The 221,544-nt window shown below is 34.5% G+C and overlaps 8 protein-coding genes across 12 annotated transcripts; 2 read left to right on the top strand and 6 right to left on the bottom strand.

Moving 5' to 3' along the window:
- Window positions 1–10,084: 10,084 nt before the first annotated feature.
- Window positions 10,085–17,524, bottom strand: LOC111057034 (sensory neuron membrane protein 2-like). Its single transcript, XM_039422887.1, has 9 exons — window positions 16,914–17,524; window positions 16,032–16,163; window positions 15,446–15,600; window positions 14,441–14,588; window positions 12,890–13,150; window positions 12,369–12,583; window positions 11,268–11,473; window positions 10,430–10,548; window positions 10,085–10,198 (listed from the first exon to the last, which is right to left on the bottom strand). Exons 1-9 carry the CDS (start codon window positions 16,926–16,928, stop codon window positions 10,085–10,087), a joined length of 1,365 nt encoding a protein of 454 aa, XP_039278821.1. The 5' UTR covers window positions 16,929–17,524.
- A 9,547-nt stretch (window positions 17,525–27,071) lies between these two features.
- On the bottom strand, window positions 27,072–28,294 carry LOC111057033 (protein FAM136A). Its single transcript, XM_022344456.2, has one exon. It carries the CDS (start codon window positions 28,184–28,186, stop codon window positions 27,764–27,766), a length of 423 nt encoding a protein of 140 aa, XP_022200148.2. The 5' UTR covers window positions 28,187–28,294; the 3' UTR covers window positions 27,072–27,763.
- A 15,949-nt stretch (window positions 28,295–44,243) lies between these two features.
- LOC111057031 (WD repeat and HMG-box DNA-binding protein 1) lies at window positions 44,244–68,861 on the bottom strand. 2 transcript variants are annotated; one of them, XM_022344453.2, is made up of 19 exons: window positions 68,575–68,861; window positions 66,622–66,706; window positions 65,159–65,270; window positions 64,260–64,411; window positions 63,700–63,802; window positions 62,337–62,585; window positions 61,484–61,738; window positions 60,477–60,666; window positions 59,494–59,627; window positions 57,854–58,038; window positions 56,544–56,782; window positions 54,953–55,179; window positions 54,089–54,223; window positions 53,508–53,681; window positions 52,741–52,916; window positions 52,016–52,200; window positions 50,524–50,747; window positions 45,584–45,823; window positions 44,244–45,016 (listed from the first exon to the last, which is right to left on the bottom strand). In XM_022344453.2, the coding sequence occupies exons 2-19, from the start codon at window positions 66,696–66,698 to the stop codon at window positions 44,822–44,824; spliced, it is 3,252 nt and encodes a 1,083-aa protein (XP_022200145.2). In that variant the 5' UTR covers window positions 66,699–66,706; window positions 68,575–68,861; the 3' UTR covers window positions 44,244–44,821. The 2 variants fall into 2 exon arrangements, with proteins under 2 accessions (XP_022200145.2, XP_022200146.2); XM_022344454.2 differs by having other exon boundaries at window positions 68,580–68,849.
- Window positions 68,862–70,882: 2,021 nt separating this feature from the next.
- On the top strand, window positions 70,883–78,863 carry LOC111058623 (mitochondrial amidoxime-reducing component 1). Of its 3 annotated transcripts, none has more exons than XM_039424501.1 (6): window positions 70,883–71,008; window positions 73,943–74,184; window positions 74,807–74,980; window positions 75,497–75,707; window positions 77,252–77,466; window positions 78,574–78,863. In XM_039424501.1, the coding sequence occupies exons 1-6, from the start codon at window positions 70,907–70,909 to the stop codon at window positions 78,785–78,787; spliced, it is 1,158 nt and encodes a 385-aa protein (XP_039280435.1). In that variant the 5' UTR covers window positions 70,883–70,906; the 3' UTR covers window positions 78,788–78,863. The 3 variants fall into 3 exon arrangements, with proteins under 3 accessions (XP_039280435.1, XP_022201863.2, XP_022201869.2); XM_022346171.2 differs by lacking the exon at window positions 70,883–71,008 and adding an exon at window positions 72,439–72,865; XM_022346177.2 differs by lacking the exon at window positions 70,883–71,008 and adding an exon at window positions 72,471–72,860.
- A 370-nt stretch (window positions 78,864–79,233) lies between these two features.
- LOC111058612 (synaptotagmin-C) lies at window positions 79,234–148,115 on the bottom strand. Its single transcript, XM_039422886.1, has 10 exons — window positions 147,964–148,115; window positions 111,721–111,944; window positions 102,956–103,023; window positions 95,792–95,951; window positions 91,010–91,258; window positions 89,009–89,423; window positions 87,793–87,998; window positions 86,677–86,800; window positions 83,844–83,992; window positions 79,234–82,951 (listed from the first exon to the last, which is right to left on the bottom strand). The coding sequence occupies exons 2-10, from the start codon at window positions 111,934–111,936 to the stop codon at window positions 82,796–82,798; spliced, it is 1,743 nt and encodes a 580-aa protein (XP_039278820.1). The 5' UTR covers window positions 111,937–111,944; window positions 147,964–148,115; the 3' UTR covers window positions 79,234–82,795.
- Window positions 148,116–162,171: 14,056 nt separating this feature from the next.
- LOC111061354 (NF-kappa-B inhibitor-interacting Ras-like protein 2) lies at window positions 162,172–204,548 on the top strand. 2 transcript variants are annotated; one of them, XR_005570892.1, is made up of 5 exons: window positions 162,198–162,387; window positions 164,037–164,150; window positions 165,712–165,951; window positions 169,512–169,880; window positions 204,156–204,548. XR_005570892.1 is itself a non-coding variant. In XM_022349048.2 (4 exons), the coding sequence occupies exons 2-4, from the start codon at window positions 164,052–164,054 to the stop codon at window positions 169,755–169,757; spliced, it is 585 nt and encodes a 194-aa protein (XP_022204740.2). In that variant the 5' UTR covers window positions 162,172–162,387; window positions 164,037–164,051; the 3' UTR covers window positions 169,758–173,130. The 2 variants fall into 2 exon arrangements, 1 of the variants encoding a protein (XP_022204740.2); XM_022349048.2 differs by lacking the exon at window positions 204,156–204,548 and having other exon boundaries at window positions 162,172–162,387; window positions 169,512–173,130.
- Window positions 172,698–178,835, bottom strand: LOC120350280. Its single transcript, XM_039422885.1, has 2 exons — window positions 178,146–178,835; window positions 172,698–172,799 (listed from the first exon to the last, which is right to left on the bottom strand). Exons 1-2 carry the CDS (start codon window positions 178,833–178,835, stop codon window positions 172,698–172,700), a joined length of 792 nt encoding a protein of 263 aa, XP_039278819.1.
- LOC111055173 lies at window positions 203,680–208,443 on the bottom strand. Its single transcript, XM_039422884.1, has 2 exons — window positions 205,182–208,443; window positions 203,680–204,083 (listed from the first exon to the last, which is right to left on the bottom strand). Exons 1-2 carry the CDS (start codon window positions 205,357–205,359, stop codon window positions 203,680–203,682), a joined length of 582 nt encoding a protein of 193 aa, XP_039278818.1. The 5' UTR covers window positions 205,360–208,443.
- Between the last annotated feature and the right edge of the window lie 13,101 nt (window positions 208,444–221,544).

Here is a 221,544-nt window from a genome sequence, read left to right as displayed (position 1 = left end):
AACAGAATATTTATTATAGACTACCTAAATTCTAATAGTTTCATAATTTCGTTACCAGCTCCATTTTGGTTATGTGTTGAATGAGATTTCTTGTTTTTTTTGTCATTGTACTACCTATTGGATTTTTGTTACTTTTAATTTCTTTATTTATATAATTTAATTTCCTGTATGAACTCACAGCCAGCGCACAAGTTTACTTTGATGGCTGTGCCAAGTATGTGTAAAAATGTATTTCATCTCATTATTTGTATTGTACATTGGCAAATAAATATTCTTATTCTTAAATATAGGAGTATAGAGTATAGTTAGGTACCTATACTTAAGTTGCAAAACGATTGAGAAACAGTTGATTTATTATCATTTGCCATCTAATAAAATATACGGTAATATTAGCGATCTATGAGAAATGTTTTATTTTCCATATCCTAAATACATAGTGATAGGAAAATATTGTAAAAATGAGATTCATTTGCTAATAGAATGGATCACAATCTGTAGTGAGGTAGGTTCACTAAATTAGATGTTTGGTCGAGTTAAAAATAATGTTCAATAAACAAATCATTGTATCATATGGTAATGGAAATGACGAAAAGTTTAAAAAGAAATATATTGAAATCCATGAAGTATGTCGAAAGATATAACGCAATGAAAGTCGATGTTTTCCCATATAAGTCTGTCTGGGCGTCTGACTTCTTGCCCGATATTCAATGGCGACGAGAAATGAAGGAGGCATTATGCTTCCAAACGCTTGAAGGTCATCTAACTATATTTATATATATCAATGGCCCGCCCACAGCACCAAGACTCAAGACCCGCAAAAAAATGGTCGCCACTCGTCATGTTAAGTTGAGGTTCTAAGGCCCCCCTCAAAAACTTTTTAAATTGATAATTTGATATGGCGGATAATTAAAGTTTTAGGTAAGGCCTTTCCCCCCATTTTTTTTCAAGCCCCCCTCCAGCCAAGAATAATTTTAGTGAAGCAGTCTGCGTCAATAACCCCCACTCTTGCATAGGCTAATCAAAATCACCACCTGATGAATGTCAATTACAGTGCCGGTACGCGTCCCGTAGCTTTGCCTCTGTGAATTCGAAACAAAAGGCAAGGTATGATTCCCGGGGTAATATTCACCCTAGATGAGACCCTAGATGGAAGAAGCTTCCTACACACAGATTCTTCATGAATGAGAGAGATGCAACGCTATGGAAATAGGCCTACAGTACAATGTGTTGAACAATATAATGTCAGCTGATATAGTGAGGTCCACGTTATAATGGCAGTGAAGAAAGATATAGTGAGGTCCACGTTATAATGACAGTGGATAAAGATAGAAGAATAGCAATGCCAATTATTCTCTGCATTAATTAATCATATTTCTACACTGTCAAAAACATAATTGGCACCGTTGTGGACCTACAAAAGGATAGTACCATCGGCTTTGTCGAATGATAGACAAGGATAACAAAACCAAAGTTGATCAAATACTGTCATTATAACGTGGACCTCACTTTTTTTTATAGGAGAAAAACGTTGCCACATCTCTCCATTTTGCCACTGACTGTACACTGTAATGTTAGGAAAAATATTGAAAAATGTCACATTAAATATTATCAGTTAACTTGAGAGAGAATTAATTTTGTAGTTCAAACTTGTCAATCTCGTACCGCCAAAACAAAATTTTAAACTTGCCGCCTTTTAATGTCAATAAATCAGGTTGAATAAATGAACTCGTTTGAATTGTAACAATAGTTTATTTAATTTTTTATAAAGTTTTGACAGTGTACAAATTAAATAACCAGATTATAACTTAAAATTTAACTTTTATTTGGTTGATACATTGAATTATATAACTCAGATTTCAGTAGCATTGAGATTTAATTGCTCCAGGTAAAGGAAGTTTATAATATATCCTGTTTGTTTCCGTACCTTTTTTCACCTGAGATTCCACGAGTTAGAACAAAAAATTTGGTTGCTCCACATTTATTGGTAAAATTTTAATTAGTAGCTTATTATTTCATTTATTTGTTCAATTAAACATGAAGTAGAAAATTTGTTTATTAATGTAACTTTTGAAAGTGTCAATTTAAATTTTTTAAGGTGTTTAAAATTAAAAGTGGAATCTTAGGCTAAATTCACGTGAGTAAAAATTAATTAATCTAATCTATTTTCAGAAAATCAGTAAAATTTGTTCATTATTTTAAAAATTAGGTCTTGTCAAAAAGAAAACATATTTCAGAGTATAGGTTTGATAGTAATAAGTTTTTTATTGTGTAACATTCTTTTATTTTGTAAACTTGAAAAGTTTTCAATAAAAGTAATCAGATGCAATGTATTTTATTTATTGCCTACGCATTGTCAACTTAATGAAAATAGTAAATTTGTTAGTTTAGGATCCAGAGTAGAATGATGAATATTTTTATTAGACAAAGAGGCAAAATCCTTCTTGGAAAATAAGAGTATCAAATGATTCTATCTCTGAAGTGGGGTTTCGGTGCCGATACAATAAAAGTAGACACACGAAACGCCCCAAATGGCATCCCTGAATGGGGAAAATCGAAACAAAATATTCACAAAGACCACAAATAATAAATGTTGAAACTTGAAAAGTTCATGGTTAGGTTAGAATTTGATAGTGACGCTAAGAGATACTTTGAATGATTTTGACTAGGTTAGATTACAAATCAGTTAAGTTCATTGAGTTGAAATGCGAGGTAAATTATAGAAAACATTGTAAATGATTATATCTGTATTCAAAATACTGCGTTCTGATGAACAACTATCTACTAAGAAGTAAGACGAAGACATCAACCAAAATGGAAAAATTGATTCATGAATCTGAAGCGTCCAAAGATACTATAATGGTAGATGAATTAGAAGATAGGGAAAGTACAATGCAAGAGTTTGATACATCCAATGATACTATTGTATTGAATTCAAGTGATATGGAGTCGCAAGAACAACTGAACTTAACCCTAGTAGAGTCAAATGAATCCTTAGGTGAAGATTTTGTTGGTTTCCTCGATCAAAACGATAGGAATTGTAATAAACCTGAACTACAAGAAGTTGATGATTCAAATTTAAAGATTTCAAATGATCAAGTCAATAATTCAAACAATGATGCTCAACAAAACATTGAAGATTCTATTGCTCAATCTAGCGATTCACTTTATAATGTAAATTCTAAAATGGATATCTTGATGAAGTTTCTTGAAGAACAAAACAAAAGTATAAAAAATGAATTTAAAAAACAAGATGAAGCAAAAAATGAAATTAAAAATGAAATTAAAAGTGAAATTAACAGTGTAAAAAATGAAATTAATGGTTTAAACCAAAAACTTAACAGACAAAATGATAAGTTTGATGAGAAGTTTAATGAAATAAAAGCACAGTTTCAAACAATAAATCAGAAAGTTGAATGCCAGGACAAGAAAATTGAGAAGGTTAGGTCAGAACTAGACAAAAAATTACAAAACAAGAAAGTAGGTTAGATCAATACTGTATGAAAAATAACAAAGAAATCGAAGAAATGCAGGTCAAAACTAAAAAACTTGAGGTACAAGTAGGTCAGGTAACCGAAACAATGAACAAAAATACAAGTCAATTGAAAGATGAAATTAATAATATTAATGAAGAGATGGAAAATGTTAGGGCTAGTGTTCACCAACAATCAGCCATGCAAATCAATTTAGAAGATAGGATCACTAAGAATCTGAATATTTTGAAGTTAGGCAGAACGAAGAAGCTGTCAAGGTCTGTACCTTACAGTTGAATGTAGAGAAAAACAGTGAAACAGTTGATAAATTACAGAAAAAAATCTCATCACAAGTGAACTTTGTACCGCAAGTAAATAATTGCTTTCCTTCTGACAAATACGAATTTCAAATGTCGATTGACAGGAGAAATCCTATGAACTTCATCAATAGCTTAACTGAATATTTATCTCGTAACCATATTACTGAATGGGGAAAAATAAAAAGTATTTTGGACAATAATTTGAATAAAACTTATCAACAACAAGAATGGTGGGATTTTGTAAAAACCGATATTGACAGTTTTGAAAGCTTCAAAAACAAATTCATCTCGAAGATGTGGTCGCAAGACATCCAGAAGAAAGCACGACAAGAACTTCAATTTGGAAAATACGTCATTGGTAGTAAGTTAACTTTAAGTGAATATTTTATTTCCAAATTTAACATCTGTAAAAATTTAATTCCGGCTATTGACAAAGACACAATTTTTGAAATGTTGAAAAATCATTACAATGAAAATATAATTACCGCTGCAATTGTTAGAAATGTAAAGAATGCAGAAGAATTTATTAAGGTGTTGGATGCATTCAGTTTATTAGATGAATATAGGGTGAACAAAAATCAAAACAATCAAGAAAATCAAGATAAGAATCAGTCAAATGACAATCGAAGATTTGATCAGGTAGGACGCAATAATTTTGATAATAGAAGAAATAATAACAACTTTCAAAGATCAGGTTATCAACAACGTCAGGAAGATCGTAGACAATCAAATAATGCAAACATGAATCAAATGAATCAAAACATGAATCAACCAGGTAATTTTCATCCTAGAAATCCAATGATGTTTCCGCAGCAGTTCAACTACCCGCCGCCTGGATATGGAGCATCACAAATCATACATCATTAACTGTAACTTTCATGAAACAACAGGACAGATTCCAGTAGAGATGATGATGAATAAAAAATTAGGTCATTTAGTTTTCAAAAGTATTAGATTTCCTCCTGATAATAAATTTGAACTAGAACCCGAAGAACTTAGAAATAGAAGAGTATTAATTAATATAAAAAATAAAGGAGTAATCAGAAGATTTAAACAGAATATGAGAAATAAAAATCCATGTAAAATCAATGTAGGTGATCAAGTCTTGATAAAAAATTACATTCTATCTAACAAATTGAAGAAAATATCTGCGAAACTGTGTGCAAAATATAAGGGACCGTATGTTGTAGTAAAAGATTTAAGAAAGGGTTGTTATGAACTTGAAGAAATAAAAACTGGAAAAATTTTGAAAGTAAATAAGTTTATGATGAAGCGTTTTTACCATAAAGATGATTAATTTTTCTAAACTTACGTGATCAATGGCTTGAGAATCATTCTAAAATAAATAAAAAATATGCAATTGAATACTATAACACTTTGTTAAATCAACTGCAGAAAATGAAACTTTGTTTAAAATAATAATGTAATTCAAATAAATTTTATTGAGTCATGAAATCTATTGTATTGGTACTGTTGTTTAGTATTCTTGTTGGTATGTATTAGTATTAGTAATTATTGATTTATAATTGTATTTTGTTTGAGTAAGAAATCCTGACCTTGAAGTCTTAAGGGATGCTCATAAATTTTGTGTAATGTAATTTGTGCTTATGAATGACCATGTAGCTTGTGATGGTAATACAATGATTTAAATGACTTGATGAAACGTATTTTGAAAGTTTTGGAAAATTTATAAGTAATATTTAAATTTCATTGTGTTTAACTTCCTACTTTTATAGTAGATTCATAAACAAATGATTGACATTAATGATTAATAAAATAATGAATGTTCAAATTAATTGAAAATAAATTGCTGAAAACCATTGAAACGATTTAAATAAAGGAATAAATAATATAATATTGTTGTTACCTAACTGTCTGAATAATTCTGAATATGTATTTTGTTCACAATGACTTGAAAAATATTATGAAGGTATTAATGATGATTGATATATTTGATATATTTACTCTATATTCACTTGTATTCAGTAATAATAATGTGTATGTACTTGAAATAATAATATTGTTTAATTAAAATTGATTCATATGCTATTGATCACTAATATCCTATCTAAATATTTAGTATAACTCTTCTGTCAATATTTTATTTTATGATTTACTTGAAATTTGTGGATAAATTCATGAACTTACAATATTCATGATTCATTTTGTTTGAAATATGACTGACGATTTATCAACTTAACTATATTTTTGAGTAATAGTCAATTCTAAAACTTATCTTTAAAAAATATATATATATTTTTTATTCTTATTAAAAATTTAAATAGTAATTTTTTATTCTTAAATGCTCATACATTCTTGACGTGAAAGTGACTACTAGTGCATCGAATAACACTGCAACGTATAATACAAATGTGAATGATATCTTCGAATCTTCAATATTCTACGACAACGAAATTGCTGAAAATAAAATGGTAGTGGTATGGAACTTCGTCGCAGAACTTCAAGCTGAGATGTGGCCTAACTCCATTCCACAGCGTAAAGATGTCATTCCACATAGAGGGTGTTCCAGAAATTATAGTCACAAGAACTTCAAGATTTTGCATTGCAAGAAACCTTTACCTAAAATTTACCTTACCTTAAAAAGCTATTCCTTTCTAGATATTGGCAACAGTGAATCCTTTCTAGCAACTCACTCCGTTCCTTAAGTTAATCCTTTCAAAATTTTCCACTTGCACATAATGCAACTGCAACTACAAATAAAAGTGCTATCTAAACGAGTATGGACATGTAAAAGTGAGAAGTAAAAGAAATGAGTGATTAAAAAATAACGAGATGTATCTACGAATGTGCCTGCAAATGAACTTTCATCTTCGTCTAAATCCAAAAATGTTCCAGTTGTAAAAAATTGTTAAAAATTGATCTTCAAGATTCGCATAAAACCTAGTTTAATGGATTTTTGTAACATCTTCATCTAAATCCAAGTCTAATGGATTTTTGTAAACAATGTTCCTGCTTTACAAAATGTCAAATTGATCTTCAAAACTCGTAATAACTATCGAATAAAATAGTTATTTCTACAAGAACTTCTATCAAATGAACTTTCTCATTGATGCTGTAAAAAAAAAATCATGACTGAAATCTACAATATCTTCAAGTTATTCACGATGTATCTACAAGTTATTACTGCATAAGATGAGTCTGAAATCTGTATGCTGATATATTATCTTCGAGAATAAAAAAGAAGAAAAAATCACTCCTAAAAAATTTTAGAAGCACTAAGAAAAATGAAACGAGATGTTTGCGATGTCTACAATTTGTGACTATAATTCTTCAATGATGACTGATGACTACAATTCCATGGTACTTCAAGAACGAGTTGGTCTACAAGAACTTCTAGAGTTCTATACTGCTACCATCTTCGCATTCATTGGAATAAAAACATTCTTCATCATCATTGATCATCACATAAAACATTTCATCGCAAAAAACATTCATCGACGTAAATATATTGAAAGTGTCTTCATATATTGAACTATTCTTCGTAAATAGACTATAATTGAGTATGAGTATTCGAGAATGTTTTTTATAACATGAATATATCCACTATACATCATTGATTTATTCTATATTTGTTTTGTATTCTAATAATCTATATTCATTTATTATTAACTTATGGAATTTTATTCTTACAGTTTGACATTTGTTTGTATCTATAAGGTATTCATTTTGATGAAAATTTTGACAATATACATTCTAGATTGTTATGCATGAAAATGTAACGGAAATAATTTTGTAATTTTCTTATATGAATTAATAACCATTTGAATATTTTTGACATACTTAAATTTTGCTATGAGAATTTAATACAATTGCTTTTTATATAAAAAAAATAATTATTTCAGTATATTCGATGTAATAATCTTGATTTAGAATTTCTATACTTTGTGTAATTACACTTATAAAAAAAAAATCAATTTTAAATTTTTTCAAAATTGAAAATAAATTTTTTTTTATTGTTGAAGGCGGGCATTTGTAATGTTAGGAAAAATATTGAAAAATGTCACATTAAATATTATCAGTTAACTTGAGAGAGAATTAATTTTGTAGTTCAAACTTGTCAATCTCGTACCGCCAAAACAAAATTTTAAACTTGCCGCCTTTTAATGTCAATAAATCAGGTTGAATAAATGAACTCGTTTGAATTGTAACAATAGTTTATTTAATTTTTTATAAAGTTTTGACAGTGTACAAATTAAATAACCAGATTATAACTTAAAATTTAACTTTTATTTGGTTGATACATTGAATTATATAACTCAGATTTCAGTAGCATTGAGATTTAATTGCTCCAGGTAAAGGAAGTTTATAATATATCCTGTTTGTTTCCGTACCTTTTTTCACCTGAGATTCCACGAGTTAGAACAAAAAATTTGGTTGCTCCACATTTATTGGTAAAATTTTAATTAGTAGCTTATTATTTCATTTATTTGTTCAATTAAACATGAAGTAGAAAATTTGTTTATTAATGTAACTTTTGAAAGTGTCAATTTAAATTTTTTAAGGTGTTTAAAATTAAAAGTGGAATCTTAGGCTAAATTCACGTGAGTAAAAATTAATTAATCTAATCTATTTTCAGAAAATCAGTAAAATTTGTTCATTATTTTAAAAATTAGGTCTTGTCAAAAAGAAAACATATTTCAGAGTATAGGTTTGATAGTAATAAGTTTTTTATTGTGTAACATTCTTTTATTTTGTAAACTTGAAAAGTTTTCAATAAAAGTAATCAGATGCAATGTATTTTATTTATTGCCTACGCATTGTCAACTTAATGAAAATAGTAAATTTGTTAGTTTAGGATCCAGAGTAGAATGATGAATATTTTTATTAGACAAAGAGGCAAAATCCTTCTTGGAAAATAAGAGTATCAAATGATTCTATCTCTGAAGTGGGGTTTCGGTGCCGATACAATAAAAGTAGACACACGAAACGCACCAACACAATTCATCCCATTAAATTTAATCTAATAATAATCATCATTTCCTTGATAAAATAATAAATTTAATGTCAAATTAATCAAGAAAATAATTTTTTTCATAATTTGATTCGAAAATTTGCTTTTATAAATGAGATCAGATTTTTATTTTCATACAAACCTTATATCGGCAGGCTTGGTCCATAAATGCATGCATGCTGCCGTCCATCATTTACTTATAATTTACAATCAACTTAAGGACAAAGAAACAGACTGCAGCCCAAAACTTTATGGAAAAAGGCGAAAGAGAAAAGAAAGAGAACATAAAAGGAAGGGAGAAAGAAAAACTATTTCAAAAAGTTTTTTCTTAAAATTCTATTTCCTTATCATTATGTTTCTGATCAGCCGTCATACATTACATCCCATTACCATTACAAAAGCCTATACCGTAGTCATTTTTATATATTTCACAGATAATCTCTCATGGATCATTAAACGTGCACAAGTGAGTTATGTATAGAAAACATATGAATATGAATATGAATATGAATATGAATTTATTACCAAATACAAAAAATATTTTTACAAACAAAATATTCATTAAATTACAATAGTTTTTGGCGTGACTGGAAGAAGAAGCCTTGAGCTCCAGCCACGAGTTCTAAAAATAAGAAATACATTTTTTAACTAATAACAGCAGTACAAATGATACAATTCTGTTGATATATGGTAAATAATCTATGGATGTTGAATTTTATCAATAGTCAAGTACTTTATAAACAAAATATAGATACACAGAAAAATAATATAAAAATTGTCAAGTTCTAATAATTTTTATACAATTAATATTACCAAAAATTTTTGATTTAGCCAACTCAATTCTCAATTGGGAATATCAGTAAGAATATACAATAAACCCACGTGTGTTTTGATTTATAATCAGTTTTAATTAAATACAGTTACTTTATCTGATTGCCTGGCAATGTTTGTGCTCAAGTCTTTTACTTGCAGGGCGAGAACTGCGACAATATCACGATAACGAGCGCTCCCATAAAAATGTGTAGAGTAGCCAAAAGCTAGAATCCAAAAATAAAAACTAGAATAGGTATTACAATTTAGTTTACAATGAGCTATTTATAGATATTGATGAGTTCAAATGCTTGCAATTTCTGATATGAATTCATAGAACCAAGGCAATCAACTTTATAACATTATTGACCATAATAATATTGGAAACTGGAGTCTATGAGTCTTCATTGTTTTTTCTGTTTGAAAATTTCACTTGTGCATTGTATTCACTGGTTGGTCGATCGTTGCCATTTTGATTCTTCGAGTTTATACATTCATTTACAGCTATGCTCTTATAAATTAAAGAGGCCGGTGCTAGAAGTCTCAAGAATGTTAATCTCTTTGAAGAAACGCAGTTCTATATTTATTTGCAAACGCCGGAAACCTTTGATGGGCACACCTGTTCTCTGAGGAAAGATATTAATAGAGTATCAATCACAAAATATAATTATTGATTTTTAAAAAATAAGTATTCCATAGCAAACAATAATTGGTATTAGTTTCATCAACAATCTACATCCACAACTAATCTGAGGATTCTTGAATATTTTAAAATAATAAATTCTATTGATAGAGCGTTATTCAAATAACAGATTTTAATGCTTGGGTACGAAATTATTCTACATGTTTATACTCACAGGCTCAATTTGTACATACGTCTGATGCTTTCTACTATTTGGATGAAGCCCGACAACATAATCTGTATAATCTTTGTGTGCTCCATAGAAATGCGGCTGAGAAAAATGAACTGGTGATCCTGTGAAAAACCATTGTGTTATTGTATTACAAAGAATTACACCAGTTTTTTTCTAACAGTAATAATTTTAGGAGAATGAAAGCAATTGAAAGCACACAATAATAATTATAATCTTAAGTATGATATTAATAATATATAATAACTATATCAGTAGTAGCACTCCCTTGTGGATGAGCTGGTTTTTAGTTCAATGATTCAATTCAAGATTCAATATTCGTGGCAATTTTTGAATTGCAAAGAGTTATTTTCGGGTTTATCGCATCTTAAAAAATAATTCATGATTAACATTTGTAAAAATTGAATGAAATAAAGTGGTCAAGTTAATAAATTAATCAATAAATGATCGTAATAGATAAATAAATGAATATTGCGATTTTGAAGCTAATATAACAAATTGTCCAAATTCACTTGATGACATTCTCCTGTGTCCAATGCCACTTTATGTAATGACAGAACAATAATATTATTAATCCTTACAAAACGTCTGTAATACTGTATAATGCTGAATTATCTACTATTAAGAATCGATCAGGCATGGACGTTCGATCAGCTCATAATTCATACTCGCACTTCCCATTACCCACGCACAAGCAAAAAGCTTATGTGGGAATCATCCGCAATACAAGAATAATTATAAAAAAAACAGTTTTTTGCTTAATCTATTTACAAATATATCACCAAAATTTCTGAAAATGTGTCACAAGCACAAGCTAACTTACTGTAGCATTTAGAGAGGAATATTGCGCCTTCTTTTGGGCAGACCAAACTTGGTTCAGCAGCGCTAGATGTCTGCTTTCCATTTTCACAATGACATATGTTATCAGGATGTCTTGAAGGGTCAGCAAAGTTTTTAGTTGATCCAACATATTCATATGAGATGACATTGTCAAATTTGATCACTCTTTTAAATTCAGCAAACATTGACCTAGAAGAATTCATACAGTTGAATAATAAAAACTGTAAAACAGTTCATTTAAAAACTGAAATTCGAATAGCATAAAAATGATACTATTTTGTGATAAATCGTTGAAAGAATAATTGGAGGGAGCTAGAAATCATCTTATTCCGCATGGGGGCGATCTGGTGTAGAGGTGATTGATGTCATCACTTCATAGCCAATCGCATAGTCATATAGCTGTCAGATGGAGAATGGAGTCTGATTTTCATCGATTGAACTGAAGATAATAGGAATGAAAGTGATGTATAACTTTCACGCACGCTTGTGATGAATTGTTGTGTGAGTGGTAAAATGGAAAGTGAAGAATAATACAGTGTTATTCTAAATGATGGATCATATTTGAAAATTCACATCTAATTAACTACTTATCCGAAATGAACAATCTTCATATACCAATGAAAAGAGAAGATTCCAAAGTTTTCGCCACAATAATTACCTTTGGCCCCTATCTGACTAGTTATTTTGTTCATTTTCATATTCACTGTCAATTAGTGTATATTTTTTTTGAAAGCCTTTGTATTTATATGTAATATATATAAAATCGACTGAAATCAAATTAAATGCTATTCTAGAGGGTATTTCTAAAAAGTCTAGTTATCAAGATATTATTTCATGACGTTAGTTTGGGTTTATGTAGTGAACAATATATTTATGACAATGTCTGGCACCGTCTAAACAGGCATCGCCAGTTACCAATCACTGTGCAGGCCAGTTATGATTGCTGACTGGCAGCTTATGCCATTGAAGATAACATGCGGTACAAAATTCATACAACAAAGTACACTAAAAATAGATAAAGTGTACTAAAGGTACACTAAAAATAGATAAAACTTAGAATAACCTACAGCCTACTGAAACAAACCTGCAAACATCTGGCACAAAAATATAGAGTAGTTCACTTTTCTTCATAAAAGGAGGAAAAATAGTTGAATCAGTCCCTTGAATGATGTTGCATGATGTGTTGACTGGCCAAACTTTGAGGGTGTCTTGGTTTTTGTACATTTTGATCTTACCCACATTTGTTGGTATTTTACGACCTCTGTAAATCCTATACGGTCCTTCAAGTGAATTATTTTTCTGCAAACAGATAAGATGCGAAATATTAAGAGTACTTGCAGAGTAAAAAATACAGTAAATAGAATAATGTAAAAACATCATGAATGAATTTGTAGGTTATAACAATGATTATATAACAATGGTTATAAAAATATAATAATTTGAATGAGGATAGAATATTTCTATTATTTTAATTTTTCATTCCTTTGGTATTCATCATCCGTCTTTGATAATGTATTGAGATTGAAATCATAATTATTAAATCAACGGAAGAATAATTACTGTAATGAGAAATCTGAGAATTACTATATGAGTACTGGTACTTACATGATTGAAAAATGAAAAAATAGAATCAGGCGAGTCGGGAAGCTGAGTGACGGTCGTTGGTTGATGCATCTTCAAGTTCTTGCATACAAGATCAGAAGCCGTATTGGAACAATTGATTGGAACTCCAGAGAATAGCAATTCCTTCACTGTGAATGTTGAGAAAACCGTTCCTGGAATGCGGTCAGGAAACATGGAGGGAATCGCGTCATTCACAATTGGCAACGCCATAGGAAGTAATTTGTAGACAGTCAACACAATACCCTGCAAATATAATTCAACCGTTAAACGACAAACAAAAGACAGAGTGAATGAAAAGAAATTATGGTACCCCATTCTATAAATAAATCACAGATAAAAGACAATTCAAGAATGTGCAAAAAAGTGTATAACATAGCAGGGAGTTTTTTCATAAATCTTTAGTCCATAGATAGTTACTACAGATAGTACATGATCTGACATGCTCAATGTTAGAACTGATGAAGCGCGATAATATCATGCTTTGAACTTCCCAATGAACGTATTTCATCGGCATGATAAACAGTGGCGTAGCCAGAAAAACATTTCGGGGGGGGATCATAACATTGCAGTAGAAAACACTTTTTAAAAGTTTGAGGAGTCACCGGGGTGTGTGGGGGGTATGGAACACCCCCCACCAAAGGGGGAGTCCGGGGGCCCTCCCCCGGAAATTTTTGAAAATATACCTTCAATTTGGTTCGATTTTACGCAATTTCCACTTGAAAACAAACATTCCATTCAAGCTTTTTTGGTCATCAGTAGGCCACTTATTATTTAAATTTTCCCTTAATAATTTCATAGACCTATTGGTTTTTGATTAAATAACAAATAGAATAGAATGAAGTAGAATTTTATTTGTCATTCAATATTGTTAAAAAATAGTGATTTTGTTGAAGGTCTACTCATTATTATTCTGATAACAAGTTAGAATGCTTAAATATTTCAACCAGCTTTATAGGCTTAGTTTTGACTTGATTAACATTTTTTTTTCAAATTTACTCGAGTATTCAAACTTACATTGTTTTGGGGGGGATAAAACTTTTTTAAATATTAGAGGGATGTGTCCCTCCTATCCACGGTAGAAACTACGCCCGTTCATCATAAGTGTAAAATTTTTGGGGGTACTCTCTAGAAAAAGCTTTGTTCAAGGATATGCATGAAACTGAATAAACTATAATCAACTAGAGCAATATAAGCTATATTTAATTTCTTCATAATAATAGATGGTGAAAAGTTAATCAACTTTGAAGTGCTATCTGTAGTTTCTCTATCCCCTGCTACCTAGTCCCCACGTACAAGACCACTCATCACTGTCTATAAGAAAATAGTGATTTTAATAGCTCATTATTATTATCATTGCTATTGCAGTGCTATTCTCTCACCCCTTATATATTTCTTATCCCTATAACGAAAATATGGTATAAGATGCTAATGTTTGTGGCTGATCCAGCCACAAAAAAGTCAGGTTTCATTTCGGGGGGGGGGGGATACATCCCCATATCCTCCCCCTGGATACGCCACTGATGATAAACTTACCATCAATGTAGGGTTGATCATAGTGACCTTGTCGGATTCCTTGAGTGACCCGGATCTTTGTTGATTGAACGTGTATATTTTTCTTGTAGCATAAGAGAGAGTGTCATCTTCTTCATGATAATCAATTACCTCTCTAATCATGCGCTGTCTGCAAACAGACGCAAAATTATTATTAGAATTATGAATTAGAAGAAAGTGGGATCGAAGTGGAAAAGTTATTTTCAGATTTCTCATTACAGTAATTATTCTTCCATTGATTTCATAATGAGACTTTTCAATCTCTATACATTTTTCGAAAATGGATGATGATCTCTGAAAGAATTAAAAAATAAATTAGGGTAGTTGAAAAATTTTATACCAATTGAAATTATTTTTTTAACAAAGTTCAAAGCCTAAATTCGATCGTTATGACTTCTACCAAGTAGAATGTAAATCAAATCATAAGATTAAGAGAAAATTATAGAGATTGATTAATTGTGGGGAAGATTGAGGGGTTGATTAATAAGAAAGAACAAGGCATATACGAGATGCTATTATAATATCAACAACATCATATTAAAATAAATATGATATTGGTAGCCTACCGTATTAATTTCATTACTAATACTCAAACGACATCGAGGTTTTTTATTTTAACGCATTTTATGTGGAATGAGCCTGTCCGCAAATGAAAAGGTGATGAACTACGCTTGACGAGATATGAACTAGCATCAGGATATTCTACTACTAAAAGTAAAAGCATATTATTATAGGCTAGCCTATTATTATCAAGGTATCAACGGGAATCCATTATCGTTTTTCTGAGTATAATTGAAGAATCTCTATTTCGTGCCATGTAGGCTACGGTTGTGTAAGTTTTTAATTAAACAGTTGACTTTTCATATTTTATTTCAAGAATGTTACAGTATTATGGAATAATTTAAAAGCATTTGTAATTTTTATTGGTTGCTAAATATTATTATTACCATAGAGCGGAAAAATAAGAGTTTTCTTTTTGAGACTTACACATAGACGTAAGGCCCAACTTCACGCACTATCGGCTTTTCTCCTGCAGCAACTTCTGTTGGGTTTGTAACATTAAAAATATATACATTGAAAAGTAATGGCGGAGGTTGTAGCCAGTGTTTAAAGGCTTCTGAATTGTTGGACAATGCAGTTTCCTAGAAAAAATATGATTAATTCAATGTTTAACAATTATATTAATGTAGTATATGTTCGAAGCTCAAGTATGGGAGAAAAACTTTTCGAGAAAAAATACAAAAATTAGTTACATTGATCAAGTTAATTATTAATTTTAGAAGTTCAGAAAAAGAAAATCCTGAAATAAGTTTTCTTCCAAGACATTTTTTCTGAAGTCTGCTGCATGTCTATCAGGCACATCACTGACACTCTTTGAATAGAAGATGCCAAACTACTCACAAATAAACTGAGAATTATTGACGTATTATCTGAACAGACGCGATTGACAACCTATGGTTGTAGCCTACTCTAAACAAACCAGATTTATATAGCGAATAAGTGTGATAATTTATTTCAGAAATGTTATACGATTAAGTTTATAAAAGTTATGTGGTCTGATATATCAGTATACCTCTTTTATTTTCATTTCAATGATGCTTGGGAAGATTATGGTACCAAGAAGAACGCCAAATAAGCAAAGCAACAAACCAGAAACAGCCAGAATACCGGTAGACTTTTTCCATTTTATGCGAATCTCCATGTCCTGAAACATAATGGATAATATTGAAACACTGTTTTGAAAATTGTTAACTTCTCAACAGTTTTTTGAATTACTTGGCAGTTTAAAGAAAGTATCAAACATCTTTTACCTAATACCAGCTTATATTATATCATACATTATAAAAATGAGCAATAAACGTCTTATCAGTAGAATACCAACTATTCTTACACAAGATGATACATTCAGATTCAAATTTAGAAGGTTCAATTTATTACTATATCCATCTCTATTAATTTAAACTAATAAAGCACTATTTTCTTTTTCCTCTCTTTTCAGTGGCGGATCTAGCGGAGGATTATAGCCCCCCTTGAATGTCTAATTTACACTAGATAGAATAATACTTTTGAATGAAAGTTTTCATGCTATATTGTGGAAGGTGAAACATCGACCTCCCCTAGCACCACACTTGCCTCAGTCCTGAACTTGTCACTATCTCTTTATTTTTTGACCGTCCCAAAGTGGAGTAGAACCTGCTTCTCAAGAAAAAATATTCTTCATCAAAGAGATCTTTTCCCCCATTGTAAATTTTATAGATCACCAGAATCAATAAATTACTATCAAAAGTTTATTTTGGCAAAACGATTTTACTATAAAAAATGAAAAATATTTTTAAAAAATATTCATTGAACTGAAATCATTTTTAAAAATTGTAAGAAATCACATTAACTACTTACACAAAAATGTTTATTCGTAATCTATTTACAGTGAAGTAAGGAGATATTGGCTACTCACGTTTTCAAAGCTCATATCCGTGGAAATCTAGAATTATGATGATTGGTGGACATGATTTCAATCTATCATGTGGAAATACCATTAGATGAGCAGATCTAATCCGATTTCAATGAACAGAGTCGGTACCGTATCCAGCCGTCAATATCTGATGTAACACGAAAAGGCTCAGCACACACTTACGTTCAGTATTCTCATGGGAAGTTGAAATACTATTCTCAATTTAGTAAAATTGATTTTCCATCTTTTTTAAAATTCTTCTACAGAAATTATGAATTTTAATTACTGCTTTATTTGACACACTTTGGATTTCTAATTGGGGCAATCTCTAGGACACTCTACCCATCGTCCGATATGACATTTAGCTAATGAGAGATTCATTTCATACTGTCAGTATTGGTTTAATGAGAAATGTTGTTGCTGATACAATGAGTGCTGAGAGGATAAAATGGTCATCTGGTCGATGATAAAAGATACCCGTAGCGACTGGCAACAATTCTTATAGTTTGTGTAAAATAAGTTGAGATTTTGCCCTCCATCCGAAGAAATTACAGAGTTGCCAAATCGTGTAAAATAGCAACTTTCTCAAATTTCCAATTCAACGTCAGAATTGAATGTAGAATATCATCCCCGATATCCTAGTAGTACTAAAAAAGCTTCAGGGTTGAAGGATTAAAAGGAAATTCAACTTTTATGATAAAATTGGAAACATCGCGAAGATTTGATTATCTTTTGAACATCACTTCTCTCAGAATAATGGGGCGTCGTAATAATTTTATATCAAATTAACGGGGAGAATGTCTCCTTTCTATTTGTGTCTGAATAATTTTTATCCGACTTATAATTATTTTTTATTTAATGATCATGTTCGTCAATGTCGAGACATTTCGAGCAGAAAACATGAAATTATCAACATGCTAGAAACTTTTTTGTTTCAAAAGATAAGTAGGTGGTGAAAGCGAGAAAGTTTCTCAGAAATAATTGAAATTATTTTTTCAATTGTCAAACGTACTCGGAAGAGCGTATTTTGGCCTCTCAGGAGTTTCAAAGTCAAGGATAGCGGCTGAATGGTGTGCCACAATATGTAGCCCAGTCAATAAAGGTTTTTTCAATCCGAAAATTAAATAAAAGCTGAATCTTCTACCATCGATAGAACCCTCCCAGAGGGTCATTCTCCCAAAAGTCCCAAGAAATCCCCTTGGAGCTTTCCCCCCTAGCCACCCTCAAAGTTGAAAAATGCAGGTAATCACGGAAAATCAATTATCTCTGTACCCATTGATCGGAAACAGTTCTATTATATGCCATTCGATTCGTTACATTATGGACTACAATATTAGTTATATTCATTCTTTCAATAAAATTAACAGTTTTCATGATAAAATAATATATATGTAAAAATTTAGGGTGTTTGCGATTTGATTTTTTTGTTTTCTTCGATTAACTAACTTCAAAGCAAGTAGTTTTCAAGGAAAATGAGCCAAATAATTAATGTAGCCACTCTCATTGCAAATCCATTGATGTATATTGTTATGTATTTGCGATTCGATTTGACGCCGTGGAAGGGGAAACAGTCGACGCGGAACGGCGCGGCTGACTCTCTTAGCCATAGTAAACAGCAAACTGGAAATCAATTGTCTCTGTAACCATTAATCGGAAAAAAATTCATCATATGTCATTCGATTCGCTACATTATGGACTAAAATATTAGTTGTATTCATTCCCTCAATAAGTCAAACAGTTTCCTTGATAAAATAATATAATGTAAAAATTTAGGGGTTTTTCGATTTGATTTTTTTGTTTTCTCCGATTAACTTCGAAGCAAGTAATTTTAAAGAACAATGTGACGAATAATTATTGTAGCCACATTCATTGCGAATCCATTGATGTATACTGTTACTTATTTGCGATTCAAGTTGACGCTGTGGAAGGGGAAATAGCCGACGCGGCTGACTCCCTTCACCACAGTAAACAGAATAATACTGCTGTCTACATTGCATCTCATTTACACTATGGCGCTCGAAACAATTAATTTTGTCTATTGTTTTGACATGCACTGTATATAGATTTTCACTTTTCAATACTCTAAAAAAATATTAAAATTTTCTTGATTTAACCATGCTCATGATAAAAATCAGAATTTCGTTGTTTGCTCACAGAATTGATTATATTAATTTGAAGTGTGCCTTCTCCATTCGAGTCAGATGTAACACAATTTCATAACTCTAGTTTCAGATATTGATGTTTTTCAACGAAGTTTCATGATATATTATGTGTCCGACTCCTTCATCTTATCCTTATTTTGTGAAAAATGAAGATTCAAAATTCCTTTTCATAGCTTTTCTTGTGTTTTATCTTGTTTCATCACTCTTTATAATTTAAACACTTGATAATGGAATGAATATCATCAGATCACGTGAACAAAAAAAAAAAAATAAAAGGGTGGGCCTACCTGAGATATTATATGATAACACTGTACTCCTGATAAGTTGAAAATTTTCAAGCTTAAAGTAGATTAATTTGTTGCACATTCTGTTCAAATATTAACAAATGTTACCAAATACCAATATTATCACATATAGTGAGAACGAATTACTCTGAAGCTTTCTATTCTCACTGAGCATGAAGAGGCACTACCAAGCCAGAATCGCAGTTCCGTTCAAATCATTATTATCAGAGCTTTCAAATTCATGCTATGTAACTATGGATGTTATCCCCGTCTCACAATTTCCCTATTTATCCTCATCCTGATTCAGAATAAAGTAGTTGATCTCTATAATCACAAAAATCAATGTACAGTACTTATAATAAAAAGTAAAAATAACAAAATTTCTAGTAATAATGCAACTTTTTCTAGGTACGAATTTCAAGGCTCATAAAATGACTTTTTCTCAATCACAGGCAGAAATTTCAATGATCATCATAATAGTGATTGAATGAAAATTGTTTGTATTGTACATAGTTCGACGTAAGATAAGCTACATCTTTAAGGTAATCAACGTATTTAGTATTATCATGTTTATGAATGAAAGCGAGACTGTGATAGAAGATTAGTCAAACTGAAATATAAACATTATATACAATGCATATTTCTGATCAATTATAATTACAAATGATATTATCAAGCCGAAATGAATTGAGCAACTGAATTTCAAAGTTACTATCCACTGTTCAAATCGCACTGTGATTTCCTTTTACTTCCAAATGGATTGAATTGCCTCACTCTTCAACGTAACAATTATTGTAAAAAACCAGTGGAATGTGAACGTCATCCAAATAGCATTTGAATTTCAATTTTCAGATCATGAAATTTATAAAAAACTAATTCTTGAGAGAATAGTGATGAATTGCAAACAGTGCAAGTAACATTGATACAAAGCGATACAATGAAAATCAACATCGATTAATTTAATACTGGACTTATCAAATTAATATCACCGTTCATTTATATTATTTATAAAGCTTATAAAATGTAAAACCAACATTTTAAATTTTCTCTACTGGAGCAAAACATCGATAGAAAATAAAGAAGAGCCCATTATAAGCACAATATATTTGTGTACTAGAATTCACTTGAACTAACTCATCACTTCAACCCTTTAATGATCACAATGAACTAGAATGGTATAAAAACCATGAAATTGATAATCAGGTACATTTTTCAAATAGCTTCACCCAACTAAATCTGTGAATGCTAAGTCATAAGAAATCATGTTCAATAGATTTAATTTGAATGCTTCAAATAGAAAATGATCTATTCTTTTGGTGCCCTAATCAAAATCAATTTCAATCAACATTAATCGACATAAAGAAAAGCTTCTGCCAACCTTGTGTAATGAATGACAAGATGCGAGTGGAGGTGAAAAATCGATATGTTAACAAAAATAATAGAAGATGATGAATCATCTTTCAATTAATCTTATACGGTAGGGTACTTTGTGGTTGAATGTTATACACTTTCTAATTTTCCTACCTTTTATGCATGCTTACTCTTCCTTAATTTGTATGTTTGCATGACTTTCATCTTTAGAATCTACTGAATTTTCATATTGGACTGTTTAGATATGTAGATGCAACTAGTAAGAACGGAAGATAAGCTACTTTACAGAGGAGAATCATAGAAAGTTTCAACTCAACAAGCCCAATATATAAATTTTTTATGCCTCAGCCGTCATATATATTTGACTCAACTGAAGGTATTTTATCAACCTGGCTTGGAGAATATTAACTGTAGAAAACAGCAAACACTGCACGCTATGATTTTTCAGGAAATTGCCACTGTTAACACTATTGTAATCTATAATTTATCTCAGTTTTTGACATTCATAACTTATGATAAATTTTAGCATAGAATTATGATCATACACACATATTTTAAATATGTATTATATTATGTAATAGTATGAATATTTTATCGGTTGCAAACAATATCTTTGTCTGTCATAGAATGCATGATTTAGCACATATATAACAACAAAATGATTTTAGAGAATTAAAATGTGAAAAATTAGTTTCATCGCATGTCAAAACAATAGACAAAATTGATTGTTTTGAGCACCATAGTGTGAATAAGATGCAAATTAGAAAGCAGTAGGCCTACTACTGTATTTTACTGTTTACTATGGTGAAGGGAGTCAGCCGCATCGGTTGTTTCCCCTTCCACAGCGTCAACTTGAATTGCAAATACATAACAATATACATCAATGGATTTGCAATGAATGTGGCTACAATAATTATTCGTCACATTGTTCTTTAAAATTACTTGCTTCGAAGCTAATCGGAGAAAACAAAAAAATCAAATCGAAAAACCCCTAAATTTTTACATTATATTATTTTATCAAGGAAACTGTACGATTTATTAAGGAAATGAATCCGACTAATATTGTAGTCCTTAATTTAACGAATCGAATGACATATGAGAGATTTTTTTCCGATTAATGGTTACAGAGATAATTGATTTCCAGTTTGCTGTTTACTATGGCTAAGAGAGTCAGCCGCGCCGTACCGCGTCGACTGTTTCCCCTTCCACAGCGTCAAATTGAATCGCAAATACAAAACAATATACATCAATGGATTTGCAATGAGAGTGGCTACATTAATTATTTGGCTCATTTTCCTTTAAAACTACTTGCTTTAAAGTTAATCGAGGAAAACAAAAAATCAAATCACAAACCCCCAAATTTTTACATATATATTATTTTATCAAGAAAATTGTTAATTTTATTGGAGAAATGTATATAACTAATATTGTAGTCCATAATGTAACGAATCGAATGGCATATAATAGAACTGTTTCCGATCAATGGTTACAGAGATAATTGATTTCCCGTGTTTACCTGCATTTTTCATGTTTTAGGGGGCTGGGGCGGAAAGCTCCAAGGGGATTTCTTGGGACTTTTGGGAGAATGACCCTCTGGGAGGGTTCTATCGATGGTGAGAAATTCAGCTTTTATTTAATTTTCGGATCGAAACTGCTTTTTTGGACCTTCATTGACTGGGCTAATGCTATCAATAGCTGGGATCAACAAAAAGCAAAATACAAAACGATTGAAAAATTCAGCAACTGCAAGCCACATGATTATAAATGGTGAAAATGACAACCTCGCCTCTAATAATCCAAGCAGTGTTTCATTACAGTCTTTCTAGAGGCAATCAGCTGCTTGCGTTTAAAATAATTCAGTCAAATATCTTGTAAATTACCAGCCTTTAGCATACAATTTGGTACACAATGCATACCATGCAGCCGCTCTCCTAACTTTAAAATTCCTTAGAGACCAAAATACGATCTTCCGACTACTTTTGAAAATTGAAAAAATAATTTCAATTATTTCTGAGAAACTTTCTCGCTTTCATCACCTACTTATCTTTTGAAACAAAAAAGTTTCTAGCATGTCGATAATTTCATGTTTTCTGCTCGAAATGTCTCGACATTGACGAACATAATCATTAATTAAAAATGATAAGTCGGATAAAAATTATCCAGACACCAATAGAAAGGAGACATTCTCTCCGTTAATTTGATATAAAATTATTACGCATTACGACGCCCCATGATTCTGAGAAGTGATATTCAAAAGAAAAACAAATCTTCGCGATGTTTCCAATTTTATCATAAAAGTTAAATTTCCTTTTAATCCTTCAACCCTGAAGCTTTTCTAGTACCACTAGGATATCGAGGATGATATTCTACATCCAATTATGACGTTGAATCGGATATTTGAGAAAGTTGCAATCTTATACAATTTGGCAACCCTGTAATTTCTTCGGATGGAGGGCCTAGTCTCAACTTATTTTACACAAACTATAATGTCGGTCAGTACCCAACAGGTACGTGTGTAACAGGGTACGATTGCCACTGTTTCGTCGTGTCTTCCCGGTTCCCGGAGTCTGCAGAGACATTGGCCGACTGCTCACCGGAAAAATGCAGATATTCATTTACGGTAGACGCTTACCGTAAATGAATATTGGCATTTTCCGGTGAGCTAACCCCGTCTCTTTCCCTTCACTTATTTATTTTATATTGGAGTTTTGACGGCCGGAATAAAACAGACCGCCGAAAATCGGTGTGTGTACTAGCCATAGATAATGGGCGTGAATAACTGGAACTGTAGCTATACGCTACAATGCAATTCAATCAAAAAGTTGAAACTTCAACTGGATTGTATGCAACTGAGTCAATTGATTTAGTTTTAAAAATATCATCAGTTATCCAGTAACGATTGGAAGCTATTTAGAAGACATTGAAAGGTTTCCAATGCAGCTTCTTCCTACTTGGTATTAAAAATGCGCGGTAGCAGTCGGCCATATTGAACTGTCCCATAAGATCAATTTCATCTTTTGGAATACATAACGCCCTTATTCACGAAACTTAAGCCAGCCGGGTATGTCTAGTGGTCTATAGCGTTACAAACTTCAGTCTGCTATCACCGCCTGGTTTGTAGGTTCTAATCTCGCCGGTAGCATGGACGTTTTCGACGTTTGAAGCCTAGGTTTCTCTGAACCACGCAGCGTTATTGCGTGATCCGCCATCAAGCCTAGGTTTCTCTGAATCACGCAGCGTTATTGCGTGATCCGTCATCAGTGATACGCGGAAATCACGCGTGCGTGATAAAAAAAGCGGGTGTTTTCTCTGGCACCAACCTCGCAGCGCGCGATTATATTTTCAGTCATAGACAACATAGATAGATGTCTGACACGTTGCTGTAGCTTTGATGCTGGACAAAGAGGATAATAAAGAAAATCTTCTAATGAGTTTTGTAAATGAAAACCCTTTGAACTTTTTATTGACAGAGAGCAAGAAGGGTTTCTTACAATTTTGATTACCAAGTATCAGTTGGATAACGAAACCAAGTTTAGAGAATATTTTATGCTTTCAACACATTTCATGAGGAACTGTTCTGTGAATAGTAAACCTCGCGCAGTTATAAACCACAGCCTCCTCTAATACTAATAATGTCTATCAGAGTAAATTCTGTCCTGTGTCGGCGAGATATCGGTGTGAAAACGGATAATGGCTGATTTGGCTGTTTGGGTTGGTGTATCGACAATGCTATTGGATTCAATAGTTACAGTTGTATTATATAATAACCAGTTTCGTGTTCAGGGGGGATATGGGGATGTATTGTGAAATTTGACAAGATTATGAAAAATAGGAGAAATAGTGCAATCATGTTGAAACTAAGCCTATACTATGGTGTTGAAAGTTGTAAAAAAATTTGAGCCGAAATTTTCGTTTGCGCCTATTCAGGTTACTTAAACTTTATGATTTTTTAAAACAATTGAATTACTATTAAAATTCCAATCCATTCCATTTGTTATTCAATAAAAAAATCATAGGCCTATAACATTTTCAAAGGGAAATCGAAATAATAATTAGCCAACTTGAACAAAAAAATCTTGAATGAAATTTTAGTTTTCAGTAGAAATCGCGTAAAATCCCACTAATTTGAAGGTACCTATAGTATCAACATTTTCCGGGGGAGAGCCCCCAGACCCACTTTTTGTGGGGGATATTCAATACCCCAACGCCCCCCGGTGACCCCCAAAAGTTTAGGTTCTTCCTACGACAATAGAAGATGGTGGAATGAAGGAGGTGTAATGGCGACTACTGGCAAATAACTACTGCGTGCCACGCAAAAGTCTGGGATCCCAGACTTGAGTGCGTCGCGCACAGGGATCACGCATTTTTGAATTGGCGGGAATCACAGAGAATTGCGCGCGTAAAGTCAGAGAAAACACTTCCCTAGCAATAGCTGAAGCAGACTTTTGCGTGATTACGTCATCGCGCATCCCGCATCACGCAGTGACGCTGCGTGGTTCAGAGAAACCTAGGCTTGATCATCTCATCACTTCAAATACGCTCTTTCCATTACCCAAGCACAGGCAAAAATCTAGGTAAAAAAAACAGTAATATTTTCAAAAGATAGGCTACATTTCACTTCAAAAAAATATTGTCCAATTTTCTGTCAAAAAATGAAGAAACTAGAAATTCTGAAATTAGAAGGATGAAACACTTAAACCCAATTATAATTCAATATTAAAATTATGGGCAGAAATTTATGTTCTAAAAGTCATTGAAAAGAATTTAATTCTCTAGAAAAGTTTACTTTTTTATTTTCATAATAATTAAAAAATAAACTCATCCAAGTTTTAAAATATTTTTTAAAGGAATATTTGAAATACAGTATGAGGAAGGCATTCCGCTGCTACATTGAATACTTCATTCAATGAATTATTTATAAAGAATAATCCGATATAAACTGTAGACGTGATGTGTTCCAAAAATGCATAATCTAACTGTTTTTACATTGATTTTATGAGACATCAATTAAGTATGGCAGACTGCTACTTTACACTCTTAAATTAGATGGGTAATTTGAATGCAGTCATACAATCAAATTTGTGATAATAGGCCTAGTTATCCAGTCAAAAATGTGATAAAATTATTATGCTTACAACATATAATAATGTAATTTCATTATTAATGTATTGTCTTATTGTAATTCATTCTGTTCTATTTTTTGTACGTAAGTTCAGGTGGACTATATATATATATATATATATATATATATATATATAACACTTTTGTGATTTTTGAGAGCTGAGCCAACAATTAATTAATTAATATCATAATAATTTTAACTGTTAAGTAAATTCTGTAAGTAAATTTAGCAGTGTAATAAACTGATAAGTAAATTTAACTGTTAAGTAAAAATAATAAAGTTCACTGATATAAGTATATTTATATTTGAATTTACATGTCTTGTATATGGTACCTTGCCAAGCAGCCTCTTTGAGTACCTAGCTTATTTATTCAATAAACGTTTTTTCTATTCTATTCCACAAAATTCAACATCTATTGTAAATCAATATTTATACAATCTATTCTTCATCATAAAATAGAGTAGCACAGGGGAAAAAAGAAAATTTGAAATGTCATTTTAACGAATAAATTTATAAAAATGACATTTCACTAATAAAGATTTATATATTCAGCATACTATCTATGTTACTACAATCAAATTACTCATACTGTCATCGCTCCTACATGTCAGAAAAAATGTGCACATTTACCAGAGCAGAGGATTCACATGGAACTCGAAGGTAGGGTTATCTTAGAAGTGCCGCACTGACGCCTGTCAAGAGAGGACAGTTTTCCGGTGTCAACTGCCTGCTACTCAGTTATGGCGTGTCCAGTCAAGAACTAATTGCCAAAGTGGTTAATTGAAAGGAGCTTCTATAAATTGAGTTAGATGATTTTGTTTATGAAAGCTTGCTGTACTGTGACGCTGCCTACAGTTTATGTTAGATGATTGTATTTAATTACTTGACGCGATTTAACAAGGATCAGCTTTGATCCCAACATTGGATTACTAACTATGTAGTAATGGGTTCATGCCTATAATTAAGCAAAATTTTAATCATATCCCATAGTCCCGGTTCTAAGCTAAACACTTTAATCGTTTAATTTTCCGTTTCCCCAACCTACCCTATGAAACCTGGGGTAGATATCAACTATTGTAAAATAAATATTACATAAAATAGAACAAACCTATTTCGCTTAGGTACTAATGACATAGAATAACCAATCTATAGCTATTCTCAACTAATGATTTTTGTTATTAAGATTCTTAAACTAGTTATCAGGCTAATAATAATTAAATATTGATTTATCAACATATATTTATTTGAATTGAATAAATTTACAAAATTCATCAAAACGTTTTGATGAATATTAGTTATTAAAGTGATTTAAATAAACTACTAAAAAAAATTCAAGACAAATTTTTCCGATGCCCCCTTTTGAGAAAATGCAAAACTATTAGTGATTTGAAAGTAAAATTGCTTTTTCTGTATAATGTTGTAAGTCAGATAAAAATATTAATTGTCTTTACATACAGTCTATTAGAATAGGGTACCTATTCATAGTTTTTGGAACTTCATCTTCTGTCACTGATTTAGAAGTTACAATTTCTCAGATTTCCAAAAATGAGAACACACTTTTTGTTTGTTTTCTTGCGTGTAGTAGGTTAGATGTTTAGTCCAGTAGATCACAGAGAAAGTTATAGACAACAGTTTGAATTAAGATTATTTTCCAATGTCAAACTGCTGATATAAAAGACATCTCTATCAGAGCTGATAGTCTTTTAAATAGCCTAACCTAATAATAGTATTTCTCTAGCATTTGTTTTTTACCTGATTATTTCACTGTATAGTTTTCCTGAAACATACACAAAGTCTTGTCAAAAATCAACGGTACTGATTACTATGGGGATCTTGAACTACATTTTTGGCTACTATCTAGGTAGCCTATTATTAAATACGTTTTGGCTACCTACTAATTATTACAATTCCTTCTAATATGCATCTTCAAGTTTCTGAGTTATTTTGTTAGCTAGTTTTGGTAACATGTTTAGAACATGTTCAAAACATTTCGAAGCACAAGACTCGAACTTTTGGTTATACTTTGTCATTTCTGCAGGATTAGGATTTGGAGGCATTTCATCCCTCACATCGTCATTACACTGCATAACACATCTTTCAAGGCGAGTTTGAATACTGCTTATTTCATTTTGAACTACATTTTGAGCATTATCAATTGGTAAATTACAATTTTTAACACACTGATGAACCTGTTCCATTGTTCCATCCTTGGCTTGGCAACATTTTGCGGCACACATATGCATATCATATTGTAGCTTACGAAGATGAGATTTGTCAAGATCATCTAATAAACGATGAAATTCATTTTCCAGGCGTCTTTTCTGTTCCTCACCCATTTTAACAATATTTATTCCACTTTATTAGCACTGCTTTAGTAGAAAACAACTTACTTAACCTTACTTTCAAATTTCACACGCGGAGCGGAGCAGACCAAAGACAAACCACTCTCTGTCTCAGACAGCACCGTATCGCGCTTGCGTTAGCAACGGGTTTTTCCCGTTCCATTAAGTCAGTTCTTTGAATGTAACGTACTTTGTGATGATGGTTACCGAGCACTGTAACTGGAGCTAATCGTCATTCTATTGATGAAGATATTATCGAGGGTTTAGAGTCATAGTAGCGTATCTACAAAATTTCGTTTTTTAGCTTATCTGACCTATCTAAATAACTTTTCGTGGTCTATTTAGTGACACACACGCTTATCTCATTGCATTAGCCATTGGAAAGATAAGTGGATATCGTATCTACAATCAAGTGATGAAATAAATTACACAAAAGCATATGTTCTGTTACGCTTCTTTGACTTGAACAAAACTGAATGACACAAAAACTTATCTTCAGTTACGCTTCAGTTAGTGACCTACATAATAGCTTATGTGTCAACTTACGCTAATGTGACAGTAACTTTGAGCGCGAAAAAGCTCACAAAATCAATGCTAACATAACTTTCATAGCCCATAAGTCTTGATTTAACAATATAATCAGACTAGCTTCTGTATTTTTGACGTGACAACGTCTTATAAATTGGTTTGCCGGGAGACACTTCAAGAAACTGCGTTACGTTCTCACGTTATGCGCTCACAATGAGAGCGAGTGAGAGCGTTCGTTTCGGTTCACGGTCGTCTGGAAAGAGCACGAATAGGAGCAGTGGCGAACAATGCTGCGGCAGCAGCCGAAGGCATTCAGTGGAGAGAGAGTGAAATGGAGCAGTCAACCTGCGCAGGCGCTGCAAGCAATCTCCTGCGACTGCGCCACTACTTCAAAATGTCAAGTCAATGGTTGTCTCTCTCGCTCTTAGGCGGGCGCGGGCTAACCATGCCCGAGTGGAAGGGACGCGTGCCTCTCACTCACTCTCATTGTGAGTTATTCATCCTTCTTCCTACCATACGAATGAATATTCACATTAAAACTATTTTACCACTCAAAGTCGTTGTCACGTAAAACTTTCGCCCGTATACCGACTTTACAGGCAACCATGCATTTTTTCCTGTTTGTGTTTTATTCCGATCAATGATCACGAAAAACAGAGGAGTTTTTTTCGTGTGAGTTGGCAAAGAAATGATTGAAGGAAGCTGATGATTGTGAGTTGGAAGAAAGTTTATTTATTTATTCAACTTCCAACGGTACAACACCAATTTCACATAAAAATAACATAGAAAAAGAGGTACAAGCAAAGAATATATAGATAAATAATAATATACAACAATAAAAAAACATCTATGTGGATAGTTTGGAAGACAAAAATTAGAATACAGAATGAATCACAGTTAACATACAATATTATATATAAGTGAAAAGGCCCATGGAAGTTTACCACAAGGGACATAAACAAGGAAGGGAACACCAAAATCACACATGCAGGGATCTCTTCATAGCTCTCCTGAGAAAGTCCAAGGACACCCCAAAGAAATCAACGTCAGCTGCAACAGCCTCACAACCAGAGCGAATTATTCTAGAAAGCCCACTATTATAGGCATAGGCTGTTGTGTGAGAGCATCTGTGGAAAATGGAACCTTGAGCACATTCCTCTTGGAACACAGATGTTCAGGGCAGACGTTCAGGGCAGTCCAAACATCCATTGACAGTCTTGAAAAGAAGGACCAGGTCGTTGTGTTCCCACCTCAGAACCAAAGGGAGGAGATGAAAATGTCCCTTAATCTCCTCCACAGGAACTTCAAAGTACTTGAAACCGATCCTGCAGCTCAGCATCCTCACGAAACGTCTCTGCACACTTTGCAGCAGGCTAATCTGGTACAGATGGTATGGTGCCCAGATAATAGAGCCATATTCCAACACTGGAAGAACAAGAGCCTTAAACAAAACCAAGAGACTCTCTGGAGAACTAAAATCTCTGGTGGACCTTAATATAAAGCCAAGGAGAGATCTAGCCTCTCCAGTGATCACACTTATGTGATCCAGTGGGCTAGGAGACTGAGTCATAGTCACTCCAAGGTCCTTGAAACTGCATACTCTTTTCAAAGGAATGCCTCTCAAGGAGTATTGAGAATCAAGTATACTTGTTCCATGCTTGAAACACATTACAACACACGGTTACATTCAGAGCCATACCATTATCAAGGCACCACAAATGAAGGTTGTCGAGAGAATGCTGCAGAGATTCATGTCCTAAGTCTTGCAATACCCTGTCGAATAACTTGACATCATCAGCATACATTAGAAACTTGGATGATATGAAGCTTTTAATGTCGTTCATAAACAAGTTGAAGAGGAGGGGGCCCAAATGGGATCCCTAAGGGACTCCAGAGGGAGCCAGGAAAGGAGATGACATATGACCCTCATATCTGACAATCAGAGCTCTGTCCCTCAGATGGCTGTTCAACCACTTGAGCATGACACATGCACCTCCTAACCCTCCAGTTTGGCAACCATGAGAGAGTGGTTAACTCTGTCAAAGGACTTTGAGTGGTCTAAATACAGACAATCGACCTGGCAGGCACTCATCAAAGTGCCTCAAAGGCACTCATCACCTATTCCTGGAACAGGAGGTGGACACAACCCTGCTATGTAAAACAAATACCTGATTTTCACAAGTGCGATTTAGCTTCCATATCTTTGGAGTTTCAGAATATGAATTACCCAGTTGCAAATTTTAATGATAACATTAGAGCTGAGGAACATTTCAGTAATTTCTGTAGGTATATGAGCTTGACCATCAAGAGGTTCACACTCATGAGAAGGGTTCATGTCTATAGTTTTCCTAAGTGGTTCCAATGAATCAAGAAGATTGATTGTAGCCAAGAAAACTGCTAATAGAAAGTATAAGGCAATAATTGGTAGTATTCAGCTCTATGAAGTTTTTTGAAATTTGAGGGATCAATGTCGTGTTTTGACAAGAAGGTGTTACAATAACTATTTACTTGGATTAGAGGAAATGGTTCAGACAAATTCTAAATCTTTCTGGACTCATGTGGATGGTTTGAGAAAAGGCTCAGCCAGACCTACTTTTATGAGACTGGACACAAAAAGTGCTGCAACTCCTGTTGATAAGTGTATGGGCCAAGCCATTTGAATCAACCGCGCTCACCCACGGCCATCTAGCGTGCCACTTCCATCAGCCGCTCTAAGATCGCTTAGTTCTATATGTAGATGGCACTGTTCTCCCTCTGGCTTCCCCGCTTTTGCTTCCCAGTCCTCTTCCGTTTGTATTGTAACCGCTGCTTGAGGAAGTTTGGTGCTCTGATGCTTCTCGGTTGTTTCTCCTTTTAAAGAAGTCAAATGTGTATTACCGCTTCGCTTGTTTGAATTTGAACTACTACCGCGACTAGTTAGGAAAAGTTATTGTTAGAGTACTCCGCTAAATATCTAGATTGGATTTTCTTTGTGTAATCTCTTTGCTGCAACATGGGCCCATGTATTCCCCATGTATTCCCCATGTATTCATCTTCGCCAGTGTAAGTGAATCCTGATTATCTGTACGTGTTGCCGCCTACCAGAACGAGGAGACCGCTCTTACAGTCCACTGTGAACCCACCCTACCCAAACAAGACGCTTTTAAAGGTAACAATTTTATTTTCTGAGCTACTAAGTAACGTGTTTAGACGCCAACCTCATTGGCTCTAACACAAAACCTGATCCTCTGCGGCCACATACGAAACCTGATCCACCACGGTCAAATGTTGGAGGAAAAGCGACCTATGAACAGTGAAAACGCTCATTTCAATTTTTTCTGAGAGTTTCTTTGTGAGTTTTCTTGGAAAATCGTAAATTTTCGATTCGGACGCTTTTGACCGCCATCTTGTATCGAAATCTGAAAACATCGATTAGTGACTTATGATATCGACTATCGAGCTGTTAACTATCGAACTTTTACACCCGGTTCGACATAGCCTAAAAAGTTTTGTTTTGGTTTTGAACTTCAGTACCTAACAGTAAGCTACAAACTTTTACCGCTAAGTGTGTGTTTTCTTACCGCTAAATGTAGTGAATCACCGCCTATCTTTTATTAATTGTGAATATTGATCTACAAACTATTGATCTTGAACTATTTCTTATTAAATATGAACTTTTTCGGCCATTAACTTAAACTGTTCTGACCGCTAATCTGAACTTTTTCGGTTGTAAATTGCAATCTGGTAACCTATTTTTCTATTTCTGTATGATTATTCATAACAACCATGGCGTCGAATTTTCCAATTTCTGTCTTCTATGCCGGTCAACAACTTCATCGCCCGACGAGGTACGCCTCATATGCTATGCTCTGACAATGCCAAAACTTTTGTATCCGCCGCTAGAAAAATGCATGAATTGGCCAAGTTTTTGGAATCACTACCCTCTTATGTCACTTGTTTTCTGTCCAACTATGGCATAAATTGGAAATTCATCCCTCCTTATGCACCCCACCATGGAGGCCTGTGGGAAGCTGCCGTCAAATTCGCTAAAATGCTGTTGTATCGCTGTATTGGAGACAAGGCTCTCACATATGAATAATTTGACACAATATTCACCCCCGCACCACCGCAACCGATAGAGACTAAAGAAATACTATCAACTCGCCGTTGGAGACATTGTAACCAAATGACGCAATTCTTCTGGAGCCAATGGTCAAAAGAATATCTATGCACACTAATGAACCGTACAAAATGAAAGGTTACTGAAAGAAACTGTACCAATCCACTACTTATCGCACCTCTGAAGGAAGGTATGTTGTGGCACTGCCTTTCAAACCTGCTGCCTCCCGCCGCTCCGCTCTGCCGCCTCCACCTTCTGCCGCCTCCGACTCGCCGCCTTCCGCTGCCTCCGATCTGCCGCAACATCCTGATGACCGCACCGCTGTTTGCTGCTTTGCTCCACTTAGCTGTTTTGATGACCGCACCTCTATTGACCACACCTGTGACTGTCCGCGTCACTTCGTTATCGCCACCTTGTGCTATCTACTCTGCCGCAACATCGCAATGACCGCACCGCTGTTTGCTGCTTTACTCCACTTAGCTGTTTTGATGACCACACCTCTGTTGACGCTCAGCTCCACTTCTATGACCGCACCGCTACTGTCCGCGTCGCTTCGATGTCGCCGCCTTGTGTTATCTACTTTGCCGCAACATCCTGATGACCGCACCGCTACAGTCCACGTCGCTTCGTTATCGCCGCCTTGTGTTATCTACTCTGCCGCAACATCCCGATGACCACACCACTGTTTGCTGCTTTGCTCCACTTAGCTGTTTTGATGACCACACCTCTGTTGCCGCCCCGCTTGTCTACTTCTATGACCGCACCGCAGTTCATGTCTACGCGCTTTCCACAACTTGTGCTGTACCGCCCCGCTTGTCTACTTCTATGACCGCACCGCAGTTCATATCTACGCGCATTCCGCAACTTGTGCTGTGCTGCCCTGCTTGTCTACTTCTATGACCACACCACAGTTCATGTCTACGCGCATTCCACAACTTGTGCTGTGCCGCCCCGCTTGTCTTCACATCACGCTCCCGTGTTCACACCACATTGCTCTGGACTTCTCCGCTCACTGTATTCAAGACCGCAGACCCACCGCCATCTAGTTATTGCCGACCGCCCTGCCGCAATGTACAGTGTTTGTTGCTGCTTCACCCGATTTAAAAACTGTTCATTTTTGGGGGGGAGTATGTATGGGCCAAGCCATTTGAATCAACCGCGCTCACCCACGGCCATCTAGCGTGCCACTGCCATCAGCCGCTCTAAGATCGCTTAGTTCTATATGTAGATGGCACTGTTCTCCCTCTGGCTTCCCCGCTTTTGCTTCCCAGTCCTCTTCCGTTTGTAACCGCTGCTTGAGGAAGTTTGGTGCTCTGACGCTTCTCGGTTGTTTCTCCTTTTAAAGAAGTCAAATGTGTATTACCGCTTCGCTTGTTTGAATTTGAACTACTACCGCGACTAGTTAGGAAAAGTTATTGTTAGAGTATTCCGCTAAATATCTAAATTGGATTTTCTTTGTGTAATCTCTTCGCTGCAACATGGGCCCATGTATTCCCCATGTATTCCCCATGTATTCATCTTCGCCAGTGTAAGTGAATCCTGATTATCTGTATGTGTTACTGCCTACCAGAACGAGGAGACTGCTCTTACAGTCCACTGTGAACCCGCCCTACCCAAACAAGACGCTTTTAAAGGTAACAATTTTATTTTCTGAGCTACTAAGTAACGTGTTTAGACGCCAACCTCATTGGCTCTAACAATAATAATGTGAACTCTTCGCTGATTATTTTTCATCTATTTTTGTGCAGGACACGGTTAATGTCCCAACATTTGATTTTGGTTGAAGCCAGTTAGTTCCATCCTGCTGCATTACTCCAATCAATATTCAATGCAGATTGGAAGCTCTGAATGTTGGCAGAGGAACTGTGCCTGATGAAATATCCCTTCCTGTAATTAGGTTTTTCTGTTCTGGCCATTCACCTGACCATACTGGCTTTGCCTTGCTGGAGCTTGGTGTCTTCCCCAGAGATTTCAAAAAAAGGTTTCTTGGTACCTATATACAAATCTGGAGATCGAGGTGATGTAAGAAACTATAGACCTATTACAATACAGTATGTAATTGCCATGGTCCTTGAGAGCATTGTTATGGACCACCTGTATTTCCACCTTCATAAAATGATGAGCTTTGGTGATAAATAGCCTATTATATTCATTGAAGAGAGTGAATAATTTGAATATAGTCATTGAGAGAGATTCCAATGTAATTTTAGTGTTATTGTTTCATAATATTATGTGATTTTCAGTCATTCTCAGAGTATTTTTATTGTATTTCAGTATTCACTTCTCCAGTCCTTCAAAGAAAATAACGTTGAGAAATGATGAGTTTTGGTGATAAATATCTATAGGCTGTAGTCATTGAAGATAGTAACATTTTCGAGTTTGATTCAAGTGTCATTTGAAGAGGCTGGAATTTTCGAATTTAGTTTTATAGTTATTGTTTCATATTTTGTTATTCTCAGTCATTCTCAGAGCATTATAATTTCATTTCAGTACTTAATTTTCCAGTCCTCCAATAAAGCCGTACCTACTTATTGGGCACCTGTGATTTTCTATACTTTTTATATATTATCATATATCACTCATATTTTGTTATTGAATGTCAATGAAGATCTATAAAATACATGGAACAATCTAATAAATTGTTACTATTCATAACAAACTGATCACTCTCAGAATAGCTTATCTCCAGAAAATGATACATTTTTGGAAATTGATTATGGTCACAAAAGCGTAACTAGAACAAGGTACCTATCCATTTTTAATTTTATTTAATTGAATTTTCAATAATTCATCGAAATGAATGCACTGGTAGAAGCACAAGATTCATACAACATTGATATGTGAATTCTAGGTTGTTGAAATTAATACAGACCTCAGAAATAGTGAGGGAGTGTGAACTCATAGTTGTTTTTTGCTCTCCTGAAAAGTTGGGTTTTTGTAGATACGCTACTATGACTTTTAACCCTCGTTATTATCCAACGATGATTTACCATTAAATCCAATATAATAATCAATATATATATATTATCATTTTATTTAATAAAAGAAAGAGTACTTTTGAAAAATATAATTAATAAAATATAACAGTTATTTAACTGATGTTAAAAAACACTATAACTAAGTCACCATATTGTCATTTCAAAACAAAAACCGAACCCTCAACCTCCCCTTTTACATTTAAAACATCAATAAACATAACTATTTGAAAAACCTCTAATCCCTTCCAGCATATTGCAATTTCAAAGCAAAATCCTAACCTATCTTTCCACCTTTGAAATATCAAAAAGAATAATTCTACCTGAACCCTAGCCCTTTCTAGCATATTGCAATTTTAAAGCAAGAACCTAACCTAACCTTATGAAACATTATTGAATATAATCCAAAAAAACCTAACCACTAACCCCTAACCCCTTCACATTTAATAATTTAGATTTCAAAGCAAAAACCTATCCCATCCTAATAACACATTATTAAATATAACCTAAATTAAACCTAACCTCTAACCCTTTCACATTTAATACTTTAGATTTATTCATCATCTTTAGAACAAAACATAAACATGTGGTTCATTTCATGAACATGTTCACAAACATGTGGTTCATTTCATGAACATGTTCACAAACATGTGGTTCATTTCATGAACATGTTCACAAACATGTGGTTCAAAGCAAAATCCTAATCCCCTAACCTATCCTTTTACCTTTGAAACATCAAAAAACATAACTCTAACTAGACCCTAGCCCCTTCTAGCATATTGCAATTTTAAAGCAAAACCTAGCCTGCACCTCACTGTTACCAACAGCAAAAATTATAACGTGCACCTCACTGTTACCAACTTCATTTTGATTTTGCTGCACTGGTGCTCCATATAACCTACTAACTATTTTGCGTTGCAATGTTGCAAATCTGGAGTGTGGAAAAATTTTTTCCTACAGATACCTTGAAAGTGACTATTTGTGCACTGATTGCAGGCCGCAAAGAATCACTTTTCGCACTAGTGCGCAAAGTGAGTACTTTGCATACTCCAGATTTGCAGCATGACACCGCAAAATAGTTAGTAAGTTATATGGAGCACCAGTGCAGCAAAATCAAAATTAAGTTGGCAACTGCACTGACTCATAGTGAGGCCCGCCCACCTGACTCATGAATGGCAGTGGAGAACAGCGGTGCCTTGCCTGCCTGCCATTATAAGTGCCGCCTTCATTATAGTCATTTCAATGCTTACATAACATAAACCACCTTCAAGCAGTCACATAAATTATCAATTGAATTACTAATAATTATTATTCAATGTTAAGTACATCCCTACTGTACTTATATTTTTCCTACAGATACCCTGAAAAGTGGCCATTCCTGCACTGATTACAGAACGCAAAGAATCACTTTTCCGCTCTAGTGCGGGAATAGTTATTTGTGCGGGTCGCATGAATTGGGAATGTCTGGAACTCAAAATATCTTGTCAGCTGGTGGAATTGGAAATATAATGGAAGTCCAAATATGTTGACAGGCGGAACTCCAAATATCGTGCAGGCCGGCGGAACTCAAAATATCTTGTCAGCTGGTGGAATTGGAAATATATGGAATTCACAATCGATCGTTATTAGCGAGACTGTTCACATGTGGGATGAAACAAATTTATCGCAAAACAAATGAAGGGTTCTATAGTTAACCTAAAATAAATTCATCAAGTCTTGTTTGAAACAGATAACAGCGTTTTGAAAACTTGCATAATATTATGTACATGACTATTATTTTTAAACCAATATAATTTTAATTTGTGTTTTTACGGTTGCTTATGGTATTAGTTATAAAATGAAGTAGCAATAATGTAGCACATAATAATCTCTTCTACCTGTAATTTCAAAGCTTTTTGAGAAATTGCTAATGAAGAGATTGGCTCCCATCATAAGTAGCAGGAATCTGATACCAGCCCATCAATTTGGTTTCAGGCAGAAGCACTCAACCCTGGACCAAGTACATAGAATCACTAATGTAATAGAGAATTCATTAGAGAAAAAATGTATATGCTCAGCAATCTTCCTTGATGTAGCACAGGCATTTGACAAAGTGTGGCATGAAGGACTGATCAATAAACTTCATAAAATTCTTCCCACTCCACTTGTAAAATCATACATCACTAACAGATTGTTCAGAGTAAAACAAGGTGATGACGTCTCTGAATTAAAGGAAATAAGGGCTGGAGTTCCACAAGGTAGTGTTCTTGGACCAGTTCTTTATGTGCTGTACACAAGCGATCTTCCTGAATTGGATGCAGTGACAATTGCTACTTTTGCTGATGATACTGCAATACTGGCAGAAGGGAAACAGTACAAGAAGCAGCCACAAAACTACAGAATGCTAGCAACAAATTCAGTGACTGGACAAAGAAATGGAGAATTCGATTGAATGAGATGAAGTCCATTCATATGTCTACGCGCATTCCACAACTTGTGCTGTGCCGCCCCGCTTGTCTTCACATCACGCTCCCGTGTTCACACCACATTGCTCTGGACTTCTCCGCTCACTGTATTCAAGACCGCAGACCCACCGCCATCTAGTTATTGCCGACCGCCCTGCCGCAATGTACAGTGTTTGTTGCTGCTTCACCCGATTTAAAAACTGTTCATTTTTGGGGGGGAGTATGTATGGGCCAAGCCATTTGAATCAACCGCGCTCACCCACGGCCATCTAGCGTGCCACTGCCATCAGCCGCTCTAAGATCGCTTAGTTCTATATGTAGATGGCACTGTTCTCCCTCTGGCTTCCCCGCTTTTGCTTCCCAGTCCTCTTCCGTTTGTAACCGCTGCTTGAGGAAGTTTGGTGCTCTGACGCTTCTCGGTTGTTTCTCCTTTTAAAGAAGTCAAATGTGTATTACCGCTTCGCTTGTTTGAATTTGAACTACTACCGCGACTAGTTAGGAAAAGTTATTGTTAGAGTATTCCGCTAAATATCTAAATTGGATTTTCTTTGTGTAATCTCTTCGCTGCAACATGGGCCCATGTATTCCCCATGTATTCCCCATGTATTCATCTTCGCCAGTGTAAGTGAATCCTGATTATCTGTATGTGTTACTGCCTACCAGAACGAGGAGACTGCTCTTACAGTCCACTGTGAACCCGCCCTACCCAAACAAGACGCTTTTAAAGGTAACAATTTTATTTTCTGAGCTACTAAGTAACGTGTTTAGACGCCAACCTCATTGGCTCTAACAATAATAATGTGAACTCTTCGCTGATTATTTTTCATCTATTTTTGTGCAGGACACGGTTAATGTCCCAACATTTGATTTTGGTTGAAGCCAGTTAGTTCCATCCTGCTGCATTACTCCAATCAATATTCAATGCAGATTGGAAGCTCTGAATGTTGGCAGAGGAACTGTGCCTGATGAAATATCCCTTCCTGTAATTAGGTTTTTCTGTTCTGGCCATTCACCTGACCATACTGGCTTTGCCTTGCTGGAGCTTGGTGTCTTCCCCAGAGATTTCAAAAAAAGGTTTCTTGGTACCTATATACAAATCTGGAGATCGAGGTGATGTAAGAAACTATAGACCTATTACAATACAGTATGTAATTGCCATGGTCCTTGAGAGCATTGTTATGGACCACCTGTATTTCCACCTTCATAAAATGATGAGCTTTGGTGATAAATAGCCTATTATATTCATTGAAGAGAGTGAATAATTTGAATATAGTCATTGAGAGAGATTCCAATGTAATTTTAGTGTTATTGTTTCATAATATTATGTGATTTTCAGTCATTCTCAGAGTATTTTATTGTATTTCAGTATTCACTTCTCCAGTCCTTCAAAGAAAATAACGTTGAGAAATGATGAGTTTTGGTGATAAATATCTATAGGCTGTAGTCATTGAAGATAGTAACATTTTCGAGTTTGATTCAAGTGTCATTTGAAGAGGCTGGAATTTTCGAATTTAGTTTTATAGTTATTGTTTCATATTTTGTTATTCTCAGTCATTCTCAGAGCATTATAATTTCATTTCAGTACTTAATTTTCCAGTCCTCCAATAAAGCCGTACCTACTTATTGGGCACCTGTGATTTTCTATACTTTTTATATATTATCATATATCACTCATATTTTGTTATTGAATGTCAATGAAGATCTATAAAATACATGGAACAATCTAATAAATTGTTACTATTCATAACAAACTGATCACTCTCAGAATAGCTTATCTCCAGAAAATGATACATTTTTGGAAATTGATTATGGTCACAAAAGCGTAACTAGAACAAGGTACCTATCCATTTTTAATTTTATTTAATTGAATTTTCAATAATTCATCGAAATGAATGCACTGGTAGAAGCACAAGATTCATACAACATTGATATGTGAATTCTAGGTTGTTGAAATTAATACAGACCTCAGAAATAGTGAGGGAGTGTGAACTCATAGTTGTTTTTTGCTCTCCTGAAAAGTTGGGTTTTTGTAGATACGCTACTATGACTTTTAACCCTCGTTATTATCCAACGATGATTTACCATTAAATCCAATATAATAATCAATATATATATATTATCATTTTATTTAATAAAAGAAAGAGTACTTTTGAAAATATAATTAATAAAATATAACAGTTATTTAACTGATGTTAAAAAACACTATAACTAAGTCACCATATTGTCATTTCAAAACAAAAGCCGAACCCTCAACCTCCCCTTTTACATTTTAAACATCAATAAACATAACTATTTCAAAAACCTCTAATCCCTTCCAGCATATTGCAATTTCAAAGCAAAATCCTAACCTATCTTTCCACCTTTGAAATATCAAAAAGAATAATTCTACCTGAACCCTAGCCCTTTCTAGCATATTGCAATTTTAAAGCAAGAACCTAACCTAACCTTATGAAACATTATTGAATATAATCCAAAAAAACCTAACCACTAACCCCTAACCCCTTCACATTTAATAATTTAGATTTCAAAGCAAAAACCTATCCCATCCTAATAACACATTATTAAATATAACCTAAATTAAACCTAACCTCTAACCCTTTCACATTTAATACTTTAGATTTATTCATCATCTTTAGAACAAAACATAAACATGTGGTTCATTTCATGAACATGTTCACAAACATGTGGTTCATTTCATGAACATGTTCACAAACATGTGGTTCATTTCATGAACATGTTCACAAACATGTGGTTCAAAGCAAAATCCTAATCCCCTAACCTATCCTTTTACCTTTGAAACATCAAAAAACATAACTCTAACTAGACCCTAGCCCCTTCTAGCATATTGCAATTTTAAAGCAAAAACCTAGCCTGCACCTCACTGTTACCAACAGCAAAAATTATAACGTGCACCTCACTGTTACCAACTTCATTTTGATTTTGCTGCACTGGTGCTCCATATAACCTACTAACTATTTTGCGTTGCAATGTTGCAAATCTGGAGTGTGGAAAAATTTTTTCCTACAGATACCTTGAAAGTGACTATTTGTGCACTGATTGCAGGCCGCAAAGAATCACTTTTCGCACTAGTGCGCAAAGTGAGTACTTTGCATACTCCAGATTTGCAGCATGACACCGCAAAATAGTTAGTAGGTTATACGGAGCACCAGTGCAGCAAAATCAAAATTAAGTTGGCAACTGCACTGACTCATAGTGAGGCCCGCCCACCTGACTCATGAATGGCAGTGGAGAACAGCGGTGCCTTGCCTGCCTGCCATTATAAGTGCCGCCTTCATTATAGTCATTTCAATGCTTACATAACATAAACCACCTTCAAGCAGTCACATAAATTTTCAATTGAATTACTAATAATTATTATTCAATTTTAAGTACATCCCTACTGTACTTATATTTTTCCTACAGATACCCTGAAAAGTGGCCATTCCTGCACTGATTACAGAACGCAAAGAATCACTTTTCCGCTCTAGTGCGGGAATAGTTATTTGTGCGGGTCGCATGAATTGGGAATGTCTGGAACTCAAAATATCTTGCAGCTGGCCGGAATTGGAAATATAATGGAAGTCCAAATATGTTGACAGGCGGAACTCCAAATATCGTGCAGGCCGGCGGAACTCAAAATATCTTGTCAGCTGGTGGAATTGGAAATATATGGAATTCACAATCGATCGTTATTAGCGAGACTGTTCACATGTGGGATGAAACAAATTTATCGCAAAACAAATGAAGGGTTCTATAGTTAACCTAAAATAAATTCATCAAGTCTTGTTTGAAACAGATAACAGCGTTTTGAAAACTTGCATAATATTATGTACATGACTATTATTTTTTAAACCAATATAATTTTAATTTGTGTTTTTACGGTTGCTTATGGTATTAGTTATAAAATGAAGTAGCAATAATGTAGCACATAATAATCTCTTCTACCTGTAATTTCAAAGCTTTTTGAGAAATTGCTAATGAAGAGATTGGCTCCCATCATAAGTAGCAGGAATCTGATACCAGCCCATCAATTTGGTTTCAGGCAGAAGCACTCAACCCTGGACCAAGTACATAGAATCACTAATGTAATAGAGAATTCATTAGAGAAAAAATGTATATGCTCAGCAATCTTCCTTGATGTAGCACAGGCATTTGACAAAGTGTGGCATGAAGGACTGATCAATAAACTTCATAAAATTCTTCCCACTCCACTTGTAAAATCATACATCACTAACAGATTGTTCAGAGTAAAACAAGGTGATGACGTCTCTGAATTAAAGGAAATAAGGGCTGGAGTTCCACAAGGTAGTGTTCTTGGACCAGTTCTTTATGTGCTGTACACAAGCGATCTTCCTGAATTGGATGCAGTGACAATTGCTACTTTTGCTGATGATACTGCAATACTGGCAGAAGGGAAAACAGTACAAGAAGCAGCCACAAAACTACAGAATGCTAGCAACAAATTCAGTGACTGGACAAAGAAATGGAGAATTCGATTGAATGAGATGAAGTCCATTCATATCAACTTCACAAACAAAAATATCAATGATCCGATTCGTATAAATCTAAATGGGAATGTAGTACCACACAGCAAAATACCTTGGAATGACTCTTGACGCCAAGTTGAAATGGAAAGAGCATATCAAGATGAAAAGGAGTGAGCTGGGACTCAAATACAGTAAAATCTATTGGCTGTTGGGCAGACAATCACAACTCTCATTGGACAACAAAATATTGATTTATAAACAAATTCTAAAACCTGTCTGGACGTATGGAATTCATCTTTGGGGCTGCTCTAGAACATCTAACATCAATCAGATTCAAACATTCCAAAACAAAGTACTGCGTAACATGGTGAATGCGCCCTAGTACATAAGGAACAGCGATTTGCACCGAGATCTACACATCCCCTATGTGACCAGTGAAATAAGACGATTGGCAGCCCATCATGAGTCACGTCTTCATCAACACGACAACACCGAAGTCATCCAACTCCTAGACAGCACTGAACTCACAAGGAGGTTGAAGAGAACAAAACCCTTCGAGTTGGTGTAGTGCTAGTGAAGTGAAAAAAGTATAAATTAAATAAATGTGTAGCGAAAGAATTTAAAGTAGAAGAATTATAGATTAGAACTGTAGGCTTCACTGGAAGACTTTAGCAATAAAAATTAATATTTTAGGATAAGAAATAAGAGAACAAAATTAATGGTTAGTCCTAGTGACTAGTTTTTTTTAATGGAAGTAATAATAAAAAAATTCTTTGGTACAACCATAATTCAAAAGCTTCAATTTTCTTGTTCAATGTTCATGGCTCCATACAGGAAAATAGAGAAGATGTAACACCTCAGAAGTCTTATCTTTGTTGCAATGGTAACATCATGGCTCTTGAAAACTCTGTTCATTCTATTGAAGGCAGCTGTTGCTCTGGATATGCGTGACTTGATAATATACAAATAAATAAATTCGAAAAATATCACAGTAGAAAGTTTATTTTTAGCCTTTGCACAGCCTTAAGACGTCACTGGAAGAGAGTATTACGCCTACTTAACTTGCTAAGTAATCAAAACTTTAATTTCTACAACACAAGTTTGTTTAACACACCTGTTTCATTAGGTAGAACTCATCTGACCTTCGCATGGGAAAATTCCTTCACCAATTCTTCAAGATCTAGGGACTGAGTTATTTTATGTTCGCTCAGAACAGACGCTCCTGGGACATTGTTGATCTTGGAAAAGTCTTCATTAGCTCGAGTTTGGAAAAGCATCTTATATAATTTTACTATTCACATTTATTATTATTAATTTATTATTTATTTGTATTTTTAGATTTTTCATTCCTTAAAATTTGCCGCCCCCAAAATCTGCCGCCCTGTGCGACCGCCCGGTCCGCCCACCCCTGGGGCCGGCCCTGCAATATTACTTCTAAGTAGGTGTGTTGAAGCTGATTACTTTAATGCTAGGAAGTAGATTTAGGATACATCAATAAAAAATGAACAGTCTTCATTTCTTGTATTTATTTTTATTAGATAATAAACTGAACAAATATAAATTAATAAGAAAAACATTCAGTCTTTATGACTAACTCCTGACTTACATAATCAACGAATCGGGAACACCACCTTCTTAATAAATCACTAGTAAATTTCAATTGTTAATTCAAGTGCTGTTTGATAATAACCATTATTATTACTATGAGTAAGATTCAATATATGAAAAAATTAATAATTAACACACATATTGATAGAATAATAATACTCAGAGTAGATACGGTATATTCATAAGTTAAAAAAGTTAAATTGCTAGGGGTTCCAAATCCAAAAACATGAGCCAATGGCAATACAAGGTAACTGATGAGTAAGAAGAAAACGAAATTATAAAAAAATATTGATGATAAATACCCTTGCAGGGGATGGTAGAATACCAGTTTAATTCAACCACCAATATTAATCATTTTTAATGATCAGTAATGATTTCCCGTATTAATGAATCGTTTCCTTTAATGAATTTCTCAACAGCAATGAACAGTTGCTTGATATTCTTATTGTCTTGCACTGTTGGAACATAATGCCAACCCTACTGCAGTTCTATTCGTTTTTCTTGTAGAAAAATCCTGTCAATTTGCTAGCAGTTTTGGAAGGGATCTTTTTGGGATAGGGAGTAGCTTCATGCACATCTTCTGCTGCTTTCCTTTTCTTAGCAACAGCAGGCGTTTCGGCAGTTGAGCTTTCCGCCTCAGTATTCTCATTGCTTGTTGGGGACCCCATGTCTTCACTTGAAATCTACAACAGCGAATAACGTGAAATTATAATTATATCATCACTGATCATTTATTTATAAAAATGAATCATATTCATAAGTAACAAGCATTAAAAAAAATATAAAAACACATGAATTATTGCAAAAGCTTTTTCCTATTCATGCACTATTAAATTTTTCAATTTGTTTACATTATTTCTAATTCTTCATAAATTTAAAGCATAAATTTCAATGATTGATGAAGAATTCACTTGATCAAGAAAAGCTGACCATGTCTTGTTAATAACATCCATTCAATTCAATAATGCATACTTCCATTTTTTCTAGTTTCATGTCTTAGTTGATTCAAGAGCTTAAACTTTGATTGCTAAATAGATCACAGTCGTTTAGGTTGAGGACATTACAACTGTTTCTACAGCGATCATGGATTAGATTATTAATTTCGAGTAATCCACAAACTAGAATTTTCAGGGAATGACAAAGTTAAAAGACCTAACATATAGCTGGTTGAGAATATATATATTATGTAGCTGCGATACATAGCCTAATTACTGTCATGTGCTAGATTTTCTCTAAAAGTAATCAAGTACCTGATGGACGGATGGACTAGACATTGAGTTTTGGAACGATGACTCCAAATCAGAACTTGCGTTCTTCATCGATTTGTAAGTTTTAAGGGCAATTCTAGTTAATTCGGCAACGGTCATTGATGGATTTTCCTTTGCAAGAACTACCCGTTCGGTTTCAAACCATTCTTTGAACGGTGGCAATGAAGAAGCTGGAGAATCAACTGCCGCAGGTTTTTTCACTTCAACTTTTGCACTCTTTGCCTACAAATGAAAAAATCAAATTTTAGAACTATGGAAATACAAAAAGTTGAACTAAACATTGAATAAATTTAATGAATTTATCATATAATTGATAACAAAATAATGTATGCATAATGAATTTATAATATAATTGATAACAAAATAATGTATGCAGAGAAAAATGAATGTAATGAAAAAAGGTAAATCCAATAAAAGCAGATTGAAAATGATTTACGGGTAATGTCATAAACTTAAGACTATAATTCAAGATGGGTTTCCGATTGTGCGTAGCTTTGTCGTCAACACTAAGACATGTCGTGATTGAAAAAATGGCAGAAACACTCCTATGATTCAACAGAGGAGTCGGACATTTATTTTTAGCACGACATGTCATAGTCGACGACAGTTAACGAAAACCCAAACTTAGATTGTTGTTATTATCTCAAAAAAGAAACATAATAACAGGTGACTCAAAATAAATGGAATTGAAAAAATTATAAAAGAAAAGTGAGAGAGGAAATATAATTTAATTCATGTCAATATTGGAACTTCAAAGTCAGCCGAATAACTGTGGTTTCATTAAAACAGAGAATTCGGGATGAAATCCACTGTATCATTCCGGGTGCGGCAGCGAAACTTCCTTTTTAAAGTGAACGCCATCCAGTCGTCAGCTGATGTCGTAGAAGAGCGAAATTGGTCTCTCATTAGAGAGGACAGAATATGAAGGTTTCTTCCCGACATGTTAGTCGGCATCATGCATTGGAACAATGAGAAGCGCAGATTCGCATATTAGCCGTTGAGACTTATTTCTCGAGCGGATGTTCTGTGATAACCCAGCGCGCATTTCGAAATCGCTTTAATTCAGCCCCTTTGGCTACTGTTCCAGACCGGAAATCAATTGTTACGTGGGTCACTATGTTCAGACAAACATGAGTACCTATATTAACCATTGTAATAGCTCAATCCCAGAGAAGTCAGTAAGCAGTGCAAGAAAGAATGATCATATTCCCTGGATTACTCCTGGCATTAGAATATCAAGTGATAGAATGAAAACTCTGAGTTGTCTAATTAAAACCCCATCTCTAAGTGACTCTCTCAAATATATATATATATATATATACATACGAATACAGGGTTAAGATACTTCAGCATAGAAATTTATTACAGAATTTACAAAAGCATATTTAAAAAAGTTTTGAAAGCAGCTAAAAAAATGGCTGCTACTACTTATATAAAAAAATCATCAAATCAATCTAGATCTATCTGGAATTTGGTTAGGTCTGAATCAGCAAAAAACCGGGGATCAACCTCAGATACGTGCATTGTTAATGAAATGGGGAATTTAAAAACTGGAAAAGAGGCTGCTGACATACTGAACAATTATTTCATTAATGCACCACTAAAAATACAAAATGAACTCCTGGAAAAAAATAGTATAAATGATTATCTTTCAGTATTCAATATGAATCATGGAAATACACAGAGGTTTTCAATCTTCAATCCCATGAGTTGTGCAGAATTAAAAATAATAATTAAATCCTTGAAAAATAAAAAATCCTGCGACTGTTTTAATATTTCAAATTACTTGGTTAAAAAATCAGCAGAAAATATCTTGGAGCCACTAACTTTCATTTTTAATAGTTCCATGACTGTGGGCTATGTACCCTCAAAACTAAAATTGTCAAAAATAATTCCTACCCATAAAAAAGGCAAAAAAGAACTTCCAGAAAATCGCAGACCTATTGCTAACACGCCTGTATTTCTTAAAATTTTCGAGTACGCCGTGCTTAGAAGAATGAGAGAGTATTTAAATCGAATAGGTTTACTGTCACCTGATCAATTTGGTTTCCGGCCAGGTTTTTCAATAAACGATGCTCTCTTTTCAATTGTATGTGAAATAGTATCCTCTGTTGATAAAAAACTAAAAGTATATGGTTTGATAGCTGATCTCTCCAAAGCTTTCGACCTTGTAAATGTTGAGATCATGATGAAAAAGCTGCAACTGTATGGTTTTGATGGCGCTGTCCTTAGATGGTTCTTTTCATATTTTGACAAAAGGTACCAGCAGGTTGTCATTGAATCTAACTGCTATGAGTATCATTCTAATTGGATGAAAACGAGAAGTGGGGTCCCCCAGGGATCAGTACTCGGTCCCCTTCTTTTTGTGCTCTATATAAATGACTTACCTTCTTACCTTGAACCAGCAAAAAGTGTTTTATATGCAGACGATGTTAGTATTTTACTAAAAAGCGATAGTCAGCCCAATGCCGAACTGGAGAGCAAAGCAGCACTTATTAAATTACAGAAATGGTTAGCTGATATGTTAATTCTGAACAAAGAAAAAACCAAAGAAATACTTTTTCGAACTACTAAGGGGGGTAGCTTGGAAATTGAAGGCAATAATATAGATTCTGTAAGTAGTATAAGAGTTCTTGGAGTGGTGATTGACTCTGATCTTTCATGGAAACCACATCTGGATTGCCTGAAGGCCAAACTAAATTCAGCAATTTTTATTCTCAGAAACCTGAAGGCTTCTCTGGATTCGATGGCTCTTAAAAGTGTGTATTTCGCCCTGTTTCACTCCCTCCTGAACTATGGAATTATTTTTTGGGGTAATTCTAGCAGTTTAGTGGAGGTGTTTAGAATTCAGAAGTGGGCATTGAGGGTGATGATAGGGGAGTCAATCCGATCTAGTTGTAGGCCCTATTTCAAAAAACTTGGAATTCTCCCACTTCCTAGCCTATATATTCTGGAAACAATCTGCTTTTTAAAAAAACACATAAATGAATTTAATACAGGAGAAACATTTCACCAATATTCGACCAGATACAGAAATAATTTGAGAGATGATGCACACCGTAGTACTATGTATGAGCGAGGGGTAAGGAGTTCAGGTATACGGATGTACAACTTATTGCCATCTCACATAAAAGAAAAGTCTGGTAAAGCTTTCAGATTTTTATTGAAAAAAGAGCTGCTATCCATATGTGCCTACTCAGTGGAGGAATACAAAGATTTTTACAAACCTCAAGATGGAGGTTTGAGAAGATAGAAAACATGTTACTGTTTGATTAATGACAAATTGACATATCCTTATACCCCTTTTACAGGTGGTCAGTGGATGAAATAATACTAATACTAATACTAAAAACTGCAAGTGCGACATAATTTATAGTGAATATAGTGTAATTTATAGTAAATATAATACCATATAACTACTGAATAATACTGCTTGCTGGAACTGTCTCCCAATCTCAGACGCATAGTCTTACTGGGGGAATTCCACTCAATCAATATGTTCTTTGTATTGTTTTTGTAAAAATGTGATTCTAATTTTGCTGAATAACAAATGTAAATATGTACATGTATTGTATGCTAAGTGGAAATAAACGATTTGAATTGAATTGACAAGACGAAGAACTGAAGTCCCTTAGCCCATTAGGTCACCTGAGAACATTGAGGCAGTGTGAGCTTCAATGTTACGATCACCACAGCGTTCTGCGGGAAAACATGCATCTGCTCTTGGACTTTTCGTGGTTCTGTGAGACGAATTTTTCATGATGATCTTAATTTCCATCAATAAAAGGTTGCAATTGTGCAGGAACTTCCAGAACGTGACTTCAATCAAACGCCAGAAGTCGGTTTACTCAGTGTATGGAGAATAGGGGACGTCACCTACCTGATTTAATATTCAAAACTGATTGAACCAAAACTTTATATAAATATTGGCTACATTACAAGAATAAATACAAACTTTCTGATCCATACGAAGAGTATTATTTACTTAAAAAAAGGAAGTTTCGCTGCCGCACTCTGTACTTGAGAAACGATCCCATACGATGTTGCAGCGATTATCGAGGTATCCCAACACAGATTTCAAGAATGTATCCGTGCAAAAGGAAGCCATATAGATAGAAATACAAATCTCAGTACCCTTTTAAATTATTTTATCACAACATGTTTCGGACATTAATGAGATTCGTATTTATATTTATATTAAAAGTAGCCCTAAAGAAAAAAGACAAGCCATCTAGAGTATGTAATTTTCAAAAAGAGATCGATGTCATAATTGTTTCACACGTAAGAAATATTGAATTTGCCTTTTCGCAAGTTATGAAATGTCAATTATTATACATAGAATTATTTTTCCCTTCCCACTTTCGTTTTTTGATTTTTCTAGAAGTTCCTGTTATTTTATTAAATTTGATTGTTTTGATGATTTATTATAAATAAGTTTGAATTTAATAGTTCGAATACTCGATTCAATTAAAAGCATAATTTACTCTAGATTAAAATACATCTTAAAAATCAAGTTTCCATTTAATTGTTTTGATTTTATTTTTATTTATTTATTTATTAGATAGAGCGAACAATACAATAGTCGGAAAAGAAAAAACAGGCTTCAATGATGATTCATTATTAATAGGTTTGAATTTAATGGTTGGAATAATCAATTCAATTGAAAGCATAATTTACTCTTGATTAAAATACAACTTATTAATCAAGTTTCCATTATTGTGTTTTCAGATTATTAATTTATTGCAAGAATAGAGGAACAATAAGCATAACTTTAAAATGTCGAGAAGCAATATTATTATTTGATCATGAAACTGGTAAGAATAAAAAAAAAACGTGTATTGAGCCAAACAAGCTACCTCAAGCAAACCATGACCTGACCTGATATTTTCAAGTGTAATAATAATTGTAGAATGAAATGGTACCTTCGGTTTGAGGCGTTCAGACAAGCTTTTGACGGGCTTGGTGACTGGCTCGGGTGTGGAGAGACTGGCTAAGCCTCTATTACCAGCAGAGTTGCCAGCTGTTTTCTTGAAAGGATTCAATCCAGCTCTACGCCCAATACTCTCGTCTTTCCTCAACATAGAAGCCTGTTCCGGTAGGGGTGACAGTGATCGAACTCCAATATCGCCGTTCATGGAATCATTCCCTACAAAAGAGATTGTATCATGATCAAATAATTAAAAACGATTTAAACAATCGCTGAAGCCTAGTAGATAGTAGACAGCAAAATACTTTGATTTTTCTTGTTAAATTGCAATGTGTTTTTGAAGACAATTTATAAAAGTTTTTAGAGGAGTAACTGGCTACATAATATTTTCTCAGAAGAAAATCTGGAAGTAATAAACCCCCTGGAAGTTGTGATTCCGTAGCACAATTTAATGAGAAGATATTGTTTTGGAGTATGTTGGTAAAAAAGGAAGGCATCAAACATACTACATTTAAAAAAAACAAATTTTCAATCAACTATCAAGAATGATTGGAACGAGAAAGAGAGAAATACCACAGACAAGATGACTGAATGATGTGGTTGGTGACCTTTGGTGCTGGGCGTGGCGAACTGGTGACGGAGTGCACAAGAGAGATGAATGGAGGCGCTATGCTGAGAATGCCAAAGTCCACACAGGACTGTAGATCCGGATAAAGTAAGTAATCAACTAACAAGTAATCCATACAATGAAAACGTACATATATAATATCAAGTGTATAATACAGGAAATTCGAAAAGATTCATTGTCTGCTCGATAAATAATGTTGAAAGCGTGATGATACATTGCGATTCGTAAAGCATTAAGAATTCAAGGGAAAATGTCTGAATCCTTTCTCTATTGACACCCAACCTGGAAGTGACCTGAAATATTAGAGACTGTGATTTGGTGAGACAAACTCACCAATGTCTTGGATACGATATTTGAAAACCAGCAAATCTAAATACTGGTGCTACTTTGATAGGTCTTGATAATTCTATTAAAAGTTTTATTTTTAGTCCTCAACCATCTTCATGTAATATTAATATCAATTTTTAATTTATTAATATTAATTTGGTACCAAATATATTTGCCTTTGAAAGTGCTGACAAATCATAACCTCTTTTGGACTAATTTTCGATTAAAATTCGGTAATGGAATATTAAGGGCTATAAGCCTGTTTTTCCATGTCCAATCATTCTATGATTATGTGTTTTTGTCTATGTTGAATAAATAAATTAATTAATCATTCAATTCAAATTATAGATGATTCTTATATGCAAATATAAGACTAAAAAATCAAATCACTTTCAATATAATTGTATCATTCTATGATTTATTTTGGTATGCTCAAGCATTTTTTGAAATCTAGCCCACTCTCCCGATGGGGTATGTTCACCACTTGATAATCGCTAAACTGCAGCATGAAAATACACAGTACAGTACTTACTATTTGAGTTATCACAATCGTCAAACATATCTTGAGAGTAGCTTTCATTAGCGTTGCTTTCTACTTGTTTCGATCGCTGACTAGGACGATTGTACAATTTCCTCATCAATGGCACGCTTCGTCTTTCAGTGGAGTTCGAATGAGAGTTAACTGGATGTCCCAAATAAGGGGAGGGTTCTTCATACCTGAAAACATGAAATGAATCTGAGAAGAAATACATTTTTTAAAGACTACCATAGTTTTCTGATAAGAATTGATACTTGTTATCTAGTTTCAGACCAATAGAGAATAGAGTTCAACAAAACTCAAATAAATGTAAATATTCGTGAAGAAATGTTACCTTAAATTGGATGAATTAATCATGTAGGCTAATACTAGAGAAGTTGCAATGAATTTAAAATTGTTAAGCTGAGAGGATACTCCAATGATATAAGATAATTTTCAGACCTCAAGTAGTTGCTTAGTTATAAAGCAACCGTACATAAGAATGGGCCAAGGAGTTGAATAAGTGCATCACCATAACAGCTTGAAGGAAAAACCTATTTCAACTAAGTCATACATAGAAAAATGTCTTATACTTATTTATGTTGCCATCTTATTTCAATCGACAACAAATTTATTCTGTATATTTTTGCGGGAAAATAGAGAATCAATAGCAGAAAATACTGGGTTACCGTGAAAAATGAAACAAAATTTGAATGTTTTTGATGCAATGAATAACTTACTCTGAACCGACGTCATCATTATTTGATAGTTCTGTTATCAATTCAGCTATTTGCTCAGCCAAGACAGCTTTGTTTTGCATGTGGGCATATTTCATAGCTCTTTCCATAACAAGCTGCGATCCAGATAATTTGCAAGCCTCAACTGCTCTCAGAGACAGGTTATCAGAACAAGCGAGCTGCAAAACATTATAGTAATTGAATTGCCTGAAGGAAACGTTTTTGAAAATTACCAAAACGAAAATACCCAAAATAAGAAGGAATAGGTAGTCATGTGTAGATGATACAAATTATATTGTACGTGTTATTATTTAAATAAGTGTAATACATTTTAAAAATGATTTATGGTTGAAAATTCCAGTAAATCTTTTGCCTCATTTTTTTGTTTACATTTTTTCAAAAGAAGACAATGTTTCTAAAATTTTAAACTATAGCGAGGTAGAATGAATCTTACACAAGACCGAAGATTGGGGGTGAATTCAATGTATTTCAGCACAACTGTTAGTAAAAAACTAGTAGAGAAAAAACTACTAGAGAAGGTTATGCATACAGCCATCTCCCCTCCTCATCGCACCCCAACACTTCCTGTTATTATAATCTATTGATTTCGTATTTGAACCTGTATTTTATCAATCAAAATTATTAAAAATAATAAACTTTCGCTGGTTGGACAGATAATGTTCTATTAGATATCAGACAGTTGTTTGATATTAGCAAACCGTTAGTATAATAATTATAACATTGAATTCATTTCATGATTAAGAACTTACCGAGAATAATTTGATCAAGGTTGTGCTGAATTCAAGCATATTTTTGCTTTGAGCACTGCTAATGACTGAATCATTTTCAAGGTTCTTCCGACTGAGGCATGTATTAGCAAGTTTAGTTCTCCAAAGCTGCTCTTCCAAACGTCCTTTATCTTGTGATGTGCCACATAGTGGAAGCTAGAACAAAACAAGATATTGGAGAAATAAGCAGGATACTGAATAACACAGTTCATAAATGTGCTGAATGCGTAAAAAGTATAAATTTATCAGTCCAACTATTTATAATATACAAGTAGTAGCTAATGAAAACCAAGTTTTTCTTTGCATAAAACTAATTTGTGAAAAAAAAAACACAAATAAAAACCGTCAATCACTTTTTTGGTTGACAATTTCTATTTGTTTTTCATCTATCTTATATTTATTAATTGCAGGAAACCACCTTTCCAGTACATTAATTGAAGAATTGATAATAATGAGTTGGTTTTCACTTCATAGAATGATTCCTAGAGAATCTATTACGCCATATTCAGGCAAGACACAGACAACAAGTTCGAGAAAGAATAATTACAATATTGACTACCAACCTTCCATGGAATTTCAGTCATGTACGGTGTAGGAATGAGGACAGGGTACTCAGTGCCTTTGCAAAGAATGACTTTTATTGTTTGCAAGCACTCATTCACGCCGAGGACGAAATAGGTATCAGACTTGGCTTTCACCTGCAACAAATAATATTTCTATTTAAAAATAATAACAGAACACTTATACTATTGATACAACAATTATTATTATTATTATTATTGTTGTTGTTGTACCTATAATAATTATTGAAAGATGTGAGGTTTAGGTATTTTTGAGAATAATTTTGGCCAAGTTTTTAAATAATTAAAAAATAATTCACAATCAAGATTAAGCACATTAAATTGGAAAAAAATTAATTAACATGTTGATAACGAGGGATTATAAGACACTTGAATGAACTTTTGCACATTGCCGAGCAGCATGTAGCAGCAGACGTTTAATATCAAATTAATTCTAGACAGTGCAACCTGCAGCTACTTTACATCACATTGTAATTATGCATATTGTGATAAATTAAGAGATTTTAAATAGATTAAATAATTTAATAATTTGTGATAAATTAAGATATTTGAAATAGATTAAATAATTTAATGCACAGCAAATGACAAAATAAGATAAATATTCAAGTTATACATTTTTTTGCATAGTAACATTACAACGTTAAACATAACATGCTCTCTTTTCAGTTCTCTATATTGAAGAAAAATGAAAATTGTAAATGCATAATTTTGACTACAGACTACCACATGTCGTTATAATATTGTGTCTATGAATACATTGTGAGAATTTACAATACGATATATTATTTGTGTTTTTATTGTTCATGTAATTCCTACTTACATAGAGCTATAGAGGAAAACACTTACATATTGGCGGGTGTTGGCAATCGGATGCCACGTTTTGGTAGAGGAGAGTAGACGGACATAGCCGGCAGAGTCGGTGGTACAAAGAGATCCATAGTCAGAGAAGCCCATCCACTTGAGTGTTGACTTTGGGCTGATGGGCAGCGACTGCGGACTCTCAACGCAATGGCACTGTGCATCCGGTGAGATTCTGATGATCATGTAACTCAGCCACTGCTGGTCGCCGATTCCTATTTCATGTCACCAATTCAAAAAGCAAATAAATATTAGAAAAAAAAGAAGAATGTTCAAAGAGTTGATAACGAAAGATTAGTTCAAGGTTTTACACGTAACTGACGTACGGGCAAAGAAATACATTAATCTGCCAAGAATGGAAATACTGTAGCAAAAATTGATTAAATTCGAGAACGATCTACTCGTAAAGTGAAAATAAATTTGATCAAGTCTAGTGACATAGGTAATACGGTACTTGAGCTATAATTTTGCAAATCTCAAGTGTACAGGATAGCCCGTCTAATTTTTAGAGTGGAAGTTTAAAACACTCATCCTAGACAAGTTATTAATGCTATTTCTGTTTCATTTAATAATTCTATATATTTCCGCAGACAAGGAGGGGTGACATCAACTTCATCCAGATCAAGAATCAGCCCGGGTAGGCAACTTCAGTACGTCAAGTTCCTGTTGATTTCAGAAAATCTAGTGGATACAGAATCATATATTTAGATATAAAATTCTAGATATCATTGGATATGAAGAAATAGATTTAAAAAAATCGGAATAATACTAGCATTTTTATTGCCATTTAAATACCTGGCGCACACCAACGCGAAAGTTTTGTTGCGGTGCGAATTCAATTCGCGGAACTTGCCTTGCAGAAATTTAATACCATTGCGGTGTATGTGCTTGCGCAAACCAATGCGTTGCGAAATATTCCCTTGCGAATAATTCGTAGCTTTTGCTACATGCTGTATTTGCAGAGCTTTTTCGTGTTGCGAATTTTGTGGCGATTTCTGGAACTACACTACTTTCGTCTGCCTTGTAAACAACATAAGTCAAATCAAATATTCCCGCGCTCCACATTGCGATTATTCCGCTTCCCAGTGTGCGTGCCCCAATATTTCGCAACGAAAACTTCGTTTGGAAACCGCAGTCTGAATTCTTGAAAATTCCGCAATAAATTTTTACGCATCGGTGTGTGCATACCTAAAAGCAGAAAACTCACACCTAACTAACTTTTCCCTAACACAATCTCACTAATCCCTAATATTTGCAGTAGCACAAGTCTTCGGGGTGATTTACAGCATTTATTTGGGATTTTTGTTTAATAATAATTAATCCCTAGCTTGTGAGCAACTGTGTAGCTGACTGTATATCAGCCTTCAACGCAAAATTGTTGTGTACATGCATGAAGAACTGAACGGGGCTCAACTTCCCATTTGTTTAGTATGGCAGGAAATGGTCACAATAAGCACCTGATTAACTGAGACCCTCCCATATGGAGTATATACGTGCGATAAAATAAATTTCACAACAATGATAATGATGATGATGAAAGAAAATAATTATAACCGAATTAAAAAATGAATGTTTGTACCAGGTGAGCTGTGAAAGACAACGGCAAGGAGACTCCTCCAGCCGGCCATGCAGACGAGGGGTCCGGGGAGGGAGAGCACCTCTCGCTGGTTGCCGCCCACCGTGAAGAGGCGCAGGAGGCGGCAATTGGTGGCCACAGCCAACCACCCCACCCCTACTGCCACGCCTGCCGCCTCCTCGTCCGCGTCCAGCTCCATCGACCACTCCTGGCCTTTCTTCAACGGCGTACAACCCACGTGACTGTAAACCAAACCAAATCAATTCATCTTCCGCCAAGTTTCAGGGCTCCATTACACACAGTGATAAACGCTCTTTGAGAGCCTTAAAACTGATAGGCCCGGTTGCACAAAAGCCGGTGAATTTGAACCGTAATTTATTTCACGAGAACCAATCACAGAAGGCGTTTTTGAAAAGACGGCTTCTCTGATTGGTTCTCGTGGAATTAATCACGATTAAAATTTAACCGGCTGTTGTGCAACCGGCACTTAGTCTGATAGTTTGATAGTCTTAACACTGGCAATAATGGTGTAATAGGTAATCAATTTTTTATATACGTTGGTTAATTACCTAAGGTCTGATATAACATATATTTATTCATTTACTTGACAGTTTTATTATATTACATAATATTATATAGTTCCCTTCGTCGGGTATTCATCCATTATCAGGTGTTGCAAAAGTATTGTAATTATATAATAATAAATATATAATTATACATTATAGATATATTTTATAAATACTGTGTAATGGGGCACTGAATGGAGTCTCTGTTCTAAAAATATCTTTCGACATGATCAAAACAACAGGGCAAAACGATCGTCACTCCTAGCAAACAGTGAGTTAACATTTTCTCTTTCAAAATTCCCATCATATTGTATAATATTATTCAAAGTAGTAAAGAGAAGCTTATCAATAACACTACCAACAATACCAGGAATCTATCAAAAACAAACATCGAAAAAAAAACAAAACAAACATTGTGTTCAAATAATATGGAACACAGTGAATTGTAAATCTCACTGCACAACACTCAAGTGTTTCTTCTGCTAGCAGTGCCAATATTGAATTGATGAAATTATTACCTTAAACATTTTGATGCCTATATTTATGCAAAAATGAAATAAATGGACTTTTTATTATTACTTTTTTAATTATTTTCCAATTTTTATTATTTGCATTTTTATAATTCAAACTCAAATATAAATGAGCTAAATAAATTCATAAAAAACAGAATATTTTGTGATTTGACAAAGAATTTCAATTTGAAATAACTAGCATGACGGAAGTTGCTGGTATTGAATTACAACTTACCTTGCTCTATCTTCGGATTTTTCACTTGCAAATACAACTGCATCCGTACTGAGTGCTGCCATAGAGTAATTCAAGTCATTCGCTATTCTAAATGGATAGTGGAATGAAGAATCATGGAACTTCAAAGAAATGGCTTGATCGTCGTCAGTATTTGTCTGTTCTGCGACTCCCACATCATTCCACACCTGAAAAATAAATCACAACAATGAAATGTTAAGCTTTATTTCTTTTATAATTATTGAGAAATTAGACTTGGAATATTCATCCAAAGAAAATCCAACAAATGATGGTGATTGTATGATATTAGACTGAAGCAGTGTTATTTGATATGCTTCTATTAATTTCCAAGTGGTAAATCATCAGAACAATAATTACTTTTAGAGATCCTGATATTTGTTGGTTATTTCAAGTAACTTATTATTTTCAAGGTCAATTCAAAGAAATTAATCGTCTAATTCTCTATTGCATTAATGTTTATAATGGTATTGAAATAGAGAATCTCAATATTTTTAACTGCTGATTAATCAATTCAAACAGTAATAGGTTTGGGATTTTAAATTAAAATGACATCATATAATTGGAAATCAGAATTAATATAATATTACAAATGCAATTTTATTTAATCTCACTTTATTATGCTATATTGTTTTAGGTAACGGTGCATTTTCGTTTGTGCGTAAACTTCCGCAGTCGACGACGACAAGCATTGCTGACATTCATATTGTCCAAATTTCAAGTGTGCTAAAACAGCTGATCAAATAACTTTTCATTATTTGTGTTTATTATTCAAGAATCAAAACATTTCTAATAATATCAACATATTGTCATTTGAAAGTATAAAAGTATAACTCAACCTCCCGCATTAAAACATGATTGAACAAAATTTTTAGTTATTTAGACAAATTGAAATCTACCCAATCCGAGATCCTCATGTCATGTTACGACATGTGGTCGACGACGGAATTTACGCACAAACGAAAACCCAGCTTCAGTAGGTAATAAACCAATATTTGAATATGAAAACTGTAAGTTAGTCGAGCTGGACTCAAAGAGTCGCCAAGTACCAAGCAAAGTACCGTATTAGTAAGTAGACATAAGGCTTATTTCTATTGCTCTGCCATCAATACAATCATAAATCGACAAAATTGTTATTTTCTAATCCACAATTAAAATTCCGACTTCATTTTGCTGTTTCTTCATGTTATTTCATAGTATTGACGAGGATGTTGAGGTTTTCAATACTGTAGTCGTAAAATAACGTTTTGTTATGCACATGTATTTGTATTTTAAGGTGCGTACAGACTTATGCACCACTAACACGCGCATTTCAATTTTCATCAGATGATGCTCTTATTATGATCTTATTATGATTATTAGATCAGATGATGATCTTATTATATCTGTATTTGAACAGCAACAGTAGCCAGATACAGATAGCCTATAATAACCATATAATCAGCTCATGAAAATGGTAATGCACGTGTTCGTGGACATAAGTCTGAAAGCACCTTGATGTATATTATTTGAGAATAAAAATTCAATTTAATTTTCTAGGAATAAGATGAAAACTCTGAAAATTATTCAGATTCAAGTCACCTAAAGGACTCAACGAATGAGAAAGTAAATGTAACTTTACTCACCATAAATCTGAACTGCAGACTTTGTGGAGTGGAGGACGGCTGAAACGGCGGCTGCATCTCCAGCTGCGGAACAGGCGGCCCGGGCGAGGAGGCTCGCGAGGACGCTCGAGACACCGACCGCGAGCTGGCTCCATCTAGGCATACAACAATTCACAAATTCCACAAATTATTATGAATTATAATAACGAATTTAATAAACTATTCAGAATATCATATTGTAATGTTTGTCGTCGAAGGCTGGGTGAAATGAACAGCAATAGAAATAAAATTAAAATAGGCTACAAACCTATCAATTGAAAGAAACTATAAATGATATACAGAGGAAGGGGGAAATAATCAGTAGTAGTGATAATCAGAAATCAATTATTAGTAAATTTAGAGTATACTGTTGTAGTATGGTTAAAATGAAATATAATATAATATTGGATTTCGTTTTAAAATTTTGCTATAAATGACGGTTTGAAGTCGAGAATTGATCATGAATGAATCTCAAAGAATGGAAAAATGAAACATTTAAGTAACTCTAATTGACAGTCGATATAAATGAATGAACATGTTTAATGGATAGTTTTAAACAAGTATTAATAATGGCTGCAAGTCGTTATGATTATTATTAGCTGATATAACTTAAATAGTAAAATATGTAACATTCAAGACACTGGTTTAATCTACATCAACATAATCATACATAGAAATAAATCAATCAATTTACTCATTTTTCAAATTATAAGTTGAATGAACATAAATATGTAACTTTATCATCACTGAATAAGATACTGTTTCACAACGGAAATTAAATAAGATTATTCAGCTTCAACCAGGATAGTCGTTACCAAATATCAACAATCAATCAGCTCTTTTCATTATTCATAATTTTTCTATTTTGAAGGATGATTGGAGGCACTTTTAATGGCAACAATTTCCTGGAAATGATTCTAGTACAATAGCAGTAAATATTTATCAAATACAATATTTCTTCAAACCTTCTTTTAAACCGCCAGCGACGAACGATCCATCCGGATTGAAACCAAGGGCTGATTTGATTTTCTCGACAGACACTACGTTTTCATCGTCATCATCTTCATTATCATCATTTCCGAAATTTTCATCGAATAATCCATCATCAGGAATTAATGCATCGATGTTTGAGTTCTCATTAGACTCAACTGCAACCTAGAAAGATGATACTCTCCAATTAATTGAATCCACATAAGATCATAATTGATTCAAAGTTGACTTTGAACATGTTGTGTCCCTTGTAATGTTGGAGTTTTATCACTACCATTAAAAGTGTAATAAAATTTACAGAATTGTAGAATTAATTTAGAATAAAATAGCAGCAGAAGTAGGAGTAATAATAGAGTAAGTAAGTATATTTCAAAATATCAAGATAAAGGTTGGATATCTTATTTTTATATTAAGCCCTCCGACGGGTTGTGACGCACACCTCCAGAGAATGTTGATTTGATAATACTTGAAGACTCACGGACCTTCCTAGCACATAAATATAACGTGTGATTATGAAGAACTTCAATTCTTCATACATCAAAATACAGAATACTTCACAATATTACACAAAAAATCAAGAAAATATAGTACTTTCCATCATAAAAACTACGACTACGCCCCGTTTCGGAAAGCCAATTTTCTGACTCCAGCTGTTTAAAGTCTAGAGCTCAACTAAATCCCGAGCTCGGAATCCGGCACTTGAAACACATATGATTACATATAATCATATAAACTGAATCCATTCTAACTTGATTTACATAACTTAATTTATAATATTTCGTCAACTTGTGGTTGGAGAACATACGAACCAAACTCAATTCAGATGAAGTATAACAGCAAGTGTCTAATTGTGTCGAAAGTGCTAAATCAAAAAGAAATAATAACTGATATAAAGTTTAGATTGACATTCAATTTAGTTATACGTGAAGAAATGAAGAATATAAATAAGACAGGAATTCGATTGGTACTTGGGAATGAATACCTTTGACTTGGCAGGTGAGTCGTTGCTTCTTTTTTGCAAGTGGGCTTGGCCTAGGAAGCCGTCCAGATTGGTGTAGCAGAACGAGTGGCCATTCTGAGTGACTGGATTCCAAGAGATGTCGCACACCACCGCAGTCGGTGATGGGATCGTCGACACCAGCTGACTGTCGTTCACATTCCAAACAAGTAACTTGTTCTTTGTGGTACTCACTGCCAGATACTGACCACAACTCGAGAATCGGCACACTGAAAAGTACTGCAACAATAATCAGCATTTGTTAGAATACAGACATCTCAAAGTTGATAGTTGTCGTTTACTATGAAAGTAAAACGAAGTTGGCGATCAACTATGAAATACCTTACAGTTGTGTTGTGTGTGATGTGGTAATTTTCCATAATGAAAACACAATTTGAAAAGACAAATAAGAGTGGTTGACAATTTCAATTTGTTTTCATAACTATGAAATTTATCTTTTAATAAATAGTGATGCAGAGTTAATTGAAATTTATTGCAAAACGAATATAATTTGCAAAACAATACAAGTATAACACAGTATACATAGCAAGCACCAAATTTAATAACTGTAACACCAACAAATAATATAATAAGCACCAAATTTGATGTTTAATATTTTATACAAAAGTACATAATACCGGATGTGTTCTCACTTTCTCACCTTTGAGGAAGCGAGAAGCAAGGAAGTTTCTTAGATGTTAAAAAGGCAGTGTGCATTTACCGTACTTCAAATGAATAAATATCCCCCTCAAATGGTTATGCCTATTAAAAAAAATTGTATTAAAACTATTATTGTAAATAATATTAAAATGCAACATCTTCAAGCACAAGCACCTACCTCATTCTCATGCAATGTTGGGATCGTTAAAGATGTCTGCTTTTCCCAAGTATTACGCTCATACAATGAAACCTCTTGTTCGCATGGAACTGCAAGCAGTTTTCCAGAAATTGGAGTCCAGTCAATTTTGCCGTTGGAAGGCGATGTTTCGACAGAATTACTCTTTGGTAGGCAATCCAGCTTGCGGACAACTTCATTTCCATCAGCCAACTTACAGATCTGTACTGTTCCATCACAACTTGATGAAGCCTAAACAGAGGTGGCCGAATCATACATCAAGCAACAATCTCACAATATATAATGACGAAAACTACAAAATGCGAAAAATATGTTAAATTCTTCGATCCATACATGAACTAGCATATAAATACCTTATGAGTAGTATATTAAACATATTAGCACAATCATTATTACCCCATGAGCAGTGATGTCACAAGTACAACAAAGTAAAAAATATGCCCCAACGGGACATGGTCTTTCCTTCATCAAATAGATAAAATATATTCAAAACAATATTTGTATTTATACATCTATCAATATACAGTATAGATTTTCTTCTGGCCACAAAACGTAGGAAGAATAACAGATTTGGATTCCAATATTTATTTTTGGAAAGCAATAATTTTCTACCTAAGGAAAGTAGAAGGAAGGAAGCTCTGCTTCTGCTAAAGGTGCTATTCCTTAGCGAAGACTCGAGACGCGTGATTAGCCGTCGCGGCTAGAGCATGTAACCTATAAATTCAATAGATTTGATGACTTATTGGATTTTTATGTTGTATGAACGTTATGTCAGAAGGTAGATTAGAAGTTTTGGCTAAAATATATTGCTTTTACGATTCATATCTAATGGATCATCGAATTTAGGGTAGGTGCTCTAGCCGCGGCGGCTACAACCTTGCGTCTCGAGTCGCTTTGGAATTGCACCTCAGGGGAAAATGAGCTTCAAAATTACTTGGAACCAATACAAAACTGATAGTTCATCTATCCTTCAAATATATTTATTGTCTCTCTAGCACAATACTAGGACTTATGTGGGCTTTGTGATGTAATAAATACCAAAAAGCTCAATTTTAAAGTATTGAGAGTTGAAATTGAATCATAATACATAATACTCAATATAATGTTGACATGACTAATGTATAGAATATTATATTTATTTTTTATCAACTTCCCTGATATCTAATTATAATTACTTCTGTTGATCACTGAAGAAACAAGGCAACGCAAAAAAAATGAAAGAGAATTCTGCTCATTTTGGAGTTTCTTCATATAACCAGTATTACAATAAAAGGTAGTTTCAATAATAAATAAAACTATGCTGTAGCAAAGAGCAAAAATAACCAGTTTATAAAATCCAACTTACCAAATACTCTCCCTTGGGATCAAGTGCAACATCTAGAACAGGTGCTTTGTGATTAGTCAGGACGGTGACACTCTCATCCTTTTTTATATGAATTTCCATGTCTCTGTGATAAAAAAAGCAAGATTTAAATATAATTTACATAACTTCTCTCTAATCAGTCAACTAATGAAAATACTAGTTAGTATATTAGTGGATATTAATGAGGAATTGCATTTATTCAAATGCCAATTTTACAGCATTTTATTTGGATTTTCGTTTAATAATAATTACTAGTTGAATCACTCATTCATTAGAGCTAATGCATTTTTTTAATTAGTTGAACATCAAACTAATCACATATACATCAATATAATAGAAGAATATGAATGACGGACTATGCATTTATAGTTTAAAATAATTTTAAACAAACTTGAATTTTAAAACACTTATGAAACGAAGAATGCACTTACACATGAAAGGTATTACTTGGAACGTATTTTAAATAATATCAACAAGTTATTTCAGTATTTTGATTTTCATATTGCAATACAAGAGAAACAGGTAATTGAATAAAGACTCACTCTGATCCACAAGCAACCAATTTTCCATCTTTTGAAACTGATATGCTTGTGACAGGAGCTTTGAAGCGAGTGACAACACCATCAAGTTCCGGTTCTGGAAATGTATATGCTTGCACATAATTATTTCCTGTCCCAACATACAGGCGGTCATTCTAAAAAAACACACAATTTTTGGATTAATTAACCAAACCGGAAACAAATTATTGAATACTGCTTCAACGAAAAACGATTCCTTGGAATGAGATGGGTAAATTTAATTTCATTGTGAAAACAATGACGTATTATGAAAGTTTAAATTCCAGCTCTCTCTCAACGATCCCTTTATGATCTCTACATTTTCGAGAATTATTCATACCAGTAGCATTTCCGTCCACTGCAGAGGGAATAAATGACTGTTTTGAATTAATTTCCATTTTTTTCAATTTTCATTTTTGTCACAATGAGTAGTTGACCAGCTTACATGATGTACAGATTTAGACAAAGTAAAAATGTTTCAGAATATTAAATTTATCAAGGAAGCAGTGTTAAGAGCTGTGGATTAACACTGAAAGAGACCGTCCATCTCGCTATCACTATAATTTCCACTCTAATGTTGAGCTGGAGATCTCAATTTATGGACAACTCTCATATTAGGAAGAATATGCCCAGTAAAAGTTTGGCATCAGATCAAAGTGCAACTCACATAGAAATAAAACACCAAGTACCCTTATTTTAAATTATTTACTCACATGTTTTGGCTATGATGCCATTGTCAAGTCTTGATAACCATTGACTTAATAAAAATAAAGTCAACATAGCCGAAACATGTTGTGAGTAAACAATTTTAAATAAGGGGGCTTGGATTTTTATTTCTGTTCAAGAGTAGCCCTAACGAAAAAATACAATTTGATGCAACTCACATGTACTGCAACAGCGTATGCTCTATCTCCAACACATTTATCCTGAGGCTCATCGTCTCCAAAACCATTCCACACTCTAACGTCTCCCTCAGTACCGCATGTAACAATGTATCTATAAAGTGAAAAACAAACAACTGAAAGTACTGTCAAATATATTTGTTTAAGTTCAAGGACAAGTTTTTCATTGATTCATATTATCACCACTTGAGAATAAAGTAGGGTATACCTTATCACCAAATACTGGCAAGATTCACAATGGACGCACCCCCATAAACAGCCTTACCTTTTCTACAGATGCAATGCTTTTTGGACTATGCGGGCGAAGCCAATTTTGTTGGCAAGATATTTTACTTGCTTTCTACATGGTCCGACGGTGTCCCAAGTTTTTGATTATACATAATATATTATATTCAATTTTTCTTCTGTCTGTGACCAGTGTATATACTGGATAGACATTGACGATTAATAAAAACAAATATTTACACTGATATGAAGATGGCCGATCGAAGAGAATGACAAAACATACAATCTTCTCCTCACTCAAAGAATAGAGGGAGGTTAATTAGCTTCTCTCGGAAGCTTATTGATGTGGTTGAAAGCTTTTTGCTTGTGCATGGGTTATGGAAAGAGTGAGTAGGTGATTGATGAGATGATCGTGCAAATGTCCACGACCGGGATGCGAACCCACGACCAGGCATAGCGTAGTAAAGGGCACATGCTAGTGGGCAAATTTGCATGCTAGTGCAAAGAAGTTGCTAGCCCAACAGGCGGCCATGCTAATAACATCCAAAGGGTTTGCTTTCCATATAGAAACATTGAGAATTTAAATTTGAGATTTTCTAATTTTACAGTAGAGGCTAGAGCAATAAATGAATGTAGATAGGAAATTACACTGAAGTTAATAATTAATAAACCAGGTTAATCCAACATTGAATGAATATCTTCTTAACAGCTAGCACAGTTTAATGTTTGAAATGGCAATAGCTAGTAAGACCAAGTTGGATAAAGTAACAAAGTTGTGCTTTAGATACAAGTAGGTTAATTAGTATGATAATGATTTGAGTTAATAATCAAGTTTTTTGGTAGAGCTACTTGGAAAATGAACCCCAAAAGCACAGGTACTAAGTTAGTACCCTTTTTCTATTTTATTTTAGAAATGACTAGATACTAGTTTCATTGATAATGCCATTTATTTTGACGTTTGATGAGATTATCGTCGGAAGTGTTTGTGTGTGAGAAAAAATTAAAATGGGGGTACCGTACTAGTAATAATTTGTAATTTATTAAATTGTTAATTCATTTTTGAAAGCATAATATTTTATTAGAACAGTAGGCCTATATTGAATATTGTAAGTGAAAGGGTTTGTTAGGTACGGTAAGTTAACTTGTTTGCTTTTCCAAAACGGATGCCGTTCACATGAAATGTAATAGAAATTGGTGACATAATATTTGTGAATACTCACTTTCCATCTTGAGAATAACAAACGTGGGTTGAACCATCAGAATGAGCGTATCTCAACTGTTTTGACGTGAACGACATGACTGATTCTAGAAAAAAACAAAACGTGACAGAATGATACAAGAGGCTTAAATCAACTTTACAGTCAAGATTAAATATTTAACTAAATCCTTCTGCGAAGAATGCTATGTTGTTCTTTTCACACACAGTTAGCTATAAAAAGTAGCCTAAATATATTTATAAAAAATAAGTTGTCTATAATTTGGAATACGATGTTTGGTCTTTTCTTCCTTTTAAATATCCAAATATAAATATATATTTTTATATTTTAATTTTGATAACGGTAGCTGTTATCGTAAGCAGATAGAACGTATATTGATGAATTGATTAGAAAAATTTAGCTTATCCAATTTTATCTAAATTAAAATTCAACCAATATGACATAGAAAAACTTCACTTGACAAAGTTTGAATTTTAGCCGTTAAATGTCTAGTATTCTATTTATTATATAAGGTTTTATAATATTCAAAGTAACCATATAGCAAGTTATGATACTGGAAACGGTAGAGTAGGCTGTGAAAGTATGAAAGTAGGCTGTGAGTAGTATGAAAAAATCTAACGACCACGGCGCATACGCGCTTCCAGTGGGAGAATATCAAGTATCAATTAAGTATCAAGTAGGCTAAGTGGGGTTTCACACTAAAGATGGGCCGAGCCGATCCTTGCGGAATCCGCTTGCGCGCTAGCTATGCAGGATTTAGTTGGGAGCATTCAAATCAACGCCGGGCCGAGCCGAGCGAATTTGTGCAGTCGGCTTGACGCCCAACTCGAGCGTTTTCGGCCAAGCGGATTCTGCCTTTTTTTCAGTTTAGTTCGATCTTCCCACGGCAGATCGTGATTTCTCACTACAAGGCTAGAAAACCTACAGAGTGAATCGGCTTCAGTGCGAACGCAGGCAGATTCCGCTCGGCTCAGCCCGGCCCGGCCTAGCTTTGGTGTGAAATGGGCCTAAAGCTGCGTCTACACCAAAGTTATTAACAAAATGTTAATGCTAACAACATTAACATTTGTTATTAACAAAATGTTAATAACTTAATCCTTATAGATTCTATTAGATTGAACATAACTTATCCACATTATGAACATATTTATGTGTTTGTCAAGTTGCGTTCAATCTAATAGAATCTATGAGGATTAAGTTATTAACCCTAAAGAGACACACTGGGTTGTTTTTTTCTGTTCTGCAGTTGACAATATCAAACAGATGGGAATTTTTGCCCAGTCTGAATTAGGTTTGAAGCATTGTCTACCACTTCCAGTCAGTAATAGCATTCTACAAGGTCACCAGCTCATCTTGTTCTTCTTTTGGGGTGTCTAACACCCCAGAGTGTCTTTTACGTAAGACTTTCATCAAATACTTTTTTACAAAGATTTACTTGTTTTGACCACTACGTATGTGGTATGGGATGATGGATCAGAGTGGAATAAATGCTATGATTCTCTACAACTTGAGGTTTAAAACAATTAAATGAAGAGACGTGAGTTTTTGATGAAGTTGTCATTGGCAATGATCAAGCAATTCCTTCAAACCAGATTAGGAACTCCAACATTCAGGCGGAACATACGTACTTCTAAAATTAGTATAAATATTGATAAGCAGTGGTTTACTTTCGATTTCTGTATGCACTTGGAACAAAAATGATTAAGGAATGATGAAGTATGGGCTAAGTACTTTTTTTCTCTATATTTTTCAAAGAAACATGCAAAATTAAATTGGGGTGTTCAACACCCCAGTGTGTCTACTTTGTGAGCATAAAGTGTGTCTCTGTAGGGTTAACATTTTGTTTTGTTGGTGATTAAACGCTGATTAAGCGCTAATGACTCAAAAGTACACTCTAAAATTTATCACAAATAAAAAAATTAAATAATTGATATTATAAAAATAAAAGCTCCTTACCTTACTTTTTCCTTATTATAGAAAGGTTTGTATCCTATAACCCAAACTCCAACTTTACTGATGGGCGTAGTGCACAATTTAAATAATTAACTCTCTAACTTGTAAAATAAATGTATTTTTAACGTTAGAGTTTTTTGAAGTAAATTATTACTTAAATTATGAAAGTTTCATTTAAATCCTCAACATTAAATAAAATCTTTAGACCTGAAAACTAAGAATTAAATTGAGAATTGAGCTCATCAAAAGTTGAAAAAGTAAGGTTAAAATTCTCAACTGAGTTGCTCTTTCGCGGGAAACAGCAAGGCTGCAAACCTTGGAAGAAAATATGTTTTGAATTATATAATACCAATCAATTTCACCTTTTTCATATTAAATAGATGTAGGTCAGCTTTTTTGAAGCACAATATATTCATATTTTATAATAAAATAATATTTTTGTTACTCCATGTTCTCTATGATTCTGTTGGTAAACCTGCTGGTGGGTAGTAAAATTTAGCGGTAAATGATTTTGATTTGAAAAAGCGGTTTGGTTTTTTTCTTTTCAAATATTATAATCACAAATTATTAATCACAACTAGTTGGGAATGGATAGAGAGCTATCCGTTTTATCAAATGACAGAATATGATAGCAACCCAATAACATGTTAATCAGGTGTTGACTTTACAACGTGAATTTATAGGGCTATGGAAATAGTAAAAAAATACTGAATCGATTAGGAATAATGATGATCACAACGGCTACCAAAAATCGTAAATTTTCATTAGACAATCTTCATAATAGATGCAAAGATATAAAATATATATATGCATATAACAATATAAACAATATTAAATGATGCTAGTCAATTGACCATTACCGTATACAAAGAAATTTCTTCATTTTACAGATTAGTCGGCAAGGTAACTTAAAAATTGTTGGAGTAGCAAAGTGTTGATGTGACGAATGGTGATAAGCACTATAGGAAGCAGTCAGCAGCCTTTAGTGAAAAGGATAGCCAACACCAATGTTAATCAAATACTGCCATTATAACGTGGTCTTCACTATAGCAATACTGAATGGTCGCACCCCATACCCAGCTTTAGCCAACTGACAAAATCAAGCTTTTAACCAGCTAGACACATTTTATTTTTAGAAATATCACTACTTCAATTTCAAAGCCTATTATTATATTATAGAATAGTTCTGTTTTCCAACTTTTTAGGTTATTTGGTGGCTGTTTTTCCCTTTCTCGCGACTCACTAAATCACTTCCCTAGAAGAATTGAAATTTATTCAATAAACACAGTAGTCGTTCAACAAGAAAGGGAAATTCATAGTTTTACCATGAATTAAATATTACAGCCTTGAAACTGTAATTCCACATAAATCCTGAAAATCTACAATAACTTATATTCGGATTATAATTTCAACATTTTAAAATCATATTTGAACACTTTGTCCACAATCCTGAAGTAATCAGGATCTCTTTCAATATTTTTGGTTTAATCAGATCTGCTGAGAAATGTTAACTAACCCAATGATAAGTCTGCTGTTGAGTTAACTAACCCAATGATCCTTTCATTATTTTATGTTGAAGTTTGTCACATTTATACACGATTCACATATTTTTATTTACAAATTCACGATGATAGGTAACATTATAATAATTATAGATCATTTATGAAATAGGAATGTAGCAAAAAATACGGAATTATCGGTTTACTCCTCTCGTCTTATACCCCTTTCAACAAACATTTAACCGCAAAAAGATATATTATTATATCTAAACCTACTAATTAAATGATATTTTCCACTAAATGTTGAATCAAACGTTATGAATTTCTGAACTTTCAATGGAAAGCATATAATATTGATTGAATAGTAAATCTATGCTAATTAAAGTTAATAATACAGTATAATTAGGCTATAAATACCGTATAATTATGTGGGTAATCTTAAATCGAACGTTATGAACTCCTTAACGTTATGAATTCCTCAACTTCCAATGGAAAGCATACAATATCTGATTGAATACTGTAGTAAATCCATGCTAATTAAAGTTAATAATATAATTAGGCTATATATACCGTATACTGTTAATTATGTGGGTAATGTTGTATGTTTCCAGTTCTATGAAGTAAACTAGCTAACACGTAGTATGTCAAGCAATAATTTCATTGTTATACTACGTATGTTTATTATTAGGGCAAAGTAAATGTAAATAATTTAGCTGGACAATAGACTTTGAAAGTGATGAGTCATAGTTCTGGCTACGCGTGTGTGGGCCCAGGGTACAGCAGTAAAGTGCATACTGTACAATATACAGTAGAAACAATAATTGAGTTGTGAATAGATGCTCCACATCCTCAGGCAGGACTCGATCTACTCGTCTACTTGTGAGTTGCGCTTTCAGCAAACTGCAACAGTTTTACTCCTTTACTGTTTCTTTGGTTTGGTATGTTGAATTTTGTTTCAATTACAAGTAATTTCTTGTCAATACCAAATAATGATTATTTCTTTATTTGCTTGATATTAATTCCATAACATTTCTCTCTTTGTCAAGTAATTTCTTGTCAATACCAAATAATGATTATTTCTTTATTTGCTTGATATTAATTCCATAACATTTCTCTCTTTGTCCAGTTTTAAGGGCCGGTTTCCCAGCTCGGGATTAAGTTAAGTTCTAGACTTTTAACAGCTGGAGTCAGAAAATTGGACTTCCGAAATAGGGCATAGTCGTAGTTTTTATGATAATCTTTATTTTTTCATTTCTATAATTGGAAACGTTTTCCCTTGACGAAATGAAACATTCAATAAAAAAAAAATACAAATAGCTGAAACTTTACACTATTTTCCCTTTATTCTATTTTGTATTCCATTTTCTAGTTTTTCGAAATTCAATTTAAACGTAGACTACGTCCCCGTTTCGGAAAGCCAATTTTCTGACTCCAGCAGTTTAAAGTCTAGAACCAGGACCTCCTAGATATACTACAGGTATATGGGAAGTCCTGCTAGAACTTAGCTAAATCCCGAGCTCGGAAACTTGAATGTTCTTAAAGCCTGAAATGTTCTGGAAACAGTAAAACGCCTGAAAAATGTATTTTGAATGATTTTGCGCACCTAAGTAGTCCATCCTGTGCAGTCGTCGCAGTAGCCCAGTCGTAGCCCATCTCGCCACCTGATCTATTCATAGAGACCAGACCAGAGGCCCATGCTTTAAGCATGTAATATAATTGCCATAAAATACTGTATATAAATTCCAATACTATTTTTTCATTCATTACTTGAAAATTGTTTCAACTGTTTGGTCAGCTAATTATCACTCTGGGATAGAGCTTGCATGTATGGGACAGAAGGGCATCTTCCTGCTCTTGACATTACTATAAATAATCAATCATTTTTTATGATAAACTAGAATATGAAAGATATTCATCATGCAGCTTCTTGCTTCAAAAATTAGTTCAACGTAATACCAGAGACAAGCAATATAGATGGTTATGTAAACTTATGTAAGCTTATGCTTATCCTTTATCTATGAATAAATGAGTCCGTTTTTCAAAGAAGCCGTAAGAAAATAGAAGCCTATTTTTTAAAGATAGGAAATTAAAATCGATATCCTTTATCTATGGTAATACTCAATATATAAAATGCATGATCTTGTTAATTATAGGAAAAATATTTGTTGATCTCTTTAAAACACACTAGTAGGCTGGCTGTACTTTGAACATTGGAAAGAAACGAGGTGCTGTGTGTGTGTGTGAGTGAGTGAGAGAGAGCGAGTGAGAGAGCGAGTGAGTGAGCGTGTGTGAAAGAGAGTTATTTTCAGAGAGAGAGAAAGGGAAAGAGATTCAATATCATAGGCTATAACAGAAAAAGAGTTGTAGTACAATTCCTATATTTCTCCAATCTTGCCAGTCACTTTTGGCATACGTTTGTGAATAGATGTCTCAGAGCTTGTTGGAAACTTTCACTTTTCAGTGATAAGAACAGCATTTACTATACTTTGTAACGCTCCAGTATGTCGAGCATTGAGTAGATGTTAGTATGAAACAACAAGTGTTTGTGTTATCTAAACTATATTAATCTTTGACCTTTAACTAGGTCATTTTCGTGGTAATTGTCTACTTACTTTGAAAACAAGTAGTGCTAACACCTAAACAAACACCTTAAGTACCTACACTGTTATTGGCCTGGCAATTAATTTTCACAGTTGATGAGAGACTCTATGGCAGGAGCCACTTGTCATTGATTCAGTTTGTAAGATTTTAAATATTCAATATGAATCAAGCTCTCATGTAGGAATACCGGTAAGGTGAGTCGTTCATTCCCTTAATATAGTTATTGTATGTAAGGATATAATGGTGATTGGTGATTGGGTCTATTTTATATTTAGTAGCGTTACTAATATAGGTACAGTAAATATATTACTGTAGTACAGGTAGCTAGTTACTCTTCTAATTTTATAATTAATAATTTTCTAATTTTATAGTGCATAATAATGAAAGTGCAGATGATAAATGATTGAATTGAGAAAATTTATAATTCATATACATCTTGGTTAATTGAATGAGAAGTTCGCTATTTCATAGTTTGTATTGAATCAAAAATGCAATTATTTATTAATATCTCATATATGTATTGCCGAGATGAATGCCAACAAAATTTGACAAAGATCTTTTCATTTCAAATTGAAGAGAAGATCAATTTTCCAGGTTTATTTTAAAAATTTGAATATCAATAATTGTAAAGAATAAAAAAATTCAGATTAGAAATAAGCTTGTTTAAAATAATAATATTATTTTGTCAATTGAAACCAGAATTGATTAAATATGTTCACAGAATATATAATTTGTATCAAATGTATTTGGTAAGTGAAATGCATTAAAGGTTTTTTTAGTGAATAGTGAATATAATATTCCAATGCTATTGGAAAAGTTTATAAATTAATGCATGCAGTACCGTACCTAATTGATTAAAATTGAATAATAATTTTCAAGAAAGATTTTTATTTGTAAGAAATGAAGACAACAGCTATAAATTTATCACACAAGCGCGATCATATTAAATAATATATTGTGTTGATATATCCATAAAATGTTAGTTAGAATTTTCACTTTCAATTTTGAATGATGAATAGAAGAAATCAATAATAACTCTGATCAGTGAAAAAATAGTTTTAAAAAGATGAATAAATTGTGGAAACGATTGGACCAATCTATATGTATCAGTAAAATTTGATTATGAATAACATAAATAGTCCTATATTGAAGTGTGATGGTTTTATTGTATATTTAAAGTTGTTTCTTACTTCGTCTGTAGCAATTCATATTTATATTTTATTTATGATTATTGTCTCATAACTTGGTATTCTCATTTTTTATTCTTCTAGATAAATCGAATGAATTCAGTGAATGTTTTTGCCGCAGTTTCACTGAGTGTGACGGGGAGCATTATAGTGTTTTACTGCTATGTGCAGCGGAAGCGTAGAAGCACTTGGAAGGCGGTGGGGCGGCTGGATAACATCACTATTTACCCCTTGAAAGCGGGTAGAGCCGTATTTCTTGAAGAAGCTGAATGCACCGAATTCGGCTTGCGTGAAGTAGATAATGGCAGGTTTCTATTGAGAGACAGGTAGGTAATTTGGAAAATATTCCATCAATATTCTTCTAATTTCACCGTTCTGAGAGATCTTGACTTATTGTAGTTCAATTATTATAGTGAGTTTCGAAATGGACTAACAATCCAATCATTTGACAATGATTGTTGACCGTAAGATATGTAAAGCTTAAAGTATCATTCAATAATTTTTACATACTTTATTTAACTCCAACTATGAATGTTTGGGAATCGTAAGAAAAGTAACATATTTCTTGATCTTATAGTTTTCATGTTGTCACATACGTTGTGTATGATAAATTTCCTGTGTGAATATCATTCAATTGATTAATATGGCGGTACGCGTACGGTACTTTTAAAGTGAAGGTAAAGGTAATAAAAAATAACTTTATAATTCTATTCAAATTTCGCATGATATTGTTATTATGAATTTGACAAATTCTAATTTCATTAAACAGGTCTATTATATCTTAGGAAAACTCAAAACTCTAGTACGATACCTACCGTACTTCTTTAGAAGTTATACGTTTTGTGTATAAAAAAGTATCTAGTTTCCTCAAAAAACCCACATTGATATTTTTTTATAACTTACTGACATATTCTAATTTCACTGAATTCTTGATTTTTGTATTTTCAGATATTTCATTGTATATGAGGAAGAGACTAAAAACAGATTTAGTTGCAAAATCAATCCTATTATTACAAAAATTGGGTTGAACGTTAGGCGAGATAACATTCTGAAATTAACTTGTCCCGATTTCGATGATTGCGAGTTTAAGTCGCCGTCTGCTACAAGTAATAATTCTACCAAGTAAGTTCTAATAATATGCGAGTAGGCTTAATAGTATAATTCCTATTATAACACCGTTCTAAATAGGCCTGAGATTTGTCAAGATAGTACACGGTGCTCATTGAAAATAATTATATTTCAGATATTGGAATGCATACTGTAGCCATTACTTTTATCATTCATATAAAATAATTTCCATTGTCATGTAAGATACCAATCTTCTATATTCCACTAGAATTCAATTTTCCATATCAATAGCTGATCAACAGTCAGAAGCAGTAGAAATCCCGGCTTCTTCTTTTGAACCAATCAGAATCACTTATATGGTTTCGGAATTCATTAGAATGAATGAGGAGCCTTTGAAATATTTAGCTCATTGAAATTGAAATATTTCTTACAAAAAAGAACTGCTGACTCATCAGATTTCTGATTAGATGAGAATGATTGATCATTTTCAATAAAAAATGCTTACCTCATAAGAACCTTATATAGGTAATATTAATAATATTGAGATACGTGTTATTTTCCATTCTACAGGAGTAAAGTATTAATTTACATTAATAATGAATCGGAAACGGTCGATTGTGGAGATGTGCCCGCTAAATGGCTTTCACAAGTTATATTGAAGAAAGATTCTGGAATCCGACTTGGATATTATGATGAAGAATCGATAGTGAGGAGGCCTGATGATAGAGGAATGGTGGCAATGTACAAATCAATTTTCCCAACAATAAAAAGCAATAATTTGGTGAGTTAGCAATTTACATTTCACCTACAGTACATAAGACAAACATAAAATACAATATTTTTATAATGGCTTATCTGTCTTGCTCTCCCTACAGTATTACTCGTAAAAACAGATGAAAGCGCATTTGAGTTATAAGAACAATTTTTGAAAACTAATCCAGTCTTGGTGATTACCGTACCGTAATAGATTTGTATGATGAGGTATTTACCAAAATACGTCTTTCACTGATCAGTATAAAACATGAATAAACTCATATTAATTATCGCAAATATGAAATATGACTTGACAGGAATATTCTTGTAGACTCACTTCATAAGTGTAAGTTTTATAAAATCCGATGTGATTATAATGAGATATTACGGTACCGTATTGATAATTTATTGTGTGTAAAATTTCTGTGATTCCCTACAATGATCAATAACGTATTTGGAAACAATATTGTAATAAGAAACACATAGCTCAGAACACTGACTTCAAGCTACGGTACTTGTGATCTGAAGAAGGAGATCATAAAGATTATTTGAATATTATTGTACTATTAACTCGTCAGTACAGTATTATAATACCTTCGATAAGTACAATAAAAATGAGACTTTTTTAACCATGACCGTAATTTGAAAAAGAGCATATTCAGTAATCTACTTGATAAGCTTGACTCAATAATAATTGAAGGTGTTGACTGTGATGCATAGAACTTCCGACCCTACAATAATTGAACTACCATTTTTTTCAAAGCGCAATGAAATAGGTACCTTATTTGAATGATATGAATATCCAAGTAAAAGAGCGATTTTTTCGTATTTAGTGTAAGTTTTATATAAGTTACTTGATAATACTGTATATTGATTCTGCTCTAACAGAGATTTAAAACATCTTGATTTCCCGCCACAAACCACAATAAACCAACTAACCGCAATAAATTAGTTGATCATATATTGATTCTGCTCTAACTTATCTAAAACTTACACTAAATACGAAACAGCGATATAAATTTTTCTGAAAAACGCATTTAAGGGAATAATAGAGATTTCCATAAATTTAAAATCTATTGGTCTGGCTCGGTCTAACAGCAGTAGACAAAGTATTATCCTATTATATTAAACGAGAAATTTCTGTATTTTTATATCTGTTTATTTATATTTATATCTGGTTATTTATGTTCAACGGATCTAACTTGAAAACGGCTCTAACGATTTTCACGAAATTTGGAACATAGTAGGTTTATGATATAAAAATTCGATTGCACTAGGTCTCATCCTTGGGAAAACTCGCTGAACGACATTCAAAGGATAATTCATCCTTGGATGAAACAGCTGAGACTTTTGTCGTCTGTGGATAGTAAAAAAGTGAGTGAGCGATCGAGTGAGTACGTGAAAAACCAAAATATAGCATCCCCGAAATTCACAAGATGACGTATAGCCAGCTGTGAAATATAAACACGATCATTTTAGAAAATTGTGTTCTGTTTACCAATAAATAAAAATAACGAGCGAAGCTCGGTGCCCCGATATTCTATTTTATAAAGGCAATTCCATTTATTTCAGGGAGCCTATGCATTCCTGAGCAGCTACCTACTCATAAATCAGGCCTCGTTGGATGATCTCAACTCTAGATTGCCACCTGATGAGCAGCCAGTGAAGGCAACCAACTTTCGAACCAATCTGGTTATATCGGGAATTGATCCCTATGAAGAGGATGAATTGAGATTTATTCGAATTGGAAATGATGTCATTTTAAAGTACATCAAATTTTGTACCAGGTAACTATTCAAATCAATTGTATGACAAACCGGTAATGGTTTTCAAACAATTTGGTAATAGTGGTACCTAGTGAATCTTTCACAAGAATTATTTGTTAAAATATTGACTCATGAGCTTGAACCATTGAATACATATCTCTGAATCAAACCATAAAACTGGTATATGGCAATTGAACTGAAAGAATCTAACTTTTCATATGTTCCCACTGCTACGTTATTACAAATACAAAAAGGCCAACATGTACAGTACGGAAAACAAAAGTTATTAGGCCTACATATAATTTTCCGATAATCAACATCCCAATCATGTTCATAATAAAGAAATGTGAATTCCAATAGGAAACGTGTACCGGTAGCCTATTGGTTATGATGAATTATCGTTGAATATTTGATAGTTTTGTAATAAATCAGCAGGAATTGACCGTCACCGTCAAAAATTAAAATATCGTGTAGACTAATGACAAATATTTATATTCATTTTAAAAGTAAAAGGCAATAGGCATACCACATATTGGTTAGGATATCTATCAACATTTTTAATATGATGTTCAATCGATCACAAGCGTTTCGATCGTTAAATTAAACTGGAGATTACGGGAAAACTGTGGGAAATCTTAATGTTTTTCAAGTACAAGTTTGTTGCTTGTCCTAGCTTGTAAAGTTAGAATACGGTACACTAGGATACTGGTCTCTATAATAATCTTCTTATTGAATATACTCTATTCATGTTCGATCAATGGAATAAATTATATTACAATAAAAAAAACTATATCAACCATGTATAGCGACTTATGACGTCTATATAATTTATATATATTTTTTATATTGTGGAGAAGAGTTAATAACTTTTCATGGTATAATCTGATTCAGATTTAGACTGATAAATCACCATATTTCAATCTGGTTCACCTCAAAATCTCTTCGAACTTCCGTAGAACAAGCTCAAGAAATTTTTTAAATAAATTATCGATTATTATTTTGATAATATTCTGATCAAGTGTTAAAGTTGAACTTGAACTCTTATAAAAGTTTTGTTGATTAATATTTAAAGAAAAATAAAAAATAATTAATTTCTTCTAATTGATAATGACTTTTATGTATGTTCAGGTGTGTTGTGACTACCCTCAATCCTGATACGGGTGAATTCAATCGAAAGTGTGAACCACTAGAAACTCTGCGATCGTATAGAATGCCTGTTGATGACAGAGTAAACAAATTGGAGAACTGGAGTCCTATTTTTGGTGTCTACTTTGGTCTTCATAAACCTGGAATCATCAGAAAGGGAGACATAATCTATATAAAAGAGAAAAATAATTGGTGAATTTACAGTAGCCTATTTACAAGACTACTTATTTATTTTTATACGGTAGACTAGAGAATAAATGATTATACATTTTTCCACTGTTTATCATTTTTCAACACTCCCACTCTATTATTTCTATTAGAAGGCTGAATAGTAATATCCAATTTTACAATCAGTGAATAGGAATTCACTGCCACACAAGTTGCGCACAAGTTGTTCTTTGCCGGTAATGCCATACGGTAATTGATATCAATTTAATTAATTTGTATTTAATTTCTTTTATAGCGAATAATGATTTGATTTGAATTGAATATGAATAAAATCAAATGTTTATACAGCGTTAGGCCTATGTATAATATGTAATTCTTATTTTTGGAATTGTCTAGGATGATCAAATATCAAATTGTCAAATATGATGTTGGTGAGAATGGAGCAGGGGATTGTAAGTGAATAAAACACTCCAATTATATAATGATAATATATTGATAATATTCTCATAACAATGGATATTGAACAAAAAAATTATGATATCTTCAGTGTGTGAAGGTTCGAAATTAATCGCAATTTATGTAGATTTTAGCCCATGTGGATTATTCTCAGCTCACTAAATAGAAATATTCCTATGTACTCAACTCATGAGCATTATTTCATTTCACCTTCATGAAAGAATAATATAATTACAAGTATCTTATCCAGATAACTTACTGGTGAACATTAAGTAGGTAGTAACCATCCCAGAACAACCCATTCATCATTTGAAAATTGAGTCATTGTTTTAAAAATCAATTTCACCAGTCTTGAATTTACTTGACACAAAAATCAATCTTTCCTGTAGCTCAAGTCATTTGAAATAGTGTTTGAATCTTATAATGGAGAATAATATATTAATCTAACATATTTTTTATTAGAGCCAGAGAAAATACCCAAATCAATGAATTAAATTATATAGTTATGATTATATATATTCATCAGTTCCTGGTGTTAGGGAGCTAAATATAATTTTTGTTTTTTTTACATTTGCAATGAGTTTTTTAGCATGATTTGAACAATTTTATCACTACACAATACAACCAACACATCAATATTTTAGTACTAAGTATATTATGGTACTCAAATTTTTCAACAATTTGAAATGATAAAACAGCGATTTGTTAAGTAATCAAGCAATATATAAATATCTACTCTACATCCATTAATGAACTTGATGCACCTTCATGTTTAATACAAAACGATTAATTACAATCTTTTTCACATGACTATAATCTTAAAGTAAGTTTTGTTCTTACAATACAAATCTATTCGCTACTTTGATTTTTCAATTTTTCTGATCAACTAAATTCATTTCTATTACATCTTGTATAACTTTCTTGTAAACTTTATGCAACGTTTTCAAAAATAACCATTTTCAAACATTTAACATTCATAAAATAGTAAGGTACCGTACATAAATATAGTACCTATGCTTAACATGCTTAACGTTCATCTAAGACCTTTTGTTAGGCAAGTACAGTAATTGACATATAGATGATTTTGGACATGCGGTTACATAATATATAAATATCATATTTAATTTTAATATACGGTATATAATTTATTATATCAACATTCTTAATTATTTTTTTCAATATTTATTTTTGGAAGATTTTCTCCAGATATTTAATTAACAAATTGGTATCTTTCCAACATATTTTTTCTATTAAAATGTTATGCAATTCATTCTCAACACAGTACCCAGTACTTTCAATATCGACCTCAGATCTGATCTAAAATAATGAGATGTTGTTGGAGAATTGAAACATCAATTGATACATACACTCCACTAAGAAATTATTGAAAAAAAACATTAACATTTATTCATATTACTCAAGCGGGTGAGACAAGGTAAGACAAGGACAACCATAAACGTCACATCAATATGAAAAACTTCTCTTATATACCAACATGATTTCCAACATTAAATTAAACTATTTAATAACTATCAGCTTAATTTACTTCTTTACACCTCTTCCAACTTATAATTGCTTATAAAGAAGCAGCAGCTTATTTTGAAAAATATTTATATTAACAACACATAGTGATGACACTATGACGATGAACAATATACTGTAACACGTTTCACTCACTCGATTGAGAACAAATGTTTAGAGCTTGTTTGCTGTTGTAATTTTTTAATCAACTTTCATAAATAGTTCGTGAATAATGTCTCCAATACATTCATTATTATATTAGTGGTAGAGAGCAGGCTAATGTCAATCAAAATTAGGATAGCTCTCATGCTTGCATAGTTTCTTGGCTAAATTAATGCCGTTTCTACTAGCTCTACTGTCGTATCTCACTTACTATTGGCTGTAGGTGATCCTCAGTCTCTTTAATTCATTCATATGTGGTCATCTTATGCCTATACCTAGTTTGTAACTAAGCAAATCAATCATGTCTGCCTACATAATATATATAGGTTTAGTCATTAGTTTCATCAGGTACAACATACATTATTCTCAAATTTATTCAAATATAGCCTAGGCTACACCTACACGATATCCATCTGAAGGTTCAAATTTAATAATTTTATGTTTAAGATTATATTTTTGATGTGATTAGGATCGCCGTAAGCTTCCATGTCTTAAGAATTTCCTGACAATAACTAGGTATCATGAATTCAATCACTCAATCCAATCCTAATAGCTGCTTACTCTATTTCCCTTGTAAACAATAATACAAGATTGAACAACCCATGATAGAATATAATTTATCTGAATTAGACAGTTATTAAATCTTGGAGTAGACCTTCAAAAATCTGGCACCATATATACCTTATTATTGATCTCACATTTTTTATTACAGGTCAGTAGGCTTTAGGTTAGTAGGAAAAGGTGAGGATGTGTTTAATGGTTTTTGAGTACCGGTATTCTAATTCACATCGAAGCTTCATTTGAATAACTTGTCAGTCATAACATTTTTAAGCGTTTCAAGTTGCTTCAAATTATTAAGAATGTTACGTTATTGATAAATGCTATTGATGAATAATTTACATACTTTATACACTAGTTTCTGGTGATTAAAAATAATGGTTATCTTATTCTTATAAGTTATTTTTTTAGTAATGTATTGACTTTTCCAAACTTCGAGTATTGCTCCATATGGATTCAAGTTTCTAGTGTGCTAGTGTGGTACTGTATCTTTCATCGATTATCAAATTGAAATTTTTCTCTTCAGTGAAGGTACTGTATGATTTTGAAAGTGAAGAAATGGATAATATTTTTCAACAGTTTTAAAAAAAAATAATAATAAATGAAGTTTTGATTTTCATCATGAGACTTGATCTGTATTACTGAAAAAATTCTTTATTAGGCGGAGTTAGGACTTTGCCTCATTTAAATGGGTCAATCTTTGCTATTAGGAACGCATGTCGATTTTATTGTTGATTGGAATATCTATTTTTTTATTTGTCCTTGAAAAGTTACATAAATCTTTCAGAGTTTTTCAGTTCAAATATTTCAATAGAAATGTGCACAAACTTTTCATATCAAATGACAGCCTATTTCAAAATGATTCAAATGAATTTCAATTCACATACAGTAGAAACGATATTGAATAATGTTGAAAATGTAGGTCTGTGATAAAATACACAATCTGATATTCCAGTACGGATCAATATGGGGTTTAAACTATCTCTAAACTGTTCTTTTAATCAACACATAGGCCTATGCCTCCCCATTGATACTTAAACTAATATTCAAAATAATTTGAAAAAATGAGAATACTCAAAACCATTTTTGAAAAAAAATGTTTATGACTAGAAGCACATCGTATTTTGAAAACAAAATATTTTTACCCGACTCTCGTTTCAATTTTTTTTAGTTTGGTCATGCATATTATTTAAGTAGGATTACTTTTCATCATGTCTTGACGACAATAATATGATCCTCTTATCATATTGATACTGCTGTATAATAGTACCAGTGTACCGGTACCAATAATTGTAGCTGTTTAGTTTGGAATGAACCATGATTAGTCGGTGCTTTTACTTTATCGCAATGAGTGCCACATGGCAACGGCTTTTCGCGGGCTCTGGGTCATGTCATGCCAGTGGTCCTGAGGAGGCCCTTCTTCATGTGGTCCGATAACGCAACTTCCCAGTAGACCTTTGTTTGATACCATGTCAGCCTGATCCATCAGACACACCTGAAAAAATAAATGAATTTTCCCTCATTGGATTAAAAAATAGATCATATATCTATCATAATAATATTATGTTCTCTCTAAAAATAAAATAACTGATATTTCATATAGATCACAACGATTCAACTTTTTAAGCCTATACTTTTAGTCAATAATTTAAGAGACAGTCAGTAGCCTAATAATTTGATTACTAATATTAAGAAGGTTCATATCCCAACCTCCAGGGGATGAAGTGTTCGTGAATCATTTTATTGATATTTCTTGAATAGGTCTACAGTGAATAGATCTCGCAGATAAATTATTATATCTCAAATTGACAAATCAGTCAAGTTATACCTAGCACATTGGTTTTCTTATAATTTTGTTTTAAATCTTCTTCAATCTCGTCCTTCAATTTCATCTTGGAGAACTTATTTTATTTTCGGCCTATACAGTAATTTCATTCAATACTCCTTATAATTTACTACTACTTCCCTTTTTCACTCGAATTTTTTTCACTTTTTCACTCGTTAACAGGACTCAAAAATGTAAGAAAATAGTTAGCTTATTATAATTTTGTTTGAATAATGTGAGTTTTACAGAATTCGATTATTTTACTTGAGTTTTTGTCAAAGTAATCAATAACACCATACAAGATTGATAGTGGGGGCCCAGATCAAAATTATTCCGCCTAGAGGCTGAAAAATCCTCCTGGAACTAGGCTATATTTCTAAATAAATAATGAATTCATTCTTTCGTCTTTCTTGCTAATTGAATGTTGAGATGTTGAGAATAATCATAATTATGAGAGCCCTGAAATTTATCAAAAATGGTCTACCTGTTATTTGAACCAACTCAATGCAAGCAGAGACCAACAAGTAGTTTACGCTTATCTTTTGTGTGTGATGCAAGTTACCTCGATGCAGGAATGAGCGATGCTGTGCGAAGGGACATTGAATACAAGAGCTTCATTCCAAACTGGGTTTGTGCAGCTCTTCCTTGCTGCAGTCTTCTTCTTCTTCACTCTCTTGCCACCAATAACAAGGTAAACCTTGACATAAGGATCTGAAAATTTCAAATTAAATCTAGATTAGGAAAATCATATTTGAAAAAAGTATTATTGTTTTTATTAAATATTTTTCCTCCTGTTGAATATACTACTTTTGGCCTACTTTTCTATTTTTATTTTGCTGTAGTCAATGTTTAATGTCGCCATATTTTCCAATTGAACACTACTATTTTAAAACATGAAACATTGATCTTCATTCACAAATTAATTCATGCTTAGTGATATAATAGAGCTCAGCCTACTTGTCTGTTTTTATTTTGCTAGTTTTCAAAGTCTAATGTCTTCATATCTGGAATGAAACATTGATCTCCATTCTTGAATTAATTGTTTCTAAGTGAAAATCTTTCCAGTTTGGAAAAAATCTGCCAGTTCATTTCAATAATCAACATTTTTTCACCATACCGGTAATTGATTTCTTCACATCAGATGAATTTTTTAACAGTTCAGTTGAAGCTTTCAATCATTATTAAACTTTATCGAGTAGCATAATAAGTTCCGTAGCCTATATGTAGCCTGTATTGAAAAATATTATTCTGTTTGTTTCTTGATCCATTCCGAACTATGATTTATTAACACATAATAGGGTTACTTGGCGTATTTAGTGGGCAAGTTCGTGAAGATGGAATCAGACCCAAATATTCTGATTCTAGGGAAATTTTCCGAACCACTTGATGCGTCTTTAGAGGTCGCGACTAGGCCGCGTAATGGCCGATTCAAAACGACCATAGAATGGTTACCGTCAATGATAGAAACCTCTAGTTAACGGTAGTCGAATCACAATGAACGGTTCTACAAAGGTTGTCATTACACCTTTCCACCTAAAACATTATTTCAACCAAAAAAATGCACTTCTTCAAAAACATTTTTTAAAAATATTTTTTTTCTAAATATCTTTTTTCAGTGAAGTTAATTCGGTAGAAGTTACAATAATACAATAATTCTTAGAAACGTAATTTATGATCTAGTCACGATCATTTCAAGCTTTTATAATAATTTGTTATGGGGTTATGATTTGTTTATGAGTTTATCATGTCTTTCTAGCCACTGTGCAATGTTACTATATCATTAAAACTGAACTATAAAATCGATTATATCATGACTACTTAATGATAGAGACTTGTAAATGGTCTCAATCTCTTCGTTAGAACAAGCTAAATAAGAATATTGATATATCAAGCAACGGAAATATTCTTCATCATTAAAATAAATATTCAAGATGGCGGTCATAATAGACGGTTTTTTATATCGATTACTATCCACTTATAATGAGAGATATCGGATCGATTCTACCACCATAGTGGTTTATAATCATCCAAAGTATAACATTCGAGATTCATCTCCTTTCAAGTACTTTATCCATTATTAGTATAATTTCAAAAACTTGAAACATTGTTTTTTCGCGACAAAATTTCACTTTCCACTTTGTAGTGTGTAATGGGGTGATTAAAAGTTAATAGGGGTAATATTAAGTATGGCATTGAGCTGGTATTATAGGGTTGTGAGAACAACCCTAGACATTATGGTAACAATTTATAATGAGGGAATCGCTTGGCTTGCGAGAGGTTAAATTGATCTAACTCTATAACTCATGAGAAAGGAACTATATTTTAAAAGAATAAACAAAACAGATTATATTTTGGAGAACTAAGTAATCGATTTAATTAAATTGTAACTCAAAATGAGACTGGAAACTTAAATAAAATAATATTAAGAAAAGTTTTTAAGCAAACAATAGAATAATTACAGGATTTGCCTTCAATAAAAAAAGATGGATAATATATAATAATGAAATTGATAATATTAGCAACTCACTGAACCAGGAAAGTTGTGTCTCGGAACAGAGGGGTAGAGCCGGGCCCGATTATCTGCTGTAAATAGTTCCAGGTCCTGTCCTCGTAACCGACTGCCAAGAGGCATACATTTTCCAGTCCAATTTTACTTGTCATGAATTTTCACCGTCGTCGACACTTTTAATTTTCAAACAATGGATGCTCTCGGATTGAGAAACTTCATGTCAAATAATCGGCTACATGACAAGTGTAATTCCTTATTTGCAGTGGAAATAACCTACTATAACTGAGATAGTGTTGTAGAATACTGCAAAAGATTCAAAATGACATCTAGTTTGGGGCTGTAAGTCCATTTTCCACGTCTGGAGCGACATTGGAAAAAGAGAGAAAAGAATGGTTTGCATCGGGAATCATGATTTTCCCCCATATTAGGTCTATGCCAAACCTAACAATTAGAAAACCGTGTATCTCATGATTCCTTGAAGTTACAGACGTCTTGTAAATGGTATCAATCTCTTCGTTATCATGTGTAGAGAGAGGATATCCATAATGGCAATATTGAAAATATTTGTCGTTATGATAAAACAAGATTAAGATTTAATGTAATTACAAAAATTTGCAATCTGATTTTTTGGGACTTGATCTTACTCACCACTTTGTAAATATCGAACCAGTGAACAAACACTAATATCATTGACACAGTTTTGAAGACTATCCATTCATTTTCCGGTACTCAATAAAATCTTGTTACAAAAAGTAACTTTTGAAAACTAGACGAATATCTTAATTTAAATTCAAATATAATCGTATTCGATCCGCGAAGTGAAAATTATTCTTCAGTGTGACTGGTGTGGGGTAATGCATTCAAGTGAGGAGGGAATTTTATTTACCTATGACCTCCTTGTTCTGCGGAAGGAATAGATTTCTTGCTTTGAGTAGTACGACTGTAAGTCTTTCGGCGGATGGTAGGTAGCTCAATGAGAGAAGTATCTCTTGTGTCTCCTCAGGAGGCTGTCAAACAAAACAATATATCGCAGTTTTAACTCAACCATCTTGAAGTACCTACGATGATACTGTCTATAAAAACTACAGAGCCACACACAACACTGAATAGAACTATACTCAGTTTATCTTATTACAACCGAAAAAACGTTATTAGTTTTTAGAACAGTAATTCAGGTGAAATTATTTGTAATTTACTTTTCAGACTTTTGCTTGTTACTATAAATACTGAGTTTTCTATTTTCTAACAATGCTTGAATTAAAAAAATATCTAATGACTTTTGGCTGTTAAAAATAATATTGAAGAAAAGGTTTAGCCAACAATTGAAATGTTTGTTAAGGATTACATGCCATCTATTGGTAATTGAGTAAACTACCTCAATTATGAAACGCAAGTCATCCCCTCTCCTTTCCTTTTTCTTGACCTTGGTATTGTGTGAGGAGCCAGTTCTCGCTCTGACGTGTTCATGTCAACACATGTCTTCTCGCTACCATAAAGCTATTACGTGACGTTCTCACCTAAACTTTCCGTAAGTTTTCTCACCTATGATTTACAGTAATTGCTCAATAGTTAATAAACTCGGTCCTCCATAATTCTCATAGTGCTATCTTTCACAATGTTAATAGCGTCTTTACATTTCAAACGTTATAGACTTGATGAGTTTGGAAAGAGCAGGGGTTTCTGCATCTTCTGATATGTATAGCTCGAAATCGAAAATTTTAGACTTTGGGAATTTCAGTGACTTTTGCTTGACCTACGACGATAAGATTTCTACCAGTCTTGTCTTTGAAAATAAAATTCTAGAACGGTAATTCTAAATAATAAAACATGTCCATGTTTTTTAAATCAACATTACTCTATTATAATATTAATTATTCTACCGTATATGATCTCACACTCCTTTTAGACTTTGGACAAACGAACTTTATATTCATTTATATATTTGAGTGCTTTATTCCAATTTTCATAAAAAATATGTCGTGAGTCTTTTGTGTGATATAGGTAATATAATCATCACCTGCAAGATGAGTGTTTTGTCGTGGAGATCCTCATGAGAGACAGGGAACTTGAAGTGCTGGTCGAAGAAGGGGTTGGGGTCGTTGCGGTGGATGTTGGTTTGTCTCTTGCGGTTGTCTACCTCAGGACTCATGGTGAGGCGCACATAGGGGTCGTTGAAGCCACCCTCACCACTTCCAGCCAATTCATGCGCTGAAAATAATGAGGAACAGATCCTCCATTAATTTTCAAATCAATCCTTCAATCAATAAATATTGGAATTCCTGATTACAATAATTGTTATTATTTGACAAGTAGGCTACGATCTAAAAGGGTAGTACTGTATCATGAATACACATTACAGTGAATACATCATATTTTAATCTCTAAATATTTTTATTGAATTCTAGTGGTGAGTTGCAAACTCTTTCGAATAAATAAATACATAAACATAGGTTGCATGTACATACACCGTAGTAGATTCCTGGCATAAGCGACAATTTCAGTAAAAACTGTCATACTACGGTACTGTATTACTACTGTAATAGTACTGTTATTACTACTGTACTGTCCAATATGATCATTCAATTACTTGTAAATTCTATTGTTATAACAAAATTGTTGAGGTACTAATGTTGTAATGAATAATAGTAGAGAGTTTAAAGATCAAGATTTTCTATTGTTCCCTAGAATAAGCTCTAATGAAACAATTGTTGTGATTCGATCACAATATATTGTTGTAATCAATGGATTTTAAATTAACAGAAAATTAATTAATTTTCTGGCTTTTTACAGTAAACAATAACCTTATCTTAATTTATCTTGGCATATGTCTTATGAGAATTAGATTACAGAATATCTCAGCCAAGTATGAAAAAATACCAAAGCCCAATTTGGATGTTGTGATTTCACACCGCCGTAGCGTAGCTTGAGATACCCTAAGTTTTTGAAAGACGTAGCCGTTGTATCACCCAATGTTATTCGGTTTGAAATAGACGGTTTTTCATTTTTCAGTTTATTATAGTTTATTCTTTCATAACCATTTTGTCATTGTAATTATGTTTTTGGGACAAATAAAGACAGGTTGATTAACAATAGGTTATTAGTCGGAATCTTCTATTTTTGGGTATCTATTGTATGGGTATTGTAAGCTGATGATGATTAGTTTATAGTAATAGAACATTATTTTTGATTTGATGCTCATTATGGAGGTGATGACTGACCTTCGATGAGATGCACATGCAGATCAGAGCGATCGAAGTCGTAGTCGAGGCGGAGATGGAGGCGGCCGAGCGACGGACCGGAGCGGTTGGCGCTCTTGAGGAAGAGCGGCACGTCGCGCGGCTGATAGAGGTCGGGCTGCAGGGCGCCGAGTGGCGAGGAGGGTGGAGCCTCGCCGCACGCGGGGGTGGAGCCGCGGGGCGGCAGCAGCAGCGGCGACAACGCGTGGAGCCGGACTCCGCTGCGGTCACTGCCGCTTCCCGCGCTGGTCAGGGAACTCTGGCTTGGCGATGGCGTGCGCTCCAGGTTGTGGCCCCCCACAAGGCAGGGCCCGGGTGACGGCGAACGCGGCGGTTCGCACTGGCTCTGACTGCCCAGCATGCGGATCTGCGGCGACAGCGAGCCGCGGTGCGAGCTCTGTCAACAAAATGCACATTTGAATATTATTTAATACAAATTCCAAGTTTTCACTCTCATTTTTAGGGCTACTGAATGTATTGAAACACAATAGTATATATATAATAACAATAAATAATATCATTCTTACTGGGCTGTGTCATACTTGTTGATTATTTTTGAGAATTGGAGTAAAGAACTTCGAATCTAAACACAATACAGAATTCATCAAGTACCCTTTTATTCCTTACAACAAGGCTATATAGTTTCAAGTCATCAAGTTTTGTTCATTTCTCATCACTTTGAAATGGCTCTTGAAGAGAGCTAGACTAGAGTTAAAACTAGTTGTGATAAAATAAAAGGGTACCTGATGTATTCCATTGTGTTTCAAATTCGAAGTAATTTATTCAAATTCACACGAATTATCAATAAGTATCTCACAACTCAGGAAGAATGATAAATTATCTGCTATCAATTGATAAACGAATAAGGGTATAAAGAGAGCTGTGAGGTAGATTTGTAGATTTTAGCTTGCTATATTTCTGCCATATCTTTATATCTATATAAATTATTCCAAAAGTTTTTCAATTATTGCACAGTTGTAAAGTGGCATCGATGATCACCTCGGCTTACCCGTTCTGTTTGCACCTTAATTCCTTATACAGAAGACTGAATGGACCATATAGAAATTTTCATTGCCTTTAGAGACAAATGTTGATCCCTAAACAACCTTCTCAATAGCTACCTGAATAGTTTGAATGAATATGATATCATATAATAAGTATTTTCACATTGGTCTCATTTCGAATTTTTCTTCAACATGATGTGACTGTTAAATGTTTAAATGATTCTTTACCCACTATGAAAATGCTCTGATTCTGAATTTTAAGTCTTGAATTTCTTCATCCATTACGAACTGTTATAGGCTATGTCCATCAAGTTTCAACACTTGGCAGACTGTATTAATTGTGAAAAATATGAGATATTTACTCACTGCCTGGAGCATGCTTTCGAATCGCATGGGATTCATTATAATTTATAATGACGCATAGGAGTCAATATTTGACTTTGGATTTAATCTCTTAATAGATATTTATAATTGCATCGGAAGTGTTGATACAGTACAATAACTGGCTAGATCTAAGTGCAGCATGAATCTGAAATAGGCCTTATGACAATAGTCAGCGGTGCCCGATTTTTTTCTAAATTTAGGAGGGTATGCGTTCATGGGATTGGGAGGGGGGAGCTGATCACCCCAGCAATAATCCTTACAAAGTAGGGTCCTAACCATTAATACTGTGTTAATACAGCTGCCTTTTAGATGTAATTGTGATTATTGTGATTAGATTTAATATTGAATCATGGTATTATTATTAGATTAGGTATCAATATTAGATTTAATATTATTACAATGCACTATTTCTTCGGGACACTCGCATAGTAATTATCTGTTAGATCAAGCCAAAAATTGAGAAGATATCAAGTGGCATGTCATTAAAAGAATAGTACACAAAACCAACAAATACATTTTTCAAAACAAACAAAACAAGTAAAGCTACTACAACAACATTGGTGCAAAAAATAGGAGCGAATGCAAAGTGATTGACCTGTTTGGAGACGGCGCTATCAAGGCTGCTCTGCGAGGACATGGAGAGGGTGCGGGGGCTGGTGGGCAGTGGGTAGGAGCGCGACTGGTGGGTGAGGTGGGCATGGGGGTCGTGGTGGGCAGGGGCGGGTGCGGCTCCAGTGGGGGCGGTGGACGGCGGCTGAGGCATGTGCTGGTTGGGGTGGGAGGCGGCAGGGGGACTGCTCGAAGGCGGCTGCACGTTTCGTTGCTCTTGGCTCACATTGAACACCTGTCAACACAAAACAACAAGTATTCAAATACTTTCTCCTCTACGTTCTATCCACGGCAATGTCGTATTTCACACCCTGGAATAAAATACGAAAATATCAAGGTCAATAGATTCAAGGTTAACCATTGGGTTAGTCAGAGAAGCTTACTCATTTGAAAAAGAAACTCCCAATGTTTCTAGTTCAGTTTAGCTTCATTTCGTCAAAAATCATCACTCTTCGGAAAAGGATACGAAAATATCAAGGCTATTAGATCAAAGTTAAATCAGACAATATAATATAGTTAGTCAGAGAAAATTACTTATTCAAAAAAGACTCCCATTTTTCTAGTTTAGTTTCATTTCGTCAAAAATCATCACTCCTTGGAATAAGATACGAGAACATCAAGGTTAATAGATCAAAGTTGAATCAGACAATATAGATCAGACAAACTTACGTATTTGAAAAAAAACCTCCCAATGTTTCTAGTTTAGTCTAGTTTTATTTCCTCAGAAATCATCACATAATCAATCAATGCTTGATGATTTGAATACAAAAAATACTCTATTGGATTTTTGCTTGAATGAGATAAATGAGTCATGTGACATAATTAACCAAAGGTATGAGGATATTTTCCAGGACGAAGAGTACTTTCTAGAAGTCAGGATCAGGAACAGCCTCATATCGAATGGCCAAGTAGACCACATCTGTTTTTTTCTCATTGAATACAGAGAAATGTAGAAAGACAATAAAAAAATTGAGAAATAGCAGATCGGTTGTGCGGATAGAAGAATGAGAGGAGTCGCATTCGAAGGGTGGTCCAGAGAATATAGAATGTACATTCACATCCAAGTTACATACATTATATTATATATTATACATTTAAAATATAATACCGGGGCATCGAGCTTCGCTCTTTAGTACAAAAGCATAGAAGCATAAAAGTATAGTTTATATTAATTATTTTTATTTAATTATTCATTTATTGATACACAGAACACAATTCTTTCAATTGATTTGAGAAAGGACCAATAGGCACAGCTCAAACCTGTATCTTCCCAGAATCAAGATTTATATACTCAAGTCCAAAAAGTAGGTAATGCTCCATACACTTTCGAATTCAAGTCCAACTTTCAGTCCAAATATTTGAAAACAGAAAAGTTCGAATTTTGATTGACAAAATAACACACACTAATCACTTGGAACTGTAAATTATGATTAATTAAACTGATTAACCATGAATAATTTTACCTTTCAAACCCTTAAGGTTTCTTCATCTTTTGGGTCATGTTTATATTTTACAGCTGGCTATACGTCAGCTAATGAATTTCGGGGATGAGATATTTTGATTTTCCACAGATGCACTCGCTCACTCACTTCCATTACTCACAGACGACGAAAGTCTCAGCTGTTTTTCCAAGGATGAATTATCCTTTCAATGTCGTTCAGCGAGCTTTCCTAGGAATGAGACCTAGTGCAATCGAATTTTTTTATCATAAACCTACTATATTGCAAAATTCATCAAAATCGTTAGAGCCGTTTTCGAGATCCGTTGGACATAAATAATCATATAAATAACCAATAAATAACCATATAAATAACCAATATATAAATATATACAGAAATTGCTCGCTTAATATAATAGGATAGAGTATATACATTCTATACTTTTTGGGGTCTACTAAATGACCCCCTCTACTTATCAGTTGCCATAATACTTCGTGTTAAAGCAATGGGTCCATTCCAACGACAACATATTCTCATATAGGACCGCTCAGTTGCAAAGTGACTGCGCTTGCTATGAAATTCCTCCTCACAAACTCGTTCAGAGTCATAATTGAACTACGTTGAGTCTGAACTCATTTCAGGAGTGTGGAATGGACAAATGGAGGAAGTAATTGACATTAATGGACCATCAGAGCTCCGGTAAATGACGAGAGAGTGGGGCAGTCAATTTCGCTTCCTCCATGGTTCGCTAACATGCATGCATTCCGAGAATTTCTGACTTAGACCCTATGAATCCTCCATGAAGCCTCGATACGAAGACTTTCCATTTAAAACATGTGGTTTCAGCATGAAACACTCACAGCATAGCACAAGGCTCAATGAGTTGAGCAACAGACAACATTAATTTGATTTATCAAAAGCAAGCTTTCCATATTCGGCTTCATACAATTTTTTGAGACTTGCTTGGTATTTTTGATCTTCAACAGACCACGGATCACCAAATTCGTGATACAATTACTCACATTTTAATCAATATGCTGCAAAGAGTGGAGATAAAATCGACATAATAAGTGAATTCTCAATGGGGGTCGCCATTTAACCAAAATCATCATCAAAACTACATGAAACAATAATTGAGAGTTAGTATTCTCAAGTGAACAGAAAAAAATTGGAACAATAATTTGAAGTATTTCTGTATTAATTATTCTCATAAATAGGCTACTCCTGACCCGTAACTCAGGAAGGTAAGTTGCACTCAATACCCTAGATGCAAAGCTAACTATTGAAAAACAGCTATAAAATACTTAAATACTGATCAAGATACTTTCCTCGATAATTATCATAATAATCAATAAAAGACCTATGATACCGTATAGAGAAGGCAATGCTGTATCGATTTGGAAATGAATCATTCATTCGATTTTATAACATTATGGAGGAAGCAGTTAGACAATTCGATCGTAACATACTCATATTGTTATTGAGAAGTAATAGGTTATTGGTGAAGTCGGGTGGGATGGGGATGAGATGGGATGGTGGTGGGGGTGGGTGTAGGGTTGGGGGTGGGAGACCCCACACAATGGCTCACTCAGCACTCAGCTCTCCATGGAAACGCCAAGCCTGTTACGTCACACTGAATATACCTCCATAACTCTAAGCCTCCTCAAGAACACTCAACTCCCAAGAAGGCAACTGAACTGTGTATTTTGTCATAAGAGTCTAGATTAGGTTGAAAGTGGTATTTTACTTCAAGAAATCAATTCGCGTTGTCTGAGAATATGGTTCCACTAGGGAATTATTTTAACTGGAAAAATAAAATATTTAGGATATTTTAAAGTTACAGAGTTCAGAGTGATTATTACTGTCAGTATTGAAGCAATTGACTGGGGTGAGCCTAGTATGAGTAGAGGTATTTATTTTCACAATAAGTACATCATAAACATGATAGAGAGAGGAAAAATAAGGTGACCTTGTGCAATTCTTCTCCAACATTCAGATAAGGCCACACTTAGTCCGAAATACGTTAAGTCTTGTAGTTCTCCACTTTACAAAATTTTCAGTACAAAAATATTTTCGTAGAGCAGATTTTCAAAACTAAACATACAATAAATCAAGAAATATCATACATTATTATTACTAGAATAGGGAATATTCACATATAGTTTAGTCTCAATTTGTATGATGTGACAAATAACAATTACCGTATTTATCGATTTGATCGATAGCTTATTTTCATCCAAAAGAACACAACAATGGAAATTCAGCTATGCCAATGTGTATAGTGAAATAGCAGAGCAGTGATCTAGCTTTGAGTTAATCTAGCTTATATAGTGCAGTTAATAAGTGTACATATCAATTGAACAATTGCAGTAAGAGCTAAATGAAAAAGACTAAGAAATTGTCAAAAAACAGATTTCTGTGGTCTTATTCATTTAATATGAATAATTATCACATCAACTTCTCAACTACACAAAAAGAGCAGTAAGAGTTTCTAATGAGAAATTCACTGTTCAATTTTCAAGTACTGTATATTTAAGAATAGAAAAAACTAGCTCATTAGTCTTTAGACTAGTTGAATATGGTATTGACCAATAGAAAAAATGCCAATGTGCATTTTATGTGAGGGGATTGACTTTTCCCAATTCGACATTTTTGAAGATTCTCAGAGTGACGGTTTTTCATTCAATCAAGAATAATAATTGTATCATTTTTTTTTCTGAAGATGAATCCTACATCAGCTCTAGACTATAAAAGTACTAACTAAGGTAATTGAATAGATTACTGGTTAATGGGGTGGATAGAGGTGAATGAACTTATTCTAGGTTGTTGCTGAACGCCGAAGAGTGTGTATTTGAAGCTCGTTACTTGAATTATTGTTACCAGAGCTAGAGCACCCTTACAACGAGAGAGAAGAGAGTATCATGAGTTCATGACACTCATCTTCATGGCGAGATCAGAAGGCTTTGCCCATCCCTAGCACACGAGTGATCGTATGCTTAACAAACTTCTCACTACATTATTACCGAGCCAACATATTCAAAGTTTTTTCAAGACGTAGTAATTCATTAAATGAATCAATTTTTGATAAATTCTAGTAATGATCTTCACACTCCTAAAACGCTCCCTCCTATACTAGTGCATGCGATTGCCTTTTCAATTCCTGAATGAAAAATGTAAAGCTTCTCAATTACGACAAGGATGCTTCCAGTTGGATTATAATACAATAACGTAATACTTCAATCATTCTACAAGAATTGAGAATTCTAAAATAAAGATTTGAGAAATAAATTAAGATCTTAAACTTATAAACGTGAGAAAGTTATAATTACCGCAGTTGCTCCTGAAACAGAAGCAGTGGCTCGAAGCTTTGCCATTTTGGCCCATGTTTCTATCCGGTTGTGTGTTGCCCAAATACCCGCTGGACTCTGTGGTTTACTCATCTCTTCAATTTTTTTTCTTAATTCTATGGAAGATGACACTATCTGACAGTGTCAGTGTCGAATAAATTGGATTTGTTTATAATTCCTCAGTACAGTAACTGGCTCACTTTATTCGCAGGGATGATATTGGACCACTCTTCAGATTCATGATGTGTCTGATTGATACTGAATTTTATTTTGAAAACCCAATCGGTCATTGTAGTGAAGTGTCAGATGATCCAATGTAATTATTCGAAAGGTATTATTACTCTTCGATGGTGTTGAATTTCTAGCTCTGATTGTCACAGTCAACAGTTCGAACACTTTTATTATTCAAATGCTAGCATTAACTATCTCAGACTCATAGTTTCAATTCCTCAATTCCTATGATTTTCTAACTGTCCGCTAGTCGTCCTGCAAGGATTCAATAAATACCACATATCATGGGTTGTCATTATTGATTTATTGGTTCAGGTAAAATTAAATTTGCATAATACAGGCTATTGACTTCAATGAACTTCAAATGAAAAATGAATGTATTCGGCAGATCATGAATCGAGCTCGAAATGGATTTAAATGATCCGCAAAATGCCATGGATGCTTCAAATTATTATAAATGAAAAAACATGCTTCGAATTGAAGAGAAATATTTCATGGTTACAGTAATTTGTTGAAAGAGCTTCCAAGAATTGAAAATAAGCAAATCAAATACTATTTATATCTTTACTTCCAATATAAGTTACCAGATCAATCACGGATAAAAAATTACATCATATAATTTTTTTCATTCGATCACATACGAGATGTATATGAATTCAGAAGTTTATAATTATTGAATATAAAATACTAATCTCATACTCATAACTATTCTGAAACTCCTTCGATCAACTATCCACGCTTTACATTATTTGTGAAAAGTTCCTCATGAAACATGGTTTCCGTTAGTAAATAATTATAAGTAGATGGGGGAGATGGGATACTCAGAGAGAGAAAAAAGGTGAATGACAAAATGTGATCGAATGAAATATTTCTAATACAGTAATTGGAAGTGATTTAAATTCCTATAATATGAAGGCTCTATCCAACAAAGTTTCCACCCAAGGGTTTTGTAGCACATAAATGTAATCAGTTTTCGTACTAGGCTAAGAAACTGCAATATACAAATAATTTGTTAACAAAATGTAAGCTTCATTGATGAGTATATAGCTGATGATACTGGGGAGGTGTTTATTCCTGATATTTCATTAAAATAAGTAAGAGATGGCTCATGCATTTCAGCTAATGTTGACTCATAAAATAATCAGGCTCTGTCTAACAAACAAGGGTTAGTAGAAAATAAATGTAATCAGCTTTTGCACTTGAATGTTCTCTCCATAAAAAACTGGAATAGAATTCAATGAAGCCCTATTGATGAACATATAGCTGATCATACTGAGAGAGGTTTGTCCATAATATTTTTATGAAAACAACCAAGTAATGTGCTCAATGATCACATTCGTTTCACCCAATGTTGACTCAGGCACTCTTTAAAGAATGATAGTATACTATGCATTCGAAACAACTGAATGAAGGGAGAGGATTTGATGATACCGAAGAGAGGTTTATATCTGATATTCCATGGAAATAACCAAGTGATGTGCTCAATGATCACATGCGTTTTACCTAATGTTGACTGAGGCACTGTTTACAGAGTGATAGTATACTATGCATTCAGAACAACTGAATGAAGGGAGAGAATTTGATGATAACGGAGAGAGATTAACCACGAAATTCCATGATATGAGCTTAATATGATCACATGCGTTCTACCTAATATTGACTCGGGAACTGTTTACAAAATGATAGCATACTATGCATTCGAAACAACTGAATGCAGGGAGAGCAACTGAATGAAGGTAAGTGATGCAGTTGAGTTGAACAAGAGTAAGTAGTAAGAGTGGACGCTGAAGACAAGCTAGAGCACTACATATTAGGCCACGCACTAGGATACACTAATCACTAGGAGAGAAAACATGAGGCCGCGGACCGATGACAGTCCAAGTGGAAATGACATGGCTGAGACTTGAGACTCCCGGGCCAGCAACAGGTAAGCTGGGAACGGACATGCGCAGTCCACACACTCGCCAGTCACCACCCTCACGGCGAGCCAGACCCAGTTCCAGTCCTCTCTCTACATGCAAGCAACACGCTACCTGTTGCCCTAGTCTGGCCAATCACCAATAGGCCTACATTATCCATTTGCTAATAGATTTCAAGCATGTTGTGGACAGGTTTCTCCAACGCTATGCTAAATTGGCCTGACAATTGCATGGAGAGATGGATTTGAACACATCAGATTTAGGTGTTGAAAAATGGGTTGAAGCATGGCCATTCAAAGGATATGCAACTAGATGAACTTTACATTTCTTTAGGTCCATTCCTGGTTCAGGTTCATTCAGTGGACTGACATAATCATCTGTCAACTGACTGAGCTAAAACAAACTGACCACAGCTTGACCAATAGTAAACAGTATTGCCCCAAATAATAGCATGATATTTCAAATCATGGCTGTGAAGCTCTTGAGAGGAGAAAGGTGTGCATGAGGCTGTAAGGTGAGATTGCAATCTTGGCGGTCACTGACAACCGCCTACTGATGGAGAGTCCTATATGGGTTTAGTGAATACGTTTTTCAACTAGAACTCATTGAAAGGAAAATACATAACAAACTATATTTTTCTGTAAATTGGATTCGGTTCAAAAGATTTGTTCCTAGAATGTTATCACCATACGATCTCAAACTGGTTTGAAGAGTTATCAGCTCCCCCTGAATCCTTCCGCAGATGCTCATTAACAACTGAAGGTGAATGCAATAGAAAATTGATATGAAATAAGATGAACATAATATACTCATAATCACAACATTTCTATTATTATCATCATCAGTATCAACTCGAGATTATTCACCTACTCTAGATCTATTATGAGTAACTCAAGAGCTTGAATATTTCAATTTATAAATTTTTTGACGCAGAAGAAGAGCCCTTATGCTTGGAAGGTTTACAGATAAGGAATACAGTAAGAACCAATTATAAATAATAACTAGAACAAAAAATAAATATTTTTTAACAAGTTGTAGTTATATTATTTACTAATTTGAAAATATTACTATGGTATTAGTTATTTTAATCAAATACTCAAGTGAATATCCCCATTAAAATATCTTATCAGTAAGAAATGAATTCACAAACAATTCAATATTTTTTTGACATTTTTGCTCTTTTTCATCATGTGAATGAACTAATCAAACTAAATGAACAAGTATAGAAAAATCTTGGCCAAATCAGAATTCAATTCGATTGTAGTACCGTAACAACGAAAACAATAATCTGTTGATGTACTCATCAGGTTTTAACTGTTAACAGTTTCCATTTAGCTTCATTGACTGTAACGACTACACATTTTTTGTGCACCTTACATTCAAAGGATCAAAGATTGTTATCAGTATTTATGGTACTGTAAGAAAGTTCCATTTTTCTCTTGCTGAGTATGATTACTTTTTTGTCAATGTGGGAAATGAAAAGATGATGATGAGAAATGAATGGCTTCTTCAATGGCTGACTCAATGGAGTCCTCAGTGGCTTCCGAGCCACTGGAAAATGATTTTGAAGCTCATAAATAAATGTTGTTGATACATAAACAACCCTGAAACTATAGTCACTTACCGATTGTAGTGACTAATATAGAATAATTTCCACTTTTATGTTTCAAGAAAAATTTTATTGTTCAGCATACGCGCCATCCAATGGTCGTTTATTCCGACATTTTCCCTGCCCATTTCGCTCAGTTATTATCGATACAATCCTTCCGCTTGAATCACCGTTTGTCTCTATTTTAGCTGACACAGACAATTGCCTCGGAATCCTGTTCCAAATTGAATTCAAAATACTCGAAAGCTGTCTGACAAAGCTTTTATTTGAATGCTTTTACCTAAGAATTGACGAGGAATAAGCCCATTCTCTCAAAGCTAAGTGAACCTCTTACAACTCATCTAATCAGGATTCTCATAGATTCATTCTATGAGACCAGTTTCAAGGATTTTCAAATAAATTTGATGCTATTAAATTCTAGTTTACTAGGAAGTGGTTTTGTTATTTACGTCAGGAGTGCCCCCCATAAATTTAGAGAAAATTCAGTTTCTACTTCTACCTCCAGTCCAAATGACCATTCATTTTAAACTGCTTACCTGTTTTTGCGACAAAGAATCCCAACCCCCCCCCCTCCCCCATTGGGGCGATATTTGAACGATGTTCTCCACAATAGTAAATTTAAACCATTGCAGGGTTAAGTGGTTTTACAGTTTGGATGAGCATATTCAGTTTCACAGTGTGACAAAATCCTCCCAGATTTATCCTTGATGTACCGATCTGAGTGAGGTTTTGTTGAAATAAAAATATGACTATATCGGTTCAGTTTCCATAGAAACATCAATATAAGACTGTAGATTGGTTAACTATTTGAAGATATTCATGGAAATGATTGTACTTGGATAAGATCTTGAAAGTTTTTGTTATTGTAAGGCCCATTGACGGCTTAAATGATTCAGGCGAGGTGGAACCTTCCGTCAGGGACTCCCCACCAATAAAATCCATATGAATATTATCATTATTATTAGTTAGTGTTACAAAAAGTACACCTACAACAGAGTTTTATTCAATATAACATTATGATGACACTTTTGTTTGAACAATCAAAACTTCAGATATTAAAATAACTGGAGTGGCTGTAGTCAAGTCGATTAGATGCTTGCTTTATAATCCAGAGGCACTGGTTTGAATCCCAGCCCCCGGATAAGATATTTTTCTCGGGCTAATCCTCTGTTTCGGATGGACACGTTAAGTCATCGGTCCTGACTGCCTAAAAAGCAGTCCTTAGGTCACGTCATAGGTCCTGAAATTGATCAGTTACGTCCTGAAAACTCTGACACCAGACCTGAGCAAGCCAGCTCACTCGATTTTATTATACTTATTTAAATAACTTATCCAATTCATTATCAAGACTACTGATTGAATCAATTATTGAATTTAATTTCGTGTTGTTTCATTGCTACCCAACATTATTCTGGACCTTTTTGTTTTTACCAAAAATAATCTGCATGCATGATTCTTCCTTGCAAGGAGTGTGAACTAGGTCACCTCATTATCATAATTTCATGAATATTATAGAGCTCTCTATGCTCACATCATGTGAACTAGACATGGTTCATTTGTTACTGAATCCATCAGACCTGAAACTCTGAATCTGTACCATTTTTCACATGATAAGAGTTCATTTGAAGTTAAGTACACAAGCAATAGTCCAGAAAATTTATTCTAGAGTCGGGTTACGGTGAAGCTGAGGACTTGTTTATCGTCCATGTTACATCCGCTGCATAAAAAGAGCATTGTCAGCAAGATGAATTATTCCGTGACACGAAAAGGCTTTTACAGTTTATTCATTCTATTTGAGTGTGGCAGTCGGGGAAAGTACGTTACTGGAACATTTCTCTTTAGTTTTTTTCAAAATTTGGAAGTATTGTCTCAATGGTTTCTATCGATAACCGTTATTCTAAATCACATTCATCGAAGAACATTTTCAGATTACATACTGAAATACTGGGACATAACTGCCAAAATGCAAAATGATATTTAATCCTTAAAAAATGGGTGACCATCCAAATATATTTCATGAGTTGAAATATCACTTTCTGGTGGTTCAGAAATAACGTAGAGCTGTAGGTCTTCCAATCGCTAATCATCCACTTACTTATTAACCACTCACAAGCCTAGATAACTGCATATCACCCTCGGGAATCATCCGGGCCAATATTGAAAAGATTTTTCCCAACTCAAAACACTCCTTTTCCAGAAAATTTCTAGAGGTTTACTCAGAATGATAAGGTCCACAAGAAACTGTGAGAGTAGAACCCTCAAACACATTGTGATTAATAAGATCATAAAAATGTTGTGCACGAAGATTCAAATTCCCAAAACCACTACTCTATCAAAAGTCGGAAATATATAATATATATGTTTTTCTCATAGAAGTTTGGTTTCTTTCCAATTGATATCCCGTTGATCAGTGTTATCAAAGTTATTTCTCTTTTTTTCTATTTCTTCTCTTTTTCTATTATTTTTTATTGGAAAGTTGTCACCATATGATTCAAAATTTAATATTTCTATTTCGTAATTCTGATTTATTTTAAGGGAATCAATAATGATATTCATTCATCCTCTACTTCAATGTCCTCTGCTGATATCAATAGTCTATTATCTGATCAATTTTGTTACGTTAAATGATTTTCTGTTTTTTTCATAATAGCATGCTTATTTTAGAATCATATCCATTATGTTTGATGTGGTTCCAATCTATTGAATTTGCCTGGAGAGAATTGAATGAGCTGAGCAAACAGCATAAACAATTTTGTGCTTCATCTGGGAAAGGGCACAACGAGCTCAGTGTTGAGAATAAAGTTGTAGAGGACGGTGGAGGGGGGTGTCGGAGAGGGGTGTGAACGGGAGGCACGCGGCATATTGATTGAAAATCATCAGGTCAGACCTATTTTGGAGTTTCCATCGCTAGAGCGCAGCACTTCTCTGGTGTGCAAAATTATTGACACCTGAAATGCTAAAAATTTTGCCAAATTTGCGAAAGATTCAATTTCTTCCAAGAACAATTTCATTTGTGCGGCACTCAATAATCAATAAGTGAGTGGAAGCCTGCAGTTGACTAGACTGACTTTACCCCGTTCTTTCCATTCCAGGTCCTCTTGCCTATTTTTCAATCAATAGTATTGAGCAAAAGATAGAATTGAGAGAGATTCATCATGAAACTCATAATTAGTAGAAAATCCGAATGTCATGAAATGGGAGTCAGTCTGTCTGACTGACAAAATTGGTGACACAATTCATTTCGCGATTCAATACAAAAATATATTTCTAGAGGGAAAGAAACATTATTCTTCCATATTTAGTTGGCATGAAAAGGTTTTTTCATGGATTTTTTTAATCAAATTCATTTCTTTTTCAGTTTGCACATGTTTGTGATTTGAAACGAACCTGTTGGCCATAAAGCGGGTCCTGACTGGTGGGTAGCCAAGCATCTTGTAGTGGGTCATGGTATGACTCTAGAAAATTGAAAAAAAATAAAAAGCATTTACTGATTCATCAGTATACATTCCGATTTCAGCAAGGTGAAATCTGATTATTTGTAGGTTTAGATTTATAACAATTTATTTTTTCATTTTAATGTTCCGGTAGAGGTATAAAAGAAGTAAAATCTCCTATTATCACCAATTTTCTAAATTTCTATTTCATATTCAATCATACTCATAATTTCATAATTATTTAGTTATTTTTTATAATTCTCTCAATCATTTCAGTATACAAATTTTGTAGATTGTGGATAAATTTCACAATCCACACTTATAATAGATATGTCATTAATCATTAATTAATTGATCTGACAATCTATCAAACCAAAAACATTGAAAAATATTCCAGATTTTAATGACTGGAGACTGAAGAGAGTAGCTCCAGAAATGACTTTATAATATCCAAAAATTACACCTAAATATGACGATTGCTAGAAGTTTTGGGTGAATTCTTTCTTGGTATTTCAAATCTTTAAGGGTCGAAAGGATTTAGTTGGTCTTGAAAATGGAAACATTTCAAGGTGGGTCACCAAACATGAAAGGTTGGGAACCACTCCACGATAATTATCTATTGAAATGGGATAATTTTGAGGATGTGGACTAGATATTATGATGAAAATTATAAAATAATGTGTTGTCATCAGGTTCTGACCATCCTGGAAGTTTCAAGTCTCTAGTTGGAAAGGAAGTAATCAAAAATTGCTCCAAAGACAGACACGAAAAGTTAATTAATAAAAAAATGTAATGAAAGTAGCTTAACACGACTTTTCTGTTCAGCAACAGATAGAAACCGCCGATAAGTTGTACTATCGGTATCATTGATTCCTTGAAAGAGATTGGCAAGAGATTTATATTGGATATGTTAAATAAGGGGTTGAAACGTCATTTTCTTATTAGTAGCTTTATAGGTGTTGAGCAACACCTACATCCCATTCTCGAGAGAACTAAAGGAGCATTAATAGATGTACGGGTTTAATGCAAAAATACTCACATTGATATCTAATTGCTGATTACAGATCAGATTGTATTATCATACTTCGTATTTTTTTAGAATTCATCAGCGGTAAGTTTTCTTTTTCTCCGTTTCTCATGTTATGCTTCCCTATTTTCTTCATACTTCACTGCTAATAGTTCACAAGTTGTGCACTCAACTATCTCAATATACTTCTTCTCCTTATATGACGCTACAGCCCATGGTGAGACTTGACCTCCGCAACTACCAGCCTCCACGCATCTGTATCATTGACTATGCCTCTCCATCCCCTCATTCGCAGACTCCTTACATTTCAACACCTCATCCAACCATCTGTTTCTAGGTCTCCCTCTTTTTCTTCTATTGTGGAGCTTTACCAGCATCACAATTTTAGGGATTCTGCTAGCAGCCATCATTTCCACATGACCCAACCACTTGATTCTTTGAGTCTTTATAAATCGAGCTATGATCTGTCCTTTCCTCAAGTCTTCCAATTCCTTGAAGGAACGGATTCGCCATTTCTATCCCTGTCTTACTATGCCATAAATTTTCCGCAGTACTCTTCTTTCAAAGACATGGAACTTGCTTTTATCCTTTTCTGTCATTGTTCACGTCTCCGAACCATAGGTCACTACAGGGCTTACTAAGCTGAGGTATAATTTTTATTTGACCTCTTTGCTTCATATTTGTAAATTTGGGAATAGTTCATTTTTTATTTAATTCAACTGTCACTGTGGCAGTGACAATTAATTTATGATAGGTGATTCAACATTCAACTGTAATTTTTGTGTACTTTTAAAAGTACTGTATCTTACTTGTAATATTGTTTATACTATCTTTCAATAACATAGCAAAAACCACTAGAATCTACTTCTCTATTATATCTCTTAGAGTAGTCTCTTATATCTCCTACTATATTTTATATATCTTATCATTATCTTAAAAATTATAATTTTACCATTTTGACGCCTTCATCAAAACTCACTTAACTATTTAGTTATATTTTATTATTAAAATTGCATTTGAGTGATATATCTTTGTTGTTTGAATATACTGAATTCGTAATTTTTAATAATAAGGAAGCAGTTACAAGGCCAATTTTCATTCCACCCAATCTGGCGGCTCCTGAATAAGATTGCATTCGCGTGAAATGCTCCAATTCCAGCTTTGATTCTTTCACAGATGGTTTCAATAATTTCGTTTCTCCTGTTTAGTGTTGCTCCGAGATACTTGAATGATGTATCTACTCCCTCCATTTCATTCCAGTCTACAACCAAATTCCTAGTAACTCTTCTTCCAGGTGCTGCTGCTACATGGAAGTATTTGTTTTTTGCAATGTTAACCTTAAAGCCTATCTTTTCGCTTCATGTTCCACTTTTCTGAAAATTTCCTTTTATCTTGTGGTGTTTCTATTGCCACATCATCAGAATAGGCATATATACATATTTGAGTTCCTTTATGGAAGAGGGTGCTCCCCTGGTCTATATTCTTCAATACACCGTGCATGGCAATATTGAATCACCTATCACCTTGTTTCACGCCGCCATTGAATTAAAATGCCTCACTAGCTCAGATGTTCCTCTGTATTCCCGGAACCCACATTGATACTCTCCAATAACTTTCTCTGAATATTTGATTCAGTTCAATATATTGGAGACTACTTTGTGAACAATGACAACATTGTGATACAATCCAGTTTATTTCCGCTCTTCTATTCTTCCAGGAGTCTGGCTACTTTTCCATGTGCCCAAGTGCTATGTTGAAACTGAGTACTACGTATAACTAGACCATTCCTTCTAGCAAACTCGCTGATCAGCCACCCATTGTCACTCGTTTCGCGATGAAAGGTGAACTTTCCTGCAATGTCATGTTCACAATATTCTTTTTCAATTCGTGCATTGGAATCACCAAGCACCATTAGCATGCCATACTTCTGAATCCCACTGCACACCTTGTCCAAATCTTCATATAACTTTTTTCACTTCATACCCTGTGTCTTCTGTTGGAGAAATTTTGTCTACTGAGACAATTGACATATTATTTTCTCAGCTTACCTTTCACCGTTGCTTACAGATTCTATCGTTCATTGGTTCAAATCCTAGAATGTAATAACACATTGTCTTTTTCACCATGGAATCAGTTCCTCCTTGTCCTGTTCTATTTTCTGGGCCACTGTAGAAAACAGTGAATTTTTTCTTGTCTACTCTACCCTGCCCTTGCTATCTCACTTCTTGTAGGGCCATCACTTCTATATTGACTCTGAGCATTTCCTCTGCAATTTCTAACATCTTTCCAGGTTATCTCAATATACTGGCTAGTAGTATTTTTCTAAGACCTCTTCTCAATGGGGAAGAAAAAAGTACTACTCACATATGAAAAAAGGAATAACTAAGGAAGAAAGGAAGAAATAAGGAAAAGGTTATTATAGTAAAGTGAGTAGAGTGTTTCAAAACAGTTTAGAAATACCTTAACAAGGAAAATGTGAGATACATGTATGAAAAATACATTGGTAGGTAGTCACGTGAATACTACAGGTGGTCTCTCAGACTCCACTAACTTTCAAAAGGAAACTTTCAAGTCACTAAATTCAAAAAAGACTAGACCTCCACCGACAAAGAGGAGGATGACAAGAGAATAGAAGAATAATATTTGCCAATTTGGGAATTATTTGAACGTCTAATCATTCTTATATGGACGTCCAATTCTAATTCTCCAGCGTTCTGAAAGACTAATAATAATTATTGAAGTAGTCAAAGGTCAAGTGAAAACCATTCAATACAATATTCAATTCATCACATACCGTAGACAAATTCTTAAAAAAGGAATCCAAGACAGAGTACTCTGGTTAACAATCCTTTGTTTAGGAGCTTCGTTTGGGGATGATTCGACGTTTGGCCGCTAGCGAAGTTCCCTCTGTTGAGTGATACACTCTATCGGCTGAATTCAGAACTGCTTCAAACTTCACAGCTGCTTCGAAAATTCTCTTGAAAATGCGATGCAAAGCCCTGCTGGATATTGATTTTCACTTTGAAATTTTGAAAAGGAGATAAGAACCTTCTAATCACTGACGTATTGTTTTTTCATGTAATCAAATACATCAGTAAAAGCTTTTTTTCTTCCAACCTACAACTACATAATCTGATACAGTATTTGTGTATAGTTCATTATTGAATGCATATTTTTTCCATTAAAAACTGAGAAACAAGCGTAATTAGCACAATATAATCGCCTACATTTGTCTCAAATTGCTTCAATGCAGACAAATGGTATTATCAATATGTATCAACCTACTCGTGATAACTGTTGAGAAAGTATGAACTTTTCAACTCACAGCTCATGAACTCATAACTTATAAATTTGTTTTTCTAGCTGATAATAGAGAAGAACTTCATGAATCGACGGAAACGATCAGACAAGAGATGTTTTATCTTATACAATAATTGTATAAAATATTATCTTGTATATACTTGGAATAGTGACCAGTAATAAAAGGTAGGTCTACTAAAACATACTAAGAAATGAAGGCTTTAATTCTATTGAACATTTGATCATTGCTGAGTTACTAAGCTCCAGTATATGAAATTTTAGTAAACTGAATTAACCAAACTCCAGTAAATTTACCCAAGAATTATGTACACAGTACACTTGAGCTCTGAACTTGTGCGTAACTGATGATGATGATAAGAAATGGAAGTTCTGGGAGGGTTCCGAACAACCGGGAATTGTTTTTATTCTCAATACTGTCAGCGGAGCTGTACTCCAGCATCCATCCTTCCAACGGAATAACTGAGATCACCGTGTTCATTATATATTAGGCTCAGACAACTGAGAAATTATAATATATATATTTTTTTTAGTAGTAAACCACTCCTAGCTGAATTATTTATGGATGAGTTAGAAAGTAGAATCATTGAAAATAGTCATTTCAAAGATAAAATTGTTTACTGGTTTCGATATGTTGATGATATTATTTGCTTATGAAAAGGAAGTAACAGACAACTAGACAATTTTCTTTCCTATCTGAATGGATTACATCAGAGTATAAAATTCACTGTAGAGGTAGAACAGGATTGTGTATTGAATTTTCTAGATTTAAGAATAGATCATAGCACTGGTTTTCACAAGTTTTCTATTTTCAGAAAGCCAACCCATACTGATGTTATCATTCCTCTTCATTCTTGTCATCCTATTTCTCACAAACTTGCTGCTTTCAATAGCATGGTCTCTAGAGCACTAACAATACCTATGAGCCATCATGATTTTGATATTGAGATCACTAAAATTAAACAGATAGCTGTCACAAATGGGTATGAAGAAAGTATGGTGGACAGATTATTGGGTAAAATTAATAGACAAATTTCAATCAATTCTAGCTTTGTAGGCTCAAACTGTGAGGAGAAGACTTGGATAACAATCCCATATTTAGGCCTTGTATCTGATAAGATAGGTAGGGAATTGAAGAGGAATGGATTTCATGTTGCTTTCAAGACCAAACCGATTTTAAATAGTCTATTTAGATGGAGTAAAGACAAAATTGATATTTGGGATAAAAGCGGGGTGTACAAACTTAAATGTGATGATTGTAATGCTTGTTATGTGGGTCAGACTGGTAGAAGTTTCAAAAGTAGAATTAAAGAACACATCAGAGATTGGAATAAACAAAATGGGGAATCTAACTTTGCAGAACATTTGATAACAAATAATCACAAGTTTACAGTTAAGGAGAATGTTGAGTTTCTGCATGTTAATAACAAAGGCAGATCTTTGAATATTCTAGAGGCTTTAGAAATAACAAGAGTAATTGAGGAAAATTCCCAGTATAGTTTAAATGACCAGATTCATTTCAACCAATAAACACTACGAATTTAGTTTCATCATAAAATTGTAAGCATACATTAGTCAATAGTTTTTCCATTTACATATTTGTTTTATTATCTTTCACACTTGTTTTCTTGGTTCTTATTTTGTACTAAAAGTAAATTTTATTATCATGGTATCATGGCGATTCTGTTGCTTAAGCCGCCATTTTGCGGCTAGCTAGGCCAATGGCAGGCGTTCATGCCCTCGACCAATAGCAGTACTCGCCTACTAGTATAAATTCTGCTGCTCTTGCATTTAGTTTTAGTTTATCAGAGATTGACAATGGTGTAATAACCGAAACCGGTCTTTCTAATTATCAATAAATCAGTGTTTTTTTGACAACTTCTTAGTCTTTTTCATTCAATTATAATATTGTCAACTACATAATTAATCTACGTACAAGCGCGACGTGGCGTACGTCATGCATGAAATGATTAACTGTGGCTCATAACAAGGAAACATGGTCAACTTTGAGTCCGTAGGCCTTCATAAATTCTGGTCGTTAGCAAGCGTGGTCATGTGACTACTATGGCCATTTTCCGACATTCACGGGAAATGGAATCGCATGTGTTATTCCAATAATTTGAAACAGACCAGGACACAATCAGTCACTGGAATTTATTTGCTTTGAAACGGCTTTGTTATCTCCACTTCTGTCAGCTATACATGCTGCTAAAAGGGTCCATTATGCATAATTGATTGAACGATGTCCAAAGTTTCTGAAGCGAACTTTAGAAATGCCGTTGGATGACTAATCGCAATGCATACATAGCTATTCTAATCGAATGAGAGTTTAATGCTAATCAATAGCTTCCTGTGATCGATCATTATTTTAAAATATTAGCTCCTAAAAAAATCTGATTGTTTACATCACACCTACTTTAAAGCGATGTACAATTGATTTATATGAATTCCTAATTATTGAATTGTTACTGTTCGTCAGTTCTATTTTCAAATCCGATTCCTTTACGAATTCCATGATAAAAACATGAAACACCAATCTTGCTTTTAAAATTCAGTTTGTTAATTAACCAAGCTCCCTTGAGACTGGGAAATAGGGCCTCACGAAATTGGTGGAACGGTTCGAGACCGTCGACCGTAGAGACAGTGATATCTGACAGTGCATAAACGAGCTGGATTCGTGCATCCCACGGGGCCGATTTCGGTCGAGAGATCCTCTGCGTTAAAAATGGCGCAATTTATCTTGCAACCCAGCAGTCAACGTCAAATGCTGTGAGTCGGTCAACAGCATAGCTAACACAGGAAAGCAAATTTCTCTCTACTAACCCGCTGCAAATAAAGCTCTCTTGTACATTTCATCTGCAAAGTAAATTTCCTTCCATCTTACCGATTAATCAAATCAAATTCTAGATTCTCATCTTTTTTGAAGAGAATTGCAAATGAAGTTCTGAGCGTAAAAGATGTATTGTCGAGAAAATTAACTCGATGAATAGTCTGGGATGCAATGCAATCATTTCCTCATTTCCAGCAATTGGTAAGCTACGACTATAGAGTTGACAATTGCATAGAAAGCTCTGGTTCGGTTTATGATGTTCAATCCGATTTGTTGCGATATTGATTGAACTCGGACTAATAGTGTGCATTCAGGAAATTCAATCGTTTGGGCGGAAATAGATTGGAATCGTCCTCTGAGGCTATACTGTTTGGAACTGGGATCTGCGGATATCACGTTTTCATCTGTACATAGTTTTCAACTTCTAAAGGGCAATTAAACTTTAAAGATAAGCTGTGCATTTGTGTATTCCAATCATTCTACATTCACAATATAGCAAACGTTCCATTTTATTCTAGTCATCTTATTCATTGACGATTGTTAATCATCATGGCGATCTGAACTTTGGACTCCACTCTAATATGAAACTGACTCATTTGGAATCCACTCACGCCAGATCTTTTTCCCACGCTTATCTTCTTTCTATTTCATGAAAAGCTGGAACGCGAATACTTAGCAGTCCTTAGCAACCATTCTTTAGAAAAGAATTAAAACCATTCTTAGAGAACCACTCTGAAACCATTCTTAGAGAAAAAAGAACAGGAGGTGCCAAATGAAATTAATTAATTAATTAATTTCATAAGACAATAAACAATCACATGATTATAGTACTGTATACAATGATTAACAAGATTTATTAGTATAACGTAGAGTGCTGCAAATAATTATAGATTATGGTGAGATAGAAAGTTACAGCAAAGATGCGATAGATAATATTGTTGCAAATAACGAAAATCACAAATCCATTATTAAAGAATAATCCATACAGTTCATTTTATGTTTTGAAAGAGCTAGGAGGTTCAAGAGCAATTTGGGCTTCAACCTGCTCGAATTTCCTGTCTGTTTTCTGGACTAAAGAGTCGAATATGTTTTGATAACAATTATCGTTGAAATTCCAGATTATACAATTTATCATTTTCAGTTTACTAATTTGTAAATTTGATTTATCATTCTCAACAATTCACCATTCAATGTTATTATGATATTCTTCGAAATAACCAAAAAATTGAATAACAATATATTCAGGCTATTATCTGCTTGATTTTATTTTCTATTTTGTGGACTAGTTCAATAGAAACGTAGAATTCCAGATGTTACAATTCATCTTTTTCAATTTCACAGTTCAACTTGGCTGCCGACCAACTGGTCATATTCTCAAATATAATTAAAATAATATTATACAACTCATTCGATATCCGATAAATCTTCTCGTGCTTCGAAAAAATATGCTGGTGCTTATTAATATTAGTATTATACCATTTACTTCTATTCTGGTCGGACACGTAATTGTTGGCTATTACAAGGATTAAATGAAGTGGCTTACCGTGTGTGGCGACACAGAGTAGCCGGTGGCGTGGGTGGCCGGCCGTGGCCTTGGCTTGTGCTTGTAGTGGCTGACCGGAGTGGCCCACGAGTCGCAGTACTCCCAGTCCTTGCCGTAGCGGCGGGCCGCGTAGTACCGGTACACCACGATGGTCATCGCCACCACCAGGGCCAGCCCTGTGCCGGTCGCTGCTCCCAGCACTGCTGACGTCACCATTCTGAAAACTATCAAATCAGACCGGGTAAGATCACTGTTAAACCAGGCTGTCACCGGGATGAATCACTACCTCCGTAAACAAAGCCATAGTGCATGACAGGTGGTTGATGGAAACGTCAGCACAGGTAGGGCTCCTACACCAATAAAACCACTAGCTGACGTCACCAGAATGCACAATGGCTTTGTTTACGGAGGTAGTGGTTGAATCTTATCACTGCAATGTGAGGCTAGTTATACACACACATCGATTTTTGGACGTACGACTTTTAGCCGTACTTGTTGATTCTATATATTGGACATAGCTTGGCAAACAGATGATGTGTTCATCTGCTCCAAGTTTCGTTCAATCTGGTAGAATTCATGAGTATGCCAAAAAATCGAAATTCGATGTATGGGTGAGGCTAGCTACACACACATCGTTGTTTGTTTGTACAATATTTTGCTGTTCTTATGAATTCTTGGATGAAACAGATTGTTTGCCAAGCTCCGTTTGATTTGATAGAATTCATGCAAAATATCATATGAACTGTGACGTACTTTGGGGGTTATCGCATGTTTGGAAAATGCTCCACTTCAAAAGGATTGAAAATATGGAGTGTTTTCTTGTCATTCTTGGAGAGGAGGTGATAAGATAGAAAATTATAAGGTAATTGAGGAATCGCCTTATGATAGAAATTGAACTACAAATTTAAAAAGACATTGTATGCAGAAATACGAATACTATATCAGGGTCACTATTTTATCTTATGATAGTATCTATACTATACAGGATCAGTGAAAATTATGGAATCAGATTGATATTTCTTCCACAAGGATAATTTGACAGTAGGATCCGTTGAGAATCCTATTCGAATTACAAAAACTACTTCTCTGTCGACTTCAAATTTTTTCCGCCATCTTGGATATGCCATATTGTATCCGACTTCAGTTTTTTAATGAAAAGAGAGTCTTATGATACATCTTGAGAAAAAATGAAAATGAATGAATTTTAATGAAACCCTCACATCAATATCTCAATGAAAACATGGAGTTGGATTCAATAGGGCTTACCCATTTTGAGACGACAGAGAAGTAGTCTTTTGAATTCGAATAGAATCCCTAACGAAATCTACTGTCACATCATCCTTGTGAAAGGAATATTTCGCTGATTCCATAATTTCTGTTATTATTTTTCAATTTTTAAATAAATAATAATTCCTCTACTTCGCCCACATCACTTTTTGTAATGTTATGAAGTGAAAATAACAGACATTTTTTATGTTTCTATCTAATTTTCACCAACTCTGTAAAATCGTAACAGAAACTCTGTATGTGTTTTATGAAAATGATATAGGTAAATTTTCTCCATGAAAATACCATTAGTTTTTTTGAATAAGATTAAGATGGAAAATGATTCTAATATCTTTAAATGTTAGGTGGATACACACACTTGGATTAAATGGACTAGGACTAAGACTATGACTTCTACCTAGTATTCTAGCAACTCGAAAAACGTAGAAAAAGAAACTTTTGATAAAATTATCCATCAATTATAAGGGAAAATGAACTGAGAATGTTAAAAATATTTATTCACAACACTGTTAGTTCCACTGAGTTGTCGAACAGCTCTAGGAATTATGCTCATTCCGCGGAAGAGACAGAAGTGGCAGTATAGGCAACCTGGCAAACACATGAATGCTCAGAAGGGACTGAGTAGGCAACCATCTGTGCACAAAATCACTACAATTACGGAGACGAACTCGTTAAACTGTGCTAAAAATGACAATAATTGCAAATTTACATAGATAATCTACATTGAAGATGGAAAATCAAAGGAAAAAATTAGTACCCCAGCAGAGATTGAAGCAGCGAGTCTGGTAACTAGTACAACCGATGTATTGGGAGGTATGGTTGATCTCAGTGGGCACGAATGGGTTGATGGGCTCTTTTCTTTACGTAGACTAGTGACCCCTGGATAAAATTTAGGTGTAAATATATTCATATATAACTTATTAATATGCCTTTGTATTGCGAACTATTTGACAGTATCAAATTGCGTCACTGTGGTTTTGTTGAAATCCATCAATAGGAGAGAAGCTATTCAAATTTCATGTAAATTTAGAAATAGGAAGTATCGTCGAGAATGAATATGGGAAGATCGACTGCCCACTTGCTTGCCAGAGATCGATCGGGACGCCAACCAATATGAGAGTATTGGACTGAATCCCTTATAAAAATTATTTTTTTATTGCCAAAGTTTAAATTTTAAAAGTTCCTATTAAGTAATCGACATAACTCAGTGAAGTCGCTCTATGACATGAGCTATTAAAGTAATTATCCCCATTGGAGAATACAACAGCAGCCCACCAGAAAAAGGCATAGGACACACAAGGCGAATCCATGCCACATCTTCAAATTTCTGAAAAATCGACGCACGTGAGTTACAATAATAATTTTTAGAGGGCCCTCAGTGCAACGAATTAATAGAAATTTCATAAAGCTAGCTTGTCGAAGGTTTTATTTAAAAATCAAGCTTGATTTAAAATTAATTGCGCAAGTAGTTATAAATAAGGGAAAAGTCTTATTAAGAACACTGATGAGAATTAAAAACTTAATTATATATCACTAAAGTATTATATATGCTCATTCAATGTATTTAAATATCAGTATTTTTTTAATAGTAATTACAAGAAGTTCAAAGTTCCTAAGATAAATTATCTTATCCAAATTTCCACTGGCGACTGAACTCATACCCTGAGGGTTAATATTAAAAGTTTTTGATATTGTTGGAATACGGAATTATAAAATTCTTATTCGATAAGCGAAAGCAAGTCGAATGATGGAGCTATAATATAAATCTATAATATATGCTAATAGAAAAATTATGGAAAATATTAATCAATGCTAGTAAGCAGAATAAAGCTAGGTTTACACCAAAGTTATCAACAAAATGTTAATAACTTAATCCTTATAGATTCTATTAGATTAAACGGAACTTGACAAACACATATGCTCATCATATGTATGATAAGTTATGTTCAATTTAATAGAATCTATAACATTTTGTTATTAACTTTGGTATAAACGCAGCTTAAGAGTTTTAAATGAGTTATCTGTGTGTTATTTTTCTTGCATATTTTCTCATATTGTTTCTATATTCAGTGTTTCATATTTTATTCTTGCTCATTGATTCCATTGTAATTATATATTTTATTGGTTGAATGGTGTATCTTTCATTTTTAATTCTGTCTTCATGCATGACCAATCTTGTACTAGTATTTTTTATTATTATTTTTGACAAATTAATAAAATTATCAACCAACTATATTCTTCACCGAATGAGTTGGATAAATCAGCGATATACAGTATTGATCATTAAATCTTCAGAAATAGATTTGTTCTCAAGATTTGTTTAAATGGTTCAACCTAATCACTGAAATCAAATTGACTGAAACACAGGGTCATAGAAATAAGTCGAAGCAGTACTACAAGTCATAGAAAGTATAAGGAATTCTATTTAAAATACCGTCGTTGATCACAATCGGAATCATCTCGCACTGCTGACCCCTTTGTCAGATGGTAGCGAGTTGGATTGATGTCGGTACCATATTTTCTTGTGCAATAATTGGAATCCTTATATTTATCTACTTCTTCAGCATCTATAATTGTGGAGTCAGTCATTGCAGATTGATAAAGCAGCAGCAGTTTGCAGCGATTGATAGCAGAATTTGGTATAAGCTCCTCGAAGAGCTGGTAAGAACCATATGGTATTTTTATTTCAGCAGGCGCATAAATATCAAAAATATTCAAATCTCATTTGACTACTGCCAGCTGGGCACTTGTAACCCCAAAAGGACGTTACAACGTGTAAAAAGGTTTGAAGAATACGTGTTAAAAATTGAAAATCAATTGATCATTTCTCTCTAAAGTTATTGTAGAACATACAAACAGACGGACAATGACAGGTTTTCAGTGAGTCAAAAGTGATAACTCGCTAACGCTCGTTCAACCATAAATTGAAAATTGAATGATTTTTTCCTATATTATCCAAGAAGACTTAAAGAGTGGAATGACTATTGCTAGCTTGAGAACGTCTGAAAAAGACAGAACGAGACTAACGAAAACAGATAGACAGTAGACAAGGTAACGGATAATCTTTTATTTCTAACTCGAAAAAAGAAACCAGAATAGAATCTCTTTGAACAGTAGACATCACGCTGTTTTCTCATCCACAAGTATCTGATGTCACCTGTTCTAGTTGATTCAATTGAATCACAATTGACTGTTGAATCATAATTCACTCTTATAAACTTTTATTTGTTTTCTCCAAGAGCAAAAAGTCACTTATGTGAGTTTAAAGTAAAATTCTATGCAGATGTACGGCAACTGAGCAATTCCAATTAATACAAGTAGTTTTGTGAACAGTAGATCTCACGCAGGTTTCTCATCCACAAGTAACTGTGATGTCACCTATTCTAGTTTAATCATAATTTACTCTTAAAAACTGTTATTTGTTTTCTCCAAGATCAAAAACTCACTTATGCTAATAAACTCAGTTCACGTTTGAATTTGTTTCCCATATGATTATTTATCCAGTTCCGTTATAATCTTTCCATCTAATAGAAATATTTCTCAACTATTCACCATTTTTTTCAATCAAGAATACTAGTAGTTCTGTGAACAGTAGACCTCACGCAGTATTCTCATCCACAAGACCTAGATGTCAACTGTTTTAAATGTTAACAAACTCAGTTCACGTTTGATTTTGTATTTCATATGATATAATTCATCCAGTTCCGTGATGATCTAGATTCAGATGATCAGATTTTCTATCTGATGAAAATTAATTTTTTAGAATCAAAAATATTATAATTTCTCCAGCATTATTTAGTTCATTTGTTTATTTTTATTCACCTATCAAATTAGTTTTTTCGAATGTGAGAATATTGATACTGATGGACACGCATAATAATACCATGACTTCAAAACAAAATAATATTGAAACCAAAGACCTTAAAGCTGCGATTAGACCGAATTTATTAAAAAAATGTTAATAACTCAATCCTTTTAGATTATATTAGATTGAACATAACTTATCATACACATGATGAACATATTGTGTTTGTCAACTTCCGTTCAATCTAATAGAATCTATAAGAATTAAGTTATAACCATTTTGTTAATAACTTTGGTGTAAACCCAGCTTAAAGATGCATACCTCTTTATTAATGTCTTTGATTGAAACTATAGACCTCATACAAATACAGTAATAGACTGGCTTCTCCACACATCTGTGTAATCACTTGTCAGCTGATTTATGATGAATAGTTCTATAGTCTGATTTTTACTCCAATATTGGCGTATGAAGGAGGCTCCTTTTTCCTTTTATATTATCCTTGAAATGTAAAATTTCCAAAAACCTTTTATATACGTCGACGCGCAATTTGAAAAGGAACATACCTGTCAAATTTCATGAAAATCTATTACCGCGTTTCGCCGTAAATGCGCAACATATAAACATGTAAACATTAAGATAAATGCCAAACCGTCGACTTGAATCTTAGACCTCACTTCGTTCGGTCAATTATAATTTCTTCAGCATTATTCAGTCCATTTAATCCTTTTTTTAAATTCAATTTCCAATCACCTATTAAATTTGTTTTTCAAATGTGAGAATATTGATACTCACTTCGTTCGGTCAATTATAATTTTTTCAGCATTATTCAGTCCATTTAATCATTTTTTGATTTAATTTTCAATCACCTATTAAATTTGTTTTTCAAAAGTGAGAATATTGATACTGATGGTCACGCATCATAAGAAATATTGACACCCTACCTTTTAGGAATAGACACGGCCAGACATCCGTGTGATCCATAATAATTATATTATGAATAATTCTATAGTCGGATTAATCCTATCTTCAAAGTAGATCATATATCATATATATAGTGATATCAGAGTATGGAGGAATTCCTTTCCTTTTCATATTATCATTGAAATTAAAAATTTCAAAAAAACCTTGTTTATACATCGACGCGCAGTTGAAAAAGGAATACTCCTGCCAAATCTCATCAAATTCTATCAACGCGTTTGGCCGTAGTCGCGTTACATACGAACAGACAAAAGGAAAGTTAAAACATATACCTTATTACGTTCGTCAATGAAAGAATCCTCCCAAATATAAAGCAAATATTTATTTGGTCTCAGCTATATCCAATAATGGTCAGTCACGGTGAGATTTCTAGCCAAGATACCCAATTTTATGAAGTATTTGAAGTAAGTGTTTGTCAAGTCTATGGAACAATAAATTGATAGCGTTTTAAAGGATGGAAATGGGAATGGAATTGAAATTGAATCATCATCCTATGATCTAAATCTGCACCATGATATTGATTTTCAATATTGATTTTCAATCGAGATAAAAAATAATGTTCGCCTCGCTTACTCTGCTCGCAGCTAATCTGAGAGTTGAGAGGTTTAATTCCCAATTTCAATGACACTTGAATGAATCTCATTTATGAATACCATAGCATGTGCAAAACTTTTCAAAATATGAGTAGAGTTAAATAGAGGCCTGAATGTGAAAAAATCTAGAAGACAGGTCTAAGCTGAAGAATATGAGAGAAGACTGGAGGGTTACTAACAAGCAAAAAGCCAGCCTTGATACCACTGATCAACGGCAAGACTTGAACAATAATATAATTCATTTGCGAGACGAATAGAGATTCGCATACAAATGAATTGCTATCTTTGTTTCATAAAGGTGTTGACATTCACATGAATTAATTATTCTCTACCATTTTTATTTTATTACAATTTCAAAATTATTCGAGCCATGATAGAATTATTGACTCAGTCAAAAAATTTAATATTGAAATGAGGGGTATTTTGGCAAGCTGAACAAAAAATAAGATCCTATGCACCTTTTCGATATTTCCTCAAATGAAAAATGAGTTTTGTGGGTTGTCAAAACTCCCCCTGAAAGGGAAACTATTCAACTTATCCTATAGTTTAGTAAATTAACAATGATTTCTGCGTTGAATAACATGTTTCTTGCCAACAAGAATCGAACTCTCCAAATGGAGGTAGAATGATAGGTTGACAACTTTCAGTTCTGTTGTTTTAACATTTTTTTTTAAATCACTTTCAAAAAGTTCATGTAGTACCTACTATTGTGTTCGAGAAACTTCTGGGGCTATCATAGTTTCACAACTATTCTGTTCCACACTCCTATCTCTTGCAGTCGTTAACCATATTTATAATAAAATAAAGAGTTGGCTTAATACATGTACGGGATAGGAAAATTATGTTTGACGCATTATCACGTCTGAACTACTGGACTAATCAACTTGAAATTTTGCATATAGGCTAGATTCTTAATTTACCAAGGATGGTTATAGGCCTATTTTCAATTCTTCAAAATTTCATTACGTCAAGTTTTCAGATTATCAATTTTGAAAATAGATCCTTGCGAAGCACGGGTTCCTGCTAGTATAGACATAAAAAAGGGGGTGTGCTTGCAATTTATATTGTAGTTCTGATTTTTTAATATATTATTTGGGTACATAAGAGAAGTCTAGAACCAATTTCTTCCTGCTAAATTTCCTTATGCTAGATACAGGGTGGCCCAAAAACCTCGTATTTTCGGCTCATTTTCCAGTTTTCAGCTATTTCTGCCAAATCTCGTAATAGGACAGAGAAATTTACTCTTGCCTATTTTCTAGATTATGAGAATCTGAATAAACTGAGATTATTCGAAACTCTCTATCTCCAATGAGTACTGAGTTATGATTTTTCAAAAATGAGTGAAATTTGAAGATTTTGAATGCTCAGATATCAACGTACTTCTCTTCATTCTTCTCGGCTCGTCAAGGCGGTCCAAAATCATGCATAATAAGTCATATTTGGTCGAAAAGTGGAAAACTTATTGTTGAGTGTACTAAAGCCCATATTTCAATACACAAAAAATGGCCAATTTCTATATTCAAAGCTGCATGTCTTTTGAAATACTTCTGATAAAATTTCCAAATCTAGTGAGATGTGAAAATTGTCCTCCTCTACCCACTCCAATTAATAATTCCTATACCATTCGAAAGTTACAGAAGATTTCAAAAATGGCGATTTCAGTCTTTACATTTTTTCCGTGATTTTACGGTTGGTCAAGAGTTTCTAAAAGGAGTCTGATACATCATTGAAACTCTTGATTGATTCCACATTGTAGATAAATTCATCCTCTACGAGTTCAGTTGTGTAAAATTCATCTTGAATCACTTTTCCCTAACATAGTACTGCCAAAATCGTCAAAATGATAAAAATATCTACAATTTCCGGATTTTTTTCAACAATCAAATCTCACTCTACGAAAACATTATCCCATAAATCGTTTACAGCGGATGGAAGAAAAAATTCTATTGTACATTTCAAGATCAAGTAATGATTTTTATAATGAGGGGTTACCGTGATACATAGCTTTGAATATAGAAATTGGCCATTTTTTGTGTATTGAAATATGGGCTTTAGTACATAAAAATAACATAAAAAATTAAGTACAAAAAAATAATGGGCAAAGTACACTCAACAATAAATTTTCCTCTTTTCGACCGAATATGACTTATTATGCATGATTTTGGACCGCCTTGACGAGCCGAGAAGAATGAAGAGTAGTACGTTGTAATCTGAGCATTGTGCCAGAAGTTATAAGTGTTTGAAATTTTGATCCTTGAGATGTCATTAAGCGCGCCTCTCCACTAGGAAATACTGAAATAAAGTGCATCTAACGGGTGATTCTCATAGAACATAATCTCATGAACTTATTTCATTGTGCGAAATATCAATGTGAAGACTATTTAGTTGGTGATGATGGTTGAAGCTGAAAATTAGGTGTTTTTCACAATAAAAGGAGCATTGTTGTCAGGTGAACCTGGAAATCTATATGAGATAGAGCGCTCTACCTGATCTCAGATTGTAGAGCACAAAAATACGCCCAGAGGGATTCTGAATTATACATCTTAATGGTAACAATCTGAAGATGTTGTTGTTGATCAAAAACTAAAATTCATCAAAATTGATTTTTTCTCAAATTTCATTCATTTTTGAAAAATCATAACTCAGTACTCATTGAAGATAGAGAGCTCCAAATGATATCATTTTATTCAAAATGTTATAATCTAGAAAAAAGGCTGAAGTAATTTTTTTCTGTCCGGTTACGAGATTTGGCAGAAATAGTTGAAAACTGGAAAATGAGCCGAAAATACGAGTTTTTTTGGCCACCTGTATCTAGCACAAGGAAATTTTGCATGAAGAAATTGGTTCTGGACTTCTCTTATGTACCCAAATAATATATTAAAAAATCAGAACTACAATATAAATTGCATGCATCAATGTATATAGTGACTGGACTAGTAAGCTTAGCAGTAGAAACTTGCTCGGCTAGCGGTAGGCTATATTCAATGTCATTGCTCGAGTTGATACTTGGTTAATCGAATGTGATATATCATTTGGGAGTTCATATAATGGATAAAATTTGAAGAAAGGAACGAAATTCTAGATACAGATGGAGTAGAGATAGTTCAGTTTATTTAGAGAAAATCCAACATTTTGGTAAGACATAAGAGATGTATAATATGCGGATGAGTTGTAAGATTCTAGCCAATAATTGAGCTCCTAAAATAGTTTATTCATCACTTTCAGTTTTAGAAAATGATATTTGATTTGATGTTGTTCTCAAATCGATTAATGATGAAAACAAGATCTACTCAGCTTTGAAATTTTGGTAATCTATGCAAATCTGGTTCATGTCTTAGGTTTATGTTTATACTAGCCGTCAGGCTCGCTTCGCTCGCCATACCCGTCTAGCCAGGGGGCTCCGCCCCCTGGACCCCCGACTGGATCGTCCAAAAATGAGATCAGCGGGATCGCTTCGCTCGCCTGCATGTAGACCTCAGCGGAACCTCTGTACCGAATTCTGGACCCCCGACTGGATTGTCCAAGAATGAGATCAGCGGACTCGCTTCGCTCGCCTGCATGTAGACCTCAGCGGAACATCTGTACCGAATTTGAACGTATTATGTCAATTTGATCTCGAAAAACACCTGTTACTATATCGGCGTATCTTTGGCGAACAAAATTCTTCCACCTCAGCTAAACCTGTGTACTGGATTTTTTTTAATATATTTCCATCAATTATTGAAAAAGGTGAGAAAACACAGGAAAGCTGAGAAAACGCTAATTTTGGGTGTATCTTTGGCGTTATATCAAATTCCTTCTAACACAACATTATTGCACCCCAGCTGAGCTTCTGTAGTAAATATGAACATTTTCTGTTTATTTGTTCTCGATAAAGCTGAGAAAACGCAGTTTTGGGGCGTATCTTTGGGAATTTTTCCAAATCCGTTCTTATTGTGCCTCTAAAGGGCCAGCTGAACACACCTACCAAATTTTAAATGTTATGTCATATTTTTATCTTATGTTAGGACGATCCAGTCGGGGGTCCAGACTAAACGTCTGGCTAAACGGATATGGCGAGCGAAGTGAGCCTGACAGCTAGTAATATAATATTCCCAGGAATAGCTCTGATTGAAGTAGGTATTTAGGAGGTACTGGATAAATTGGTATTTAGGAGGTCCTGGATGAATGCATTTCAATCTTCAACTTTGTGCCAACCTAACAAAGTCAACTTAACTTTAATGCCAACCTGACAAAATTTTTAATTTAGTTACCAGAACAACTGTTTCAAAGAGGTATTCTCTCTAGATTACAGTTCTATATTAACAATGGTATGGACATTTCAATTATAATTTTAAGATATTGGAATAGAAGATAGAAGAATATACATGCTAAACGACGAACTTCAAACCTTTAAAAACCACCCTTTGAGTTAAAATATCGCCAAAAGATTTCTTAGTGCGCCTCTAAAGGGCCAACTGAACATACCTACCAAATTTAAACGTTTTTGGTCCGGTAGATTTTTAGTTCTGCGAGTGAGTGAGTGAGTGAGTCAGTCAGTCAGTCAGTGAGTAGTGCGATTTCGCTTTTATATATATAGATGTCTTATGTTTCATCATCGTCAAACAAAATCTTGAATAGTTAATAAATTCTGCTCAATAGATTAAGCTAAGTGTAATCATAAGACGCAAAACTGAACAATAATGACAATTAAAAACCATAGGAATAATCAAAAAGCATATATGACTTATTTTTGACTAGTATGTAGTACATAATTATGCATTTCTATTCATTTCAATTATTGTGTTTTGATAACGAGGAGATGTAATTTGATAAGACTGTAGTGCGATTATCTCTATGATAATACAGGGAAGAACTGCATACGTATGAGGCATTATTAAATTTGCATTATTAAACATAAAAAATTTATAAGAAAGTGTATTAATTTAAAGGCAGGGTATTATAAAATGCATCATTTTGAATTAATAGGTCTCTTGTTTTACCTGTATCAAGGTATTTCTCGTATTCTTTTGAATTATTTCGTGTTATTCAAATTACAGATACAGTACATAGTGGATTTTCAACAGTCCATTTCTCGTTTGGTACTCAATCATAAAGTTGATGTTGAAGTCTAATCGGAAATTTCATCATACTTTAGACTTTTTATTAATAATTCAGGCCACGCTCAAAATCGATTCATTCATCGTTACCAGCGGATTTCTAGCGGAGAATTTTTACAATGCCAGAAGTGTGATAGAAATCCACCGCCCATGGGACTTGAGCAAGTTATCCCGGATTTAATTCCACTGCTTATTGCCATTTTGCCAGTTCAGCTGTTCCTAATCCAACTCCGACAGATGAAGTTTCTGTTCTCTTCTCTCAGCTGCCTGCCTGTCTTCTCAGCTCCCCTCAGGCAATTTTTCTCCAGCTTCCCGAACATAATTACTTTATGAAACCGTTATCCTAATATTTCTGATCTGACTTGAATAATAGCTCTCTCATTGCCGAAGAACATAAAAAAGTCATATCTCGTTCTGAAATCGGACAGAAGCTACGCAAAAATAGACGCGGCATTACGCATAAGATTATCATAGACGATAATTTCCTCACCTAGCATTGTATTTATTTCCCATTTTCATGAGCATCATCTCTTTGAATTATTTATTCTTAGTTTTTTCCTAATCCGTTTAGATTATCGAATCTTAAATGCCGATTTTCTACCATGAATAGTCTGACGATATGTTATAAGTTAAGAAAATAATGGCGATATTTTATTAAGCTTTGAATTCTATAATGTTGTATGATTTTAATGCTTCTCAATTTGATTTTTGCATCTCAAGCTACATTCCAATCAAGTGAAGCTAGAACCTTTGACTTGCATGTAGATTTTGATACATTCATATCCCAGACTAGACATAGTGACATATATGACATAGATTTTTCTTGACAACTACAGTATCATCAACTGGGAATAATGTCCCAGTTATCTCAAATAGTTATTTAAAAATAATGTCTCTACATGGAAGGACGGTGAATAAGATGTTGTACTTAGTTTTGCCTCATACGGAAACAATATGATTCCAACCCAAATTCTATTGAAAATCTCAAAGATTATTGAGCTGCATCCCAAGGTGAAGCTATTACAAACCATTGATGAGTTGATTTTCTCAGCAGAGGACAATCGTGGAAAGTTCTCTGTTCTCTCTGCAACCTATCAAAGTAATTTTTGTGGAAATAATCCAATTTGTAATCCAATGAATGAGGGCTCAAACCATGTTGATTGTTGAAGGTCATCATATTATGTCTAGTTATCTTTTTCAGTAAACATTTGACGAAGAAGCAGAACGCTGACTAGTTAATATTCTATTATGTGAATTGAGCTGTTGGGACGCAGCGGGCTGCTCTCCCGCTGAGCTCAATTACAGCGTTCTATCGGGAAATGCCCAGGAGGGCACACAGGGCTTCTATCCCAACCAGCGTAACTTTCAGTACAATTCCCATGTTAGCAATTTGCTCCTCTTTTTCCGTTAAAAACCAGCAATCACTTCTTTCTTTAACCCCATCCCCAGCCACTATCCTGTTACTATTGTCGATTCTCACTCAAGTTCACCTGAGTCTCTTATCTCAACAGCAATTTGATCTTTGACTGTGACAATTTAGCTCTGACTGCTTTTACAAATCAGTCAGTCCTTTTCCCAACAATTATTGACCAGCGGTACTTTTTTTCATTTGCAAGATCATGCAAATGAAAAATGAAATTTCTTTCATTTTCAAAAAGTTTTCAAATGATTTCTTTTTAAAAGAATATTTCGATTCTTTTCGAGATATTTTAGATTCTCCTAATATAATGCATAATATTGATACAATAAATTATACTTAGGGAAAATAATGTAAAATTATCATAAACTCATTTTGGGTTCTCTTAATACAATAATACAATACATAATATTGATACAATAAATTATACTTGAGGACAATAATGTAGAATTATCATAACCTCTTTTGGACTAACTTGCAATCAAAATTCGGGACTGGAATAGTAAGGGCTATAAGCCTGCTTTTCCGTTTTCAATCATTTTATGATTAAGTTGTTTTGTCATTGTTGTTAAATAAATAAACGATAATACAATACTTAATAAAATCAATTCAGTATACAAATTTTTTCTTACGTACATTATTTTGTCTCCAAGCCAATAGTTTCCAAAGAAGGTATAATATGATTACATGATACTTTGATACAGTTGATTGAACTTAGTGCAAAACACAGTCTTAATAATTTCAGTATTCTCTCATATATGTTCCAGAATACCTACCCTAAAATACAGAATGAATATAGATTTCTTTATATTACTCTTCAATTGTTAACGATATGATTTCCACCAATTAGAACTTCAAATCCATAAAGTTATAAAAACGTAGTCATATAAATAGGAATCAATTTTGAAAAATCGATACTTAATAAGAAAATGTTTCTCCAAAAACAATGAGTTGGTAAAAATATAAGGTGGAAAATCAAAATTTATTGAAATTCGATGATACTTTAGACAGCTGATTATTTTTTTATGAGAGATGAAACTTTTATGTTACATCGGGAGCTGAGAATATTCTAACAAGAATTTGTTAGTTGTGCAGGCTGAGGGAATGACATCTAGGAGACTTCTATGTACGTAATAAGATCTTTGCAGGCGTCAGTTTGCATGGTTAAGCCAATTGAGACGGGTGGACGGGAAATTTTCATAGAGAGCACTTTCTTGCACTTGCTCGAGGGAGCTGTTCACGTAATTGGTCTGTCATTTTCGCAGGAGTGATCATTTGAGAATTCTAAATCCAGCGTCGACGCAAATAGATATTCTTAGCTCAAGATTCTTTGGAAGATAAGATTTTCTCGTTCCTTGTACTACAGACTTATCTATTTGATATCTATCCAGTTAATTAGATTATTGTTATTCAAGTTTCTTCGTGAGCAAAGATCTGGAAACCATAGTATTTGATTGAAAAGGAATAATATAAAATGATAAAATAACATAAAAGGATAATTTTCTCAATCTAAAACATATAAACACTTCCCTTATCGTATCATTCATTTTGATTAATTGTCCTTTATTTTAATATGAACAGGAAATAATAATGTTCCAAGAAAAATATACAATAAATATCGTTTATATGAGATTAATTCAATACAAATATAAAAATAATTGAGATTTACTCGAATGGAATTCTATGATGCTTTCAGTTCTCATTGATATTGTTCATCATATAATCCATATAGAGCTTTTCAATTTATTATTCTATTTTAAACTCAACGGTCCTTTTGTCCTGTTTTGGAGCATTCCGTTGCCGATCATCAGTAGACTACGATATCTCGTTTGCCCTTGAAATCAACGCAATTATTAAGGATTTGTCTCCGTGCCTGGTGGTTTATCCTGATAATTAGAATCCAAACAGGCTGAATACTCAATCAGATCCATATAATGCCTAATCCATTGCTGTTCTACTAATTAGCAAAGCTTATAGTAATCAAATAGAACAATGCAATCGATTTGTATATCTAAGTTTCATTTTGATAACGTACTAATGATAAACAAGTCTGATCTATATCACATTTGTTTAGAATCAATGGAGATAATAGAGTACTAGCGAGCTAGCATGGTGTCTGTATGTTTATGAAATTTGCTAATTGGATTTTCCTCAGTTTTGCTTCATTCGGAATATTTTGAGAATGGAGCACGCGTATGTTTTGTTTGAAGGCAAGTATTCAAGCCTACTGAATGGAAGGATTGAGAGCCACTGTTCATGAAAATTCAATGGTCTTGTTTGAAGGGGAATAGAGCCATGCATGAAGAGGCACTCCACTGCAATCATCAAACCTCATGTATGATTAGTAGGAAATTACGATTGAAAATGTTCTCTGGATCTGACAATCAGTATGCTTTGACAAATGCTTTGTTTGGAACGCGGTACTTCATGTGTCTGAGGCATGTTAACTTGAAACGTTTAATTTAGTACTTTGATTTTATGTTTCTCAGAAAATGTTTTTGTCGTACTGTATCCCAAGTTGTGGGTTAATATTTGGGTCTGAACAATCAGTGAATTATAAACCAAGCCAATAGGACTTTCAAAGACATAAGTATCTCAAGGAAAAGTTTCAGAGTTCGATAGCAAGAAGTTAATATGTGAAGAGACTCAGCCGATTCCCTCAAACTTACCAATTTAGTTCTGTAAGCAGATTTATTCAATAAGCTGGAAGTTGACGTCGAGTTCGTCAACAACAACTTGAAAAGATGTTCAGTCAAACGTTATTTCTTCTTGGTGGCAGTTGATTTGAATCTGTGAGCTAAAATTGAATTAGGGTCTTCTTGTCGTACTCCGCACGATCGATGCATCGATTTGTTGTTTCGGAGATGAAACATGGCACTGGAGAAGTTTGTGGTATCTTGTAGTGTGGCCGCCATTGTCTCCAATAGAGAGTTACACTGTGAAACAGCAAATTGAAGAAACAGCACAAGAAATTCCATCTAACAGATTGGATTCTACGCTCTGTTGTTTGTTATTCCTGACCCCTTTCTCCTCTCTAATTGATTCCTTGACCTTTGTTCATACGACCCTGTTCTTCACTCGTTCTATTCCCTTTCATCGTGATAAGACCGCTCATTGAGCTCGTTTCCTTTGTCGAAAGTAACTTTGCGGGAAGGCAATTCTGTTGGTTTCCCAGTAACGTCTTTGACAGTTAACAATGGCGAAAGTAATTGAACGGGACATTGGTTCTAACACGAGTGTTTATTATTTGACAACAAAAGTTCCCTTCGACTTATTTCTCAGACGATTACATTGATTGGTTGATTTGTTCATTCGCAATTCATAATTGACCTATTGTCAATATTTTTATAACATTCCTATCATAATAAACAAAATTTTGTAAATTAGTCCTTATTCATTGGACTGATCTTACCATTTGACTCTGGATGAATAAACTCACAGTACAATACATTTTGACATGACAGTCGTTATGATGCGCCCCAATTGTTGCTCCACTCGTTAAATGATGTTTGATGATGATGATTTCTAATGCTGATTTCGATCATACATTTCTCATAGTACCATATTATTTGACAATGTTTTATAGTTTAGTAGTACTATGCGCTCTAGGAAGCATAGTTATCTAGTATTCAGAATCAAAACGATTCAACTGATTGGGTTGATGATCTTTATTCATCAACATCATAATTCGTATTCTGTTTTCAAATTTTATCGGCTGCTCTCATGGCAGAATCGGACTTCAAGTTTGAGGATTCGATAACCATTCTTGTGTTTATTTTATCTTTTAATGTTCCTCAATTTAATAATAGCAGCTGAAACAAGAATCTTCTTTCGCGTTATCTTCACTTCGCGAAATTATCTATTAAAAAAACGAGTGAATGGAAGTAAGCTAGTAAGTTTTTGCACTTCACTCGATATTCAGAATCGGGAAAAATCGACATTAAAGTTGTTAGAATACCCTTCCTCTGGCCTAGGAATAGGTTAGAATACCCAGGCCTCTGCAAAAGCAAAATATTTCCCTCATATTCAGTTCATGACATCGTGAGCCTGTCTGAAACCCGAAAATTCACCGTATAGGACAAATCCTTATTCCCGACCACTCCCTTATACACTCTTAGATTAGTAGAAAAACTAAACTAGAAATAAAAACCTGGACCTACAGTAACCTTTTCTTCCATATCGACGTATGAATCTCGAGATTTCTGCTCTAACTACTGTTTGCAAGGCCATTTCTTTTATAAACATTTTTGTTGAAAGTGGATTCGCTTAAAATTTTTGCTTATTTTTTCTCTCTCTTTCCTACCTTCTTCTCCAATACTTCCCTTTTATTATCCTCTTCACCCTTCATTCCTTACTTTTATAACCTCTATTTGCCTATTACATGGGAAACCATAGTTGGCTAGGTATTTTCTCTCCTTTCTTCCTTTTCAGCACACCCTACCACCATGAAGCCAGTTTTTGTATTTTATTAGAAATTTATTTTTGATTGTGATTTGTTGAATTGAATAAAATTATTGATTGGATCAATCTTGAAACTATTGACAAACTTGAACCTATTAAACTCACGCTCCACATTCATCACAGTTTAATACAAGCTCAGCAGGGCAGAATTTGTCGAATCATCACTTGGAGGATATAAAACTCATATCAAAAGAAACATTCAGGAAAATAATTTATTATGAAACCAAAAAACTTCACTCTTTGAAAAGGGAATGCAAATCCGCGTTCAATCACATCGCAGTTGGTAAATATTTGTATGGCGAAAAATCATGAGCACGAGCGAAATTTGTTTTCCTGGAAAGAGAATCAATTCATACAGAAAAGGTCTTTCATATTTTGTCAACCCTTATAATACTCAACACAATTTCAACGACAGTACAAGACTATCAAGACATTTTTTTTTCATATGGAATGATAACTCCGATTGGAAATATTGCTATAATAGAATTGCAGATTGATCATTGATTGTTGCAAGTTTTTATTTCCGATTCTGTTGCAAAGTGAACGGTATTGATGAATGGGATGAATCCTATTTACGGACCAACTTTATAATTTACTTTGATAACTGAATAACATTTGGACAATGCACGCGTCGAAGTGTCACTTTGTCAAAGCATCCAAAGAGATCATTGAAATTGGAAGAAATTGTAACCACTTTAGTTTGTGAAATAGGAGGGAGGTGCTAGAAGTCCATTTTATATATAGATCTTCATAGATTCTACTTCTCTACTCTCTAGAGTTTGTCATTCAAGCATAATTCCTGGACGGTATCTCTTCTTTGGGAGTTCAAATTCCACATGATACCCTTGACGCTTGAACGTTGGCTATTTCATGCACCGAAGATTTCTACTTTCTCTTTAAGGAAAACACTGTTTGAATAGTACTGCTAATCAATGAAAAGTTTGTAGAGTATTCTCTACAGAGGTTCATTCAAAAGATGTGAGGAGTGGAACACATAATTTGATATTTTATAGTAATTACCTAACTTCTTTGCTACTATGGAACTCAAACATAACACATTCTCTGTGTTTATTATCAAGATATACTTTGAAGATACGATATTTTCTAGTCAATTCGGGGTATTGGATATTATAATTGATTATTAGAGGACATTCTGTTTTTGATTACAAGGCTCCTTAATTGTTGAAAAAAATGTTGAATACATTCTTGATTATTGTGAAAGCTTTGAAAAACAGCGTAAATTAGTATGTTATGAAGGACAATAATTTGCTATTTACTCGAGTCACTGGCTGAACTGGCTTACCCTTTTCGCTGGAGGGTCGACGCATTTCCAAGGGAATGAAGGTGCTATGTAATCTTAGCGTCAGCCAGAGGTTGGAGGTTGGACAGTAATTGGTTTATAGCATTAGTTAGCAGCTTGTCAGGAACGGTGCAGTTCGGGTTGGATCGTTGGCGTTGACTAGACAGAATTGTACCGCTACCCGCTCAACTTATACTGCTCAATCCTAATTTGATTCCAAACATGCTTGGGGAAGATTCCACAAGCAAACTTCTACTTGAGTTTTTCAACGTAAGCTGCAAAGAAAAATCTTGAAACAGTGTTGAAATTCTACTAATTATTTTGTGATAAATTATAGGAACATTCTTTACGTGTTGTATTTATCATAAATGAATTTAATGAATTGATTTTTTCGTATGTACTGTTTTATTAACATTCTATATATTTCTTGACTTGGCAAATACTACACTACGGAAAACTAAATGATAAGATCCACTATTTGCTAACTGTCATAAAGCAGACACCCTAACGCTGCACTTAGCTTTTCTTAGACAGTTTTTCCTGCGTCTCTAAAATCTCCATAGCTCACCACATGAATAACTTTCCATTAAATTGAATATTGATAGAATTCAAACAATCTATAGATTTTTTGTTCAAATTGATAATTTATCACATGAGCCTGATGATGAATTTGTCAAGATAATGACAACCATACTTCATAGATGATCGCAGATGTGATAATTATCTTGTATGTCTGTAGACTATCTTCGGTGCATCTCATCACGTTTCATTACAATTCAAATTCACAAGAATATGATTATGGGATCAAATTCATAACAAAATAGAGGATGAATCATGAAAATCAAATAAAATAACTTTAACTTGATTTGAATTAAATCCACTTAGAAGATACAAAAACTAACATGATTATTCGAAGGAAAAACATCACAGTTCTTCAATATTCAATCAAAAATATGTAAGAGCTTCTTGTAACGTCATAATATGCCGTGCTATAAAGTTTGATGGTGGTATTTGTTGTAAGTAGACGTTATCAACTTCATGCACGTCCTAATAAAAATCATGATCCCAGGTGTTTGTGACCAACATCAGAGCGTTATGATAAAAGATAAGTCAGTCGAAACCACAACATCATTCGATAAACGTCAAAGCTTCCGTTCGAGGACATCGAACGTCGATACGTCTCAAAAACATACGGCAGATGGGACCAGAAGGTGTGCTTTGGAACGCAGGGACTTCATTATTCATGTATGCAGTTCCATGTGACTGAACCTGATCAAGTGCAATGTGTGTATTCTACATTCCTTGATCGAGTTCATTCTCAGAAACTTTCGGAAAGCTGTTATAAATTCAAATTATCATCAATCATTAGTCAAAGAAGACCATTTTTGTTTATTTTCACAAAGTATCCGGGGTCTAATTATCTTTAATCATCAATTATTATACTTGAAAGGTTCTTGTATTATCCTATAAGCTTTCAAAATTCGCTAGTATTCCATCTTCGTCATTTGAATCATCAATACAGTTGCAGGATTTCAAAAAGTACATTGTTTTCAAGTAAATTAGTAGACTGTAAGAGAATATTTGAGTTTGAGTGACTAATTAAGAGTTTCTAAGTTTGAGAGCTTGAATATTGGAAAAATGTCATTGTGAATATTGAATAATAGCTTCTTATTATCTTCAATCACATTGTTTGGATTATCAGTTTTGAAATAATAGCTTCTTATTATCTCCAATCACATGGTTTGGATCAATCTGTTTTGAAATTTCAAGAATCATTTATTGGCATTGTAATGAGTCTATAAAGCTCAAATTGAAGCTAACAGAAAAGTGTGGAGTTTAAAATTTAAATTGTGTTACTTATCACTTAGACTCTCGTGGAAGAGGACCTCTTAGTCTCCCATCAATTTGAGATGCATGGAGATGGGAGAGAGCTAATATACGGTTGAAGATTATGTAAGTATGAACTAAAAAGTGTTTATGAGTTTTGCTGAGATTGAAAGTTCAGTCTGAGTCTAAATCAACCCAAGCGTAGAAAATGATTGCGTATTCAATGTCAGATAGTGTTCAGTGGCAAATTCTATTTATGTGGAATAATATTTTTTATTTATAGTTCAAGTTTCACAATCTAATTATTTCAAAGTTTGCAGGTGATCGTCACAAATTTACCGTGGAGAATAAGGATGAGTGGCGACTTAGCTGATGCTCAAGGCAATATTCTCTACTAAGCAACTTGTCAAGGGTTGAATAATGGCTTTGCATCAAGAAGCATGATGAATGGATGGGAGCGCAAAAATGAAAAGTGAGACGGAAGTCCCTTGTAATTTACGGCTAACATCGGGCGTCATAAAACAGGAAAAAAATAACTATGGAGTGAAAGTTGGAAAATCCATTGTTAAAAAAATTGTGACTGATATTATTTATAGTTGCTTTTTATATTTTTAGGGCTACTTTTTAATATTATATATGGTTGCTTTATGTGTTTGCAAATTCTCAAGTGTTATCATAATAATTATGTTGATATTAATACATTTTCATTGAGAATCCACAATTCTCAATTCATTTTATTTAATTAAATCCAGTTAAATTTATTTTTCTGAATTGAACAATCCGTCGAATGGATTTAAAATACCAATACATGAGATTTCATCTGTATGAGACTCAATAAGATAAACAATAAGGTTCGATTGAGCCCGGGCCACATCTATCATGCAGCGTCCCGATCCTACTCATGTCCGATATTTGTGTGGGTTGGGGGGTGTTGGTGGGACAGATCACATGATGGACATGTGTGGCATGCACCATTCCAGGACGTTATCATCACTGATCATAATATATGATCGGATCTGAGTTGGGAGTGGGATCGGAAAGCTGCAAGATAAGTTTGGCCCGGACTTCACCATGCTTATAAAATAGATACAGCAGTCAGCTCATTCTGTCCAAAGATAAGGGCTAAACCACATGAAGCGTTTTTCAGGCGGACGAGTCGACAGGGTAGGGAGCTCTCCGATTGGCTGATTATCAGCTGATTGGGTTGGCGTTTGGCTGATTATCAGCTGATAATCAGCCAATCTCCAACCGCCAAACGCCGTCAGCTGATAACCAGCCATACGGGGAGAGCTTCCTGCCCTGCCGACTAGTCTACCGCCAGTGCAAAAACGCCTGAAGAAACGCTTCATGTGAATTGGCCCTAACTATTCGAAACCCGAGCAGTACGTATTTCGAAATGTGATCTACCACCAACCTCTTCTCCCCATTACCTCTTGAAGATCAAAAACTTCCTCAACTCTTATGAGATGAAGCTGGAATCATGCTTTAATTGGATTGGAATAGTTAAAAACATTGCGTTCAATACACTGTGCACAATCAAATTCAAATGAATGTAATGTGCAGTATATTTCATGCTAGTTCCATTGGACAAAAATGCGTCGATTCCGTTTTGAATGTATTCCGTTCTCTGATTTGTCACATTCCACTTGAGCTGTTGCAATAAATAACTTGCTCCGTACGTTATGCAGACACAATCTAGTGCACAATAGCTGAACTGTATCGACCGGATAAAACTGTATTTGCTATTCAGATTTTATAGCTTGCCCTTCACTTCGCTTATCTCTGAGAAGTCCTGAACCTTTTAGAGGGGTGTTACAACGATACTACTTATCGATCACTGTAGACATGGCATGAGGCCCATCTGGACTGTGACCAAATAATGGGGTAAAGTAATGAGAAGAGACCAGCATAAAAACTTCTATCTTGCTCAGTTTCATCATGGAAGCAATTTCATGCCAATAAGGTCTTCCACCCCCTCAGGTTCCCTCCCAATCTAAGTTTCCATTTGATACAAATTGAAAAAATAATACATTTGCGATTAACATTGCACAGTTCGTGATGGATCTAGAAATTCATATCACCAATCACTTTTTTACAACTAACACCTCAATAAATGAAGTCTATTTTTCATTCCTTCTTTTGTTGAATATTTTGAATCAATCAAGACCTCAAATGCTTCGATCAAAGTTGATTGGAGTCTACAGTAGATTATTCAGAGCTTTGCACTTGAATCGTGAGAGTTACAATTTTATCATATGATGTGGTAAATTTGGTTACGTTATAGAAACCAGGAGAAAGTTACGGTAGGCCTAGTCAAATGAAATAAAATGTTACTGTTTCAATGAGAACTGCGAGTTTCATTGTTGGAAGATATACCAAACAGTGGTCTGGTACTAGGAACCATGTTGCTAGTCCACGAGAATATTGCAAGCCTATTGGAGAGAAAATGATCCCTTCAATTCATAATCTTCTGAGAAACTCTTTGGAGCTTAACCATACCGGTATGAGCTATGAGTTTTGACTAGATTAAACTTGCTGTATCGATCAACAGGAACGGTAGTTCAATCAAAAGTTGAAATAATCAATGCAGCGAGCCTACTACTCTCTTTCAATACCTTATTATGCCAAGACGCTTTGCATTGTTGTTTTTAGAAGCGTTCACTTAATTAATTGGTTCGGAGGGTGAAATATCGGAGACAAAGATTAATAATACTGAAAAGATGAAAGGAACTGATCCTCAATATCTGACAGCTTTCTGAAAAAGAAGGATCGAAGCTGCGCCACAAAAGAGAGAAAGCTCTTTGTGCTCATGAAAGCTCTCAGCTCGATTTTGAGGTTACAATATGAGATAGCCCCAAGTAGATTTTCTCTGTTAATCGGAAGTGAGAAAGCGAGTGAAGTGAAATTGTAGAGTAGGTAACATTATGTGCATGAGTTGAAAAAATATAACTTGGAAAATAGATTATACTTTGCGAAACGGTATGACTCAGTGGATGATCATTCTACAGTATCGAATTGGTCAATTCTTGCCCATTAAGAATCACATTCTTGTGTTCAATCCAAATGTGATGATAACATACGATAGATACAGGCATACAGGCTTTTGACATGACCAAGATCAAGAAATTTCCTATTTGTATGCATGAGAAATAGTGTTTTCTTTTCTAGAGAACCTTCATCTGAATATGATTCTCAACGTATCTCACATGAGAAAGCATTGAAATGTATATCCTTCTTAACATTCACGTGACTTCTATTGATGCAACACATCTCTGCTTTCCGTCCAACACTTCAAGTAGCAGAGAGAGCTTTTCCCCAAAGTAATAGTACCTTGGAGTTATTCTCAAAGATTATTGTAAATTAGGTAAAATATATTATGTATATTAGTAGTATCCAGTATGCGAGCCGAATAATTTTGTTTGAATAATTCACATAGGTTCATGGAAAACACATTAGAAATATATAGGATACATGTGAATTCGAAGCATCTCAATTTGCAAATATGGTTTGAATAAATATATTCTTGGACTGAAAATTTATGAAAATGAAAACCTCAAGACATAACCTTATTTCGGACTTTATAAGAGTATTTTAATTCAGGAGAGAAATAGCGCAGTATATTCTCATTTTTCTCTCTCAATCATTCTAATGATTTATTTTCATAAAAATGAATAGTAAATAATTGTTATCTAACATTGATTTTAGTGTGGTGTGTAGAGAGAGGTTTACAAAAAATGTACCATAGTTTGAGACATTCTGAACTCAAAAATTCATTGAAATGATGATGACAGATCGAAAGGAAAATTTATTTCACAAACTAAAAGCTTGATCATTCTAACCAAGTTGCAGTTATATTTATTGGATAGGGATTTTTATATTGTTTAGTTTTTTATATTGGATAGGGATAGCGAAAGACAAGGATAGTATACAGTAGCTATATACTATCCTCAACGGAAGGAATTTTATCGTCATACAACCAAATCCATAATAGAACAATAATTAGACACTTTCAGCAACCATGATGAACGTAATATTGTGAAATCATTAACAATTTTAACTCAGTCGATAACAATTGAAAGAAAATGTACTTTTTTGGGCTAGACTGGAGAGCACATTTTTACAATCTCCACTGATTGTTTTGAAATTATCTATCAACTGATTGGAAACTCCTGAGAGGTTGGTGATAGCAAAGAGTATATAATACACTATTTTTCCATGGTAATTAGTTCCTATTTTTCTAAGGTAATAGTGACCAAATCATTCATTATCAGTGGACCTAGCAGACAATAACAAAAAAACAATGCAAAAGTGGAAACGAGATTACATAGGTGGAGTAGACGATAAAACAGGATGACAGACTCATGAACTCAGTCTATATAACAATACAAATGATTTAAAATACTTACTTTTCGTGTCTAAAAAATCAACAATCATTAGATACACAGTTACCATGTGAAAAAAGCAATAATTATATATATATATATATATATAACATTGGATCAACTATCATTAAATTATATTTTATTTTTCCAAAAATTTTCAACCGATTGGGCTTTGTCATTTGCTTCAAAGAGATCCTCCTTTCTACATTGGACATCAAGCTGAGGGCACACAAGCAAGTGCTCCTGCTCCTGAATTGCTTCACACTCACAGGAGATGTCATCATGAGCTGGCATAAACCCCATTTTTGCAGGTTTGTTTTGCATTTGGACACTCCTACCCTTAAACGGTTGAGAGCTTTCCTAGTCAGAAAAGCCAAATAATGGTCAGGAGACAATTCTTCCCGAAATTGCAATCCCTCCAACATAAAGTCATCCCGGTATTGGTATTGGTTGGATGTTGCCAATGATGAACATGGAAATTATTGAGGTCAGTACAAGAAAGAAGCCTACTTCTGACATAGTGAGTAGGCGTCCCATTATTGTTGTTTTTAGTAGAGTTAGATTTGAAATGAAAAACAGGAAATAGATAAGAATATCTCAGAATAGTTTTTATTGAAATAAAACCTAGAAAAAATATATGATAAAACCATTACAAAAAGCTGGAAAAATTAAGAATTCAGGATGAAAAACATTACTTAAAGTTGAGTTAATCAATGAATACCAATCTACATAATAAATTATTTTTATCGAAGCTTCGATATCAAGAAAAACAGTTGATTGCATTCTCAATGGTGAGAAATGCAAATTTTCGTATTCATTTTAAATACGAACTTCATTTGCCGGTAGCTGTATCAAAAGTAATGGTCTGCTGAACAATTATCAATTGAGTGAGATTTGTCAACCGGAAAACTGCAAATTCTGCTGATTGCTCAGTGTGCTCTGTGCAGGAAAGCTGATTTGATCACACCATTTTCACCAGTGAGTTCTTTTGATCGTCAAAGCCAACATTTTTCATTTTTGGATCAATAATTCCACACTTGAATCGATCAAACTTGCTTGAATAATTTCAAAAGAGTTTGGACAAAATAAATTATATTCTGTCCACTTGGAGAAATTCGAGAATCCATATTTTCTCGCCAATCAAGTGAATTTTTGGAAATTGCCGTATCTCAAGTTTAGTAATAAAATAACATTATACTATTGATTCTCTAATATTTTTCCCTTCATTAACTCAATATATTAGATCAATAGCTTAATCATAGGCTGTATCACTGTAACAATAAAGTCATGGGTTGGTGTTTGAAATAATAAAATATTTAGCTCTAGTGAATTTATAATAATTATGAATATCGTAATGAATATATTGTTGGACGTACATTCTGAATTTCTCAATTCATCGATGGATTCGGCGAGGAGTCTCAACCAACATTATTATCAAACCCAATTTTCTCCAGATTCAAGAAGAACCTTCTTTTTTTCTCTCAATTCCCACACCAATTCGTTGCTTTCAGGAAAATTTCTGAGGAGCCTCACAAGAAACTTGTGAGAGTTCACAAGTTTCCAACTACTCACGGAGGGAAGCTGCATTAAACCCTTCTTAATTCCATTTTCTCGATATAAGGTTGAAATTTTCTTAAACTTTGAACGACTTATCGAAGCTAACTCAGAAATTTTCCCCAAACCTTCAAAATTAGTCTGGCTTCAGATACTCACATCAATATTATACTAAGTGTTTGAAAGATCTACCAAGATACATTGTTAGATGCTATCCTGTTCATAGCTGAACATTGTAAAAAAATAGAATTCTATGTGGAATTTCTTGTATTTTCAAATTATCTTGATACAGAATCAAAATCAATCACAACATTGGCATAGTTATAAGAAGTGGATTAAAATTAAAATGTAGTTTCAAGAAAGTTGTACGAAATGCTATATTATGCTATAAAATCAATGAATTGTTCAAATAGAACTTTGGTAAATCATTTGAGTAAGGCACATCCATAAATCAATTCATTTCTATTCAGAATTAATATTTCAACTGAATATTGGAGGGACCTGGTGACATGGAGCTGAAAACATAGAAATAAAATTCTAGCAGAGTGGTACAAAATGCCTCCCATTGACCTTGCTATAAGCTCGCTGTTTCCCGAATAGGATCCTATCTTTTTCGCGCTAAGCTAGAAATCATCGAATTCAGAAGAAAGCAATGTGAAAACTGAGCCGCTTAGTGCGAGCGCCACTAGAAAGTTATAGCTGTGCTCTGCTGTGCTCTGCTTTCCTCACTATCGATCCGAGTTCTGGAATAGTCGTTGGTACACTACCAGAGACAATAAAATCCTCCAGTGCTAAGAAACCTCATCTGTTTTCCAAAGAACAATCTGAATCTCTGAGATGATTGTCAGTGATTCGAGATCATTTGTAGTGATAAAAATCATAAAATGTTTTAGTTCGATAATATCAGATTATTTCTTCAAACTTTTATTAGTTTGACTTGATTTATAAATAATTGACAAATATGGTTGATGAATACGTAAATAAGATTCTGCATGATTTGCTGTTCTGTCGATAGTGAAAACAATACTAGAAACATAATCAGCTCTGCAGTATTGTACTAGTAGTCAATATCGAAATCCCCATAATTTATGTGTGTTTATTGTGTATTAATCTATTTGAATTCATGTAACAATTCTCAGTTTGCTCGAACGGGAACAACATAATCTTAAATAGTTAAAAGCCTCTATGTAAAGATAATTCATTACTCTAATATGAGGTTAAACATGTAGACGTTTCGGCTACATATCTGTATTGCTGAGAGTGTTAAGCGGTTGGAGAATAGCATCATATATTGAAGTACAGTATTGGCTTGTACTAACAAATTTGATGAATTGCGATATATATTCATTTAAATCTTCAACTTTCTGACTGAAGAATTGACTTCAATAGTTTCACATTTTCTCTAGTAAGAGTATCAATATTTTCCTTCAATATAAATATGTTTATGACTATCATAGTCTCAAGGTCGTTTTCTCCGAAAAAATTGAACTCAAATTCTAGTTTAAACCATCAGCTGAATGGAATGAAACACATTATGATAAATGCAAGCATTATATTGATTAAACGGGTTTCATAGTCAAACCAACATTGGAGAAAGCACCATCTACGTTAAACGCTAAACAATGATTTTTTAGAGTATGTTATTGTCACTACACTATCTATCACTATTTACACTAGTTAATATCGTGCCATTCATTCTGATGTGTTTCAATCCGGTTTAAACGATCAACTGATTTTTTTCTTGTTAAAACTGAGATGATGCACATGTGTTTAACTCACTTTTAACTTAACAAATTGAGCACCATTGATCTTTAGGAAATTTGCTGCCGAACAAACTAGTTTCCAACGTATGTATTATCAGATTATAAAAGTGCAAATCTGCACGGTTTCTGTGTTGGTCACCAAGAGTTTCTGGTGGTACACATCATTCAAGCCACGGACGTTTGCTCGACGACACGTTGTTGACAAAAGTGATAGGCAAGACGTGAATAGCAGAGTGACACAAGAGTAAACTGTACAGTGTTTGCTCGAGAGTTGATGGCATGCCGAGAGGGGTTGGTGGTGGTGGTTGTGGGGGGGGGAGAACAAACAGAGACCGATGCAGTACAACTGGCAAAGAAGCGAATTGGTCGGGATGAGGGGATCCGGGACCCGGACCCAGGCTGGGACCCGGATATCGCGATCGCGTGGGTGCTGGCCTCGTTCCTGCTACGTGCTTTTCACCGCCCTTTTCCAGCTCCAAGTTGAGATGAGTTGCGCTACAAAATTATCGGGCCAAACTATACTAGCAGCTGTGGTGAAATGTTGCCAGCCAGTAAATTCCCAACAATCACAGTCTACTGCAACTTCGTAATGATCATTTAGAAGCATAATTCTGTTCTGTGGTTGTATCAACTTGCATAATAGATAAGTGCACTCAACGCCACTGTATAGGATAATCCACATACAACCGAATAATCTTGACAATTTTTTGAACACTGGTCGACTGAAACGGGACTTTTAACGGGAACTAGAACTGTAATATTTATAAGAGACAATCGGTGACAGTTTATCATGAAAAATTCAGTACAAATTTTCATTCACAAAAAGTGATACAGGAGAAACAGGTAGAATTAATTCAAAGGGAATTCGTTAACTCTGTGATCCCGCTGGTAAATTATCGCTCAAATAAGTTGACATAATGTTGATTTCCGTTGGATGGGTGACCACTTGAAGAGCTGACTCTGCTAAATATCATTTATTGGATTAATGATCGCTTCCCGGTGATTCAGAGCACATCTGAAGTCGTTCTTTTATCTCTCATCATCATCATCCTTCATCACCCACATCAGCCACATCACTCACATTATCCACGCTCAAACCTAAAGCGTATTTGAACATCAATCTCACTAAAAAATTATTCATTGTACGAATGAATACTTTTTCAAAATAATTATTGGGAGAGAAAAAGCAGACTCTTAGTGGACTCTAAGCTATTTCTCCCCCAATTCAGGCGAAACAAATAAGATAAATTAACGATCATTGCCAATGTGCTTATGAGGTTTGATATAATAATGTATAGGCGCAAAATTATTCGGATGCTTATTTTAATGCTCATCCATAAAAATGCAATCAATCATATTCCAGATTGAAAATCTTCCCGACTGCAATTCCTATTCCAAAGCTTTCAACAGTAAACATAGCTGGAACACTCATTATAGCACCATGATCTAGTGTAGAATATACCTAATAAGAATTATATATATGTCAATATGAGAAACATTGATATTAGTGAATATGTTGTTATTCTTTGAGTTACATGTGGATTCCTTTTGAAATATCATCTTTATCACCTGAAGTGGTGTTTGGTAATAAACTAGGACTCCAACTTATACGGAATGAATCGAGAACTGGGCAAATTGCACAGTAGCAAACTATTGAGTGGAAATCATTTGAAACTTCGAAGTTCGTACCGTAATTTGATAGTCAATGACCTTCGCTAGACATTGGGTCGATTGGTCAATTCCAAGTTGTAGTCCCAAAAGGGCTTAACTTTGGGCTCGAGCATCAAGTTTGAAACTACAGTTACCCTGATCCTCAAAGTAAATTATTGGTATGAATTATTATAAATGGTATTCAGAACAAGTAATTTGAGACTCAGGCCACTCTACGAATTGCTTGTTAATACTAAACCCAAATTTCTTCAAGTGAATCCAATCAAAAGTAATTCAAAAAGGAAAAACACGAATCAAACTAGTCAGTTGTTCTGATAAAGCATATTCTCCAAACAGGTCAACTTCTAATCAATAAAATAATATCAAATATGAATACCACATGACGAAAATAATATATTTACTTTCTATCCTCTATATGTTTTGAGCTATCGTTTCTCTATGGTTATATGCTTTGACTCTCTGTTGAAGATTTTGAGCTCTATAAAGCTATCGTGAATAAAAATTAAGAGAGAATTCAATCATCTTCCTTCGTTATGTGATTACCAATTACCATTGAATTCAGTTAGCTCTGAGAGAGGCTTTTTCACCAAAGAATACAGTAAATCTCAATGAACCCATGAATAAAGCGTGATATTCGAGCTTTTAGCTGATTTGCCTTTCATGTAAAGAGGCTTTAATCCATCAAGAGTTATTCAAACGATATCCAGGAGAGGATGGGAGTTGGAAGAGTCAAAGCATTGATTTTATATATCCGTCTTTTTTCAGCACTATCATATGAGTGATCTGTGATTCTGGCTCCACCAATTTTGCCTAACACCACTAACTCCTCTTTTTGATATGGACAGAATAAGAGTTGAAGTACAAAAAGGAAGTGGATTATTGTACAATTTTAGAGAAAAGTGGGCTAACAGAACTTAAAACTGGAAAATAATTATAAAGTATTGTTAAATGTTCACATGAATCTGAATATTGTTTCTATTTTTCTGTTTATAGTAAACATTCTTCAAATTAATAATTCCGCAATATATCTAATTAAAAATACTGTAGCAGCCGTCATACCTGTTTCATTAGATTGGTAGAGTGGGTCTTGAGAAGGGTAAACCCAGGAACAAAATCAAGCGATAATTCAAGCAATTTAGCAACTAACTCGTGTTAACACTTGCAATACCCGTATAGCTCATATTTTACTATAGAATTGAACAATATTGATAAGACTCTCTATAGTCTGACAAGTGTTGACAATTTTGGAGAGTGAAAATGATCAGTAACATCAAAAGCATTGATCCATTGATCAAGTCGAAATATTTACCTATTCGAGAATTAAAATATCCTACTCATTTCACTGAATGGTGTATATGTTTGCATTATCGATATAGAATAAATTAATTCCCTAATTAGACATATATCTTCATTGTAATAGAGGGAATAGTGTGGAGAAAATGAAACTCAGTCGATATTGCAAAAGAGTGATGTCATTTCGAATATTATATTATCACTCAGTACACCTGACTTTTATAGAATAGGAATATCCAGTTTAGACTGGATTGCAACAAAAGAGAAGGCCTATAACAATGAAATATACACAGTCATTTGAAGTTATCAATCATAACTGGAATATTAAATCGCCTCTGAAGCAGCAATTACTCAATGTCAGTATGACAAGGGACATATTGGTACATTCTAATAAAATATATTATTTGTTGGAATAAAATTGTTGGGATGAGAATTCAAATATCAGGATTGTGATGAAATGACTTGAACTGAGATCCCTGTGAAACCCCCGAATTGTAAGTGAGGGATAAGGAGATAACCTGAAGAAAACGGAAAATTCAAACATTGCAAGACATGTCACGTATCTGGTAGCGTAATAAGGGAATTACATTGCTGCTCTCTGTATCTCAGAAGAAGAAGATAGTAGGAATATTCAACAACTTCAAGTTAAAAAACATTCATACTTTTAGCAATAAAAAAAATCTTGAAAACCGTTGACAATAGACAATATTTCATGTCACTATATGCGCCACTTTGGTTAATTTTTACCTCTCACTATAGTATCCAGAAAAATTTGTTCAATATCTTCTACGTTTTTTGACGATGAAAAAATGTATACAAAAGTTATGTATAGGTCACACTACATTTCACGCTACTCAAGGTTTGGCATGTAATTCAGAAATTCATAAAACCAAAGGAATGAATCCTTATTTCAAGGGAAGTTTGGTTCTTACAAGTACAATGAAAGTTTTTTGATTGAAAGCTACTCAGTTATGAACGGGACTATCTCATCATTTACAAACAAGATTAGACTTCGCACTGGGAGGTAAAATAACTTTCCCACCACAATTCTTCATAGTCAATGTAGATTATTCATTTGAAGCGACTAAAACCTTTAAATCGACGTTGGCTTTCCTTTCCCAAGTATCGAAGCGAGGAAGCTATTGGCTCATTTGAAATTCTATTGGTTTTTTCTGGCTCCCCTTACACTGCTGATAACTCTTTTCCCTACTTGATGTTTTGATCTTTTCTTCTTTACAATCTTGAGAGAGGAAATTGCTTCGAATACTGAATACACGAGTGAGTCTGCAAACTGGAGTACTTTGTTGGTAGAATAGGAACTATTGTACGAAATTACGAGGTTTAAGTATTCAGTATTCGTGATAGACGGCGTAATCGATTCCTGTATTCAATTGGAAATATCCAAAAAAGAAAGAAAATTTATTCGAAATAATAAGAAATTTCTTGCTTTATCTTATGGGAAAAAACAGTTATTAAGTGTAACCAAAAATAGGAAATCATTCTTCAATGAGAATCATTTTGAATATACTTTATCAGATTATAGCCTATCTATAGTCCCAATGCCATTGTCATTTCTCATCCTAATATTCTACGGAAAAATGGTAGCTGTATACATAGAAGTTTCTTAACCCTAACAAATTGATAGAATAGATCAATCCACGAATCAATCCTCACAACGAGTTCACATTACCACGCTCCACATTCATGAAACATTTAATCTTCAATATTCTCAAATTCATATTTATTAGATTTGATGGTGATAATCTTGATATCTTGATAGAGGTCATCTTATAAGATTCTAGAGAGCGGAAGTCTGAGGAAGGGCCCTATCCCAAAAGGGGCAGCCTTGTCTGGTACACAGACGGTTCTCTCATTGAAAGAAATCTGACTACAGGGTGTACAGTGATTCACCTAGAACACAAGTTTATGCAAGTCTGGGACAACACTGCACCATCTGGCAAAGATTTGGGGCATCATGGCTTGTGCCAACATAGGCATTGCCAGACGCTATTGCAACAAGCATATAGTAATCCTGTCAGATTGTCAGGCAGCCCTCGAAGCTCTTGACTCCAATGAAATCAAGTCCAAATTGGTGTGGGAGTGCCACAAAACACTCAGCAGGCTTGCAACATGCAACTCTGTGCATCTTGGTTGGGTACTTGACTACTTGGCCATGTAGGCATAGGAGGTAACGAGCGTGCAGATGAGCTTGCTAAGCGGGGTTCCAGTATGCCATTCTTTGGTCCAGAGCCTTGCTGTGGCATAAACAAAACAACTGCCTTCTACACAATGAGTGAATGGTCCAGGGACTTACATCACCAGCAATGGCAGGGTCACCCTGGTCAAGCACTTGGCAAAAGGCTGCTGGCAGACGCAAGCCCTCGCTTGACCAGCTGGCTGGTGAGTCTGGGTAGAGGTCAGGGCAAGCAGGTGATTGCCCTTATAACTGGACATGACCACTTCAGGAAACATCTCCACACAATTGGACTCAGAAATGAAAGCTAGATGTGTAGGCTTTGTAATCAGTCTGAAGAGACTGCCAAGCATATCATACTGGATTGCGAAAGACTTGGAGCTAGAAGAAGGGCTCTGTTTGGCTGTAAGCAACCATGTGGGGAATGGGATGTTGGTATAGGGAAAAAAACTCCTGGACCTTGTAAAGGACACGGGAGTTGGTTTGCCCTAACTAACATACTTTGGGACACATAATAAGCTCCGGTTGACGTGTGAGGTTCTTTGAACCTTCGGATCTTTGAATCCGTCCCTTCAAAACCATAAACATATTAGATTTTATTTGAGACTCTAGTAGGAACAATAAAAGCGAAGTATCCAACAATTTTTTTTTTCAAATCTGCCATCAACAAGACTAATTAGTCCATAGTAATCAGAATGGAAGTCTGCAATACAGAAGCAATTTCCTACCATTTGCTGGCAGCGCAAAAGAACATGGATAAAGTCTGATTATTCTTTAGTTTGGTAGTGAGGGGAAAGCTACAAAAGCGGTCTTAAAATCCGTCCGGTGAAAGAAATTAGAGAGAGGAGCTTTCCTCTAGAGCTACGTATAAGACCACCTGGTTAAACCATTCTGCTGGGCATTACAAAGAGAATTGCATTAGTCTAGAAAATAAGGGGAAATAACTTTATATTCAAACATTGCAGAAGATGACTCAAATTAAAATACTTTTTGTTATGCTGAGCTTCTGAATATGAGTTGCACGAAAGCATCTTCTATCGCGTTATGTGTTCATTTTTATCATGATCAAAGAGGTAGCTTGAATACAACTTAATCCTTTCTTAGTTTATGTTTCAAACTCAACTCCACTTCATAGTTGTATTGGAACAAAGGAACTTTCTATCGAGCATTGAGAAACAATTTAAACTGAAATAGCGCGACTGCTAAAGAGAGGTAAACTCTGAAGAATGTCTCATCATTAAGTTCATAATGAGAAACTTTACCGTGTGATTCTCATTTATCTCAAATATTTGTCAGTTCCCCAGACGGCACTATGCCATGGGATGAAAACGCCTACAATATATTATTTATTATGATTTATTATTTATTTTTTATTATTATTTGTCAGTTGGCAAAAGCCTTTTTGAGCCCAACTTATAAGTGATCAGTCCCATACTTCTCGAAAGTTTTTCAATACCTAGTGCTCATAGTACTATAGTACTCGGTTTATTCGATTTGGATAAATCTCAATGTAAATAAATGTACTGTAATGTACTGTAAATGTACTGTAATGTAAATAAATGTAATCGATTTGGATAAATCTCACTTATTGATTTTACTCTTGGAGGTTGTTGAATTGGCACAACTTCTTCTCAAGTTTCATTAACAACATTTACTTGAATTATTATTTGCATACTTAGAACAAATTGGCCAAACAATAATTGAATAATAGGTCAAACTACCCAACGAGAAAACAAAAAGTTATTCAGCAAGTTAATTTGAGATAAGGAAAGCTGAGAAATAGGTTTCATATATGATTGAGAGACATGTTTCCTATCATGGAATCATTCGATCAATAAACTCCAAAATTTTACCTACTTGAATATTTCAGTTGAGTTAGTTCCAACCGTATTCAATTCAATATTGTAGTCAGTTATATTTTCCTAACAATCTCTGGAAAATAAGGAAAGAAGCATTGTATGAACAAATTACGATCAAGAATAATCAAAAACCCTCATCAACATCCTCTCAATACCCACGCACAAGTCAAGGAATCAGTTTAGTATCAAAAAAGTCGAATTAATCAATCTATATTTCATTCCACAATATTCCAGCATAATATTCCTGAAAGAAAGCATCAAGATATAAAAACCAAGTACCCAAACAAATACCTAAACTATCTAAAATAAAACAGGAAAAAGCATATAATGAGAAAGCTAATTGAAAATGCTATAGTAGAAAACTTTCCACACTCGTATTAGATTTATTACGTCTTGATTTCATGCAACAGTACGATATCCAAATTATCTACGAATCTAAAAACTCTATTTAGTATTAACTATGTATTCTAAACTTTATAAGGCAAGTATGAGTTTCCATCTACGCAGTATTAACTATTTATTCTAAACTTTGTAAGGGAAATCAGCATGAGGTTTTCGACAATTATTTATACCATTCATTAACTTCTATATTATGAAGCCAGATGGTAGTTTGAAGCAAGAATTGATGAAAATGTAGTCAAGACTTCTGGAACTTTTCGTGTGCAAACATCCGTGAGACCATATGTCAAGACATTTTAGACAATCGATTGATGATAGCAAAACGAAGTAGCATAAGGAAATAGCATAAGGCATCACTGACCGGTTGGAGAGTGATTTGTTAATTGGTGTGAGGTGAAACAGTGGTTAGCCGGCTGTGTCGGCGACGCTTCTCTTGAACCGGGAACTGGCTGAGAGGAGCTGCTACTGGCTAGGAAGAGAGCTGCTTGCCGGGACCAGAGTCGCTACAATACTGGCGCCCACACTAAACACCCTCCCCACCAACCCCACTCCACCACCCACCGTTGTCATAGCAACCGTTCAAACTTATCATCAACAGCTACCCTTCCTTGCCTTGTCAGTCCAGCCGGTGTCAAGATTTAACATATTTATCGTCCCATCATTCCAACGCGATAACATTCGTTCATCACAATCACAACTGTGCCTCTGGCTTAGACACACATTGTTAACATCCAACTGTCATTAACATGCTTGACCTCAATATTATGCAATGTACCGTACTTCTCTGAATATGAAAACCAAAACAAACGTTCAGATTCTGCAGTATTCCATTATTCAATAAGAAATATTATAATCAAATTAACTTAATTAAATACAGATCTGCCTCTATCTCTACCCCTGTGGGTTGGGGGAGTGTTATGAGTCGAACATCGAACTCAATCATTTGTTAGAAACCAGAATATGCCCACAGCATCCCTGCTTGTAGAACTACAACTGAGGCGACTAAAAGGGACCCCCCTTTTCCAAAGCCCTTCTTCCAAAACCCTTCTTCTTCTTCTAATATGCTTTGGAACTTTTTCAATTCTAGAATGGCACTTTTTCGATTGACTGAGCTGTGTGCCATTCTTTCTTTCTATTTTCTGTCTATCGGCCTTACTTGGGCATATTCCTCTTTATTCTTCTTTTTCACTTTTATTCTCCTCTTAAAATAGAGGACTGGTCCTCCAGGTTGGGGGTTGAGGCTTTGGGTTTGCAGCCCACTCCTCGCAAAAACATCGGAACGCAAAAAACTCAACACATATGCCTCGGAATGGGACTGGAATTAACGGAAAATCAACACGGACTCAGAAAAATTTCATGAATTTTGGATGCTGGAATGTTCAGGGTATTGCTACGAAGGAAATGGAAGTCTATGGAGAATTGAAAAAATCAAGGATGGATGTCGTGGTATTGTCTGAAACAAAGAAAAAAGGAAGGGGAAATGAGATAAAAGGTGAATACACGGTATTCTATAGTGGTGTGGACAAAGATAGAAGAGCTAAAGCAGGAGTGGCCATAGCTGTTCATAAGCGACTTGAAAAGAGAGTGACAAACTATGACCCAATAAGTGAAAGACTCATTACAGTGGATATGAAGTATGCAGGGAGGTTAGTGACATTAATAGGTGTTTATGCGCCAAATGAGGATGCCGAATCTCAGGTGAAGGATGATTTTTATGAATCATTCTCTGCAGTTCTAGAAGCAGTAAACAGAAACAAGGAGATTATTGTATTGGGAGATTTTAATGCTAGAGTAGGTTGCAAAACCGGAGATTGGGTTGTGGGACAGTATGGCGAGAATACATTGAATGAAAATGGGCAACGTCTAATCGATTTATGCACTCAATTCTCCCTGAGAATCATGAATGGCTTTTTTCAACACAAAAATATACACAAATATACTTGGATTCAACCAACAAGACACTTGAAAACAGTAATAGATTATATCCTGATGAAAGTAGGGTCACATATAAAAGTAAAGGATGTACGTGTGTACAGAGGAGCAACCTGTGGATCAGATCATTTTCTTGTAAAAGGCAAATTTCTCATAGTGCCTGCCCCTCAAAGAGATAGCGGTGACGATAGTTGTGACGAAAGTAGATATAAGGCTGACAATCCAAAATATAATTTGGAGAGTTTTAATAATGATTCAACTGACTTTCTCTACAAGTTGAGGCTAGCAGGCAAAATGCAACATGAGAATCAGACAGAAATAGAGGTGGAGGAAATGTACAAGAAGATAAAGGGAGAGTTGCATCAAGCAGCATTAGAAGCTGTGGGAGAGGTGGAAAGCAAGGGATCATACAAAAACTCATATTGGTGGGATGAAAATCTAAAGTCGCCAATTAAGGAGAAGGAGACGTTGTATCAGAGATGGCTAACAACACATGATCCCGAAGACAGGAAGGCATATTTGAGACAGAATTACCTTGTTAAGAAAGAGGTGAAGAAGGCGAAAAACAGATTTTGGGAACTAAAGTGTTATGAAATCGAAAATATGTTAGGTAGTTCAAAGTCTAGAGAAGCGTGGAAAACTATCAGGGGGCTGAGAGAGGATCGTAAAGAAAGAAGGCGAATACAGGTTATTGATTCAACAACATGGAAGGACTATTATCGGGATCTTTTGACGGAAAAAAGACCAATATTTCAAGAAGTTGAATATTGTCATGAAGAGGAAGACCATCCTATGCCAGAAATATCTCTGGAAGAAGTGGGAAAAGCCTTGCAGGGGATGAAAAAAAAAACAAAGCCGCGGGTCCTGGAGGTTTACCTATGGAATTGCTGAAATTTGCTCCAAGCGGCATTTTAGAATACCTGACAAAGTTGTTCAATCGATGTATTTCCACAACAACGGTGCCTAGAGAGTGGAAAGAGGCTTGGATCACATCAATATACAAGAAAGGGAACAGAGCCGAGTGTTCAAATTACAGAGGGATAGGCATAACAGCAGCTATGGGTAGGCTGTACGGACGTGTTTTGAAACAAAGACTTGAACTGGAAATGAGGGAAATAGAAGAGCAAAGTGGTTTCCGTGCTGGTCGATCATGCACCGATAACCTATTCTGTATCAAACATCTGATGGAGAAAAAATTACAGAGAGGAAGAGAACTTCATGTTTTGTTTTTGGATCTGAAAAAAGCCTATGATAGTGTTCCAGTGAATAAGATATGGGAAGCTCTCAAAAAAGCGAGAATTAGTACTCCCCTCATCAATGCCATAAAAACTCTTTACAAGGGTAGTAGTAGCAGGATAAAGATTGGAAACCAGCTGTCAGAAGAGTTTACTGTAAATAAAGGCCTTAGACAAGGTTGCCCCATCTCACCCACGCTTTTCAAGATATACGTAAGCCAAGCCTTGGAGGTGTGGTCACGCAAGTGTAGAAGTATGGGTGTACTACTAAATGAAGAAAATATATATACTCTACTATTTGCAGATGACCAGGTCCTCCTAGCTGAAGATGAAGAGGATATGTCATATATGACAAGGCAACTCATAGAGGAGTATAAAAAATGTGGCCTGGAAATCAGTGAAGACGAGAAATCACAATATATGGTGGTTGGAGGAGAAGGAAATTCATTGAACATTGACGAAACCACGGAAATTGCAAATGTCAAAGAATGCCGGTACTTAGGTATGACAATAAAAGATGATGGACGGGATGAGAGAGAGATTGGATACAGGATTGCAAAGGGGAGAGTTTTAACCAGGAAGCTACATACAATACTTTGGACGGATGATATATCTGAAAGAGTAAAGAAACAGGTTTTCAAAACAATTGTGATGAGCTGTGTAACTTATGGGGCGGAAGTATGGACATTAACCAAGAGACTAAAACAAAGATTATTGGCTATGGAGATGAATTACTGGAGAAGATGTTGCCAGCTGACCTTGAGAGATAGGGTGAGAAATGAGGTTATAAGGGAGAAAATGAAATTGGACAGGTCAGTGGTGGATGAGGTGGAGGAAAAACAGCTGCAGTGGTACGGACATCTCAGAAGAATGAGCCCCAGTCGCATACCAAGGAAGGTATATGAGTGGATTCCGGCTGAGAGGAGGAAACGAGGACGACCACGAACGGTTTGGCAGCAAAACATAGAAGAGGCCATGGAGAGCAGGGGCATCCAACAAGACGTATGGAGAGATAGAGGCAGATGGCGTGTTGAGTGCGGGAAACGGCCGGGAAGGCTGTAAAAACCCGCGTATTAGGTTAGGTTAGGTAAATACAGATCTCAAAAATTCAGTCAAGAGACAGAATTCCTTTTTTTTTTACTATTCAAGTTCAAGCGGTTGAAACAGTGAATTCTAAGGCTGGGTTTGGCCTTAAATGAGCGAATCAAACAAGAGAATGCTTGTTCTGAACAAGTATTAATAAAAATCTGAGTAAAGCCAGTTTGATAGCTCTAAAGTCATGAGAACATTGGATTCATACACTTTAGAATACATAATTTACCATACTTCTCATTATATCGGGTTGCTTCTATGATGTATTTTATGCTCCAGAGCTCGTGCACTCTCTGCTCGTTTGGTCTAACTGCAGCCTAAAAAAACTACTTTTGAATAGGTTCTTTCAATTGAAATTTTATTTGGATATGTGTAGATGTGTGTATGAGTTTTGCAAATCATAGAACCGACTATTAACATTCTATGAATTCACTCAAAAAATCTTACTACATCCTTCTTTCATGTCCACGATTCACAATCCCGCCCCAAACATCAGATTAATTTATGATCTAATGAAACTCCAATTTACGAATTTCAGTAATGACTATCAAATGGTAACAGTAATCTTTCGGAACTCTTTCGAAACATACTTCTTTCAGAAGTACAGGTATTTGCGAATATGAATCTCAACGTAAGCTTAGACATCCATCATATCACATAATCACTGTGACAAACCGAATGCAAATACTTGGTGCACATTTCAAACAATACTTATGAAATGATTTGGCATAGGCAATGTCCATATTCCACACACATGAAGCAGTAAACAATATTTTTTGTTTTCACTACATCAGCCACAATACAGTTATAATGTTTATTTGTTTTTCATCAAACTAAAATTATGTTGATCAGGGATCAGGACCCCAACCATCAATGAGCTTCATCATTAAAGACTCAATATACGAAATGGCCCAAAATCACAACCCCATCACAAAGCTACGTTAACATAGATTATTTATAGCGGATGATGTCAACATTTCAGCTCGTGCATGGGTGATTTGATGAGATGATTAAACGTCCATACCTACCGGCGGGATTCGAACCCACGACCAGGTAGCGCTAGCACACTAAAGAGTGCAACGCCATAGTCATCTCAGCTAACCTGGCTAGCAAAGATGCTTGGATCAAAATCACATAACAAGAATCAACAATAAATTAATATTAGATCAGATATACCGGGATAAGATGTTTTGACGTTTAGAATTTTAACATGAGTATAATTTGTGGATTCAAGTGGAATTTTTTTGTGATTGTGAAGGAAGATTTTGGTTTGGATTTGTATTTTTAAATTAAGTAATCAGATAAATTCAATATTATTGTAGTACATACATTTTTGGGACTCAAAATAGTGTGTGAATCAAGTTATGATTTACATAACCTCTAGATTGTGTATTTCAAATTAAGGTTTAAAGCAGTTTTGGGCGAATGCCTGTTGTTTTTGCCTTTACTGTATCTATTGTCTATGAATAAATGAAATGAAATGATCTATCTATCTATAACTTGAATCAAAGTTATGTACGACAGAAGGAGGCAGTGGTAACATAGTGTTCCTATTATTTCCACTGCCTTTAGAACGTGAATCTGAACATACTCAATTTCTCCATTTCTAATCCTTTCAACTTCACCTGGAGATCCACCATTTTCTTCATCTCTTCATCCTTCTCCTTCTACTTTCCTCTATCCTCTCTAGTGAGATTAGTTATTCTAAGTTGGTTATAATAATAAGTTGGATTATTTGATGAACAGTTCAATATTCTAACTCAACTTGATAGTAAATTTCATAGTTGATGAGTTTATCAGTGAATCATTCCTTTACAACTCTAATTGAGAACAATGCTCATTATGCACCCTTACACATGGCTATTTTCAACATCACTTCAAACACTAGACCAATCACATTCTCACTTCTCTCATCACACTATTTACTCCACACGAAATCTGAAGGTTTCTTCCTTTCTAGTCTTCTCACTGTATAAGCGTTTTCAATAAAGTGTAAACTAAAATGTCCTTCTGAGTATCTTCACGGATTCTTGCAACCTTTGTGATCATTATATCGACTGTTTTCAATAACTGCAGGTCATTGTGGAGGTCCGAGTTTCTGACAAATTATGGTGCAATGATGATATTTCTCAAAACTTGGCTCTGAAATTTCTAAATAATGTTTTAGTTACTTTCCTAGCACCTGTTTACCTTATTGGGATGAGATAGTTCACCGCAAAGCTCAAGTCGTGATCAACAAGTTGAACACGTTAGCACAGCTCGGGCCATCAATAATATTCATGATCCACTATTTTGTCCATGTTATTGACGGACCACTTTTAGCATTTGGCATTTAATAATTTCCAAACAGTTTCTCAACTTCAGTTAAATTGGGTAACATTTTGAAAATGCATGAATACAAAGTACTTACATCAACAATAGTTATGATATTCAAACTTATTGAAAATCAATTGTCATATAAATAGTACCCTTTTTATACTTTTCTCAAATAAACACAACTAGTTTCAGCACTCATGCCGTTTTCAAGAGTCATTTTGACACTTGAAAACTGCATGAGTGCTGGAACTAGTTATGTTCATGTAAAACAGTATTGAAAGGGTAGTAGTTATTTATATAATAACTATAAACAATTCAAGTATTCCCATTAAATTTCATAAAATGAAGGTTGGCTCAGTTCCTCCTCAAGCTGCTAACATAAGAAGTGGCTCGCGGTGTGGATTCTGGTTTCGATCGATGGCACTAATCATTTGTTAATTTTAAAATCACTATAATGGCATCGTAGTGAACGGAAATCGAGACTTGAATCGTACTTTTGACTCCCATGCTTTACAATGTACTTGTGTTACGTGGAGGTCGACCACGAGCGCGACCTAAACTGAAAGCTAAATATCGACCAGACCGTACTGTTCGTACCCTTAGTAATAGTATAATGCTAATGTTAATATTGTAGTATAATTCCAAGTACAATACTAATCACTTGAATACTGTGATTTGTTGCAAAAACTACCATAGTCAATGTCAATATTGACATTGGTGGCACAGAATATAAAATAACGAATGAAAAAGGTAGCATATCGTGATTTCAAAATGAAAACATCTTCTTATGATATCTCTTCTTAATGATATAACCAAATCAATAACCATAATGAAGGTCTCTATCCTCTTCAATTTGGAAACACTACAAGCACAACTCGAACTACTTTAAGCCTCATACAAAACTATACATCCATCCAATCAATAAATCATTGCGATTCTTTCATTATGAACAACTACAACAGCTTTGATTGAATTAATATGTTGAGATTTTATACTTGTTTACAGAAAAAAAAATATTTTACTGATTCGGCTGATCTATTACAGAAAGTTATTAAAAATATTGTAAATACAGATACCATCAACCTATTTCAATGAACCACTTCTCTCTCACAACCAGCTTGGATTGTTGAAATAATAATTATTGAGATATGAGTGATTATGATCATCATTGAGATTGTATTGCAATCAATAATGTTGAAATTGCCGGAGCCCGGAGGTGAGGATGTAATCGGCAGATGAACAAAGCCATTAGACAAGTCGATGAGAAGTGAAGTGGGCGGTTGAATCACGTGTTCCAGTAGTGTATCTTGAGAAGGGCGCAATTTGCCTGACAATCGATTTCCCATCCAATGCAATATACAAGTAGGAGACGCGCAGCGCCTTCAGCTACAGCAGTGAATGTATCTATCGTTAGATTGAGAGCAGATCGGTCGGTGGTCGCATCGCATGTCACTCACAGCGGACAAGTCTCTCACGTTGCTCAAGCAACTCCTCCATCACCCCACCGATCCCCTTCCCCGCCAAAATACCAAAACAGCAGCCCTTCGACCCCAAAAACCACCCGCCCCGCTCCCCATCCAACCCAGATAGCATCCCGCTCCGTCGGTTCTCGTCTTACACTTTTCTAATAAAACTGAACAACAGCTGCGGGCCGCATTATATTGGATTCAAAAATATATTGTAGACATCTGAGAGAAATCCGACAATATTGCTTCCATTCCCGCGTTCACGTTATTTCCTACTGCTGACATTATTTCTGATAAATTTCAATCTGCTCCAGCCAGCAGTCATTAACCCACAATTGTATTTCCTGGATCCGATTGAGATGGAAAATTCGGGACGGATTTTCCGAATTAAAAAATGATATCAGAAAGAAACTGTATTTTTATCAGAAACTGTTCCAATTATTGACGAATAATTTCTCAAGACTCACAACACAATGTTGAATGATGCTAGTACTGTTTTGAATGAATATTATTCGAATTCAATCATCAATTTTCACAAATCACAGACATTAAAATTGCTATCTCAAGTAAATTCATGTTCCTATATACTCAGAAATTTTGGAAAGCACACTCTAAACTATAACCAGACTACTTCAAGATTCTTCAAAACTCTAATCCATGGAACGAGAGTTACTGACAGACTATACAGGATAAGCCTATTATAAGTATATTATAGTCACTGTGGTACTTGATCTTTAGCTGTTCTGGATGATGTTTCACTGGTATTCAAAATCAAAATGTCAGAAGATATCCATTTTCTCCAATTTTATAAGGGCAGTTTTGCTCTCCAATTATTCCACACTGGACTGATTTTATTAGGGTAGGCCTTCTTATATCATGTGAATACGTATGGAACATTTTAAGCTGGTTCAAGAAAAGAAGGCTAGTCATTTATAAATAAAATGAAAAACAGGAGATCGAGTACGATACCTGGGAGTATGATACGATTTTTGGGGTACGAGCTAAGAGGTTTACCTTCGAGTCTTATTCGTGTTTTGTTCACACTGTACTAACTGCTTCATTATTGCATCTACTATCTTTTCATTTGTTACTTTATCATGAATAGCGTTCTTATTATTACAAGTTTGATTAACCTTGAAATCCTCTCACTCTTTGTCCTCCCTATTTACATACTTTGGCCTTTCTCATGGTTTCAAACCGTTCCGCTTTTTCCCAAGCTCTTTCATTTTGAAAGATTCTTTTTGTGTTTTCGGTGGATGAATGATAATTGATATTTATTATAGAGTTAGATTCAATAAATAGAAGCTAGAAGTAAGCAAACTTGTTCTGCTCACCCGTGTATAATAAAAACTGATCGTTCAGATACCTGGTACTTTGAAAGCCAGAAACCGCTAGGAGAAAACGCCAAGGTGAAAAAAATATCCTTCTCATCACATTCATCTGAGCATGTGAAAGAAAATCCGCTCCATTATAGTCATCTAATATTAGTTGAAGCTGGAATCATATATTTCAGCGTATTTCTTGAACAGTTTGTGTATTGAATTTATCCAATAAGTGTAAAATTATTAAAATATTCGATTAGGGTAAATGCATCTAAATAAAATCTTTATCCAGTAATTAAAATTAACAATTAACTCTTGTGATGAGCTAAAGAGCAAATCAAATAGTTATTACTACAATTTCTTTAAAAAATAAACCTCTGTGAGCCAATTGATTAACATAATAAATGATCAATTATTAGAAATATTCAATATTATACCTTCTTCTTAGAGAATTCCAATACATGACTTTCTTTAGGAAAGCAATGGATAGGAAACTATTAATTGTTTACACTTTAACCGTATCATGATTCTTCCAACCACCAACCGTATCACCCGGTCACTCAGACCGGAGGTTTAATTTCATGATAAAACATTAGTTTTTTGTAATTTCATATATTCTTGTACTTTTTTATGTATAATTTGTTTAGAGAAATCCTAGGATAACAAGAAGCACATCTCAAGGAACACGTTTTTTTATTACCTATATTTTATTAAAAATTCAAAGTTGAGAGTGAAATAAAATAATGTAATTAATTTTATGGATAACAACCTATTTACAAGTACTTATAGTTTCAATATATAGCAAGTGCTCACTCAATTTGTCATAGCAAATGAAGAATAAAGTTAGATACAATTTGTAATTCAAGAAAACATAAAATATTTCTGACAAAAAATGTTTCTATAACCTAGCTCTTACTAAATAACAAAATCAACTCGAGATTAATGTGAACTCTGAAAATCTAACTAATTTGTCTTGATCCATTCCCTGAAATCCACATCAATGATAAGGAGGTCTATATGATGAGTTATTAAAAAAGTTGCATAAAGCGTATCCCAGACACAGACCGGTATCACACTCCGAGGATACAGTACCGGGATTGATGAAACACTAACCGTATCACCCGGTACGATAGACCGTAGCGTAAGCAATAAACTGATGCTGTGTTTGGAATGACTCTTCTAATCAGCCTGAAACGTCTAATAATTATAATAATTGCTCTCTTATATTCATTGAACAGCTACTGAGTAGGAGGAGCCAAACAAAAAGTCAGGTGTGGGCTATTAATAATGCAATGCAAAATGTTGCTACCGGTATCAGAGACCGGTGATACGGTTAAAGTGTTAATATAGCATAATCCCAGATCCCAAAGTATTTCCAATATATTTCTCTCAATAATTTCAATTCAACAAGCACGAAATTATTTAAAAAAACTATTACTGTGATGAGAATATTATTGTACTCGCTGTATTTCAATCATTCAAATTTGTGATTATTGCTCATCAGAGACTAAAAACGTCAAATCTCATCTTTCAGGTACATAAATTTGAAGAATTCCAAGATGGTAGGTAACTCCAATAAAGTCTAGGCTACCGGTAAAATAATAAATCAATAATAATGAAGGTCACTCTCATAGGCTTCACAAAAAGGGGAAAATACTTAGCTTCTGGATCCAATCATTTTCTTCAGACTCAGTCTAGTTCTGAATGTGGGCCTAACGGTGTTGAAGTTTCTGACCCTGGATTCTATGTCCTGTTAAGCAAAGTTCAGTGTCTTAATTTAGCTAAAAGACTAGATATTGAAATGGCGATTTGTAAGGAGAGTTATAAAGTATTATGCCTTGTTGAGCACTGGCTATGTGAGGACCAGCTCAAGATGGTAAACTTCGAAGATTATCTACCAGTTAGCTCTTTTAATCGAACCACACATAAACATGGAGGAGTTGCAATCTGTGTGTCGAAGTATTTACTGGACCATAACAAAGCAAAACACTTGAACCTGGATATCTATCACCACATTCTTCATTTCGAATTGGTTTGTGTCACTTTGCTGGAGCCCAAGTTAATAATTATAAGTGTATATTGTTCACCCAATGGTGACCCAAATTACTTCCTGGAACATCTGGAATCTGTCATTCTCTACATCTTCAATAGAATGCCCAACTACCACATTGTTCTGGGCGGGGTTATCAATTTCAATCTCCTTGATGCTTCAACTACTGATACTATTAATTTTTTTAATCTAATGAGGTCATTGAACCTGTACTGCACTGTGAGTGAGCCTACTAGGATGGATGCATGTCTGGACAATGTGGTGACCAACTTACCAGAGAGTTTGTACAGTGTCTCTATAAAAAAATTATGCTTAAAGTGACCATGATGCTATATGTCTGACACTTATTCTGACATCTCCAGTAGTTCTCCTAAGAAGGTACTTGTGCGTCCAGTTACTGAAAGTCTGATGAACTATTTCAAACATCTGCTGTATCTGGTGGATTGGAACGAAATTATGACACCTGGTCTTCCAGAAGATAGCTTCAATAAATTCTTCAGCCATTTCAAGTATGTGTTCGACAGTGTCTTCCCAGAAAGGCTACAGACTGCAAAAACGTGGACCAGGAACAGGACAAAGCCGCATTGGATGAGTCAAGAATTAACTGTCCTCAAGAATTGGGTCATTCTTGCTTATGAGCACCACAAGAATCTAGGGACAGCTGATTCTAAACAGTTATATATGTCACTGGAAAAGGACTTCAAGGAGAAACTCTTGAGAGCCAAAAAAGAGATGAATGCCCAGCAGATAAACTCCTCACAAAATAAGTGCTCTGTAGCATGGTAGGTGATCAAGAGAGGCATGAGTTCTCAGCAGAGGACCACACGTATAGAGCCTGATATCTTCAATTCCTTCTTTGTGGATTCAGTTACTATAGTTCGTGCTTCTATTAACACCCCTGATATTTTGGCCATGCAGTTCCTAAATGCTATGCCCAGGCCAGAAACAACATTTGTGCTCTGCCCAATATCTTGTGAAGAAGTGTTGGATGTTGTGAGTAAGCTGAAAAATTCAGAGAGTAAGGACTTCTTCAATTTGTCAGTGAGTCTCATAAAAAGAGTCATCATTCCAATCCATGTACCTCTAACTTTCTGCTTGAACTCATGCATTGTGGAGGGTGTTTTTCCTGTTTGCTAAGACTGTACCCATTTACAAGAAGAGTTCAACTGATCTACCGGATAACTTCAGGCCTATTGCAATCTTACCTGTGTTCTCCAAAATCTTTGAGAGCATAATCAAGAAACAGTTATGCTTGTATTTTGAGAGTGCTGGACTGTTGGTGGATGCTCAGTACGGGTTTAGGGCTGGAAGAACAACAACCCAGGCAGTGGAAAGTCTTTTGAAGGTCGTGTTTGAGAGCTCTGAGAGCAGGAGTTTCACAGGCTTGACATTGTGCGATTTGAGTCATGCTTTCGACACTGTAGACCACCAGATGTCCAAGTTGGAGTTTTATGGGGTCACTGATGTCTCATTAAGACTTCTGAAATCTTACCTATCAGGTCATCGCCAGGTGGTCCAGGTGAATGGTAGGGTTTCTGCAATGAAGTCTATTCCACATGGGATCCTTAAGAGTCCATACTGGGCTCTCTGCTCTTCATAATTATGACTAATGTTCTACCTTGTGCACTGGGTAATAGGTTGGCAGCCTATGCAGATGATAACACCATTTTTGATGTGAGCAGCTCTTCAACAGATCTGACAGAGAAGATGAGTGAGTCCTTTGGTGCTGCATCAGTGTGGTTCAAGTCAACTTCCTCAAGCTAAATGAGGAGAAAACCCAAAGAATAATTTTTAGTTTGAGAAATATAGTGGATCAGGAGAGAAGTGTACAACTTCTTGGTTTTCACCTTGATCCAAAATCAACCTGGAACCCCCACATTGAAGTCATCTGTGAGAAACTATCACGAGTGATTTTCTTATCAAGGCAGCTCAAGCTCAGTGTGCCAAAGGACTATGTCAAGACATCCTATTTCTCATTCTTCCAAGGAATCATGTTGTATGGCCTTGAACATTTGGGGGCAGCTAGTGGAGTTAATAGAATTCTCCTGCTTCAAAAGAAGGTCATAAGAATTATTACTGGCTCAGGATTATTGACCACTGTCGTCCTCTCTTCCGTGCCGAATCCATCATGACAGTGATATGCCTCTACATCTTCATATCACTGAAAAAAGTTAAGATTTCTCTGGAGAGTATGCGACTGCGTGGTGACATCCACAACTTTGACACCAGGGGCAGGTACCAGGTCGACATTCCATTCACAAGGCTGAGCAGAGTGAGGAATAGCCATAACCACCTAAATGCCAGACTTTTCAACAGGCTTCCGGCAGCAGCTATAGTGAGGTCCACATTATAATGACAGTGGATAAAGATAGGAAAACAGTGTTGCCGATTCTCTGCCTTGATTAATTATATTTCTAGAGAAGGATAGTGCTTTCTGTTTTGTCAAATAATAGACAAGGATAGCAACACCAATGCTAATCAAATACTGCCATTATAACGTGGACCTTACTATAGGTCTCTATCAACCAAGGAGTTTCTCCGGGGCACTTATAATTGTTTGTTACGTACTCCTATGTATGAAATAAATTAGTTTTTCAGTGTTCCTTAAAAGACTATCAATGTGTTTTTACAAAAGTAGCCTACCTGAATCTTACTGTGATGTTTCTGTATTTTGATAGACTAAACTCCATTATTAAAAACCTTGTTAACTTTGACGAACCAATTGCTGTATTTGATGGCTTAAAGGAAATAAAATATTCCATTCTAAATTCTAAAGCACAGTAATTTTTTTTTTGAAAACTTGGTTTCAACAGGAGCTTGAATGGACTGAAATAATAAATTTATATAAAACTATGTAAACCAGGTTAGATCTGTGATAAAAACGTTCACGCTTTTTTTTAAGCATTCTGTCATTTCATATTCTGAGTGTATGTATCTATGACAAGGTTTTAAAATGTATTCAGGTGTTTACCTTCTGAGGTAAACAGATAGATGAATTATTCTTAGAGATTTTACATGATAATAATTACAAAAAAACTTAAATGTTTTTCCAAGCTGCTATTTTTGATCATCCCGGTACATCAATCGACCATGCTTCCCAAGGATCGATAGTACACATCATCTGCTGAACAGTCGATAGCTCAATCTGCTCGATTCTCGATAGTCAGTTCCTGTTTGAGTTTGTAGTTTGTCAGTTGTCAGTTTGTCACTTGTCAGTTGTGACGTCTACAAAGAAGACTATAGTTGAATACAAAATTTTTGTAGTGTCCTAAAGGTTTTTCTCAGTTTTATTTAAAAAAATTGAAACTTCAGTATACACATTTCGAGATTACGATATCTGTTCCCAAGTATCGTTCCACATAATATTGATAGGTTAGTTGCATAAAATTATAGTCTAATGAAAACATAACCTCAAATAAGCATTTATTTTTATTTAACTTTGATAAACTATAAATACAATAAATCAAAAAAGTATGAAGTAAAATTGAATAAGTGACTGGGTTTTATATTTATTCTGATTCCATTGATTTTATCATTACAACATTTGCTTTATGTTCTCTCAGGTACAGCTTAGCCTACCTTAACCTAGGTACCTAGTTAAAGAATTATTTTCAAATTATGTCTTACTACATTGCTATTTACTAACGAATTGCTTAGGTATAACATTTTCCATTGCAACACGGAATATATTTGATTATTTAAAAAAGTCTCGCTTGAAAAATGTAATTGCATTACATCAAGCTAATTGTACCTACCTGTTTAGGCCTATATAGCATTTCGTTACCTAAATTAAGTACGTTACCTATATGGGTTTGGTATCCCTCCAAAATCTAAATAAAATTTATTAGTTATATTTTTCAATTTTTTGCGTAAATGAGAATGTTTTTTAATCCAATTATATTTTTAATTATATTTTTAATTCTAGTCTTAAGCTGCAATTACACCAAAGTTTTTAACAAAATGTTAATAACTTAATCCTTATAGATTCTATTAGATTGAACGGAAATTGACAAACACATATGTTCATCATGTGTACGATAAGTTATGTTCAATCTAATAGAATCTATAAGCATTAAGTTATTAATATTTTGTTAATAACTTTAGTGTAAACGCAGCTTAATATTTCAACATTTATGCACACATTACACCAAATTCCAATCAACGTTGCATGTTTGGTTTGTCATTGATATTATCAAAGTAACCTGATTTTATTTTCCTTGGAATAGCCTATAACTTTTTATGATTATTATACACACTGGAATTTCTAAATATTTTCTAGGATCAGTGCTGATCTTTGTAATAAATAAAAGCGGTGAAATGATTTAGGAATAGCCTAATATTATAAAAAGCAAAACAAAACTTGATAAAGAAAACAGAAAATTGTTGCTTAGAGAAAAAACTGTTTTAGAAGTAAGAACTTGATATTAAAAATTATGATAAACTTGATTAAGAAAACAGAAAAAAGTTTCTTAAAAGAAGATAAGATAGAATAAAGTTGATTATAAATAAGAACTACATTTTAAAAATTGAAGAAAACAAAAAATTTGATAAAAAAAGAACGAGGGAAAAATGAAAGGAAGAATATATTGAAGGTCTGGAAAATATTGTGGCAGTTAAAATTGAAGAGCTTGCATAGATTTAAAACAAAATTTGTTTAAATTATCACCAAATGGGTCAAGAATCTGGTTTAAACTATTGTACAGGCGCAATGTTCATTGAAGGAAACAGTTCGCTAGTTTTGCTGTTTAGAAATTTTTGTAGTGGATAAAAATATGTTCAATGACTATAAGACTTGCACAAAATAGCTTTTGTTTAGATATTTTATATAAGTATTTTTTTGAATCTATAGAATTTTTAAATATTTGTAGAAGCTTGTGCACACCACTGCGAATTGCTTGCAGCGACGATAGCGGGAGTTTCTTTGAATGAATGAAATATTCGCCGGCGCTGTCATGCAATTCGCAGTGGTGTGTAAAGTGCTCTATACATTTATCTTTGTTTAAAGGAATGTATTTTTCCAGGAATAATTGGGAAGCATGGGTAAGACAACAAAAGTTGTTTTCATGGGTATGAAAGGCGTTGGCAAAACTGCAATCCTGGAGCAAGCAATTTATGGAAATGTTACCAGTATCACAGTAAGTCAAAATTGCATTCAGGTATTCATTATTGAAATTAGTAAATAGTCAAAATTAGTGATCTCCATAATTATAATTTTATATGAATATTAAATTTGGACTGTGAATAATTAAAAATCGTATAGCCTATTTGTTTTTGAGTACGGTCAAATTTTGGGTATCCCTAGAAGAACTCCACCGCAGTAATTGAGGTACTGTAATATTTTGAGTTCTTCTCCATTCAAAATGTCATTGAATAGGTTGTGGCAAATTGTAATATTGTTTCTTGTCGTTTTTTTGTTTCTTCATAGATTGGAATCATGCAAAAAATCCCATTAAACTAAAATTGTTGAAGTTTTGCTTGTAAATTAATTGGCTCTGAAATATATATTTTTTAATTCAGCTACAATTGTTATGGGATTTGATTACTGTTGGAGCAGTACCAACTCTCAATAGAAACTGGTCTTACTAATCTGGGAACAGAAGTTGATGCAATTCAAAGTATTTTTCACTCTAGTGAGGTCCACGATATAATAGCAGTGTTTGATTGGCAATGGTATTGCTATCCATGTCTACCATTCAACAAAGCGGATAGTTCTATCTCTTTTTTGCTTTACTCTGTTGCCAGATCGTCTTTCAACAATGTGGAATTAATAATTAACAAAATATTTTATCTTAATTATGAAATTATTGAAAAATATAATTTCATGCTTAATAAAATATAATTTATTATTTTAAACGATAATGAACAGTTAATATTACATCAATAAACCTGTATAAGCTACCGTCTGTAGAAGGCATTGACAAGACAGAGGATCGACAACGTTGGTCTCCTTTCTTTCTCCACTGTCATTATAACGTGGACCTCACTATAGCAATAGTGATACACTACTTGCAGAAGATATTGACACAAATATCGTAAAGATATAATACTATTTATGAATCATCACTATGTTATGAGTTATAAGTTGTAATCTTAATTTTATCAACTTATAGCGTCGCAGTCAAATTAATGCTGCTGGCATGATAGCTCAATATTATGCTTTGTACTACGTTTTTTGAAACTTTACTGGTGACATTTTCTAAGTATTTTGATTTGGATATGATCACGCTAACAAAATGGACAAATTTCTGTTATGTTTCCTTTTTGAAATTTGTGCGCCTCAAGTTGAAACCTTGGGGAGAACCATTTTCGATTTTTAGCAAATAAATTCATGGAATTTTGAGCATACATCCATTCTCCAAGATATTATCGTTTATCTTAATCACTTATTTGATTCCTCAAAATTTTAATTCTAGAGAAATTCATTCAAGCTATAGAAAGTTATTTGCCAATGCCCTTACTGTGAATTTTTCAATATTCTGTAAATTTTTACCAATTTTGATAACCATAATCTTTATGGATGGATATTCCGATATATAGTCGAGGAACGGTTCAAGTTGAGCCTCGTTTCTGAACACAATTCAAAACTCATTTTCATATTTTTTGAATCTGATAATCTTCTGAAAATTGATACTGTGTGTGTGTGTTTGAAAGTGTTTTGTGTATCATTGAATAAATAAACATGTTTAATGTTTGCAGCAATTGCAATCAACTGTAGAAGACATCTACGTTGCCAACGTTGAAACAGAGCGAGGCACCAAAGAGCGGCTGCGGTTCTATGACACGGCCGGACTGGAGGGCGTGGCGCAAGCGCGCAACTGCAACTACCACATTCAGGCCGAGGGGTATGTGCTCGTCTACGACACCGGCAGACCTGAGAGCTTTGACTGTGTCGTTGCACTCAAGAAGGAGATCGAGAAGAGTCGTGAGAAGAAAGAGGTGTGTATCTTTATTGCAAGCATCCAAGTTTTACTAGTTTTATTGTAAGTATCCTTTTGCATCACACATCGATGTTGCCAACGTTGAAACAGAGCAAGGCATTGATTCATGAGACACAAGCAGCCTGACTCAACACTTGTCTTCCCTCTCAGCTTACTTCCACAAGTGGAGGCTCCAGCCCAACATGAGGAAAACTGAGGTTTGCTGCTTTCATGTGAATAATAAGGAAGCAAGTGTGAAGTTCAAGGTAAAATTTGATGACGCTCACCTGCAACATAATTTTTTGCCCAAGTACCTGGGAGTTACGCTTGACCGCACTCTATCCTATAAGCACCATATCCAAAATGTTGCCGAGAAACTGAAAACAAGAAACAACATAATTCAAAAACTTTGTGGAACTACTTGGGGTGCTTCGGCCACAATTTTGCGCTATTCTGCTCTGGGTTTGGTGTATCCAACCGCTGAATATTGTGCTGCTGTATGTTAGAATAGTGCCCATGTGAATAAAGTCAATGCGCAACTGAACCACACTATGCGTTCAATCACTGGGACAATTAAAAGCACCCCAATATACTGGCTTTCAGTTCTCAGCAATATTGCTCCACCGGGGCTGCGTAGATCTTCTGCTCTTGTTCATGAATACGAAAAGATAAAGATTAACAGGGCACTTACAATCCATGGAGATCTTCTGGATTTGGGTAATCGGTTAAAGTCAAGGCATCCTCCCATGCGCATGGCAGAGCAACTGAACGATGAAAATTTTTCTATAAGAGCAAGCTGGGAGGAAGAGTAGATGGAAAAACCCCCTCATCATCTGTTTGGCTACTCAGTTGGTGTATATGTGGCCAAGACGGACGTGGACTGCCCTCAACAGGGTTAGAACTGGCCACGGGAAATGTGGGGCTTCTCTTAATGATTGGGGCAGTTTACCTTCCCCTGTTTGTGATTGTGGAGTGGCTAGACAGACGATGAAGCACATCATCAGAAATTGTAATATACGTGCCTACCAAGGCTTCACTACACTACATTGACAACCATGGCATAAAAATTAAATATATTTTCAATATTTCATTAACCTGACAACGGTTTCATGACCAGATTTTTTTGACTACCGCTGTATTTGTATGCGTCTATATTTATGCTATACGCTAATAATAATAATAATAATATTGCAGGGTATTCATTTTTATTACTCATAGAATCTCGATGTACAATGTAGTTGAAATGGTGTTTCTTTTATATTATTTATTTGGGCTGATCATGTTTATTGTAAAAATAACTAGTAGTTCTGTGAACAATAGACCTCGCGCTCAGTAAGTTACATTGACCTGTTGTTATGTTTTCTCAAAAATTAATTAATCATCTATCAATTTAAAATGTCCAGAAAAAATCCTAAATAAACATAAAGCTTTCTGTACTATCGTACCGTGACGTGTCGTCCCGGAATGTGAGTGTGAGCGCTGTTATCAGGTCTGGCTGCCGTCGATACGCCAATCCAATCAACCCATCAGAGAACATTCTCTGTTATCGTGTTGGCGAAAAATCGGTGTGTTGAAATTAACAAAATAAACTACCATAATGCTGATTTCCTACAAACTTCATTTCTCACTTTTCGTGATTCTAGAAATCAATTTCTTTTCAATAATATTTGTTGCAATTTTAATCATCAGGTTAAAAAAGAAAAATGTAAAAAAAGAATGTTTTCTATCAATAACTCCAAACTAGAATCATGGCCTCAGCTTATGGAAAGACAAAGTTAGTAGACAGCTGTCTACTAGCGTTGATGGAAAGATACATTTTCAAGATGTTCGATGTTTTTGAACGGGTAGTATTATAGCCCACTAGACAGCTGATTTATGATGAATAATTCTAAAGTCTGATTTTTACGGTAATATTGGCGTTCAAAGGACACACCTTTTCCTTTTGTATTATCCTTAAAATGCAAAATTTCAAAAAAACCGTATGTATACGTCGACGCGAAATTCAAAAAGGAACATACCTGTCAAATTTCATGAAAATATATTGCTGCGTTTCGCTGTAAATGGGGAACGTAAATATAAACATAAAGAGAAATGCAAAACCGTCGACTTGAATCTTAGACCTCACTTCGCTCGGTCAATGATAATATTAATGAATTGGTCAGAAGTATTTTGTGGGAGTTCCATCTCACCTGATATGTTTATTTTAGCCGTCAATGTGTCACTTGACCTGAATTAGTGGACTAATGAAATGATTTCATAGAGAAAAGATAGCATAAAAAATATCCCATCGTGTGCTCCTTTATGTTCCAAATTTGAAGCCGACTAATGTTGAATATTACCGTGTTGTTGGTATGAGAGTGTAAGAACAATAGTGTATGAGAGACTACCAGTAGCACATAGTTTTACGAAAAAGAACTACTAGGACTACTAGGCTTGAGTTAACGGTGAAATTTGGAACATAAATGACCTATTCCATGAGATATCTCCTTATTCTATCTTTTCTCTATGATGATATCTAGTTGCTTGGTGCGGGGGCGGATGGATGAAGGAAACCAACTGGGCATGACTGACTTCTATATTCCTAACTAGCAGGTAACCCGTGCTCCGCAAGAGTCTATTTAAAACTTGACGTAATGAAATCTCGAAGAATAGAAAATAGGCCTATAACCATCCTCGGTTGATTGAGAATTTATATGCAAAATTTCAAGCTAATCAGTCCAGTAGTTCAGACGTGATGATGCGTCAAACATAATTTTCTTATCCCGAACGTGTATTACAGTCTAGATATAAAATCACGGCATGCTAGCTGGTTGATTCAAATAACTAGATAAAAAATCTCCTAGATGATCAAATTAATGTTATTGCTATGCATAATAGCGTCTTGATGCTGTGGAAAGGGTAAATCAACCCAGACAGCAACTGTACATATTTCAGCTGAGAGCGCCAATTTTATGTGATAACACAGGCGTGACCTGACAAAAACGTTTTGTTGATATGAAAGAAGCACAGTGTGTGCTTCTTTATGAACAGGAAATTCATGTGTGGAATTGAATGAGAACTTGATTATTTTAAGGTTGGATTCTCAAACTCAGGCAGGAGATTTTGAGTTTCATCTGTCGCTCCTCTTCTATAATTACTATTGTCTTGATTCTTTGTACATGTTCAAACGAAGTCATTGTTAGTGCACTCTCCTCACAGAATTCAATTTATTATAACATTTTTGTCTAGAACTTGTATTCCTTGCAACTTGAGCCAATTCAAATAAAATATACTAAATTTGCGCATGTGCAGTACTCTGATACTGTTCTTTGGCTCTAGTTCTGAAACAATTACTTTTCTGTTACTCCTACCACAATTTACATAATCTTACATTCAGTGTTCACTTTTCAATTGTTCTGTTCTTTAGATTATTACCTGATGAATCTACATATCCCCTAGATGGTGTTTGAGTTTTCTTTTTTCATTTATTCAATCTTGTACAATTATTCTACTCATATGAGAAGGCAAAACAGGCTGATGCTCTATTTACATACTGATTGAATCAATCAATTATTCTATTGATGATTTACGTTTTTGCAGCTGACTACGATGATTCTGGGTAACTGTGTGACGGCCAACGAATCTGCCATCCCGCTGGAAAGTCCGGTGAGCAAAGCATCGCATTGGTCGGCCCGTGAGAAGATTCGCCACTTCGAGGTGAACGCACTTGACAGATCGACGCTGGCCGAGCCGTTCGTCTACATCGCTTCAAGACTCAATCAGCCAATGAACAAAGGAGGCTTCCCCAGTATGGTTCGCAAAAGTGTTAGACTGGATTCCAGTTGAGGGCAAACTAAATTTTACGTTGAAGTTTGTGATGACTGATCCTTGTCCAGCATCTCCCGCATGTACATGTAAGCCGATCTTTCTATCTTGCTGCCGATAATGAAAGATGATCTACTGTTTTAGGTGAGTTCTGAATCACCGGGAAAACTGTACTGATGAAACGCATTAGTCTATGAGCAAATGACTTGAATCAATTAGTGAATTACAATTAGCGTAGCTGGCCTTCAGTGGTTTTCCTACCAACATAATTACCGATTGACCGTCGCTGATATAATGTTTAGATATTGAAAGCTAATGCCGCTTGCAGAGCTCGATCGACCATCAGAGCGGATACCAGTCACTTGTCTTTTATGAGGCAATTCCATGTATCCTTACAGAGCAGGGCAAATCGTGTGGTTGATCTGTCGAGCTGTGTACATTTGAAAGATTGCCTTACAACTTTCGAAAATTTCAATGGAACTATGTGTTTTATGAGATTTGAGGATGAGCGCCTTATCCAGGCTGAGATGGGACTTTTCCTCAAGGGAATACCCACCAACAAAAGGCGGAACTATTTTTTTATTAGGAGAAATCTAATATAATTTATACAAACTACGGTTCTAGATCAATTATGGGTTGTCGTGTAAAGGTATCCAAAACTTTCCAAAATACATCAGTTGGAGTATTTAACATCATGTAACAACATGTAGTGTTGTACTAACATAATTTGTTTACTAACATAATTTTATTGCAAAACAATTATATAGGTTAATTCTGAACTCTTTAAAAAATTTTTATCGGGCTCACTATAATCAACAAATTTCTGTAGAATCTATGGAAGAATTTTATGCATCCATATCATATTCCTCTCCCGCCGACTTTCACTGAAAAAAAAACTTGAATTGTCGAATTTTCAACTGTATTAAAATATCACCGCAGGAATCTTCAAAGTTGTAGGGAAAACATTGGTAATAATGATATTAATAATACTTTATTCTCAACAAAAGTATAGAATCGATGTATGCAGTTGAAAAACGTCACAGATAAATCAATACAATAACAGGAAGTTTCAGTCATAAAATAAAATACTATTAACATTTTACAATTCATGAACTTTGTGTACATCATAAAAAGCCTTCCTACTAATAAAGTAAAATTTGTTTTGGTAATAATGTTAGTAATGTTAGTAACAATTTCATGGTAGTAATTGTTTTGAAATGGTAATAAGATCATCAACCAAATAAGTGGACGCGGTGATCAAAGCTTTGAAACTTGTATTCTATATTGGAATCAATGAAATTGAAAACAATTTCATTACCCATAAAGTCAGTCATATTTGAAATGTTTTTTTTTCATTGCTGTTTAATACATACAGTACTTACATCAAAAAAATAAAAATTAAAAACATCTCCAAGCGACCTGAAAATTAATAATGCAAATTATTTATTATAATGGAAATTATAATATAATTATTATTTTAGTTAATAGCGGTAACTTCAAGTGCAGTTTCATATCTGAGTAGCAAATCAAAGTGACACAACTATTCCTAATTCCATATGTTGAAAGTTATGTACCGGAATTTCCATTTGATAGTTTTATAACCAATGATAACTTTTAGGTCCGAACCATCTTTATATTTATATACAGAGTGTTTCAGAAGTAGTGTCGAAAATTTTAGAGTATTGTTCCTGGATGATAGGATCCAAAACTTAGCGGTTATCCTTATAGCAGCCATTTTGTTTTTTCACTCACGAATCTTTATCTCAAGAACTAAGTGTTGTATTGATCTTAAATTTGGCATTTGATCTGAATATTTATGCTATAAAGACTCAACTTTAAAAAAATGAAATGAAAAATTTCTATGTAAATTTTCAAAATGGCGGCCAATTAAACATTTTTATGGAAAATTTCACAAAAAACGTTCACTTTACAAAAAATTTACAAGAGACAAAAAAATTAGCAAATCTTATCAAGATATCAAGGATACCTTATTTATTGAGATTGGTCGAAGAATTGGTGGAAGAATAACAGAGAAATTAATTATTTTCGTTCTGCTTGCATGACCACTTTTCACCATTTAAACATCATTATCAAATATTTAATTCCAATTGTATTTAAGAAGAAGCTTTGAAACTCTGTGTGGCTCCATGAGGCCATTCAGCTGATTTTACAATGTTTTTCAAATGATATTGTTTGTCTTGTGCATGCATGCAGTAAGAAAATAATTATTTCTCTGTTATTCTTCCACCAATTTCAATAAATAAGGTATTATTAAAATCTTGACAAAATTTGCCAACTTGTTTGACTCTTGAAAAATTTCTGTAAAGTGAACGGTTTTCGTGAAATTTCCCATCAAAAATTTTAAATTGCCGCCATTTTGAAAATTTACATCGAAAACTGTCTATTCTATTTTTTAAAGTTGAGTCCTTATAGCATAAATTTTCATGCCAAATTTCAGATTAATACAACATTTCGTTCTTGAGATAGAAATTCTTAAGTGAAAAAAATGGCAGCTATAAGGATAACCGCTGAGTTTGGACACTTCAAATACGTCATTTGTAGTCTCCTATCATCCAGGAACAATACCCTAGAATGTTCGACACTACTTCTGAAACACTCTGTATATGCATAATAGATATTCAAATGCTTATATAATAACCACAGTTGCGTTTCATCAGCCGATGAAATTATTACTAGATAATATATATCCATACATATATTATAAAAATAGAATAAATTAAAAATTTAGAAAGAAATATAATAAGCGTGATATCGGCTGATGTAAACCCTACACAGCTGAACTGAACTATGGTTACATTCTTCGAATCTAGGCTATGATAGATACATGTTTTCTATAATAGGGTTGGTTGTTGGTTGTTGCTAAGGAGGCAGCTGCGTTTGCATCATCAAGTGATGTCGAAATAGTCTACACTCAACGTTAGTAGACAGACTAACTTTGGTCTACACTGAACTGTTCAGTTGGGCCCAGACGGTGATGCGCGACACTTCGTTTGCGTGATCCTTGCGGTGGATGTGATCTTGCGAGTGAATGAAGTGGATGACCTAATAATGGATTACCTTGAATATTTGAATTACCAAGAACCCCGGGTGCGGCCAGGACGTTACCCGATTTTCAATCCTTTTGACGATTTGACAGATAATGAGTTCAGAAGTAGATTCAGGTTTAATAAGGATGCTGTGAAAGAACTGATAGAGTTTTTAACCCCAAGGTTGGGAGGAGCTCCTCATCGAAGAGCTCATCACAGTATTCCTATTTGGAGAAAAGTGCTGATTGCTCTTAGATTTTTTGCGGATTTTACTTTCCATAGAGAGACTGGCGATTTATTAAATGTGAGTACTGCGGCTTCATGTCGCATTGTACATAGTGTCGCGTTAGCTATTTGTCTAGCAATGAGAAATGATTACATCAAATTCCCTACTGGAGAATACGCTATAAAAACAAGAACTAATTTTTTGTAAAATATGGGTTCCCTAATGCTCTCAGTTGTGTCGATGGCACTCTCTTCCCCATTGTCTGTCCCACAACTGCTGACAAAGAAGAGTACCGGAGTAGAAAAGGGAGGTTTTCAATTAACGTATTGGCAGCGGCTGGAGCTGATCTGGGGATCACAAAATATTGTCGCTAGGTGGAAAGGGAGTACGCACGACTCACGAGTTTTGAAAAACTCGTCATTGTATACAACATTGAAGAACGTGATATGGGCGGGATTCTGATAAGGGTTTCTGACATTCCCTCCCAATCAATGATTATTACAACACAAGCTGATGTAGTATTCAATAATACTTTCATATTCAAATATTATTATATCAGTGAAGCAAATTAATTTCATCATAATCATATTAATTGATCAACTATCATATCAATTGATTATAAAATTAATTAATTATATCAGTAGAGCAAATACTGGTTTGTTTAGCAATGAGAATTCAAAGTACCGTAAATAATGAGAATACAATGATTTATTTGTTTTCCCTTTTAGTTATCTCAATTGATTTCACGAACTTAAATTCATTTATTCCAGACATTCAAATGCTTTTATAGTGTTGAGAAAATGCATAGCCTTGGTTTGGTTACTTGTCAAAATTTGAGAACTTGGAAATCTCATCAAAATAGTGCAGGCACAGCCAAGGTTGATCATAATACTATGATCTTTGTGATTTATCATTGAATGAATGAATATTATTATCGAAGATTTCAGGTGATATTTCAACAATTGAATTATTCAATTAGACTCTTTTATATTGAAGGTTCTAAACAAACCATTCAGTACATGATAAATATAATTCCAGATTTTTGGGCCCCCCTCCGGTGTGGAATCTACTCCTCCTTTCCTCCGATTTTTGGGATTTGTAGTCATTATTGATTCTTTTCCATGCTCCTTTCAACTGTTCAACGCTCCTTTTACAATTTAGTACCGCATCATTGAACTCTATTAGAATCTCTTCCCACGCTATTTTTCTCAAGTTCTCAGTTTTTTGATCATGTAATTTTTTTCGATGATGGGTCGGCTGACAACTAGAGACTTGATAAATGTCAGTTAGATTTTGGTGAAGTTTATTCTTTTTTTTGACTCTGGCATTTCTACTGCCTATAACTACCTACACCAACACTAATACACTACATTAATTATAAAACAAAATTAATCAGGATATTGGAATAAATAACTGAGGGTGGCAGCAGGGTGTCGAAGGGAATGAATGCAGACAGCGTGGTAGTCTAGTAGCATTCGAGACGGCTGCTGCCAACATTGCGACAAAAATTCCCTGTGGATTCCTCCAGTTGCGCCTCGGTCTGGCTAAACTCCAGCGTCGGTCTGGCAAAACCTGCGGATCAAAGTTCTCGACCAAGAGATGACCGGCGGTTGAACCCGATCTCAGAAAACCGATTTTTTAGACGAGACCATAGTTGCGCTAGACCAACGTTGCGCCGGGGTTAGCCAGACTCGATCTCAGCAATCGCCCCTAATTGGTCTATAGCTACAGGGATCAGTAGGGTCACCTTGTTTGAAAAGAGGTTTTATTTTGGCTGCTTTGGGAAATATCCCTCCTCAAAACATCTATTGAATATGAATGAGAGAGACTTTGATATGAAATGTGCTATTTTCCTTAGTGCAATATTACTTAGACCATCGATTCCAGGACTACAATTGTTTTAATAGTAGCCTCAACTTCAAGGGATCAGGTCGGCCTCATAAAATAGTGGAATTTATATACGGATTACATTTTCATTCTGGTTAGGAACAGCTTCACAATCATTGTGGGTATTTATAGTTTGAGCCTGAAGTTTACCCACATCTGCTAAGTGTTTACCCACACTTGTTAAGTGAGTGAGCATCAAGTTTAGCACTTTTCTCCTCCTTACGGTTTTCACCTATAACTTCATTTATGCACTTCCACAACTTCATGCTGTTTTTATTACAATTTTCAATCCTTACTTTATAATAGACTTCCTTCGCATGGTTTATGATCTTATTCAAACCGTTACGATATGCCTTATACTCATTCTTTAAATCATTGTTATTTGGATCTCTTCTTATCCTAGAATGCATTTTATCTCGCGTGATAATTGATCTTATAATGCCTTCAGATATCCAGGGCTTCAGGGGACGAAGTCTGTTCGGCACCTTTCTTATCTTCTTACAATGATCTATTGAACTGGTCAAAGTATTTTCAGCTAAATCCAGCAATGCTTTGAATAGAAAAGAATGTCTCACTGATAATATTGACAGTTCTCTGAAGAGCATCATTGAACTATATTGTTTAGGTTTATTACAAATTATTTTTATATATGTTTCTGACCAGTAATCACAGGTTTAATATGAACATTGTATGCACTCCCATAGCATATTATTCCATAATTTATTCTAGAACCAATAATTGCATGGTATAATTGTAACAATACTTCTTTTGGACATAACTGTCTGAGGTAATAGAACTTCCTTATGTATACAAATAACTCATTTTTTATCTTCTGTACATGATCTGACCAAGTGAGCCTACTATCCAATATGAGGCCCAGATATTTAACTGTACGTGCTTGTTTTATAGTTTCACAGTTACACAATATATTATTCACCTGTTGCGCACAATCTAATTTATGGAAGTAAATACTAGTTAACTCCTGATCCGTGTTTTGAAGATTAAATTGTATTATATTAGATTTGTCTGTGTTGATAGTTAATTTATTTTCGCAAAACCACCACCTAAGGTGCTTAAGATCCATTTCTAATTTATTTTTAAGTTCTTGATTTGTTTTGGCCGAATAAAATATAACTGTATCGTCTGCAAAAGATGTAATCTTTCCCTGTAAGTCACCATCCGTCAAATCGTTAATAAAGACCAGGAATAAAGTACTTGATAACACTGATCCTTGAGGAATACCTATGGTAATGTCCCCGGGTTCACTCAACGTATCGTTAATTCTGACCCTTTGACTCCTATTAGATAGGTACATCTTAACCAATCATTGGCAATTCCTCTTACTCCTGATAAATCAAGTTTTTTTAGAAGCATGTTTTTATCAATTGCATCATATGCTTTAGATATATCAAGAAACAGAGCTGCACACTTATTATTAACACTAAAACTGTCATTTATTTTTGAAATGAGATTTTTAATTGCCGCTTCTGTACTTCTTCCTTCACGGAAACCATATTGGTTATCACTAAAAAAGTTATTATTTTTATAAAAGTTTTCAAGTCTAATCTTGAATATTTTTTCTAAAATCTTGGAAAAACCGGTAAAAGTGAAATTGGGCGGAACTGATCTATGTTTTTACAATTTGGCTTTTTAGGAATAGGTATAACTACGCTGTGTTTGAACATGCTTGGGAATTTTCCTTTGGCAATACTTAGGTTAATTAGATCGGTTAATTTGTTCAAATAATTCATGTAAGTTTTTTTAATCATGCTTGTGCTTATCCCATCTACACCTGGCGAAGATTTATTTTTCAATTTTCTTATTGTACTTGCTACTTCCTCCGGATTTGTAGGGTGGAGAAAAATTGAATTTGTTGGAGATTGTATGGAAACCTTATTTTTGATATTCTAGCAGACTCTTCCCTGGTTTGCAATGTGGTTTGTTCTAATTCATCATTCATTTTATTCACAACATTTAGAAAATAAGAATTAAACGAATTAGAAATTTTATTACTATCATGTATGCTATTTCCCTGCTCATCAACAATCAGTTTTAGTGGTTCTTTATTTTTTTTCATCCTATTAACGCGTCAATTGTTTTCCACGTCTTTCTAATGTTTCCCTGGCTTTCTCTAAACAGTTTTGAATAATATATTGTTTTCTTTCTCTCAGTTCATTACGTAAGTTATTTTTGAATGTATTGTATATTTGTTTTAAGTCGTCATTATTAGGTTGTTTGATAACATTCTTGTATAACTCATTTCTTAAGTTTATTTGCTTGATCAGATAACTATTTATCCATGGCGACCTATATTTCTGTGTCAAGTTATTTTCTAAAAGAAGATTTTCTTGTGAATCTTTGATAGCGCTTTTTAAAATGTCAATGAAATTTTCCCATCCCTCATCAACTGATACTGCTGGTATTTCTCTATCCCAATCAATCGATGATAAAATATTATTCAACTTCCGGTAATTGATTAGGCATATTTTTTTATAATTTGTATCTGCTTCTTCGTTGGATCTCTTCAATCCTTCAACTTTAAGTATGATTGTACTGTGATCAGTTATATCTAAATGTAGTATTTCTGGAATTAGATTAATTTTATTCAGTTTTGTTCTATTTTTGCCGGATTTTAAGTAAAGATGATCTATTAAAGAGTTGGAAAATCGGGACCTATGAGTGTAATCAGTATTGAGTGATTCAAATCCAAAACTATTCATTAAATATTTGTAATCGTCAATAATTCTGGTGTTCTGAAAAAGATCTATATTTATATCTCCCGTGAAAAAGAAAGGGACCTCATTGTTTTCGTTAATATTAAATATTTCTTCTAAGTACAAGGTTAATTCGTTAAGAAATATTTTGGGTGAGTTTGATTGCAACCTGTAAGCAGCCAACAACTGAAATTCAAATTATTATATGAACAAGATATGTACACAGTCCGCTGAAATAAAAACTATTGTCTTTGTTTTGAACGTTATCTCACTGCTTATATAAACCAAAGTTCCTCCTGCTCTGTAGTTATGATTGAAATTACCATGTACGGAATAGCCCTCTATATGATATAAGTCTATTTCATTCTCTAGTATCCATATTTCTGTCAAGACTATTATTAGCGGGTTGTTTTCTAATTTCCTCATTTGCACTAAGAATAAATCGAAATTACTTCGCAGACTGCGTATATTTTGATGAATAATTAGTGTTTCTCTGCTACTTATCTCTGATGACATTTTTATTTACGGTACTGACACTGTTATTTTCTTGGTTACCTGGCTGCTTAGATGCACTTATCACGCTCAACTTTTTCACTTGTTCACTGTTCTTGAGTTCAATAACTGGTGTTCCGTCTTCTTTCCTAGCTAGAATCTTCCCTTCCTTGATCCATAGGTATTTGATGTCGCCTCTTTTGAAGATCTCTCTCGCCATGGTGAAAATCCTTCTTCGCGTAGGTGCTAGACTTTCATTCACATAGACTGGATGGTCCGTTGTTTCTCCCATCTGCTTTGTAGAAAACTGCCTCGTAACTTTCCTTTTATTCAATATTACTTGTTTGTCTGTTCTACGAACGAACTTGACAACGATTGGTGGAGGTAGGTTTTCATTTCGTTGTTTAAGTCTGTGACAAATGTCGATTGCATCTGCTTTTATTTTGTGTCCTAATGCTTCGCTCATTCTACAAATGATTTCTGTTACATCTTCATCCTGTTTTTTGGGTATACCATTTATTTCCAGCATGTTCGATCTTGAGTATTGTTCCATATCCTCGACGCGTTCCTTCAGTTCTGCATTTTCTTTCCTGAGGCTAGCTACTTCTGTTGAAAGCTTATCGATGTTGATGAGGCATGTGCTAATTTGCTTGTTTTGTTCATCAAACTTCTTATTTATGTCGTTAATCGCCTGATGACATGATTCAATTGATTTCCCAAGCTCCAACTCCATTTTCTTAATATTCTCCTTCATCGACGTCTGATTTTTCTTGGAGAGTCACGTCCTTGTTTCCTGTTGTCGATTCACTCACCATACTTTTGCGACGTGTAGAGGAACAGCTGCTACATCTCCAAATTTGTTTGTTTCTCTTTATGTAGTCCGCATCGTCCTTGGTCATTTTCACACATCCTATATGAAAATTCGCTTCACAGTCGACACATGAAATCAGCTCACCTGAATTCCGAACGGATTTAGAGCAAATAAAACAAGACATTTTTAAATCTTCAAATAAAATATTCACTACAGCACGGTTCACTAGCACGAAATATTTTGTTACGGAACGTTTAAACTTTGCACAGCTGACTCAGCAACCACTCCGATACGACCGCTCTCGTCGAGCTCTCAATCATTATTTTTCTCAAGTTCTCAGTTTTTTGATCATGTAATTTTTTTTCGATGATGGGTCGGCTAACAACTAGAGACTTGATCAATGTCAGTTAAATTTTGGTGAAGTCTATTCTTTTTTTTGACTCTGGTATTTCTACTGCCTATAACTACCTACACTAACACTAATACACTAGCCTATTAATACACTACATTAATTATAAAACAACATTAATCAGGATATTGGAATAAATAACTGAGGGTGGCAGCAGGGTGGCGAAGGGAATGAATGCAGACAGCGTGGTAGTCTAGTAGCATTCGAGACGGCTGCTGCCAACATTGCGACAAAAATTCCCTGTGGATTCCTCCAGTTGCGCCTCGGTCTGGCTAAACTCCAGCGTCGGTCTGGCAAACCCTGCGGATCAAAGTTCTCGACCAAGAGATGACCGGCGGTTGAACCCGATCTCAGAAAACCGATTTTTTAGACGAGACCATAGTTGCGCTAGACCAACGTTGCGCCGGGGTTAGCCAGACCCGATCTCAGCAATCGCCCCTAATTGGTCTATAGCTACAGGGATTAGTAGGGTCACCTTGTTTGAAAAGAGGTTTTATTTTGGCTGCTTTGAAATGCTTTGGGAAATATCCCTCCTCAAAACATCTATTGGATATGAATATATCAATTGAGACTTTGATATGGAATGTGCTATTTTCCTTAGTGCAATATTACTTAGACCATCGATTCCAGGACTACAATTGTTTTAATAGTAGCCTCAACTTCAAGGGATCAGGTCGGCCTCATAAAATAGTGGAATTTATATACGGATTACATAATCATTCTGGTTAGGAACAGAGCCTGTCCAATTCTACTTGTGATCTCTCTCTTGGAATTGCTCTCTGATGATATTACACACTGCCCAGGTATTTATATTCACACATTGCATCACCTTATGATCTCCATTTGTAGATCCTTAGCTGTACCTCCGGGACTAGGTATTTGGTCTTCTTGAAATTTATTTTCATTCCATTTCCTTCATAAGAATCAGCAAGCTTCCTGATCATGTAATGAATATCATGTTCATCACCAGCCATTATTACTTGATCATCAGCGAACAAGAGTGAGTAAATATATTCGTTATTTATTGGGATACCCATACATTTACATTTTCTTTTCCATTCTTGTAATATATCCTCAAGGTAGATTTTGAACAGGGTTGGAGAGAGGCAACAGCCTTGACGTACGCCCTTATTTGTACCAAATGGTTTTGACACTCTGTTTCCGATTTTTATAACATTTTCTTGGTCCTTGTAAATTTCTTTGACAGCAGAAATATAATGTTCGTTAATAGCTGATTTGTCTAGAATTTCGAAAAGTCTCTGTATTGGTACAGTATCAAAAGCTTTCTCCAGATCGATAAATATCAAGTGGGTTTCCAAATTCATCAGTTTCCTCTTTTCAATGAGTGTTCTAATGTAACATATTGTCATTACGAGCGTCCTGCGGTAAATCCACTTTGTTCTTCTCCTATATTGATTTCTTTTTCAATTCTCTTTCTTTTTATGCGTCCGTACAGTCTCCCCATTGTAGCTAATACTGTGATACCTCTATAATTTGCACAGTCATCATGTGGTCCCTTCTTGTGGATAGGTGTCAAAAAGCCAAGCTTCCAATCTTGGGAATTTTATCGTGCATAAACAGGCATCTATTAAATATATATGCTAGAATTTCTAAAGTTCTGGAAGTTGCATGCTTTAGGAGCTCAACAGGGATACCTCCAGGACCTGGTGATTTACCACTCTTCATTTCTCTGAGACTCTCTTGCACTTCTCTTGTTGTTATTTCTTCTATTTGGCCGACTGGTTCTGATTCTTCCCACGCTTTCAAATACTCTTCTCTATCTTCCTTTAAAATCTCAGCAAAGTAATTTCTCCATCTATCAATACCTATCATATCGATTGCTATGCCCTTTCTTTCCTTCCTTAGGTTCTTAAAAACATTCCATGCCTCTTTTGTCCTTGTTCCACCAATGTACTGATCAATCCTTGCGCATGTTTCTCCCATTCTTCATTCTTTAATTGCTGTACCTTAATTTTGACTTCTTTTCGTTTCTGCTGATACAATTTTCTGTCTTGTTCATCCTTTGATACTAGCCAGTTGTTGTAAAGCCTTTTCTTCTCCGAAACAATTTTCTCAATGCTTTCCGTCCACCAAGAGTTTCTCTTTTTTCCTACCTGTTTTTCACGTTCGCCAAGAGCTTCTCCAGCTGCAGTATGTATTGCTTCTTTCAATGCACCATACTCTTCTTCTGCCGTACCTGTTGTGCGAGTTTGAAGCTTGGAAGATAGTCTCAATTTATAAAGAAAGCTTACTGAGTCATCCTCTAAACTCTCTGTCATATACTTCCTCTGGTCTAATCTGCCAGATTCGTCTGTGTTATTATTATCCTCCATACGGTCGCACGTTATTTTAATAGGTAGTTGCACTTCCATTTTGAGTAGATGATGATCAGTTCCACATTCTGCGCCTCTGTATACCCTTATATCATGAATGTTGAAATGTGATTAACATTTTTAAAGAAAATGTTATCTATGCAAGATTTGGTTGTACTAGTAACTCTGGTATCACCATTAATATAGGATTTAAAACCATTGCTATTCAAAATATGCAAATAATCTTGAACAGAAACACTAGTTGAATGAGTGTTTATATTCATGTCTCCAGCCACACATACATTTGGAATGTTACTGATTTCATCACTTAGACTATCAAGAAAATTATCAATGTTATGCTTACTAGGTGACTTACAAACCCCAATCACCCTCAAAATAAAATCATCAATTTTTAGGTCAGCACTTATTACATTAGCATCAGAAATATCCAGATCAACTTTATTGAATCTCATACTGTCTTTTATGTTCATGCATAAGCCATCGCATTTGTTCTGTTTAGAATACTTATTAATTGCCGTATAACCAGAAATATGCTAAATATTCAAATTAATGCTAATGAATTAATAATAATTATTAAATGAAAATCCAAATTTAATGCAAATTAAATTTGGATTTTATACAGCATTTAATTTGGATTTTCGTTTAATAATAATTATTAATTCATTAGCATTTGAATAATTGCAATATCTCAGTAATTTCCATCTGTAGACTGGCTGGCCTCTATGGCTTCGTATAAAGTGAGCGCTGCTATCCAGAGATTGTCAGTTTGGTGTAAGGGTAAGCATTCTTGACCGGCAATTAGGAGGTACTGGGTTCGATTCCCGGGCTGACAAATAATTTTTGAATAGTAGCTCTCATCGAATTTCCATCTAGCTGTTTACCCTGTTGTCAATATTTGCAGTAGCAGAAGTCTTCGTGGTGAACTACAGCATTTAATTTTAATTTTCGTTCAATAATAATTATTATTAAGCATATGTTTCTCACTCCATACGATTTACTTTGTAGGCGTTCATTTTGTCTGTTAAGGGATGAATTTTAGTGAAAGTTTAAATTAGTAGAAGGCTAGATATTTTCCCATTGTAGTTGCAGATGACTGATATTACAAAACTGAGAGTTGGAAGAAGGTGCCGATCATCCAGATTAGTGACGAATGAAGCAAGAAATATATTGTCATGTCTAGAGGCTAATTGGAATGGTAGATTCATTTTAAATGTACTCAGACAACCACCTATTTTCAATATCTGCCACAGAAATAGGGCTGTATTCAAATGTACGTATTATAAAATAGAATAAAATATTTTTCATTTTAGCCACTTCTGAGGTCGTCGGAAGTCAAACCTTTGTCACAAATTACAAAAAAAAATTATTACAATATTTGAATCAGTGTTTTTTAAAAGGGCGGATTTGCACTCAACACTATTTTTGGGAAATTAAGAAAAACTTTATTTATTCTTTCCTATTCAATATATATTTTTTCTGTCATTTTTCATTATTAGAAGTATGTACTAGGAACATTGTAGTGCAGTTTAGTTACTTAAAAAAGTTAGTAGTAATCCATAAATAATTTTTGAATTTTTAAAAATCTGCCCTTTTAAAAAATCCAAAGTTTTTAGGAATATGAAATGATATAACTCTTTCAAAATTATTCAAGTATGTATTGTTTGAAACCATTATTTGTATGTGATAGAAAATATATGCAGTTACATAATTGCATCTTATGATCACAACTGAAAAACCTTAAAAAAATCATGAAGCCTGGGTATTATGTAATTATTTATCCGTCATAATTTCAAAGTCACTATCAGGGAGATTTTCACTTTCAGTGGTGGGCCAAGAGTACAGTTCACCATAAAAATCCTGAAATGAGTCGGGTATGAATTCATTCAATTTTTTGAGGTCATCAACTTTGGCTTTTTTAAGTGAAACTTTGCCACTAGGGTAAGCTATTCTGTTTGCTTGTGGTACATCACCATGGTGTTTGGCCATGAAGAAGGTATGGCAGACCAAACCATGTATATTGCTAAATCCCTTGACATAGCCTTTTTTATTGTGTTCATAAACGAAATGAAAAAGATTGCTAATGGAGAAGTATACCTTTTGTTCTTTAGGGGTATTTTTCGTCTAGTTTCTGCAGAAATGGAAGACTTTTTGTAGTGTTGGCTACTCCACGTTTTAAAATCATAGATTTCAGTAGCATCGAAGATTTCTCTTACAATGAATTTATCCGAGTTTGAGCTTGTAATAATAAGCTCGGTTAGTTGATGGATGTCATAAAGTCGATCATGGGTTTTTAGAGCCCTAGAAATTATACCAAAATCTCTATCACATGGGAGAAAGCTGTGTCCCCTCATTGGAAAAAACTGTTCCACTTTATCGAATCTACCACTGTCTGTTGAGTATAAACAAAAACGTGAAAGGGTTTGGTTTTTATTTTGTCCGCTGCAGTTGTCACAGAACAAACGCAATGTAGTATACTTTGGGGGAACTGAGCTTAAAAAGTCATTTAAAAAAGTACAAAGTTCATTAGGACCTTTTTTCCCTTGTCCTTCATGGTACAAATATATGTTACTTTTCCCTTCTTTAATGTTATGTATAGAAAATACATTGACTGACAGTTGGCGCATGTAATATAGTTGTTGGACTGGTATCTTAGGCAAGCTTATTGTTTTCATAAAATCAAACGCTAGTGATAAAACATGCTTTTCTTTTGAACCATCATCTGACGTCTCATGTTTTAGTGCATTGTAAAATTTGTTGCTCTTACGCTTGTGAACAGCTAATTCAGCCTGAGCGGCCCTCTTTGCTGTTTCATTGAGATGTGGGGATTTAATTTTGATATTTAGTTGCTCGCACTTGCAGCAAGTGTCCACTTGTGGTCGGCCAAACCGATAGTTGAAATTTGTTTTAAAATGGTTCCAATAAAAAGATTTGCTCACCTTAACTTCAGGTTGTTTTTGACAGAAAAGCTCACATATTGTCTTAATATTTAAATTTGCATTGAGGTAATATATTTTCTTCACTGAATAATGATATTCTTTCAACGGAAACGATCGTATGTGATCACTTACAATGTCATGAACATTTTGAGGTAGGTTGTGAGAAACACCTTTTCCTCTCTTGTCTTCAGGTGTTTTTCCAATGACTTAAGGTTCCTTATTCTTCGTCATCGCTTTTCACTGATACAAAATACAGATAAAAATGCATTGCAACACACCTCAACTCGTTTATTGCCTAAAATAGCATGGTAGGAAAAACTATTTAGCTGCTTTGGTTGTTCAAGATCCTTTTGGGTTGGTACTCTTCTCTTGACTTTGGTGACATCTAGTAATCCTTGGAATAATAAGGAACCTTGGATGAAAAGATCTCGTTGATCCTTGCTCTTCATATCATAAAATGTTGAAAAGATATCCACGCAGTTGTCTTCTCCAAAGCTGTCCAAACATTTTTTCTTGCACCTGAAAAAAACAGGAGAATAAAAGGGCTTTAGATAAGCTTTTATTCTAGTGGTTTGTTTTATCATGAACAAACAATCAAATTGCCTCAGAACTCACCAGAATTGTACTAAAACAATCACAAGTTTGCAAACCACTGGAAATAAACAAACCTAATGTAGGCTATGCCTACAATATAGAAAACTGAATGTCAGATATATATAATGATATAGCTGCATAGCCTATATCAAGACTTAGAGTAGGCACATATAGCTTGAATAATGTAATTCTTCAGAAATGTTTACTCTAGTCTTCTTGTCTATCATGTAGGGTTTAGGCTAAATAGACTATTTTACTAAACTCATTAGCCTACTAAAGGTATTGACAAGGTTAAATGCATATTAAGTGCCAATTAACCAATAAAGATTGTCTATTGAAGGAAGCTTTTGGTTTCATGTTTAACTAGATTAACATAATTATCAAAATAGGCCCATAACAAAGATGTTATAAAACTAACAAATATAAACTTGCATCAAATATCTCATTTAAAAATAAGCTTAATATCATTCAAATTATAATGAAAGGTGAACCTTACCTGCATGTAAACTCAGGATGCCTTGATGGAACTTCATTTCCCTTGTGATTGATGTAAGATAGTCCCTTCACACGTGCTTGTTTTATCTTGTTCTGTTTGTATTCACAAGGATTACTTTGTTTCCTTTTTCTAGGACTTGGAATAATTTCCATGGCAAAAATAAGTTAAATCACACAGTAACAAACACTGTATATACAAGTTAAGTAGATAGGAATAAAACGTCTCATTCAAACTCAGACAAAGAATGATTGTTTATTTAATCAACATCATAATCTTAGCTGTCTCCATAGAGATAGTGAAAGACGTCAGCTGAGGCTTCCGTAACTACCCCCCTCCAGTCTTTACTATCTCTATTATAGAGATGTAAATAGAACTCATAAAAACAAAACATGGAAAACAACATAATAAAAACATTTTGGAAATCTTTCCTTACTCATCTTCATAGTTCCTTCATCTATAGTTCCTTTTCGATCTTCTAATCTCACTCAAATGCACAATTTCATGTCTACCTCGTCCATTGTTTTGTTGCTTTTTTACCTCCACTCGGTTCCTATGTAGTAGATCAATCACTTCATATGGTCCAACAAATCTATGATCCGATTTCGTTCTCTTGTGATGATTTTTCTTGAATATTATGTCACCTACTTTTATTTTATTCATGTCTTCAGCCACCTCCAAATTATACTTTTTTGTCCTCCGAACTTTCTCGTTCATGATTTTTCTCTCCACTTCTCTATGCTCATCTGGATGCTCAACTAACTCAAATGGTGAAAAATTTGTTGAAGAATGTATGCTACTATTATATGCCAGAATAGCTCTTGCCATTGCTTCTTCCCCACAGATGTTTCTATCAACTTCTAATAAGTGCAAATGTTCAGTTAGCGTGCTATGTAAACGTTCCATCATTCCATGAGATTGCGGATGTCCTACTGTAGTGAAGTGGCTGTCGATACCAAGTTCCTCTAAAAGTTTTTTGATCCGATTGTTGTCGAATTCTTTTCCTTTATCCATTAACAACATGTTGGGGGTATTGAAGAGCCCAAAAAATGCTAGTAAATTTTGTTCCATGCACTTGGCTGTTTTATTCTTTAAAATCCATGCAGAAGCAAGCCTTGTAAAATAATCGATTGTAGTAAGATACTTCAGTTTATTGTAATAGAAAATGTCAACTTGAATTATTTCTGCTGGTCTTGCGGGAGTAGGTGTGACCATCTGAGGCGTCTTGTAAGGCTTTCTGTCATATTTTGCTATATTGCATGCTGCACACTTTCCCAGCACATTTCTTATTGTTTTGGCCATATTCAGCCAATAATACTGCCGTTTCAGGTGTTGCAACGTTTCCTTTTCCCCTCTATGGTTGGTCCTTCCAATGTGATATTGTTCTACAACTTCTTGTTGTTCTCTTCTATCTTCAACTGTTTTAACTTGTCTATCACAAATTATCAAGTGTATTTTGAGTCCCAGCATTCATCTTTATGAAAGCTCTTAATTTTATCAATAAAATCTTTTTCCTTGGAAAATATAAAATAAACTTTCCCCTTACCATCAACTGCTTTATTGTATGTTTCAGTTCATCATCTGTCGCCTGAGGGCCAATTGTAATTGTATAAGTATGAATTGGGCCATAACGATGGGTAGTTTTTGTTATACCTCCAAAGTTTTGTCTTTCAAGAATTATTTGATTACGTTTATCATTTATAATGCAATTTTCCATCACTTCCAAATTAATTTGCTTCACTTGTAGAGGATTTATATTCCGAGATAAACAATCAGCAACTACATTATCTACTCCTTTAATGTGTTGAATTTTGAATGAGTAACAGCCAATTTTTCTTTCCACTTGGTTATCCTGGCGGATGTTTCTTTCAGCTTATTCATCCATAAAAGTGGCATGTGATCTGTTCTTAGCACAAATTCATTCCGTAAAGGTATGGTCTAAAATTCTCAACACACCATACAATAGCAAGAAATTCCCTTTCAATTGTACTATAACGCCTCTCGGCCGGAGTAAGTTTCCTGCTTGCAAAAGCAACGGTTTCTCATTTTGGGATAGTACACCTCCTATTGCTTCCCCACTAGCATCTGTTGTTAATGTAAAGGGTTGTTGAAGATCTGGAAACTGAAGTATAGGCGTTGAACAAATTGCTTCTTTACACTTTTCAACTGCTTGGATAACATCTGATGATATGTGGAACTTCACACCTCCTTTTAATAAGTTTGTTAATGGTTCAGTCATCTGTGCAAATTTGTGAATGAATTTTCTATAATAGCCGACCATGCCTAAAAATGTTTTTATCTCTTTCAAGTTCTTTGGAATTGGAATGTCTTTTATTGCACTAATTTTCTGGCTGTCAGGACGAACTCCACTTTCCGAAATCACATGACCCATGAATTTCACTTCAGATTGACACAAGTTAGTTTTTTCCTTGACAGCTTAAGGCCAAACTTCCTTATTCTTTCAAATAACTGTGTGAGATGTGCTTTATGATCTTCGAGATTCTTGCTGAACACAATGATATCATCCATGTAGATTTGTATTGCTTCTTCATTATGTCTTCTAAAAACTCATCCATCAGCCTTTGAAACGTTGGTACTGCGTTTTTCAACCCAAAAGGCATCCTTGTAAATTCATAATGTCCTCTCTCAAAGCTAAATGCTGTCTTCTCCATTTCCCTTGGATTCATTCTTATTTGATGGTATCCCGACTTTAGATCCAGAGTGCTGAAAACTTTAGCTCCGTGCATTCTGTCAATCATATCCTCTAGCCTTGGAAGGGGATATCTCTCCAACTCTGTTTGATCATTTAAAACTCTGAAATCTACAACCACCCTATGTTTTGGCGGTTCTCCAGGGGAAGACTTTTTGGTACAACCCATAATGGATTACAAAATGGAGAGATAGACTTTTTTATAATGCCCTGTTCTAGCATATCCTTAATGTGTTCTCTAATGATTTTTTTCTGGCTTTTATAAATATTGGTTTTGATGACTTTAATTGAATTGAGTGCTGAACTCTCCCTGTTGTTGTCAGACTCTCTTCTTCATTATAGAACGAATTGTATATATATATTATATAAACTCATGTTATTTCAATTATCCACTGCATACTGCTGTATATTACTGAAATTTGATAACCCTGATCTACTTTCAGCCTACTTCATTTTATTAATCAATTATTTGATCTTATCTACCTATATAATTATTTTACTTTATCAATTTTCTGTTTTTTTTTTCTCTTCAATATTCATATTGATTAAAACTTTTACAATATTTCTATTAATAAATAAATCCTTAGTTTAAATAACGAAATCAACGTTTTGGTAGAGAGTTAGTGGGAGGATATTTTTAATATTCTTCCCAAAGAATGGACATTGATATGTCCAAAGCTCCGCCAATTTATGTAGATGCATAACAACATGATTATTATCGATAGTTATTATATTACAAATTGCTTTTTCATATCATATACAGTTCAATAGTTATTTTCTTAGTCTATATTATGTAAATTCATCTATAATTTTGCTGTATTGTAAGCTATTGTATATAAGTGTATAAGCCAGTATATATTGTAATCTACATAAATAAAGTACTCAATCAATCAATCAATCAATCATTATATAAAGTGTCCTTATACTTTTCAGCATATAGAATGCTAATTTTTCTTGTTCCTTGTCTATAAATTGTTCATTACAATTTCCTCTCACAATGGAACCCATTAGTAAATGTTTTTCTTTAGCAATTGAATTTTTCGATTTATAATTTCTATCCCCCAACTTGATTATCCATTGACCATTTATATTGATAGGAGCAGCTCCAAGATCTCTCATCATATCACAACCAATTATCACATCATACTTGTTGTTCATTATTTCTGTTGATACATGAACTCTCATAATTTTTTAAAACCAATCAATCCAAACAGATTTAAATCTACTTCCCCTTTTAAAGCTTGTCTTCAGGTGTTTTTCCAATGACTTAAAGGTTCCTTATTCTTCGTAATCGCTTTTCACTGATACAAAATACAGTAAAAATGCATTGCAACACACCTCAACTCGCTTATTGCCTAAAATAACATGGTAGGAAAAACTATTTAGCTGCTTTGGTTGTTCGAGATCCTTTTGGGTTGGTACTCTTCTCTTGACTTTGGTGACATCTAGTAATCCTTGGATGAAAAGATCTTGTTGATCCTTGCTCTTCATATCATAAAATGTTGAAAAGATATCCACGCAGTTGTCTCCTCCAAAGCTGTCCAAACACTTTTTCTTGCACCTGAAAAAAACAGGAGAATAAAAGGGCTTTAGATAAGCTTTTATTCTAGTGGTTTGTTTTATCATGAACAAACAATCAAATTGCCTCAGAACTCACCAGAATTGTACTAAAACAATCACAAGTTTGCAAACCACTGGAAATAAACAAACCTAATGTAGGCTATGCCTACAATATAGAAAACTGAATGTCAGATATATATAATGATATAGCTGCATAGCCTATATCTAGACTTAGAGTAGGCATAAGTGATTATCATTAAACAAAAATCCCAATTAAATGCTTTAAATCACCTCGCAGACTTCTGCTACTGCAAATATTGACAACTAGCTATTTCCATCTAGCTGTTTACCCTGTTGTAAGTCTTTGGGTTGATAAACTGCATTAAATTTGGATTTTAGTTTAATAATAATAATTGATTCATTAGCATTTCAATAATTGCAATACCTCAGTAATTTCAATCTCATATGAATCTATAAGGTATTATAGCTTGAATAATCTAATTCTTCAGAAATGTTGACTCTAGTCTTCTTGTCTAGCATGTAGGGTTTAGGCTAAATAGACTATTTTACTAACCTCATTAGCCTACTAAAGGTATCGACAAGGTTAAATGCATATTAAGTGCCAATTAACCAATAAAGATTGTCTATTGCCTATTGAAGGAAGCTTTTGGTTTCATGTTTAACTAGATTAACATAATTATCAAAATAGGCCCATAACAAAGATGTTATAAAACTAACAAATATAAACTTGCATCAAATATCTCATTTAAAAATAAGCTTAATATCATTCAAATTATAATGAAAGGTGAACCTTACCTGCATGTAAACTCAGGATGCCTTGGTGGAACTTCATTTCCCTTGTGATTGATGTAATATAGTCCCTTCACACGTGCTTGTTTTATCTTGTTCTGTTTGTATTCACAAGGATTACTTTGTTTCCTTTTTCTAGGACTTAGAATAATTTCCATGGCGAAAATAAGTTAAATCACACAGTAACAAACACTGTATACACTTAAGTACCCGTAAAGTCTAAATAATATAGGTTAGGTTGCAAATCACGACACAATGCTGTGAACAGCTGATTCATCCAGCAATAGCTAATGATTTTTTTAAAGGGGCGGATTTGAAGCAAATCAGTCCTTTTAAAAAAACCAAGAACTTTCAGCTGGCATTGGTTATGTATAAAATGCATTTTCAGGCGCCCTTTTAAAAAACACTGATTCATTTAAGAGTACAACTTCATACTTGAGTACAACTCATTCATTTGAAAAAATAATTACAGACACAAATTAATAGTGAATACCGATCCTAATATTTAATTAGTCATAATATGTGTAGTCAAAGTTTAGTTACATGAGTGGAAATATCAACTATTACATAGTGCTGGCTATAACCTGTAAGACTCATGGAATTTATATAGATACTATAGTTCCAGAGAACCCTCTTTTTCTTCTTCTTCTTGTCAAAGAATTTTCTCTTAAAAACGGCATCAAAAGTACAAATATCATCTGCATTCTGTTTAGCACTGCTGGTAACTATCACTTCATCCTCATGTGATTCAATGTCTGTGTCAATTTCATAGTCGATTGGTAATTCTTCTATAATATTGATGATTGATTCATCAATTCTGTATATCAATGGCTAAATTCCAACACCACGTATCTCAAAATTAGCAATTTTTCAGGAGAGCAAAATAACATGATTTTTTTTTTCAAATTCACTAGAACTAAAAAAAGAAAATAGCATAAAATTAGAAAACCAATTTGGTTTTTAAACTAAAACGTTATTTTAAATGGAATATTTTCCCTCTTTGAAGTATTGACAATTTTTTGAGATACGTGATGTTAAGCTAAAGTTAGTTTTAGATAAGTGTTGATCTTAAGGATTAAGTCAATAAGACAACCAGATCGACTTGCTGAATATGAAAAAGATATTTTATTAAATAATAATAATAATAATAATAATAATAATAATAATAATAGCTTTATTGACCTTCGTATAGAACAAAAGCCTCTCTACTTGAGGTAGATAACAGTTTATATAGGGTAAACCAGGGGAATGGCGACACCTTAAGGAATTTTCATTTTTTTTCTTTATACGAACAACAATGGAATGCACACTGTAATCTAATTGTACCTGAACATATAGACTATGTATTATGCATATGTGTTCCCATACAAAGTTGTACATTTTGAGTTAATATCATTTTGAAAAAAAATCAACCACCTGTTTGTATTGCCCCATGAACCTGGGTAATTCCGACATATGATTGGGGTAATGCCAACATTAGTTGTAACTGGTAAAGGTTATAGAATAATTTATTCCTTTCAATGCTATGATAATGTTTTATTAATAATCAAAGTAAATAAAAGATACTTAGTGAGTGAAAGCAAATTTTGACCAAAAATAGAATAACTAACTGTGTTTAGAATTTTCATAAAAAGAGTTCCAACTGATATTGGTATTTCAAGCTGCACAAAAGTCACATTTATAGTTATCAGCTGAGTCAAATCCACTGCACTCAGCATGTGCCCAATTTCCACAACCGACACACCTGTACCACATTTCTGTTCTAGTGCCAAGCTCTCCACACACCAAACAAAATTCAGTGTCTTTTCTACATAAATCAATGGCATCATCCATTTCATCATCATCACACAGTTCTGACTCATCAATCTCTTCTTCAGATGAAGTTTCTTCAAATGATATTTGTCTTCTACATGTTTTCTTTATTTTGTTTATTTTTCTTTTCATTTTTGGTTGTCTTGATTTTGTTTCACATTGACCTGCTACAACTTTCTTCACTTTTTCCTTCTTGATTTGTTTCAGTTTTTCTTTTACACACACTTTGGGGTTTGCAACTAGCTTTTCAAGTTTTATTTTAGCTTTATATTCCTTCACTTCTTTCTTTTTTTTCCCTTCTTGTAAAACAGCTTTCATGGGAGTGCCAGTGACAATAGTTGAGTGCTGTTTCGGACGACCTTTAGTTTGGGCTTGATTGGTTTTTGTACTTGGGACTACAGGGGAAATCTCCATTAGTTTTTTCTTGAATTTGAGGTGTTCAACGCTTGGCCTTTTTTTTGCCTGCTTCTGTGGGAAATGTGGAGCAGTTGATGATGAAGATGTACCAGCCACAGGATGTTGATGAATGTCAGGTGAGTTCAAACTTGGATTCACAGTTTTTGTTGTAGTCGAAATTTCAGGAGTTGTAGGTGCATCAGGTCTAGTCTCAGCTGCTTCAACATTGTTGTCATCTTCATTCACAGGTTCTGTGTCGATTACAATTTGAGGCAGACATTCAGTTTCTGGAATAAAATCAACTTCGCCGAATTTCTCTGGATTGTAAGGGAAAATTCCAGCAGCTTTGAAACCGGAAACTCCTTTGTCCATTGTAGCAACTTTGACATATGCTTCATTGAAAATAGAAGCAATATCATAGACATCAATCTTCTGGAAACGGTTGGACCTCAAAAATCTGTCACATTGATTATTAAAGGATTTTTTCAATGGCCCAAAAAAGCCAAGTCCAGAGGCTGAAGCCTGTGTGAAGAGTGTGGTGGAATTGATACAATATGAATGTGGTTTTCTTTGCTGAGGTTGTAGCTTTCAAGAGTGATATGACTGCCGTGGTTGTCCATAATCAATAATATTGGTTCATCTTGAGTAGGTTTTGTTACATTGATGAAGTGCTTCAGCCAATCCAGAAAGAGTTCTTCATTTGACCATCCATTGGGGGAAGATTTATAAACTGCTCCAGCTGGACCACCCCTCTCTAACTGGGGAGACATTCGTTTCCTTGGGAATATGAAAAGTGGTGGTATGTAAATTACTGTGGGTAGATGACACTAGCTGATAAGTCATGATTTGTAAACTTTTCAGGAGAGCAATTTGAAAGTTTGGCATGGCTGCAAAAATTATCTATAATATTTTTTCTTACTCATTCTACACTAATATAATCAGCTGATCTTCGACTATTTAAATATAAAATATCAAGGAATAAAACATTTATTTAAATTAACTATTGAGAAATTTTGCAAGTGATGTCAGAAATATCATGTTTTGCCATCTGCCAAATGTTTCAAATCACAATGTAACAGTATAGGAAATATCTTAAAAATCGAATTTTTAGAAATTTGAATATATTTATTAACAATTAATTTATATTATTTACAAGTATTGATCAAGTTAACCAAACTTGAACTGTTTGCAAAGTTGTATGGGTTATGTAGTTCTCAATATGGGTTATTGATTTCCAGATTTTATAATAGCCTACCAGTACATACACTTATCAAATTTTGCCATCTTTTGATAATTGGATTATAATACAAACCGGTAGAAGAGTGTTGAGATATATGTACTTATCAATATTTGTCAACTTGGGGTTTGGAAGAAAATGCTCTATCAGGCTTAAGCAAGGCCTATATCTCAGCTATTTAAAGAGATACAACATATTTAGTTATACCATCTTATAGATCTAATTTTTCTGAACACAACCATATGCATAACTCAATATGGTCAAAAATGTGACTTATCAACTTGTGTCATCTACCCACATGATCCAGAAGCACTAAAAGCACAAATAACAGTAATGTTTCGACCTCGTTCCCAACTTGTTGCAGAGCCAACTTGATGTTGACCTTTTGGAGCTAATATTCTACAAGGTTTCTGAACAGTCGATATTCCAGTTTCATCCATGTTGAAAATTCTTGTGGCAGGGAAATGATTTTTTTCAAAAACAGTATTCAGGTTTTTAAAAAATAACTCCACTTCCTCTTTGTTGAAGGCAAGGATTCGGTTGATACTGGTTGCTGAGGGTTTTCTTAAACTCAAACTTGGGTTTCTGGTGCGGAATCCTTTGAGCCAATCTTCTCCAGCCATTTTCGTTTCCTTGTTGAAATTGTGGTTCAGATTCAAAGATTCAGCAAGTTCAAATGCTAATCTCCTTAACTCTACTAAAGTTATTCCGTAAAATATGTTGGCCAATTGTTTAACATGGTGAACTAGTTCTGCCTCTTGCTCAGGTGTGAAAATAGATTCTCTACCTAACGATGGATTTGCTGTTGAACCCGATTTAAGACGATCATGCAGGGTTATACGTGGTATGTTCAGTTCAGCAGCAACACTTTTGACCGAACGTCCATTATGAACTAACTGGAACGCTTTTTTCATTGTGTTTTCATCCCACGACGCCTTATTAGTTGTTCTTTTTCTAGAATGCACCATCTACAAATAAATAAACAACATTGTGTTAGCCAATCCCATTTTAGAAAAGAACTGGGGAATTACCGACATGTCGGCATTCCCCAGGTAGAGGGTGTTGGCATTACCCCAAGAGGACAAGATGGTGTCAGAACTGGTTGTGAGGCAAGCCTCTTCATCAAATTGAACAAACAATCACACTAAACTATTTGCTAAAAACCATGCTTTCTACTGGTAACAATCTTATTAACTATTGATAACTTGAAGTGATAAATACCTTTTAAGATGGGATAGCAGGATATTACATCAAAAGTTGAAGAAAAATGTGAAATACAATAGCAGCACATGTACTCAGTTTTCTTGACACCAACTGACTGAGCATTAGTTACAGTGCCTTCCGCTAGACTCTAGCACTAGCGCTCTTCTGGTATTACCTCAAACTTGTCTAGAAATTGATGTGTCAGTATTACCCAGGGTGTCGCCATTCCCCTGGTTTACCCTACAGTTATATTAAGTTCCTTTCATAATTTTGACATTATTTTGCACCACATTTATCTGTCTCTGGCCGTAGTGGTCCATGCATAGCTGACTCTCTGATTCATATTCCTCGGTATTCAGTCGGTGCAGATTTTGGTCTATCGGTTCTCCTGCATTCTGGCCACATGCCCTGCCCACTTCCATTTATGTGCCTCCTTTTGCATGTAGCTCACATTAAAACCACAGTTTAATTATTTAAGTATCGAAATATTAGTCTTTTGAAAAAGTTCTTTGTTCAAAGTTACTTCTTGTAAGGCAGGGAGTCGTAGAAGTGGTGGTAATCCTCTGGAATTATGTATTTCAACTCTTGTAAATATTTCCATTTGGTGGACGATGAAAGTGGAATCCTTTCTTTGAATAATGGTGATGGCATCTGTTCTTTTTTAATTTTGTTTGGTCTTCTAGGCAAATCCTCAAACCGTCACTAAAAGACAGTTTGAATTGATTGTTTCCCATGGGAAGGTATTGGAAACAGTGGACATCAACAGCACACGGGTCGCCCTTCTTTCTTCCTGGACAAACTGAGTCCTAGTAGCGAATATTTGAGAAAAATGCATGATTCAAGTGTACAGCTTTGTAAGAAACCTAATAAATATTATTGCCTTGAAATATAGTTGGACTCAGAAGTACCATTGGGTCATGGGTCACAGTGAGCGTATGTAAACAAACTAGCATAACCTCAATAGCATTGTCATTGTGCATTGATGACACATTTATTTTTGTGAGGGATGTATGTCATCAATGACAGTCACAAAAACCAAAAATGCTTGAGTACTGAGCTCTTCCCTTTTTGCTTACAAAATCTGCTGGCAAGGCTGTCTTATTTTCTCTCACAGTCCCTACATGATAGCTTTTCATTTTTCAGTTCCTTGACCAGGTTGAAGTCAGTGAACCAGTTGTCTGCAGTTACATTCTTGCCTTTTCCAATAACTGGTTCCATCATTCTCATGACAAAATCACTTGGTTTGTTGCTCTTCTTAAATGGGCCTTCTGGCTGTTCATCTGCATACACCTCCAAATTGAGAATATAAACCATTCTGGAGTCTACAAGCGCAAATAACTCTATGCCATATTTATTTGGCTTGGATGGGATGTATTAACAAAAAGAGCAATGGCCACGAAAACCTGGTAGTGTCTCATACACTGTTAGGTTCTCACCAGGGATTTAGCATTTCTTACAATTACTGACAAATTGTTCAAAAATATCCCAAATTGGTGCCAATCGATCACAAGCTTGTCGTTCTGCTCTAGTAGTACTGTCATCAAAACGGAGACAATGAAGCAAAAACTTGTCCTCTTGATAGGCCTACTGTAGGCTTTGACATTTTCAGATGATAACACTTATCATCATAGATAAAGAATCAAAATAACCTAATTGTTTTGTTTTATTATTTATACTGGAACACAATGTAAAACTACCCGAATTCAACTTATTATTAAAAAAATTTCATATAATTTTCCTATTCACAAAAAAAATTGTGAAATCGAAACTTAGGTGGGGTGTTAAGGCAGATATACACAAATTCCCAAGTAAGCAGGTTTATTCTCCACTCTTTGTGGGGCACACAGGTGGCCTTGCCAAAACGATTCCTTACTACCCTTAACAAAAACTATTTACAATTATAAAATCCCTATCAACATTTAGAAAATTATACTACTGTGCCAGGATCAGAAAAATCGTTTTACTGAGCCAGAATTGGCAAAAAATAATACTGGGCCAAAAACGGCAAAATTATACCACTGAACCAGAATCGGCAAAATTTTACTACTTTGTGAGGAATTAGTCCAGTCAAGGAAAGATTATAGAGGGAAAAGTTGGGAAGACATTTTTTCACCCTGCAGTTCTGTTAAGGGTAGTAAGGAGGTAAACATATCAAAAGTCCCCACCCCTACCCTTTGTGCATAAAATTCAAAAACTATGTATCCTAAGGACTTGAATGTCATATAACAAATTTAAGCTTACATAATTTCCTACAATATTTATTCTCGAGTGACAGTAGTCCTGTCTCCTTGCCGGCAATGGGACACCAATTGCTCATAGGTGGACACATTGTATATCCAGGTGTTTCTGGGTCCATCCCAGATCCAAGTATCAGTTGGTTGTCCCAGTAATGCAGTTCTGGGGCAGAGTTGAAGTGCTGCAGCTGAATCCTGCAGGAAGAGCACACTCAGGCAGGATTACTTGTGGCTTTTGAAGACAGGCATCTGTGCTGGGTAAATGGTTACCTCACCAGGTAAACATTTGGTAAGCAGATCATACCACTGCTGATCCTTACTGATGAGAAAGTATGGTTGATGTAAATGCATATGAGTTGATAGGTCTGTGTGCTTTGGTTAGTGGAAGATCTACCAAGGTCTTGATGACACCATCCACTGAGTTTACCCTAGTCTGAGCTAGCTGATAGTAGTGATAGTCTTCCCTTGGCAGACTAGTTTGGACTTTGACCTAACTCAGAAGTAGTTTCACTAACTCAGAAGGAGTGATCAAATCTACACTAAACTTATTTCTAGGGACATTTTCTGTTGCTAATAACAAATTCTTCAAATCTACTAATCCTGTCATGACTGCCAGCTCCAAGTCGTGTAGTTTTGTAGTAATGTTCACAGATATTTGTAAAAGTGACTCTTTCCTTTACTTTGCCTTATCCACTTTGTTTGCCCACATGCCAATCGCTCCAATTTCTTCACCTAATCTGGTCGCAAGTTGTCCAATTCAATCTGTATTCTACTTAGCCTCTTCACTCAGCTGCCAGGTTACTGTAACATGCTCATGTTAATGGTGAACAATCATTGCTGTTTGTCCCTTCAGATGCTCTATTGTTCTCTCCAAGTGTTCCACATCCTCTTGCTCAGCTGTTCCAAACAGCATTCCTATCATATCACCTTCCCTCCAATTTTCAGCAGACCTCTATGTGGTCGTCCAGATGGCAACAAGTCCCGCAAGGCTTGCCCAGCCTCTTCCAATTGAAGGCCTGAATTTATCAGGTGTTTCAAGAACTCCTGATATACTCCTTACTCGGGTACTCTGATGCTTGCTCCCATCCATGTCCTCTGAGCAGCCTTCACGAGGGCCCTCAGCTCTCCAATGCCTTGACAAATCTCTGTCATGTTAATTGATACCACAATCTGCCAATGGTCTCCAGTCAACAGTACACTCCCCTGTCATATGAACCATGCTCCTAAATCCTTAGACTAAATCCTTGTGTTCTGAGGGAGTAGTTTGTCCTGCAACAATAGGTCCATCATTATTTCAAAACTCTCATCTTTCTTCTTAATTATTCACTTGCTTCATACTCCACAAAGCCTCTCATTCACTCTTTCCGTCTAGCATCCTGATAACCAATCCCCTACTCAATTCAAGAACTGATTGCATATCTGCTATCTAGTTACATGAGAGATTGTAATCTGTTCCTAAGTGGATCATCTCTTGCTTCATCAGGTACATAAGTGACATCATGCTGGTTATCTGTAGGCACGTCCAGGCTGAGTAAATCGAAGATTTCATCTTCTAGGTCATTATTATCATCATCCTCTGGTTGGAGTATCTGATCCTCTCCAACATTACCACCTTCCCTCCGTTCTTCTTCTTCATAATGGATTGGTAGTAGATATTCCTCTTCATTGTTGTCTTCTTGATTAGGCACTGGGGGTATCCTTTCCTCCTCCTCTGGTTGGTTTTGGTCTTTTTGCACCACTCTGTTCTTCTCCCGTGGTCTCTCTCTTTAGGCAGGGTTTCATCCTGTTGATGTGGACAACCACTTGTCGACCATCTGACAAGTTCAACACATAATTCACTTCCAATATCTTCATTTTCATCTGGTAAGGTCCTACCCAAGGATGATGCCATTTCTTTGTCACCTTGTGGCAGGGCTGGGTCATATAGGTAGACCATCTCTCCTTCCTGGAAACTCCGGCATTTTCTGTTCCTGTTGGCTATCTGTAACCTCTGCTCTGCAGACTTACTGGAGTTTCTGAAAGCTTTGCTAAAGGCTTCTTGTAACTGATGCTGCAATGGCTTGATATGTTCTTCATCCAGTCATTACACTTAGATGAAATGGATTTTTCTTTCTGGCCTGGACAATGTTTTCATACCAATCTCTGGGGCAGAAAATTTGTCTTGTTTTACTGTGATTCTCAATACTGGCAAAATCACAGTCATTAGGCAATAACGAGTGTCCACTTTGCATGAACTTTTGATCAATCACTTCAACCTCTCCACTACTTGCTCTCTGAATAAATCTCATCAATGTCAGTGCCATTTTAAAGTTTCTGTTCTGACCTGTACAGCTGTCACTGTACATAACAACCTGCTTGGCTGAAGATGCTCTAGTTTGTATGTGTTTTACATCACAAGCAGCAATTTCCTGAGAACCACGAGATCCAACAGTCTCATCCCAGCAATACATAAAACCAAGCTTTGTTGAAAGCTCATGACAACCAAGGTTGTACAAATAGCAGTTCCGCTTGTAGTAAGCAACTTGACATGTAAGTTTAGGAAATGCTAGGGACTTTTCAAGATCAAAAGTAAAAGAATAGAAAGAATTGTCTAATTTCGATCTCTCAGTGTCAGCCAACATGTTTTTCCTAGCACTCTCTGCTTTCCTCAAATGAAGTTCATGTTGCATGTCAAGTGCTCTTTTCTTTTCCTCATCAAATATGAAGTCAACCTTGTTTTTATAGATATCACACTTACTCTGTACTCACAATAACTCGGTATTGAATGTTCGCCGATAGATTGGCTCCTTGACTGGGTTCAAATTTTTTTCAATACAATAACTTTTGTACAGGTTGTACATCATACGAATATTCAAATTTTCTGACAGAAATTTCCTATTTGGGTTATGTGCTCTTGTGTAATGCGATTCATATGCCGGAAAAGAGGAAATATGTTGCCTTACAGCTGCCATCTGTTCTTCAGGTATTTTGTTTGTAGGGACTTTTTTTCCACGATTATCTGCACCTGGTGCTTCACCTTCTTTTACAACTTTCAAAGCTTGACATTCTACCATCAGAAATTTGGAATGTATCAAGGAAGTACTTCTTACACACTTTCACACTCTTACCATCAATAAGAATCACACTGAAGATGTTGGTAGTAGATTTCTGTGCTCTAGAATTGCACATGGGACGATGACGAACTGGCTCTTGTTGTTTGATCAACCCACACAAAAAAGCGTTCTGTGCAGAAAAAGTCCCTATTTTCCAGAAGGACTTGAAAGCACTTTCGCGAGATTCAATAGAAATCTTTTCCATACAATTATTTTCGCAGTTGCAATTATTATTTTGAAACATTTTTGCAACAACCATATTTCCTTTAGCAGTCTTGTATGATACTCCAAGGTTCCTCCTCTTCTTTCTCTCCTCTCTCTTACCTATTCCTCTTGACCTTTTGCGAACTCGTTTTGGTTCACCATTCCCATTACTGTTATCGTTCATTCCTGCACCTTCAGCATCTTCTTTATCGTCTGCTGAATCTGTTTCCTCTGAAACAACGCAATATACAGTAATTAATAATAAAAGTATTTTGTATGGTTAAAGGTTTTTATTCTATCCCCAATGTCCTATAATTTCAGTAAAGCCGCAGTGATAGCAATATATAATGATAATTTGTGATATTATAAATGATAATTTGCTCCTGATACCCAAATTTCATAGTACCAAATTACAAAACAACGTAATTACATTTTTGTTCAAGTAAATTATCAGGAAAGAGCCCAATCTGTATAAGTTCCGTTTGATATGACGGAGCATTTACTTACCCCAGAACTGTCCTATTATAATATTATAGGATTGCATATTGTGCAATCATGAGTTTCATTTTCCAATAAAAAAAAAACAACAAACAATATCACAATAAACAACTTTACTAGTATTTTATTAAAAAAACAACATGAATATGAAATTGAAGGCAATACAATAATAGAATAATTCAGTTTGCAACCATTTTTCAATTAGTATTGAAATTAAATTATAACCATGGCAACCAAACTGTAATTGCCAAAGTATTTTTGGCTTCAAATTCCAAGTAAAGTTTGATTTTGTCCATTTCCAAATCATTTTATTAATATTTTTTGGCTTTTTCAACTCTAGTATTACCAAATAAAAAATTAAATGAATTGATAAATGGACAAATTGATAGATTCATAATTTTGATATGGCATAACCTTACCTGAAAGTTCACGGTCTGTTGGAATATATTCGTCACTACTTGAGCCATTGTAGCCGAGAATACTTGGCTCACTGTTATCAATAATACTGCTAAAACTAATATTATCCACCAATTTCAGATAAAATATAGTTTCGATACGTAGGCCTACACGTGTTTCTAATATCTTTACAGTGCTGACTGTAGGCTATCGGATTCGGTCTGTGGAAACGTGGTTTCCGAGAAGACGAAAGAAGACAAACTAGTGGAAACTTACACCACTTTTCCTTTAAACAGATAGATAGCGCTGTTGAAAGCTTTAACTTGTGCTGCTTTAATATAATATATCGTAGTTCTGAATTTTCAATATGATATAAATCACTCTCAAACAGGCTGTATCAGTGCCACTTTTTCGAAGTTGTTCAAGAAGGAAACTTCAAGCTTGGCTACAAAATCTTACAGAGAAACTTGATTAAATTACACCGGAAGAGTAGCTCAAATAATGTTATAATCATGAGCATATAAAATAGAAGAAACGCGTCTATAGTGAGGTCACGTTATATTGGCAGAAGAGTAATATAGAAGAACAACGTTGCCGATTCTCTGCCTAGTCACTGCCTTTTATAGAGGATAGCTGATACCAGAATATCTTATGTAATATCAATTGTTCATTCTTCTTTAGAACAATCAATTTATTGTACTTATCAAGTAAATTTCCTTTTCAATAAATAATACAATTGCATAATTAGATTAAAAATTTTGTTAAAAATTATTGAATATATTTCTACATCGTAGAAAATTTGGCAAAATGTTAGCGACACCAATAAAATACTGTCATTCAATCAAATACTGACTATCCTATGGAAAATTAAAAGTTACAAATTTCCCTAAACATTTTATTTGTCTCATAGTTTTAGAGATTTCCCTATTACTGTAAGTCTTCTAGGTTGTTCTCTGTATCTTCTTAAGGCTATGTACACATGGTAGCATCGTACCGCGCGGTGCGACGTGCGTCCAAAATTCTGCAGTTGTACACATGCGAGCGTTTTATACGCGGCGTCCACCTCCAGTTTAGCAATGGAAGTTGAAGAGATAACATGTATGTGGCTTGTGTATCGTAGATATAAAGCGAGAAAACGAAGGCAAAGAAACTTTTGGGTTCATCCTATTTTGACCGATAGATTAACGCATGGTGCTTCTGTGACACTTTACCCTAACTTGAGGAAATACGAACCCAAATTTTTTAACTATTTTCGAATGTCGATTTCATCTTTTGACGAGTAGTTGGAGATCGTAAAAGACGATTTGGCATCAAGTGAGAACTTTGTAAGGGATAGCATTTCTCCTGAAGAAAAGCTCGTCATCACATTGAGGTATGTTTTATTTCAAGTTGTATCACATTAACATTTTAAACATTTGAACAAACAATATTGTGATTTTATTTAAAGTAACATTACAACATCAATTGAAATTTTTTTGTGAACACTTTTATTAAACATTAAATTGATACCAACAAAATGATGACAGACTAATTTTGAATAAGCGGAACTTAATTCTTTAATACAGTTCCAATATGTCTGTGCTCTGATCCGATAAGTAGCTATAATTTGGTGATGTAACCGAACTTTGCATGTTGTTTTGCATGTAGCTTGTAGCCGAACGAGAAGGAGGAGCAGGAGAAGGCCCGGCTTCATTGAATTGTCCTTGATATTGATGATTTGGATTAAACCTAGGTCTCATCGGTTCCAGAATAATTGGAGCGGGGCTGTAAAAGTTTTGAGCTTTTTGAATAGTTTCCAGCAATTTAATTTTAGCTCCAATTCGGCCGTGTTCAGGAACTTTCTCAAGTTTTACAAAGAAAGACAAAATAGTTTGTCTTCATCTTCCTCATTTTTATCAATGCTTTGCTCTCTTAGTAAGATGCTTTTATTTAAAATATCTGTAAATTGTTGTTCGACTGGGTCTAGAGCTTTTCTTTTTTTACCTTTTGTAGCGGGAGTGTCGGCAGGTCTGATTTCCACATCTTCATTGTCTGCTTCATTTTCCTCAACTTGTGTATTTTGTGTGTCTTCGTCTTCCCAATTATTGATTGTTTCCTTATTCGATACACAACTTTCCAGAAACTGAAGACGTGTGAAGTAGATGTAGGGAGTATGGTTGATGGCCCCGGATCCTGACTTCATAGTCTTCTTTTTTTTCAGTTCTTTAGAAAAATGGTAACGGAGGTTTTTCCATCTCTTTTGCAAAGTATTTCCTGAAAATAAAATTACATAGTTTGAAAACTAATATATTTTATTTGGTTATTACATAGTGTTAACATTTTGAGGTATTTGGCGACAGGATGTTCATATGCCGAACTACATTTCAACCACAGAGTGGGAAAATCAACAATAGGAAATGTGCTTCGTCAAGTTTGTGGTGTAATTTTCGATAAACTTAAAAACATGTGTATGCCAGCAGTCACAAGAGAAAAGTGGGAATAAGTAAGCAGAGAATTCCTCAAAAATACCAACTTGCCCAACTGTATTGGGGCGATAGACTGCAAACATGTTCGAATCCAACAACCCAGTTACACAGGATCTCTCTATTTTAATTATAAACACTTCTTTTCTATTGTGCTGTTAGCCGTATGTGATTCCAACTATCGTTTCTTGTTTGTGGACGTCGGGTCTTATGGAAAGAGCAACGACTGTTCAATCTTTCAAGATTCATTGTTTTTTTAAAGAACTAACAGAAAGTACATTAAATATTGCAGAGTGAAAACCTATTTCAAATGTGGATGCAACACCTTTACCTCATGTTTTTGTTGCGGATGACGCCTTCGGTTTGTCAAAACAGATTATGTGCCCATACGCAGGAAAAAAATTGTCTCATTCAAAGAGAATTTTCAACTATCGACTATCAAGAGCTCGTAGGTACATTGAATGTACTTTTGGCATAATGACGAACAAATGGAGAATATTTCATAGACCCCTAAATGTCAGTTTGGAACTGGCCAACGGTATAATATTGGCCTGTTGTGTGCTGCACAACTACGTACGAGAGCGAGATGGGTACAAATATGAAGATTTGCTTTATGAGCCACCTTTGGCGGACCTTGGTGTAGAAGATGGTTCACGGCCGAATATGTTCGCGAAGCAGGTGAGGGACCGATTTGCTCGGTATTTCATCGCAGAAGGTAAACTATCATGGTAGGATAAGATGGTGTAAGCAAATACTTAAACGACCTAAAGTAGTAAAGTTCCCCAAATGTGGTTTATCCTGTACATAAATGTATTATATCTGTAGGCTACTTTGTATTTTGATAACAAATATTGTAAATTTAATCTGAAATAAAAATATTTTTACTTACCAAGATTTTTCTTTTCTTCCTCTGTAGTATCCTCGTTACAAAATATTTCTACCAATTGTTGCCAAGCTGTTCTCTTCAACACCCTGTTCTTGTAATCAGGACTCGCCATATTCCATATGACACGTCGACTTTTTACTTCTTCTATAAACAATTCTGTGTCAAAATTGTTCATTTCCATGGCTGCACACTGAACAGAGTTGCTGTAAAATCACTACACAAAACAAGTGAACTAGATGAAAACTCGCGTCCGACTGCTCTCATGTACAGTCCAACTGACTGTAGTGTACTGGGAACTGCGCTGTCGCCGCGCGGTTCAGGTTGAAAGTCTGGGCGGCGCAGTGCGCGGCGCGTCCAGATTTGAGTGAGTGGTGCATGTGGACGCTGCCATTAGCTCCATTGTATATCGCACCGCGCGGTCGGACGCGCGTCTCAAACCGCGCGGTGCGACGCTACCATGTGTACATAGCCTAATTATTAAAAAAACAGATTTCTTTCAATTGTGGAGTAGCTTGGTTTAAGTTTTCAAAATGCAATGGGTATAAAGCTGCATATTATACACCTTTATACCTTCTTCTTCATCCATTACCCACAATTGTAGGATCGATGGCGTCATGTCATGAATAAAACAAATATAACAACAAAAAACACTAAAATGATCAAGATGGCAGTGATCAAGTTCAGATCGAAAAAAATATTATATCATATGAGGCCTTGCTCTTCAACATAATGGCACTTTAGCCTGATAATATTTGAGACAGGTCATCATTCACATATTCCTGGACATCGTAATAAGCCCTGTTTCTCAGAAAACCGGTCACAACTCTCTCGAACCCGCTGAGGTCCAACTGCTTCACCCCTGCAGGCAGCCTGTTAAGTAGCGTAGCGCTGAACTCCTATAGCATACCCGCGATCTCTGGAGGCGCACCCTGGGGACGTCAAACAGCTCTCGATGCCTGGTGTTGTGGTGATGTACACCAAAGTTTTCACAGATTCTTCTATAAAAAAGTTGTTAATTATCTTGAAAAACTGTTCTCAAACAATGTGGAGCAACAAAAGCTGTCAAATTTTCGCCTAGAGAGCATAGCCTGCATGGACTTGCTATAAAGGAAAATTTTGTTGGCAACTTTCTCAGTGTTTTCGACACTGTATGGAAAACAAAAATCATGTTAGATAGAAGGATTTTTACAAGTTGAGGAAGCAATGTTGCTGTAATTTCAACATATTGCCATAATTTGTTGAAAACTTTGAATGGCAACTCTAATGTAAAAGCTCCAAGTTTTTAGCTGATCGTAAATTATCACAGTCTCTACAAAAATAGCAGCAGAATATGGTAAAATTATTTATACCAATCTGACTACTATTACTAATCATTATTATGTGATAGAATTTATATTATAAGAGGATTGCATGAAAGCGCCTACCTGCTGCTACACCAGCCATCTCGATGTGGCCATAGTTTTCTTTCAGAAAGGACTGGAAGAAGTCCAGGCTGCCTGTAAAACAAAAATCATAAAGTTTCAGTACTTGAGCTGTTGAATTTAAATTAAAATTAATCTTTATGCAATGCAGAGGACCTGCATAGCAAATAAAATTATTCTTATAGAAAGCAAGAGATAATTTCTATCATCTTTATTATGCATAGGCCTATTCCATAGAATAACAAACTTTCTAATGAAATAAAAATGAGTGAATTTTATTAGGTTTAAGTCTGTTTAGCCAATTAAGTATTCTGAAATTTGATAATGAAATTCAATTTATTTTTTTAATAAATTAGGCCATAAACAAAATACGAATAGGTATTGAGGTTAAACAGCAATAAAAATCTAAGAAGAAACAGAAGTAGCCTAAATCAAAAGTAAACATTTCAATGCTATTCAAATGGATCAATAACTACTTTCATGACCACATAGAATAATATTATATTTAATATTCACAATTTCATTGATGAACACTAAAAAGCCTTACAGTTTTAGATAGATCACATCATGAGCACAAATTAATATATTTTAATATAATACTCATACTAAACTAATAATATTGTCAATAATGCAAATAATAAACTTACCAGTCAATAATGTGTAAATTTCCTCCTTCTCAATTATTTTATAAAATATGCCTTCAAAAACATTACTCATGTTTACGTTTGTATTCGTAATAATCCTCCATATTTGCATTTAGTTACGTTGTTTACGCGATACTATCAACCAATAGGAGCGCTCCGATTCCGGGTGACTCGAGCTAGAACTTCGTAGCCAGTAATTTTTGGTCGGGTCACGAATGCTGACCCGGTCGAGAAAAATCAAAGATGGCGACCGGGTGATGAACTGTCAAAAGCTCCCATAAAACGCGGGTTGCTCGAGTCATTGGAGCAGTGTATCCCTGAAGACGCTCACTGTGTACACTGTCTCCTTCATTTTGAGTATGTCCTTCTTCTAGGAATGTGTGGTTAACCTTTTACCTTGGAATTCACAGCAGCAACATATAAACACATTGCAACAATATTCCTGTTCAAGTTTTGTCCGCCACAATTATCAGAGAAAAAGTGGAATTCTTTCTATCCTTCTCTCACTTTTTCTGGGATGAAATTCTGCACGCTTTGAGTAACTTTATTGCTTCCTTGATGAGCAATATTTCTCTCTCCACAACAGGACTATTTATATTTTCTCCTTACATTACTCCAAATATAGAACATACATTTTTGTGATATTGAGTGAGGATTAAAAATATTTCTATTATAATTTTACCGCCAATACTGACTCAACACAGAAATTAATTTATATGTTCTTTGACTTGATTGATGTAGTTTATTGTAGTTATAGCTGCTAGTTTATTGTTACATTGAACTATGCCTCTTTTGTCAGGTTTGACTGAGTTGATCACAATATTCCTCTTTGCAAATGCAGTTTTAACCATCTGCTTCGAAATTGAGAGTGTATTCAGGAAAAATTTCCGTCAAACCCTCTCTTTTTCTCCTTTCACTTCAAAGTAGTGGTAGTAAGAAACATTTCTTCTTGAATTTGGAGTTTATGTTGAGTGATTTCTATTGTACCTGTCACTAATTACTTCCAAAATCAATAATTACTGTCACTAATACAAATCCAAATGAAACCAGTAATCATAAGAGTAAGATGCAAGACCTTCTAAAATAATTATATCTTCTTCCCAACTCAAAACTATTCGAAAGAAGAAAAAAAATGTCAATGTAGATTGATTGATGAATGTTGACGAATCAGCAGATCAAAGCTATGATTTGATACATATATTGAAAGCAAATATATATATATATATATATATATATATATATATATATATATATATATATAATATATATATATATTATTGCAAGAAGATAATTGTTATATTGAAAATTATGATAGGCCTAATGATTTTCAAATCATAAAATTATGATTTGATATATATCTTGAAAGCAAATATATGTACATTATTGCAAGAAGATAATTGTTAATTGAAGATTATTAATTTTTACTTCCTCTCACATCTTGTTCTCTCAAAGCAGTTGACTAATGGGTTGTCCTTAATCTTGACCGCGCGGTTGGTTTCTGTTCAATGCTTTTCAAAATAAAGTCACATTGCCTATTAATATCTCCCAGCTCCCAAATGCATTTAATATTTTTCTCTCTAATCACTATTGATTCTCTTCCCTCATTTTGAGTATGTCCTTCTTCTAGGAATGTGTGGTTAACCTTTTACCTTGGAATTCACAGCAGCAACATATAAACACATTGCAACAATATTCCTGTTCAAGTTTTGTCCGCCACAATTATCAGAGAAAAAGTGGAATTCTTTCTATCCTTCTCTCACTTTTTCTGGGATGAAATTCTGCACGCTTTGAGTAACTTTATTGCTTCCTTGATGAGCAATATTTTCTCTCTCCACAACAGGACTATTTATATTTTCTCCTTACATTACTCCAAATATAGAACATACATTTTTGTGATATTGAGTGAGGATTAAAAATATTTCTATTATAATTTTACCGCCAATACTGACTCAACACAGAAATTAATTTATATGTTCTTTGACTTGATTGATGTAGTTTATTGTAGTTATAGCTGCTAGTTTATTGTTACATTGAACTATGCCTCTTTTGTCAGGTTTGACTGAGTTGATCACAATATTCCTCTTTGCAAATGCAGTTTTAACCATCTGCTTCGAAATTGAGAGTGTATTCAGGAAAAATTTCCGTCAAACCCTCTCTTTTTCTCCTTTCACTTCAAAGTAGTGGTAGTAAGAAACATTTCTTCTTGAATTGGAGTTTATGTTGAGTGATTTCTATTGTACCTGTCACTAATTACTTCCAAAATCAATAATTACTGTCACTAATACAAATCCAAATGAAACCAGTAATCATAAGAGTAAGATGCAAGACCTTCTAAAATAATTATATCTTCTTCCCAACTCAAAACTATTCGAAAGAAGAAAAAAAAATGTCAATGTAGATTGATTGATGAATGTTGACGAATCAGCAGATCAAAGCTATGATTTGATACATATATTGAAAGCAAATATATATATATATATATATATATATATATAATATATATATATATATATATATATATATATATATATATTATTGCAAGAAGATAATTGTTATATTGAAAATTATGATAGGCCTAATGATTTTCAAATCATAAAATTATGATTTGATATATATCTTGAAAGCAAATATATGTACATTATTGCAAGAAGATAATTGTTAATTGAAGATTATTAATTTTTACTTCCTCTCACATCTTGTTCTCTCAAAGCAGTTGACTAATGGGTTGTCCTTAATCTTGACCGCGCGGTTGGTTTCTGTTCAATGCTTTTCAAAATAAAGTCACATTGCCTATTAATATCTCCCAGCTCCCAAATGCATTTAATATTTTTCTCTCTAATCACTATTGATTCTCTTCCCACATTTATACAGGCAAGAACCACATGGAGGTCTCATGGTTTTATCCTTAAATGCATTGTTATATACTTCGGGACTGTCGCCTCATACTTTCCTAGTCCATTTTTCCACTCTCCCAAAACAGAACGCCAATACATTTTAAGAGGCGGAAGTAAGCAACGTCGAGGGGTTGGGTAATATGAGTTGAATTACTAGGCAGAAAGATAAACTTCACATTACTCTCGTTACATTTTTTATCACCTCTACTGAGAGGTGGCTTGACAAGTTGTCACCAATCAATAATTTTACACCTTACAATCTTCTAAAGTAAGGCAGAGCCGCCGTCTCAATCCAATCAGAATAGCAAAAACTATCAAGCCACCCACTTTTGGTCCTGTTGTATCGTGAGCTTGCAGGTCCTTCCTCCCTCCAGCTATCATAAAGATAAAGGGCCTTGTATACCACATAAGGGGGTAGTATACTCCCAGCCCCAGCTGCAGCAAACATCGCTGAGGTAGATGCCTTAGTAGAGTTTATCACTCCTTCTTGGTATTCGCACCCTCTCCTTGTTATCACATTTTTCTTGCCGGGGTCATCGCTCTAATTGGTTTCATCGTAATTAACAATGTTAGATGGAGGAACATCTTCTAATCATTTTTCGAAATTCTCGAAATATTTGTTGATTACTTCAGTTATTATGCCTGATCGTGATCTTTTAATATTTTGACACATTCTGAATGGTGATTCTGATTTGTATCGTCCTAAAAAAGTATACACAAAGTCCTTACCAGGCATATTGTTTTTAAATTTCTTCACCCTCCTACCACTCCTATCAAGGAATTCCTTTACTAGCAACCTCAATGTTATGGAATCAATAGGGTAACCCCATTCACTGCAAATATTGATTCTTTCCACTAGTTTTTCCTCTTCTGAAGACAGCACAGTTGTCCCCCTTTCTTTTTCACGCCTCCTCCTTTCGTGCGCCTTTGTAGGACACTGTAATGGATCCAAGTACCATTGGCTGCAATCCTCAGGCTCATAAAAGAGTTGAAGAGCATCCTCTTGATTTCTTTTGCATGCTTCTTGTTTATGTAGTGGAGTATATTTTCTTTGCATGCCAGAACAAAAAGTATGGTACCGTATTAAATTAATACACACTTTTTTGTGTATTTAAACACGACATGCAGTCAATATTAAGTAAATAATTAGAAACTTTTACTTACTGACTGAAGTACTTTCGATTGTCTAGTGATCATTTTCAACAGTGCCAACCGGGAATGTTTTGATCGTTAGGAAGATTCGTGGTGTTTATTATGTAATCAAAAAGTTTGTCGATTTGAAATTCAGCTGTTCATTTAGTATTTTGTTACTATCTAGGATGGTGGCTTTATAAATTTCGAACTGTTCTGCTGTATTTAATTCATATCCATTTCTTTCTACTTTCAGTATTGTGAGGTTGGTATCTATGTTTGTGTAGGAGTCCCCGGTTTCGTTTAAATGCGTGCATAAGATGATTCTGTTTTGGTTTTCAGTGCGTTGATATGCTCTTTAAATCTTTGTTTAAATGATTGTCCACTTCTGCGAATGTAGAATTTTTCACAATCGTTACATTTTAGTTTGTATAACTCAGGGAGGTTGTGTTTGTCGGTGTTGTTGGTGATTTTGGGGGTGAGAGTAACCATTAGCTTATTTTTAGTTTTGAAAGCCACCTTGTAGCCTGCTTTTTTAAATACTCTGGCAATTTTATTGGAATGGATAGAATAGAATAGAAAAATCTTTATTCATCAGACATGTACAAATACATATGAATAGCGTCAGTTTGAATATTAAATTGTTGAAATCCCAAGTTGAGAGAACAGTAATCTTACTGTGTCACTTCTTCTCAGGTTAAACATTATTTACATATAAGTCTTAACTTACTATAGTTGGTACACAAATGAAATTCAAAATAAATCAATGATTGCTGTTGTCAAACTCCTGCAAAGAATACAGAGATAAGCTTACAAAATATTCCTTCAGATTCTTACCAAATATTTTCATATCTTCAATTAACTTTAAATTGCCTGGTAAATTGATGAAAAAAATTTCTTCCTTTGAAAATTGTTTTTTTTTTTCAAAAACATCCAATCTATGTCTCTCGATAATTATGCCAAAACGGGTATTATAGTTGTGAGTCTGATTTTTTAACTGTAATACATTGGACTGCTTCCTGAAAAACATGATCACATCGAATACATATTGACCATAAATTGTTAAAATCCCAAGTTGAGAGAACAGTAATCTTACTGTGTCGCTTCTTCTGAGGTTAAACACTATTGCCCGCTTCTATTGTTCAAGAATTTTATCCAAATTTCTTCTACTCGTACTGCCATATATGCACAGGCCATACGCTAAATGTGCATATATCACAGCATAGTATACTGACTTTAGTGTTTGGATAATATACATGTTGGACATTTGTCTCAGAGCATAAAGACCAGGAGATATCTTTTTCATGACTACATACATGATATATACATGACTATACAGCATACATGAGCATACATGACTATCCCACGAGAGATTTCTATCCAATAACAGGCCCAAGAATTTCTTACTATTTTTAGTTTCTAAAATTTCCCCATTCATAGCTACATTTGGACACACTGGTTCCTACTCTGTCTTATTGAAAATGGAACAACCATGGGATAATCGCGGATAGGCTTATAGTGGATGAGAGCTCCACATCCTCAACTGATTTTCCAGAGAAAATTATATTTGAATCATCCGCATAAAGACAAACTGAAGCTTGATCATGGACCAAGCCAGGCATACCTGTGATGTAGCACAGCAATAGCAATGGACTCAATATGGAGCCTTGAGGAACTCCATACTTTAAAAATCTCAAGAAACCATCACCTTTAAATGTATTCCTTATTTATTCCAAACCAAACGTTGGGCTTATTCAAACAAGTTTTTTTCAAACAGCACCTATTTAAAATAAAATGGTTCTAATAGGTGGGGAGCAGAGGCTACCATACATCCCCTCCAGATCAAACTTGTTACAAGCAAACTGCCATTGTGAACCCAAGAAGTCGAAATTCTATCACTGTAAGTGCAAATAATTCTCCCGGAAAATCACACCACCAATTATGAAAAAAGTTTGGTATCTTAATAAAATATCAATATGTCACCCCCTCTAGAAGTGAAATGCTATGCCATTTATTTTTATAGGTCTACTCGGTAAGTAGATATGGCGTTCCACTTGGAATTTATTTGGCCATTAATTCCCATAATAGTATATTATAACATATAATAAAATGATATAGTATATATATATATATATATATATATATATATAATATATATATATATATATATATATATATATATATATATATTGATCGAATGATATAAATACTGCTGTAGAAAATGTTTTTATAACAATTACCAGTACACTAATTATTGTACTTGATAAAATATGGGATGAATAGAAACATAAAATTCTGTGTTTCTATTCACCCCATGATTTGAAAATAATTGACCTAGTCATAAAAATATCATCGCGTGGCAATTCAAGTTTAAAATAAGAAAGATTCAGTGCTGTAATTATTATTATACATGAATTTCTACCAAAAAATCATATGCAGTTGTGAAAAAGAACTTAGTTTGATACTTAAGCTGTGTTTACATCAAAGTTATTAACAAAATGTTTATTTCCCCCCCCCCTTATAAATTATATTAGATTAAGTGGAGCTTGACAAACACATACTCTGACAAACTCTGGATTGTGAATGCCCCATCTAAAACAAACTGCTATAAGCTAAATGCAATAGCAGTCCAAGTGGATAATTTGTATAACCCAGAGTTTATAACCTCCAAACCTACCAAACATGACCAAAACAAATATGGCCGCCGTTTTAACAGAGTTAGGGGACTCAAACCTGTGCTATCTGCTATCTCGTCTCGTAATGTACTACTATAGCATTGAGTTAACAAAGACTTAGCAAATAGCAGGAGTTAGCGAATAGCTCGACTTAGCCAGCTAACTCCAACATTGTGAATACCCCTATTATTAGGCTTCTGAAACAAGTGTTTTTTATGTGACCGAGTTTTTTGATAATATTAGACTTGTGGTTGGGGGCAGGTCTCTTTGATGATTTTTTAGTTTTTTCCTCCTCAAGCTAGCTTTTCAGGTGTATCTGCCAGGACTCTAGATTTCCCCTTAGCTCTCCCATTACCCTTTCTTTGATATCCTTGGCTTAGATTTAGGGTGAGATATAACAGCATCTGGTGTTACTACAACAGAAGGAAGATGGCTTTTGTGACTAGTAACTCGAGGATCTAAGGCTAGCTGCCTTGTGAGCTCACTTGAATTATTACAGGCACTACCTGTATAAAGACATAGAAGGCTCATCTTGAATTCGAGTTGTGGAAGTACTAGCTTCATTGTCACACCCAAGTTCATGCTGTGGCATAGGCCTGTCTGTTACTGCACTTGAGAGAAAATTATCTTCTGTGAATATGTTTTCATTCACAAGCAAGACCTGAAGATTCAAATCCTTTGATGATATTTTGTGGGGTCATTGCTTTTATAAAAGCTTCACCAGCCAACTCTGCTACATCATGAATGGTCACTGGTTTACCACAGTTACCTGGAGTAAGCATCCAATTATTGACAGCTTGGTTGTAATATATCTTGAATGGGCCATATACTCCTCTATCCAAGAGCTTCATTTTATGGCTCATGTATGGATGAAATGTATGTAGAAAAACTCCTGCACTCTCAGCAAGATCAATAGCTGGAATGTTGACATGTGAATCGTGGTTATCTAGCAGTAAAAGCACAGGCTTTTCTTGACTAGGTTTGACATGGCTAACGTGTCAGTGATAATGCTGCTTGATAGCTTGGCTCGAGGTCTCCTCCCACTTTTCCTTGCTGGAGCCTTAGGAAAGCCCTTAGAATCATTAGGACTAATGATTTGCTACATGGAATTGGAAGGTCCACTAGCAGGAGATGATACATCAGGTTGATCACATTTGTGGGAGAGGGGTTGTGAGATTTGGATAGAAAGTTCGTTATGAGGAGAAGAAGTAAAGTTGGGAGATGATGGCCCAGCTTCATTTTCACCTTGTTCTTTGACAGCACCAAGTAACTCATTGTCTTATGCCCGGTCTGTTGCATAGATCACTAAAAAGTCATCATCAATTCGAATTGGTTGTTGTTATAAGGAAAAATTCCACTCCTACAGAAGCCAGCCTTTATGTTGGCTGGTGTCATTGCTCTCTCATGAGCAATGCAAACACATTGAGCAACTTGATAAATCATGAGTGGAGTGCCTCGATGATGAAGAAGCCAAGAGTCTGCAGCAGTATTGTAATATGCTTTAAAAGGCTGATAAAAACTGACGTCTACAGGTTGCAGTTTGTTACTGCAGTGTGGGGGCAGTGTAACAATAATGCCTCCATTCTCCTTTGCTAGGTCGATTGTTTCAATAGTCAGGTGACTCTCATGGTTGTCACAAATGAGAATCGTCGAATTTTCCATAGTAGAGCCACTGTGTTTAATAAAATGTCTCATTACAGAAATAAAGGCTTCACCTGTCATCCATCCATTACTGGTTACAAGACCTAGAATACCTGCAGGAGCACCATTAATCATAATTATATTCCTTGTAATTTTTTTGGGAACACCATTGCTGGTAGCAAACTGTTTTCTGATGCACTTGCAATACAGCAGGTGGTAACTAATGTACCAAGTTCTCCACTTCTACATTTACTCACTTGCTTGCTACCCTTAGATGCTAGAACTTTTTAAACCTCAACTGGTATCAGAGGTCTGTCAGACCGCATTTTAAAAAATGTGAAAAAATAAGACAACTTAAAAAACCAAGACTTTATTTCACAAATTGATTAAATTACATTATAAATTACCTATCTAATCAAATTCTAAACCAAGTATGAATTCTGTAGAGTAAAATTTTTTTTAGTAAAACACTGAAATTTCTGTAAATTTTAATTGTTTATAATTATTTTCTTGCCAAACTGTTGATTTTTCACCTGAAAACTGTTACATTATCAAGATAAATGTTCCAAAAAAATAACTCTGCATTGTCCACAACCAGAATATGCAAATATAACATTCCCCTGCCTTTTAAAAATGTAAATTGGAAAGAAGAGAAGAAAGTATCCTAGTCCAAAAAAAAGGAAAAACAGCAACTCATATTTTGAAAATTCTTCATTTTTTCAATCTAGTTAAAATCTACAATATTTACTGCATTATGTAAATCCATAAAAATATAATTTGTAAAAAAATTAGCTATTCCTGAAAAAAATTTATTTCAAAAAATTACTTGTCATACTGATGCAAATACTGAAGAAAGTAATTTGTACTCTAATTCTAAAAACAATCAAATAATTGAAGAATTATTATTCATTTATGGAAACTTACTTATTTGTCAATTTTTCAATCATCTCCAGCAAAACACTCAACACAGATTTTCATGGCACATTCCAGACAAATAGGCTTGGCACATTTCTGACAGGGGTACTTTGTCTTCCTCTTAAGCTTTGGTGGGCAGAAATGATATGTTATTTGGGATCAAATATGGCCATCTGTTGTACATCACATCGATCACATCAAACATCTTCTATACCTAAGATCCTTCTCATTGTCATGGAGACCTCACGATTCATGTCTTTGATGGTAACAAGTGTTCTTTGAATTTGAGGGCGAACAAAAGTTTCGGCAATTGATTTTAGATAGCAAAGTCTTGACATTTTTGGATTTTGCTGAAATAACTGATATAGAATATAAGCATTCACTCCACTGATGTCAATAATTTGAAAAAAATTGACATTGGCCACCTCCTGGTTCTTCTATTGCAGCTGTATGTACTTTTGGTCAAGACTATCAACTCCTCTCTTGGTGAGTTTGTAGTCACAGATTATCTCAGGCTTTCTAGATACTGGATCTTCACTCTCAAGATGATGCATTGATGATATTAGTATGACAGATTTGTACTTCTTTGGAACAAAGAAAACCAAGGTCATGTCCTCTTTGAAGCCATATATAGATGATCCTTCCTCCCTCGTTCTTTTAAGCTTGAATTCAATGGGTATTTGTGGCTTGTTCTGCTTCACTTCAATGTCCCTACATGAGTTAGATCTCTGTCCAGTAACAACCAAATCAAGAGTAGAAAACCAATTATCGGCTGTGATATTTCACTGTCCTTCAATTGGTTTTGTGAGTTTTATCACTGCTTGAGTTGGAATGAGGAGTTGTTTTTCTTCTTGGGATGATCCAGCACCATCACTTCCATTTGCACTATAAATAATATATATCCTTAAAAAAAGAATTTGTATTTGAATCTGTGAGACACATCACCTCCAGTCTATATTTGTTGGGTTTATTGGGAAAATATATGGAAACCACACCTTCCACGAAAACCAAACAGCATTTCAACCACACATACATATTCTCCAAAACTGTAGCAGCTCTGACAATTTTCTTACAAAGCTGTCAAAGAGCTGGGAGATAGCTGCTGCCTTATCCTCTCTCAACTTTCCTCTCGATCTTCTGAATCATCAAAACAAAGAGCCTCAAGGAGAAATAAAAATCTCTTTTTGGTCATAGTGCAGTGAAAAACATTCCGTCCTGTACCATCTGTAGAAAAAATACTCTCAATGCTCTCATTATTACTTTTGAACACTGTAGTGTACATGAGCAGCCCAATAAATGATTTTAATTCAATCATATCGATATTGTTTAGAAATGAAAGAGATTTTCTTTTATACTTACTCCTCAATCTTGATATTTTTATATTAGTGAAATCCACTATCAGGTTCAACATCTCTTCGGTAACAAGTAGTTTCCATATTCATCTCCATCCAGATTGTTCCCAAAAGCTCGTGCTCTAGGTTTTGGACCAGGTAGATGCATAATAATGTTGCTCTGTCTAGTTCTGACATTCAAAGGAGGACATGATTGTATTCTTCCATCTAAAACATGGGCTTCTCTAATTTCTTTTTTGTCTTCCATAGAAATAAATATCTCTATTTATCACTTCTCTATGGTGTCTGTGCTGTGCTATGAATTTAGAAAGTTAATTTGGAATTTGGAATTTAGAAGCACACACAATATAACTTGATAAAAGGAATGCCTTATAAACATACTTATTGCTAGAGAACGGGAATCCTGAAATTACAAAAAGAGACAACGAACTAGAGAGAAGATATCAAATATATTGTCGCCTTTAACAGTTTGACAAAACAAGAAAAATTAAGTTACATCGTGAAAACTAAAAATCGAATCAATAATTTAGATCTCAGACACAGATGTCAAATATATTGTCGCCTTTAGTAAAATTTGACCAACTGTATGCCTCTGGTTGACGAATCCACACCTGTGGATTGCACTTTAGGAATCCTTGCATCCAATCAACACCTGCTTTCTTATTCTTCTGTCAGCTCTCTGGAAGTCCTTTGTTGTTAATTTTTGCCATTTTAAAAGCTAACTCTAAAGTTTTTTGTCGATTTTCCATAGCACATTTTTGATATTCAGCTAAAGAGCTTTCTTTTTCTTTACTACAAATCAGCCAGCTCTTGTATTTTGGTGCCATGGAAATATCTTCATTGGGAGTAGACCTTTGCTTAGTCACATACCTCTGTAAGGTTTGAAACTTCCAACCATACTTCTGTGCTGCTTCTCGTATTGATGATTCCACCCCATCCTCTCCATGTAGCACTGCAATCACAGCATTCTTCATAGACTCCGCAGAAAATTACCCCTTTTCCGATTTCCAGTTCCACCCTCTTGACATTTTGTACTCTGAAACAATACAACTATCATTATTAGTGGATTTATGAGAAATGTTGTTAAAGTATGGTGGTCTATATGATGAAATCAAATTATTTTTGAAATGATTTATCCTGCTACTTTATTTCTAAGCACTAAAGCATTTTTAAAGCCTCACTGGATAACACATTCAGGCTAAACATAGGATATTATATTTTACAAAATAAAAGTTTGCTCACAACTAAAGTGGTTGATTACTGGACAGTTTAAATTGTGTAGATTTTAATTTTATTAGGCCTACATTAAGGTCTTGATTAAAATATTTTTTCCAGATTCAACCATGAAAACATATTAGTATTGTAACCTACTATTGGTGGGGTGGTAGCCAATCAGACTCAGGATTCAGGATCAGCAGTGCCTGATACATCGGTCGCTAACAGAAAGAGTTGACTGAAATCAGGATATATCAGAACTAGGTTTGAGCACATGATGTCTTTCAGCTGGTGGAAGGCTTCCTCTTGTTCTTCTCTCCACTGGAATATTTGATCTTTTTTTAATAAACTGGTGAGTGGCTTAGCTAGGTAAGCAAATTTGGGGACAAACCTCCTGTAATATCCCACCAATCCCAAAAATCCTTCTCTCACATTCTTGGGTTTTGAGTACTATCTCACTGCCTCAATCTTCTCAGGGTCAGGCTTGACTCCATCACCTCCCACAATATGGCCCCGGTATCTGACCTCTTCCTGAAGGAAAGTGGCACTTCTTCAAGTTCACCTTGAGATTAGCTTGTTGGATTATTTGGAAGACATGATTCAGACGAACAGCATGCTCTTCAATGTTCTCAGTGAAGATGACTACATCATCCAAGTAGACCAGACACTCAGTACCCTTGATGCGAGCTAGTAGCTGATCCATCATCTGCTGGAAGGAGGCCGGTGCACCTGTCAGTCCAAAGGTCATTCTCTCATACTGGAAGTGTCCACTGACTGTCGTGAACTCTGTTTTATCCCAATCTTCCTTGGCAATAGGGATTTGATGGTAGGAACTATGGAGGTCAATTGTAGAGAAGTAGTGGCTCCTCCCAAGATTTTCAAAGTCTCATGAATCAAAGGTAAGCATCAGCTTTGGTTATCTCATTTAGCACCCAGAAGTCAGTGCAAAATCGCCACTTTAGAGTCCATCAATGGTCTTCTTCCTGACTAGGACGACTGTTGCAGACGAAGGGCTGGTGGAAGGAGTGATGATCCCCTTGTTCAGCATTTTAGTAAGATGTTCCTCCACTACCAGGTGCAAATGGAATGGCACCCTGTAAGGACGCTATGCAATGGTTCCAGAATCTGCTCTACCTCAATGTTGCACCCCTCCTTCCCGGGTTCTTCAAACAACGTCAGGTACCTCATCAGCACTTCCTAGATCCGCAAAGCATCCTTTGGGGATGATGGCTTAAATGAGCAGTTATCTCCCTTTTCTGCTCTGCTGGAGTAATAGGGATTTTCACCATGCCCACTTGCACCACTTTATGCTCCATGACTTCCTCATTAGCCACTAAATAAGCTCTTCCCAGAAGCTGAAGCCTGTCCAGTATCACTGGAGTAGCTGTGAGGTTCATCACTTTCACCGGTATTACTCCTTTATTGATGATCTTTAGGCTGTGAGCAACCTTCAGTCCAGATGGTGGTTAGCTAGTTGGTTCCATAACAATAGCTGATCCTTTACTACTCTCAACCAAAGCCTTCAGCACCAGCTCATAATAGACTGGAACAACCTTATTCTCCACTGCCACTCCTACAACATCATGGGCTTTGTTAGGCTTCTGCTCGATCCCTGGCTCAGTCCTGATGGTGGAGATTGGTTGTTTGTCTTGGGTTGCTAATGTCAGAGTTGGAATGACCGTCCCTCCAAGGTGATAGTTTGAGTTCAGCCATTCAGACAAGTGCCACTTTCTGAAAAAGGTCCCAGCCCAAAAGTCAATCCCTACAGGTGTCAATGGTTGCAATAACAAAGGTATGTCTCACTTTTACATCTGCAATCTCAACTTTCAGGGTTTGAGCACTTTGTACCCCAAGTAGAGCTCTGTAACTCCTTTTGCCACCACCCATGCTGGCTGCAAAGGTACTTGTGGTATTGGCTTCCAGAGGATGGAGATGTCAGCCCCAGAATCTACAAGCATGGACCTCGTGATGCCCTTTCCGAAATGTAGTTGAATTCTTGGGTTCCTGCCTCCCTTATTCACACTTGGTACCCAAATTTCTTGGGGCTCCCTCTTACTGGCTTGACGTTGGGCCCCCGGTCAAGCCTCTCCCATTTGGGGCCAACTCCTGCTGCTGCCGGTTTGGTTCTGATCAGTTGCCAGAGGCTGCTTGATCTGATGATGATAGCCTCCGTTGCAGCAGTTGAAGGCTAGATGATTCCGATCCCCACATAGAAAGCAGAATCATCCAGCACATCGGTCTGCTGAATGGTTGTCGGCCCCCTATCTGCCTTGTGTCTTGTCTTGTGTGTTGTGTCTTGTCAGGATTGGTCATTGGCTGAACTCTGGCATTCATGGGCGAGATATCCTGGCTTCCCACATGCATAATAGATGAATCTCCTAGCAGGCTTCTGTGCTACTCCTACTTAACCTACCACTCTTTCAAATTGAGGAGCACTCAAGCAAAAGCAAACATATCAGTCAAATGCAAATTCTCAGT

Source organism: Nilaparvata lugens, chromosome 3, assembly GCF_014356525.2.
Source record: "Nilaparvata lugens isolate BPH chromosome 3, ASM1435652v1, whole genome shotgun sequence".
Taxonomy (NCBI): domain Eukaryota; kingdom Metazoa; phylum Arthropoda; class Insecta; order Hemiptera; family Delphacidae; genus Nilaparvata; species Nilaparvata lugens.
The sequence above is the reverse complement of the archived record's forward strand: the minus strand, read 5'-3'. Positions and strand labels throughout refer to the sequence as shown.

Excerpts from the sequence above, each read along its gene's own strand:
- LOC111057034 (XM_039422887.1), bottom strand. Across the intron at positions 15,601-16,031 it reads TTGAAATGAAAATAAAAGAG|GAAACTGCATTGTCCAACAA; the intron begins GTATACTGATAT and ends TATTTTTTCTAG. Across the intron at positions 13,151-14,440 it reads TGATCAACCCTACATTGATG|GGTATTGTGTTGACTGTCTA; the intron begins GTAAGTTTATCA and ends TTATATTTGCAG.
- LOC111057033 (XM_022344456.2), bottom strand. The coding sequence starts at position 28,186 with ATGGGTGAGGAACAGAAAAGACGCCTGGAAAATGAATTTCATCGTTTA.
- LOC111057031 (XM_022344453.2), bottom strand. The coding sequence starts at position 66,698 with ATGTCGTTCACGTCAAAACAGTTGAGATACGCTCATTCTGATGGTTCA. Across the intron at positions 45,824-50,523 it reads CTGAACGCCTCAAACCGAAG|GCAAAGAGTGCAAAAGTTGA; the intron begins GTACCATTTCAT and ends TTTCATTTGTAG. Across the intron at positions 45,017-45,583 it reads CTAGTCCATCCGTCCATCAG|ATTTCAAGTGAAGACATGGG; the intron begins GTACTTGATTAC and ends TCGCTGTTGTAG.
- LOC111058623 (XM_039424501.1), top strand. The coding sequence starts at position 70,907 with ATGCTCCACATCCTCAGGCAGGACTCGATCTACTCGTCTACTTGTGAG. Across the intron at positions 71,009-73,942 it reads TTTACTGTTTCTTTGGTTTG|ATAAATCGAATGAATTCAGT; the intron begins GTATGTTGAATT and ends TTATTCTTCTAG. Across the intron at positions 74,185-74,806 it reads AGGTTTCTATTGAGAGACAG|ATATTTCATTGTATATGAGG; the intron begins GTAGGTAATTTG and ends TTGTATTTTCAG.
- LOC111058612 (XM_039422886.1), bottom strand. The coding sequence starts at position 111,936 with ATGGTGACGTCAGCAGTGCTGGGAGCAGCGACCGGCACAGGGCTGGCC. Across the intron at positions 87,999-89,008 it reads GCATGTGCATCTCATCGAAG|CGCATGAATTGGCTGGAAGT; the intron begins GTCAGTCATCAC and ends CATTATTTTCAG. Across the intron at positions 83,993-86,676 it reads GCAGAACAAGGAGGTCATAG|ATCCTTATGTCAAGGTTTAC; the intron begins GTAAATAAAATT and ends TGAAATTTTCAG.
- LOC111061354 (XM_022349048.2), top strand. The coding sequence starts at position 164,052 with ATGGGTAAGACAACAAAAGTTGTTTTCATGGGTATGAAAGGCGTTGGC. Across the intron at positions 164,151-165,711 it reads GAAATGTTACCAGTATCACA|CAATTGCAATCAACTGTAGA; the intron begins GTAAGTCAAAAT and ends TAATGTTTGCAG. Across the intron at positions 165,952-169,511 it reads AGAGTCGTGAGAAGAAAGAG|CTGACTACGATGATTCTGGG; the intron begins GTGTGTATCTTT and ends ACGTTTTTGCAG.
- LOC120350280 (XM_039422885.1), bottom strand. The coding sequence starts at position 178,835 with ATGGAGTTGGAGCTTGGGAAATCAATTGAATCATGTCATCAGGCGATT. Across the intron at positions 172,800-178,145 it reads GTAACCAAGAAAATAACAGT|GTCATCCACTTCATTCACTC; the intron begins GTCAGTACCGTA and ends ATCCATTATTAG.
- LOC111055173 (XM_039422884.1), bottom strand. The coding sequence starts at position 205,359 with ATGGAAATGAACAATTTTGACACAGAATTGTTTATAGAAGAAGTAAAA. Across the intron at positions 204,084-205,181 it reads GGAAGAAAAGAAAAATCTTG|GAAATACTTTGCAAAAGAGA; the intron begins GTAAGTAAAAAT and ends TTTTATTTTCAG.